The sequence below is a fragment of the Haliotis asinina genome, chromosome 6 (assembly GCF_037392515.1).
Source record: "Haliotis asinina isolate JCU_RB_2024 chromosome 6, JCU_Hal_asi_v2, whole genome shotgun sequence".
NCBI classification, from domain to species: domain Eukaryota; kingdom Metazoa; phylum Mollusca; class Gastropoda; order Lepetellida; family Haliotidae; genus Haliotis; species Haliotis asinina.
This window is the reverse complement of record NC_090285.1, coordinates 41,862,517-42,150,874: the sequence shown is the minus strand read 5'-3', so window position 1 is coordinate 42,150,874 and position 288,358 is coordinate 41,862,517. Positions and strand designations below refer to the sequence as shown.

The following is a 288,358-nucleotide window of genomic DNA, read 5'->3' as shown; positions in this document are numbered from 1 at the left end:
CCAGTCACTCTTACGAGTATAGTTCGCAGACATTTTGCAAGAACAACATATAACTGATGCTGATAAGTGGGAAGTATTTTCATTAAATTGGTGCCAAGGTCACGATGTCCACTTAACATTGGCTAGATGTCGAAGACACTGTGGACATATACCATCTAATGTTCAGACATTTGTCGTCCGTAAACTTGGCATGTATGGTGGAACTAAGATTAGATTTACGATCTATATTTATTGCTTGTAATCGAATGTAAATTAGGGTCAAACTAATTTCAAACTCTAACCGAATATTTTTTTCAATCAGCTAATAGTCCCAAAATAACCAGGGTTGGGCTTAAGGTCGTGTAATATTAGGCGTGCCTTTCTTTTTGGTCATAGCTATGCTATACAATTTTGTAACTATAGCCGTTTATATGTATTTGTGTGTATATATTATCATATATACATATATATCTACATGGTATCGTGCAAATAGCTATCAAGGATAGGATCTAGCTTTATATATGGTTTGATCTGAAAACCATATCTTGAAATCCACTTTACTACTATTTTTTTTTCACTCCCAGTCAGTAAGCTGAGATCGCGCTCGTTTCAAGTTAACCATTCCTTATATTATGAATGATGTAGAGCAACTTTTCATTTCGAAAGTTCAGGAGCAAAGTAAATTAGATAGCTATGCTATGCTCTTATATTACTCAAACTATTCATGCGTTTGATATTTATGGCTAACCACAGGGACTTGTAACGCTAAAATCTGCTATCAAGATATGTTTTGTCACTGCGTCTTAGCACTATATATATAAAAGGAAAGGGTTAACACTGACATATGATTTTTCTACGTGTGATGTTCCTGGATTTGACAATGCTCACAGTCTTAACCCCATTTTGTTGGGCAGGACTCTGAAACGGCTATAGTTACAAAATTGTATAAAATGGTTATTACCAAAAACAAAGGCATGCCTAATATTACAAACATGTCCAGCCCTGTTCATTTTGGAGCTATTAGTTGATTGAAATAGTATTCGGTTATTGTTTAAAATTCAGTTTGACCCTAATTTACACTCAACTGTGAGCAATATGTATGATAAGCAATATATATGTTTATGGTCAATCCCAACAATACCATGAAACGGATTTTCATGACACTTTGCCCCGTGGCAACGTTTAACAGAAGGATGTATTTCTATTATTCTGGTTATTTGAACCTGGGGAATAATACTAGAATAACTAGCTGCTTAATTTGGACAAATTGACTATTGAAAATAGTAACTTCATATATATTTGAAGCTGTAGGATCAGGTGTTGGTGTGGAGGGTCAGTGACGCCAATGAAAACCATAAACTGTTTTTGGTATACTGTCTGTTTAGCCTTACTGGAGGGTTGTCAGATCCTAGGTCTCATTAGTGCGGGCTCGGAAAGAGTTGGTGCTATGGCAGTAATAATTTGGAAAATGCGGAAATAAGAAACTAAACCATACATAGATGGTTAGGTGGGATTAATTAGACACAGTATGCATATGCATCGACGAGAAACCTTAAAAGTGACTTGTTGGTCTGTTTTGAACCTGATTAATAGTTCGTTGCATGAATTACTTAGTTCAAATTTACAGTCAGGCCAGAAGTATTTCATCCCTATTGTTACTGTATAAATATCATTCACTGATGTTATACAAATCAGAGTTTATAATCACACTGACCACGGGGACTAATGTATCTACGACTATATATGTTAAACCAATCAATTAACATTAACAGATACGTTTAAAACCAGGTAAGATTAAACTGTAATGCGACCATCGTTTTTTCGATGGGACAAATTTTTTACACCACTTCGGCCTCTTTAATATCTGTATAAGCAAAAAAAATTAAGATAGTCATTCATTCCACCAGATTCAAAATTACAATACCTATAAAAAATTATCACTTAATTCAATTTCCTCTCTTAAAAGACACACAAGAACAAAACGAGGAGTTGCATTAAAAAGATCGTTTGTGGGCGTCGAAATATATGAAAAAGTTATCCCTTGTGATGGAAAAGTCGACGCAGTCAACCATGAAGTGTTCGACAATGATTCTCTCATATGCCTTCTATATATTTGTACAGGGCTGGAATTGATCTTCAGTAACCCAAGCTATTCGTGAGAGGCGACTAAAGCGATCGGGTGGCCAGGCTTGCTGATTTGGTTGACATATGTCACCGTATGCCAGTTGCATAATCGATGCTCATGGTGTTGATCACGGGATTGTCTGGTGTAGACTCGATTATTTACAGACCGCCAGCAATTAGAAGAGTGCGGCGTTAAGCAAACCGAGATTCTATATATGTATCTGGCAACTACAAATGGGTGATTTGGGTTTACCCTCGTGAGTCTAAACGTTTGATGGAAAGTATGTATATTTTTGTGCGTGCGTGCGTGTTACAGCATTAGAGTAATTATCTAAAATACTAGTTCTACTAATAACTGGCAAGCTGCAGGACATACTTCATGTACATGTAATCATGATTCTCATGTTGATCACATTGACAGTGTGAAAGCGGTTAGAATAAATTATACCTGTACCAAGGATCTTCAGACTTTTGCCTGTTAACAACGCTTATCAACTCGATTTTGTTAACAATACCTCAACAATGCGAAACCGGACTGCACTGCTTACCCCTGTAAGTAACCTCTTAACAACCATAAAACGCAATAAATCGTTCATTGTCTCTGAATGTGATAGTGATAAGAAACTGCATGTCTGGTTTCAAATAACCTCTGGGGACCTTTCGATATACACGCCAAACCAGGATGGGTCTCTATAAGCTGTTTCTTTTGACGGGTATGTATATGCTTGTTTATTTTGTAAGCTTATTACAATAGTAGAACTAAATTGTGTAGGGGCGGTAACTACATGAACATAAATAACTTTTAAATGATGAGTTTGTACATTTGCATGTACATCACTGGCCTAAATTCAACCCTGTAATGTGAGGTGAGTATGAGTTCTCACAGCACTGGAACATCTGTCTTTTTAGCAGCTTGCATAAACAAATATATTCTAACATCACATTTCCACTGATCGACAATTGTAGCAGGTAAACTGATAAACAAACTAACTTAACATAACATTATCACAACGTTTGCAAAATTAGTGCACATGTATTTCGTTTCAGAGTGCTTCGTCCTAGCTACATCGTGTAGTGTATTTGTGTGCAGTGACGGAGTAAAAGAGAAATACTGCATGTGAGAAATTTCATATTTTTGTGTTATAGCATTGAAGTATTTGTCTAATTTACTACTAATAACTAGCAACCTGCAGGATTTACTTGCCCGTGAAAGCATATAATTCTATTGAAAAAAAACCCTGTATTTCAAGGTGTCTGAAAACGGAAATGGCTAAATGTACAACCAGTGCTGGTGACAAATTTGCAAAGGATGCGTTGGAACTGGCGTGGTCGACGGTTGGATGTGGTAGGTGAAACCTTGCTCGTTCTTTGATATTATTGTGGAATGTGACTTTATTCATTGCTAAAAACTTTGTTGTATGTTGTAGTTGCCAGGCAAATTTCCACTGTTTCGGAAGACAAGTGTTATTGAGGAAATAATCCGATTCTACAATTAATAGTAACAAAATGCTGAAATCTTTTAAGCAAATGCTTAATATAGATAAAGAAGTGCATCAACAATAACAGCTTCACGGGATGTGTATCTTATGCAATCTCTTCGGCGTCATACAAAACTAATTATGAAATATGCCAACACATATGCCTTAGTGATTATTTCAAATGTCTCTTAATCACTTGCGATTCACTTAACAAGTTGCTCAGTTTGCATATCTAAAGATCAAAGAAGGACGCTAGTATGCATTATGTACAGTTCTCCAGATTTTACTCTGAACGCGGGAACTGGTTGTCAGTGTTAATACTGATGCCTAATCAGATATACATAGTGTGACAGTTTGGTCCTGTTCCTACTTCTATCGTATCATAAGATCCCTGTTGTCTGTTGGTATCATAAAAGTGTTTCGATAGTCTCATCCAAGTCTCAAGCTTCTCATTTGCTTGCTTTCAGGTGGTTATCGTATCTCCACGTCCTGCTCCTTGTTGGCTGTCAGTGTTATCATCTCTCTGACAGTAGTCGGAAAATAAGACATCATCGTTCAACTCATACTACATCTGTTGCAATATAAATATTAGTTGGTTGCTTTTATTTAGAAGCAATGAGCAACAGAAGATTCCACCAACATGAACACGACCTGAAAATATTGAAGTATAGACGGACCTGTAAGGAATCCACTATGAAGCGAATATGATAACGCTGATGTATTATTCATGTTATTCAGACAGACAATAACACATTAAATTCTTTGACAATGGTGTCAGTGTTAATTTATCACAGTAATGGTATCTACCCACAAATTATAAATATTAGGGTGATGGTTCCTATACTGGATCCATTTTGCATATCTCGTTTTGTTAAACCCCACACACATTCAAGTAAAAGCACTTAAAAAGCAAGTCATGGATATAATATTACAGATTTTAAGTGAATCATTCACTCTCAACCTTCGGGTCGAAGACTGAATAATTTAGAGGGGATGGGAGGGAAAATATGATATACAGTTCAATATTTACCAGTGGATCTAAGGGAGGTGGCATATTAGCTGTTAGTGCCACAGTCATTTGGTCAAATCCGTTTTAATCTAGACTTACAACCTTGAATGTTCCATTGACCATGTAAGTCAATGTAAGATTGTATCATATGACTGTATTCGTTCTGATGAAAGAACATAAACATATTTCCGATGCATTTCCCTTTTGTCATCAGATTTTCCTAAGTTTTCATTGACTAACTTTTGTTATATCTCTGACAGGTGCGTTCGTCTTATCTCGAGCATATTGTATCATCACAGCAGTGAGGCATGAACATATGCTCATGATAGTTCTACTCTACTCTACTTTTAGCAGAAAGACATTTTGTTGCTTTGACTTTTTATACACACATGCACATGCCTTTTAGTATGTGCTAACATACTTCTATTCCCAAAAGACGTAACCTTGTACAAGCATAAAACACGTATTGATGAGTAACAATAAAAAGAACACCAACAGAATGAAGATTTTTATGGATGTCAACTTCTTTATGTGAGAACACAACGTTTCGGAGTTAATGCTTACTCCTTCATCAGGTGAAAGATTAAACTAACCTGATGAAGGAGTAAGCATTAACTCCGAAACGTTGTGTTCTCACATAAAGAAGTTGAGATCCATAAAAATCTTCATTCTTATGTATTTTCACTTCTAAATGACATTCAAAGAATTAACACCAACAGAAATTCAACTGTTTAATAGCAATAAAGATCTTGGAGTAGGAGACACAGTTTTGGAATTATATCCTTAGATTTGATAAATGTAACTATATGTTAGAAGATCTGCATTTGGCCTGGGTAAATTGTGAACTAGTATTCATGGAAATATATTTTCACAAGTACATGAAGCATATAAGGCCATTTCAACCTTTTACATAATTAAATCAGTGTTCGGATCACCCACAAATCAACATCCCTTTACGGGTTACATGGCCTTAATTTGGTTTACCTTACTTCCTTTGGCTATATATTTAATCAACTGATTGGTGATATTGAAAGAATCATTCTTCCTCTTGATAATGACTTCTGCACTCATCTTTTGTGAAATGTTCTCATACCGCGACATTTTAATGGCTTTCCATCAATACAAAAGACTCCGATTTGTCAATTATGATGAGTCCGCCACAAGCCGATACACAAGACAATGAGGAGGAAAGCTGGTACATGGCACTGTGCGGAGCTCGCAGTCTGCGTAGAGATGGACTGGGTTCTTGCCTTCACCCACTGCAATGCAGCTGGACTCAGCCTCGGTCCAATCTCCTCCTCAACGCGCTTGTGATAATCGTTGAGCCACTGGATCTACAACTCAGAGGGTTGATTGATATAGGTTACCACCAACAAGGTTGTTTCTAATGAAAACTTTACTACCAGGACATAATGTATATTGTGCAGTGTGATGAGCATACAACATCCATGCGCTGTAATTACAACATGTAGAAAAGACACCCATACTTTTTAACTTCATCCTTGAATAGAGAATTCTTGGAAGGCATAATGGTGGCCATTATAAATCTACGATCTAGAACTCGTTTAATGTTATCACCAATATAAAGACCTCTTGCAACTTGTATGAGTAGCAGTTGCTACCGAATTGGCAGGACAGCCTTCGTAAACACCTTGCTTTCAATGACAAATTCATATACATTTAAAATGCATTTGTAAGTTTAATCTTTCCCAGAGAAATTATACATGTTTATCAAATCTGTCCGTGAAGTACTTTCGCCCATATGCCAAACTTATCAGTAATATATAGAGGTCCATGCCGCTGTGTTAATATTATAGTTACTACCTGTTTCGTGCTAAGCATCTCCGTCTTGATAAGATGAGGCTCATAAGGCACCAGAGTGATGGGTCGGAAGCCCAGATACTCTGTGTCAGGGAACGGGTACTGCAACATAGACGATACAGAATACTTCGTTCGATGTGAAAATATTTTAAATTATCTTTATGATTGTTTTCGGATAGTGACCAAGTTACCTTACTTGATTTGATGCGATCCTGGTAAGTTCGCAGTGTTACCTTTGGTGTATATGATATGTATCGAGCAATCTTATGACGAACAACTAGGAATAAGCAGCAATCCAGAACTTACTGTTACGTTCACTTTTTCAACCATTACAATTGTCTCAAGTCGAATTCCAAACTGCTTATCCTCGTAGTAACCAGGCTCTGTGGAAGAGAAACGTATATGCAACCAAGTGATATAATTGTAGGGTACAGTAACCATCAAACAACCATTGAATGTGCTTATTGGATCAAATATTATCATTACCATTATGTGTATTAGCATTGTAACGAATTGGTACAGAATATAGTAATCTTTTGACCTCAGGTTTTATACACAGAAACGTTAACTTGGTACTCTCCCCGGGTAGAGCCCAATACTATTTCTCAATATATCATGATGAGGATCATTACCATGAAGTTTTGATAATATCCTAGACTTACCATCTGAGAAGTACATATACTGATCTAAAGCTTCATCGCTAGGATTAAGAGCATGTGACAGGGAGATTCTGCCGGGTCCCTCGTGGACGCTGAGGTAAGCCCCTATCCCGTGTCCCGTGCCGTGGCGATATATTAGTCCAACTTCCCAAAGTGGGGCTCGCGTTATGGCGTCTATTTCTCGACCTGTAATGGTACTGTAGCTTACTGTCCAAGAGAGATGGTGAGGTGAGATGGTTTAACGTTATGGGGTTTAAGATTATTTTGCTTATATGGCGACATGTATGCGTGTGTATGTGTGACTGCTTGTACTAGCCCAGACTTAAGCTGACTTTATGGTGCTAGCTCACTGAGATATCATGTCATACACATACACATAAAGCTGACTCCCTGTTGTACCCATTAGTGCCGAAGACCGTCTTGAGGAAAGACGGGATTCGGACCGTTTTAGGATCCATGTGTGACTAAGCGAAACAACTCTGCAAAAATCATTGTTGCGCTCTCAACGTCAAAGACTACAATTGTTCATACACAAACAATAGTCTGCAACCGATATGGTGTGCGATGTGTTGGGGACATCAGTAGTGTTTAAGTACTTAACTATTTGCATCAAGTGCAAGCATCAGTTCTATCGAGTGCATTCATGATAACGAGTGAACACTTGCTGTGCAGTACTGTAGTGTCATAACAAATCACAACCTTGTATCTTCATATTGCATTGAGTAATGTAGCGAGAAAGCCGGTGCCTGACCGTGTTGTGACTAGCAGTTAGTTTATTGTATCCGTTTTATAGTGAAGTGTTATCGACAGTATATTTGTGTTTCGTTTGGATATTAACGTTAACAGTAATTACTCGGATTTAGAGACGGATGATCACAATGAAACTTCCTGGTAAAATCACGATATCAAGACGAAAAAAACAGGATATCAAGAACCGGATGTCCATAGTTCTGTCATACCAAGAAGTCCTTTTGGCCACTTGAGCTGGGCCAAGTTGATGTGACCCATTAGCACTCTGGTGTAGCACTCCTGCGTAGTGTAAAAATTGGATGAATATCATTAGTATCAATAACCAGTAATTTCTATTGATTAACAGTTAACGTATTATACATACACCACAAACTGTAAACCAATCACAAAATCGAAGGAGTGATGGCACTGCCTTATTAAAACTAGGTTACTTCTATGTTACAATAGTGAAAGAAGGGTCGGAATGCCAAACCAATACAATTTTGTATTTAGTGTGAAGACATTGATATTGAAGGTGAGTGTAAGTGTCTGTACAAATGTCTATTATACATGTACTATTACTTGCTTCTAACTTACTAATTATTTCCCTATATTAATCCACATTCTTAAAATGTTGGAAAATTGTAATATACTCACTCCCCGTACATACGCTCACTGGAGAACATTAATAGATAAGTAGGTATACAAGAACTACAGCTGACTCAATATAACGACATAAAACAGCTCTGTACCGGTTCTCGTTGTTAAAATGACCCAATACGATTGAGATTACTCGGCGAATTTCCGTAATGACAATATTTGACTCTCTAACCTTTTGATAGTCAGTTGGAACGCCGAAATGGAAGGTCCTCGTGACGTCGGTAGTGCCGTCACTGTAAACGTCATGAGGGAGATAAAGCGACATCATGACCAATTGTTATAAGATAAATGAATTCATAACTGAGATTGTTAGTGAATGTGCCGTCAGTTCGGGATGAAGCAGTTTAAAATGATAGCCCCCATAAGGTACGTAAATCCATACACTGCGAACGTAGTTGTAGAGTACTTATTTGTTTTAACTGTGTGGTTTAACGGTGATCCAGGGAGACGATAGAACTCCAGCATACAGGTAACAGAGGTACCGAGGTACTGATATTGGTCTATTGCACGGTTCTATATTGTATTGGTTTGTATTGTAAATATCTAACAACATGCTAGTTTTAAGTTTATTTTCAGTCATGTTCTAGCTGTTTTATTACATAATGATATGTTTCATATTCTAAATATAGCACTGATTATTGTATATACAAAATTCGAAACGATCCTGGTTGAAATTGGCCTTCAGCGATCCATGCTTTCGTAAGAGGCTATTAACAGGATTATCGCACACGCCATCGTAGTGACAAATGAAGTCAGATAATCTGTGGCATTATTCATCTCCGTGAAATCTGGGTGAGAACTGACCATCAGCAAGCCATACTTGTCGTAACACGACTAACAGGATCGGGTCGTCAGGCCCGCTGACTTGGTTGACACATGGCATCGTATCCCAATTGCATAGATCAATTTTCATGCTGTTGATCACTGGAGTGCCTGGTCCAAACTCTAACATTTACATATCGCCACCATTACTGAAATATTGCTGAATGCGGCGTAAAATCAAACTCACTCATCCACAATAATTATTATTGTATAAATTGTTTGCATTTTTGTAAATATCCTTTGTGACAACATTATGATATACATGATAGTGATTGTGTCTGTGATCCAAATAGTTTGTTAGTGGACTTCAAGTTTGAAGGAATCCCGCTTTTGCCATACGGATGATTAGACTAATAATTGGGGTTTTTTTTCACGTCTCGCGTTGAAATTCACTGTCCACAATCTAATTAAACTGGAAAAACTAGTAATGATGTGGCACGGTGTCCTTTTTTCCTACAGTGTAAAACTTACAGATATTGTCCACCCGAGTCAAGAAGGAACATGTCAGACGTGGTGATCTGTTTGTCTGTGGCGTTGGTGGGGCGGTAGTGAATGATGGCGCCGTTAGATCCAGACCCAGCTATGGAGCCGAAACTCAGTCCACGGTTTTTATCCTGCTTGCTGAAACATGATTTATCCACACCATGTAGTTATGAAGTAACCTTTATCCAATTTTCGGTTCTCATTTGCGCAGATCGATGCTCATGTTGTTGATCACTGGATTGTCTGGCGCAGACTCGTTTATTTACAGACATATAGCTGGAATATTGCTGGCTGCGGCATAAAACTAAACTCACCCACTCACTTTTTCGTGCTTTCCAGGATATTGCATAGCGCTGACGTTTACCACTTTTGTGAAACAGACCATCAATCTATGATATGAAACCAAGATATACTTCGAACCATGGTTCGAAGACTAGATAAGCGGACCCTGAAGTGACTGCAGCGCTTTCCATCACACACAATCCGTTCCTGAGCTAAACTGACTGGAGAAAAAAAGATGTGAATCAAAGAGTTCAATTTTGATCAGATTTTAATCTTCCATACTCACAGTCTGTACTTTTTGAGATCGGCATCAGCAGTAACTTCGGACCAGTATTGTCCGGCCTTCACCTGAAACAACGTAAAGAGTTAGTGAAGGGGATTTTACGTCGTCTTTGACAGTGTGTGCCAATCTCGGTCTGGTGGAGGCAAATGTCTGACGTTATGGGATGACATGCACAAACAGACCTGAAATCGCACCCAGGTAACTTTGGATTTATCAATCACAATCATCTGATTCCTACCAATTCCACCCAGTTCCTATCCCGGCATGCTCCTCCAAAGCGATAACCATCAAGGAAACGTGCATATATAAGGTGAGCTGAGGTTGGGTAGTCTACTGCATAAATCGTTCGATACCCCTCATGGGATTAATGTGTGAGACCCATTTCTGGAGTCCCCCGCCGTGATATTGATGGAATATTAGTGAAAACGGCGTGAAACTGGACCCACCCACTCACTCATATAATGTGACATCCATATAATCTTACTTCACGTTCAAGCTTTTCTATGAATTCGATCAAGGCCACTGCATCGCGGTCCTGAAATATAGAATGTGATTGTACATTAATTTCTGTTCCCGAAATGTCGATAGATAGATAGATAGATAGATAGATAGATAGATAGATAGATAGATAGATACCTGACAAAATGGCGATGAACATTCTATGAATGTATCACTAAGATCAGTGATGATATAAATACGAGCTTAGTGGGAAAATATATATTTTTCCTTATCTACGTTCTACTTACAATCTAACAAATACCTTTCAAAGTACAGTTCATTAGGGAACACACATTGTTAACTTATCACCCAATATTGGAGATTAAGGCTACACGCTTCTTACATGTGCGGCCTGCATTCCAGCTCTCTCTACTTCATTCTTCTGGGACTTCATCAACGCAATGGCGGACTTGTCATGGATTCTCTGTAGCTAACAAGAGGAAGCCACGCTTGAATGTTTCTGACAGTTTAAATTCATTAACAGAGTATACACGTTAGTAAACCAAGTTACCAGAACGTCAATATGCATGGTAAATGTACAGTTTCTTCAAAGTCGATGATGCCACACAAGTGTCTAAAAAGCAGTTGGTGTTGGCGGAGAGTGTCCTGTGTACGATTAACACCATTGTCTCAGAACACCACATATGCCAACTGACAGACATCATGTTACAGTGTATTGGTTTCTGTAGGAGGGATTATGTGTTATTTGTAATATACCTACTTCATGTGTGGCGTTGGCTATGTTGTGGTTAAAACTTAATGACACCTTTGTATACTGACAATGCTATTTACATAATGTATGGCCCTGAGTCCTTTCTGCTTATACAGAAGTGACACCTGTATGCTAATGGTGTTATGTGTAATAGACCCACTTCAGGTATGGCACTGTACATAGTCTGATTATACAGGAATGATGCCTGTATACTAATGGTGTATTACGTAATAGATTGACCTCAAGCATGGGGCTGAAAATAGCCTGGTTCTACATGAATGACATCTGTATGCTAATGATGTATCATGTAGTAGACCCACCTCAGGTATGGAGCTGAAAATAGCCTGATTATACAGGATTGATACATGTATGCTAATGGTGCTATCTGTAGTAGACCCACCTCAGGTATGGAGCTGAATATAGCCTGATTATACAGGGTTGATACATGTATGCTAATGGTGCTATCTGTAGTAGACCCACCTCAGGTATGGAGCTGAATATAGCCTGATTATACAGGGTTGATACATGTATGCTAATGGTGCTATCTGTAGTAGACCCACCTCAGGTATGGAGCTGAATATAGCCTGATTATACAGGGTTGATACATGTATGCTAATGGTGCTATCTGTAGTAGACCCACCTCAGGTATGGAGCTGAATATAGCCTGATTATACAGGGTTGATACATGTATGCTAATGGTGCTATCTGTAGTAGACCCACCTCAGGTATGGAGCTGAATATAGCCTGATTATACAGGGTTGATACTTGTATGCTAATGGTGCTATCTGTAGTAGACCCACCTCAGGTATGGAGCTGAATATAGCCTGATTATACAGGGTTGATACCTGTATGCTAATTGTGCTATCTGTAGTAGACCCACCTCAGGTATGGAGCTGAATATAGCCTGATTATACAGGGTTGATACATGTATGCTAATGGTGCTATCTGTAGTAGACCCACCTCAGGTATGGAGCTGAATATAGCCTGATTATACAGGGTTGATACTTGTATGCTAATGGTGCTATCTGTAGTAGACCCACCTCAGGTATGGAGCTGAATATAGCCTGATTATACAGGATTGATACCTGTATGCTAATGGTGCTATCTGTAGTAGACCCACCTCAGGTATGGAGCTGAAAATAGCCTGATTATACAGGATTGATACCTGTATGCTAATGGTGCTATCTGTAGTAGACCCACCTCAGGTATGGAGCTGAATATAGCCTGATTATACAGGATTGATACATGTATGCTAATGGTGCTATCTGTAGTAGACCCACCTCAGGTATGGAGCTGAATATAGCCTGATTATACAGGATTGATACATGTATGCTAATGGTGCTATCTGTAGTAGACCCACCTCAGGTATGGAGCTGAATATAGCCTGATTATACAGGGTTGATACTTGTATGCTAATGGTGCTATCTGTAGTAGACCCACCTCAGGTATGGAGCTGAATATAGCCTGATTATACAGGATTGATACATGTATGCTAATGGTGCTATCTGTAGTAGACCCACCTCAGGTATGGAGCTGAATATAGCCTGATTATACAGGATTGATACATGTATGCTAATGGTGCTATCTGTAGTAGACCCACCTCAGGTATGGAGCTGAATATAGCCTGATTATACAGGATTGATACATGTATGCTAATGGTGCTATCTGTAGTAGACCCACCTCAGGTATGGAGCTGAATATAGCCTGATTATACAGGATTGATACATGTATGCTAATGGTGCTATCTGTAGTAGACCCACCTCAGGTATGGAGCTGAATATAGCCTGATTATACAGGATTGATACATGTATGCTAATGGTGCTATCTGTAGTAGACCCACCTCAGGTATGGAGCTGAATATAGCCTGATTATACAGGATTGATACATGTATGCTAATGGTGCTATCTGTAGTAGACCCACCTCAGGTATGGAGCTGAATATAGCCTGATTATACAGGGTTGATACTTGTATGCTAATGGTGCTATCTGTAGTAGACCCACCTCAGGTATGGAGCTGAATATAGCCTGATTATACAGGGTTGATACATGTATGCTAATGGTGCTATCTGTAGTAGACCCACCTCAGGTATGGAGCTGAATATAGCCTGATTATACAGGGTTGATACTTGTATGCTAATGGTGCTATCTGTAGTAGACCCACCTCAGGTATGGAGCTGAATATAGCCTGATTATACAGGGTTGATACTTGTATGCTAATGGTGCTATCTGTAGTAGACCCACCTCAGGTATGGAGCTGAATATAGCCTGATTATACAGGATTGATACATGTATGCTAATGGTGCTATCTGTAGTAGACCCACCTCAGGTATGGAGCTGAATATAGCCTGATTATACAGGATTGATACATGTATGCTAATGGTGCTATCTGTAGTAGACCCACCTCAGGTATGGAGCTGAATATAGCCTGATTATACAGGGTTGATACTTGTATGCTAATGGTGCTATCTGTAGTAGACCCACCTCAGGTATGGAGCTGAATATAGCCTGATTATACAGGATTGATACATGTATGCTAATGGTGCTATCTGTAGTAGACCCACCTCAGGTATGGAGCTGAATATAGCCTGATTATACAGGATTGATACATGTATGCTAATGGTGCTATCTGTAGTAGACCCACCTCAGGTATGGAGCTGAATATAGCCTGATTATACAGGGTTGATACTTGTATGCTAATGGTGCTATCTGTAGTAGACCCACCTCAGGTATGGAGCTGAATATAGCCTGATTATACAGGGTTGATACATGTATGCTAATGGTGCTATCTGTAGTAGACCCACCTCAGGTATGGAGCTGAATATAGCCTGATTATACAGGGTTGATACTTGTATGCTAATGGTGCTATCTGTAGTAGACCCACCTCAGGTATGGAGCTGAATATAGCCTGATTATACAGGATTGATACCTGTATGCTAATGGTGCTATCTGTAGTAGACCCACCTCAGGTATGGAGCTGAATATAGCCTGATTATACAGGATTGATACCTGTATGCTAATGGTGCTATCTGTAGTAGACCCACCTCAGGTATGGAGCTGAATATAGCCTGATTATACAGGATTGATACATGTATGCTAATGGTGCTATCTGTAGTAGACCCACCTCAGGTATGGAGCTGAATATAGCCTGATTATACAGGATTGATACATGTATGCTAATGGTGCTATCTGTAGTAGACCCACCTCAGGTATGGAGCTGAATATAGCCTGATTATACAGGATTGATACATGTATGCTAATGGTGCTATCTGTAGTAGACCCACCTCAGGTATGGAGCTGAATATAGCCTGATTATACAGGGTTGATACTTGTATGCTAATGGTGCTATCTGTAGTAGACCCACCTCAGGTATGGAGCTGAAAATAGCCTGATTATACAGGATTGATACATGTATGCTAATGGTGCTATCTGTAGTGGACCCACCTCAGGTATGGAGCTGAATATAGCCTGATTATACAGGGTTGATACTTGTATGCTAATGGTGCTATCTGTAGTAGACCCACCTCAGGTATGGAGCTGAATATAGCCTGATTATACAGGGTTGATACTTGTATGCTAATGGTGCTATCTGTAGTAGACCCACCTCAGGTATGGAGCTGAATATAGCCTGATTATACAGGATTGATACATGTATGCTAATGGTGCTATCTGTAGTAGACCCACCTCAGGTATGGAGCTGAATATAGCCTGATTATACAGGATTGATACATGTATGCTAATGGTGCTATCTGTAGTAGACCCACCTCAGGTATGGAGCTGAATATAGCCTGATTATACAGGGTTGATACTTGTATGCTAATGGTGCTATCTGTAGTAGACCCACCTCAGGTATGGAGCTGAAAATAGCCTGATTATACAGGATTGATACATGTATGCTAATGGTGCTATCTGTAGTAGACCCACCTCAGGTATGGAGCTGAATATAGCCTGATTATACAGGGTTGATACTTGTATGCTAATGGTGCTATCTGTAGTAGACCCACCTCAGGTATGGAGCTGAATATAGCCTGATTACAAAGCAGAGACACCCATATGCTGACGTTGCTTTTCGCGATAGCTTTGATGTCTTCAATCACTGTTGTGGGATTGTAGGCCTTCACCTAAAATATATTAATTCCGTCCGTTACAAAAATATTCACATTTTCATATAGTGATGCTATATAAAGGGTTTCATTAACTCTGTCGCAGACGGATATGCCCTTGGTTATCAAGTATCACAAATGAGAAAACAGTGATGCATGTCATTCCTGATATTGCCTGTGTAACATTCCCTTCATCTTTGATTGCACTTACATAACATTTCGTTGAATACTAAAAAAAATAATTATATCATGAAATAGGGAGTAGAATTAACTTTCACAAATTGTCTGTAAAAATAAATAATAATAAAATCAAAAGTACATAATAAAGAAACATTTTTTTCAGTTTGTATCAATATTGAAATGACAATGCTCAAGCCTTCTGAATATTTCAAAATTTGAAACCCTATGACAGGTTTGTTTTCAGGTATCCAAATGTGCCTTGGCCAGCTAATATCTGGCTGACGAAAAGTTCACCAAAAAACCATGTAATGGTGACAAGTATTACCTTAAACAGTGGTAATCATACACGTATATTACCGAGACGAAGTATTGGCACACGAACAAATGCTCACATAAACGCATGGACACTCTGCCTACTTCTGGGTATGGGTAAGTACCCCGATGCTTGTTACCTCCACACACATGCCGACTTGTGATGTACAGGAGCCATCCGTCCCTGTGTTCAGATGTACGTTCAGCTTTTCAGTAGTGGCTTCATCTGTCGGATCGTCCGTCAACTTGCTCACGTGGTCCAACAGGTATAGCCTGATGTGTAACAGGCAATGTCAATTGTCAACACAGGCAGTATTGTTTAAGTGTTCGTCTGAATGCGATGAACTTTAGAACTTTATGCAGTAATAGTAAGTACGAATCTCGTTGCATTGAAGGGATGACGTCTTGCGACACGCGCTTCGTTTACGTCGATGTGTGTGTGTGTGAGAGAGAGAGAGAGAGAGAGAGACAGGCAGATAGGGAGAGAGTACGTCAGCTAGACAGTGTGAGAGAGTACGAATGAGTGAGAAGAGAATGAGACAGAGCGGAAGGAGGAGCGAGAAGGAAGAATAAGACAGAAGGGAGAAGGAGTAGAGAAGGGAGAAGGACACAGAAGGGAGGAGACAGGAAGGACAAGAAGGGTGGAGATAGAAGGGACAAGGAGGGTGGAGACAGAAGGGAGAAGGGGACAGGAGGGACAAGGAGGATGGAGACAGAAGGGACAAGGAGACAGAAGGGACAAGAAGACAGAAAGAGACGGAAGAGAGAAAAAGACAGAAGGGAGAAGGAAGGAGACGAATTACCTAACTCTATTCCTCTCTACGATGGCGTATGAGATGAAGAACGGGTTGTAGGTGATGTCGGTAGCTCGGGCGTTGAACAACCCTAGCACATGGCATATATCATGAACATAAATCAACTTTACAGTGCTAAATCAATATCGACATGTATATGTTGCATGCATGCATGTAGGAAAAGTATCCACGTTATCCCTCACGGTTGGTTAGTGCCCTGCGTTGTAGGTTAATCTATATAACTTTCATTTAATACATCCAGCAAAGATGAGAATTATGATAATTAATGTAACTCTTATTATCGCCCTCATTACTTATAAAAGAAAATATAAAAAATATAAAATATGCAGTAAAATGGGAGCAGCCCATTATTAAAGAGTATGGTACATTTAATGTAGAAACACAAACTTAATGTTGTCGAGTGCCTTTCACTCTCAAGGCGCTTATACTTTTTCCCGAGGTCACTGGATGTCAATCTCATATTATCAATCATATTATCACTCTCAACACCTTGAGGAGTATACAACACTTCCAGTCAGTAGGTGCACCGAGTTATTGTGGTATTCTCAGCTTAATTCCCAATACGCAGCTGGGTAGACTGGGGTGTATGATTATAGTACTTTGTCCAAGTTCACAGCAACGTGAAACTAAAATGTTAGGTTTTTGTACGTATTTATGTGACCACCATCTGGTCATATACCAGCTGAATCGTGGATTCTTTTAAGTGTGCAGGGTTGTGTCTTGCACACTAGGGGTTATGATACCACTGAAAGTTTGCACACAAAGTTGACTCCAAGGTTTTTACATAGGGTGACAGGTGCGCTCGACCCCATCAACCTGGCTGGATCACTAGCACGCTTTATCTCCCACTTAACACAAAGAAGGGTAAGATTTCATATCATACAAACATACCTTTTGTTTCTACCGTATTTGTTTAACATCAGTCTCAACAGTATATCAGTAAATAATCGACCCTGAACCCAGTGAGAGATGCCAGTGAGAATGATAGACTCGGATTTGCTATAGCCACACCATACGTGTGTGTATATATTCATAGGCAGTATCCCAAGAGGGTAGTATTTGTATAAATCACACATACATACATGCAGTCTCGTCAAGACTAGTAACAATGTATGCCCCTGCTCCCTTTGAATCAAACTTGTTTCTCACATCATTGACTTTGTCCGCCCAACTCCTCCCTGGAAATATAAAGTGTGTAGCTTATCCCAAAGGTCAAAGCAATTGCTCGTCAAGGATAAGACCCTGCACAAGGAGGTGAACATGCGACACTAACTTATTCTCTTCTTCACAGAATGTTGTGAAGGCATACCACTAACTGAACTGATTTCGTTAAACGAACTTAGATTCTAGAAGCAACATTTGATCCATGCAGCCTCAACGTCACATTCTGACGCCTTAGTGCTCCAGGTAAATAATATATCATTTGAGATGAAGCATGATTACAAGGAACCTCGTAAGTTCTTGTGCATTTTACAGACATGTAATAAGGAGGAAGGAAGGCTTTAGGATATGTCAGATCATCTATTTGGTGTGAAGTAATTTGTTCGACAAGCACATTTACAATGTCCAAGATTGCAAGAGAGAACTGGCACAATACAGTAATGGTGTTTGGAGACCGGTTGGACACAAGGATGGTGATTGTTATTTTTATTTTGGAAGGAAACATGATAACACCAATAATTCGCTTTATATGCCCCTACCATGAAGTCGTTACTCACATGGAACTTACCTGCATATTCCATTGGCAGAGCATTTATAGCCGTGCTTGGCTGTGGGGGCCGATCGGAAGTCCAGATCTGGTCTATAAGGTCATTGTTGACCTCTACCATCGATATCCCTGCCTTATCGAAGACGGTCGAGTAGGATGTCCATGTGCCTTGAATGCATTTGTCGTGTAGTAGTTACTCTCATTATAATTATTCACAAATGTCAGTATTTCAGGATCCGCTCGTTAGGCATCCGTGGTGTCAGCGAAAGGGAACGCATATGTGTATTGACTAGCTATGTTCTACCTTACATATACTGAACAACAAAATAAACACAATACAAGTTTCGAAAACATGAACTCTCATAATACTTAGTCTTTATGTTTACGGTCTTCAATTCTTGACCAAAACAAACAGAGTTGCGTTTCTTTTGCGGTTCAGTTTACCTCAAGGTGCCAGTTAATCGACGTGCTCTTTATTCATTCAGCCTTTCGTTAAATTAACTAAAGTAGATATGGAACAAAAGATCCACATTAAACAAAACATATATGTATTTCATTGTAAAATGGAACTTGACGGACAATGAAAAATCCAACTATGACATACGTGCATTCATGAGGAAGGGGTTCGCGCCCACCCTGGCCCCTGATACGCCCTTCAGCTGGTCCACCAGCCAGTCAGAGATGGACGGGACACCTTCGACCCCTAGAAACACAGGACCGCCACTGACAGAGAAATGCTTACTGGAAATACGTTATTTTACTGGTTCCAACTAAACGTATACCAGGACGGCTTACAGTCAGGCTTACAGTCACGTCACTTTATATACGGATAATATGGGAACCGATAGCATTGTGTTTCATTTGAACGGTTCGATCAAAGCTAACACAATGTCTTTATTTAACTTGAATATCGTACTTACTGAAGTGATATACGGAATTATATAACCAGAATGTCTAATACACTTATGTAATAATGTCCTCCACGGCTAAACGTCGGTGACGTACATGTGCTTGACCTTGACGTAAGGGGCCATATGACACTAACACCACTGTGCGTGCAAGACAAACTCTTCTTCAATGGTTGTAACTTTATGTAATACCTGTGTTATCCGCTGGTTACCGTTACCGACATCCTGTACCCATTAATTATATACTTTAAGTATTTGAAAGATAAGAGACATAGATGGCAGTTGACAATGGTTCAGTGGGAATTTGTTCACTACACGTATTTAGTATAAACCCTATACGTTCAAATAATCAAAACCTGCATATATGTTTTCAGCATATTTTAACATACGTGTAAAAGTCAAAAGCTTATTAGAAAATAAAAGTCTGGGTGTTGTCTTTTCAACCATTTCAACACACATATAATGGTTGGACCTGCCTTGTTTCATAAGTATCCAGTTACAGTCCAGGGTATTCTCCGCCTCCAGGTGGTAGCGTCCATCTGTCCATACCGCCGCATGATTCATCAGAACTACCGCCGTGCCTTACACAACCACATTGTATGTATTAATGTAAGTAAAACAAGCATTCAAACAATTTGTTTAGTTGGAAAATATTTCATGCTTGTTCTTCAACTCTCACCATTTACCATTTGCAAAAACGACAGCAATGGAAAGGTACGGTCAGCCAATCAGTATTTAGCTAACATAAACACGTGGAAATGTATCCCCTAGATTAATTCTAATATTGTCATAAAATAATGAAAATCTAATTAAATCATCATTGCAGCCTTCGCCTGAAGTAGCGAATGTGCAAGTGTCACTGATACATCGCTTAATTACATCGAAAGGGGAAAGACATGCAGAAAAACTTCGGAAGTGCAGATTACGAATCCCGTGCGATTTTCTTATAAACAACTACAAAGAAACTGAACTAATTCTTTCTTGACTTTACCGCCACTTTCACAGTCCTAAGACTGAGAATACGTGAACCAAACTCATTTGACCATGCTCTGTAATAAAACGGGAAACCCCATTTGATGTATCTGTTGAAAGCAGAGTCCAAGGGACCATTCCTACTATATATAATATAACACTGTCTCTCGTCCTTACTTTATTGTTTAACCCATGTGTCTGGGTGCCCGTAAATGTGCCTGCATATAACTTTATGCGTCTCTTTATGTATGTCTCCCCTTTACGAATTTGTATGTGTGAGTCTGTGTTTGTGTGTGCTGACACCAACCAGCTGATCCGGTGAAGCCAGATATGTAGCCTCGTCTTTGGTCATAATCCGACGGGTACTCGCTCTGAAATGACACATACACTCCTTATACCATGGGGATCCAGTAAATCCGCAGACTTGCAAGTAATAACGTATGGGTTCCTTAACAATTATTTCATTTACGCAGCAGGGAAGGAAAGGATTTGTTCATTAATTAGCAGCCATTTACTCGGAGTTTTAGAAGAAAAAAACAGGCAAACGAATAATTGCGTGACACTGCGTCCGTTAGCCTTATAACAGGATCCGATGTTCGATTCTATTTCCGTAATCTGTAGACATTGTTTAGTTATAAAGAATGGATTACATAAGGAGAGGCGCCGCTTTGAACGCAGTCACTTATAAGCAGTGTTAACGGAGTTATGTGTATGATAATGAATACGATAACCTACAGGTCGTAGAGACACCTGGATCAGTCACCTGATGGGCGTCCTCGCTAGGTACGATGTAAGCATCTATCTTTCCTCCGGGAACTCCAACAAACAGCTGTCTGATGTCATTTAAGCGCTGAGTTGTATCTACCACAGTTGGGGGTGGCGCCTGAGGAACAACAGTATGCATTATTCGGTTATATACATGGAGAGGGTGATTTATACACAATAGTGACACAATGTTAAGTAAGGAGCATCAAGAATCCTATGCTCTAGAACGACATGCCTACTGACTACACGATATTGTAGTGGGGTAGATGGCATGTTCACAGCGTTAATGAAGCTTAGTCACAACTATACCCGTTTAAATTGAAACGGAGCCGCAGGGAGACCAGAGAATCAGTGACTAATAAAATAACGCATTGGGGATACAGTGTTTTCTTGTAGATGGTAACAGAGTCTGAACCAGGGGAAATCTACGATGTCGTTGCCATAACAAGTTATTGCAGGTCTGCTGGCTGTGTTACCTGCCTCACATATATTCTGGCAGTGAAGTTGCAGTAGACATTGTAGTTCACCTTTGATTTTGTTGTAATACTGGGTCGTCATCAACACTTGGGGACGTACCAAATTGTTGATACCCAGATTATAAGACATGACCAATGCGTGGACTAAGGCGAATCTTCCTGTGTAACAAGGACCTAACCAACCAACCAGGAACTAACTCCATTCATCAGCCTGTTCAGTATGCTTCATGTGATTCAACTTCGTGGATTTTGAGGAATACATATGAGCATTCGTGCATGCGATCATGAGTCTGTATACATGTGTGGATGGACACACCCTAAATGATAAAATCTCACCGCTCCGGGTTGGCAGTTCGGTCTGTCTTCCACGGCTAAACGTCGGTGCCGAGCGTGTGGTTGACCTTGACCTAATGGATCACATGACGCCAGTGCCACTGTGCGTGCAACAGAAATATCTTCTTTAATTGCTGTAACTTCACATAATGGCAATAATTAACCACTGGTTACCTTTATGCTACATCCTGCAACATCACCTGTTAAGTGTTCGAAGGGTAAGAGAAAAAGACAGTTAAAAAATATTTCAATGGGAAATTGACAAACTGAGTGAGTTTAGTTTTAGGCCACTTTTAGCAATGTTCCAGCAATATCGAGGCGGGAGACACCAGAAATGGGCTTGACACATTGTACCCACTGTGGGAAATCGAACGAGTGAACACTTTGATCACTGGGCTCCCCCACAACCCATGGAAAAAGAATAGAAAAATATGTTGCTTTTATTTATTATGCAACCAGAATAAACGCAAATCATGTGAGTTGAAACACAAACCTTGTTCGTTTATTACAGTTAAAGACACCTAGTAACCTAGTAAATATTGTCCAAGAGATGGGTTATCGGTTTGAAGCAGGCTCCTGGTACTCATTACATGACGGCGTGTCGAATTCGGGTGTGAGGAAAGCCGGAAGTGACGTAAGCTTATACGTTTATCACATAAGTGAAATCCACAGGAAAACGGTATTTGAAGTGTCTGTGTAGCTCTCAGTGTCGGAATAGATATTAGCACAAAAATGCGGTGCAGTCGGACACAACTGTGACGAAAAGAGTTTCTCTGTTCCGTTTTTTTAATGTGTGCTCAGTTGTTACAAAAAATTGTTCATTGTTTCAAGAAAGACGTACCCCAAATGCACCAGAGTCAATTTCTGAATAACCACATAAATTTCAAAAGTTCAAAGAATCTTTCTAAACGTATGACACACACTAATTAGGTTAGAGTCATTACGATGAAGTGGAATCATATTGTATGATATTGTGTACCTACCTACGGCAAGTAAAACTGCGAATGTTCCACGGGTCATTTCGGTAACTGCGGAGCCCTATAACACGACGTTACCAAGAGGTAGCGAACATCTCAATGACACTGTATTCTTCTAACCTGAGGACCACTTGTATAACTTGGTGAAGATTACAAACACTCGACGTTCTGTCACGCCATAAACCACGTTTATGACATCGTTCTAATCTTCATACAAAAACAGGCGTAACCCTTTGGTCGATTTACTGTAGCCTCAATTTCTATATCACAGTGCCGACTTGGGTCGACATGACATCCAATTGAGTACAAGTCATGCAAAATGATGTCATTTGTCTCCACCATGGACGATATAGTTCAGGTCAGTGTTCGTTCACTTCAGTTCACCATGGAGAATACAGAACACGACTGAAGTAGATATAAGGCTTAGTTACACAGGATTCGGTGAGACGGAAACTACATTTTAAGCCATCCTCAGAAGTAGAATCCACGTGTTTATGACATTGTAGGGAGGGCTCCTTCAGAGGACATGTTTATGACTATGTATTTTGTCGCAATATCCTAGTGTCATGAGCATGGGACAACATTCAAAATACAAAAAAACAATATGACCAAAACAACTGCTTCATGTAACTACTAAGATTATCAGATTAACTTATTCTGAAATTAATTCTGCATACATATTCTGATTCACATTGAAAATGTACACGAACATGGTCTGCTATGTTATGGAAGGTGGAAACTCACACACGCTGAGCTGTTTCTAGGAAACGACCTCACGATGTTTGCTTAGCTATAAACTGCTCTTACAAACTTTATAATTCATTGGTGGAAAATCACTATAAACACGCCGAACGGATTCAGCGAACAAAACTAGAGACAACGGACGTTTAATGTGCCGACATTTCAGTGTTCATAAACTACAAACTGTTTACAGACTTTGTCTATAGTTGGACAAGACTCGCAACATGCATCCGTTTAAATTGTAATGGAGCCGCAGGGAGACCAGAGAATCAGTGACTAATAAAATAACGCATTGGGGATACAACGTTTCCTTGTAGATGGTAACAGAGCCTGAACCAGGGGAAATCTAGACTTGCTAATACAGACTTAAGCATTGCAAAGGCGACTAGACTTGTCATGGAAAATGTCATGGATGACGGACTGTGAGACAGACTAATAGTATGCGCTCTCTACGATGTCGTTGCCATAACAAGTTATTGCAGGTCTCCTGGCTGTGTTACCTGCCTTACATATATTCTGGCAGTGAAGTTGCAGTAGACATTGTAGTTCACCTTTGATTTTGTTGTAATACTGGCTCGTCATCAACAGTCGAGGACGTACCAAGTTGTTGATGCCCAGATTATAAGACATGACCAATGCGTGGACTAAGGCAAACCCTCCTGTGTAACAAGGAACTAACCAACCAACCAGGAACTAACTCCTTTCATCAGCCTGTTCATTATGCTTCATGTGATTCAACTTCATGGATTTTGAGGAATACATATGAGCATTCGTGCATGCGATCATGAGTCTGTATACATGTGTGGATGGACACACCCTAAATGATAAAATCTCACCGCTCCGGGTTGGCAGTTCGGTCTGTCTTCCACGGCTAAACGTCGGTGCCGAGCGTGTGGTTGACCTTGACCTAATGGATCACATGACGCCAGTGCCACTGTGCGTGCAACAGAAATATCTTCTTTAATTGCTGTAACTTCACATACTGGCAGAAATTAACCACTGGTTACCTTTACGCTACATCCTGCAACATTACCTGTTAAGTTACATTTCAGTGTTCATAAACCACAAACCGTTTACAGACTTAGCTGGACAACACTAGCAACATGCATCCGACAGTCATCCACATGTGACGTCATGTCAACACGACAACCGTATGCGGTGTGTGCATCTGCGAAATCTATGCAACATTAATTGGTATAATAAAGTTAACAGCTCCGATTATTGCTGTCTCCTGTAATTTTTATCAATGAAATATAAAACATTTTATATTTATGTTGATATTTCTATGTTGGTATTTTCAAAAATACCATTTTATACGAGGCACAGTCACTATTTTTCGAGACATGGAGAATGTATCATTTCTTTAGAGCGTGAGGATATTCTCTCCACCGTTCATGTAAAAACTGGAGTATATACATTTATGATGTTATTGTTATCATGGCATGATTTGCAAGGGTGAATTTGACATAAACTATACATAGGATATCCAAAGCTTAATGGCTACAACAGGTTCTGATCCATGAATGCCTGGTAAATCCGCTGAAAAGGTATTTGATCGCTTTGCAAGTATATGTTTTAAACTGGAAAGAACTTCTTTCATATAGCTTAGCGATATAAATCTTTATTTAAAAACTTGAAATTAATATGTGAGCATGTCACCTCCAAAATTGGTACAGATGACCCCAGTATCACAGGTATCCCAAGCGCGGACGTTGGGCGTCAGATCTGACGATGATAGGAAGAGCAGCAGATCTGAATTGAGTGACGTAATATTGTGCTACATAGGTGTTCTTCACAGTACACATTCATGAATGGAGTGTGTTGTCAAAGTACAGGTGGTTTGGACGTTTGGCCATACTGATAGTGAGAGACTGTGTAAATAAACAGCGGGGACTCTTTCTCATTCTTGGAGAGGGGTGCTGTAACTATTTCTTATTTACAACCCAATAGTGTGACGTCAATAGAATAGAGGTGCTGAGCAAATATACTAGATCGAGATGATATTACCTTACATTCGAGACAGCAACTTATAAACCCAAACCGGTAAGAATAACTATAAGGTATATTCTCATCACAGTGTGAGACATTCACACATCAACACACACCTTATGACCGGCGATAGCAAATGTAGAAAAAAAACCAGAATTAGTATAATATATAAATATTTCCGATTGTAACAAACAGGCCAAACATACATACATGACACGCACTCTTCCTTGGATTACTCCAGCTTGAGTCAGAAATATGACAGCTACATTAAAACAAACCTTTATATAAGGTTAGATGTTATCTGGGATTTAGCTTGTGTACGCAAGAGAGAGTATGTGGGTATGTTCGTGATCAGGATCTCCTTTCACAAAGCACTTAGATGATCGTAAGTCACTACGTAGTGTTACAGAATATTAAAGAACCTTATATTAGTGGAGGTTGCTTCGTAAAAATACCCTTGGTATGTAGGTGATCGGAGTATTCCATGCACAAAACCAGCACGAACAGGTATAAAAGATTTTATTAAAGATGTTCATACAACAATATAAATGGAATCATATGCAAATCATACTCTTTCTGTTTAGAACTGCAAAATATATACGACAATCTACAACAAACTGAATCTACACCCCCTACAACAACCGTCTGATTATTCAGGTCTTATGCTATCTCCCAGGTATTTATTAGAGTATTGCCCTTCGTGTAAACAAGTAATAAATGTGGTCTTGGAGAACGGGTATGTGAAAATAGAAAGACGTAACAGTAATTATTACTGTCTTTAGAACCTCCTCGTAGACTTAATACAATGAACTTGCGATTCAGAAAATTGGATATAAGAAAGCAAACTTTTTAAAATGAGATTGTTTTGTACTAAATTAAAATGTACCACCTAATTCGACAGTGGGTGATTGTGGAGTACATCATGGTCCAAGATTGTGGAGTACATCATGGTTCAAGATAGTGGAGTACATCATGGTTCAAGGCCTATGGTGTAGGACGCCTACATGTGTGATTTTGGATAGTTCTTGTGAGGTACACCGGGAAATATTTACCTAGTCACTACCTCATCATAATTATTATGTCGCTGCTCTTAAATAAATTGGAATCTGTTCCATCCCTCATCTTGTCAGTGGGAGGGAAACGTTTGGCTGAATTGATTAATGTCTGCCTTTCACTCTGGAGTATTTTACTGCTGGCGACATGACTTCCCATGGTGTGTAATGCTGTTGATACTACCGTTGATGAGGATGCCTGACGCCTGCTGCTAACACCAGTTACCCATGCTGACTCATTATAATGACAGCTTACTGCAGCCCACAAGTCGAATCACATCTCTCATCTTGAACCCAATATATGCCTTCCTTACCTTCCTTTCCAGTTAATTTGTCAAGGTAGGTTTCATGAAATTCGATGTTTCAATAATACAATACATTAATGTATTATGGCGAATGCAGATATTGTAGTGATGCATGATCTGAAGCCAAACATCAGGGAAACGAGAAGGAAAACGCCTAATAGTTAAAGCAAGAAATGTCGATAAGGCACAATTATTTCAAAATGCTGTTATTATCAACCCCGTTGTTATTAACCCATTAAGACATTCTCCCTTAATTCTCCACAAGAAACTGAACAGACGTCGGAGATTTTACTGGCTTGCAAACAGTAGAGTCCATCTTCGTTACACCAAGCCAGATACATGAATAAGGAATACATATTGCCTTCGACGGCTAAATTACCAAATTGGCCAAATTTGAGTTTGAATTTGTCACTATTCCGTGAAAGTAGAAAAGTAATGAGAAAATTATTCGAAACATATCTTGAAACCTGCATTTGAATTCAGCTTTAATGTTCCCAGCATATGGATAGAGATCAATTTGTGATAAAACAAGAGTGCCTCAGATCGTTCGAGTATTCAAAGAAAATGACATGCAAAATTACTCCCCATGAGAAGTGTTTTTTTGTTTTTTTTAAGTAAAGCATATGTTCTAATTAACAAGGACAAAATATCTTGCTACTAAAGGCGAAATGATTCATCCCAGCGACATCAGCCACACTATCACAGCTCCCGCCATGAACAGCGCACTATGTGTATACGTTGTGGCAGAATTAGTTGTTGGGTACGAGATGGGCCTGGTTCTTGCTTTCACCCACTGCAGTGCAGCTGGACTCAGCCTCGGTCCAATCTCCTCCTCAACGCGCTTGTGATAATCGTTGAGCCACTTTATCTGCAACATGGATGTGTCAGGACATTCACATAAGCTGTTAGCCATGATGGATGTAATGTAAAAACGGTGTTAGTACCCACACCGAAACGTCGCTCCCATTGCGATAAAGAAGTTGACTATCCATAGAACTTGGTTTTCCCCAATAAAGTATCACTTATCAGCTTTGCACAAAGTATTAACGATCAGTGTTGTATAAACATTTTCGATCAAATGTTATGGTTTCATACTTTCGCCTGAAGTACTGTCTTCACTGTAAAAGCAGACGCTAGACTGTATCAGCTTGTACTAGACAGCACCAATCATATCTCACCTGTTTTGGATCAAGCATGTCAAACTTGATCAGATGTGGTTCATATGGCACCAAAGTGACGGGTTTGAATCCCAGGAACACTGAGTTGGGGAATGGATGCTGCATATGAAAATGAAAGATTTCAAGTATCGGTATATGATATCTAACCATAACAATAAAAAGTACGTAGACACCCTGACGTCTGCTAACATCGCACAGAACCTTGACTGGGCCAAATGGCAGAAGCTCCAAGACGGAGGTACCCCTATCACCCGCCCGACCAAATTGCACAAGCACCGGGGCGGGGGAAGCCCTCTCACCCGCTCGAGCAATGGGCAAAATATTGGCTAAACAGGTTAAAATATTCCTGAGGTGGCTGTAATTTTGGAAACATAAGTCTGAGCAATGTACAGAAGAGCTACTTTTCTTACCGCTGTCTGCGCGAATTCTATTGTGACAATTGTCTCCAGGCGAATACCGAACTGGCCGTCCTCGTAGTAGCCTGGCTCTGTAAAATATGAGAACAATGAAAGAAAACTAATAACAATTGTATATATTATTTTTTCAAACAGGCGTAGGAAAATTCATAGACTGCCACTCATTACACGTATATTCTGAATCTAAATGTAAATAAGGGACATTATAATGGTGACAATCTGAAATAAAATCAGATGACAAATTCCACATGCATTTCAGTGGGATCTTACAACATTCGTAATTGTACCATTTTCAGTGAAGCCGTAGGCTGTAAGGTGTTGCCACACCACACTGCTTTTGAGACGTTTAAATGCTTGCAAACAGATTTCATCAGGTGTAAAGGGCACAATAGTTGTTAAAAGTAAAATTATTAATGACACCCGGTGTCATGTCCTATCGGTAGCACTTAACAGTCACTCAATTTGCCTACGAATGTATTTTCACAGGTACAGTAGTGTTAAAAAGTCAACAATCATGAGGTCGGTGAACCAGAAAATTCAGTCGCAACAGTCAAGAGATGAAAGTGAAATTGTTTTACAACACAGTAGGAGTCTACAGTATATAGTTTACGTCCGTTGCATATCTCTTTCTTACCTACCATCGACACATCAGATTCTTTTAATGATATTCAATGGTGTTTTGGTTAGCTTCTTGACTATTGATCAATGAAAAGACAGTGTATGTCGGTGTGACATTGGAACGTCTTATCAACCAGACTAGCCCACCGCACCACTTACCATCTGAGAAATACATATGCTCTTCTAACGCTGCGTCACTTGGGTTGAGGCTGTGTGACAGGGAAATCCTGCCGGGACCTTCATGAACGCTGAGGTAAGCCCCGATACCGTGCCCCGTGCCATGTAGGTACCTCAGACCTGCCTCCCAGAGGGGCGCCCTGCTGATCGCGTCAATCTCACGACCTGTAACAGAGATCAGACCACCCTCACCCTCACCCTGTCGCAGAACTGACATGTACAAATATTGACTTTGGATACATGTACTGTTTCATCACTGAACATCGTTGCAGTGTCAGGTTGCGTAATACTCACCGTAGAGCCCTTTAGGCCACTTGAGTAGAGCAAGGTTGATATGCCCCATCAGTACCCGAGTGTAGCACTCCTAGGAAACAAAACATACACCGGTACATGAAGAAGTCATAATTCTCCCACTAAAAACACATTAAATGTTACATAAAGCTACCATAATGCCTCAGCCATACTTGTCCGCCTGTCTTGGGTTCGAATCACAGAATCCTATATGATTACTTGGCCATCGTGGTGTGTGCTTAGGTCGATTAATTATATACTGGATGAAAGGGGTGGGTGGTTCACTCGGTGTCCCAAGTATAGGACAATGAGCATAAAATACCATTCACCATAAGACTCTTTACCTTTTCGTAATCTGAAGGCTGCCCAAAGTGAAGTGTTCTCGTCACATCCGTGGTGCCATCCCTACAAAATGTAAATAATATATAATTACGACGAGGCTGTATGGCTGACATGTAACAAAAGAAATCCAATCCAGAAACTGAAATATATCAGATCGTGTCTTCTCTAAAGAAATTGAGACACCTTTTCATAATAGAAGACACATTTGAGAAAGTCTGTTTTTCACAAGTACTACATGCTGCCAAGAGTATACGTTAAGGAGTAAATGGATGTTGTTGCAGACGTAGTCGAACTCGCAGTATCAGTACATCAAAGCCGCATATGTGATATCCACTCTGGACCATGGTAGAATGAACTTCTACAAAGACCGTTGGTGACATACAGTTCAGCACATAATGAACAAAAGTCATACACCCATTTGAGAGAATTTGGTCAAACGCCACGTGTTAACTGCGGGAAAAGTATGCGGGTGATGCAGGTCTTTGACACTATTGCCCTTCTGGTGGAACCAGTTGCCTGTCATAACTTGCAGATCGTAATTTGAACCAGTGGTCATATGTCTCTGGCAAGGTTTTGAGAGGCACCTTTGCACAGAGAATTCCTCACCCAAAGGAGAGCCGGTCACAACTGCATCACAAACAGGATATCGTTATCAAGGGAATTTTACTGTATTACACACGTGAACATGTAGATCGAAAATATGCTCAAACCTCATTATTACCAGTAGCATACTTTCACACTAGTACTGATGCCTCTGACCAGTAGCAGTTTGTTGTTTAAGGCAACACCCAGTATTATCCCATCTATATGGCGGCGGACTGTTATTATGAGTCTAGACAAGAAAATCCAGTGAACGAGATCATGAGCATCAGCCTTCGACATTGAGGTATGACGTGTGTCAAAGAAGTCTGCAACCTTGACCAACCTATCCCAATATTCGATTCCTACCAGAATAATAGCTTGCTGAAGATAAGTTACTACTCAATGTTCTGACATATGTTGGTAAAAATGGAAATCACTGTTCATGTGACACATACTGTCCCTTTCTTCTTGAATGCAAAACTTACAGATATTGTCCACCCGAGTCAAGAAGGAACATGTCAGACGTGGTGATCTGTTTGTCTGTGGCGTTGGTGGGGCGGTAGTGGATGATGGCGCCGTTAGATCCAGACCCAGCTATGGTAGGGAAACTCAGTCCACGGTTTTTATCCTGCTTGCTGAAACATTATGCATAATCATAAGATATTCAGACTTACTTTCATGTTTCGTGGAATTACCTGATGAATCGACTATGGTAAAGAACGTTCACCTCAGTTAAGATTTCTCTCTTCGTTGAAACCTCTATAAGAAGTTACGCAAAGGTGTACCCTGAGGTATCTCAAATCTCCCAATCAATGCAAGAAAGGTAGTGGATCACGTATGTGTCAACGCTCAACTTGGATTCATCCATTTAAAATTTTAAAATTGTAAAAAACACAAACTCTACACAAAATACCTATTCCTTCAAAGCTAGTCCCTTTGGGCCAAAATGTACATAATCTTCAGATATGCAAATAGCTCACTAGCACCCAGAATTTAGAAGCCATCATCATCATCATCATCATCATCATCATCATCATTATCATCATTATCATCTGCAAAGGAATAATCGTCATAATGGTGCCATCACTGTCTTCCCGATCGTATTTGACATTCGTATTACACAACATAGATTCACATCCTAATGTACTCACAGCCTCTCTTTCTTCAGCTCCAGAGCAGCTTTCACCTCCGTCCATCGCTGGCCTGCTTTCACCTGACATAAGGAATAAATGATATTTCATCACACTGTTATCATCGAGCCACATCTCATTGAGACAATTTCTTGAGATGTCACATGTATATTTATGTCCTATGGTATTACGTAGTTGACATGAACAATGTATCATCATAAGATTGTATAGCGGATTACATTTCTCAATAAAGTACAGATCCTAGTACCTTTTCTGCCTGAATCACATTCGGGATTCAAACCAACATCCTAAGCGTCAGATACACAACCCGAATAAGTACTAGAATCTGTACTTTGCTGAGAAATTGTAACCCGAAATATAACACATGTTCCGTTTGGCCACTTTTTCTGCATAGCATTGTGTGTTCCTTTATGGTAATGTCTGTGTGATGAATCCCAAGACCTTAACCAGAAGGCCACCACGTCTGACGGTGGGCAATAAAAACACATCTTATCAATGTCCACTACATGCGACATGTCAAGTGTATTACTTTACCTCTCGTTCCAATCTCTCTAAGAAGGTGATAAGGGCTACAGCATCTCGATTCTGGAGAAGAAAGACAGTTAAGTAAAACATTTAGTCAATAAGAACGTTTCACTTATTACACACGCTTAAAAAGGCAAGATGGTCAGGTTCATGCCTTTCAGCGTCGCAGTAATAATTCGTGATACAACAATGTTTGCGTTGGCGGTAGTATCACAACCGTTATATTCTGTTCGCATTGAAAACGTACCGATGAATTTCACTTTAAACAAAAAGGTAAATCGAAGTGGGGTTGGTAGTACATATGTTTCACTGTGCCAACTCCCTTGTAATACAAACCAATAATATAGATTTGAATCTATGATCGCCTGTTAAATTTCTTTTATCCAATAAAATTCTCACATTTAATGTTCAACTGGCGAGGTAAAATCTTGAAGATGGACAACCTTAAAATTCACTTGATTTGTTTGACTTACATTCTGGGTTATAGTGAAATTCATCGGTACGTATTCACTACAAACAGACTATAAGGGAAGCAAATCTGTCATCATATAATGTGTAAATCAACAGAGCATTGCTCACTTCAAAGACTATTGAAGACTATTGCCCTTATATGGGGGGCGTGCATGCTCGTTTCTGAGTGTGACTTCTTGTCGCGGACTAATGGTATGAAGCTAGCCCACTGAGGTACCACGCCACAGTACCTGGACACGTCATGCCTCCGACTAGGTCTTGCTTCAAAGCCTAAAATGACGAGCGCAAGACAAGGCAATAACAAATACTATCTTCTGACACCGTTGCGTTAGGGATCGACTTGATGACTTTCCCGCTTCCGGGAAGACGATCAATCCAAATGACCAGAGGGGTGGTCATGCACTTAAGGGTAGTGTAATACATATGAAATCGTCATGCTGACGATATCCGTTATCTGAATATCATGTTAACGTTTTAATTGAAGGGTATTTACATGCGATGCCTGCATCCCGTCCCTCTCGACGATGTTCTTCTTGGACTTCATCAAAGCAATTGCGGACTTGTCATGAATACGCTGGGCCTGGAAGATATTAACATGTTTCATTAACCAAGTCAGGTCAACTAACCAAAATCCGTCGAAACGGCTGTAAGCATTTACATCCAAATATCGTGTATTGAATTGCAATATTGCTTGTAATGTTTGAATAATTCACACAGAGTGGACCTACCTCTGGTATAGCACTGTATATAGCTTGGTTGCAAAGCAGTGACACCCATACTCTGTTACTGCTGTTGGAAGCGATGTCCGAGACCGCGGTTTTGATGACACTTGGAGAGTACCCAAGAACCTTGAAACAAAGCACAAACAAGAATGCATGTTGAGAAGTCAGTTGACTAGTTGACTGAGGAATATACACATGTACTTCCTCAGTGGTGAACCATGCGGTTTTAAGGCATGTGACAACAGCACTGTATGCTTGCTAACTTCAGCCATGATAGTCACTCTTATGGAAGGGAGGTTCTGGGTGTCATGTTTCCATGTAAACAAATTGGGTTAATATTTTTATAAAATGTACATACATTGGTTGTCCCATTCACAGAGAAGGCGCAGTACTGGAAGGCAGGTTGTATTTCTGTATTTTTGTGCAGTTAAAAGATTACGAAGTCGTCCGGTCGTCAACTTTTGCAACCAGCATAAATAACTTCGAATTCCGAAGACTGTTTTTAAGATGAATTACAAGTCTGAATTTTAAGCCCTGCATAAGTCCATACACTGATATACTCTACTTGAAAGATGTGTTAATTTAAACATGAATAATCTTTGTTGTATCAGTCTTTATGGATTCAGGCTTTACTATTTTTTCTTATGTTTGTGTTAAATTAATTCAATTTATGTCTTCAACTTTATTAGCTGAACAATTCCTATTAAAGTACTTTTTGTACCTTTTTATGCTTTTCTAAATAGCCTCATACTTTTATACATTATCTTTTCTTGTCGGAAACACCCTACCTCTACACATGGTCCTGAGGAAGACGTACATGAGCCGTCCATGGCGGTGCTGAGGTGCTGGTATAGTTTGTTTGTCGTGGCTTCATCTGTCGGGTTTTGCGTCAACTTAGTGGCGTGGTTCAGTATGTAAAGTCTGTAGGCAAAGGAGAAACATCATGAAGAGGTAGCGTATCACTACTGACATCATATCACAAGCCAATTATCTATTTAGGTGAAGACATTATGTCTTATGGTGACGGTCATTGCAGAGATAGAAGAAAAAGAATTGCCAAACAAAAGAGTATACTCCAATGTTTGACAAAAATATACAAACAGAAAATGGCCTGTATTTGGCTTGTGTGAGTGAGTGTAAATTTTACGTCGCTTTAAACAATATTCTTGAAAAATCACGGTGGGGGACACAAGAAGTGGTCTTCACATCTTGTATCCAAGTGGGGAATCGAACCCGAGGGTTCGGCGTGACGATCTTCACCACTAGGCTACCCCGCCGCTGCCATTTGGCATATGCACATCGTTGTCGATATCATGTATCATATGAATGGCCAGTAGATGACGCTCTAGGGAACCTAGGGGTCCAGTCTCATACATTAATCAATCAGAGAGAAGCCGGTGTTTTTCAAGTGTCTTTTGGCCGACAGGAAAGTAACGTACAAAAGTAACGTAAAAAAATTCAGCCTAGGCGCCGCTTACTTTCCTGCCCCATGGAGTGCTTATCTCCCTTTGACTGCACCCTTTTGATGTTCTGAAGGTGAGGTGTTTTACGTTGATAAATCGAATGTCGACTGCCGTCGAGGGTCGGGTCCTAGTTTGTCGTTGGGCCACTGACACAAAATTGCTGCATCGTGGTGGTACGTAGAGACTGACGCATCGAAACTAAAAGCACGTCATTCCATTTCAAGAGAACGCCCACATATGATGTTTCAGCACGACAACGCCGGTCCTTCCCAATTTAACTGCACAGTTGATTGGCTAGGTGTCACTTTCTCCAGCATTTCCATGAGATCTTCATCTCATTGGACTTTTCATGCATGGACTCAGACGATCCCAAATACCATTTGACCAAAGACCATTGAAAAGGGTTTTTGTGGGCCGTGCAGCAGTCTTTCTAACGTTTACCGAATCGTTGTTCAGAATAATCAGTTGTCCTTGCTGCACAGCCATTGTTGTGGAGTGAGTGAGTGAGCTTGGTTTTGCGCCGATATTAGCAATATTCCAGCACAATGACGACAGGGGATACCAGAAATGGTCTTCACACATTGCACCCATGTGGCGATATTGTCGACGGGCGCATCCCATAACAAGTATCATGTCCCATTTTTCAAGTGGACATCTTTCACATATGCTGGATCCAAAACCTTATGTGAGTAAGAGTGGCACTACACTTGCACAGTCTTCTCTAAGAAAGTAACGGCAGTGTTTCGCATTTTAACAAACATGTTAAAACATTGATTAAAGAACTGTCTCGTTTCATGTTGCGCAAACTAGTACAATGACCAGAATTTGTAGACAAATTCATTAAACTGGGTACATAAAAAATAATCATTATGATTCGATACGTCTAAGCAGTTGTATGAACCACATTTATTTTTCAACATAGTCCCCTTGTGAGTCAAGACACTTGTTCCATCTTTTCTGCCAGGCGCTGATGCCATCTCTGTAGAAGGCGCCATTTTGGTCCTCAAACCAAGCCTCAGTAGCAGCAATAAGCTCATTATCATCCTGAAATCTACGACCACGCAAGTGTTTCTTGAGATTTGGGAACAGATGGTAATCACTTGGTGTCAGGTCTGGAGAGTAGCGGGGATGCGGCAAGATTTCATACCCGCATTCCTGGACAGCAGCGGCTGCAACGCGAGAGGTGTGTACTGGAGCAATGTCTTGATGTAGAAGAATACCACGTCTGATCTTGCCCCGGCGCTTCTTGATTGACTGTCGCACTTGCCTCAACAAGTTAGCGTAATATTCCCCATTCATTGTTCTTCCTTTTGGTAAGTAATCTATGTGGATGACGCCTTTGCTATCCCAGAAGATTGTCGCCATTACCTTCTGCACTAATCTGGAGGCTTTGAACTTTTTGGTCCTGGGAGAAGTGACATGTTTCCATTCCATGGATTCTTGTTTGCTCTCAGGATCATAGTGGTGGATCCAGGTTTCATCACAGGTTACTAGCCTAAAGTGAAAATCTTCTGGATTCTTGTTGTATCTGGTTAGCATGGAGTTGCTTATAGTGACCCTTGTTTGCTTCATTTCATCTGTAAGCATTCTTGGCACCCATCTTGCGCACACCTTAGACATGGCGAGATGTTCATGAAGAATTGTCTCGATGGATCCGTGTGAGATGCCTGTGGTCTCCTCTAACACGTGGGGTGTGATTCGATTTTCCAGCACAAGTCTATGCACCCTGTCAATGTTTTCCTGACTAGTGCTTGTTGTTGGGCGACCTGGACGGGGGTCATCTTCAAGACTCTCTCTACCATGCTTAAATTCATTGACCCATCGTTTGATGGTAGCAGATGAAGGGGAAGACTTCCCATAAACTGCTGAAAGCCTTTCTTCAATGTTCTCCGCCGAGTTTCCTTCAAGAACTATAAACTTAATTACTGCTCTATACTCAATTTTATTCATTTTCACTGCCGTGAGGGGGGTCTCTTTCTGTCAATGTGAGCTGTTCAATAACTTCTGAGAGTAGGATACCAAACCTTATATATCACATCAGCTACACCCCAAGGTTCAATGTCGTACCATAGGCTGTGACACCTGGGTATGAAAAATGCTCAAGGCATTTATTGACATCCCCTCGTATTTATGGATATCAACTTCTTTTTTAATGAGAACACAACGTTTCGGAGTTAATGCTTACTCCTTCATCCGGTGTAAGGTGTAAGAAACGTTGTGTTCTCATAACAAAGAAGTTGATATCCATAAATATCTCCATTCCCATGTATTTCGCTTCTATATGCCCTTCAAAGACCAGGGGCAGTCTGTTTGTTAAGATTTGTTAGTGAAGATATGATGCCGAAACTTTGACCAAAAATATAGAAATACGATGTTATTAAAAACCAAAATTCATTTATAAATATTATTTCTTATGAAACAAGGAATTGGAATTCAGTGTAATCAGAGTTGTTTGTGGTGGGTTTTTTTCACTTTCGTACGAGAAAATTCGGATAGGCTGAAAAGTATGTCGTTGTCAGAATAGGTTAAGGAGGCTCATGTTTCAGTATGTGAAATGTTGTCTGAATCTTGCTCATGCTGTAACACAATTATCTGCCTCAAGACGGGCCAATCCTTGTTCACCGGTTGGCCACATAGCTATTTCTTAAATTCCTGTGGACATGTTACATAATCCTCTTGTTAGTCTTACATAATTATAGATCCAGAAGAACAATTTAGCTCAACTCACAGAGACATTTTTGGCCAAAGGTTTCTACTTATTCTGTACTCCCAAAAAGATGATGCATGGATTCAGACTCAGAACCGCAAAATGTACAAAGATAAGTCTCGACCATGTGCATTTAATCATGTATGTATTGACTGAAAAGATTCAGTGAAGCGGCCTGATTTGCATCCATCTTAATTTCGGGTCATAAGTGGCTTTTACGAAGACATTATTCCATTAATATTAATCAAAGTTACATCTTCCCATTTTTAAATAATCCTCTGTCTTTCATTTTCTGCGTGTTTAAACTAGTAGCCCTTTGATGATTTTTACATGAAATGAGATTATTATGTCGGTATCACATTTGAGCTTTTGTCGATACCAGTTTGTTTTGAGGTATTTACTAATAGTCTTTACAATTCATTAAATGTCATTAAGCAGTAAATATTAACGATGTCGTGTTCATAAAACTTTTCACGATTTGTCATTTATAGTTTCGATCAAACAAAAGGGGTTCCCTAAGGAACATTTCGTAGGTATTTGGTTTATTTTTATAAATATATTTGCCAAAAGCCTTTAGAGCATCTTTCCAAAACTCAGTTTGCATAGATTTTGAAAGCTTAATGGATATTCACTACCAAATACCGCGGAATCAGCAACTGATTTAACAACTGTTGTTTGAATTTTGTCCGCTGTTTTATACCAAAGAAAAATTGAGCATATAGCTTACCTTACTCTGTTCATCTCAACAATGGCATATGAGATGAAGAACGGGTTGTAGGCGATGTCACTAGCACGAAGGTTGAAAAGCCCTAGATAACGAAAACAGGATAAAATTACTGAAATCATTCTGTTATTTTCATGCCATCACTTACTGTTTCGTGTGCATATCTGAAACCACTGACTTCCTTCAAGCTTCCAACAAGGTATCCGAAAACACGAAAAACACAGTCAGATCAAGTGCCATACAAATAATTGTATAAGTGCACTGACGTTTGTTGAGGACATGTTACATATTGCTGATGCTATTAATATGTCCCATTGTACTTCTTGTAATTATAATTTTACATTTGTGTGTTTCAATATAAATTGTTAATTGTTCATTAATCTGGTTTCATTTTAGCCTTACACTTTGGGTGAGTGAATGAGTTTTGTTTTACGCCGAACTCAGCAATATTCCAGCTACGTGGCGACGGTTTGTAAAATTCAAGTCTGGACCAGTGTTCAACAGTATAAACATCGATTTACGTAACTGAGATACCACGACGTGCCAACCAAAATCAGCGAGTCTAACTTTCCGATCCCATTAGTCGCCTCTTACGACAAGTATGGGACGCTGAAGATAACATCTAGCCCGGATCTTCTTTGGAAATCATCCCTCAAACACAGCCAGGGTACACCCAATCAGCTCAGTCACGACCGTTACCACCCGATCACCAATGTAGTAACCGTATGATACACAGTACGTGATAGGAACCTTTTCAGACCAGGACTGCGGGCCGTGAATACGCCCCAGGAGCTCAGCAGACGAATATACAGAATTCAAGAAATAAAAACAAATGCTCACATGCAGTCTCATCCAGGCTGGTTACAATATAAGCAGCAGCTCCCTTGGCACGCATTCTACCCCTGACGTCGCCGATCTTAGAGTCCCAGGTCTTTCCTGTCGAAGATAATGGTGACAAGATAAACTTATTATATTTTCTAAACTAGGGGTTCTTTTCAGATAAAATATGTACTTATACATACATGTACAATGTGTCTGTGAACAGGGACTGCAAGAATGTATGAAAGAACATAAATGTACATACCGGCATATTCCATAGGTAGGGCGTTGATTGCTGAATTTGGCTGAGCAGGTCGACCGGAAGTCCACACCTGGTCAACAAGATCATTGTCCACCTCTACCATGGATATCCCAGACTTGGTAAACTTCTCCGAATATGACTTCCAGGTGCCTGAAGGGTCGAATAATTGGATTAACTGTTTATACAAGCGAGAGAGTGGTTCACACATCTAAACATATCGCTCAGTTCGATCTGTTAATCTCCGAAGTTTTTATCCTGGTGGTGGAGGTAAGATAACATAAAGGTTACAGCGTTGCCTACACATTTTGCGAAAATCATTACTGTTGCTATCAGCAACACCACATTAATTCGGTTTCCTTTCTCGTAAGGGAAAGTGGACCCATACCACATCCTCAGTAAAGGCACTGATTAAAGATTAACAGTAAACAAATATTATTTATTGTAATTTTCTACTTTAAACTGTTGATGACAGGTCTCCTCCTAAGGTGTCTGTACATACGAGCATTCATGAGGAAGGGGCTCGCGCCAACCCTGGCCCCGGCCGTTGTCTTCAGCTGGTCAACCAGCCAGTCAGATATACTTGGCACACCTGCTATTCCTGGAACATTGGAGGACAAGTTATCATTTAGGTCTAGTGTAGTTTTGAGCAAAGTTTAGCTTTGTGTTGAAAAGTGTAGCTTTCGGAGCATATATGACCATAAGCTGTGGCAGTGATATTGAATGAAAGATATGTGTCCCAGCGATCTTAGGTGCATCGGTCCCAGCACCCTTTGTTCATCATACCAGAAGATACTGTCACTTTTCGTCCCGAACGACATGAATCGTTGCTCATGCAATGATCCAAAAGCACGTTGTTTTATTTCATATCACATGTATATTTGTATATACATGTTCTATACTTCGTGGAAATGCACTTATACAACATGAATACATATGTGAATCATTGCGTTGTTGAGCTGGCTGCCCAAATGACCATTACACCCATCTATCTTCTACTGCATCTACTGCACTACCCATTTCACAAAAGTCCTCTTCCTGTACCGTACAGACCCACCATTCATACACCAATCTAAATTACATGAACCGCCTCCCTGTTTTGTACTACGGGTAACCACTTCGGTACAGTCTGCCATGATTATTACACTCGAATATAGATAGGGATATCTACATTCCTTGACCTCAGCCCTGGCCCGACATTAATTTGAATCTACATGAGGTAGGGAATCAGCCAGTCCATGTTACCCTCTTACTCTCTACTACAGATGAACATACACTCCTTACTAGGTTCCATGGCTCCATATTACTTTGTATCTCAATCAAGCCTTTGTATTTACGGTTTAAAGCCAAGATCAGCAATTGTCAGTCTGTAAGTCTGAACCTGACTATTCAGTGATTGGCATCATGGGCATTGATTTGATCATTTTGGATACGATGACATGTTTCGATTGACTCACCATTTTTTACTAATGTATCATTATACCCTACCGTGATGAACTACACCCGCCCTGGCGCAAATGTGGTCCATGCTTTTTATAATTTTGCATTTAGTACAAGACAGTGTTAAACGTATTGTGATGATGGTGCCTCACCCTGCTTCATGAGTGTCCAGTTACAGTCCAGGTTCTCGTCCGCTTCAAGGTGATAGCGGCCGTCTGTCCATAACGCAGCCTTGTTAGTCAGGATCACAGCCGTACCTGACAATGGATGAGGAACAGAATCATAAAACATCACGAGTTCTATCCAGCCGTTTTGAGATAGAGATTTCTCGAAGAGCAGTTCAGTTTTCCTCAGGGTTTAGACATGACACGGAAAGGTTGAGTGAGTGAAGTTTTACATCGCGCTCAGCAGTATTCCAGCTATATGACCAGATAATCCAGTGATCAACAGCATGAACATCGATCTGCACAATTGGTACCGATGACATGTGTCAACAAAGTGAGCGAGCCTGACCACACGATCCCCTTAGTCGCCTCTTACGACAAGGATAGACGCCTTTTGTGGCGAGCAGGGGATGCTGAAGGCCTGCTCTACCCCGGATCTTCACGGGTCTGTTTGAGAGTGAAGTTGTTCAGATCTGGATATGTTCTATTTTAACACGATGGCCAGGGTTTGATAGCACGAGCATCATTGTAGGTCGTGAAAGATATGCAATCCACCAATTCACAGTTACTAATACAATACAAAGGCACCGACCTGCTGACCCTCCAAAGCCAGAGATGTAGCCCCTCCTTAAGTCGTAGTCGGCAGGATATTCGCTCTGATAAACGACAGACAAGTCATTAATAGTACAACGATCAATAGATTCACTTATAAATTCTACGGAAACTGCAAATGTAACTATTTAAAAAATACCTCATTGTTGAATAAGCCAGAACAGTAAGACCACTTTATTAGATTTTATATTGTCGCAACTTGAACCTACCTGATGTGCGTCGGTGCTTGGGACGATGTAGGCGTGCACACCACCCCCGGGAACAGTTGGAAACAGGTTTCTGATGGCCTGCAATCTGGAGGTCGTGTCTACCCTTGTTGCTGGCACAGTCTGTTTAACAAATACAGAATGATGTGATTCTCATAATAAAACGCATATAGTACTCCAACTTTAAACCGTTTAGTCTATGTTGATGTGGCTTTTTGGTTTGGTTTTGTTTAATTAAAAATTGAGGCAAAATAGTTATTGTAACGTGGACATGAAAACAGGGACAAAAAGTTAACAATCGACCTTGTAGAAACGTCCCAAGTATATACATTGTGGTCACAGTTACTAAACATACCATATTTGTCGGAAAAAAAGCGACAAGATGATATAAACATTCAAGAAAAGAGATTCAGAAATGGAGAAGAGCAAGGGATTCAGAAATAGAGACCTAGTTTAGCTGAAGATTCAGAAATGGAGATGGAGATGAGCTGAAGATTCAGAAATGGAGACTAAGAAAAGCAAGCCATTCAGACATGGAGGCTGTGATACGCTGAAGATTCAGAAATGGGGTCGGAGACAGATGAGCTGGAGATGACCAGTTAGACGGTGTTAATGTCAAGGCAGCATTAAGATGTTCTATCCACTAAACATGAAACATCTAGGAATATTATTGATAACACATAGTTACCGCTCCTGTCTGACAGCTGGGCCGCTTCCCTGGGGCCTGACGTTTGTGTATGACGTGCAGCTCCCCTTGATCGACCGGGCCAGATGACGTCAGGGTCACTAAGAAAATATAACTCGCATGGTGAGTGAGTGAGTGAGTGAGGTATGTTTGACGCCTAGTCAGGTTTGAAAGCCCGAAGTGATGCAGGCAGGAATTATTCTTACAAACAGAGATATTGTCCTAGCGAACAGATTATGTTTCCATAACACCTAACTATTCACAGCATATTGAAACGTCTCACTGCATAACTCTAGCAGGGAATGTTTTTATATCAGTGAAGACATTCTGAGCCAGTCTGAAATGGGTGGAGTCATTTGTCTTACAACTGTCCCGAAATGAAATGTCAGATTAAAGAAGCCACCGTGTAGTTGATTTTCGAAGTCCATGTTATTATGATAAACAGTTTTCCAGTGCATCATGGCGGAGGACACTAGAAATTGCCCATATTAGTAATCGAGCTAGCGCCTCCAGGTAGGCGACCAGACTACCTAACCGACCTAAAACAATGAAAACATGTTAAGAGTTAATCATGTTTATTTGACAGGTCTACATTGACCGCTGATATCAACTTCTGAATGTTACAATCGAGCACGGAGCATTGAGTGATTATTCTTCAAGTTAACGTGAGCGAGTTTCTGCGAACTCTACCTAGCCAAATAAGTCATCATTTCATATGCAAAAACCAGGTTATCAACAAATCCGATAGTGGTAGTCAAAGGAATGCTTTCAAGAGGCGTCTCTCCATCTGAGAGACCTTTACTCAATCGTACACCCAGTAGTACAAGGTGGGTGATGATTTTATGTAGGTTCAGCAACTTAGCAATTTGTGTACATCAAGTAGGGTGGGGGTGGGTTAGGAATGGGTTGTCAGCAATTTTGTACATCAGGCCCCCTAAGTAATTGAAGGAATTACGGCAAATTAGATTCTGAAGGAATTGCATCTCAAACGTAAACAAACGCAGCCCACTCGCGAAACAATTGCAGCGATATCGGTAGTTTAGTGGTAATAACATAAACACAACGGCCCTACCGGAAGTTACTTGGTGGGGTGGGGGGTCATGCACAATGCAGATGCTTCTTCATAAAAATCATCATTATCACCCACACCCGACCCATCCCTGGCAATAAATTATGAACGGTCTCTAAACATGGGCACTGTTAACCTTCTACCCCTTGCATGACAATTTGTTTGTATATTCCTGCTATGCTCCTTCAGTGTGTCCCTTCCGGTGAGTGTACACACAGTCACATGATGACTACACAGGGTTTACTGCGAAGGTCAGCGATGAACAAACATAACCCAACTTCAACAAACATGATTAATTCAGCAGCTGACGCATAAAAGCGCCATCAAGGTTGGTTAAGGCCTAGGGGTATTGTATATGAAAGTAAATATTGGGAAGGTTAAAGCCTCTGATAAGATGACACTTTCTGCCTCGAAATAGTGGGGCATCTCTAGACCCTTTGGTTTGAACTTTAGCATCTTTATGTTAGTGAACGATTCCTTGCAGCTTTTCGCCCTCTATATGGTGTGTGTGTATGTGTGTGTGTGTGTGTGTGTGTGTGTGTGTGTGTTGCAGTGGGATAAGCAACACTATGACTGCATCACACAAAACAACCGTTGTACAAGGTCACATTCAGAAGAGCCAAATACTGTAACCTGCATCTACCTATTGAAGTTAATTCCTGTGGCGTGCATAAGGTCCTATGATCCAAATGCGTCCCTTGCAATCCTGATAAAGTTATATTGCCCGTACCTACATTACTAACCAAAACACAAAAGTATTTTCAGATAGCTCGCATGTCCGGTGTACCAGACTTTGTTTTAATTTGCGTCTCCACGTATTATGTGCAATGGCCAAGAATCCTGTGCAGGGCATGAGGGGAATATTTTATACATTGACTGAAAACGAAAATGCCAAGTCATTGACGCAAACAAATGTTCGTATCCTGTCACGTGAGCACACCTTGAATATTCAGTGAACGCGACAACATGAATACCAGTAGCAGGTTCTCATGAAAAGTTGAACCGGTCCTGTCACACCCAGAATAGAGATCACCGACGTGTGAGGGGAAGCATAGAATCCTCAGTTTAAAGAAACATCCAAGTTCTCAGTCTTCTATAACTCGGCCTTTGCATAGAGTCAAACCGCAACTTGATGGTCCGTATCCAATGTAGCCAATTCAATACATGTTGCATACTGATTAATGAGGCTTGCATAAAAGTTTCAAAATGATCATACAACAGCATGCACAATGTCACCTTGAACCACAGAATATGATACATAAATCAGCTTTGACTGTATTTACGAACGTAAAGGTCAAGGTGAACGTTCAGCAAATATGTGAACAGCCCAAGCTACGTTAATGTCACGTACAAGTGGTTTCTCTTTCATCATTTTTCCACAAAGACTTTCCACTATATACTAGTAACCATATTACCCACCTCGAGGAAAGACGGGTGAAAACGATATGTCGGGTTTCGTGGTTGAGAAAATCCTTGAAATGAAATCCATGATATCATCCTCAACACAAAAGATCTACAAACAATCGATATTTATGAGGGTCCCAGACCCACTAAAAACGGCGCTAAATATTTAGTGCGGGCGAAGGAGGATGTTCATGGTCTAGTTGGTCACTGAAAGAGGAAATACAGTGTGTTCTTAGATAAGACACCTTTGAAGAAATCAATATGACAGGTCATTGTGAGAGCGTTCTATTTCTCAGGATCGTTTTATATCGCAATACTACTGACGCACCTTAATTAACTTCACTTACCATACGCACTTGTGTTTATAGATACTTTTGGTTTTGACCTTGACTACATTAAATCATTTTTTCTGGGGCGAATATAATAGGCATCTGGTGCAAAGTTGGTTCGGAAATACATTCAGAGATAATATATGTTAGTTACCTGAGTGAAGTGGGCAATCTCCAGAAACAGGCGATTTGGGATTTTTTAAAAACCTATTGAAAGAATGCATGCTGGAGATTACCAATCTTGAGTTGCCAGGCGTCTGAATGTTAGTCTGAGCAAGATATCATGGCTTGCAGCTCGTTGCAACCAATCAGGTGTAACAAATGACAGTCCTCGTACAGGCAAACCTCATGTTACCGCTCCAGCCAAAGATCGGTACATCCGGGTACTACATTTGCATGATCGTACTGCCATGGGTGAGAGCACAGCAGCCAGGGTGCCTGGATATCCGGTCAAACTGTACGGAACAGGTTGAAAGATACTGGTCGGAGAGCCAATGAAACCCGACGTCGGGGCTTTGCTACGTCGTCATCATCGTCTCCGTTATCTAAAAGTATCCACTTGGATGTATAGACATTACCTTCTTCTAAGCTATAGTAAAATGGAGTTCTTGTGGACGCGTTATGCACGTTTGAAAATACAACATTTTCGCAACAGATTTCTCGTCTATGCCAGTGTATGAAGAAGCGTCTGCCCGGCGGCTCGCTGCTTGCTAGTTACATGGCGGGCTTACAACTTTATATTATAGTCGGCCCTGTGCGCCAATACATTTTCCAAGTGTATATATTTGACCATGTCATTGACTACGGGAAATATTTCGAAAATAATTGACAACTGTGGTAACTAGATAATGTCTGTATAGCTCATGATCAATCAAACTGTAACTTCCACAGATCAACCTATCCATTTATCTAACACTAAATGTGACTGGTCCAGAGAATGCTTTCAGCCAATGAATAATGTCGTTCCGATGGCAGTGACACTTAAGGAATTAACAGTGACCACCAAGTGGTGGTCTTATTAAATTTGCCTTTGCGCATGTTTAAGGTGACCTCACTACAAGTAATTCATTAATTACTTTCTTTTAACACCATGTCTCAATTTCCCATATTTAATGCAGGGCTGGTTACATTATGACAGGGCCGCCAACAATTTTTAGTTATCAGCTTCATGTCTTTTTGTAGGAGTTTCATACACTGGTCTATGCGTTTCTAGTTTTGACAGTATATATAAAGCAAAGCTGATTCAAAACAAAAATTCAGGAACATTTGTCAAAGTGAGTTAATTGGGTTCAACCCTTCGTAGACAGTAGTATAGGAAGTGCGTGGTGTGTCTGCATAGTTTTGAATAACAGGTCTTGGACATTTACAGCTTTCGTGAAACCAACGTTAATGTATGGACTGAATGTATCTTACGTTATTTATTACATTGTTTTTCGGCGATTATTGCTGGATCTCACGAGGTCTTACACACAACACGCTTGTTAACATACGCATCTTGTTAAATCTCCTTCAAGACAATAATATGAACGCATGGGCCAAGTTATCAGGACAAACAGATTAAATTAGTTGAAAAGCGACCGGCGTTGATGAAGGTTTAGTGTAAGGAGTGAGCGATGTCTCGTAGCCAGATTCAAAGGGAAGGTCGTGGTCAGTCATGACGTGTCTATTATGTGAATCGAAGCAGGCGGACACCTCACTGAGATATTGAAGAAATGCCTGTGACATGGCATTTCATACCTAAGGAAGGATCCTAACGTCTTACCATCTTATATCTGACATGTTCCATTGTTGATAGCCGGTCTAGTCCTTCAGTATCGGCCTGAAATGACTTTCTAGACCATTCTGCTGTGAAAAAAAAGTGAAAACGTCGTTTACGAAATTTCTTCAAATGACCATTAGGCCCAGTCTTCCTTGTAAATGTTATTTCACTCCAGATCATAACTCTACCATCTCGCCTTCAGAAATACGTGGTAAAGCTTAACGTTTACCTGGACAGCCGTCTTGCCTTTAGATCGGCGAAGATTGGATCTGTGAGTCACTGATGGAGAGGAATCTTGTTCAGTTACTGGTTGACTTGACTGTATGGTGACGATGATGATCTACTTCCGGGAACTGGCTGCCTCGGTGTATATGCTGAAACGTTGTTGAACTGTAGTCGCAGACTCGACTACGTTGCCAGTGAAGGTTGTGCAAGTTGATGCCTGGCACCTGCAGGAATGGTTCATATCCATATCGAATGACTCTGAGTTGTCATCGGCTTTCAGGTTCTAAATGAATGATCTCTGAAACATCTGTTCTGTTCATAAGGTACCAAGGAGTGCTGCATACTGTTCCAGTACGGCGCATCTGGTTCAGGCATTCCTTATGGCTCGCTATTTATTACATGCATGATCACGTTCGAATATAGTGTGGAAAATCCTCAAAATGATAAAAAAAGTAGTGTTTTTCTGACCTCTCACTTTACATGGAAATGGTTCAGCAAATGAAACAAATTCGTAAATGGTGAGATGGTTTCTTGCGAGACAAATACTGTGTTCAGTTTGATCAGTTTGTAAACATATTAGAATCAAGGTATGCATTCACATTTTGTGAGCCTTACATAGCTGTTCTAATAGTTTCCTTTTGCATCTTTCTCCAGAGTGTGTACGTAATGTCTGATACCCTCAGAATAGCCTGCCTTGGCAATTCTCATATCGGAAATATATGTAGCGTGCGGTTTACACTTCGTGGATGTTACTTCCCCAAGAATCATGTGACGTCACTGACATAGGGCGTCAAGCCGTACCCGTGTATATCTTTATATGTGTGCGCGTCAGGATCCAGTATTTGTATATATTTTGTGAGTTTGTATTTTTCAGCTTTAACTGATATAAACTTCCAATTGTGTGTGTTTTAAACATTATATACTTCACACTACAGTCTGCCTTCTAAACCATCTTTATATTACTTGAAGATTTTGTAATGATTTATTACGTATGAGCGTGACGCGAACAGAATTAAAGTATATATTTATCTTGCTAAGTATTGCTAGGATGCATTGCACTCATTAACTTACAGTAACACCTGTAACCTTACAACATGACAAATTTATCCATAGTTTAAACACAAATATCTCCAAATTTCAGAGGAATGTTAACAATGTATACAATATTGTGAGTCACACAATGACCCAGACAAAACTAGACACCCTGTAAGTGTACGTAATGCGCGTTACTTTGATATGTCAAAGCTGTTATTTACCATTTATCCGCGACAGAAACTTGTCACATTAACACATGCATGTCACCCAGCAATGGCACAACATGGAGATTTGATAACTTGAAGTGGGAGCTTTTTCAAAAGGGAATGCAGAAGATTTGAAAACTGATTATCAGCGAAAATTATAACTGACACAAAATCGTTGTTGTTACCGTTATTGAAGTTCCAATTAGTCCTACACACTCTGTTCAAGCATTTTTTCACACAATTGATTTAGGTTTACATGGCAATGAAAACATGTATCGGTACGCGTGAGGTATATACGTCAAAATTCGACAAATTTGATATTAATTATGATGCATTTATTTCTTAAGAGGAAATGGAAATCTGAAGGTGATAAATAGAATTCCTTACTCACATTATGGGAAATATCAACCTAGATATTTCCTAGATATTTGATTAAAATACTCGTTGATATTTCCCATAGTATGAATGAGTTAGTTAGTTAATACTTAACGTGACATCAGCAAAATCCATACCTTGAAACATTCGTGATGAAGTATCTGTGCACCTAACGCAGCCACACAAATGGGCAAAAGGAAATAGATCTTAGTACTTAAAAATCTACCATACCTACCAAGAATATATCCCTATGTTCGCAGTGACTGGATCACGCAATGGTAGATGAACACAGAACAACGCTAACAGTTCACGAATAGTCTGGAATTCTGCAAACATCATCTTCACCCTGTCAGCACAAGCCGATACCTGACCTGACGATGATGAGTACTGGCGTTAGAGGCATAGATCTGTCTGCCACAGAGTATGATGAGGATAGTAACCGACCTTCTGTACGAGCAGATTAGTATAGGATTCTTCGAATGTGTGATGTAAACGATGCATACCTCCACCGTGTTGATAGTCGTTGATGCAAGTACAGACTGTTTTGCGCATTCATGTCACAGAAACAATATTATCATAATGATGCGCAATGAGATAATTAATTGCACATGCAGTCGACATACACTAATGTGGTTTGGAGGTGGTATTTGCCATTGACATTACGTCCAAGACACCTTAATCCCACCATCTCTACAACAGAACGTGCCTTAACCAAAACCATGTCTACAATAGGACGTACCTTAACCCCACCATGTCTACTATAGGAAGTACTTTAACCACAGCATCTCTACAATAGGACGCACCATAACCCCACCATCTCTACCATAGAACGTACCAAAACCCCACCATCTCTACCATAGAACGTACCAAAACCCCACCATCTCTACCATAGAACGTACCTTAACCCACCATCTCTACCATAGAACGAACCGTAACCCCACCATCTCAACAACAGGACCTACCTTCATCCCACATTACCTATGTGTTTTGTCGCTTAGGTCGTACGTAATATGTCTTACTTTAACCCCACCACCTCTAGAACAGGACGTACCATAAACCCCACCATCGCTAATTAGGACGAGGCTTAATCCCACCATCTCTACAATATGAGACGTGTTAACCCCACCATCTCTAGAAAACGACGTACATTAACCCCACCATTTCTACAGTAGGACGTACCTTGATCCGGCCATCTCTACATGAGGACGAACCTTAACCCCCTCATATGTACAACAGGTCTTACAATAGGAGGCATATTAACCCAACCATCTCCACGATAGGACGTACCTTGATCCCACTATCTGTACAATAGCAGGTACATTAACTCCATCATCTCTGCAACAGAAGACACCTTAAACCCCACCATCTCTACTATAGGACGTACCTTAACCCATCATCCCTGCAATAAGACATACTTTAACCCCATCATCACTACAATACGACGTACCGTACCCCACCATCTCTACAATAGAGGGTACATTAACCCCACCATTTCTACAATAGGACGCACCATAACCCCACCATCTCTACCATAGAACGTACCAAAACCCCACCATCTCTACCATAGAACGTACCAAAACCCCACCATCTCTACCATAGAACGTACCTTAACCCACCATCTCTACCATAGAACGAACCGTAACCCCACCATCTCAACAACAGGACCTACCTTCATCCCACATTACCTATGTGTTTTGTCGCTTAGGTCGTACGTAATATGTCTTACTTTAACCCCACCACCTCTAGAACAGGACGTACCATAACCCCACCATCGCTAATTAGGACGAGGCTTAATCCCACCATCTCTACAATATGAGACGTGTTAACCCCACCATCTCTAGAAAACGACGTACATTAACCCCACCATTTCTACAGTAGGACGTACCTTGATCCGGCCATCTCTACATGAGGACGAACCTTAACCCCCTCATATGTACAACAGGTCTTACAATAGGAGGCATATTAACCCAACCATCTCCACGATAGGACGTACCTTGATCCCACTATCTGTACAATAGCAGGTACATTAACTCCATCATCTCTGCAACAGAAGACACCTTAAACCCCACCATCTCTACTATAGGACGTACCTTAACCCATCATCCCTGCAATAAGACATACCTTAACCCCATCATCACTACAATACGACGTACCGTACCCCACCATCTCTACAATAGAGGGTACATTAACCCCACCATTTCTACAATTGGACGTACCTTAACCCCACCATCTCTACAATAGGAGGTACTTTAACCCCACCACCTCTACCATAGGACGGTCCTTAATCCCACCATCTCAACAATAGGACCTACCTTCATCCCACCATCTCCACAATAGGGCGTAGCTTAACCCCACCATCTCTACCATAGGACGCACCTTAACCTCCTCATCTATACAAAAGGACATACCTTAACCCCATTATCTCAACAATAGGACGTACCTTCATCGCACCATCTCCACAATAAGACGTCCCTTAACCCCAATATATCTACAATAGGATGCACCTTAGCCCCACCATCTCTACAATACTACGTACCTTAAACCCACATTCTCTGCAACAGGACGTACGTTAACCCACCATCTCTACTATAAGAGCAGGGAATAGCGGCAAAACTGCTGATGCGGCGTAAAGCAACTTTCACCCCACAATAGGATGTTCATGGGTTTAGGTGTGTCTGTGAGTGCCAGTGTACGTGTGGTTGTTGGTGTGGGCCGTGGAGCTGCTATGTTGACGTGGGTCTCTTTGGTCGGAGTGAATGTGTACTTGATGAGTATATACATCACGTGTTTCCAAACGTTATAGACAATAAACCTGATTCTGTAACCTTTTCACCCATAGGGGTACACAGTGCAATCTAAACATAATCTTGAAGATCACGGGAACTGATGCGGGTGAGATAACAATCCACGTTTTACCTCGTAATTGAACTAAGCCAGGTTTAATACGTATACAGCCCTCTGGAAAATACCACCTGTTGTTTTCTGATAAGATAACTGCTTTCATGTTCACAATGAATCTGTGTGTATCTCAATCCGCGCAAACAGCGGATCCGGATGATGTATAGAAGTGAAGTGTATTAGCGGGTTACTTCCTCGTGAAGTTCCCATGAACCTGCCTTCTTTGCTAAAAGGACAACAGCTTTTGATCAACTAATCTAATCTATAACCCCTCTCGGCGACCCAAGGACTCACTTGACCGCAGGTCAAGGGCCATGGCTAGATCGTGCCCGTACCTACATTACTAACCAAAACACAAAAGTATTTTCAGATAGCTCGCATGTCCGGTGTACCAGACTTTGTTTTAATTTGCGTCTCCACGTATTATGTGCAATGGCCAAGAATCCTGTGCAGGGCATGAGGGGAATATTTTATACATTGACTGAAAACGAAAATGCCAAGTCATTGACGCAAACAAATGTTCGTATCCTGTCACGTGAGCACACCTTGAATATTCAGTGAACGCGACAACATGAATACCAGTAGCAGGTTCTCATGAAAAGTTGAACCGGTCCTGTCACACCCAGAATAGAGATCACCGACGTGTGAGGGGAAGCATAGAATCCTCAGTTTAAAGAAACATCCAAGTTCTCAGTCTTCTATAACTCGGCCTTTGCATAGAGTCAAACCGCAACTTGATGGTCCGTATCCAATGTAGCCAATTCAATACATGTTGCATACTGATTAATGAGGCTTGCATAAAAGTTTCAAAATGATCATACAACAGCATGCACAATGTCACCTTGAACCACAGAATATGATACATAAATCAGCTTTGACTGTATTTACGAACGTAAAGGTCAAGGTGAACGTTCAGCAAATATGTGAACAGCCCAAGCTAACTACGTTAATGTCACGTACAAGTGGTTTCTCTTTCATCATTTTTCCACAAAGACTTTCCACTATATACTAGTAACCATATTACCCACCTCGAGGAAAGACGGGTGAAAACGATATGTCGGGTTTCGTGGTTGAGAAAATCCTTGAAATGAAATCCATGATATCATCCTCAACACAAAAGATCTACAAACAATCGATATTTATGAGGGTCCCAGACCCACTAAAAACGGCGCTAAATATTTAGTGCGGGCGAAGGAGGATGTTCATGGTCTAGTTGGTCACTGAAAGAGGAAATACAGTGTGTTCTTAGATAAGACACCTTTGAAGAAATCAATATGACAGGTCATTGTGAGAGCGTTCTATTTCTCAGGATCGTTTTATATCGCAATACTACTGACGCACCTTAATTAACTTCACTTACCATACGCACTTGTGTTTATAGATACTTTTGGTTTTGACCTTGACTACATTAAATCATTTTTTCTGGGGCGAATATAATAGGCATCTGGTGCAAAGTTGGTTCGGAAATACATTCAGAGATAATATATGTTAGTTACCTGAGTGAAGTGGGCAATCTCCAGAAACAGGCGATTTGGGATTTTTTAAAAACCTATTGAAAGAATGCATGCTGGAGATTACCAATCTTGAGTTGCCAGGCGTCTGAATGTTAGTCTGAGCAAGATATCATGGCTTGCAGCTCGTTGCAACCAATCAGGTGTAACAAATGACAGTCCTCGTACAGGCAAACCTCATGTTACCGCTCCAGCCAAAGATCGGTACATCCGGGTACTACATTTGCATGATCGTACTGCCATGGGTGAGAGCACAGCAGCCAGGGTGCCTGGATATCCGGTCAAACTGTACGGAACAGGTTGAAAGATACTGGTCGGAGAGCCAATGAAACCCGACGTCGGGGCTTTGCTACGTCGTCATCATCGTCTCCGTTATCTAAAAGTATCCACTTGGATGTATAGACATTACCTTCTTCTAAGCTATAGTAAAATGGAGTTCTTGTGGACGCGTTATGCACGTTTGAAAATACAACATTTTCGCAACAGATTTCTCATCTATGCCAGTGTATGAAAAAGCGTCTGCCCGGCGGCCCGCTGCTTGCTAGTTACATGGCGGGCTTACAACTTTATATTATAGTCGGCCCTGTGCGCCAATACATTTTCCAAGTGTATATATTTGACCATGTCATTGACTACGGGAAATATTTCGAAAATAATTGACAACTGTGGTAACTAGATAATGTCTGTATAGCTCATGATCAATCAAACTGTAACTTCCACAGAGCAACCTATCCATTTATCTAACACTAAATGTGACTGGTCCAGAGAATGCTTTCAGCCAATGAATAATGTCGTTCCGATGGCAGTGACACTTAAGGAATTAACAGTGACCACCAAGTGGTGGTCTTATTAAATTTGCCTTTGCGCATGTTTAAGGTGACCTCACTACAAGTAATTCATTAATTACTTTCTTTTAACACCATGTCTCAATTTCCCATATTTAATGCAGGGCTGGTTACATTATGACAGGGCCGCCAACAATTTTTAGTTATCAGCTTCATGTCTTTTTGTAGGAGTTTCATACACTGGTCTATGCGTTTCTAGTTTTGACAGTATATATAAAGCAAAGCTGATTCAAAACAAAAATTCAGGAACATTTGTCAAAGTGAGTTAATTGGGTTCAACCCTTCGTAGACAGTAGTATAGGAAGTGCGTGGTGTGTCTGCATAGTTTTGAATAACAGGTCTTGGACATTTACAGCTTTCGTGAAACCAACGTTAATGTATGGACTGAATGTATCTTACGTTATTTATTACATTGTTTTTCGGCGATTATTGCTGGATCTCACGAGGTCTTACACACAACACGCTTGTTAACATACGCATCTTGTTAAATCTCCTTCAAGACAATAATATGAACGCATGGGCCAAGTTATCAGGACAAACAGATTAAATTAGTTGAAAAGCGACCGGCGTTGATGAAGGTTTAGTGTAAGGAGTGAGCGATGTCTCGTAGCCAGATTCAAAGGGAAGGTCGTGGTCAGTCATGACGTGTCTGTTATGTGAATCGAAGCAGGCGGACACCTCACTGAGATATTGAAGAAATGCCTGTGACATGGCATTTCATACCTAAGGAAGGATCCTAACGTCTTACCATCTTATATCTGACATGTTCCATTGTTGATAGCCGGTCTAGTCCTTCAGTATCGGCCTGAAATGACTTTCTAGACCATTCTGCTGTGAAAAAAAAGTGAAAACGTCGTTTACGAAATTTCTTCAAATGACCATTAGGCCCAGTCTTCCTTGTAAATGTTATTTCACTCCAGATCATAACTCTACCATCTCGCCTTCAGAAATACGTGGTAAAGCTTAACGTTTACCTGGACAGCCGTCTTGCCTTTAGATCGGCGAAGATTGGATCTGTGAGTCACTGATGGAGAGGAATCTTGTTCAGTTACTGGTTGACTTGACTGTATGGTGACGATGATGATCTACTTCCGGGAACTGGCTGCCTCTGTGTATATGCTGAAACGTTGTTGAACTGTAGTCGCAGACTCGACTACGTTGCCAGTGAAGGTTGTGCAAGTTGATGCCTGGCACCTGCAGGAATGGTTCATATCCATATCGAATGACTCTGAGTTGTCATCGGCTTTCAGGTTCTAAATGAATGATCTCTGAAACATCTGTTCTGTTCATAAGGTACCAAGGAGTGCTGCATACTGTTCCAGTACGGCGCATCTGGTTCAGGCATTCCTTATGGCTCGCTATTTATTACATGCATGATCACGTTCGAATATAGTGTGGAAAATCCTCAAAATGATAAAAAAAAGTAGTGTTTTTCTGACCTCTCACTTTACATGGAAATGGTTCAGCAAATGAAACAAATTCGTAAATGGTGAGATGGTTTCTTGCGAGACAAATACTGTGTTCAGTTTGATCAGTTTGTAAACATATTAGAATCAAGGTATGCATTCACATTTTGTGAGCCTTACATAGCTGTTCTAATAGTTTCCTTTTGCATCTTTCTCCAGAGTGTGTACGTAATGTCTGATACCCTCAGAATAGCCTGCCTTGGCAATTCTCATATCGGAAATATATGTAGCGTGCGGTTTACACTTCGTGGATGTTACTTCCCCAAGAATCATGTGACGTCACTGACATAGGGCGTCAAGCCGTACCCGTGTATATCTTTATATGTGTGCGCGTCAGGATCCAGTATTTGTATATATTTTGTGAGTTTGTATTTTTCAGCTTTAACTGATATAAACTTCCAATTGTGTGTGTTTTAAACATTATATACTTCACACTACAGTCTGCCTTCTAAACCATCTTTATATTACTTGAAGATTTTGTAATGATTTATTACGTATGAGCGTGACGCGAACAGAATTAAAGTATATATTTATCTTGCTAAGTATTGCTAGGATGCATTGCACTCATTAACTTACAGTAACACCTGTAACCTTACAACATGACAAATTTATCCATAGTTTAAACACAAATATCTCCAAATTTCAGAGGAATGTTAACAATGTATACAATATTGTGAGTCACACAATGACCCAGACAAAACTAGACACCCTGTAAGTGTACGTAATGCGCGTTACTTTGATATGTCAAAGCTGTTATTTACCATTTATCCGCGACAGAAACTTGTCACATTAACACATGCATGTCACCCAGCAATGGCACAACATGGAGATTTGATAACTTGAAGTGGGAGCTTTTTCAAAAGGGAATGCAGAAGATTTGAAAACTGATTATCAGCGAAAATTATAACTGACACAAAATCGTTGTTGTTACCGTTATTGAAGTTCCAATTAGTCCTACACACTCTGTTCAAGCATTTTTTCACACAATTGATTTAGGTTTACATGGCAATGAAAACATGTATCGGTACGCGTGAGGTATATACGTCAAAATTCGACAAATTTGATATTAATTATGATGCATTTATTTCTTAAGAGGAAATGGAAATCTGAAGGTGATAAATAGAATTCCTTACTCACATTATGGGAAATATCAAGATATTTCCTAGATATTTGATTAAAATACTCGTTGATATTTCCCATAGTATGAATGAGTTAGTTAGTTAATACTTAACGTGACATCAGCAAAATCCATACCTTGAAACATTCGTGATGAAGTATCTGTGCACCCAACGCAGCCACACAAATGGGCAAAAGGAAATAGATCTTAGTACTTAAAAATCTACCATACCTACCAAGAATATATCCCTATGTTCGCAGTGACTGGATCACGCAATGGTAGATGAACACAGAACAACGCTAACAGTTCACGAATAGTCTGGAATTCTGCAAACATCATCTTCACCCTGTCAGCACAAGCCGATGAGTACTGGCGTTAGAGGCATAGCTCTGTCTGCCACAGAGTATGATGAGGATAGTAACCGACCTTCTGTACGAGCAGATTAGTATAGGATTCTTCGAATGTGTGATGTAAACGATGCATACCTCCACCGTGTTGATAGTCGTTGATGCAAGTACAGACTGTTTTGCGCATTCATGTCACAGAAACAATATTATCATAATGATGCGCAATGAGATAATTAATTGCACATGCAGTCGACATACACTAATGTGGTTTGGAGGTGGTAATTGCCATTGACATTACGTCCAAGACACCTTAATCCCACCATCTCTACAACAGAACGTGCCTTAACCAAAACCATGTCTACAATAGGACGTACCTTAACCCCACCATGTCTACTATAGGAAGTACTTTAACCACAGCATCTCTACAATAGGACGCACCATAACCCCACCATCTCTACCATAGAACGTACCAAAACCCCACCATCTCTACCATAGAACGTACCAAAACCCCACCATCTCTACCATAGAACGTACCTTAACCCACCATCTCTACCATAGAACGAACCGTAACCCCACCATCTCAACAACAGGACCTACCTTCATCCCACATTACCTATGTGTTTTGTCGCTTAGGTCGTACGTAATATGTCTTACTTTAACCCCACCACCTCTAGAACAGGACGTACCATAAACCCCACCATCGCTAATTAGGACGAGGCTTAATCCCACCATCTCTAGAAAACGACGTACATTAACCCCACCATTTCTACAGTAGGACGTACCTTGATCCGGCCATCTCTACATGAGGACGAACCTTAACCCCCTCATATGTACAACAGGTCTTACAATAGGAGGCATATTAACCCAACCATCTCCACGATAGGACGTACCTTGATCCCACTATCTGTACAATAGCAGGTACATTAACTCCATCATCTCTGCAACAGAAGACACCTTAAACCCCACCATCTCTACTATAGGACGTACCTTAACCCATCATCCCTGCAATAAGACATACTTTAACCCCATCATCACTACTATACGACGTACCGTACCCCACCATCTCTACAATAGAGGGTACATTAACCCCACCATTTCTACAATAGGACGCACCATAACCCCACCATCTCTACCATAGAACGTACCAAAACCCCACCATCTCTACCATAGAACGTACCAAAACCCCACCATCTCTACCATAGAACGTACCTTAACCCACCATCTCTACCATAGAACGAACCGTAACCCCACCATCTCAACAACAGGACCTACCTTCATCCCACATTACCTATGTGTTTTGTCGCTTAGGTCGTACGTAATATGTCTTACTTTAACCCCACCACCTCTAGAACAGGACGTACCATAACCCCACCATCGCTAATTAGGACGAGGCTTAATCCCACCATCTCTACAATATGAGACGTGTTAACCCCACCATCTCTAGAAAACGACGTACATTAACCCCACCATTTCTACAGTAGGACGTACCTTGATCCGGCCATCTCTACATGAGGACGAACCTTAACCCCCTCATATGTACAACAGGTCTTACAATAGGAGGTATATTAACCCAACCATCTCCACGATAGGACGTACCTTGATCCCACTATCTGTACAATAGCAGGTACATTAACTCCATCATCTCTGCAACAGAAGACACCTTAAACCCCACCATCTCTACTATAGGACGTACCTTAACCCATCATCCCTGCAATAAGACATACCTTAACCCCATCATCACTACAATACGACGTACCGTACCCCACCATCTCTACAATAGAGGGTACATTAACCCCACCATTTCTACAATTGGACGTACCTTAACCCCACCATCTCTACAATAGGAGGTACTTTAACCCCACCACCTCTACCATAGGACGGTCCTTAATCCCACCATCTCAACAATAGGACCTACCTTCATCCCACCATCTCCACAATAGGGCGTAGCTTAACCCCACCATCTCTACCATAGGACGCACCTTAACCTCCTCATCTATACAAAAGGACATACCTTAACCCCATTATCTCAACAATAGGACGTACCTTCATCGCACCATCTCCACAATAAGACGTCCCTTAACCCCAATATATCTACAATAGGATGCACCTTAGCCCCACCATCTCTACAATACTACGTACCTTAAACCCACATTCTCTGCAACAGGACGTACGTTAACCCACCATCTCTACTATAAGAGCAGGGAATAGCGGCAAAACTGCTGATGCGGCGTAAAGCAACTTTCACCCCACAATAGGATGTTCATGGGTTTAGGTGTGTCTGTGAGTGCCAGTGTACGTGTGGTTGTTGGTGTGGGCCGTGGAGCTGCTATGTTGACGTGGGTCTCTTTGGTCGGAGTGAATGTGTACTTGATGAGTATATACATCACGTGTTTCCAAACGTTATAGACAATAAACCTGATTCTGTAACCTTTTCACCCATAGGGGTACACAGTGCAATCTAAACATAATCTTGAAGATCACGGGAACTGATGCGGGTGAGATAACAATCCACGTTTTACCTCGTAATTGAACTAAGCCAGGTTTAATACGTATACAGCCCTCTGGAAAATACCACCTGTTGTTTTCTGATAAGATAACTGCTTTCATGTTCACAATGAATCTGTGTGTATCTCAATCCGCGCAAACAGCGGATCCGGATGATGTATAGAAGTGAAGTGTATTAGCGGGTTACTTCCTCGTGAAGTTCCCATGAACCTGCCTTCTTTGCTAAAAGGACAACAGCTTTTGATCAACTAATCTAATCTATAACCCCTCTCGGCGACCCAAGGACTCACTTGACCGCAGGTCAAGGGCCATGGCTAGATCGTGCTTGTGAATACATTGACCCTTCGGGCATGCATTACTTATACGACCAACAATGGGTGAATTCATACATAAAGCCCGCGGCGTAATACGGTAATACACAAATTAATAACAGTTCCCAGAAAGGTGTTTGTGTGCGTGTGTGCGATGCATACTGCTATTCAAATGCATGATGCCATTTTTTAATTCAAATTTGCAGTGAAGAAGGCATAACACTAATTGTTTGTCTCAGAATAATTACTCTCAAAGCGAGGTGATCAGGAAATAGTAATTGTCATCCGTAGTTTGAATCATTCTTTGCCACCCCCATTCCTCTCTCTCCCATGTTACCAAAGAAGGCGTTCTTTATCATTATAAGGATTGCCAACAAAACACAAAATGAGTAATTAATTAATGTAATCTCAACCCGTGGGGCATGTCCCTCCGTCGTTTCTCAGTATTAAGTGTATGAACGAGCATACAGTTTGGCACAATGCAGATTAAGAAGGAAAAGAGGAAGACGTACTACCAGTGTAAAGAGAGATGTGGGTTAACGGCAATGTGAGAGAGTTACGAGGGATGGTGACAATTTGCCCCCAGGTACACTAACTGTCACAGGTAATTGATATCCCTTAAGTGTCGTGGATATGAATTAGCTGAAGGTTGGATGAAATCACGCCCTATTTTAATTGAATAAACAACAGCCTTAATCGTTGCATCTTAATCTGAGTGTTTAATATTTGTGTTAAATTATAACGGTACTCGGGACCTGCTTGTACCTCCACTTTTTCCAGGAACTATGCATGAAAACGTTAACATTGATACAAGTGTGAGGGAAGATGCTCAAATGTATTCATCTCTGGTAATGACTTTATTAGTTTTGGTATGTTCATAAGGTTTTATGTGTAATATGTTATGTCTGAGTCAGTTGTTTCACAGGAAGAACAAGGTAAAAACAAATAGGACTGTCTAGGCTGAATTGGTGACACCATCAACTGTGTTCGTTTTAACGTTTCCTGTATTTCTAAATAGAAACACTTCTTTAGTAATATATATGCAGTTTCACATTTTAAGTTTCTGGCGTCAGTAGATTCATAAACACGTTTTTAAAATGTTTGTCTTCAGGGAAACAAATGCGTAGAAGGGTCCTAGAACGCCGCACACCATCCACTCTGCAGTCATCCTGCTCCTGTGACTCCGGTCAGGGTACTGAGTTGACAGATACAGCTCAGGTTACACTGACACCCCAGTTACTCATTTACATCCCGGAGACACGGGGACTCTCTGTTAACACATATTTACATAGGAACAGAACAGGACCTGTTGAGCAGAGATATGCGTGCTTCCATTGTTTTGTCAGGAAATCACAGACTGTCACTCAGAAAAGTAATTTACGTGTGCATAAAGTAATGGTGACTTTGCTTTGAGTCAAATGAATCAGTGTCACGGAGGAGGTCGCCAGAAATGGGATTCATATATTTTAACCCTGTAGGGTTCGAACCAATGCCTCCGTTGCCACGAGTAAGCCCAATAACCAGCAGGTTACCTCATCGGCACATGAGATAATGACAGCGAAAGGTATAATGTTCTACTTATCAAAACCATATAACAAAATGATACATTTTAGCATACACCCATTAACATAGGAGCATAAATGCTTTTTGATTAAGATGTTCATTCATCCCGTTTCATCTACACTGTGCACTGTTGTTTTCAGTGAAAAGCTATAAACTTGTGCACTTCTCAACGGCCTCCAACACATCGGCAACATAAGAATAACATGTGAATATATGTACCGATAGTACACACACACACACACACACACACACACACACACACACACACACACACACGCACACGCACACGCACACACACGTGTGTGTGTGTGTGTGTGTGTGTGTGTGTGTGTGTGTGTGTGTATACATTGACACAGCAGCGACAATAACGGTACATGTATGTATACTCACACGCATAAAGATTATCAATGTACATAGACAAACTTGGAAACAATAAAAGCAGCAGCAGAGAATATTCATAAATGGAGATATGATATACACATAGATAAACACTGACGCAACAGAAGACATAATGACACACACACACGTATACACATTGTATGTACAGAGAATAACACTGAAACAACAACTACATGCGTATATTGTTGCATATATCGTTGTGAACAAGCAGTTAACCGTCTCTTACTGTCAGTCATGTAGTCTTAATGTATGCATGAACATGAGGCCGTGAGGTATGCATTGTCTCTCATTCACACAATTATTACACATTCGTCACAAAGGTTCATGTCACGTCCCTGCATAACATACTTCACAGCTATGCGGGATTGCACGATTGTCGGTGGCAGTGTCAATTACCCGTCGAGAAATGCCTTATTTCAAAAACACATCGCGCAAATGAGGCAACAAGCGTCTTCGTTGTTTATTACACTCCTACAATATACACGGATCTGTAGGTTGTGTGTCTGGAAAACATGTTGACGTAACTGATGACATTTTCTATACATTACACACATATGCAGTTAGCAGATCATCTTGTTTAACGCATTTCAAGTATATGACAACTGCAGGTCTGCGAATAGCCAAGACTGGATCAGACGGTCCGACAGTTTTGTTACAGATACTAAGAGCCGCGGTAAGTTTGCGATGACACAGTCAACAAAGTCAACGTAGCCGTTTTCGTTGTTTTTTAGAAGAAATTTAGATATTTATGGGCGAGTATTGTATTCGTCACTGAGTGTCCCGGCCCTGCCACAGGGGGAGCGGGGTGTTGAACCTGTGCCTTCGGTTTGTCGAGCGAACGCTTTAACCACTAAGCAACCATAGTTATGAATGTATGCATATGGGCGATAGTTTAATCATGTGAAATTGTGAATCGTATTTACATGGAGGAATGTGTTTCGATTCTGAGCATTAACTGCCTCATTGTGCCAAGACTGTCTGGTGTCTGCTGCGGTGAAGTAAATGCTATTCTTACAAAGGCACTGCCAAACCAATTTCGCTCACACTGTTTGTAAGGAGATACACCCTGCACCTGTTGTATTTTTTGTATAAACACCACACTATTGCATTCCTAGTCTTATGATCCGCAACTGTTTAAGACAAACTTAACTCAGTCCCGTTCCCTCAGTCTTCGTTGTACATGCTCGGATTATAACTGCATGGTTCCACGTAAATGCATTGGGTCACCTGTTCATAATTCATTGGAGAATCGGAATTGGATATGATGTTTGTATGGAATGAACAGTATCTATATCACATAACATCCGTCAAGAGAGCGCCAGTGTATGCACTGTAGTGTATCGTACGCTATACCTTAACGTTCATAAAGCGCCTTGACTTACAGACGTTCTAAATGCAGTTTATGTGAAGGTATGGCACATTGTTCATAGACAAAGTAGACAAATGTGACATACATACTGTGGCATTACAATAAATTAATCACATATACCTATTCGCCAATGAGATACATTTATCCGTTAACATTTCATTGAAACTCCAAATTCAAGAACAGCTGTTGAACGTGTTAAACGCCAGGTTAGTCATACAGACGATATGCATTTATATGACAGAACACACAGCCTAACACAACAGTCAATACACATTCTTGCCAACGTGCCTGCTTGCATTCTACAGAAAATAGTAAAATGTTGTACATGGCTGTAGCACTAGTTGCTGCTGAGGCTATTTCGTACGAAAGAGGAAGAAAAACAAACGGCCGATGGCAATGCATTAAAGATGTGCAATTAGAAACAAACACGCATGTTTTGGGCAGTAAAAGATCACAATGTATGGATAAACTAATCTTTGATCTATGGTATAAAAAGATCTTCATAAATACACTCACCTGTGATCGCGAGCCAAACGCAAAAGTAGAGCTCCCTGACCGCCATAACGTCTTGCTTCCGTTAAGCGGTGTGCGATATGCCAGGGCCACAGGTACACACAACACGCGTTTACCTCAATATCGCCGTAAGGGCAGGTCGAAGGTCAGGAGGGGAGAGACTGCAGATGTGTCACTCAGTGATGTATATGCTTGAGGTTGTGTGCTCTGCGCTGAGTACCAGCAGAACCAGTTATATGACAGTGTCCCAGTTATGACGAATTCACGGGAACATCGCTGTTAAAAAAGTAATTGTACGTGGTGGAATTGTTTTTCGAAAATGATACAACAACGATATTTCGTTCACGACGGAAAGTGATGCTGATGTTTAACTGCTGAATAAGTGTCGTCAGCACATTCAGAGTATGGAATACCGGCAATGAAGGAAGGTGGCAATATCAACATGGTTCACTGTACATACATGTGCGAATCTTGGGAACATGTATATTCCCCCATTTCTGGATAATAGAAATTTTACCAACTTAAAGCTGGATTTCTGTCATCTTTAGTGTGTTAAAAAAGATGACAGAAAGTGTTATAAAAAGCAAGCTTTGCAGTTCAGAGCCAGCTGAAATCGTTTTTGATATCGTCCAAAGTATTTGATGACTCGAAACTTATGCATATTATATTACATGGTTCGGACTTGTAGGGATATATTTTTAGGTCGTCGATAGAAAAGATACAGAGTTACTTTTTCAAAGTTTCTACGCGTACTTCTAGTAATGCCGTTTTAGGAGATGTAAGTAGAAGTTATTTATGTGTATATTACTACAGCCGGTTTATTAGCTATTTGGTTTAGATTACTTCATATGGACAGGTCTAGATGTCTTCAGGCCTGCTATAAAATGTTGAAGCAGTTTGGTGAACTTTGTTTCACATATTCGTAAGTTTTACTGGTTTTGTTTATGTTTTGAATAGCTAAGAATGTGGTAATGTCAAGATTTCCCTCTGTATGTTTATTCAAAGATGTAAAAGAGATGTTAAGACATGTAGAGAACTGTTTATACCACCGTACTATTATAACAATCTATCCCATGGTAAATCTGACTCATTAATGTCAACAAATTCTGTTCTTATAACGAGGATATCACTGTTCCTCAAAGAAATGTATCATGTTAATTGGTTTTGCATTGTATAACAATATATCCTGCTCACTGTATGAGTTGTAAGAAGTTTGCGCACTGTATGTGTTATCAGAAGTAGGCATTAGAGTTGTTCCAGTCAAAGGATCTCTTAAGAGTGTACTGTACACTTTGTTGTGTATGGCATAAATGGAGTGTTTAGCTACTACGCTGCTGGAAAGATCATAACCATCAGTTGTGCTCGCGGTGTGTTATTTAGCATCTGCTGAAGATGAAGTGCATTTGCGTGTGTTATGTCCTCACAATAAGACATGCAGAGAACATTAGGTACAACTGCATTACTATAACAACTCAAGATTATCAAGAGGGCTTATGAAAAATAGACATTGACAGAGGGAGTTGTGAGAACGTATCCCAACTATATACGGAGGTTGGCGTATAGCATGGAAAACTGCGGGTCTGCTAAGATGATAATTGTTTCTTAAATTTCTATATTCCACAGGGACAGAACTGGTCACTTATAGTGTAAGTGTTCACGAAAAGATGATTCATCGACACTGGAAAGGTTGGTAAGGGAGGCGTGTGGGTCAGCAAAATACTTGACTTCCTTCACAACCGCAGCATATTATACCAAACACGTACTGCACTTGCTACACAACGGTCCAGGGAGTGTCAGAGGGATCGTCTCATAATAATGTTATTTACAACCTCGCTGGCTCTAGTCACAACCCTCTTCCTCGAAAATACGATATGGTTGAAAGATTTTAACTCGTTAACTCTTCCAAAAAGCTTGTCACTGATAATGGCCACAATTTTAAGTATGTGTGAAACTGTTGCGTGACGTGACCTTCACGTGACCAGTTTATCGATTCTGCCTTGTTGAAATCTTTGGTAAACGCAACGCTGCCGTGGTACCGGGTCAACGGATATATTTACTAGCTTTCCAATATTCTAGTAATATTGCTATCAACTGTCCAGTGTCCAAAGTCACCTTTGACGATACCCCATGTATATCCTTTTGGCGTCATTTCGGCGTGCGGGGCCGTGGGAAGGCCTAGTAGCTGAAGTTTTCGCTGGTCACGCCGAAGACTCGGGTTCGATTCCTCACCAGCCCAAGTAAACTTATACTCAGTACTTTTCGTTACACTCCAGTATTGAGTCTAACAAAACCTTATGGGAGGTCGCGTTAGGTAACTTTGAGATTGACCAATGAGAACACAGCTTACACTACGAACCCTTACCGTAAAATGTACAGTATTTTCACGTTAATTTCTGACGGCAATTCACTGTAACAACGCTTACAATACAATGGCTACTTGTTAAACATTTTATACCGTAAATGTCTGTATTCGGCGTAATACGAGTCGTGTTACCGTAACGTACCGTTTCCGACGCATTGTGAGAAGAGACTCACAGACGCTAGTTCGGCGGCCATTTTGTTGATCACGAAGAAGGGGTAATATCTAAGGAAATCAGCTCCATCAGGTAAAGTTATTCCAAAAACAAATTATGGATATGTTACATCATGCATCCTCGATATGAAACCGTGGATAATTGGACCTCTGTTAACATTGCTGCTATTGAACAGCCAAGATGCCAATGTCGGAAATGACGCCATTGGCGGTAGACCATGTTCCCGTGCAAACTTTGTAGATCTAGTTTCATTGCAGAAAATTTAAGTCAGTGTGTCAAACATTATAAAATTCACTCAGTCTTTTCGAACATTGATTTTCCCTGTTATCACGAAGCATGTGATAATGTCTTCCAGGCCTACTCAGGTTTCAACGAGACCATCAGCTTGCATCCAACGCCCAAATCAAGCGCTCGTAGACACAGGGGCTTGTAACGCTGAAAACTGCCATCAAGGTATATATTGTTCAGAATGGGTATTAGAAACTACTATATAAAAGGAAAGGGATGTAACGAGGTCAACACACCAAGTTCGTTTCAGGGCAAATTCAACAATGATCACTGCATACATCCCTACTAAACTGCATACACTTTGAAAGCCAATAGATTTACCTACAAATTAAGACATAGATCACAAAAATCAAAACAGTACTTCGGGTGCTAGCGTCTTCGCAACGTCGAAAAATCGTGATTTTTCTATTCCGAGCCTTTTATATAGTAGTTAGTAATACCCATTCTGGACAATATATACCTTGATGGCAGTTTTCAGCGTTACAAGCCCCTGTGCTCGTAAAAATTCAGTAGATCTATGTGACTTTGTTTTTGACAGTGGAGATGACGTTTCGCATTTGAGACGTCACACAATGAGAAGAGAAACAATTGACTGTCCGTTCAGTTTTTGCAAAGCCAAGTTTTGTAAGTCAGCTTAATTTTCCTCGTATCTTTCGAGATACCATAGACACAGGCACTTTGACTGTATATCAGCTGATTACATATTCAGTTCTAGCCCTGGAATAGACATTGTTGAGATTGAATGAGATAGTGATGTCAGAAACAACGAGGAACAGTGTGCCAACGCCAGTGATACTAATGATACTGGTGGCCTTGAGACACCAGACATTGACACTGATGTAGAATATGTAAGAGAGGCAGAATTTCTTAAGAATTTGACCGTTTTTTACATGAAACTTGAAGCTAAGTGTCTAATACCAGTGTCAGTTATTCAAAATATTATTACAGAATTTCAGTCACAACACGAACACAGTGTTCAGTCTTGAGCACCATGTGATAAGCAGACTCACATCTGCAGGTGTTGAAAATGATATCATAGGAGTAAAACAGGGTATTGCAGAATCAGATGTTTCCTCAAAGTGTAATAGAGGTCTCCTCAGGTCCAAACAATCAAGAACAAGTTTTTTTGGAAAGAACTTTCCATATGTAGCACCTCAACAAGTTACTTTGTCATCTGACCAACATAATTCAAGGTACCAATATGTATCTCTCCTTAAAACATTGGCATGTATGTGTTCTAATCAAAGACATAATTTAACTCATTAAGCCCGAGAGCCGCTTCACTGCTCAACACCTGGAACCCCGTGCTGATTGCCTGGCCGGCTGTGGCGAGACTAATTAGGGCTAATCACGCCTGATATCCCTGGCTGGTTTCGTAGATTACAGGAAACTGTCTCGTCATACGATCAATTCCTCATTGTTTAATTGTTTAATTGCGTTGTAAAGGTATATGTTGAAAGAAAGCAGGAATATGCGGCTCTCTCTGAATAAGAGGTGCTTTTTATAGCCCCCAATACACGACTCTCACTGTGAGAAGCTAATTAATTTGACCCGCATATGCGTCTCTCGGCCTTAATGAGTTAACATTATGAGATAGCAATGGCTCTGCTGTTGATGATGTTTTAACAGATTTTCATCATGGGTCTGTGTTTAGGACCAACATCCTTTTTCAGAAAGAAAAGACTTTTCAAATAATCTTGTATCAAGATGCATTTGAAGTGATTAATACATTAGGATCAGCAAGAAAAAGACACAAGCTAGTTGGGGTGTATTTTGCACTTGGTAATTACCATGCACACAAGAGGCCTAGCATAGATCAAATGCCTTTGCATTTAGCTTTGTATAGAAAATGATTTGAAAATATATGGTCAATCAGAGATATTCAACCCTCTATTGACAGAGCTGATTCAACTAGAAACTATTGGTCTTGACACTGGTAATGGTGAATGCATTAGGGGTTCTCTAGTGTGCATTCTGCATGGTAACTTGGGATCACACGGTTGGAATGTTTTTAGAGAGCGTTTCAAGTGAATACTTTTCTAGGTATTGTCTTGTTACCAAGAGAGAAGCTTTCCAAATTAGTCACTGTTAAAAGGGACAACTGAGGACAGTAGAAGGTTATAGTGCTAGTCAAATTGTCAAATGACTCATGATCATGGAATTAAAGTCACTACAGTATAACCTCGTTGTAAATGGTCTCCCATCATGCTTAGGGCACAATTTATTTGAAGGGATTATTGCATATGACATGATGCTTGTCAATGTCATCAAGTATTTTGTAAAGGAGAAAAGGTGGTTTACAGTTAATCAGCATTCTCTTCCCACAGATGTTACTAGTCATATCTTCCTACGTAGGAAAATATGACAAGTAACCACTGTGGGAAGAGAATGGTTGATCAGTTGAACAGAAGAATTAGAAGTCTTCACTACAATGGCTATGGCAAACTGGATAAGCCGTGTACTGTAAACACCAGTTGTGACAAATTGAAAGGCCATGCAGTTCAGAATTGGTTTTTTATTGAGATTATTTACAATCTTGGTTGGTAAATACATTACTGACACTCTGAAAATAGAGTAAGGTAATTTTTGTTGTTGATGAAGAAAATGACACAGGTCATTTGCAGTCAGTCTTTCACAAAAGCAGGGGTTGCAAGTCTAGGAACAGTAATTGAAGAATATTTATTTGAAAGAAGGGAGTTATTCCCAAGATCAAAACTTAGGCCCAAACATCATTTTGTCTTACTTTATCCAGAACATGTTTTAAAATATGGACCACTCATTATTTTTTGAACCATGAGATTTGAAAGTAAGCATTCCTACTTTAAAAAATGTGCAAGGAAATTACAAAATTACAAGAGTCTAACAAAACACTGGCTAAAAAACACCAACATTTACAAGTATTTTATTACTCAGGCAGTATGTTCTCTGACAAACTTTATTCAGACAACTTAGTGTCACCCACACATATACTCAGATGCAGTCAGAGTTGCAACAGCTGGCATGAATTTGAATGCATCAAATACCCTAAAAGCTGACAAGATTACTTTTAATGGAACAGAGTACAAGACAGATGCTGTTATGACTGTGAATGAAAGAGAGGAGTCTGAACTGAGAATTAGAAAGATTCACATTATTTTTGTTCATGATAACCAAATATTTATGCTGGTTAGAACAAAGGTGTGTTGCTATTTTCAAGATGTGGACCTTTTTGCCTTTGAGGGAGACCTTAATACTAATGACAGTGTTGGCTCAAGAGAGGGTTTTGGAGTGTTTTGACTCAACAAATTCAGTGAGGACCCCCTCTAATTTACATCTGTCCATCTATTTAACATTGGAGGGGGTCCAGAAACATTATTTTCATCAATTTGGACCCACTCAAAATTTCACCCAAATCTAACACTAATGATATTTTTATGTCAGTCTTTAGCTGATTTTAAAGAGTATTGTCCTGTACCTCTTTACCATTTGTTTACTTTGAGTCTGGAACTTACTATATTTCTATAAAGTAATTCTTCCAATCCTTTCACAGATGGAGGAGAATGAACAAAGAGTGGAAGCTACAGATGGGCTGAGAGGAGACATTCTAGATTTGCTTGGAAATATAGAAAATTCAGTTGTCACAACAATTTTGCTGGAACTGCTATCTCTTGGGGTAACCAGGAACAATTGAAAGTCCAATAGCCTTGGGCTACTGTCAGCAGGTCTATCATACAGAACTTAGAACAAGGAAACAGACTTGCTCCTAGTGATAAACGAGAGCTTATCAGAAAGGTAGTTGATGCAGTTAGAGTAAAGACACATCTTGCTACATCCCAGCAATTCGCAACAATTGCTCAGCGCTTAGTAGCAAAGTATCCCACAAGCCTTGAAGATACAAAACATGGAACGGTTATTGGCTCGGGTTATGGTGTCATCCAACAAAAGCTTACTGCCAGGAATCAAAACCTTAACATACCAGAAGCCAAAGCAATGTGTCTACCCAACAAGAAGTGCTGTATCAGTAAAGCTGGTTGAGACACCAGGAGTGATGAAACTGTCCCAGAAACAAAACGGAAACATAACTACGGTTGTATTAAGTGGATGCCAGAAGTCGATTCAGAGAAAGTGCCTGAAAGGGAAGCTATTACAGATTCTCTCATGGAAATGTATCAGAATGGATTTTCAGCAAAAGAAGGAAACGTAGCTACATGTATGAAGCAAACATATGCTTTGAAACGAAGTGATATCAACTAAGGGATGGAAATGTTGGAACTCAAAAGTGTGTGACCATACTTCTTCACAGTGGAAAATCTTCTTGTTCATTCACAAGAACGTCTTGACTTTAATGTGAGATTAGCACTTGGCAATGCCTACAAGAATAAGGCTTCAAGACTAACATCATTCTTCAAAAGTGTATCCCATGGAAGAAGTGAATATATATTCCAAGAAGCCAAACGTCAAAGCAGCCAAGACAACATCAAAGCATGGTTATCTGCTATCATTCTATGCGTTATGGATCACTTCACTGAGAAGGAAACCTCCCTCTTTCATGTTGTGGATGTAAGTATTTTGATTGTTTTTAACTCCCCACCAGCTGGTCCTGTACTAGACCAGTTGTTTTGAAGGCTTTTTTTAACAGAAATTAAGCGGATAAGGGTTAAGAATAATTGTGAAACAAAATTGGTGAGATTGATATTTTTGTTTTGCACTTCAGATTAAGTGTTATTTCTTTTATGAAGCATAATGCAATGTCTTTAAGAAAATGATATTTATCTTTTTGTACTGCTTTTTTTAAAATAAAAGTGATGAGCTTGCTTGATATGATCATGCTAGTGTAAATTTCAGGAAACCTTATCAGTCGAAGATGTTCAGCAATTGACATCGTCTGATGATACATTACTGGTGGTCTTGGGTGAGTATAACACTTTGCAAACTATCACTATAACCTTAACTTAGTAAGTCACGCATTTGGTTCCATTTTTTAAATCTTTCTCTTTCATATATAGCCTGTTGCAGCATGCATGTTAAATGTGAATTATTTTTTCAAATTTCTTATTTTCCACATACTTCTGTGAGATGATTGTTTAACCCTTAAACTGCCATAGGACCATTTGTGGTTACACCAATATTACAGCATCCAGGGGTTAAAACCAATGTGAAAATATTACAATATGACTGAAGAGATGCACTGTTTGACTTTAATTTGTATCTATCTAACTAGTCAAAGAATTAATATTTGTGCTAAAAGTGATTGTCAGTTTAAGTAGGAGGAGATAAATTGTGGTCAGATGTCTGTTTGGTCATATTTGATTACCATTTACCATTAGATTGCCAGATGTATTAATTGATATATGAATCAAGGCTACTCTTTGTTACTAATCACAACAACATTGCCAGATGTTGGAGTATTAATTGATGTGTGAATCAAGGCAACTGTTCATTACTATTCACCACAAGATTGCTAGGTGTTGAAGTATTAACACTTGAATCAAGACTACTGTTTATGGTTGTTACTATTATTCACAAAGCTAATCTGGGACTTCAGACGTTTCAGTACTCAATTTTATAATGAAGGAAAAAGTGCTGTTGTAACATGGTACTTGCAGTTTGCAGTACATGATAGAGCAGAAACATTTTATACCTTAATATTTTGTTTGACTATGTAAAGTTTTGTTACTTAGCAATTCACTCTTGATCATACTTGTTTGCAACAATCAATATCGAGAATTTGTCAAGAAACAACCTAAGATCCAGTTACTTGCTGGTTTCTGAATATGTAATCCATTTAGTTCAGTTATTTTCTTGAGCCTTTGTACATACCATTTTCAGACATTTTTTTTATTATTGATACTATTTTTCAGCAACATCAGCAACTGTTCATTTATTGATTTGTTGTCGTTTTGTTAACAAGCATTTGAACGTATGCTTGTTGTGATTCTGACAATTAATAACTTCTAAGAAATCATTGAGATTGCATTATTAAGTGCTGTATAGAAACTAAAAGTGTGCATCTTAAGTTGAGATTTTTTCGAGATTAATCTCAAGATTAAGTTGTATTCGGAAGTTGTGATATTTAGCTTAGGAAGTCCACCATAAGCTCTCCTTGTAGACTACTGATGGGAATTAACACTAAGGATGTGAGGATCTGAGTCAAGTTTACTCCTTTGCTTTGATTGGATGATTCTGGAAACAAGCTGACATTAAAGAGAATATGAGAGAATTTCAATAATTTGCTGTGTGAAAGATAAGGTCATCAGAAACATATACCCAAAGTTTCAATTGCAAATTATGAATATTTACGTCTGAATCACGAAAACAGTTCTGTTATCTGAGCTCTGTTCAAAATGTGTATTCCGCTGGAAGTCACGTGACCTTTCCACTCGTGACATCACATGTGACTAGTGTCCAAAGACCAAGCGCTCCAGTATTACAACTTGTGTTGTTTCTGTTGCTTTTGCAAATGGTACGATGGTATATTCAGTTGCCTGGGGATGCATGGAATCATTGAACAATGAAAAAGGGCACCATTTCATCCGTTTTCCAAGTATAAAGAGGTCGGACTCTACATCAGAGTCTGACACAATGTAATAATCAATTTCTTTGTTATCAGAATGAGAATCAATCAACCTCACCCATCAAACATAAAATGTGCTTATTGCTTCGATTGTTATCATAAACAAACACCTCATAAGCCATGTAATTTAAAAGATGATTTGGTACAACAAACAAATTCCGATGAACTTAAGAATAAAATGGTACCTATTGCATGGATTGTAAGATGTGAAAAAATGCTCACAGCATAAAAAGCTAGACAGCAATTAGTACTTCATAGAATCTTGTGAAAGCTGTTATTCTTGTGTAAATACATTTATCATAACTGTTAGCCACTATTTCAAGTTCTCTGTACTCCACAAATGTATGAGCTATAGTACTTGTATCATGTGCCAGTGGCCCCTTACGAAATAGACACTAATCTGACGAACTTACCAGTCTGTGTTCCCGAGTTTTCCAATGTTGACATCAAGTGGTCAAGATGTTAAAATTGTACGTTATTATAGCTACCTTAGTGTTCTGTTCTCATCATCATTGAAGTGGTCAAAAGCATGTCGAACTATGTCCCTCAAAGCTAGTACAGTAAATTGCTCCATGTATAGATTATTCCGTAATAGTAAGCACATTTCCTTAGACAGTTGAATGTAAAACATTTCATAGTAAAATCATGCCTGTATTATTATATGATTCAGGAATGTGGGGGGCTAGGTATTATGGGTGCTTAGAAAAGATACAAACTACATACTTAAAATCATTTCGAAATGTTTACAAGTGTGCATCAAATACGGCCATATTGGATGGATGTGGTAGATACATGCACGTTTCTACTCAAAGGCATGTTATAAGGATTTGGTTAAAAATATTATGAATGGAATCACACCACCTTCCTCTAGAGTATTATCTATTCCTATAAAAACTTGATTTAAATGGTAAGCATACATGGGTTTCAGATGTCCGTCACTTTTCACAACTAGTGTTTCATATGTTTGGATAGAGCAAGACGCAGGAAAAATACATATGTTTAACAGCACTTTTGCACAAAGAATCTGTGATATATATTCCCAGATTTGGCATGACTCTCTTTGTCTATCCACAGTTTTAAGGAATTACTCGACTTTCACATCATTATTAAAACCCTTATATACTGTACTGTACTAAGTGATAACACCTTGATTCGTGCATTCCATAAATTAAATGTTGCATTGCATTAGTTTAAAGTTAATTTATTGAGAAAAAAACCATAGTACTAATGAAAACATTCCTGTATGCACTATGTATGCATGTTGTGATCTAGGAGTTTCGAAGAGGAGTACCATGTATTATTTGTATGTGAAAGGTATACGCATCTCAGAACAAAATAATTACATAGTATCAGTTTAAAAAGTCTGTTTGTTCTAGGTACAAAATATACCCACACCATAACTTCTGTCTCTATTTTCATGAAACATGTGTTTTCATTTTCAACAAGATGTACATATGTTCTTCCAGTCACGTGTTAAGGCTATGTCATCCCAATCAATAGTACTTTGAGTCACATGGCCAAACTACCGAATAAATAAGTTGAATTGAACTGGATGAAATTGGTACCTCTGTTTCGATGGATTCTTCCTCTTCATATTCACTGGAAGATTCTCCTGCACATGTAAAATCAGCTTGTATTGGTACGGTCTAACTTCCAGATAATAAATGACGTCAGGAACATCTGTTACAGCTTCAGAATCCATAGTCAGTGTCAGGTTGTCAAATATAACCAAAGAGGAAGCCACGGGTAATAGTCACATTTGACGTCATGTGACGTGATACCGCCTCTGCTCATTAACATCTGTTACAGCTTCAGAATCCATAGTCAGTGTCAGGTTGTCAAATATAACCAAAGAGGAAGCCACGGGTAATAGTCACATTTGACGTCATGTGACGTGATACCGCCTCTGCTCATTAACTGTTGGGTGTTTCAGATATCAGTAGTATAGGGAATGATAGTTCTGGCTCACTTTCAAGAAATGTCTCTACAACGTCTTATTTAGTAAATAAGACGTTGGTGGGCCCCTTAGCTCTTGCTACTATTACCCCTACTACAAAAAAGTTGGCGGTAATTACTGTGCCTTGGTAGGAGGTAACACTGTGCCGTACGGTACGATCAATAATTCTTCTCTTACAAAACCCCTACCCGGCCCATCCCTCAAGTAGTACAAGTTAGGTTCGTCGGCTTTCATATCCACTTTATCTATGTTGTAAGTTTTGACTGACCATATAGGATCGGTGGCCCGCTTACGGCTATCGCCCTCGTGTTCCCCCGGCTGGTATAGATACCTTACTAGGGCCCTATCTGGTATCTGTTTCTCCTTCCCACGCAATGGAGCGGCCGACTCTGCAACTATTGATTTTAGTTTGATAGCGTCTGCCGGTTTCTTACCGGTGAGACGGGTGACTTCATGGTTGATTGCCGACACCACCTTGGGTAACCTCGTGACCCATTCAGTCGATCGTTTTCCAGGGGTGGTCATCTCCCTAGCATACTGATAGCCGAACAAGCGCTCAGCCAAAGTTCTATTAAATCTCTCAACTATGGCTTGGCTGCGATGGGCTCCGGCCGTGCCACGCCTGACCTTTGTATCGTGTTTGGCTAGCAGTTGTGACACGGCACCCATGAACTCCCGTCCGGGGTCAACTTGCAGCTCTGTTGGCCACGTCAGTGGGCTGCGTTTGTATATGCGTTCAAATCCTCTGGCTACCTGGGCCGAATCTTTCGTGGTCAAGGGTTCGGCTTCCTTGTAACGACTGGCTACATCCACTACGGTTAAGGCATACTTGTACCTCTTATCGTGGGGTAGGAACAGTAGGTCTGCCTGGTGAATGCTATTAGGTATGTTAATACCGAACCTCCTTCTAGGCACGTAGCGTGGTGCCGGTAAATAGATCTGCCACAGGGCTTGTTTTTCAAGCCACGCTTTGGCTTCCTCCGGGGGTACTCGCGCTAGTTTAGCTAGCTTATCTACTGCGTTAGCTCCTTTCCAGTACCCACGCGGGCTGTAGTAAATAGCCTCAAATTTTTTCATGTCCATACGCGTATGTGTTTATCCCATCAATAGCTATCCAACGTTTCGTGTCCATAGGCGACAGGGACGTCTTGTTTATAGTCAGTCCGTATATCTTATGTCCATCACTTCTAAGTGTGTTCATTTTATGTCTAAAGGTACGGGTCTTGAACAGGGCTTCCTTGAATCTGGCGTGTTTGATGTGTTGTTTCACCACATACTTCTTAACCCCCTTAGCCTTCCGGATCTCACTATTGTCGGCTTTCAGTATGGAGTACATCTTAGGTCTCAAACCTATGTACTCGGCTATGGGCGTGCCAGCACACTCGTCCTTCATCTTACCTAGGACCTTTTTATTTACCGTACTGTGTATGGCATGGGTCTTAGGGTAATCGCTGGTGTCGTATAAATCAAGGTGTTTTTTCATGTCCTCGTACACGTCCTCGGTTCGAATCTCCATCAGCAGGGAATCCGTGTCAGTATACAGCACTTCACACCTGTCGCCGTACTGTTTCTTGAGCTCGTTGTAGTAAAATTCGTACATCAGGTGTTTGGATAAATCGAGGATGCTCATCCCCACGTAAACAGGCCGGTTGAATTTTATGTGACTTTTCTTCATGTGTAGGGCAACCAGGTTGTCTGTAAATATTTTATTACGGTTGAATGCCGGACTGGCTATCAATTTCCTGAGCTTGTCTTCCTCACTAGATCTAACCAGCTTCACGGTCACGCGTTTCCTCAGGTTCTCCATAGTCTTACCAAACACCAAGTTGTTCATGAGCTTGTAGAGATTTTTCTCAAAATCACTGGTGGCTTTTTTTCGTAGGTCTGTGTTCATTCTGATGTAGGGCTCCATCCATGGGCTCTGGTCGAACATGAGCACCCTATGTATTTTGGTCAGCCTCATACCCAACGACAGGTACAGCTGTAGGTTGCGATAGTGAACGATGTACTTGGTCTTATTCATTAAGTTAGGCACGAGTTTTTCAACGTCTGTCACACGACCACCTGACAAGTTATGTTGGTACTCAGACATCCAGTCTGTGTTAACCCTCATACGTTCGGGTGCAAGGGGATAGCTGTTGTGCGATGTGTGTAATTCCTTGGGATACTCTAAGTCAACTTCGAGGATATACCCTTTGTTCGAATCTGGTGCAACCTCCATAACATCAACGTGGGGTACCCATTCGAATCCCCCTGTAGGTAGATACTGACTCATGGCCCAGCCGTACAGGTTGTTTGCGTCGAGGTAGAGAATGTGATTGGTTGGTTTGTTAGGATCGTAACCTTTCACGTATTGATTATTTGCTTTCGCGTATCGTTTGGATGCCATGGAAATCCCACCTCGCAAGCCTTTCTCAATGAATAGGTGCATGTCGTAATCTGTGAGCAATTCCAAATTAACTCCGGTCTTTTTAAGCAAGGCGTCCCACGACAGACCTGGGCTGGTGTAATACCATGCGGGGTCGAGTTTATACTGCTTTAAACACGTCCGCCTGAATGTTTCAAACACGTCGGCTAACAGCAGTACATCTGTCCTCAAGTACAGGTCGTGATAATCACCCAGGTTCTTACAACCCAGTTTATTCCATACGTTAGTCGCGTGCGAGTAATCATCTCGTGAGACGGACGCCTCATTCAGCTTGCTATAAAAGCAGTCAATAGGGGGTAGTCTGGTCTCGGTGAACTTGGCCCAACTATCCATGTACTCATAGGGGTACACACCCTTCCTCATAAGCAGGGGTCTAGTCTCGGCGTCTGTGTATCGATCGGTGATAGGGAAGGTATTGTTGGCCTTGACCAGACTGTCGAGTGACGACAGGAGGAACTGAAACGAGTCAATGAACCTAAGTCCGTTTAAGCTGAAGGAGATGTATCTCTCCATGTTGTTGGGGATGCACGTTATATTACCATCGATTTTCGCGATGGCCTGCATGATCAAGTGTGAGTCGTACCCTCTCAAGTTGTGAAAGACAACGGGGATGTTTATTGTCTTAGGGTTGATTTTAAGCTTGAGGTTGCACGCGTTGTGAGCGGCGCCTCTATACTTACCAGTTATGTGGCAGTGATCTCTCACCGAATCACCGTTAAGTGGTGAGTCGCACACGTGACAGTTAGTGCTACTAGCGTGAGCTAACCTGTCGGCTCGGGTCATACGCATGGGAGCGATTCTATACAATGCATTCCTAATAATTTTTTCTTCCTCCTGCAAACACTTTAGAAACCTTTCAGCCGCGCCAGGGCCCCTATACACTACCGGAGCTTTCGTTTCCCCGTCACAACGGACGACAATGTATCCAAACGAACAGGCTTTATGCTCTTGTGTCTTGTGGGTGATGGGAGCCTCACCGGCGGCACCACTGGTGGAATCCCCACCCACAACTAAGGCTTCGAAGTCGGCGTATATAATATAAGGTACAGACATTTGGTTCTTGTGGTTACTGAATTTTAGGATATTTTCACCTTCCTTAGGCATGTCGACTCGTATGGCCGTCTGCCCCACACCTTGACAATCATCCCGGTGGGATTCTAATAAATCAGCTCGACTGAAACCGTGTAGGCATCGTACACAAAAGTGTTTTTCCCCAACGTGTTTCGACTGGTCGTGCAACCGGCTGAGATGTTTTATCCACGTGTAGTGATACTTTTCACCTCGCTGGATCATAAATATATTGATAACTTGGCGATCCTTCACCGGGCTGACCCTGTGTACTATTGTTGTGTTACCTTCGTGCCCAAAGACATTTATAGCCAGATTATTCTGTTTTTCTACTTTAGTGATCTGGGATATTGGGGTGGGTTCATCTATACCATCCCAATTAAGCCCATCGTCTTGGGGATAGCTAGAAAGCCTATCTGAATTCTTGCCAGCTGGAAATAAGGCTGACCTGATAGCTAACCTCAGGCAATCGTTTCCTCTATTCTTAACGTTTACTATGGCATGTTTGTTCCTATAGTAGGGAGGCAAGGCTAGGTATGACCCACCTCTGAACGGCACGTAGTTAGCTATGTCTAGATAGACATTATCGATTTTATCTACAGCCCACCCGGACCCTAAGTGTGTGTAGCGTTCTAGGTATTCTCGTATCTGCTGAAAACTTGTATCGATTGATGCGTCAATGGTCTCTGCATGTGTGACGACCTCTTGTTTACCTCGGAAGTAAGGCTGAACATACTCAGTGGTACTCCCAACCTGCTTATCGAGCGACATTTTCACTGTGATCTGAAACTTGATACTTCCTAGGTTATTTAGTTCCTGGTTGACCTTATCAGCTATCAGAGGCTTGATATCTGTAATGTCTATGTTTCTATCAACGCGCATGCGCCAACCTCTCAAATAATTGCCTACGGCGTGCTCAGTGCGCACGAACTGTAGGTCAATAGCTCTATTCTGTCGTAATAATTCTACAAGCTGTGGTTTTCTCATACGGGAATACCCGCCTAAACCCAAATCGTGTGCCTCGACTTTCAGTTGTTTTACAGTGAGAGGTTTTGCTACGGGGGCATGTGATAACAATGCGGTTAACCCGGCTCTCCCCAGGTTTGAATAACCCGTGTATCCAAGCTGTTTTGCTTGAGCTTTTAATTGTTTTACTGTAGGAGGGGCTTCTAAACCTAGTAATCTCAACAATGCTGACTTCCGCATTCTATAATACCCGATCACACCTCTCTGTTTTGCGACCCGCTTGAGCTCGCTTACAGTAGACATCGTGTTTACACCTAAGAGAACCAATGTCTAATTGGTTCACAGTAAGGGGAGGTAACCCTTAAGTGGCTATCTTGAGCAGTCGCCTACGTTCTTTTATGTAGCCTTTTTTATTCTCGTAGATGAGTTGATGTCTGACTACGTTCGCTCCGTGAGCTTTACATAGACAGTAGTGTCCTTTAACCCCGATACCACACACAGAACACGTGTAGTTAGGACTTCCCATATGGAAACAACAGAACCCCTGATTCCTGCATTTCCTACCACAGGCCTCGGTCTTCCCCATAAGTATATATTCGCATCGGTATGGAGCGGGTCTCATGTTTACTTATATAGGTATTTTAATTTAATTGCTTCGCAACCAACGCAGTAGCTGCTATACCCAACACTATGAAGCCCAGTTCACGATTCATTTGTCCCTTGGATGGTGTGTAGTACTGAGCGAGTGTGGGTTTATTGAGCGGTTCCAATTGTTTACCAGTTAGTAGGTAGTATTCTTTCATTGCTTCATCGACATCGTAGAATGTTTTAATGGCATGGTTTTCACGCTTGAGTTGTTCGTTAATAAAATCGATCCTCTGGAGGCGTTTTTTAGCGTAATCGGCCTGTGCTCTTTGTAATTTCTCAGTAGCGAGATCGTGCCGCTTCCTTTCTTCCTGTATTTCAGCCGCGTGATCATCTCGTAGTTTCGAGAAGAGGAAATTACTCCCGGAAAATGCCAGAGCATTCACTAACGCCCCACCGACCATCATAGCTATCGTGGCCATCCCTATATTTATTTCATTATATTATCAGGTATTATTGCTTGTTTTACTAGGATGTCTTTTGTGGCCATCGCCATACCAAGGTTCATTATGAGCATACCCATATCCTGCAGGTTGAAATCTAGCTTGATAGTTGGTTGTTTAAGCACCATTTTAGTCAACCGAGCGTACCCTACTGCTAGACTGGCTACCACTGTGGCGTGGTATGCGTCGTTGATGAACGTTTTCCCCTCAGACATTATGTATATGATATAAAATATTAAAATTATAACATGATATGCGGGTCGACAGTGGGGCCTGCCGGCGGCGTGGGGGGTACCCCCACACCCCCAGGGTTTCCCTCAGTTCCCTCACGTGTATATAACCATGTTATAACCACGGCAGCAGTTACACCTACAGCCAACAACAGTCGGGGGTTGGCCACTTTATGTTGGTTACACCACCGTTTTTTACCGGCAGCTACTCTCTTAGGATTCTTCTGCCTGGTTACTGTTGAAGTGGTCTCCACCGTCACCTCGGGACTCACTGGTTCCTGTGAAGGGGTCTCCTCCACTGTTTCCACTGGGGTTTCCTGTGCAGCATCCATCTATACTATTATTATTATTCTTTCTCTCAAATTGACAATGTTTTGCCGTGATAATCGCCGCCGTCACTGGAGCCAACAACATACCATATTTGTGGTACAGCCCGCAGCTGATAGAGCTCACGGCGTGTTCGATAAAAGGGTCTTTCTCGAGGTCCTCCCACAGGTAAAGTCGGCGCTCTGGTGGAATGGGAAGGAAGTGTGATACAATACCGGTGTATATCTGGGTCATAGCCGATCCTATTGTCTTTGTCATTTCTGCTCCGAGCCGGGACTCGTATCTAGCGTACAGCTTATCGATTTCTTCGGCTGACATTTTGTGAATTTTATCCGGGGTGTAGTCTCCAAAGTAATGTTTGGCTTTGCCGCCAACAGCCAACGCCACCAGTTTCTCTCGCTTGGGGGAATCCCCCACAGTGGGGCCTGCCGGCGGCGTGGTGGAGACCCCCAACTGTTCGAGCAATTCCTCACACTCCATCTTATAATATAACAAGTAAGATTTAGTTTTAACTATATAATACCCGATGCAGACAAAACACAGAGAAATGAAGGTTAAGTTGCACACGACAAATACTTCAAATATCATAGCTATATGCTTAGCTTTGCTTAGCTTTGCTTAGCTTTGCTTAGCTTTGCTTAGCTTTGCTTAGCTTTAGCATACTATATATGCTACTGGTTGGTCGGTCTTTAGCACGAGCTTAGCGTGTTTAGTTTCAGCGAGCTGTTTCTTCACCCGTTCCCGTTCTAATTTGCTCATCACATCGTTCTCTCTCAAACACTCCTCGAACGAATCCCTGTCCTTGCAGTGAAATAAGGCCACCCATCGCGTCTGCTCCCTGAGGTCTTTCAACACCGAGTTGAACTTCTGCGTTAGCACCCAGACGCTGTGATTTGCATGCCGGCCGGAGAAGGCCAGGTACGATAGCATGTCTCTCTTTTTTGTTATCTCACGATTAGCGCTGCAGTCGTCCAGTATGAACAGCGTCGGTTCCCCTTTAAATTTCTCGTGAAGAGCTTTCAACCAGTCCTGCAGGCATGTTCCAGGGTCGATTTTGTGTACGTCCGGGTCCGTCATCACCCAAGGTCGCGCGTACGATTTATTCATGCTCAGAGTAGGGCACATGATAACGATGTTATCGAACACATCCTTGTAGTAACTCTCCAACATATCCAACACGAAAACGGTCTTCCCACAGCCAGTCTGCCCGCACACTATGGCGCAGTGTGGGTCAGTGGGTAGTTGTGGGTACCCCTGGGGGGTGTGGGGGTCTCCCCCACTAGTAGATGGCTTGCACGAATCTCCCATTGTCTATATTAAGTTGCGCGTCCATAATAACGTACAGATATAATTTCAACTTACCAGCGGTTTGAGCCTTCTTAGTAATCTGGATGGTTATCCCTTCGCTGCCGTTATCTATACGGCGCCCGCTACCGTGCAGTTTATCATCATCCGTGGATCGCATGTCCAACCATAGGGCGTACTTGGTGGTCAGGTATTCACCGATCTGCACGGAGCTTAGGTCCAGGTCCTTTGTTATGTAATCCCCCACTGGTAGCTTTTTTATCTCATCCCACTGCTGGTGTGGTCTCATACCATGACTGAACAGCTGGTTGGGCACGCCCTCGATGGTCACTTCCACCTTTTCAATCTCGGGGTTGAAAAACTTCTCGCTGTCCCTCTGGAATGGCTCGTAATCCTCCACAGGGACGACCAGGATACCTTTCATCGATCGCGCCGGCACGTTCAGGTTGATATTCCACACAGTGTCGCTCTTATCTCGCACGACTGATCTATGCCTCAGTACGCGATCGTATAGGATAGCCATCTTCCCAGAGTACTGACTTCGAACCTGCCTGGCCAGCTCCGGGCTAGTGACCATGTCGAACTCCAGAGAGATGTTGTCTATGGTATAACTGGCCTCATCACCGTTCGGCGTACGCACTACTTTGCTATAGTCGCTAAACGTGAGCTCGTATTCGAGCCTATCACCCAGCGCGGCCTGGTAAAACGGCGCGTGTCCCGTGAGCAACTCGAAGTCGAGCGGCACGCAGAATCGATTCCCGTATGCTCGAGCGATGGCTTTTTCACCGTCCGATAGCTTGTCTTGCTGGTCTGTCGTGAAGACGTATCCTATGCGCGCCCGGGTTGATTTGCTGATGCCCTGGTACACATCATTGACTCGTTCTCCATCGCTTTTCCAGAGATCCCTGTAGCAGTGAAACACGTCGCTGTCGTCGATGCTCAGCACCTCGTTACCGCTGATCTTGACGGTCGTTTTCTTGATGATAGCTCGACCCACGTTCCGCACTAGCTCGCGTTTGTCGTTGTCGGAGGTCAACGTGATATTAAACGCCAGTCGAACAGTGCCTGGTACAATGAGGTCATTCTCACCAAGGTTTGGAAATCTAACCAGCAGAGTTTGATTCTGGTCTATCTTGCTGGGATTGTTGGTGATGGTCACCGACTGGCGCACGGCTCTGGCTCCTAATGGCTCTCTCAATCTTCTGAAAGGATCTAATTTTCTGCCGTACATTGTTATATAAAAGAAATATATTTTTAATACTAATGGATGAAGACATACCTATGGATGATATGCCGGGCGCTAGTGCCCAGGCATTCGATGATGAGCAGGAGACCTCATTTACTAGTTCACCATTGAACCAAGAACTCTTGGAAACAACGGTAAATGATTATTACGAAAGTTTAAGAAGAGATAAAAACTACGTTGAACCACAGGGTCGATACCATAAGAATTTTTTTATTGATACAAAGGGTGTTCTACGCCTTAAGTCTGACCCAGGGGTTGACCTCTTTAACAAGAGCAATAAAAAACCACTGGCCTTGTCAACTCTAGCCAGCCGCCATGGTGTCGAATTTATCCGTGAACATCTAAACATGAATGATTACGGTGGTGCAATACCTAAGGTCGTTAAAGAAGATCTGCAAGCTACCAGATCCCACCTCACCACTAGAGATGAAATGACACCACAGCGTGCTACAGAAGCCTCGGACAGCATAGAAAAACTGTTGAGCACCTACTGGGACAAACCGTTACCGGGGTTTGACTTTCCGGTAAGGGAACTGCACGGCTTAGACGAAGCCGTGAAACGCGTGCGTGGAGAACTCGTGAACAACATGGGGAAACTGAACGAAATCGACGAGCACATCGCTAGGGAAAAAACCAAACTCAACGAAACTGAAAACGATGATATGAAGCGTCGCATCAATGAACGACTACGCGATTTAGAAGACGAGAGACGTACACGATTGGAAGCCGCTTCCTCGAATCGTGAACAGCTTCGATCCCAGATCAGTCGTATTCGGGAAACAATCGATAGAATACTGAACGAGGATACAACTTTAGCCAACAGGATTCGGATATTGTTCCGGGAGCAAGGGATCACCATCGCCAGTATTCTGACTGCATTGGGTTTCATCATATCAACCCTGGTGGTGTCACTGACAGGGGGAACCCCCACACCTGCCGGCGGGGGAACTCCCACTGGCGGTGGGGGTGTTAAAGACTGGATAAAAAAACTCGGGGAAGGCCTAGCTAAACTGGCTGGTAAAGCCGCCGAAGCCCTTCCCGGCATCCTGGGTAGCATCGTCTCGTGGTTGTTGAGCGCTCTGTCTAAAACTGCCATGTGGCTCAGTCAAAACCTGTGGGCAGCCATCGTCGCCGTGGCGGGTCTGGTGTACGTAGCGGCTAAGAAATCTTTAACCAAATAAGTCCCAAAGCTACCCCACCAACCACCAGGGCCGTTTTATTATCAATATGCTGCTGATAGGAGGTCTGAATATGGGGGTGTGGTGTTGGTTGAACTTTAGACTCCGGGGGTGGCGCCACTATACCCTTTTCACGTGGTGGGATGTGTGGGATATAGGGGGTGTTAATATCGGGGTTGATACCCAACTTTTGGTCCGCCGTGGCTATGACTATTTTGTTGTTATAACCCACCACTTTTTTTATTCTCAGTTGCATATCACTCGGAGCCATGTACAACCCCACGCCGAACACGTAATTGACTTTCGATCTGGCGTATTCTAACACGTTTTGGTAACGGTCGATGGCCCTCGGGAGATCAACTGGAGAATTGATAGCATCCTCAACGTTGGAAACGAATTGTGTCTGAGCGTCGTAAGCAGTTCCCTTACCGAGGATGTTGGAACGCGTCATCGACTGCGCACCCAACAGCGCCCACACGTACGTTCGAATCGAGTCGTTCAAGCGTATTGTACCAGCACGAGTGAATTCTTTCGATGTTTTTGAGATCATTTTAGTCCAGGCTGTGGCTGCATCAGGACTGGTTTGCTTTATACAGCTGACATGGATCTTTTCATTCGTTGTGGGGCCTGTAAATGTATGACGGTTTGGGTTGTATGAACCATCTTTAGAACCGGCATAATATGTTCCGGACCTGTAGAAGTACACGAGAACTATACCGAGACCATGGTTCACACCAGGAAGGCGAAAGTCTTTATTCGTTGGAATCTCAAACTCCCCACAAATACGTTCATAAGCGCGTCTATCATAGGGGTTATTTGTCATACTCCACGCTTTATCTTGGGGAAGAGGAGCACTTATTTCCTTCAATATTCGTCTCGTTTGATAATAAATATGAAACAAAATAACCGCCTTACTCAGTTCGTCTATACCGTAGTCTGGTGTCACACCCGACCCTGTCGTCGCACACCACACAGCAAAGTTGAGTTGGTTCTGCCAAAACTGCATTGGGTTTTGATTCCAGTTTACCACCGCCTGCGCGTTATTAACGGACACGATATATTTTTCAAAGATATCAATAAAGGTTGTTTTAAACCCCGTACCATCTGCATTCACCACGATTTTCAAGTGTGCTAAATCCATATTATAATATATAATTCATATATTATAATATGTACATAACACTTCCAGGAATAACGAGCGGTGAGGCCGTTCAGCTGACGCACGCGATCGATAACACGTCAGGTCAACTCGAAGTCGCACTCTGCGATATCACCTACCTACCGCAATGGACTAACATCAATATCAGCAACAATAAGCTGTTCGTCAGTGGAACTCGCAGTCAGATAACTGACGGCTACTACAGCGTGTGCTCTCTAAACGACGAGGTCTTCAAACCCCTGGGAGCCGAACTCAAGATGAACGACTCAAACGGTACAGTGGTGTTAATCAACAATGGAAGAAACCCTTTGAGGCTCGGCCGACCATTAGCAAGGATGCTCGGTATGTCTCCTGACGAGATAAAACCAACAACAACCGTCACAGGCACTAAGTTACCCGACCTAGTACCGTACCGAGAGCTGTACATTCATCTCGGTCAGGTGAGCACAACGTATAACATTCAAGGAGGTCACCCTTCCACTATACTGAGAGCAGTGCCGGTGAAAACTGAGAAATTCAACGACGGTAGAACCGAGTCGTTTTCACCACGGCAGTATAAGAGATTAACCCAGGGCAACATACCTGAGCTGACAATATCGGTGTTAGATATAAATCATAATCCTGTAAATATAGGATACCTCAGCTTAACGCTTCATGTAAAATGACCAGCGCACAAGGGCCCGGAGTGAAAAAAATGCGTCAATATCGGGATCTCCGACCTCGGAGACACGCGCGGGTTCGACGCTCCCGGAGTAGATGGTACATCGTACGCCTTGCAACTGAAAAACAACATTTACAAACGCGTTGAAATCCCCTCCGGTGGAGCCCTAAGTGATATGATAGATACCACAAGAGCAACAGTCAACACTAAGTACTCCCTTGTCAACACCGGTGATAATAACTGGATAATATACCCATCGTTCGGTGGTAAACTGTTCGACTTAGACGATGTTGAGAGCACTACCGTCGCCCGAAACAAACCATATATGCTCGTCTTCACCGAAGATGACAAGTGGGTGTTGTTACCCGATAACGACGACTAGTTTCTCAATATTAGGCTCGTCTCTCCCTACGTGTTCACGGATAACAAAGACAACCACCTAAACAAAGTCGTGAACAATGGAACCATACTCGTGGCTTACGTCCCAACTCAGAGACGTAGCATAGTCGTCAGCCCACTCGACACTATGGCAGCTCACATGCTATCGAGTAAACCGAACATACAAAACGTGAAATTGCAGTTGGTGTCTGAATTCGAAGGCGTGGTCAGTATACTAGAGAGTCTACCGGCAAACTCAACACTGATCATCAAAGTCTACCTAGGGGAACCATCGGGGAATGATGCCGAGATCGTGAAGGGGATCAAACTCGGGTGGGTGAAACGACACCAGTATCAAGTTTGCAACGTTTACGTGCGGGTGGGTGTCGGCTCCAACACCAGTCTGCAGGGGGTCAACGTGACCGTGGAAAACAAGATATCACTAACCAATATCTTCCTGCCTGCCAACATACACTTCATGGGTATGAAGTTCACCCCTGAATTATTATCAGAAAACCAGTTGGAAATTATATCGTAATAGTATAATAATGACCAGTCATCATCCCAACACTACGCTTAACGACCTAGGAGACACGGAGGGATTCGATCAGCCTGGTGAGGAAGATGAATTATACATCCTGCACTTCAAAGACAACGTGTACAGACGGGTGCCGTTACCAGATTTAAAAGAGCCCAAATGGCTGATCAACTTAACACTCGCCTCACCTTATATCACATTAAAAGAGGGGGGTGGAGGATTGGGGTTTGTCTCTAAGATTAGGAATAACGGTATCTGGCCCGGGGATTTCATTCTGGAGCATAACGTGAATAAAGTAGCTACGATAGATTTTAGGGAAGAAAAAATTTTGTTAAGTACTGGAACAGTAGATCATAAATTAACATTTAACAGTAATCTTTATCCCCAGAGGGTTCTTGATAGAACATCCTACTCCTACACAATCATCATAGAAGTCGTCTTTATGTATTTTGACAATGAAAACTCCTCGAAAGGACAACAAATTTTACCCGGGTTGGTAATACACTGGTATACCGAACACGTAGGTCAATATTGCCGTATTGTTATACAACGGGATACCCCCACGGGTCCTATAAACCGTTTAATAAGCCTCCGTGGGGTTTTTATTACAACAGAAAAGTCTATTAGCCTCTCACCTCTTAGCATTAGTTATAATCTATCCCTTGTAGGTTTCAAATACATTGATAGAGTATTAACTGAAACCCAATTAAAATATCTTTCAAAATATATATTATAGGATGGGTCTGTACCCAGTCGTAGAGGAAGTAGCGAAGACGCTGGAAACCGTAGATGGGTTCCGCTTGAGGCAGTTATGTGATGTGAAACGTCAACTAGAACAAGACCGTGACACGCGGAAAGCACTATGTAAGAAGTACAATAGAGCTTTCAATATCGTGGACGGGGCTGACACTACCCTTATGGCAACCAGCATGGGACTAGGGGCGGCAGGCGTTGGGTTGTTGGCTACCATCGTGGCTGCACCTATAGTGCTAGGTATTGAAATAACGGCTGGGGTGACAGGGTTGGTAGGGTTGGCGCTTAAGTTGGTATCACGCAGACTTCATCGTAAGGCATTGAAACACGACGAGATCAGGGTTCTGGCCGAAGCAAAGCTGAACACAGTGAGTGAGCGAATTTCCACGGCACTCTCTGACAGTAAGATCTCAGAAGAGGAGTTTCGTTCAATCCTCTCTGAACTCAAAAAATATAACGGAATGAAACAAGATATTCGATCCAAATCTCGTAAGTCTGCTATCAGCGAGGACGAGAAAAAAAAGTACATAGTACAGGGGATACAAAAAGCCCAGCAAGCCTTTATTACGAATACCAAAGTGATCGTAGGCGGTTCACATTAAACTGTTTCATCGATATAAACATAACATAGGGGAACACGAGGGTGATAGCCGTAAGCGGGCCACCGATCCTATATGGTCAGTCAAAACTTACAACATAGATAAAGTGGATATGAAAGCCGACGAACCTAACTTGTACTACTTGAGGGATGGGCCGGGTAGGGGTTTTGTAAGAGAAGAATTATTGATCGTACCGTACGGCACAGTGTTACCTCCTACCAAGGCACAGTAATTACCGCCAACTTTTTTGTAGTAGGGGTAATAGTAGCAAGAGCTAAGGGGCCCACCAACGTCTTATTTACTAAATAAGACGTTGTAGAGACATTTCTTGAAAGTGAGCCAGAACTATCATTCCCTATACTACTGATATCAGAGGTCGTTTTTCATGTTTTTATTGAGATTTTACAAACTTTTTGAGAAATTTTGATATGGAAAGTGATCTTTAGGTTAAGTTTTTTCATATATCAAAAAATAGTTAACATTCTCCTTTAAGTTCATAAGTGTTTTTAGTAATGGAACTATGAACTATGTGCTAAATATGTATGTTATGTTTTTAGTGGAGTGTTCACTTTCAGTAGTTTCATGTTGTAGCTCACCAATGGCAAGGGGTTCACTTTAAAATTATAGTTTTTATGTTTCCCTTTACTGTGAAGTTTTTGTTGATACTTCCAGTGAAAAGTTACTGATATTGAATGTCAGGAAGTGGGAAGTGAGATCATAAATGTAAAAATGATTCAACCAGTCATGAAAGAATATAACTGTCCAACATTCAGCTATGCAGAATGTTTTTAAGGCTGTACAACTTGGAACATAATACTTATTTTTATACTTATTTTTATCCATCAATTGTTTTAAATATTTGGACTTGTTGTACCTGTATCTTTGGAAATACAATTTTCTTTTTATCCACAGTGAGTGAGTGAGTTTAGTTTTACGCCGCACTCAGCAATATTCCAGCTATATGGCAGCGGTCTGTAAATAATCAAGTCCGGACCAGACAATCCAGTGATCAACAACATGAGCATCGATCTGCGCAATTGGGAACCAATGACATGTGTCAACCAAGACAGCGAGTCTGACCACCCGATCCCGTTAGTCGCCTCTTATGACAAGCTGAGTCACCTTTTATGGCAATCAAGGGTTGCTGAAGGCCTATTCTACCAGGGGACCTTCATGGGTTTTTTATCCACAGTATGTTGGATCTGCCATGCAAAAAAGCCGTTTCTGGGTTGTTGTTTTCTTCCATTTGATAATGTTATTTTAGTTGCTTTCTTCCGATATTATTTTGCCCTATTTCTAGTGTTTTTGTTTTTTGGGTTTTTTTTGCTTTTTTGTTCAATAACCTGTTGATATTTTACTTTAGAAATTGAGGATGTATCCTGCAAATACAGACCATGAGTTGAATTAGAAAATGCCTAAGTACTATCCTACCTGCCTAAACAGGTTATAAAGTGCACTCATTTTCTCCGTCCACCCATCCGTCATTCCATCCAACCTGAATCTTTGTTATGGAACACTATATACTGTAGCTTAGTGTAATGTTTATTTACAGTAAAAGGTGGGCATCAATGCTGCCAGACCTGTTACTGTAAAGTAATGGTATACTGCTATTTCACCGTTTTTTTTATTTAAGAGCATGATACTGTAAATTTTACATTGAAACCTTTTAGCAGTATACTGTTATGTTATGGTGAAAGGTCTGGCAGCATTGATGCCAACCTTTTACCGTAAAAAAATACATCATGGATTTATAGTGTACCAAATTGCGAAAGTGCACATTCGCACATACCTTTTGAACTTTTTATCTGGAAAAGGTTCGTACCCGAACGACTCCGAATGCTGTTTAGTGTACGCTCGCTTCCAGGTAATGCAAACGGCGTACGTACAAGCATGACAACGGTGTGTAAACAGTCTCTGAAAATGGTGTTTTTGGCAATAATCAAGGATGTTATCTTGCGGAAATATTAGCAAATGGTAACCATGTCAAGAGAAACCCCAAAGCGTATATACTGCAGGTCAGGTAACTGTGTTATATGCGGATTTTTGTTTGTGGAGAGATATGTGTCAGTGACCTAAATATTTTGAAAGTCCCTCTGATCCCTAAATAATAGCCGTTGTCTGATTGGTTAAATCTATCTAACTGTCTCGTGTTTGATTGGGCGGTCATTGGTCACTCAAAAGGTTACCTGACGCAACCTCCTACTAGGTTTTGTTAGACTCAGTGGTGTAGTGTAACGAAATACACTGAGACTTAAGTTTACTTAGACTGGATTCCTCACTCAGGAACTGTATTCATTTTGGTGTCCCCTGAAGCGATGTTGTGGGAATATTACTAAATGCGGCGTAAAACTACACCCACCCACACAGATAGGAGTCTAAATGAGAAGTTGTGAGATCATATTCCCAAGGTGTTTGTTTTAATTGTCAATTCGTTTTACTCCGTTTTAGCAATATTCCAGCAACATCACAACGGGGTACACCAATAAAAATGCTCTTCACAGTGTGCCCATGTGGTAAATCGAACCCGGGTCTTCGGTGTGGCAAGCAAACGCTTTAACCACTAGGCTACCCTACCGTCCCAGGATCTTTAGAAGGTCGTCTCAAATATTTAACAATAATGTAAAATATTTTCATACTCAGCTTCACACCGAAACAAACCATACCCTTAAACCTCAGCTGTTTCTAGTCAGAAGGAATATTATCAATCAGTCAGCAATGACGAACATTATGTAGCATGTGCAAGAGGTGACTGATGAGGGGGAAAACTATTTCGATACCAATTGTCTATTGCAACATACTATTGCAATAGTGATAGTCTACTGCGACCAACTATTGCAAAAGTTTATCCCCCTTGAATTGTCTCATTTGAAGTCATTTCCCATGTGGTTGTATAGTGTATGTGAAATAAAAACAAGCTGAAGTAGTTTCATAGTTGACAAGAAACTCAAAGCCCATATCATGTTTGTTTTAAAAGGTAACACTGGCATATGTTTAAATCAAAGTGAACAAGTCTAGTAATTCTTGTATTTTGCACTGCGCAGTTATCAACAAATGTCAATTACAAAACTATCGATAGTCACAAATACTATAAATGTATCTGTTCTACCATCGATTAATAGCTATCGGATACTCAATAACTGCAACCCATCAACAGGTTTGATGCATCGTTACAACCCTAGTATGTGCAGTAGGTGTTTGTCCTGTTCCTGGTAACTCTCTGGGGTTCGTAACTCGAAGCAGTCGTTAGATTGTCGTTAATTCAGGACAATCGTTAAGCAGACACTACTTTAACATTGTGTAACTCAAAGCAATCCTTAAAGTTAGGACAGTCCTTACAAGGCAAGTTAGCGACTGTGTTTAAGGTGTGCCCCTGACCAGCCTTTAAGCAGTCTTTAACTGGCCATAAACCAAGTCAGCCTTTCAAAATGGCAAATTATCTCTATGTGAGAAATGGGAAAAAGCGGAGAATCCATCATGTGAACCGTGTGTTCCATGACAGAAATAACTCTTTAGAAGCGTTGAATGATAATGAAATACAAGCAAGAAACAGACTCCACAGACCACTGATTTTTGAACTGTGTGATTTAATCAGACATGATGTTGCACGCCCTACATGTCAGTCAAATGTGCTATTATGTAACTGGCAGTTTCTTGTCCATTTGCGCAGATGTACAAGGTTTGTCCTAAATGGCAGCTTCAAAATGCATCCTTGATGTCTCAACAACATTGTGCAAACATGCCAATGAGTATTTTCATTTTCCAAAGACACAAGTTGACATATATATTTGTTGACTAAAACGTCTTTATGTTTAGAAAATTCTTGTACGAGAATCGATCTCTATTCGTCGTTGAACCAGGCTTTCCGATGTTTCTTTCCCTTTGTGGACTCGTGTGAAATGTTGTCCTGCTCCATTTCAACTATTATCAGAACCAGTTTGACACTTAAGATTGGAAATTTCAAGAACTGTAGCAACGTCAGCTTTGTCTATGTCAGTTCTTCCAAGATAGCAATGAAGATGGAGAATAGAGCGGCAAGTGAAGCAGATTACCAATATTGTGCTGTGGTCAGTGAACAAACTGCTGGTAGTGTTCTGTGTGAACTCATACAGTTTCTCAACTTCATCAAAAGTACTATCCAAACAGATGGAACAGTACAAAGTGTGAAACGTAACTGTGCTAGCACTGCTTGTAGTATGCTGCGGTCTGCCATTGCACAACGATTGCTACAAAAGCATGTGATTCACAGGGAATCCCACTGCCTTTAACCTTACCTTAAGCTGTCTAAATTTCAAGTTACGTTTGTTTCAGGAACGCCTAATGAACGCGCAAGTATTGTTTAGCACATGGTTAGTACACTGCTTAAATCTTTGGACAATGTTCCTAAAGCGTTCGTTAACCTGGCATTAGGAACAGCGTCCATCCTTTAAGATGTCAACTTGTACACAACACAATATGATAGTTACTTTGAAAACTTTGTTCCAGTAATGGGTACAAAGAAACAAACAGCAGATGATCTTTGGTACAGGACATCCGTTGCCATGCACCTACTGACATTTAACAGACCATTTCCAGTTTTTCAGTTATTTTGCAATTTATTCTCATTTGGACACAAATGGACTATGTGCATGCACATTATTGAATGTTTAATATTATTGCTTATTATCACAATACAATGGCACACTGGATAATCTACAATGTTTATCTTTACATACAGTGTTAACTTTGAGGACAAAAACTCTTCCTGTGTTTAAGATATATGATCTTGAAAACATGTATATAAATTTCTCATAAGTTTTTTAATGCGTTTATTTATTGCCCTTATAGCATACTGTTTACTCAAAGCAACACACTATGCTCTTAGAAACACAGCATTCATTTTGGATTCAATCCAGATATTTCAGTCAGAAATATATGTATCACAGTATATAAAAGTACAGGAAACAAAGGAAGATCGAAGGAACGTCGAGATGAAAATGCTGCAGCACATGATCGTCTGTGCCTGTGACCCTGATAATGTATTTACAATCGTGTTTGTTCTGTAGCTTCAATGACTAATAACCAAACTTAAAGTGTTTAAAAAAATGTGAATTATGTATTGTACAATAAATCAACTGATACTGAAAATCAATAATCACCTTCCAGTGCATACTCTTAAAAGTGAACGAGTGAATTTAGTTTTACGCTGCCTTTAGCAGTATTCCAGCAATATCAGTGGGCACGAGAAATGGGGTTCACACATTGTTCCCGCATACCCATAAAGTCATCTCGTCAACGTCCAAGTCGTAACTGACCTTGTTTATAAATGGTGCAGTTTAGATATTTGCTGGCAGCCTGATTCTGAACGTGAAACAGCGTTTTTAAGTATCAAGTGTTTATAAAAACACTGAACTGTACACAATGTTTTTGCTGAAAGTTAAGGCCTAACATCAGTAAGGTAACCAGGAGAAAAGAATGGGGCAAAACAAGAAACATTTCGGTGTTCATCTCTTCAGAGTGTTATCCCTCTATCTACAGCAATGCAGCACCTTTGATTTAGCATGGTCATGTCACGTCTACATGGCTGCCATAGTCACTTGTGCCTGTACAGATTTGGTAACAAACGACAATTTTCGTGTTGGTACCAACAGGCGACAACCGCACGAAAGGCAGTTGAGTATGGAGATCCAACCCGATTTTGCTTCCATATTGCCATTCGTTTGGTATAGGTTTAGTGGAGACAGCATCTTGACATTTGAAAACGATACTGGGATAGTGTACTGTTAACAGATGTACTGAAGTTGTTGCTTTTTATCTGGGCAACTCTGTCAGTCTTGCAAAGATATCAAGGCATCTGAGGGAACGCTTAAGCGAAGCTTGCGATAATCAGCGTTGTCAGTGACCCAGTGGTACTCATTACAATATATGCAACATGTGGTCAGAAATTATCATACTGCAAAGTGATGTGTTGTCCTTGCATTTGCACAGAAGAGAACAGAATTTTGAACGATGTCATCCCCAAATCCTCTTTTAACATAGTGCAAATGTCATCACCATCATAAAAGATGGTGACATTGTTCATATTCTGCAAGCACTCTTTCAGGACGTCACTCTACCTCCATCTCAAAACAATTATTATGAACCATGGCAAGACACTGAATTGATATTGTTTTGTTAATTGCAGTGGTATATTTATGTCTTGGATAGAAAGAATGAAATTGGGCCAAATCAAAGATCAGCATTGAAGATGTTATTTGTGGTGAAAAACTGAGCTTGTCCTTGGTTCAGTCTTACACATTTCTAATCCTGAGACAATAAACCACTGTTCAGTTGGAACATCAATTCAAACTCATTAATGCATGCTCCTTAACAGTATTTAATATTTGTCTAGGTTACAGGCGAGCATTTGATCCCGGATAATGAAATTTGTATTGCATTTTACATGAAACATGAAATAGAACATGGAAAACAATATTTAAACATGTAGACATTTTTATTTTGATATTTACATGGCCCAAACATTCTCACAATCACATATAAGAAATACAAACATTATTCTGTACATTGTAACACCTGGTTGTTTCATTTGTCTACATATTCCTCAAGGGCAACACACACATTTACAGTCATAGCTTGATTAGATTAAAGCTTATCAAAATACATTTTCCATCTGCCATGTGTAAAGGGTCATCCATTCAAAAAATATACCTCAGAGGTTGCAGATTGGAAGACAATCTACAATGCAGGCTGTTATGAGCTCTCACATTCTGTACATTCTTAACCTTGAAATAACAAGGGTGTTCAAACAATAGTTTCAGTCTTAAATCTGCAGATTCCTGTATGGATTGTCACAACCATACATACACAGTGCACCATACACTGTGCACATACTGACATGTTTTCATGCATTTTCTCAATACCTTGAATCCCCTATGGGTCAGCCTTATTGCACATTGGAACCACAAAATGATGTCATCATACAAAACAACCTGTCCAAGCAAATGTCTTTCAGCAGCATTTAGAATTTGTTACAGATGACCAAGATGTTTTATTGATAAATCTTTTAATCTTTGACACACGTGTCGGGTCATTGCAGATCCCTTTATCAGGTGAACGGACAGTTGACAGCTTCAACAAACATTGTGTGTCAAAACTTAAAAGAAGATTTATCCACAAAAGTCCAATATAGTTCTTAAACTATGGCATTCAGAAGAAAATTAGTTGGTGTAATGATTTACATGCATGTAGAAAATTTAGGATCGCTTGATGGCCTCCAGTCCATACTGTATACCTCTGTACAGTGGACTGTGAAGTCAGGTCCTCAAGTTGTCATTCTTCTTTGCTTACTATTATCTACATCCACCAATATTTCTCAATTAGATATTCATACAAGTTCAAACAGGATCCTGTCAAAGTCAGTATTTTGGAGCTTAGCACAAAATGTGATAGCACTTTCTGATTCCACAATTTCAACTTCCAGTATGGAGTCGAAGTAGACGTTTGATTCTCCGTATAACTGCCTCTGTGAAACTGTAGTGACTGCGATCTTTGACATAGCACTGTAATGATAACAGTATACTCAAGCAATAGGAATAACATAAGCAACAACGAAAATTTAAATTTATAAATGGTTACCCAAAATACTTAGGCAACAAATATTTTAACTGCTACCTCTTGAATTCAGAACAAAGTTTTGGGTTTGTTCTTTTTCACATTTTGCACATTTTAAAGATCTGGGTTAGAATTGCCTGTCGTAAGTGGCGACTAACAGGATCAGGTGGTGAGGCACCCATTTGCATAGATCGATGCTCATAATGTTGATCAAAGGATTGCCTGGTCCAAATTTGATTATTTACTGACTGACTCCACTTAGCTGGAATATCCATAAGCGCAGCGATAAACAACCAACCAACCAACCTTTTCACATTCATAATATCAGAAGAAAATAAGTCACACATGCCAATCTGCTTCACCCATAACACCTTACCTGGTTTATCTCTTGCACTTTCTTCAGCAGTGACTCGCTTATGACAGATGGTGCTGTTTGCTTCAGAAGTTCAATGTCATCTCTTGTGACACCATGAGAGAGTTGTTCATACTCCGGTTTGATCATGATCTCAGGTTCTGCAGGAGGGGCGCCACGAATACCTGTAAGGTCTTGACAGAAACATGCCAAGAGTTCTTTACTAACACATGCATTTTTGTTGTTTTACATAGAAGTAATCTTCATTTCAACTTTTCAGACCTATTGCACATATTTATTAATGTTTTTGAAGGTACATGTTTTTATTGAAGTCTTCTAAGACCACATTTTAGCTTTTCCTGATAAGGCCTGATGAGCTGAGCAACAGATGGAGTTTAAATTTTTTTTCTAAAATCCAAGACCAAAATTAAAAACTTCTGTTATCCAAGGATGAATAAGTTAGAAGATGCTTTAATCATGTATTTCATTACCAGATATATTTGGCAAGCAATTTTATACATAATGCTTAACAAATATTAGTAGATTTGTTTCAATGGGTTACGAGTAAGGGTCATGTACTTAGGGTCAACAACAAAACATACTGATTGTAAAAACTTAGCATCCTTGGCATTATTCCCTTCCCTACAGGTTAGGAAACTAAACTAAAATCTCAATGACATGGTTGCTGATCCCTACCACCCAATCCATGTGCCTGTGATGTTGATAGACTGAACTTACCCTGTAGTCGCCGTATCTGGTTGTGTCGACGCATGTGTGCCTGATATGCCAAAGGTTGCTGGTCCACGGGGATACAGTGTAGCAGGTAGTACTCCAGGTGACGCCAGATGATGAACAGACAGTTCTCTACAATATCTGGCACGCTAAAGAAATTTTCACAATGATCTGACATGAACTGTTGCACAAATCGGGCAGTCTGCCATCAAGTGATTTCAATCAGTGATCAAACTATTTACAAAAGAGTTCTGTCACTTGAGACATGCCACAAAAAAATTGTCACCTTTTCAGTTTCTCCAAAGGGCAAAACGTAAGGTTTATCTGTGTGTATGGTGGCAGCTAGTAAAGATAAAGCCAGGCAATACAGTCATCTTGAGTGTCCAAGACCAGAAAATAGTCACTGACACTGTAAGCTAAAATCCAAGCTGCTGGGATAAAACACACCATCAACCAACACAATTTCTGTGCCAACAATTTTTACACATCAGTCCCATTTCACAGAGTTTGTACGCTAGAGCTGCAGACGAACCTCCACCAGGCCCCCGTTTCTCAAGGCAATCACAGCACTATGATAGTTGTAAGTCAGTGTTAAAGTATGTCAATCATAATGACTGCCGTTGCGCTACAATCGCCTTAAGGAACGGGGCCCTGGTGGCAGTTTCACTAGCCTTCGTCTGGAAGATCAAGAGGAAAGGAAATTAATGGCTAACCAGCAGATGGATAACAACTGAAGAACCCACTACTTAAGGTCGAAGAGAAAACATCAAGGTGACGCAAAAACATTACTTGTCCTGCTCAATAGTTGCATTATGAACTGCTGGAACAAAATAAAAAGAATTTTTAGAATCTAGAATCCCTAAACCCTGATAATATTCCACATGAAGGATACATGCATGGTGCTGCAGCTCCTTGGCCTTCTGAGTGACGATGTCTGTCAATCTACTTCGGGCCAGCTCATGGCGTTGCTGGGATGACATCTTCTCTGTCCCACACGCACCAGAAAACTGAAACAAGAGAGAATGAGTACGATTTTAAGCAACTTTTAGCAATATTTCAGCGACGTCACGATGGGGACACCAGAAATGGGATTCACACATTGTGTCCATGGGGAAATTGAAGCCTGGCATTCAGTCTGAAGAGTTGATGCTTTAAAAATAAGGCTAACCCACAGCCCCCTTGAAACAAGACAGCTTCATAACCTTAAAAAGGTTACAAGCGGCCAGTTATTTTGAATTACGTGATCTACAAAATATTTGACATAATGAATTCAAATCCAATGTTGGAATAAAAGAAGTAAATCAGTACTAATCAGTATAACTGTTACTACATCACAAGCAACTCATGGCTCACACAACACTGAAAACTGGTTTGTGTCTTTTGTTAGATTCAGGATTTATTTAACATTTTTTCTTATTGTAAAACAGCATAAATAAAAATAATGAGTCCTTTGTAAAACGTCAATTCAAACATGTATGTGTTGACAAAAAACATGACTGTGGTACTCATAGATCCGGGGGGGATTCAAACCTGAGACCAGCCTCTATTGATGCAGTCAAGCACAATTAAAATAATGGCTACAGCACAGCAACTGGTTATCCACATCAATTAAAAACATACAAGAAAAGCTTTGACATCTCATGTTTCTAATTAATAAATGTCTATTAAAGACCTTGTCATAATCAATACTGATGCTCAATAAAGTGAGTGAGTTTTACGCCATTTTCAGCAATATTCCTGGAATATCCCAGCTAGTGGCACTGGAAATGGGCTTCACACATTGAACCCATTTAAGGAATTGAACACAGGCCTTCGGCGTGACGAGCAAAAGCCATAACCACTAGGCTACTCTACCGCCCTTGCTTATTAATGCAAAACAGGAGGGAAAAAAATATGCCTCTGAAAGAAAAGAAGTGTTTAGCGTAAACCAGTGACTGTCCTCACCTGTTTGAGGTCCTCAGAGCTGAGGTCCTGCAGATGAGTGAGCTTCTGGACATGCTGCCTGTGACTGTCATAAACCACTAGGAACTGTCCAGCACACTGCTTCAGCAGGTAAACTATTACACCAAGACTCAGGCTCTGACTCCCACCAATACTTGAAATGGAGAACTCTGAACACAGAAAAACATGTCAGCATGTAGAAAATATGTCAATGAAAGAAAACGACAGTACAAATTCAAAACTACTTTGAATAGAACTTGAGTAATCTTAACACAGCATACCAACTAAACGAGTACACAGGTCACAGATGAGTATGAGCAAATGCCACAATACTGTCAAATCAAAGATCATAATCATTGCAAAGCTAGGACTCAAAAACAAAACAATTCCTGGCAAAACAAAGGGATGCAACTCTGCATAGGATAACAAAGCACCTCTAAAGCAGATGAATTCATGAATAATCTGGAAGCATGTAAGAGCACTTAGATAACCACTGGGTATTTGTGTCACATGTAGTAAAAATATGTCCCCAGAACATACAGCAAATTTGCATACTATAACTATGTGCTGCTCAAGTACTTAAGTGAAAACAGAAAAGTGCAACCTGGACATGCTTGTGTTCTTACCTGCTGACATGGTACTCAATTGTTTTACTGTGCTAACCGACAGAAGTCTCATGACAGTACAACTTTGGGTTGGAATGGAATATTTACGTGACCAGTAGGGCAAGGTTAAACTAAAAATTCTGCTATCAAGACTCTACTTTATACTTGGGCAACTGGGTCCATACATCTTTACACAGACATTTTTGGCATATCTGCTATCCAACAGTAGATGAAATCATATTCCTGCCCAAGTGTATGATTCTTGCTACCATCTCACCATCAGCATCTTGTAGGTCTCTAGCATTTCCCTCCTCCAGGCCTGGGCTGAACAAGATGCGGCTGTACTGAGTAGTGGGACCTGCACATCATCAACAAAACATTTAGCTTAATTTTGAAATACTTCAGCAATGTATTGAAGACAGAAAGAGCTCCCTTGCTGATAACAGATACATTTTAATAGAAATTAACATTCATTTCAAATTGCTCAAACAAGACTTCAACTCACCTGACTCAGTCAGAAGTGATCGGCAGTATGCTACAATATTGGACGTAACTTCCTGGTAGGCCAGCGACACCTTTGCTGCAATGCTCTGGCCCCCCTGGTATGTCTGGCTACTGAGGTTGGTCAGCTGCTTGCTGAAGCGTGGGGAGAAGCTGTAGTGAGACAGGAGAGACAGCATCTGTCTCTGGATCACAGAGCGATGTCCACGGAACTCAATTAAGGCCGTCTCACTGTCCAGGTACTCAGAACCTAGGTCAGCTGTAAGGGAAGTTACAGTTCAAGGAATTTATTAGGTGACTAAGGATCTTGCAACATATGTTATATTTGGGATTACACTTCCTCAGTAAAGTACAGACTCTAGTACTTTTGTTGGGTTGAGTCCCATACAGGATTTGAACCCACACCCTCTATACAAGCATGTGACTCACCATGAACATAAGCATGTGATAATGAAAAAAGTTTATCCCTACTCGCAAGTGACTGAGTTAAGTTTTTCACTGGAATCAGCAATGTTGCAGCTATACTGAATATAATCAAGTCTGGACCAGACAATTCAGTGATCAACAAACATGAGTATTGATCTAAGCAATTGGGATATGATGACATGTATCATCCAAGTGAACAAGTCTGACTAGCCTGTCCTGTAAGTTGCTTCTTACAACAAGCATGGGTTATTGAAGATCAACGCTGATATTCATGGGTTGACTCACTGTGGAAGTTAGCCCTAGAGATGACACAGGTGGTGAGAGCCAGCTCTCGCATGGTGGACAGACTCAGGAGGGGTCTCCTGCTGCGCACGATGGTGTTGAAGATGTCACTGTGGGAGATGATGAACAACATCACCTGCAAGTGTAGATGTCACCCATGGTTTTGAGTAGACACACTACATTTCCCAAGCTAAAATGTCATAACTCTCTGTCAAACAAAACTGTTGTAGAATTCCATATTACAATTAAACTGCTTAGGATCGTCATTTTTCTCTTAAATCAATTACAACTTGTAATTGTAAGCCAAAGTCCAGCCTGAGAATTTTTAAAATATACAAAAGTGTCTGACTTCTGAAAGATGTAAAGAAAACTTACCAGTCTTAGCTGAACCAGGTTTCATATTGTTGTGACCTACCTGAGCTCAGCAAAGACAGATGTCACTGTGACCTCCCTGAGCTAAACAAAGGTTCATGTCATTGTCACCTACCTGAGCTGCCACATCCTTGTTCTCCAACCCAAGGGATGTGAGTATAGCCAGGCACAAGTTCAGGGCTGCAAACAACAGGATGCGATACCTTGCCATTGGGCTTGGGATGAACTCATCTCCGGACATATCCTCCATCAATTCCTTCTCTGGGCTACAACAGAAACAGTTGATGGCAACATCCACATTGCAACACTGATGCTAATAAATTGATGCTGTTGATCACTGGATTGTCTGGTCTAGACTCAATTATTTACAGAATACTGCCATATAGCTAGACTATTGCTGAGTGCACCATTAAACAAGCCAATTAACCAACTGACCAACCTAATCCAGTCTACTACAGTTAATATTATCTTGCCTCACACATGTCATGTTCTGATTGGCTGAGTATTTTCAACATCGCACCCAGATCACAAGTAACATTTTCCATGTACCCCAATGGGAATGCCAAATTCTTTTGGAACTTCATGGTAGTAATTCTTCATATTGAATAACACTGAATCACATATGGTGTACGGAAATTACTGACGTTTTGAGAATGCAAACTGATGGAAGGGAGATAACTCTAAATCTGTTTTTCTTGTATACAAAATCTAATGATGGCTACAAAAAGATTCATCTTACCTCACAACACTTTTCTGTTATGGATATTGAACCCCACTTACAAGCAAGGTACATTTCAAAGTACCCACTGCCAATGTCCTCTCATTTGGTACTTCATGGCAACAAGTACTTTTAGCACTTCCTTATCTCAGAAAACATTGAATCATGGATGCATGATGTATGGAAATTACCAATGCTTTCAGAATGCAAATCAATGGAAGGGAGATAACTCTGAATCTGTTTTTGTTGTGTTGTCTGCAAAATATAGTTATGGCTACGGAAAGGGGAGCATAAACAAATACTGAGGGTACATGAACCCATGCCCACCTCATGACCAGTGAACAACTTATATTGTACCCGTGCTTCAAACAATTCAAAATTAACATTGATGTGTTCGGTTCATTAGTCCCTCAGGGCCCATGTCTTGATGTACTCTCCATACTTGTTGATGCACACATCAAGGCTACATTAACTACTATCTTACCTCACACATAAATGTCACTGTCTGATTGGCTGAGCGCTCTTGTATTATTTCCAATGCAACCAGGTGCATTGCAATACACCCCGCTGCCAATAGTAACTCATTCGGTACTATGTGGTAGTTACTGTTTTATCTCGAATAACCTTAAATGATGCATGATGCACAGATATTACCGCTGTTTTGTGAATGGAAATTGATGGAAGGGAGATAACTCTAAATCTGTTTTCCTTGTGTTGTCAGCAAAATCTAGCGATGGCTACAAAAACATTTGACTCTCTTTCCAATAAATAAATTTTGACAAAACATTCAAATGTAGTTAATGTGAATATTAAGAAGGGGAATTATATCACAATGACTTCGGGAAAAAACAGCAAGATTTGAATCGTTTGATTCACCCAAGTTGGCTGAAGTGTACGATCCAATACCCATGCTTCAAACAGTTCAAAATTAACATTGAGGTGTTTGGAAAGATACATACGTAGTTCACTGGTCTCTTGAGGATCATTGAGGTACCCTTGATGTATCTGTTTATGTTCCCCTCACCGTTCAGGCGCAGGGAACATAATACATGGTAAACAAGGGTACCTCCACCCATGGCCCCTCGTGACCAGTGAACAACTTATACTGTTAATTTATACATGAAAAGTGGGATTGCAACATAACTCTCCTCCCTCTAATGTTTGTGACCATGACAACAGATGATCCTGTGGAGGGGGACTTACCTCTCTGACTCAGGTCGGAGGTCAAAAAAGGCACATGCTGACAGTTTCTGAAGTATCCCACATCTGAGCAGTGTATGCGCTCCTTCTAGCGTCTCTCCAACACGAGTGAGCAAGCTCTGAAAGCATGTACAATATGATGTCAGTTTATAACTTTTGATGTACCATGACCATATTGAAATAGGAAAATTAGATAAACCTGTAGAAGTTTCCAATTCTTTGGTGAGAATCATCCTTGGGGTACATGCATTTTCTGCTCCTGAAAATGTCATGTGACAGTCTTATCAATGTTTTAATAACATACTGGACAATAAATTAAAAAGCCTTTTCATTCATTATACGGCCCTACATCACATGGAGTCACCTCTCTACCATGCATGCGCAGCCAAGCAGGTAAGTATTCCATCCCATATCATCATTATAAATAAATCAGTGAACAGAATTGCAGGCAGGCCGGTGGCCCTACCCCAAGGGCAATTCTCTTCCAAGAATTGGAAACCTCTATAGGTTGAACTAATTCTTTTTCATAGAGATCGTCTTTGGGGTATATATATACGCATTCACTAAGACTCCCATAGACCAGAGAGATTGTACAAAAGTAACTTATGTCATAACACTCACATGTCATGTGACCCGAAGCTTCTGTAAAAGGCAATATGAGCAGGAACTGACAAGGAGGAAACAAACTGAGACCCAACCTTACAAGTTATGCATACAGTGCAAAAATAAATATCCCACCCATCAAGGGGGAAGACCAACTCACAATCAACTATGAACTCGTTTGAGAAATCGAATTATACGCAACTGAAAACAGCATCATCTGTCCCGATAACCAAGACACATTCAGTCATGGTGGCAGGACACTGTCCATTGGAGGGAACAGATCGGCCAAAGCAGACTCAATCACCGGATGTGTATCAAGCAGATATAAGTGTTAAGCAGCATAAAAGTGTTAAGCCAGCTCTAAATAGTGACAAAGGCTTTTCGTCAGTGGTGAGTGCCAATGCAAAAGCATTTGAAGGGCCCATTGCCCTGACCAAGTGAACCTTCAACCCCTCAGGGGGAGGCTTGCCCTTATCCGGGTATGTAGCACAAATGACCAAAACAAGCAAGCGAGATAGCCTTCCCACTACCAGAAAGGCAGAACACAATCCCTTGTCTTCATTTGATATAGACCTTGAGGGTCTTAATGATATCCAAGGGGTGGGTGCTCGTTGGAGAAGTCCCTGATGTGGAAGGCTGTGTAAGAGCTGGAATTTCAACAGGAGCAGTCACATCTAAAGCGTGACTGATCTTTCCGATGTTAAGTATCCAGGAGGTGAATACTGACACAATCAGGATGGAACACAGTCAGCCCTGGGTCTGCTGACATAGCAAGTAAAACCAAAAAAATTCGCCCAGATGTTACTGCCACCAGAAATATGGTCTTTCATGTTCAGCTAAATGGGAAAAGCTAGCAGATTTGAAAAAGTAGGACCAGACAACCAATCTGGCATGACTGACAAATCCTAAGGTGGGCTGGTACACCTGACAGCAGGTTGAACCCGACCCACGCCAGCCAAGAAATGCTGCTCAGAGGGTGCTGTCCAGGAAGAGCACCACTGAGAGGTGTGAAAATGGAAATAGCAGTGGAGTAGCCACGAATGGTTGAAGTCGCAAACCTTCTTCCAAATGAGCTTGCAAAAACGCTAATACTCAGACTAAATCTGCAGAAAAGGGATATGCAATCTCCCTGTAAGAACACCATCACGCATGACCACCCATCCTCATATTGAACGTTTGAAGAATCCTGCCTCGAAGCCAGAATTGTGTCTGCAACTGCTCCAGGAATTCCACAATCTACAAGGCTAGACCTGACAGAGGCCAAGCCGCCCACTGAATCCTTGGACTGGTATGTGGCACACATTTCTAAGGGAGAATGTCCGATCATAACTGTAATAGAACAGGAGGCTGAGCCAGATACCTGAGAATTACCAGAAACTAGTTCTGTGACAGCCAAAGCGGTCCTAGAAGCACAACTAGCCAAGCTGCCTGGGTTGACAGATGGGCAAGGACCCGGGACATGAGAGGTAGTGGTGGAAACGCCCCCACAGTACGTTGCCCGTCCAATCCAGCAGGAAGGCGTCGGAGGCCAACGCCCTCTGGAACGCTGGTATCTGATTTGTCCGGCCAGACGCAAAGAGATCCACCTGGAACAATCAATACAAGTGGAAGACAACTCCAAATATCCGCCAATTCAAGCATCCATTTATGTGGGGACAGGATCAAGGGTGAGAATCCTTGGAAGAGGTCGCTGCCACAGCAGCCTCCCAAATGACCTGCTGTGCCCCCAGAAAGGTCACCCCAGCAGAAACAGAAGAGCCAGCAAGGTCTGCTGTGTTGCTGCACAGTAGTGAGACATAAAGAGCCACAGCTTGTGCATTCCGATAACAACGCACATCACAACTTACACAGCAGACTGATGATACAGGCTTGGATGCTTACCTGGTTGGCTGCAAATGTGTGGCAGAGATGCGACTCCACGTGGTGACGGGCCGTATAATCAATGAAAAGGCTTTTTTATTTGGCCGAAAATGCACTTATCCAGCCTCATGTAAGAATGTCAAGTTTTGATTGGTTCATATGGATCTGACAAAATACCATGTACATCAGTCAAGATCCGCAAGCAGGCAGTTCAAAAGTCATATTATCCTGCCCTGCCTCGGTGACAATGAGAAGTGAGAAAAGCATGCATCACCAAGGATCAGATGATCAGCTGGTGTTAGCATGGCAGCAAGGAAACGTGAACCCTAGCATTTCACATAAAAAAAAAACAAGTTGATTCAATGCATTTGTTTTCTTTTGATTTAGTAAAAACATTTGGCTAGAGAAATGCATTTATCAGTCCCGAGTAAGGTTATATTGATATATATAATACATTATTCGTGATTGATTAAACTCTGTATTTCCCTCAACACTATGTGATAACTTATAATATGTACCTCAAAGACAATCTCTATGAAAAAGAATCTAGAAAATCTCAATTGTGGCATAAAACTTGTGGTATGCATAACACCACACAAACCCTTTCTGGTGCCCCTGCTATTTATTTGCTTAAAGTTTAAACTAAAAGCACTATAAATCTGTCAAATACAAAAACACTTGGAAAAAGTTCTAAACACTCACCATCTTGGACTGGTATATGTAGAGAGAACGAAGCTGTTCTGGGTTGGGTGCCAGGACTTTCTGCAAGTCTGCATCCTCTGTGAGCAAAGAGTCAACAAGGTGCTGGAGGTAGCCCTTCTTACTGAGGAAGGAGAGCCACTGCTGGTAGTGGTCAATAGACATAACTGTATCCAGCACACTCAGGGCCAGCATCTGTAACAGAATACATAACCATCACTGAGTGGTTACAATGCATTAGCACCAATAAAGACACTCTACTCATTGGCCACAGTGGGTGTTTTGACATATGTTCGACAATGTGTCAGCACAACCAGACATGTAGCAGACATACAAAACAAATCTCTTCTGGACGGCACCTCACCTCACCTAACAAATAATAGGGGTGCAACGGTACATCACATCATGGTCCCCAGTGGAAAGGCTTGGTTAAAGATCCGACAAGAAATCTTCTTGGAATTGGGACCAAAACGAAAAGGCCATAACACAATCTCGTTAATCCAATCGAGTTGTTGATAATTTAGCAGCACAAAAATGTCAGCATCGGTAGCTACATGAAGATGTCATCTAGAATTAAATTACATGGAATATTTCTGATGCATTAAGGTGAGTAAGATATTTACAGTACAAACACCGAACATGCTGTATTTCAATGTACCAATCCGGAAACAAAATACCATGGTACTTCTGTTTCAGTCCTATATGGCAATGCCCTAACCCACACAAGGTGCTCACCCTTCCAATATCATGTCCATCACAAGCATCCCTACACACAGTCTCCATCAGACTGTCGCCATACGATAAGATGGTGGACAGGTTCTCCTTAGACAGCTGTTCATACTCAGTCTCTTTTGTACCTAAAACTCGAGACATTCCCTCGCTCTCCTTGCCTGCAGTAGACAGAAATCAATACCTAAATTGTAATAATGTTCTTGTTCAAAATTACATGGAAAATACTTACAGTGGCAACGTTAGTGACCAAAATTATTGTCTCCACTACAAGAGAAGATACTTTGTTGCTATAACACAACAATAAGTTTTTTTTACATACAGATCACCTGTTTCATAAATGATATAAGAATAAACGTGTAGTTTTGTGTTTACAACTATTCAGTCAGAAATTCGAACAAACCTGTAGAGGTTGCAGATTCTTTGAATAGAGTCCTCCTTGGGGTACTTATAAGCATTTAAATGTTCTTTAAATTCTCGCGACAGTTGTAACTATATTTTTTCAATAAAATATATACAAAACAAAAAACATCGTTTTTGTCTTGTGAGACCACCCCTACAGGGCCCCTGGCCCCGTGACAGCCAAGAGCAGGTAACTCTTCAGACTATAGCCTCCAGCAAAACACTTCTGTTCTGTAAGCAATACAGACAGAATGTGGGGAGGTGGGTGGCCTTACCCCAAGGAGGACTCTATTCAAAGAATCTGCAACCTCTACAGGTTTGTTCGATTCTTTTTCATAGAGATCCTCCTTGGGGTACTTATAAGCATTTAAATGTTCTTTAAATTCTCGCGACAGTTGTAACTATATTTTTTCAATAAAATATATACAAAACAAAAAACATCGTTTTTGTCTTGTGAGACCACCCCTACAGGGCCCCTGGCCCCGTGACAGCCAAGAGCAGGTAACTCTTCAGACTATAGCCTCCAGCAAAACACTTCTGTTCTGTAAGCAATACAGACAGAATGTGGGGAGGTGGGTGGCCTTACCCCAAGGAGGACTCTATTCAAAGAATCTGCAACCTCTACAGGTTTGTTCGATTCTTTTTCGTAGAGATCCTCCTTGGGGTACTTATAAGCATAAGACAGACTCCAAAAGACTGATCTTAGGGAGAGGCATTCTGTCTGCTCATAAACCTGACATAAGATGATAACCTGTATTACGTTTAACTGAAAGTAACAAGGAATCAAACTTACCTGGTCACGTGACCTTCTATGCCTTGCGACGGGGGTTCGGACCAGGGTCAGGCTGGTCTAACCCTACATTTCTATGAGAAAGTCGTAGGGTGCTTATAAAAAATGCCCCCCCCCCCCCTTTTTTTTTTTTTACAAAAAACGGGACAGGCGGGAGTCGAGACAGGCGACCGATATATCAGGGTCCATTCTTGTGCACTGGCCAAGGTGCTAGGGAAGACCTGAAAACAGTCTAGACCGGTAAAGCAAAAAATACCACCACCATAATAGAGCCCACCACCGGGATAAAAGATGGAAAGTATACAGTAAGACACCACCACCAGTCTACTTGTTGCAGCTACAATGTCAAATGATCGTTCGTCAAATGATCGTTCGTCAAATGCAAGGGTAGCTCAATCGGCTAGGGCACTCGTGCCCTGCCCACTGGTGAGAACTGACTGGCCAAACCGAGCACGCTCGCTTGACAGTCTGTCTAACTGGTAATGACGGATGATCGTGCTCGGTCGGCTCCAAATAGTCGCGGAGCAGATCTCTTCAATGGGCAAGGCAGACGCATATGCCTTAGACGTCGCCACAGCCCTAACCGAATGAGCTTTCAAACCCTCAGGGGGCGTACGACCTTTCGAGGTGTATCCCATACAAATGGCAGAGACAAGCCACCTAGATATGGTATGCTTGTTCGCCGGAAGGCCAGCCTTGCCGCCACCATAACAGCAGAACAATTGATCATTCTTCCGAATGTCTTCGTTTGGTATAAGCCTTAAGGGTCTTACGGACATCTAAGACGTGAGCACGTCGAAGAGAGGTACCGGGTGGCGAAGGCTGCGTGAAAGCGGGAAGCTCAATAGGCTCCGTAACGTGAAAGGTGCTATCTCTCTTAGGACGGTAAGTATCTGGCAATCGAATGCTCACTCTGTCTTTGTGAAACACCGTTAATTCAGGGTTGGCGGACATAGCGTGTATGTCGCCTACCCGCCTGCCAGAGGTTACCGCCACAAGAAAAGCAGTCTTCCATGTCAACAGCTGGAGGGACAAAGCCGACCGGTTGTGAAAAAGAGTACCGGACAGCCAATCAAGAACGACTGGCAAGTCCCACGGGGGACTAATCCGCCGGACAGACGGACGAATTCTGTCCATGCCTGCAAGAAAGCGCTGAACTAGAGGGTGCTGCCCCAATAATGCACCATCGACAGGAATGTGGAAGGCAGAGATTGCCGTGGAGTAACCTCTAACTGTAGAAGCGGCCAGACCGGCTTCCAGTTTAGATTGCAGAAACTCCAACACAGATACTAGATCTGCAGAAAAGGGATCGAGAATCCCCCTGTCGACACACCAGCGCGCATAACAGGCCCATCTATCCTCATATTGAACGTTCGTCGAATCCCTCCGCGAAGCCAGAATTGTGTCTGCAACTGGTGCAGGAATTGCTCTCGCATGGAGGCGACTCCGGACAGCAGCCAAGTCACCCACTGAATCCTGGGATTGGGGTGTGGCGCTCCGTTCTGGGATAGTAAGTCCGGTCGCAAGGGTAATAGTACAGGAGGCTGAGCCAGAAACCTGAGAATTACCGGAAACCCGCTTTGAGCCGACCAAAGCGGTGCCAGAAGCACAAGCAGCCAAGCCGGTTGTGCGGTCAGCTGCAAGAGGACTCTTGAGATCAGAGGAACTGGTGGGAACCCCACAGCACTCTGTCTGTCCAATCGAGCAGAAAGGCGCTGTTGGCTGATCGCTCTCGGATCTGGTATCCTTGAGCAAAACACAGGAATCTGATTCGTCGCCCCAGAGGCAAACAGATCTACCTGGAACGACCCGAACCACTGGGAAATAATCCCGAATATCCCCCGATGCAGCATCCACTTGTGTGGGGCTAGTATACGTCTCGATAGCGCATCTGCGCGGACGTTGTCTATGCCCGGGAGAAAAAAGGGGAGTACCCGAATGTCGAACTGGTCGCACCACAGCAGAAACTGCCACGTCTCCTGAAGGAGGGACGGAGACACTGTGCCGCCTTGCTTCAGGATATACGTCATAGCGGTCTGGTTGTCCATCTCTAGGCGAACCACTTGACCCCGCACTGACTCCACAAAGCTCTCGAACACCCGGCGGACTGCTCTCAATTCCAACACATTGATGTGTAGGGTAACTTCGTCCTCAGCCCAACGGCCCGAGACCGATAGTTCGCCCAGGACGCCCCCCCAGCCTGTGAGGGAGGCGTCCGTCTGAATCGAGAGGGAAGGTGTCGGTGTCTCTAAGGGGATCCCCCTGGACAGATTTCCGACTTCCGTCCACCACTGCAGGTGAGGAATCAACCAAGCGGGAGTCTCGAGAATAGTCTCGTAGCTCTCCGAATGGGACCACAACTGGGCTAATGCCTGTTGAATGGGTCGCATCCTCAACCTCGCACGCCAGACCACGTCCACTGTAGCCACCATAGTGCCCAGCAAATGAAGCCAAGTTCTTGCTCTGGCTCTGGGGAACTCGAGAAACTGAAATACAGTTCTCTGAACTTTGACGATGCGGTCTGGGGCTAGGGAAACAATCCCCTGAGCTGTATTGAACCGTGCCCCCAAGAACACCAGATCCTGCGTAGGGGTCAGGTCTGATTTCTTGAGATTGATGATCCAGCCGAGCTTCAACAGGATGTCCATCACTTGTTGTGTGGCATCGTGTGATAACAGGAGCCTGAGGGCCCTCAAAAGCCAATCGTCCAGGTACGGATGACAACATCTGCCCTGTGACCTGGCCAGCTGAGCTGGAATCAACATAAGTTTGGTGAACACCCTCGGCGCCGTGGAGATGCCGAAGGGTAGAACCCGAAACTGATAACACTTCCCGTCGAACGAAAACCAAAGGTATTTCTTGAACTCGGAGTGTATCGGAACATGGAGGTAAGCGTCCTTGAGATCGATTGACGTGAGCCAATCCCCTATCTCTGAGGAAGAGATCACTGACTGCAGTGTCTCCATCCTGAAGGACGGAACCTCTATGAACTTGTTCAGCCCTTTGAGATTCAAGATCGGTCTGAACCCTCCGTCCTTCTTGGTCACAAGGAAGTACGTGGAATAAAACCCGTCTTCTTGTTGACCTTCCGGAACCATCTCGATGGCAGCCTTGTCCAGTAACGACTGGACCTCGGCACGGAGGACCTCTGCTTTTTCCCGGGAGAACGGCACCGGCGTGTGCCGAATCCCTGAGAAGCGTGGAGGGTCTCGCTTCCACTGTGGCATATGGCCATCCCTGACTGTGGACAGGACCCAGGGATTTGAAGTAACTGCCTGCCATTCCGAAAGGAATAGTGACAGCCTGCCGCCTACAGGGACTTCTGGCGCAAGGCAATGTACCCCCACCGTCGGCAGTTCTCCGCCTGCTTGTGTGGGGGACACCAAAGGCTCTGGGCAAATATTTAATGAGAAGCCGGGGCAGGCTTCCCTGTGCCCCAAAAAGGCTGCTGTTGCTGTGACTGCTGCAACGCAGGCCCCTTGCCTTTGCCTTTCGCCCTCTTTCTTCATTTGTGCTGCAGCGGAGCAGTCCACTTAGCACCTTCCTTCGCTGGCGCCGAAGGGTAAGCTGAAGCAAGAGTGGGAGGCCGTTGGCGAGACGAGGAGGGTTGCTCTAACAAGGGCTTAGAGTCCTTGAAAGTGCTAACAGCCTCCGCAGCCTCCCGCACAACCTGTAGTGCCCCAGGGAAGAGGGAAGATCCCAACCTGTAGGGCAGAGCCAGGAATGCCTGCTGGGTAGCGGGAGAGTACCTGGCTACGGATAGCCATAGCCGACGCAACCCCATGACGGCCTCCATCATCTGGCTAGCACAGCACCTAATGCTGTCCCTCGCCAGATGAGAGTGCACGTCCGTAAGCTGCCGGCCCAACACTGCCGACAGAGAGTCATCAGCAGCGCTCCCATGATCCAACAGCTGCCCCTGCAAAGCAGAAAGGTAAGCTGAATGGACCACTACTCTCAGCTGCTGGGCCGCACACCTATATTGCTCCTCAAAGGAATGATAGGCGGACCTTAGCACTGGAGCGGCCGTGGAGAAGGGCGGCAGCCACCGGCCCTGCCTGGCCGAGGCCAAGGAAGCGGAGGAGGACCCCCCCAGGGTGACCGAGGCGTACACACACTCGTCCACCACCGGCGGTTCGAATAGCGAATCCTCATCCAGTTGATACCGGCGGCTAATCTCCGGGAGATCAAAGCACGACCGGGTACCTGAAAGGAGCGGATTCACTACCTCCCCGACCAGCGATGGGAGCAGGCGCAACCTCGCCTCGGCGACCTTAGTAGACGCGAACGTCTCCCCTGGGAGCCGAAACTCTAAGGGGTCGGGCTCCGACACAGGAATAGAAACCTGAGGTAAGACCTCGGCAAGTTTCTCTCTAACCTGTCTGAGGGACGAACCGAACGAGTACGTGACCTCCGACTCGCACTCCTCCCCAATCCCCTCCTCCTCAATATCCATCTCCTCACGCTCCTCAGACAGGGAACCTTCACTGTAAAGCGAACCTGTCGAGGGCGCTACCGAGACGGAACTCGAAGGAGCAGAGAGACTAAGAAGGGCCAAGCCGCTAGGTTCGCCCCTGCCAGAGCCCGAACTAGGTCGCCTGGGCAACTGGGGCAAGCCCCCCACCGGAGGGTGACCCGAGAGCCCAGGAAATGGATAGGATGTCGATGCCCCCAGTGGCTGGGCAGCACTAGGCTGGACAGCACTGCGGTCAAGCCGCCGACACCGGGCGTCGTTGCCCCACTTGCCCCACGGGACAAGCTGGGGTCGACTGCCCTAGGCACATCCGCCTGAACGCCCGAAGCGCAGGACGGCTGCCCAGAGGGAGGAGCGTTCTCCGAGCCTAAGCCCGGGCCGCGGCCTCCCTCAACTGAACCAGCATGGCTGCTCAATGAAGATCAGGCGTCCAGTTCCTTTCGGAAACCAGACAGCGCCGAATATATCATTGATTGTACCGAAGACATCTGTTGCTGAAACAAGGCATTAATTGAATCAACAGAGATTAATGGTGCTTGCGAAGTACGGCAGAAGAAGGGGAAGGGTCCCTAGACACCCTGGCCTTCTTAACCGACCCCTCCGAAGAAGCTGCGCCTTTCTTTTTGTGGGAGCGCTTAGATGGAGGGTCCTGAGCCCAGATATCCCCCCCCCCCCGCCTTCAGTAGGTTGGAATAGAACAAGAAGTCCGCGTGTCTAGACTTTCTGGTCTGAGGGGTAAACCCCGCGCACACATCACAAGACTGATCGTCGTGATGACATTCCACTAGGCATCTTAGACATACATCATGCAGGTCTTTAGCCGGAATGGAGGATTTGCATGTTGAGCAGGATTTAAACTGCAAGGCAACAAATAACCTCCTAGTGTTGCATAATAAACAACAATAAAACAAGACACGCATGGGCGCAAAGCTAAAACTAAAACTACGTACATAGTTAAGGTAAAAGATAAGTGCCACGACACCATAGTTTACGACATATTTTTTATAAAAATAGTAGTAAATATGGAGATAACATGAATAAAGTACATAAAAGCATAGCTACACAAGCTTACTTTTTTTAAAAAAAGACCGCCATAAAACTAAAAAGTTTTGGCGGGAAAAAAGGTTTGCCTTCCACCATTACGCTAACCACGTGGCTACCAACAGGGACGGCAAAAGTTACAACAGTTTGACAAGTAAACTGTAAAAAATGATTCCTAATGCGCCCATGCGTCTAATAAAGAAACCATACATACAGTTTGAGCCTCTGAGGTACTCATCTTAACACATGTCTTTGTCTTTGGTAAGCAAGAATCTCTGTGAACGCTGAAGCACGTCTGCATAGGCGAGCGACAGAAAAGGAAGTGTTTTGCTGGAGGCTACAGTCTGAAGAGTTACCTGCTCTTGGCTGTCACGGGGCCAGGGGCCCTGTAGGGGTGGTCTCACAAGACAAAAACGATGTTTTTTGTTTTGTATATATTTTATTGAAAAAATATAGTTACAACTGTCGCGAGAATTTAAAGAACATTTAAATGCTTATAAGTACCCCAAGGAGGATCTCTATGAAAAAGAATATGAAACCTATTACTACTGCCTACACTTTGACTGAGTAACAGACTGCAGGGCTATGGAAAGAGTATAAAATGACTCCCTGTCACAGTTTTTACTTTGACCTACCTTTTGGCTGAGGGACAGTTGCAGGTTTCTGAGCTATCTGTAAGTAGTACAGCAGGGCTCCATATAGGTTCGCCCTGACTCGCTGGGCTCCACCACCTGAAACATAGCAAACATGGCAACATGTTTGTCAAATATACAACAATTTTTCAAAGAAAATCAATTTAGGGAAAGAACACTTGTGCTTTAACATGACCTCAAACATTTTTTCAGTAGTATCACATTATCATAGTTGGAAGGGAGGGGCAAGCCAGTGATCAAGTATTATGAGAGCCGCTGGGGACTGCAACCAAGGTAAATAGTACGCAACCAAGGTAAATAATTAGAGGTGCTTGAAGGGCTAATCTGGGATTTGACATTTCCTGGTGCTAAGGAATGTGCTAAATGATGTAATTCTGTAAAATAGTTGATTGGCCTGATTACTAACTCATAGTAAAATAATCACTATGAGGATGAACCTCACCAGCTCGCAGGATGTAGTCCAAAACGCCCTTCAGCACCATCTGCAGGGAGGAAGCAAAGAGTGTCCTTGAGCCCACAGCACTGCCAGCAGACGGCAGCACTGAGCGGTCCAGCATGGATACATACTGTGATGTGTTCTGCGCAGCAGCAGAGGTGGATGGAGCATTGTCGGACAGGAAACACTGACGCAGATTGGCCATAAGAGTCAGAATGACCCCAGCTACAGGGCCAGTTGATTCTGGCATAGCATCATCATCAGCCACCTGTGGAGTAAACATTGTCAGTGGTCACATAATGGGAGAAAATACATTGTTAAATCAGGACTCTTCTTGAAGCTGCAGCTATAACGATTTCTCACTAAAATTCTTTAAGAATCCTGCACCATTCAACTGACCTGAAATGATATAAGTGGCTGAGTCAGTAAATTCTCAGTGCTTAAATCTGTTGTACATTGCATGTTAGACTGCTGAGTATTCCATCAGTTATTTCTTTGACTGTCTCTGTGGCTCGGTCAGATTGATATATTTATTGTCACCACCGACATCTAGTCCCCACTGTTCATACTCACAGTAACTGTTGCTATGACTGGTCAGGTCACTGACACGGAGTTCCCCCTTGTCCCTACTCACTTTGACCAGCAGATCCTGGAGCACCTCAAAGATAACCATCTGCCTGACCTCCCCCATGAGCACATCTTCCGGACAGGCTGTCAAGAGGACCTCGGTCACCTGTCGCCAAGCCTCGAAAGACTGACGCTTGACGTACAAACTTTCCCTAACAGAGTTCCGGGCTACCACTGTACTCAGGATATTCTGGATCTCCTGTAAAATCAACATTCTGTAAGTTAGTGAGTTGGGTTAAACGCTACTTCAACCAGTATTTCAGTGACATCACAAAGTGTCATTTTACATGAGGGTTAAGAATAATGAATATGTTTTATGATTATGCCTAACACTGTGACGTTACCTCTTGAATGAGAGGCCTCTGACCAGCCATCATGGTGCCCTGCTGATTGTTGAGTTCATTGATGAGGATCCGACGCAGGTTGCGGACATCACAAACCACTACTCCAGTTTTGGTCTTGGTCTCACAGCTTGTGATCACCTGCTCAATCAGCTTGGGATCAAAGAAGTCCAGCTGCAATCCCTCAGGAAACTGCTGAGCAAAACTGATGGAGTCCAAGATACAAAGCAGCTTCCGCCGTGTCTGCTGAGCTGAGAGTAGGAAAGGAAGTGAGATGTTACTCTGGCAGTATATACCCTTCCCCTATATAACCTGTGACCCGATCTCTCAATTTGAACAAACCTTAACTTGAACAGCATTTCACCCGTAACTGTTTGAACAGCCAGTGACAGGTCCCCCTAACCTTGAAAATCAGTGACTCTCCAAGCTCACGATGAACAGCCAGTGACTCCTCCCCTTTCACCTTGAACTGCAAGTAGCGCCTCCCCAACACATTGAACAACCAATGACCCCTCCCCACACCTTGAACAGCCAGTGACCTTTCCCCAACAGCTTGAACAGCCAGAGACCCCTCCCACTCAGTACAGCCAATGACCTCTCTCCCACACCCTGAACAGCAAGTGACCCCTTCCCAACACCTTCAACAGTCAATGACCCACCTCTTCTTGAGAAGTCAGCAATCCCTCCATCTCATCTTGAAGAACAACTGACCACTCCCCATCAACATGAACAGTCAGTGACCTCTCCCCCACACCTTCAGCAGTCGATGACACTCATCCCACCTCAGCCTGAACAGTCAATGACCGCTAACCCTCACATTCAAAAGTTACAACAGCAAGTGACCCCTCCCCCTCACATTGAATAGTTTGAAAGTCAAGTGACCCCACTCCTCACCTTGAACAGCCAGTGATCGGTTATGTCCCCCAAGGAAGGAGCTTGGGTCCCTGTCCCAGGTAGACAACTCTCCCTCATCAGTACCGACAGGCTGCATCACTGAAAGTTGAACACATCATTTTACATAGATATGGTTCCTCACCATATAAAACTTTCTGAAATTACATCAAATCCTATGATATGAAGCTACCATTCAAATGTAAAGCTAAAAATATGCTACAATACACATGCATTTGGACCCACCATATGTCTGTTCATCATCAGTGTCAGCTAGCAAAAGACGAAGGAGACGTTGAGTGTGTGAACGCTGACGATTCAAGGATGTGATCCGCAGCTCTATAGCTATCGTCTTCAACAGCCACGACTGGTGACTTATCACTGGATGACCTGGGCAAAGATCACAAGACTTGTAGAGATGTCAAAAGACTCATATAGATCAGTCATAATCATTCACTAAGCAACTATCCCAAACATGCCATGCCGAACACTGGGAGTTTGCATCATAATCTTTGTACAGTGAGTGCAAGAGAGTTGTCCCTATTGACACTGGAGCTCACATGCAGAGACAAGATCAACATGTGGAAAAATAAAACATGAATGTCTCTATGTTGTTTACTGAAAAATTATCTTGTACTGTCTAGCATGTTTAGATATCTTATTGTTAGCAAATATAATGATACTGTCAAACAGGACATTCACACACCATATTCTTCCTCCCTGAATGGCAGATGCTGGAGCTGGTTATACAAGAAATTGTGTGTGGTTCGGAGATATCTCAGAGTTGGCGCAGATGTGTCTTTGTTAGAACACAATACGTAGATGAGATTGTATGCAAGCTCAGCCAGTCGTGGTGCCTCCATCAGACAGACAGGCCCACTGCGGGCTCCGACCCCCTGACCCAGGAATGCTAGCACAGAATGAAGGCAAGTACGAGCAGATCCAAGAATACCTGGAGACAAAAACTCAAGTCAGATCTATAGAGTGTTTTCATAACCTGAAAACATAATGATTTGTTTTAGGGTTGCATTCAACAATATTCCAGCTATATGGGGTTTGATATATTTGATATAGGATATTTATATAGCACACACATCCACACACTAGTGCATGCTCAAGGCGCTGGTATTTTTCCCTCGATCACTGGATGTCAATCTCAACAGCACATCGTATTTCAATCTCAACTCTATGGGGAGTATACAACTCTTGCTGCCTCTTGGCGCACTGAGTTTATTGAGGCTGTCATCCAAACGAGGTACCCACTAACAGCTGGGTGGACTGGGACATATAGTCACAGTACTTTGTCCACGTTTACTGCACGTTGCTGTACCCGCAACTAGGTGTTTGCACGTATTCATGTGGACACCATCTGGTCATCTACCAACGGATTTGTGGGTTCTTTTAAGTGCACAGGGTTGTGTACTGTACACTAGGGGTTGTGACAACACTGAAAAAGTCTGCACACAATGTTGACTCCAAGGTTTTTACACCCAGTCACAGGCAGCCATCAATCCCGACACCTCAATCTCGCTGGATCACTAGCCTGGCACCTTGGTCTAAGCCAGCTCACCCACTGTCTGTAAATAATTGCGTCTGGGCAGATAATACAGTGATCAACAGCATGAGCATCAATCTCTAAGTGCTCTTGACTTACGGTAATACAGTTTGGCAATGAAATTTTTGAGTGTAGAAGATCAACTATAGACACTTGAGTGAAGCAAACATGATACAGCTGGAATGTTGATCATGGACTTCATTCACTCACATATTCCATTTTCACAGATTTATGTTGAATAGTTGAATACAACAAAATACTTTCCTCTAAAAGCCTCATCATTACACAACAATAATGATCAGTGGACCTCAACTCACCAGGATCTTGAAGGTTGGTTTTAGACACAGGTTTCCTAACTTCAAAGCCCAGCATCCAGTGGGCAAGGTTTGGTGCTGGTTGGTCCAGGGCATGTAGCATAAGCTGTATTATGTGCTGACGAGATGCATTCCTCACCTGAGACAGTATAATCTCATCTTCTGAAAAACACAATCACATTCAGCACTTAGAAAATATCTACAATTATGCTTTGTTAGGTCAAAGTCAAAGAGGATCGTTGTCAGTTTTTTGAGTTTTCTAAAACAAATATGAACATGTCACACAAAAGACCAATAATGTTAAAGGCAATCCATTAGTTCTTACTTGTGTTTTCATTCTCATCCTCAGCCTCTTCAGGCTTCACTTCTCTGTCATCTGTTTCAATACATTCAACAATCCCCTGCAGCAGACACGAGCTTGTCACCTGTACACACAGACAATACATATCAGGCATACCACATTTAATGCTACAGGCCACAGTGTTTAAAAGTAAGAGGCACCTTTTGGTACCTAAAAGTCGCAAATTTTGATAAATATATGTTAGACCTCATGGAATGTAATACAAAAATACCTTTCATTTCTATATGAACCATTAGTGTTACCTCATCTGCAGTGAAGAGAGCAACAAGGTCAGCCTGGATGGGTGCAGCCTGACACACCAGGTACAGGACCCTGACGGCAGAGAGGCACTGGTGGGGCAGGAAACTGTTCAGGCTCACAAACCTACAGAGCAAATTCAGGTTAGGGACCACTCATAATTTATGGCAAGGGGAAGTGATGATGATTTCAAACAGGTGTCACACATTTTGTTCCAAGGAGGTACGGGAGTCATCAATCTTGTACACATGAACTAAGGGTGTCAGCAATTTGGTACATGAAAGTATTTTAAAATTGTGCTATAAACTGATAGGCGGGGGTTGGGAGAACTGATTTTGATCATGCATGCTGGGTTGGGTTGGGTTGGGTTGGGTGTGTGTTGTGTTGTGTTGTGTTGTGTTGTGTCATGTTGTATGGTGTGGTAGAGAGATAGAGAGAGAGTGTGTGAGTCACATGCAAGTTAATCTTGTATATTTCTACTGTCGCATAACTACCCCAGTCTTCAGTATCCACGTTTCAATAGGTGAGCCAAATCCCTTACATTCCAACATTGGCACTCTGTACAGAAATATATTCTAAAAGTAGGCTAAAGGTGAAATACTTGGAAATAATATACACTCTTAGTCCTGTGAGTGAGTATGGTTTTACGCTGCTTCTAGCCATATTCAAGCAGTGCTAAGACAGAGGACACTATAAATGACCTTCATACAATGTACCCATGTGGGAAACTGAACCTGAGGCAACGCTTTAACCATTAGGCAACCCATCATCTGTGTCTGTACTCAGATGCATACACAAAATACAGTAGTTCTCATAACCTTCCAAAGCTGCATGATCCCCTGGGTAACAGGTGGACTCTTCATCAAACTTCTGCATAATAACCTATTCAATGGTATATCTACTCTTAGGAACAAGAAAGGAATGAATCTTTTGTATACACAAAACACTATTCCACAAGAAACCTACTTGGCAACATTGACCAGATGATCTGCTTTGCCACTGCGGGGATTGATGCTGAGCAAGAGTTTGTCCATGGCAGCCACCATGATGGATACACCAGTCTCCCGGATCATCATCTCAAACTGTGCTTCCTTCTCAAGGGACGTCTCAATCATCCTCAGACAAAGCAGTGCCGTCTTCTCAAGGTATTCCTTGCCTGACATAAGGAAATACAACATTACACATCAAGATCCGGTGTTAGTGCAAGCAGTAGTGGGTCAACATCACATTTAGTGTCAGTATTTGATGAAAAGATAAGTTAAATAGATGAGAATTGCACTGTAGAACTGAGCACTGTGAACTGAGAGACAAGTTAGACAACTACTTGCTGAGCTCTATATTGTAATAAAACAAATACTGCACCATATTTAGTGTTTAAGACTTCATATGTAGCATTTTGTTGGAAAATATTCTCACCAGGTACTTTGGAGTACTGCTCAAACATTGAAACCGTCTCATCTAGCACTCGCAGTACCTGTGAAGGTACAAAGAGTGACAGCACTGTAGGAGCATAGTCAAATGCTGTCAAACAATTAATGCATGTTTATATCTATGGCACAATCTGCATGAGAAAACGCATGTTATACCCATTACGGGTGAGTGATAATACCTGTTAATGATATACTGCAATTTCACAATACGATATATTGTGGTACACTTTCTGTGAACGGTTGCACCTGATATGATTGCCAATTTTCATCACTATAATTGGTAATTTTCATGATGAAGTAGTTCCATCATAGTGTTATACATTAATAGATTTGAGAATGTTTATTGGTCATATAATTCCATTTGCATGACTTTTAAACCATATGAATAAAAAAAATTGATTGGTATCGGCACTCGTTAATACACAAACCAAAATGGCTGACACCGCTGCAAACGCTTTTTCTCAAGTTTCAAACTTTACACTTCCATACACTTCGCCAGTATTGCAATACACCAACACATATACCCTAATACCCATGTTGTATACAGGTGATGAAAGTCTCGCTATATCGTTGACTGATGACCTTTCAGTCTGAGGCATTAACAGTTGCTGAGTAATCCATATCTAATTCATCCATAGAATCAGGAACTCCACAAGTCTCATGTGACTCATCTCTACAGACTCACCATCTTGAGCAACCCGGAGTCATTGAGCATGTGCAGCAGCAGCGTGTGTCCAGGGGGCTTGTTGGCAGGAACTATGCCACCCCCTTGGATGTCCACCAGAGTGTCGCGGAAGTCATCTTCATGGATCTCGTGGTCCTGCAGTAGTTTACACAGGATCTCCAGTGCACTTGCTGACACTTGCCACTGTTGGAAGGGGAGAACACAGACAGGTTAGAGTCACAACTATGTCAAACCTGTGGCTTCCATGTTTAACAATGAAAATGAAAAAGAAAATAACATGGAACAGGCATGTAAATGCCTACAACAAATCAATACATAATTATTCAGACAATTCCTCTGTACAGGTCATGTCTTTTCAGTCTTTCATCAGACATTAGTCTCCATCCATCAAATCTCCTACTGGAGAGGAAAACAATTGTATTCGACTTGGGCATCAGATACTGACTTGAATCTTAAAGTGACTAGTTGTTACATCAAATGGGTACACATGACAACTGGGACATATCATATCTGCAAGGAGTAAGGATTGTGTTTGTCTCATCAGTTATTCAGTCAGCATGACTGACATACAAACTAATATCCCAAAAATTTAGACATCACTTCGAGGGTTAGACACAGTATATGACCCCTACCTTTTCAGCACTGTCCTTGTAGGCCCTGGAGTTGAACCTTAGGAACACATTGGTAATGATAAAGTCCAGGTAGGGTTCAAATCCTGGGGCCCGATATCCAGCACCAAGGCCTGCTGGGATAGGTATGTCTGTCAGACGATCAATCAGCTCAAGGAAAGCAATCGTCATAGGGTACTCTTCACTACGGCTCTCAATCTCCTCCAGTTCAATCTGAAATGAATGATATCTTAGATAATATCTTCTAAACATGTGTGCTACTGGATGGTTCCTTTTCTGTAAAACTGCACTGTAACTGTCTGAAATTCAACATCTGTCTCTAAACAGAAAGAAAATCAGGGAGATTTTAAAAACAAATTTACACAGTGTTACTTCAGGCAACAATTGTACAGAGGCGATGAAGGAGAAACTAGAGAGTTAGTAGGGAACTTCATGGGATTTCAAATGCTCTATTATCTTGGCATGGAGGGAGTAGATAAGCATAATAAACCTGCGTTAGGATAAGGAAAATTGATGTTAATTAATTTTAGTATAATCCAGATAATTTTTATATTTGTATACTTATCCTACATTACTCCTTAATGCATTTACTGCTTTCCTTTTGACAAGACGAAGCTGTGTGATGGAAATGTCGAAGAGAAGTTGTTCCAAACATGCGAGTCACCATATTGCCATCGCACTGCACCTACATGACACATAAAGTGCTGACATCATGTATCCTCACATTACTGCTTGAACACACCAGGTGAATAAACCATAGTGGGGAGGTAGCGCAGCGACGGGTGGGCAAAAAAACTGAGTAATGCAGGATAAGTATACAAATATCTTGATTTTTACCTTATCCTGCATTACTCCTTAATGCATCTGTACCTGACAGAATGGAACCCTTCAGATGGGATACTCAAAAGCAAGAAGAAACCTCTAACACCACAGGCAATAATCCCACAGTAAATGAGGGGGAACAGTCCCCAAGACCAAAATGCCAGAATAACCAAACAAAGGTAAGAGGAAAAGATGGCTTATATATGGCAGTAGTAAAGAAAGAAGCAAAAGATACAATCTAAAACTGACCTAACAAATGAACGCAGACAACATAGAACCTGCTCATCTAGAGTGACATACACCAGGAGAGTCGCAAGGCGTTAATGGTGTCAGTGGTGGTTGGGTTTTGTAACCTGCTGTGCTACCGCCAAGGGACTAAAACTGTGTACACCCTCCACATCCTCCAGAGCCACAGGCCTCAAGTACTGACTGGCAAAAACCATGTCGGATTTCCAAAAACATCTTTCATGATGGATTTAATGGAGCGATTAATAAGGAAGGCCATCATGGAGGCTACAGTTCTAACTTCATGAGGGTTATTAGCCCGAGGATGGTCCAAGTTGGCCTGGAGAATGGTAGCATGCAACCACAACACCAAGGTGTTACTAATCACTTCCGACTTAGATGTCTTACTAACAGGAGTAAAGGCTCATTTCCTTGTAACCCGAAAAGACTTAGACCAGTTCAGGAAACATCTAATTGCACAAAGTGAGCAGAAATGAAGTTCCACCTCATCCTCAGATCCCACAATCGAAGACAGAGGTGGAATCGTCTAAAGATCTGTCCGGCTATCCTTGGAGCTGATCACCCACAACAACATCCCAGCACAGTCCAAAGTGAACGGCTCCATGGGCGGTCTGTTCAAAACAAACAAGGGTGACATCAAGGGCATGCAGCTCAACTCATCATAGCTGCCAAAGCAAGAAGAAAAATCATCTTTTTAGTAAATTTGGAAAACAAAATGGTGTAGTGGCTCAAATGGTGCCACCCACAACAAGCAAAGCACCATGTTCAGGTCCCAAGCAGGCAGTATGAACTTTGCCCTCTGATCCTCCAGATGGAAAGAACAACAAAGCTTGCAATTCCGGAATCTTGGTCATCTTTCTGTTCTCAGGAACAATTAACACCAAATTCAAAGCTACCAAATATGTCATAATGGTACTGTGATTGAGGTTCCTGAGGTTTCTTCTTATACAAACTCTCAAAGGATTTGTCATTATATGCTAGTAACCCCCAAGCAGAAGGACTGTGTGCCAGAGTGACACAGCTCTAACAGAATATCCCTTAGCACTCTGCAAATATACCAAGCGTGCAGACGAACAGATCTGGAACTGGATGTGGCAACCTGCTTCGTGGATGCACTAACAGATTTGGCCACTGTGGGAGTTTGAGAGTCTCGTGGGCGACAAGCTTTCTGAGATCCTTGAAACAACTTTCCGTTGGCCACCAAGGCGTGACCAAAATCAGAGAGAAGTGATGAGTCACCCTGATCTACTGAAGAACCTTGGGCAGAAGATGGTGGAAAAGCGTACATGCTCAGGTTTTCCCAAGAAACGCTGAGACCGTCCACCACCCATGCTTGAGGATCCAGAACTGGTGATATGTAGGTTCGGATCTGGAAATTCTGACAAATGGTAAACAAGTATATGTTGGGATAGCCAGGACTGTGTCAAACAATGGCGAACGCCTCTGGATGAAGCATCCACTCCATGGGAGCTATTCTGTCCGGTCTGAAACGGTTGTCCACAAGAATGTCTTGATGGGTCAGGTCTAGGTGATCAGCAAGATAAAAAATCAGAAAGTTTGACGCAGTAGGGATGGAGAGTGAGATGTTCCCTGGTTACAGAGACACAAGATCATCATGGATTAGACGTTATCGTTTAGTGTTAAAAAGGTGGGAATAATAGAAAACACAATCCAATCAGAAACTCTGCTATTCAGTGCTGGTCTGTAGCTTGAGATTTGTTTACTTCCGGGTATATCTGCTGACTTCGTCCGAGAACGGAAGGTAAAATTTGTGAAAGCTTTAAATAGAAAGAGTTTAGGTTTATGCCACTTTTAGCAATATTCCAGCAATATCACCAGAAAATGGGCTTCACTCATTGTAACCATGTGGGGAATCAAACCCGGGTCTTCAGCATGGCAAGCTAACGCTTTAACCACTAGGCTACCCCACCGCCCCACTTTAAACAGAAATATAATCAACAGGTTAGTGATATGCAAGGCACTTTACAGAAGTCAACAGAGAATGAATTGTGCAGTTTTTTAAGCGATCAAAGCGACAGAAGCGTTTGTCAGGCCGAAAACAAGGCAAGGCAAGCTGGGCGGCCATTTCACTGTCACACCTTTCTATATCTTCTATATTTAGGTCATACTTTCAAATATATCAGAGTCGAGTGCCAATGCCTCAGGCACAAATTGAGGCATCCAATAAGTAGAAGCAGAGTCGCCGTCACCAATGCGGCAAGTGCTATCGTCATTACGCACTGTAGCTCTCTCCTCCAAAGAACCGTGTATCTCGATAGTCGCCAAGGGAAATAATAATTCTTGAGAGACAGAGGAAGCTTGTTGTGTAAGCCACTTCTTAGATACATACAAGTACTTCTTATAAGCTGTAGGAGAAAGTCTAAGACAAAAGTCACACTTGGAAGTCAGAGAACACTGTCGAGTGCACTTCAAACACCTGTGATGGGGGTTCTTACTCAACTTGCTATCATTGCAAGCAACACAATGTGGCATAAATCTGCAACATAAGCATAAAACCAATCCTGTAACGTGTGTAAGAAACATACACAAGATGAAAAAAGAAAACTGATTTCCCGCATACCAAACATGTGGTTAAGTTAAAAAAATATGCTACAAAAAAAACTGACAAAATTTACACATTAAGAGAAAAAGTGTAGATAACATAGATAAAATAGGTAATAAAAAGATTACCTGAAGCAAACATGAAAAAAATGAATAATGTGCAGACCAAGTAATTATATAAATACACATCTCTTCAAAAAAGAAAAGTCACAAACCGTTCTTAAAGGTGTAAAAAAGAAACAATGACAAACAAAGGGACACACTAAGGTGTTAAGACGCAAGTTTAATGCAGTAAAATATCGCATGGCCTGTCAGCCAGGTGACAAGCAGTAATGTGAGGATGCCTGATGTCAGCACTTTCAGGGTCACTTTCGACAGTTGGAACAACTTCTCTTCGACATTTCCATCGTCTTGTCAAAAGGAAAGCAGTAAATGCATTAAGGAGTAATGCAGCACAAGGTAAAAATATGATATCTCCGAGGTTAACAGAGGGGAATGAGCACACACCCATCTCTGTGGATCAGTGACTGACATACCTGAATGCCTCCTCTCTGTTCAGCACTGGTTGCTGTGGTCGGCAAAACCTGCAAATCCAGCTTGTAATTAACTTGATGATCACAAGAAGTTTCAGATGGTCGGATAAAGAATACACTATATGATATTCCAAATAAAAGCAAATGACAGCTTTCGTGGTCACTGAGAAGCGACAACTGATCAGAAACAGAGACATTAGGACATATGATCTCTTGAAATGATCATTTTTTCAAGATGAAATAATACTTTCTTTTAATCCAAATGCAAGCTGACGTAGTGGTGATCGGATAATCTGTTTCAATATTGTGTATCTAAATTTCTTCGAAGTTAGGCCTGATACAAGCTGAATCTATGGAAACCTGACAACGATTAGACAAGACAATACCTGTGCCACTTCCAGAGTTTGCCAGATGCTGGCAGCAATGGATGGGGTCTTGGCCATGGCAGCAAGGGTGCGGAGCAGTTCAGCCTTCATCTTGGAGGGGATGCTGCACCCCACCAGACCAAACATCATGATGACAGACCCCCACTGCTGGTTCTCAAACAAAGCTCCACGACAGTTCTCATTCTACAAGAATACACAGTCAACAACTCTTATAATTTGATGAGAGTGAACTACAAAATAATGCTGTGTCAGCAGTACTGTAATTCGATAACAATAACCACATTTATAATCATCAAACAAATGTAAATAGTGCGACATTCCTATTACCACTGTCAATGATTTCATGAACACTGAATTTTCATTTTCACATACAGCCCAAACTGAATATGTGGCATTACCATCTCAACAGAGGTATACTTCATGTACTTCAGTGTGTGGTAGAACAGAAGCACAAGAAACCATCCAGAGACAAGCCTCAAGTGACATTACTGTCCCTCAGCCTACAACTGTCCACTGTAGTTCAGACTTTGTAGAAAGCGTCAACATGAGGTGTTGGGGTAGGCTCAATGAAGTAAAACTCAGTCCCTCAAACTCTCAAGGAACTGAGAATATCCAGGTTAGAACTGATCTACAGTAACCCATGCTTTTTGTATAAGGTGACTAACAGGATCAGGTGGTCAGGCTCACTGACTTGGTTGACAAGTCATTGTATCCAAGTTGTGTAGATTGATGCTCACGCTGTTGATCACTGGATTGTCTGGTCCAACTCTCAGCACTGCAAGTCTTTCTGTGGAAGACTGGCTCACAAAGATTATTGCCATCTTAATGAAAAAAGGCAGAATACATACCTCATCTGCTACACGTCGAATCAGTTTCAGAACTGACAGTATTCCTTCCAGTTCATGAGGAGTTATGGCTCTTGCTGGAGGAGCTCTGTACATGTTTGAGTCCACAGAGCTCTGAGTCTCTCTCCTGAGACTGGCATAGTACTGGTTCAAAGACACAAAGATGTGGTCCCAGGACACCATGCTTGATGACCCACCTGGTCAGGGGAGATATGGTTCCTCAGTAAAATCTACCATAATGGGTGAAGCAACACTAGATCTTTTAACTTTGAATGTTCGGTGTACACTGACACTTAAATTGTTTTATTGGTCACTGCGAGACAGTTAGTATGCTTTTACAACCTGAGCAAAATTTCAGTAATGTAACAAGAGTGGACACCAGAAATGGGGTTCGTATGTTGTACCCAGCCTTAAAGTGCGATAAGAGAATGATGGATCATCATGGGACGCTGGGATTGAAACCTAGAACTATCTGGATCTAAAACAGTGATGAAAAGCAGCCCTGAACAGCTGAAGTCTAAGAATCCCGGTACCTACCTGAGTTGTTTCCATTTGCCTTGAGAAGATTGAAGCAATGTTGTGCAGCCTGTGGCCCAGAGGCCAGGCCCGCCAGCATGTTGATGTAGGGAATATACAGTGGGGCTGGTAGTAGGTCGCCGGCACCGCGGATAAACTTGAACAGGGCAACCTGGAGGTAGTAAATGCTGTCCATCAAATTCTGACGACATTCCTCCCTTTGGAAATTATACCTTACCCAGTCGTGCATCAGATAGTATATAAAATATCAGCGTCCAATAGACCATCCAGTCTTGCTGCCTCTTTACATTTACAAGATTTGAAAAGTCTAAGATGCTAAAACACTGTGAAGTCTACATAGAGCACTGGAGTCTGAGAGCTTAGACTGCTTTGTGTAGCCAGGATGTGGCCCATAAACCCTCTCTGTGACTGAATACTTTCACTTTCTTTCCTTGTAAGAAGAGACTGACTCAGCTCTGATATGCTTACTTGTCTGGGTGGTGGTCGGTAGTTGTAGAAGGACTCCTGCACCCCGGCTGACTCAGCAGGACACCAGAACTCCAAGGACAGCTCTAGGTTCATTGGGTCTTTCATGTACAGCTCACCAATCTGTTACACACACAACACATGTACAACACACAACACATGAGCAAAGTACACTACATACATATGTACCTATTGCTTTTCTAAAACATACATACCAGTGTGCAATAAAATGAGAAGGCCATGGGTCACCCAGGTGTTAAGGCAAAAAACACACAGCTATGTCATCTTATTCAGCAACCACACTCCGCATTTTAAGCAATTCGGTATAGTGAATGGAATTCTATCTCGATTGCAACACAACCTATGTTTCTTCCACACTCATGTAAGTGTGTATACTGGACACACACTGCAGTGTCATGTAAACCCCTGAATACATTAAAGCATTTGAAACAATATGTCCTGATTATATGCCTGACTTAAATTAAATTTGTTAATGTTAGTTTGTACTTTAATTCCACACCTGACATTATTCATGCATAAAAGAAGCCTCAACCTGATATACTAAAGGGCCCTTATGAGATACACCTCCTTCAATACTGTTGAGTAATTAATAAGCCCTCTTGCCCCATGTCTAATAATGCCAACACTGAAAATATTCCAAAAAGCAACCACAAAGAGAGAAGTAAAATTTACAATACATTCCAAACCACATGAAATTTGCATTCTGTAACGCCAAATCCACTCATTATGCATTCTTGTAATCATACGTTCACATAAACACTATTACATGTCACACAGGATAATACTGACCAGACCAAACATATGTTCCAGGTCTCTCCTCTGTGGTGGCGCCTCTTGACCCTCCACCTGATATGCCATGATGATACGAGCTGTTTCATCACCACGATTACGCAGCTCTTTCACCTGGCAGAAACAGATTCATGTTACACGTATAAATGTACAGACTTGGTTCCAATAAAAACAACTGTTTGCCACTAATGTGGCAATGTCCCCCACCACTAAAGAAGACTGTAATATTTAGAACATATTCACTTCTTTTCATTTTTTGGTCACACACAAGATGCATGAAATGACTGGTATCTGCATAATCATCCAGTGTAGGCTGTCAACAAAACTGAGGACAATGGTTGCAACGTTTTATGAGATATCGCGTCCACATAACTTTGAAAAAAGAATGTCGTGGTGACATTGACAATAAGATCAAGGTCACCAAAATGTCTGTGTAATTCCAATTTGTAGGCTGTCACCAAATTTGAAGACATTCGGTACAACAGTTCATGAGATATCGCATTAAAGGTCACATGCCACGTAAAACACAACTTTGCAGATTCTGGTACCTTTCGGTATGCACTTACCGAAACGAATCATAAAAAATGCCAATTCAACCTATAAAGTTGAAAAAAAAACGCGATGAAAGAAAAACCCGCAAATTCAAACGTTTCACTAAATTCCCCCAGCGCTGGGGGGGAAACTGGTTTCAGCAGCTGTGCTGCACTGTGTCCATAACGCATGCGCACTGAATAGGTTCGTGGAGCTTGAAACAGTATGCATGCCCAGCGTCTGAGGACGTGTGCAGTAGTCTACTCTCGGTTGTGTACACAAACAAGTAAATAATCTACTCGTTACGTTAAAAAACTTGTTGATTGTGGTAAGCAGACTCTGTCACAGAGAAAGATCAGTGTCTGGTTTATTCACACCTATATGCCTGTCTGCCTGTCTGCCTGTCTGCTAAAGACAACATGCAATACACAGCTTCAATCATTGACCACGTGCAATTTGAACTTAGCACATATCAGACTATATGACATAAAGAAAATAAGTTGATTTATGACTCGTGCACCCAAGTCCCGTGTCTGCCACATTATGTAATTAGGCACGTGTGATACACGACATGTTTTTATGTCTGTGGGTTGCAAACAAACTACATTCATTTTTTTGGATGACTGGATCTGGTGCAAACTCTTGTCAGTTTCAAGTCCTGCTTTGTACTTGGACAGATTCCAGCCATGCACTAGTTTACCATCTCTACTGACATGATATTTGATTGGATCGAGCGCAAATTCAGAGAACATGTATTTTCCAAACCCAACATCTCTATATACATTCTTCATGGATAACGACTTCTTTAAGTGTATATGATTTTGTTTGACAACAGAATATGAATCCATACTGCAACGACGCATCAAGTACACAAAAAGAAGTTGTTATCCATAAAGAGTCTTACTTTCTTGTGACTGACTATACTTCTAAAATGCCCATCAAACAGATCATCTTTCTGTACACACAATGAACCCTCAGCATATCAGCAAATGAAACAGCCAATCGGAAGCCGTCATTACACTTGAGTGCATATCCACCTGCTATGACTGGGTTTGGTCTCCCGAGGGCTTCGTTTCGGGGGAAGTAAGCCCAAGTACAAAATATTGCACTTTTGAATCGCGATCGTACGCTTATAATTTTGTTTGTTTGTTTTTTTAAAAGCAGCAATGTATATTATATGTCATGAATAAGTGATAAATGTGTTTTAATTATGTTTGATTATTTGGTTGCATGTGACCTTTAACAAGCGTTTGAAAAGTGGTCAAAGAGCCCTGGTGAACTTGAAAATAAGGTCATGGTTACCCAAATCGACTGGTGTCTGCGTAATCCACCTGTGTAGGCCGTACCAAATTTGAAGACATTAGGTACAACAGTTCATGAGATATCGTGTTAACAAGAATTGAGGAAGTACAGATGCTGTTGAATACATAGTTCCCTTGCAGCGGGGCAAAAAATCTGTCATCTCCAACACAAATTCAATACTGCTCACAAACATGAAACACAGCTTGATAAGTGCTGTGACATGTCATGGTATTAAGTAATGCAATCACAGCAAAATAATTGTAAGTCTGTTGAAGTCAATAATCATAACCAAACAACCACTAGGTACAGAAGAGTATGGTAATGATCAAGTGAGCAAGTGTTGTTATCTGACCAGTCTGCAACACTTCCATATTTAGACAACAGACAGTTCACAACAGAGTCCAGAAAAGTTAGGGATTGAAAGATAACACAAGCAATAATAAACACTTCTTGGTTCCTTAATGTTTTCTATTACTAGTATACTATTTCAATCCTTGAAACATCTATAAACACTAGCGTTATAATACAAATCTATGGATTTCTCATTCTTAACCTTCTTAAATGGTTATCATATCCAGTGGCAATGAAGTCTTTAAGGATTTGTGGTATATTATTTGAATCTAGACAATTTGTAGCGGATAATAGCCTAGACAATAAGTATGCTGGAGAAAACAGAACTGCAGCTCACCTTGAGAGGCATATGGTAGATGAGATCTGTCATCAGACAGTGTAAACGGCGACAGTAAAATTCCTGAAGAAAAACACAGAAGAAATACATTTAGCATCAGGTAATAGAGTAAACAGCTATTTTCGAAGACATAACAATATTTGCATGAAGTGGAAGCTTTGGTTGTACGCACATCTTGGTGGAACTCGGGTAGCGCAACAACAGAACTGCGTAGAAAGCTGAAGACATTGCCCTCGATAGCTTGGTCCATGAGAGCCTCATCATCCTCAAATGGTTCAGTCACACCTGTACAGGTAAGAGATTATTCATTGCACTTTAGGTGTCCTGAATCAAACCAGACAGTCAACGGGATCTTGCTATAACCCCATGGAAAGCATCAAAGTATTGAGGGTCATTCTATTCAAATATATTAGTGCAAAATGAAGTTTTGGGAACCCAATTAACTTTGAGCACTGTCATTAAATGAAGTTATGATTGACAATACCATTTAGGAGCACATTCAATAAAACGTGCCTTGTTGTTGATCTGCACATTTTCCCCAAAACTACTGAACGGTATGGTCACAAGTCCTACCTCCAGCCAATGGGTACTGTGAGAGTTGTCTTAGCAGCATGGCCCATGCGAACTGCACAGAGGCCTTCAATCCTGGGATGGCCCAAGCAGAGACAGAGACCATCTCCCTGTGGATCTCCATCAAGTACGTTGGGTCAGAAATCACTGGCAATCGTTGGGCAATTTCTGAGTGAAATATACATTGGAGCATATAAGATGCATTGTATGTAGTAGCATAACAAGAAAAAAATGAAAATGATCACGTTTTATGAGCTCAAGCTAAAAAATCAGTCACTGAATTAGAATTATTTTTCATGCATGTAACACAGGTAACCTATTAAAACTATAACCAGCACATTTTGTATCACATAAAAATTCAAACTAATTCAAACAAGAAGACACAGTCATCAATATCCCCCGCAATGGTAAAATACTCCTCTAGATCAATCTTTGAGTCAAGTTTGGTGAAGAAATAGTGAACGGTTTTAGAGTTCCAGAAAAGAGCATTACCTCCAATATCAGTCTAAGTCACACTTGTTGCCATGGAAACGCAAAAAATATTTTATTAAGAATACCCAAACTATCTAAAGGCACTTATACTCCACCAGATCTGTCTATGTGCCTAGTCTGGTGAAGAAATATTGAATGGTTTTAAAGTTTTGCTCCGGACAAACAGGGTGCATTTTAACACGCCTGCAAAATGTGTCGCGGGGGATAATTACTGTAAAACCTGTGGACTTCTACAAAATGTCTCTACAAGTGGCATGTATCAACTCATTAGTAGTGACACACCAACATGAAACATGATTCCAAAAGAAGTAGGTAAAGCATTTTGTGGGCAGTACCTGCAGCATCTTCCTGTTCCAGGATCCTCACATCAAAGCAATACATCAGTGTCAACAGTAGACAAAGGGTCACTGGATCTAGTTTGTCATCTCCAGTTACATAGTTGTCTTCCCTTAGGTGTGCAATCAGCCTCAAGGTGTCAGCCTTACTGAGAGGCTGCTGACATGCTAGACAGAACAGACATTCAGCCAATGACAACTTGATCTCTCGGAACAGTTCCACAACCTACAGGCAGAAAAAAAGTAGAAAATGAAGACTAGTTTAGCAGTATGTTTAGTAAATGATAGTGTTGGGAATCAACCTCTAAAACCATAATTGATTATCAATCTCTTCTGTTGATGAATTATCAACAAGTGATCCATACAAGTATGGAATTATGAACACAAGACCAGCTGCTTGTATATTCATACATGTAATTAAACAAGGGTCTAAATAATATATGTAACCAAGCTAAAACTGTTATTACGCTGTAAGCCACTATCTGCAAAAGAAGAAAATGACTGCTCCAAGCTATAAAATAGACTTGACTTCCTGTGACACGATTGTAATAGCAAACCTATCTGGATGCATTTACAACTCTTGCATGTAGACCAATCATTTATAGTATTTTTGAAGATAGCATACAAAGTTATCAACTGGACATTTTTTTCAATCGATTATCACAGTTTGATTGTCAAACAATCAATAAACTATTATTTCATTGATCTCAGCACCACTGGTAAATGCGGGACGGAATCTGGTCTACAGAGTGATATAGATGTATGTCAGCTTAATGTAGCCGGACAGCCTAAAGTGATGCTAGTGTCTAGCATTCACAACTTTGGTGAAAACCAAAAGCATGAGCCTACAATCAAAAAAGGGGAACTCATCACATTTAAAATTTAATCAAATATATTAATCTTTACCTACCTGTTTTCTGTGTTTGGGAGGGCCAAGTGCTCTGTCCTTCTGGAGCTTGTCCATTTCCGTTACTTCACTCATAGATCGGATCAAATCTACAATGCAAATTGCAACATGACTGAAACAAATGTTCTAACAATTTGTATCTCAAATCATCTGGAACTCTTCATGGGATGGGAATGGCACCTGGAATGCCCTAAGACTACTGAAGAGCAGTAGCAGACACACAGATCTGATTTCTATAGGCAGTTGATGTGACAGCTAGTCTTCTTAAACAAAACAAAACAGTTTCACACCACACTCAGCAATGTTCCAGCTATATGTCCGTAATCCAGTGATCAACAGCAAGAACATTGATCTATGCAACTAGGATATAATGACATGTTTACCAAGTAAGCAAGTCTGACAACCTGATAACGTTTGTCTCCCCTTACATCAAGCATGATTACTTAACATCAGTTCTAACCTTGATCTTCATAGGTGCATGCGAAAGGAGGGTGTAATCATCTTTATAGGAAAAAGGAACAAATGGTCATGACATTTATATCCACCGAAACAAAACCACGCTGTAAGTGTAAGTTTCTGCTTGCCTAGTATTTTGTTGACAAGTCCCTCCTCCACCAGCTGTGTCGTGAAGGTCTGTATGAGGTGAGATAAGTCAGAGGGCATGCCTAGCGTCCAAGTCCTCCCTTCTCGAGACTGGAGCAAAATGCGGAGAGCATTCACTAAGCTCCTGCGTCCATCGTAGTAAAGGATGACTGCCACCAAACCCCGAGTCAGGCCAGGGTAATTAGGCAGCTGGTTCTCACCTGAACAAACAAATCATCCAGCAAGTGGTTATATGTCTCTTCAAGCAATATTCAAGCAGTATCACTTCAGGGCTCACCAAAAATAGGCTTCACACATTGTACCCATTTGGAGAATCGAAACAAGGCCTTTAGCATGACAAACTCTTCAATGCAATGAATCACATTCAGTTTTCATCACATTCGATAGATTTCACTGGTAGAAAAAATTTTACTGATCAGCTTTAAGTATGTTTGGGTAAGCTTTAAACAGTATTCAAACATTTCAAGATATGTCAGCTTGATGTTGCAGGGAAGTCTTGCATTATTGACAATTACTTCAGTAAGTGAGTGAGTTTTACGCCACTTTTATCAATATTCCAGCGATATCACGGCGGGGGACACCAGAAAATGGGCCTCACACATTGTACCCATTTGGGGAATCGAACCCGGGTCTTCGGCGTGACGAGCGAACGCTGTAACCACTAGACTACCCCACCATCCCTACTTCAGTGAAGTTAATAAAGCATTGTGTGGTGCAAAGAAACATCATAAGGGACAGATTCAAATCCACGACCATTGGTTTCTGACATGCATATGTACTAAATGACTGAAAGACAATATGGTTGCTAGTGTCCCCACAAACCACTAGTAAATCCACATGCTCACAAACAGTGAGAGGCTTTACCTACTCATCAGTTCTTAGCAGCTCCCTCAACTCACCAACTTTAAGAAACTCCATGTACTCAATAGCCAGAAGAAACTCTAAACACTCACCAGCCATAAGCAGCTCCATGGCAGCCAGTTCATTTAGGTCAAATAGGTCACTGAGGATGAGGGTCTCTGTTACGAACTGCTGTGAGAAGGTTTGACTTCTCTGTTCTCCCTGAACTGGAATTCCCTCTGTGGTCGACTTCTTGACAGCTTCACGGTGAAGGTTGTTCTTGGCCTGTGACATTGATATCAAAGACCTCAGTAATCAACATTCCACTGCCACCTCAATGCAGCGTTTATTCTGGAGAATGTCATCAATAGTGCTCCTAATGTCCAGCAGCATGGTGCATGCTTTACAATTCAAAAGGAATAAAAAACATTATTTCAAGATAATCTAACATTGTTGTTTACATAGGAACTTTTAAACAAACACAATTTTATGAAAGGAACACCAGTCAGGAATCAGCAGACAAGGAAATCAGGGTCAAATGTAACAAGTACAACATCTCCATATATTCATGATTTCTTTAACAAAATATCATAAGCCATACAGTCAAGTCTTGTTAATCCCACATCGTGCATTGCACAGCAAATTGTCAGATTAAATAAATGTGACTAAATTATGTTTATTCAGTTTGTTACCAACAAAAACGCATGATAAAGTCGATTGTCAGATAGCAATGGTCAGAATAATGAGACTTGACTGTATTTATACTTACTGGTGTTTTGAGAAGGGAAATAAAGTCTGGTTTATGTTTCCGTAATGATAGTTCAAGATCATGAATAGAGTTTGGTCGGCGCTTGTAGATGGCAGCATCAACAACATCATATAATGCTTTAAATGGGCCCCACAAACGGGCACCTAAAAACATAAAAGGCAAAGAAACAACATGGTTAGACAAATAAATGGCTGCCAATGGAAACAAAACATGAATTATGCCCATTCTGTGTCTAATACTGTCACTCTGTCCACTACCAAACTTTCACTATAGCATGTGCAGGGTGATTACCACGGTTACTGTTGTGTAACTCGAAATAATTCTAATAAATAGGATACATTTGAAGCGGGGGTTATGTGCGGAACTCTTGCCAACTGTTTTTGTTGTTTCAACATATCTCTAATTTTTTCATCAGTAAGTGTGGTTATTGCTTGGAAGGTTGTCATCAAATCCTTTTCAATGTCCAAAATATATTTCAAACAAAATATCCGCATGTGAAAAGTCGGATTAGAAGTGGTCTGCAAGTCATTCAAGGGAACTCGCAGGACCAGGTGCTCAGACTTAATGACTTGGTTAATTCATGTCGTCATATCTCATTTTCGTAGATTGATGTTCACAACGTCAATGACTAGATCTTGTCCAGACTCTTATTTAAAGACAGGTATCATATACATATAATACGCAGGCCCCCCCTAAGTAATGGAAGGAACAACGGCAAATTTGAAGGAATTGCATCTCAAATGTAAACAAACACAGCCCACTCGCGAAACAATTGCAGTGATATCGGTAGTTTAGCGGTAATAACATAAACACAACATCCCTATTGGAAACAATGTCGGTAATACTTGAAACAAGATCGGCCATCTTCGGAGATTCCTCGGCTCAGTTCCGTGATTTGTCGGCCACGTCCAGAAACTCACACATCAAAACATGGCGTCACTGGAAGGAGCACCCATCTTGGTGTGTTTTGGTTTTAGTTTCTACTCTTTTCATTTTCATAATTATCCATCTTTGACCACCCGTGTTGAATGCGTTTAGGTATGAGGTGTTGTCGGAGGTATAAAATATTTTTTTTAGTAAAAGATCGTCACTGCAAAAGAGCATCATAAGTCATGCCTCCAGATGCTTCCGATGTTCAGACGTAGACAACGTCCATGGGCATGACTTATGACGCTGTTTTGCAGAGACGATCTTTTCCTAATAAATAATTTACAGGTCCAACAACACCTCATACCTAAACGCATTCAACACGGGTGGTCAATGATGGATAATTATGAAAATGAAAACAGTACAAACTAAAAACCAAACTCACAGAGATGGGTTGTCCTTCCAGTGATGCCATGTTTTGATGTGTGAGTTTCAGGACCCGACCGTCAAATCAGAGAACTTGTTTAAAGTATTACAGACATTGTTTCCAATAGGGATGTTGTGTTTATGTTATTACCGCTAAACTACCGATATCGCTGCAATTGTTTCACGAGTGGGCTGTGTTTGCTTACACTTGAGATGCAATTCCTTCAAATTTGCCATAATTCCTTCCATTACTTAAGGGGGCCTGATACCGCAGAACGAACAAACAAAATTATGAAGACAGTAACAAGTAACATTAACAAAAAGACATTTCATCCATCCCAAAAACAACACATACTTTGTCCATACACAGTACATGCATATATTATATATTTTGTTTATTTCAAGACTAGAAGATAATTGACATGTTATCACACTATATGTCCACCTCCCCAGGTGTAATATTCCAACACTGAAATAAGTTCACTGATTCTGTTTTTAAACCTGTCTTGTTGTTTGAATGTATATTTAGGGTGAGGCATGCATGTCATTTCGTAATTTTTGGTTTTTGAGTTGGTGGGAGTGGGGGGTGGTGGTTACGGGAGGAACTCTTACCCTTTTCACATATGAACTGCATTTGAAAATTTATTCTCTTTTGACAAATGTCTCGCTGTTTTTACGACCATAATCAAAACAATTATGAAGGAAACCCAAAAAGAATTAGGATACTTAACATTGTTTATGTAGTTTCGATAGTATAGTTGTAAAGGAAATAACGCATGTTTGAAGCAGTACAATTTTCAAAATACTGAAAGTGTCGATTTTTTCATGTAATTTCAAATTAGGACATCTACAAGAAGAGACCAGAATACCGTAATATATATTAATATGTTGTTCAAAATTAAAAGGGAAACAAGAAGATAATGAACCATAAGCACGCCGGTTACAGTTTATTTAAATTGTTTAGATGTAACCAATTAGGTCTTCGTGGTGGCTGAAGCAGTATTATATACAGAGTAAATCTACATTGTATTTTCAGAAATAATCCTACGTTTTAATAATAATACATGTGTTTTCAAACGCTTACCCGAATTTACCGCCATGCCCAATGCCGCCATGATGGAGGCACTTACTTTTCCGGTAAGATAACTCGTGTAATCTCAGAAGCATACCACCAACAATTTAATGTTTAGAACACAAACCCCTGAGATTCATTACTCGTTTTAGTTTTTCTCTTTTCTATCTTTTTTTTCGTCCGGCGATTGTCTTCTTCACTGCTACATCACATTTTACTCAGAAAAAGACTATTTTAAAACAATCTTTCAGAAATTAAAGAAATAATAGCAAAATTATAGTGAGTGAGTGAATTTAGTTTTTCGAGGCAGTGGCACCCAGCAGTATCTAGTCCTAGGCCAAATGCTAGAAAAGTCCCTATCTTTTAGGATCTCTCAGTAGCAGTAGACACGTTATTCAGTAATTAATATGACACCTCCCACCCTCCAAAAATTCTTGTTGATGTGGAACTAGCTACAGGAGGTATCAGGTTACTAAAAACTAACTGGGTTCAGTCCACTGTTGAAACAGTGTCCACATGTTCACAAACAAACTGCTTGAGAATTGATCACATTGTCTAATGTGTGGTGACAAGCACTGGTGTTCAACATGGTCAAGATATGCAGTATGGGTAATAAGGCTGGGTGTATCATATTACCTGATTTTCATGATATCTCTACATTTGGCCTAGGAGTGTATCGCAATATTCCAGCTATATGGCTGCGGTATGCAAACAAGCCGGTGATCAAGTCAGCGACTATTATGTTAATAAAATTGTGGGGGTGGGGCGTGGGTGTGTGTGTGGGTGTGTGGGTGTGTGGGTGTGGGTGTGTGTGTAAACCTTTATTTTTCTTATCGAGATTAAAAACACTGGAATATGGGTCGACAAGACATATGAGTTGACTTTTCCTATTCTTTTAACATGACCCCTCTTTACAAGTACTATAGCAACCTATAAAGCATGGAATCGACAGCCGGACGTGTCATTTGATTGTTAGTTCTTGTTATTCACTTACAATAACTCAAGTAGCATTAACCATTTCATGTAAAGGCCAAAGATGTTTAGAAATACACATACAACAACTAGGGGAGCAGTTTCATTTTCTCAAAAGTGCTTGTGAACATTTTTGCAAGGAGCCATTTCCTTCTGAACCCTTTCATAATTTACAAAACATCTTCAAGGCGCAATGACCATCTAGTCAAAATGATCACAACGCGACATAACAACCGTTTATTAAAGTCAAAATGTGTTTTAATATTAATCAGTATTACTCAGCGACCTATGAAAATATGTGACAGAGTACAGATTGGAGGCAGTTAATGTAATCTCTTGAAGCATTTGACACAGCTTGTTACATATTACCAGGGAGAATACATAGAGAGGGAGAAGAAACTGCCCGAAAAGCCCCTGAACGTATGTCTCGGGTCCTTACGTAACCAGTGTAGCCAATATGGCGGAAGCGTGGTATTTAAGATTGAGACCGGTTTATTTTCAGCAGCTGATTACATTCGCTGTGTTGTAACAACTGAAATCCTACATGTAGAAGATAAGTTAACTATTTTGACACTTCAGTTTAAGTCAAATAATTGGTATTAGTGTCCATGTTAGGACAGTAGATTTGTAGTAAAGTTTCAGGCCTGTATGTTATAGCTCACCGGCTTCTATTCTTGCGAAGATAGAATAAATTGTGCCGATAAATACTTTTTTCACACATTCGTTTAATTTTTAGAAGTGAAACATACCTTTAGTTGAAAGGTATTTGTAAGTAATAGTAATAGTTTTATGACTTTAAAAAATCGTTAGTGTGTAACTGAGGCGTGTGAAAAATATGACATATCGCCGATCTGTTCTGATCCGCCATTGAAATGCTACACGCCGTTGTTTGAGTGATTCAAGTTATTTCTTCAAAAACATCTTTCGCATAAACCTTTAATTCTTATGAGGGAAACATACTATCACGTAAATGTGTTTGCAAGTAATAGTGATTGTTTCATAATCTGAAAAAGAATGTTAAGGTGTATTTCAGATGTGTGAAAAATATGATGTATCGCCGATCTGTTCTGATGCGTCATTGAAATGTTGTGCGCCGCTGTTTGAGTATTCCTCGTTATTTCCTCAAAAACATCTTTCATGTACGCCTTTATTCTTATGAGAGGAATATACTTTCAGGTGAAATGTGTTTGTAAGTAATAGTGATAGTTTCATAATCTAAAACAAAATGTTAGGGTGTATCAGATATCGCCGATCTGATCAGATCCACCACTGATGTTTGTGATGATTGAGGGTTATAGTTCCATAACTTCTTTCTTTCTTGGTAATCTTATTACATGTATTTGACAAAACAGGAAAGGTGTTTAGGACGCTTTGTGTCAGTTTTACACTTTCTGTTTTTGAGGGATGTGTGACAGTGTCAGTTAACATTTTGTTAATGTCCATTCCATTCCCCACATGCAATAAGATGTCTGAATTAATTATTAATGTAAACAAAAATGTCTCAAAGTAGATCTTTTAAAAAGGACAACTGGAGTTAACTCGTGTTCTCGCGACGTTTTTTGCGGTCTTTAACATGTTATGGGAGGGAAGGCCGCGGTGCATCATTTATTCTTTCATTTATTCACATATGTACTTCTTTCTTTTATTGTGTTTCTTTCATTTACTCACATAATTCTTGCTCTTAATTCTTACTATAATTCATTCATTCATTGTAAAATTTCGACTGATACAATAAACTGGCTGAAGTTCTGTTAAACACAGCTGAAGTAGTGCTGGGAACGAGCCAAGTCCCTGTGTGCGTTGGAGCATGACGAGGCACACGTTAATTAGTACAAATAGTAAAGAAAGCAAGCGAGTGACCTATCCCTGTTGTAGTTTATCCCTGATATTACCGATACTAACAACACAGCACAATCTCCCTAACCTATGCCCAATAAATATTTTACCGGCGCTTTTGTCATTATCTATATTTAGAAACAGGGGCATTAATGTCGATCCCATAATGCAACATTGTACATTCTTCTGGGTCTCAAAATGGCGACTACTGATGAGATGCCGGACTATGAGAAGAAGGGAGATTCTGAAGATGTTAAAGTAAAGATTATATGCCTCGGTGACAGCGCAGTTGGAAAGTCCAAGTACTGTTTGGTCCATTTCATAGATTTTACTCTATTTAGTGTAATGGTTTGCCAAAGTCTGATGACAGGTCTTCAGTGTTCTATTTGTCCTATTTTCGAGCACGTTTCTGAGATGTATCTTGATTCAAAAAGTCTTCCCTGGAACTATGATAGATGGTAGAAACATTGATTTGAAGAATGCATTTCTTCACATTTATTTGTAGTAATATGCAAGTATTTTTTTGGGAGTGGTTCTTGAATTTTGAACGTGAAAGTTAAATGTGTCATAGGTTGCTAGGCAACATTTTAAAACGTCGTTCTGTTGATGACTACGCCTGAGGCATGAATATCCAGCAGTCGGTGAACAGTAATTACATTTGTCATTTTATGTTCTCCCAGGGGTTCCATACTAAGTAAAATATCATACTCTGATGAGAAAAAACCTTTACCTTTTTGTTACCATTCCACAAATTGATTGTCGTGCCTCATGATGGACAAGTTATACAGCAAGACTGTACCTTACTGGCCAGTACTAATGTAATCAATGGTAGTAGAGTTATACTGTTAAATGACACATGTTTCTAATATCTAACATTCCTGTTCAGTCATTTGGGCTAGTTGTCATAGGTTGTGTTTGGTTGGGGTTGACTTCAGTGTAATCTTAATTTGGGCAGGACATGCCTTTATATTAAAATATCCTGTAGGGCAGGCATGGTAAGGAAAAAGCTTTCTGCTGTTTAGGAACTACAGTTCGCTCCACCCTTGTGTGTAGTGTAATAAAGTACACATTTGCACGGAACTATGAATAGTATTATTGTTAAAAACAATAATGGTATGGTGATGTCAATACAGCGTAATGCCATGCAGTAAGTGCACATATTTATCACCAGATAAAGTACTGTCGGCGCCTTTGATCTTTTAGAAATTCATCATATAATTAGGGTTAGTTGCAAGTTCGGCTGAGCTCTTATCCCATTTAATGAAGATTTTGTTTTAACAGGTTTTATTGGAAGAAGTTGCTGCCATTTATGCCAACATGATTATCATATCATTACATATTTGTGTGCATACCAGGTAATCATGTTCTTCATGATCTTCTGAAAGATTGTGCCAGCAAACATGGGTAAAATGAAGTACTACTTTAGTCCATTTCACCTGGCATATCAGGAAGGAGTTTCATGTAAAGTCAGCGTAATCAGCTTGTTACAGTTATCCTCAATCTGAATGATTGTTATTCTCATCACTGTTCTCATCTTTGTAACATTTTTTTTATCTTTTGAAGGTTGGTTGAGCGTTTCCTGATGAATGGATAGTATCCTTTCTTGCACAATTGCAGTAAAACTTGCCTTTGTTACCAAGACCCAAACTGTATTTTGACGTGATCTTCTGTATTTTTGTTTAACTGGTTAGTTTTTCTTTAACATTTTTATTGATTTGTATAACGAGATCCCACAAGACCTGAAGAAATTTGACGTGAATTGGGACTAGTGGCTAGAGTAACAATCTATTATTAGAAAAATCATTAGGCTGCATAAAAAAAACATTTGTTTCAAAAGTGAGAAGGGTGGAAGGACTTTCCTTTAGATTTTGAAGTAAAAAAAAGTGATAGGGGAGGAACACATTTTTATTTATTTCTCTCAGAAGTACATCTTGGGAAGTTTAGTAGTGAGTTGTAGATTCAGTCACACGCGTTCTTACAGACACTCATTCTTATAGTGGACAAACTGATGATTGGCACCTGGCCAAGTCAAAATTATTTTTTTAGATGACAATAAAAAAAATTGTTACGTGCACAAATAAAAGTGACGTGTCGATGCCTGAGAAACATTTCACTTTTTGTATTTTGCCTTATATGACTGTTCCAAAACAAGCAAACAACTGTGGATACAACCATGTATTATATCTGCCCTGCCTCATATTTCTGTAGAAACGTAGTACATTTATAGTTCTTATGTAGAATATATTACTACACAGTTCATAAACCCTTGACTTTCAACCAGTAAACCACAGCAGCTGTCAACGTATGCTTTAACCTTGTTCAACCACAGAACTGAGCTGAATGGGAAACAAATTTCTGTTGGTAAGTTACAATTTATAACCACTTTGAAATTTGGGTGAACCTGCATTTTTAGTGGTTCAAGTTTGATTCAGTAGTAGCATGTATTCCAATTTGGATCTGTCTCCATAGTTTTCATCTCAGTCAAATATTTGAATAGGGCCTACTGTGTAGCATACTGGTTAAAGCATTTGCTTGTCATGCTGAAAGGCCTGGGTTCGATTCCAAACATAACTACATTGTGTGAAGTCCATTCTGGTGTCCCCCTGCCATGAAATTGCAAGAACATTGCCAAACGTAAGTGCTGCTAATTTCAGACAGGGAAACAGCAAAGCTTCATTATTATGGCTTACTGAAACACTATTTTCTAAATTGTTGACCTGCATCTCTGTGCCATATGGGATATGGACGATCCCAAATTAGCTATGCAGACTTGTGTCCCTTATGTTTGTTGATTGCATACCCTTACTTAGGGTAACCTGCTTATTATGTTTTCAAAATACTGAATATACATTTGTCTACTAATATTTGTTTCTAATTGTCAGATTTCTGGGACACAGCTGGCCAAGAGAGGTTCAACAACATGCATCCATCATACTACCACCAGGCCCATGCTTGTGTTATGGTAATTTGGCCATAGAAGATATAAACCAGTTGAACTGTGCCCAAAAAGGACACATCTCTGCATAATCCATAGCTCAGTTGTTTATTTCAATTTCAAGCCATGCCAAAAATTGTGGGCGGCTTAATTCCTTTCAAAATGCTTTGTATGTGCAACAAAAACTACAGATTAGAATTTGAAAAACAATACAGAATGAAGTTTTTTAACTGATTTTGGTATACTTATCAAAATATGTTTCACACTACCCATATCTTTATTATCACTGAAGAGGTAGATCTCCTTTAACTTCTTTTAGTAGCACCCTTTAGTAGTATATCACAGCACCCTGATGCAGCTGTAAATGGTAACAACTTTACAACTGACAAAGAAATGTATTTTGCCCAAATATCCAAATATTTTTATCTTATATATTTGTTGCCTGTAGGTGTTTGATACTACAAGGAAAATAACATATAAGAATCTACCCAACTGGTTGAAGGAATTGAGGGAATACAGGCCTGAGATACCCTGCCTCTGTGTGGGCAACAAGATTGATGGTGAGCTGAATTCTATGTTTATCATATGAGATACTGTAAAAATACTTGTTCGGATGTTAAGAAAGACAACCAATTGTCAGGTCTAGTATGTGCTTTACTGTATATTCTCTGTATTATAATGTGATGTAAAGTAAGTGTCATTGTGTCTGCTTCCAGTTGACAGCAGTGTCACTCAGAAAGGTTTTAACTTTGCCAAGAAGCACAACATGCCCTTCTACTTTGTGTCAGCATCTGATGGAACTAATGTTGTCAAGGTAGGTCATCCAGTGCTTAGCAACTGAAAAAAGGAAATTTACTGGTTATGTTGTTTGCTTTGTTGTATGTGTGTCAGTTTTATAAAGTTACTGTATGCTGTTTCAGTTGTTCAAGGATGCAATACGTGCTGCTGTGGACTATAAAAACAACTCGACAGATTTCATGGATGAAGTGATGCGAGAACTTGAGGTTTGTGCCCACTGAAGCTGTGATGTGGCTGTGTCAGGATGTCGTTGTCTGCTATTGGCAGTATTCAGTGTTGCTACTCTTCCTTGAACCACTTTCCTGTTGTTGCAACCAATCATGTGCTGACCATAATGTTTGATCCTTATGTTAGCGTGACACCAATGTGGTTTCTAAGATATCTAGGTCCAATACAGGGCTTTGAGTTCGATTTCCAATACTTTATCTAACCGAAATGTACTCTTACCATATAGTTAAAGAACACCTCACTTCATGTGACTATTGTCAATGTACACACAGCCTTAAAACTGTGGGTGTTGTTTCATTTATTTCGAGTAGTATACCATAATAGACGCTTAAATTCTTAAACTTATCCTATCTCACTTCTGTCTTTGATTTGAAACTGAGTGGAACCATGTAAACTTTTTCCGTCTAGGCCTCTCTTGTCTAACCGCCCAGGCACTCATGCTACCCTCATTATGAGACAGCTTCCCAACTCTCATGCTAAGCATGCAGCACGCATCACCAACTGCCCACGTGACTATCTGCAAATCATCATACTATTTCTTTTTGCAAACTAGTGTGGACATATCAGCATACTCTCAACAAAATGGGAAAGGTTGATCAGAGGAAATGTACTGGCTGTAACAATGTTTTTGTCAGCTAACAATCCTCATTTGCTGTTTGTGGATTGTGTTGGTCAATGCAAGTGGGATTCTCAGTGCGGAAAATGTAAACATTTCACTTTGGAGGAGTTTAGTGAATTTGCCAAGGCTTGTTCCTATTTGTTTGCTGATAAGGCTTGACACACCGCATCACTTGAAGGACCTAGTACATCCAAAAAAGGGAAGTTTGAACATCCAGTTTTATGTGCACGGTGGTCTCTGTCACCTCAACAGACTTACAAAGAATTTATGCGTGCATCGTCCAATTCCTATCTTTTAGAAGATCTGCTGAATTTACAGGGCTCTTATCATGCTAACAGTCTAAGTCCATCGTCTTCAACTAATTCCCGGGTGATGGTGGTTTCAAATCCTCCATTACCCAAAAATATTTCTGCTCAGCAAGGTCTTCATTCTTAGCTCACAGTTTCTCATTCCATGCACGTAATGGGGAATGACTCAGAGCACATGGGCTGCAGTTGCTCTTGTTCTCATCTTTCAGTCAGCTGTGACAGGAATCTGTGTAACTCGTCTCAACGCTGTTAAATTGCTACTTCGCAGACTGGTTCTCCTTCAAGGAGAATGTTGTCTCTGGTACTCAGCCACCCCTTATGTTGGTTTTGCCGAAACCTACCAGTTGGGTGAATCTTAGTTCGCCAGAGCATGATTCATTTGCAGAGCTAGCATGGAATCCTGATGCTCTGGCAATTTCATGGGAGGGATTCAAAGCTTACACCCGTCCCCCTCTGACTCTTCTATCAAGAGTAATCCAGACACTTTGGGCAATCTGGCAAATTCAACTGCTTTGGTTTGTCGATCTCATTCAGCTCGCAGACCACAACCTCTCTGTTTGTATGGTGCATCTGTAGAAGTCTTTAATTGCCAAGAGATATTCTCAGAGAGTGGCTATGCCCATTTCGTCTGCTCATCAGACTTCAACTCGCTCACTTTACTATAATAAGTTTAAGTGTGTTGAGGGTTATCGTTTCTACCTCACCTCAAGTTGTCGCTGAATTCCTTCAGCATTTGGGGTCGTCTAAGAAGCTCATGGGTTCCACTTTGGCAGCTTACCTTGCCGCAATTAACTTGGCTTTGACTACTGCCACTAAGATTTCTACAGTTCCTGAGCTAAAAAAAGGTCTTTTAAGTAAGCCGATCAGTCCAAAATGTTTAGACCTCTGGCTTGGGATTTATCCGTGGTAATGTGTCATTTGGCCTCAGTGGATTACGAAGTCCTATAACAGAAGAACTTTGAGAAGATTTCCTGCAAGATTTTTTTCCTGGTGGCGTTAGCTTGGATATCTGAGATTCATAGACGTTAATAGAGTCCAGTTTCAAAGAAAACAGTATGGCAAGGTTTTGCTCGGTCTCCATTCAGATTTCATTCCCAAGGACCAGTTGCCAGGATAACCCAATCATACCTTACTTTCCCACTGTTGTCCATGATCCTTGGTATGAAAAGGAAGCTCGTCAGCTTTACCCAGTTAGGGCTTTGAAGATATATTTGGCTGCTTGAAATGACTGCTGTCGTCTTCAGAAACACCTCTTCATCCTGCTATCCTCTACAGTCAAGGTGGAAGTGTCGCAGACCACATTATCTTTTTGGATGAGAGCCACCATCCCACCAGTCTAAGTAAACTTAGCCCCACTGTTTTTCGTTACACTCCTTCACTGGGTCTAACAAATCTAGGTAACCTTTGAGCGACCTATGACCATCCAAACAAAAGCAAAACGGCTAAACTGATATAACCAATCAGACAATGGCTACTGTTTAGGGTTCAGTGTGACAAAATACAGTGTCACTGACAATGATCTGCTCTTCACTGCTCCATGTTCCTCATCCGGAGACAACTGAAGGGATAATAGCGTTTGGAATTGTTTGGGTAAAAGTTCAAAAGGTATGTGTAAATATCCACTTTCACAATTTAGTAAGCTGTGCTCTGAAGGGTCAATCTCAAAGGATACAGACGCTACCTCCTACTAGGTTTTGTTAGCCCCAGAGTGGGAATGTAACAAATAACACTGGGGCTAAGTTTACTTAGGCTGCCATCCTATGGGCTTATACCTTAACTGGTTTACCGTCTCCGACAGCTTCCAATCCTCACGTGACTTGAGCATTGGCATCCAAGATGGCTATCCACAGCAACTGTTCGCTTCATTCCATTTTGGAGGGATGCTTCTGCTTCCACTGTGGAGGGATGCTGCTACCGATGATGGATATTCTTCCCTTCCCACTACCTGTGCGACCTCTTGGTCAAGGACGGTCAAGGCCTGCACCTGTTTGGTCTTCTCATCCTTGCACAGAAGCTATCTACGGCCCAACAACACAGATAGGAGACGGTTCCTCGCAGTTATTTGTTTCCTTGTAATTTCTAGAATTGTAATTTCTTCCCCGCTACGCATATCTCCAAGATGGATGTTCTAAAGTGGCTCCAAGAAAGAGAATGATGATTCAGAGATAGTCACATGGGCAGTTGGTGACGTGTGCTGCATGCTTAGCATGAGTGTTGAAGCTGTCTTATATGAGGGTAGTATGGAGTGCCTAGGTGGAAGGACAAGGGAGGCCTAGAGAGAAAAATTTTAAATCATTCCACTCAGTGTCGAATCAAGAGAAGGAAGTGCATACTGTGAGATAGGATAAGTACATAAACATACATTTTATATTAAAATTTTCATGTTCTCTCTTTGGTTGTCTCCCTTTACAAATTCTTCTGTTTCAGTACTTCGAGCTGGACAGTGGCAAGAGTAAAGAAGACAAGGATGACAAGTCGGACAGTGGACTAGACACAGACAAAGAAGACAGCAAGAAGACATCTTGAGATTGGCTAGGCTTAGGAAACCATAACTGTTTTATGCATCATATATTCTCAGGCAAAATGCTTCACACTTCATCAACACGGCAGGGACATTGAGGGAGGAGGCATAAGACTGCTGGCTGCTGGCTTTCATGACTTTTATGACTTCTGCAACCTTGTTTGGTGGCATAGTAACAGCTTTGGTTACAGAAGATACGAGTTAACAATTACTAGCTATGTGTTGCTTGGATATATTTTAAGGCACGTGTTGAGATAATTGAGATACAATCAATGGCAGCTGCGAAGAATGGACTATTGGTCTCTATTTATTGATGCTAAATAATGTGATAAGCAGTCTGATAACTTGTGGGTTGTTAACAGTAACAAAAGGCCTCTTAAATTCTGTAGTTGGCATGTGAAGGAAAGGTTTACCTTTAATGAACTGATCTGATGATATGCCTTGTCATAAAATAAGACATCCTCAGTCCTTTATGGAAGTGACTGGTAGTAGTGTAGATGTGACATCACAGTATGTTGGGTATTGCATGTTCTGCATATTGGGTATTTGTGATAAATGGGTAGATGCTGTGATAAGAGTATGTTGGTCTGTTACTTTGATGAAATTGTGCATTGTTTTGTAAAGAACCTGTCAGGCTAGAAACCTGAACTGTCAAAGTTGTCACTTCCAGAAGATCTCTATGGTCTTTAGATTTATTTTTTGAAGCATATGAGTATCTGATCTTTTCTGTGAATCATCCTGGTTTTATCTTTGTCTTTCTAGTCAGTTCAAATGTATGCAGTGTTACTGTCAAACACTAGCCACATCGTACAATGTATCACTATCAAACACTAGCCACATGGTATGGTGTATGCATATCAGACACTAGCTGTACTGTACAGAGTATGGTCATCACACACTTGCCATACTATACTACGTCTGGCACACTGTACAGTGTACTGCCATCAAACAATAACCACACTGTACAGCGTATGCATATCAGACACTAGCCATACTTTACAGTATATGCATATCAGACACTAGCCACTCTGTACAGTGTATGCCTATCGGACACTAGCCACTCTGTACAGTGTATGCCTATCAGACACTAGCCATACTTTACAGTATATGCATATCAGACACTAGCCACACTGTACAGTGTATGCCTATCAGACACTAGCCACTCTGTACAGTGTATGCCTATCAGACACTAGCTATACTTTACAGTGTATGCATATCAGACACTAGCCACTCTGTACAGTGTATGCCTATCAGACACTATCCACTCTGTACAGTGTATGCATATCAGATACTATGGATACTAAAAAGTGTATGAATATCAGACTCTAGCTATACTGTACAGATATGCATACCAGATACTAGCCTCTCTCTTCATTGAAGATGCCTCACTGTAAATCATGAAATTAATGTGTCACAAATGTAATGCGAGCATAAGGGTCAAGTCTAAAATGCGTCATGAAATTGATGCGAGCTCTGGAATATGTGTTGAAAAAATGTGACACCGTGAATCTTTGATGTTTAATTTCTTTTCACACTTGTTATTTACCAAATAATGTGAATAGAGCTTATTAAGCAATGAATGGAAATGAGCTGACAATGTTCTAAATTCACTTCTATGGTTGAGTATGTTATTGCTTTCTACTGCTTGCCTTATGACAACATTTATAAACGTAATCTGATTTGAAAAACTTACATTGTAGATGAGCAGTCATGGTTGGAGAATGTCCGGTCTGGCTGACATGCTCCAGTGAGCAAGCAATGACCAGCGGTTGTAACCAGTGATAATTGCATGTGACTTGAAATAACTTTATTGAAGAAGTGACCTGTATTGGTGTAATAAGTAGTGTCAACACTTCCGCTACTGTTACATACTAGTAATTTGCCAATGAATAAATTCAATGGATATGAATTAGTGTCATGTAAATTAGTGCTAATTCATCAATTAAATTCATGAGAGATGTCTAAATTGTTTTTGCATTCTGTATCATTATGATGAATGCTAACCTGAGGACAATAAAGATGGCCAGAGAGTTTGGTTTATTAAGTTCTCAATGGTAGATATGGTCAGACTGCAATGCATCATTATAATAATGCAAGAAGAGTACAGATGCATTTTTAGCATTAACAAAATGCTCGCATTAATTTCATGATTTACAGTACATATTCTAACAGCAACGCATACCATGGCTTGTCACGTAATATCTGTTATAATGTGTTGTATGTGATCGTGTATGTTGTGTGAGTTGATTTTTGTATATTTTGTCTTCATGAATCTGCAGGGTCCAATGACTCACTTCTCTCCGTCCATGTATGTGCAGAAGGTATTCAAGCTAACTTGTCTTGTGTGTAAACAATGTGAACAAGATGTTTGTCTACTTACAGAAGTTTGTATATTAGTAAAATGCACAATTAAATATTGCTCAACTTGCCACTGCACAGAGCACTGATTTCATTATAATGTAGCTATCTTTAGCTATCCTTTCAAGGAGTTCTGTCATCAGACCTCCCTCTTATTAATGATTAGTCCCACAAACAATCTGTTGGGACAGGTCCCTATTAAATATACTAGGCACAGGAGTCCACTTTAATCGTTAGTTGTTTGTGTTCGGTGATTTCATTGATTCCAAACTGGTGTATTGTTGTGAGCAGCATCAACAAGGAAGCAGTTGTGATTAGGTTTTTTGCTATTTTCATCATATATTTAGATACAATGTATTACTGTAGCATGTTGATATATGAATGAAGGTTCATTATCAGTCATTTCCTGGAATATCCTATAATGTTTGGTCATGCTATGGCCAAATGTTTGTGTTGTGCTCATCGCCTATATGTTGATAAATAGAAATCTTACTTTAGTAAACATTTGCCAATATTTTTCGGATCACTTGAATCAGGCAGACTTACGATTATCTGTTTTATTTTCACGGATGTACATGAGCTGCCTTATTACTAAGTACAACTGTGTTTTGTTTGTCCCCAGTCAAATCAATACCACTACAGTTGTGGTTTCACCTTCCACTGATAGCTGCCCATTGGTATAGATTCCTAAGATCCAGGACACGTTTTTTGTCTTTGGTCTTGTAACATTATGAGTCATAGATCTCATTCTTTAACATGCAGTCGGAAGTGTTTATTTTTAGTTAATCTTTTAACATATGTTTATGAATTCTAGAAAAATGAATTGCATCCAACAACCCACTATAGCATTTCTTTAATTAGTAGCTGTAACTAATGGTGAGGTATTGAATAAGTGTATGGTTAATAATATTAACTAGTGAAATCAATTCTAGTGGCAGTGAATTGATACCCAGTAGAATGACTTCATAATGTTGCAGTGAATCTTCCAGCTATTCACATTTTAGTTTGGTGGTTTAATCCTCTGGGAGCTACGAATGAAAACTGAGTAAACACTGGTACATTGACCCGTGTAATAATAATAGCATGCCATGATCATTCCTTGGTGACTGGAACCTAATGCTTTATATATAGACTTATTGCTATTAGTGCCAAATATCATAAGTAAATATTGTAGTCCAATAACTCAGTTCTTGTATCACAGGAGGAGTATTTCTTTGTATCACCAATAATTATTAATATAAAAAGTATGGGGATGGAAATACAATATCAATACAAATCAGAAAGTAGCTTTTAGTGGAATAACTGTATGCTATGTATATCACATATGATAATTAATGACGAATAGGATTGCCTTTATAAATGACTTGATGATTTATTGGTGGTAATTATTGAGAATATTTGGAAATGCTGTTTTTCAGCTTGTACAAGGGTTTAATTTAACCTTCATTTTGTGGGATTTCCTTTTATGATCATATTCCAGTTTAATTCACTATTTTGGATACTTTTCTAGCTTCTCTTGCTTTAGCAGTTTTACTTTTGTCCTGTACAAAACTCACAGTGATATGTGTCATTGTACTGATCTTGTTAATTTGACCAGTATCTAAATTCTGCTGGGTCGCTGATGAAGTATTTTCAGATACTGTATTTACACACCATGTTCAAGGAGGATTCAATTCTCAGGTATCAGGTGACTGTATGAAGGTGGTGCTAGAGGTTTGTCTTGGTCTTAGTAGCTTTATACATCCCTTGCTTCCATACCAGTACTTGTTGACTGCATATAGAGCTTTGTCCCATTTTATGAAAGTTATTGTAGCGCTACAACTGTCATAAATATGTTACAGTACAGGAAGTAGGTGCACGACAATAGCGTTGTGAAATGAAGCCTCTACCTGTTGTATTGATGTAACAGGTACACAGGACTGATAACTATACCACTCAGCTACCTTCTAACAGCATAGAGATCTGTTTTATTGTAGCATGTACCTAGGGCTGATAACTTACTAGACTGGACAAAAAAAGTTAGGGGTATATGTAAATTTTGAAATTATGAATAATGATCTATTTATTCATTGACAATCTGATGAAATATCAATCACAAAAATACCTATATCCCTAACTTATTTTGCCCAGTAAACATGGCTATTCGTTGACCGCATTTGTAGCAGTGGTCATGGCTTCAAACTATACAACACAGCTACTTGTTTACTGTATAAAGAGTAGTTGCAGTTGTGTTGAAGTAATTCTGCGAGATTGATGATCAGTTAAATGAAATTTCGGTTTAAGCTTCAACTGTGCATGTGATCTGAATATTTGTAATGAATATGTATTGGACGATTATGTGTTAAATGAAAATGGGTATGAGCATCAGTTTCTTTTGTGCCAATAGCAGTCTGCAGTATGCATAGCTTAGAAAGTTGTAGTAGTTGTACTAGCTGTGTCTCAGTTCTACCTGTAGCAATTGTTTGTATTGACATCTAATGCAAAATGCTATTGCCATATTTTTTCACTGAAAGGATTTACATGTATATTGTAAAATTAGGCCACAGCAGTATTGATCATTTTTGACTGGTTATCAATGATGAAGGGCTGCACAAAGTTTGATACATGTATTTCACCTTTCACATTACATTTCTTCACAGATATCATTATTCAATTAAATGAAATGTCCCATGTGACAATATACATGGTCTCCTTAATGTCACATTCCTGTTAGCTTATATTATTTCAAGGTTGATGTGGCCAGAGCTTTTCTTGACGGCTGATTTGCACATAGCAGCAAGATTATTTGCTTAGTTAATCCCATATGTTAAGTTGTATTTTGAAATTGAGTAGACACACATCTGACATTCTCAGAACAATCATGACAATCTCCTGTCAATGGGGATGTTTGCATCACCTTTAGTCAAAACAAGTATCAAAAGAAAAATGCTTGTACATTGCTTGTGCAACTACAATCATTCCTCCCATTTTACCATAGTGCTCTGACTTAAGTAATGTTATCTAAACACTTGGAATAGTCCTAGGCCAAGTGCACTTCAGGAAGGGCCCTCGTAGCATAGAAAAGATCTAGTATATAACATTTTGACAAACCTTCAAACTAACCAAACAGAAATTCAGGATTATTTTTTTTTCTTCCCTCGCCATCTCTTTCTTGAAAGCTAATGTCACGTGAAACTTTCTGTATTAGCAGGTTCTAATATGCTTTAACAAATATGTCAACAGTTATCTGTTATCGTGTGATAGCTTCCTCTTCAGAACGTATCAGTAGCATCATTGCCTGCATGTTACAACATGACTAAACTGAGGACAGTTCAGCTTTACTTGAAGTGTGAAGTATGTAGGGTATGCCTAATATGCTGTCCATGTGTATATGGCATAGTCCCAGGTCCTCAGTGTGAACTGCCTCACAATAGTTAGTACTAATACTCATGAACCTGAGTACAGGTATTTGTTGCTGTACAATTATTTAACAATGTGACATGAACTCCAGTACAGAGATTGTGACATATGTTGCTGAACTGGGTTTTTAAACAGGGCCCACATGTTTTCACCAGATTGTTGTAGTGATTGTAAGATAAGCTTTATTTATTTGCATTTTCTCTTGTTGACAGTACCAAGTACATGTACATTATTGAACTTTTCAACAATAAAATGAATCAACGTATTGACTTTTATCCATTTTGATGTCATATTTTCCAATGAATGTTCCATATAATTGGATTTTAAGAACCACAGATGCTAGTTAACAGGGATGGCATTTTTCCGGAAATCCACAGATTTATATGCAAATCAATTGATTCTAGACCTTCTTGGGGGCCTTATGGCCTCCATACCCCCAGCTGATTTTCAGCGGAAATCACTTTCACCTATAGCCATTGCTAGTTAATGAAGAGGGAGTCCAAGACTTTGATTCTGCTTCAGAGGCAAACTTGGAAAACCTTGAGCTCTTGTGTGAGTGAGGTTGTGGAGACAAATATGTCTCTGCAAATAGCAGCTGCAGATGTTCCTCAACAGTGGAAATAATGGGAAGCTTTGTTTGGGGCTATCAGAATAAAGATTACAAGGTAATGCGTACGAAAAGTAATGTGATGGAATATGAAAATACTTTGATGATGGTGACTTTTAAATTAGTTTGTTGGTCCTGTATAGCTGGGACATATTTAGTTAGCTTTTTAGAATATATTTATCAGTGCCAGTAAAGAAAACAACTTTGAAACTGGTCATACCTTTTGTGAAACAAACTTTCATTTAATCATTAAGTCCATTTACAATACATGCATTGAACTGGAATCACAAAATAGTGTTTTTACTTTGGAATATTAGTTATGTCATTATCGAAACAGACCATGTACAAAGTATGAAAAACTATTAGGAAAATGCTCTCTGAAAAACAACTAATAGTCTAGTCACTGTAGGTGAGCAATACACATGATATACCACTGGGTGGTGGTGTTTCCCTGTCAATATGTATACAGTTACAAATACTCCTTTGTGGTACTTAGAAGTGAACAGTGTTTCCTGCATATTTTATAGACACTTATCTATAATGTAAATATATCTTATGTAAATACATTAACAGGGCATTCTTTCAGTGTTGCTTTGTTCACATTGCTCTTCAAAAAACATGAGCTCAGTAAAAAATCTAGAAGTGATAAGGTGTATATTTACAGGGAAAACAAATTACTGGTAATGAATAGTGATGATCCAATTGTTTACTAGTGACTGCTCTCTTCATTACTGTTCCACATTACATCTGGTTCTCATGGCAACCAGGCAACATATCTTAGTTCACATTATCTGTGCCTTTGTTGAAATCTATTGTGTGACTACTGAGTACTGATGTCTCATCTGTAACATTTTTCTTTGAACTATGTTTAAATATTAGATGTTTAATACTTTGACGTTATGAATTTGACATATCTGTCTTGGAAATCATAGGATGTGTGGAAACATGGGTGAATGGTGAACTATTTTATAGAGTCCTTCTTATTTCTTGAAAGAGGTGGTTTTGATACATGATTTTTTCTTCAGTGTCACGATATGATCATTTTTCATCAGAATGTGTAAGAATGAAACCATATCCCATTTTAGCTGATATCCCAGCAATATTGTTGTGGTGCTTATATGATATGGACCAAAACAAAGTCAGTAGCAACGTGGAAGAGTTTATTTAACATTTGTTTCTTACATATGGCCACTATGATGACAATCCTTCACAATTGTAATGTTCAAGTATATAAATAATAGAAAAGACAATTACTGATTTGCTGTGAACCAACTGTAAACACTAATGTGATAAGTTTGTTTTCTGTACAGGCTACAAGGTGAAGGTCATTTCAGTCTTATATACATTTTATAATTTTCAGGCACACTGCTCCCTAGATTAAAGTTAGCACATCCAGTTTTAGTTTTAATCTACACAAACAAGAAGATGGGAAATATAACTTACTGCAAATCAGCATTAACTGCAATGGTTAACAAGTGCATGCACAAAATAATTTGTCAAATCATCAATTCAAGTTATTGTGGTTAAGTTGGAATAATGAAATGTAATGTATCCTTTTGATCAACAGTCAAAGTTATGAATGTTTAATTACATTTTATTCACTTCACTGATCACAAATCAGCTACACAACCATGTCCTGGTCCAATTTATTAAGTGAAGAGCCTTTCAGAGCATATACAGTAAATATAGGAGTTACCCCCCTTTGTACAGTTTGAGGGAACCATTGTTATCTTATAAAAATATTCAGACAGTTGTGAATACTATCAAATATACAGATCTGGACTTTGATAAATATGGCATATGAAAGACTAGCATAGGCGCATACACAATCCCATATCAACATGTTTATCTACATAACAGCTAAATCTGTTAACACTTCATAAAATAGATAGGTGACAATTGTGCTTCATTTCAAACAACTTACATCTTTTGACATCAACTTGCAATCACTGAATCTGGATAAGGTTTACCTGTTTGGATAATAGGATACATAGAAGTAATTAGTACCACTGATAAGTAATAATCTCATGTTAATGTCTAATCCATGAAAACATCACAAAGAGATGACATAGGAGCATCTGTGTTCAGGAGCCATGTATTTGAAGAACTGCAAATGCCAAGATGCAACACGATTGGCAGCTAAATATTTGGCACAAAGGTATCAGAAATACAGTAGTCAATTTACACTGATATCAATGTGCACATGTTAACTCAGTGATTTAAAATGGCATGCATCCTAAATTGTTGAAAATGTAGCTATTAAGTATCATCTAACAAGACATACAGGACCAGGGAGTTGTGTCAATCCAATATCATGCTCCCATTGTTCCTAGTTCACTGGTACCTGCCTGACTTTCAGGCTGTAGTTGACTGTATCTTAATATGAATTTCTCAGAACAAAATATCTAGAGATGCTTTTAAATACATTTCCTTTTACTATATATGTCAACAGAAAACTGCTTGCATAGGATTTCAACTGTATTCAGCTGTGCTCTGCTAAGTCTTCACAAGTATTTCTCAAATATCAAGTTACCAAAACCCTTGAAAACTGGCACCTCACTTCTCAGTACAAATATCCATGGTTCACAAAGAAGATACATATCCTGATACAGTTATGATACAGAAAGATATTACAAATATGTTGCTTTGGCTGGTCTTGACAACTGACATATTAGACCACATTATTGGCCATTATCACTTCCAAAACATCAAAAAGCCAGAAAATATTACAAGTCAAACCAGATTCTAAAGCATTTCCATCTTAGAACTTAGCATGACAAGCGAAAAAGAACGAAACTATAAGCAAAGTTGATCCAAGTGAAGAACTGGGCAATGTGTGCTAGACAATCCCGACACCGTCTGGCAGTAGCAGGCAGGTTGTAGAAAGTCCACACTGATAGGACAAGAAGTGCAGATGCAGACAGACAATGAGTATATTGCATGGGGAAATTTGGAGTATAAATAATGGTTGGGATAAGTGTGTAAACACAATGTGACTAGGGCACTGATAATATCTTGTGATATGTACACTGGGGTGCATTTTTTCCATGATGTGCAGGTTATATCCACTAACTGCATCACAAGGTTAGTCCAATCAATAGTCCAGGAATGCATAAGACATACTGCTCACACTGAACAGTCTCATCACACAATATAAATGTTCTATTCACATGTAATGCCTGTTAAACTTTCAGTATGAAAGACTTGAGCACTAAACACTTCACATTTTCCATAACAACATGTCTGTATCATTGTCTCACTGTCTCCTAAAACTCACAATTATTTCCATGTCTGAAGAACAATATTTTCAAAGTCAAACACAATCACAGTGCTGTCTTCCTCATAGCTACTTTTTTGATCGATCGCTCTAGGTTCATTCTGTGTCCAACCTGAACAACACCAAGTTCAATGTAGTCATTTCTACCGAGACCCAGTAGCTTGGGTCCATCGATGCAGTTCTTAGCAAAACTTGACCTATACTGGCTCATACTGACACTGTCAAGCCAATCCATGACATCAGTACACAGCCAGGATTCAACAGCCTTTGTCTGGAATGGTCGGAGCGACTTTGGTTTGCCACTTTCTGAGTTGCCAAATTGTGGGGGAGGGGGAATACATTCCTCACTCTGTATTTCATCATACATCTGTTCACCTGAATCATCAAATCCTGGTGGTGGTGGTGGTGGTGGTGGGATAATATCATCATACTGTTGAGTATGCTTTGCTGGTGGAGATCCCGCTTCACCTTGTTCACTGGATAGAGTGCTCAGAGTGGAAACTGATGAGACCAGACTTGCTGCATCATCATGACCAAATGCTGACCCAAACTGTTCATTATTAGCATGACCACTCTCATCCGTACTGCTCTCATTGGCAAAAATAGGAGGCGGTGGGATGATATCAATTTGAATGACACCATGGGCATTGGTCGGGGGTTTGTTCCCACCATCCTCAAATTCAGCTGGTGGGGCTACATAGTTAGATCCATTCTGAAGACTTTTCTCCTTCTTATTTCTGCTAAGCGTAAGACCAGCTTCAGTGTGAGAGTGATCTTCAGTGACACCACCCAACTCAACATTTCCCCCAGATTTCATTGTTCCATTCAAATTCAAACGGGCTTTCTCAAGCTTAGCAATCCTATCACGGATGGACACTTTAGAATCTCCCTCAACAGATGAGCCTTTCAATGGAATCACTTCAATGTTGTTTGTGTTAGAGTTGGTGGGTGTAGCATTTTGAGTTGTGGTATTCTTTTTCAGGGTTCCTGTATCTGTGCCATTTGATTTCTTCTGTAGCCACTCCTGTCTACGTTTCTCTGCCAGAGCCAGGAAATCACTGGGCTGAGGTGATTCAGAGTCTGATTTAGTTACATTAGGTACACTGGCTGGAGTTTCCTTGGCTGTAACAGTTTTGCTGGGCACCTCTTTTGGCAGCTGCGTGGACTTAGCATTTGTCTCTGTAGCTGGTTTTGTAACTGGAGGTGGTGGTGCAGCAACTGTCTTTTTACTTTTCAATGTACTGGTATTCCCTAAATTTACTTTTGAAGGATTCACAGAATGTTTCTCCTCAGCCATTTCTGGTGATGTTGCTTTCATATCTTTGCGATTGATGGTGTCACTTGAGAAGAAATATTTGGCTGACTGAAGCTTCTTTGTTTTCTGCAATTTTGATTCAATCGTGTCCACTACGGCAGAATCATCAACTTGGGACAAGAGACTTTTACGTTTGGCTACAGCAGCCTTCAGGGCTTCATGATTCAGTTCAAGTTTTGACTTCTGAGCAACAGATGCAGGGACTGGCCTATCTGGTGCCATAAGTGGTCCATCTGTCTGCATCCTTGCTTGTCTCTTAGCAACAGCAGCCATAATGTCATCTGTTGGTACAATAGGTGGACCTTGAGGAACAGGTTTTTGAGCAGCTGGACGTAGTTGAGGTGGTGTAGAGGATGGAAGAGGGGGTGGGTTAGAAGCAGGAGGTGGGGGTGGAGGAGGAGGTGGGGGTGGTGCAGCAACTACTGGTGGAGGGGGAGGGGGTGGAGGAGCTGTTTGAGGGGGTGGAGTGGTGTAGGAAGTGACCGTTGTAACTGGCTGACTTGTTTGAACCACAATAGAAGTTACTGGTGGTGGTGGCGGCATAATATTGATCTTATCTGAGGAAGTATCCCGATCTCCACTCATATTGGACTGGATTGAGGAGCGTCGAGAACTATTGGTACTGGAAGGCACTGAGGGTGGCAAGGGCGCTGGCTGCTGAGGACGAGGAGGAATCACCAGTTTAGTTGTTCCACTGGAGGGATCATTTGAGAATGGAGCAGTAGAGGATGTAATGTCTGAATGAATTGTGTAACGTTTGTTCTGAGGAGAATTTTTCTGCGATGCTTCTCCTCCTACTGAAATAACAGTTTTATTCTCACCAGCATTTCTGGAGCCTGTAGATTTATGAGATGATGCACTAGACTGCCGACTGAAAGTCCCTTGAACTTTGGTACTAGAACTTGAGGACACTGACTCAGCCTTTTCCTCATCACTCTCAACATCATAGTCAGGCTCGGGCTCTGCTTCATAGAAGTCCTTTTCCTTCTTCTGCCCTTTGTGCACATCTGCTGTCACAAGCAAAGTAGCATTAGGATGTTTTTGCATGAAACTTGCTGCACTCTCATAAACCTTATCTTCTGCAAAAGACACACCAGGTTTGTCTGTCTCATTCTCTGCATCTGGTGGTACAGCAATATTTCCAGCACTGGCACTTCTCTGGTGAGCCTTCAGTTTGGCCTGTTCTAGAGAAGCTGTTGTTACTTGTGGGTGTTTAGTCAGCCTTGCCAAAGTGCCAGGTCGAAAACTCGATTCATATGGAGAATCTCTAGCCTTAGTTTTCTGGATGTCCTCTGAGACATTGGCATATGTAGTATTAATTGACACAACTTCTGCCTTCATTGGAGGGGGCGGTGGAGCAGGGCGTTTTGGTGTGGGCTGACGACTTGGAATCTGAGGAACTGAGTAAGGAGGCTCATCCTGAGTAAGATTTAGCTTGGATGCACTTCCACTACTGACAGAGGCTTGGAGTACTTTTGGATCAATGTAGGTTACTGGCCTCTTCACAGATGGAGTCATGTATATTGGTCCCCTCAAACTTGAAGGTTCAGAGGTATTCACTACTACAGGAGAGACATGAGACTTGCTCCAGGTTGCTCCTGGGCCAGGTCTTTCTTGTCCAACCACCCCAGAGCCAATTGCAACACCTGACTTGGCATAGATAGCCTCTGGCTTAGTTACCACCATCTCACCAGCAAGATCTGGTGTGCTTTTAGATCTTTCCATGTTGCTGACAGTTCCATTCTGTTTCTTGTGGTACTTCATGATCCGCAGTTCTGATGGACTCACATAATCCTTGTTCTTTGTCTTGCCGTGTTCTGTCTTCTCACTAACCAAAATGCTGTCCAGATCTACCACAGACATCCTCTTAGCTGAATGAGATGCACGCACTGATGCTGTTTTAGGTTCTGATCCACTGTCATTGGGCACTGAAGAGCGCCGAGCATACTGGTTGCCATCATACTCTGCTAGAGTCTGGTCAAGTTTTTCTGAAAAAAGAAAAAAATCATTTATTTATCATGAGTCAATGAGTCCATAAACATATTTCATGAATTCATTCACAACAAAATGGAAGCTTGATCAGACTGGCTTCATGCATGAGACATTCAATTCCATGTGATTCATAAGAAGATACAAATGAAGCTAAACTAAGACCACATGAATCATGGTTTACCTATTTCTGCAAGTCCCTCTGCCATTGACTTAGATGTAGCTTTACTGTAGGACAGAGATGTTTGTGGATCTCGGCGAGGAGGAGCAGGAGCTGCAACAATACAACATAATTGCAACAATAAAATATATCAACTATATCAAATTCATTTTCATTTCTTGTGTAATTCCAGTAATTGTAACAAACATACCTTGTCTCTTGCGATTTGGAAGAGTCATGACACCATCTTGGTGTACAAACCAGTCACTGTTTCGGTCAAGAGGTCGAACTGTCACCACTGTCATAGCCAGGGTGGAGCGTGCTGTGCGAATCAACTGTACAACTCGTTCATGTGAGGCCCGAACAACATTCTCTCCATTGATCTGTTGACAAGAAGACCACAGTTTAAGTGACAATAACAGGAAACAATTGCCTTTCATAATGAAATACGGACTGTAATTAATGTTAACTTTAAAACAGGATGGGATTCTCACAATTATTAAACAACATACATTTCTTGCAAAAGACTCATAATATTTCCTTTTTTCAGTGAGTGCTATACTAAAGTATTTGAACTGATTATGTAAAATATGACTTAAATTTTGACCTTTTTTTCAATTGTAAAAACATTTCTTTTACTTCTTTCTAAAAATGAATGCATATCCTCTCATAAAATTCTACACACAATCCGTATTAAAGAGATTTTCACACACTGTTCATATGAAGTTCTAATTGATCATGTGTGAGTATGAATCTACCAACATATATGTGCTTAACCCTTGGGAAGAAAGTCTTTATCATAAATTATAGCATGTGCAGTAAACCTGCTGTCAGCAACACTTCATCTTGATTTAGCGACTGTGATCTAAATGTGTACTGATGGGACATCCCTAGCACTCATAGTGATATGAAAACAACAATACCTCAATTAAGTGTGTATTGAAGACTCAGGCATAGAATCAATTACTGAGTTATGTGTACTCACTCAACTTGATTTAATATTTAATGCAGTATGGGACTATGTTCACAGATGACTGAGTCCAAAGAAGATGAGCGTTCAATACACCACCAACCATTCAAACAACCACCTATTTTACCAATTAAACCGAAATGTTTCTGAAATTTGGATAAAGGCCAAGTCACAATCTCCTTAATAACATTTCCTAAGGTAATAATATGACTGGTCACTTAAGGCTGTGTGAGTGATGGCATGGTGGCATTTAGAGTGAGATGTGTTACCCAATATTGAACACATCTTGTGTTATGATGTAACTTGACAGTATGAATGCCAACAGACAAGCATCAAGCAGTTCTTGATGGTAGGGCTGCATGTGTTTGGTGATGACCACAGGCAATATCAAATCAAACATGGAGGTGGGCGTAAATAGTGTGACCTCAAATGGCAACTGGTATGGTTGGGGAATGTCAATCTCAATGCTGTAGCTGTGTGTATTGACTTGAGGCTAAGAAACAGGAAGGTCTGCTTAACGTGGAGTGACCCAAACATGTCATCTTATAACACTTCTTCATGCTTGGATGAATGCAAAGGAGTTCACCACTTAGCATTCCAGCCAATGAATTACTTTATGATGAAGAGTTAATATTGCCATATGACTGTTTCATGACACATGTAAAGCATTATCAGATTTTATATTTCTTAAATTAATTAAAGGCATGCTGGTGTGTGAAAGCAATTTCCTGAAATCAAAGCTAACACATTTTTGTTTTCTAGGTGCATATTGGAGAACATAGATGACAAATAAAATAACAAATGAAAAAGAGAGAAAAAAACATTTTGATCTTTAACATTCAAACTATCACAACCTAGGAGTAAACTAAAGGAACTTATAATACAATACATTAAACCAAACATTGCGGCTAACATTATTTTGGAAGAGAGCCATAGCAAAGTCAATATTTATCTAACCAACTATCTTATCACTGCTACCTCATGGCAGCTCAATGGTCGCCACCTTTATATACCTCCTGCATAGGGAGAACTATACTTATCAAGGCCTAGACAAACATGGTACAAATGTGTGGGTTTATCTGCCACAGACACTCGTATTACTACACCTAAAAGAGAGGGATATGGAAAGACTTGAACAACTAAATTATGTGTTGTTTTCAGTTTCTGTGTATTCATTAAGAATGTGTTATTCTGGATGGTTTGTCGAGGGAATCAATGTTATAGTCTGTTTGCAGGGAAAATGAACCGATGAATTTCACTTTTAACAAAAATATATATCAAATATGGTGATATTAAGACTGCATATCCTCATAATTTTATTTTAATTTGAAAATTTAATTTTTAGAATTTATAAAAATTAGGATAAAATTTGTTTTACAAATTATTATAGATCAAATCCTTATTACTGGTTTGTATCACAAGGGTGTAAGTGCTGTAGTAGGAACAGTGAACAAATGCATGTGCGGGATGTATTGAGTGTTAATTTAGACCAAGCCTACTTGTTCTTGGTGTTTCACTTAATGTGCATATCCCCTTGAAATGCAAACAAATATAGCAATTTGAAACTATGACTGTTTGTTATCCTAAGTTGAATGATATTCTGAGATTTACATGTTCAATTGGCAAGGTAAAATTATGAGTATTCACTATCATAATTTCACTGTATTTGATTTACGTGTTTTTGTTGTGAAATTCATCAGCATATTTTCAAGGTAAACAGACTATAGTAGTGACCAAACATTGATATTCTGTCTTTGCTAACAATGTGAGATACCATGAAGCTGAGCCAAGTCATAGGTTCACAATACACTGAATTAAGTGTCTGCCTATTCAGCCACCAAATTCTTTCACAGCAAGTCATACAATATAATGTGAGTATAATGAAACAGCAAGAAGATTTCACCTGTCCTGAAGTTTCATGTACCATGAAATTACAATGAATCACATTGGAAGAACAAGCTATAACTCAGGTCACCTGGGGCAGATCACACCAGTCCTCAGTTCATCTGAACTAGTGGCTTATGTGAACCAAACTAGACATAAGGAGACATAAGGAGAAAGCAACTAGTTTTTTTCTGAATTTTCATTAGTTTTAGATTAACAGACAAGTGGCTGTGTCTATCTCTGAGATACTCAGATTCGGAAACCCATATTACAGTATACAGAAACAATTTTCTTCAGTAAAATACAGTGTAATACAATATACAGTCAAATATTTGACTTCAGTTTGCTTAAGTCTTGCTCATGTTTGTGATCAAAATACAATTTAAATATGTAAACTTTGAATATTTTATAAAAATGGAATAACTGCATATACCATTTTATGTGAATATTGACTCAACTCGACAAGAGTTTTGTTTCAGCATCTACATGGAGCTAGGTTAGCCAGTCTTTTGTCTGTCAGTGTTGAGATCTCATTGACTAAACCAACACAGTAAACCTATTCCAAGATGTTGACAAAGTCATGCCAAATTCTTCTTCACAGTGTTACATGCAGCAGACATAGCCCCATGGCAGTAGTCACTAAATCACATTCTCAACCCCCAAAGCCTTTAAACAGGCTCACCCATCCTTCTCAAACCCAAGACAACACATTCACAGTGGAGATGGCTGTGGAGTTTGAGTGCAGTCTGAGTCAAAAGTCGTCTGACAAAGTCTCTGCTGCTGCCAGGAGTGTTTCTTTACTTGCAAGGCTGAGTATGATAACATAGTCTTTAATTCAATGAGTTATATGCAGATAGTATTAAACTGAAATCCTGCAGATGAATAATACAACTTTCACAACAATATCAGATTGGCTTAATCTCATGGAATCAAAGTATTTTTTTATAGTGCCAATTTTAATCCAAACCAAAACAACCATACGTAACACTTTGTACAGTCAAGCTATATGTTTGAATTTGGACAACTCATTGCACTGACACTGGACTAACTTGAAAGTAAAGAGCAGATTTTCCAGACTCAACTACATCTATATTAAGTTACAAACAACATGAAATGAAAGTGTGAGTGATACATTAGTGTCAATGTTAGCTGCTGAACAGTGGTGATTAGAATGACATTCAAGATGTCTGCAGTCTGTAAATAAACAATCCAAGACAGACCAGATTATTTGGAATACCTAATTTGCATGCTAATCTGTATTACAGGCTGTTCAAGATAATAAAGACAGAACCAATAATTCACAGAAATCCTGCAACTCAACACCAAGTCAGTCATCATTCATAAATCTTCACCTGTTCATCCTGATTGATGACAATGTTCATGTACATGGGATGTTGATGTCTCGGTGACACAGAGCACCGGAACAGTTGATACAAATGACTACATGTCTCTAAGTACTTGGGGATTGTTATGATTTATGCCAGTTTATCTGGTGATTGATAACTTTATTATCAGGCTTGATTCCCCCATGAGGTTTTAAGACAAAGGTCAACAGTGTCTTGAGATTGTGGTGGACAATGACGCACTGCTGTCTATTGCCTCACATCAAAGAGTGATGAGTGGCAGAGAAAAATAGCTTTCTGTGAGATCAATAGCCATGTGATTAGCTTTTGTCATGAGTATTAGATGGGCAGAGGTACATGATGACATAGTTATAGCAGAGAATGATATGGTATGTTTGTAAGAATTGTGTAACAGATATATTACACTTCTGTTTGAAGAATTTAGTCTTGAACCCCAATTCTCCCTGAGAATTAGCATTTGGAGCAATCAGCTTAAAGGTTTCTGCCTATTGGGCATACTGAATTACTGTATATATCCCACTGCTTTTCACATGGCAATCCTATAAAAGTGACAATTGTGATAATTAATAATGAAGTATTGAGTAATACAATTTAGGCTTAACTTAGGCAGTTACTGACACAATGGCGTCTAAAATCTCCAAAAGGAATTAAATTCCATGGCATAATTGGTTGCCAGGTATCAACATGTCACTAAAATCAGGATAAGGCAGTAGAGTAAGCTGTTTGTTGGTAAATGTACAGATCAGTATATATCATTAATAACACCATGTACCGGTATCATATCTACCAACCTGATAAAGATGAACAATTTGCACTTTTTCACTCATTCTGCAAGATGGTTTTCCAGCATGGGAACAAACATACATAGTTTCACAGTTGTCTCTTAATTCAAGAGTATTAGAACAAAGATCCACAGGAAAATGAAAAATGCTCACACTATGTGACAATGGGAAGAAAGATATGTTCTTCAGGGCAAACTATGAATTACCTTAGGAAATTGTTTTTGTTCCCATGAAGTGACAAACAAAATGTCTTTGAACTGTGGAAGAAAGCAGTGACAAGAAACAAACAGAAGCCATCAACTATGAATGTGTGCCTGACATGATACCTTCATACACCAACTGTCAACCTGCACAATAACCCTGACAGTCCACATCAACATACAGAAAATACCTGATATTTTCCAGGAAGTAATCACTTCCTAAAACCTGACAATCAGAACAGTACCTTGCCTTTGTGTCATTACAGGATATTGGCAACAGCAGAGAAATCATTAGTCAAAATGGAACATTCACCCTAACAACTCCACTTGGCAGGAAAATTCATTTGAAGTAAATACACTGTGGCAGAAAAGAATAATACTGTTGACAACACATGCTTTTCTTGGTTCTCCTGACTCTACAAATGAGTGAAAGCATATTTCATTATGTACAAAGGGGCTACTCCAAGGATTAAGGACAGCTTAAACAGTGTCACTTGACAGCCTAAAGTAAATCTAAGTACAAAAAAATTGGGCTGTGGTTATAAAATTGTTGACTTTTGGTCACAGGTTTTTCATAATACCTGGCTTTAGACAAACTAAGCAGTATGTGCACACACCACCAATGTTCCACTGAAAATGTTCTGTAGTTTCACAATAGACCATGTATACTGTTAGACAAATGATGTAACACACAGTTCCCTTGTTCCCAGTGACACTCATATCTGAAAAGTTAGCTGGAGCTGAGATGGACTATATTTTCACTTGGTGTACACTACCGATTGAGTCTACATGCCCACACTAATCATTTGCCATTTCCGGTTGATTGTAGGGTTAACATGCGGAATATGATTAGGTCAGTTTACAAGACCTAAGCAAGGGATCTTTTGTAGAAAACATTTTCAAGACATAGGATTCCAGGTACTCCATGGCATAAGAACATCACTAAATACTGGTAAAAATGACTTTAAAGGTTTGTGAATGTGAGGCGTACAATGGTGCAACTATTCATGGTATCTGTTGTTTGTGATTTGAAGATTTAAACTTTAGTGTCAGACAGACCTTACATGGCACTCCATTGTCAAATAGGATAGATGGAATATCAGCACATAACATCATACAGGATATGCTTTGTAACAGGTCCTGGATCATTCAATAAATCAACAGAAGCATGCAGCAGTTCAGAGCAACTATAAAGACTGTTCAAATGTACACGTTGAGTGTGGCAGACAGAACAACGCAGGCACATGTATGGCCAAATTAAAACATGACGCTACAAAAACACACGAACCTTCTGTGTTTGACGACAATGTTTAAAGGAAAGACGTGTTGACATATATGCATTAGAAGCTCAATAAAACAAACAAATGCCAAACATTACACATGCCTTCAACAAAATTCTATTATTTAGGAAGTCCCATGAAGGTGTAAAATACATCTATGAATGAATGTCCTTCAGTATGAGACTCAACATGACACACTTAAAGATGTCGATGATCAAGTTTTCTTCAGGTTAAGTCAACTGTGCAGTTTAAGTCAATATTTGGTATATATTAAAGGTACAAATCTCACCTCCAGTAAGAAATCCCCAGCTTTGAGGCCCACTCTGTCTGCTTGGCTACCTTGATCCACACTGTCCAGGTACTGCAGAGCAGGAAATTCGGGAGTAGGCTGGAAGTCCAATGTCCCAGATTGTGTCTGGGCTGAAACAATCAACAACGCTATTGATTACCGCATGGGAAATGCAAAGAAATGTATTTAAGTTGTCCTCTAAATGCTGGACATTTGTTTACTACCTATAAGAAGAACATTTCTGTTTATTGACACCACGGACATCACATTATCTTAATTACTGTATCCAACTGTCAAATCATACAAGACAACAGAGGCATCAGTTCAGTGGTGTCCTACAGAATTACAGCTCACAGGATGCTAGTAAGTGATCCCTGAAAGTTCAATATGGTTTGGTAAAAGTGTGTGGTACAAGGGTATGTATGCATGGTCAGGTCTGTATCGTGTTTGTTACAGCAGCTGTATTTCAAAACTTGTTTAGATCATCATTGTTCTTTTAACTAAATACATTGCAAACTCACTAATTAGTAGCAGCTATACTAAAATAATACACACAGAAACAACCTCAGTATATAGTAGCTCTATGTTAAGTAAGCAGAGTGAACACACTAACCACCAGACTCATCTATATGATGCAGAAGCTTAAAACATTACATATTAAATGCACAGCAAAAAAAGTAAATGGTCATCAGCAGATATTGGTGCTACAGCAACAATGGAGAAAAACTAAAAATACACCAAACAAAACTTCCAATCTGAACATGGCCTGGTGCCACAAAAAGAATGTCCTTGGATTCCATATATACCTTCAACACAATGTAAACAATTTTTTTCACATCAGGATGCCAAGTGTCTGGTTATAGCAACTTTCCGGCTCACTGGTACATGGTAATTCCACATTGAGCCTACTTTTAAACCTTCCACCAGATCCATGTTTGGCATATTAACATCTTGGTGGAAGTCTTTCTTAAAGGAAGTGGAATATCTCATCCATGTTTATGATTAATCAGGAAACATAACATGGCACAAAGCACACAATGAAAGGTACAATGTATTTCAGAGTTCAAAAACATATTTGCTTGTAATTAGCTTTGATGTGAAACATGGCACTCAGACACTGAAAGTCGTCAGTCTAAAATATTTTGGGGGTTAACATTTATTTGACAGAAATTCATCAAAAATGAACTTTTTTGAACGCACAGGAAAGAGTTTTTTTATGTTATTGAGATTTGTGGACACTAAAAATAATTTCGAAATTGAACATTGTAAAAATATGCATACAAAGCATTTACTACATGTTAACAATTCAATGTCACAGAAGCAGATAAAAACCTGAAGTCATGACTGCAGGGATAAAACTATGTCGAAATTTTTGCATGCATATTACACAGTCTCAAGCTAATAGCACATTTTGATGTTCCAAAAGTCTGAAGTTACAAGAACATGATATATACCCTAAATATCTCGTCCGACTCCACATCTGGGTTGATAAATCAACTTAACATTAGATACAACTATTCAAGAAGCATTTTAATATTACTTCTTATTTATTTACACATGTTTGAATTTTTTCATTACATCTTTCCTATAAACATTTTGAAACACACTTAGATGAGTGAAATGAAACTAACATATACACAGTTGAGAGAGACTCTCTCAGTAAGCAATACTTAGCAGCCCTTTAGATATCATCATCCATCCAGACATCAGCTTTAACAACAAAGGAAGAACTTAGCATCACTGAAAACCCAGTGAGTCTTCCTTTAAGGTGTGCTCATGTTATGGACAAATGTTCATCTGGGACTTGACAATGTCAACATAACAGAGACAACAGCCAGATTTGCAAGTCCCTAATCTTTTCAAATATTCACAGCAGATGGATATTTGGATGGCAAAATGTTTTGAGTGATTTGGTCAATGTGACATGTTCTGTTATCATTACAACAAATTACTAAGAATTTAAACAGTATACTATACGTAATGAAAAACACAGGTATCAGTGAAGGGACAAACAGCAACAATGTCACTTTTTTGCATAATAAATGCAATGTATAGTGCAAATATCAAATCACTTTTTAATGAACTGTAGCTAGTTTATAAGGGCATTTTGGGTGTTATCCTCTGAAATGTTAGTGATCTTGAGTCTTTGGGAAGGCTAAAGCAGGTGTGAGAAAGAACAAGTGGTCTTACAATTTCATCTTATCAAATACATGTCTAGTCCAGGTTTTGTTGAGCTGAAGAGAACACCCTATTTCTAAGACCAGTATCATCTCCTTAATCTGAAGCATTTTCAAAATCTCTGTTTCCAGAAAGCTTTCGTTTCCTTTGTTTTCTCTCACTAGGCAACTGCTATCGAAAGCCCAAAACTGTCCTTTCCAAGGTTCAAGCTCTAAAGACTAACCAAACTTGAAGCATCGCCACAGACTATGGACATTCAAGAACAAACCACAGATGCTATGAACATGTTTTTTTTCCCAATAAAGAGTATTCAGTGGCAATATCACAAAAGTTTAAAACCCCAATCTGAATTTGCAATCTGAAAAAGCTCTTTCTAAAGTGAACAGATGAAACCTATAGAAAGGGGAAGGATCTGGGCATTGAAATAAGTTCCTGAATGCAGAGCTGGCCCTTTATAAAATGTGTTGAAGGCATGAAATGTGATCATGATGATTGTCAAATGTTTATAGAAAGTATCACTACTTTATGAGGTGCTCTTTGCCTTTGAGGTTTGCATTTTCAATGAATCATACAATTACTTCATGTTTAAGTGAACACTTTCACCTTGTTGAGCCAGAGGCAATATGGCTGGGATGTATATTTCTACTCAGAGCTCAGTCCTGCTGTTTACACTGTGGGTTGGTCTAAAAATCATAAGAATTTAGGTAGGAATATGATATTTCTTAATTTACATCCAAACTGTGTACAGACAAGAAACCAGTATTGTGTTCATGCCATAAGCAGCAACCAAGTCTACTTATAGAACGGAACCCTTTTCCACACATACCTATATAAGTATCTTTATATAGCAGATACATGTGAAGTTCTTATGATGAACAGAATTTCAGCATAAATACACAATTTACTGAACAAGAATATATACAATGAATATATACACTGCATTGTGAGTCAAAAACAAAGCAACTATAAATTCCAAAATAATGACAGTCTGAGATACAGAGCTTTTTCATGATAACAACAAATAAGGATTACATCAGGACCTTACGTTTAAACCGGTTTTAACAGCAAACTGAGAGATGCAGAAATACAGGAAGTCAGCTTGGCCAACTTGTTGATTGGATTGGATATTTTGTCTTATTTACTGAGCAGTAAGTCCTCTTGGCCAATAAACCTTGAATAAACAACTACTTGATTTGTTTGTGAATCAAAAGTACTAATTTGTAAACAATAGTTGAGATAATCAATAAAGGAAATTTCTGTGCAACTCGGACTGATGTCTAATTTGGACTTTTCACTCAGTCCCAAACCAGTCCGAATTAGACAGAGTGCACTGTATGTGAGAATGAGACAAGTGTCACCTGGGGCAAAGTAGTCTACATTAGCAGTATTTACTTATTGATGATATCACACACCCACACACTTCCATTACTATGGCAACCAGTAAATTCTCTAGGAAACAGTGCTTTCAAAGAATGAATATAAGACTAACGGTACATAAGCATCGTAGTCTTAATCATTTCAATTCTTCATTTCACATTGCCAAACTATGTATCGGGTGCACCATATAACATCCAAGAAGTGTAGAGACCTCACAGGATGTATGTAAAATACAACATTATCTGTAATACGTTCTGCTGCCCCAACATCAAACACCTACAGTCTATTAATTTGCTCACTATAGCTAGGTATGGGAATACTCTTGAGCAAAGCAAATACATACACCCAAAAGGAATATGTGAAGAAGACAATTTGCCTCAAAAACCTTTTCTTCATTGTTTAACTTTCATCAAGGACGTGTTGAAAGGAAGTAACATCAAAAGTGCAATAAATTAATGATCCACCTAGATTGATGTGAAAAGGAACAAATTTTGCTAAGCAATGTAGGCTTTGGATGTTGCCCTATTCACAGGTTCTTGTGGAGTGCCTGTCCTGCTTTTAAACTAAATGATGTAACAATAAGCTTTATTGTTGTTTGTTGTGTGACAACCTGTGTTGTTTGTGTGCAACACTGATGGTATTCCACAGCCAACATTCCCCTGAACAGCCCTACAGTAGGAGCTCATACTCCCAGTATCTCAATTTCGCCCATGCAAACACATTTACACCAGGTGCCTGCTTCCACGCAAAATATTCACATCATTTGTACTAAAACAAGACAACAGTATGAGTGTTATGAATATGAACAGTCTTAGCCTATTGTACAAAATCAAAACAATTTGCCATTCCAGTCTAGAATTGGTAATTTTTCATATTTATTTGATATCAAGTTTGGCCAAACAAATACTGCTACCAATTTATACATGTCAATTTGCATTAAGATTGCAAACAAGTTGGGGGCATTTTCATGTGGTCAACATTTGAAAATACTAACAATTTTGTTGATACACCAGAACCCTTCATTTGAGATATTCACAGAAAACACATGAATAGTATGATTTATGAAAAATGATCCAAAGATATGATTGCTGCTATTTCTGTGTTTACAGATCAAAAACAAAAGACCTTGACAGACCCCTTATGCTCTAGGTTCTCTCTCCAGGCAAATATTAACACAAAACCCCCCAAATATCAAGTGTCAAATTTCTAACTTTTGGCCACATGACCAGCATGTTTTAGCACTGTCACCAAGTACAAGTCAAATTGGTTACCCATATAAGTAAGCTAGTCTACATTACTGTAGCAGTACTAAGAAGACGAATTACAAGGCAGTAACATTCCTGTTGCGTCCAGTTGGAGCAGTATGCGTGTGTAATAGGGCTGTGGTGAGTTAACAAAGGGAGGACAAATACCCTAAACTGATGAACAAATACAGCTAAACAAAACTTCAAACACTGCCAGGACCACATCTGTAACAGCTCCATACATCACACACACAGATGTGGACATCAACAGGCAGGAAAAAATAGCCTGCACTGTACAACACGAATACATCAAGGCAGATGTTTTTAAATTTGAAATTAGCTGAAACTGATGTTTTGAAACTCCATGAATTGCCTGAAAGAGAAATCTGACCCAAAATATGATCAATTTAGAAATGTATCAGAGCAAATGTTCTTTATGATGTGTATTTAGAATGTAGTGAAATATGTTGTATCATATATAATATGAAGTTTTAAAGTCTTGTATGATAAAAGAATATCAAAGAGACTAGTTGCTCCAGAAAACAAGAAAATGTTTCAACAAGAAAATGCATCTGCTGAAGCACAGAACAACTAGTCTAAGCCCTTCCTGACTTTTACACAGAAGGTAAATGAAACTTGTGGTTATTGTAAGCCCCATACTTTAAAGGTAAAATAACACCCCCTCTGACTGGTCATACAATATAACCATCCTATACAAATTTCTGTAGGCTCTCAAGTTGAACACTTGGTACATTACATAGTCTGCTTCAAAATCACAATGGGCAAATCAACGCTGGAAAACGTGTATAGATGGAACAAAAACAATATAAGACACTGTAATTGCTTTGAAAGTCTAAAAAAGTCAGTTTATCTGATGATGAACATATGAACTGATTTCTAAAATCACCTTATGCAAGAGTCTCATTCAGAAATATATGAGACTCTCAACACAGTTTCAGCATGGTTCTTGACACAACACCATGGGTTCTGTGAGTTCAACAAACAATCACATTTTCAAACATGACCTCAACAACCTACTTGTTAGGTAATGCCTCTCTTACAAACACAAAACATTATTCTTTTCCAGAAACAAACAATATTCAGCTTAGAAGTCGATACATCCTGTATATACAATTCAAGTGAACCATTGCTATCGTCCAATGATATACTTGTACAACATAGGTTCAACACAGAGGCTGGAATCTGCTCTTTGGATACACAATGTGTCACTTTCAAGTAATTAGGTTCTAAACACACACACAACACTACTACTACTACAACTGCATGATATGCTAACTATCATAAATTGTTTAAATACTCAAATTAAGATTACGAAATTGCATATACTTCTTGACAAGGTGGATTTTATGTCCTGTTAGTTTCATCTCAATTCTTTGGTCTGATCAACATTAATGTTCCAATTTGGAAGTTCAATATTACTTACGGAGGTAATCCAAATACTGATGTTTCTTGTATTTTGGTAAGAAATATTTTTGACCACATGTACATGACTGATAGGGTACAACTTGGTTGTGACTGTGTTTTAGTCCACTTATTGTTAGCAATAATGTGTCATATGGTATCAAATGGTGTGTGATCAGGTACTTTCTGTTGTAATACGGTGTATCATGGTACTTAATGTTTAAGATATGCATAGACTTATTCACTTACTGTTGCCTCCACATTACATGTTCCAACGGGACAAGATAACAGAAAGAACAAGATACACATCATACTTACACCTTGCACCTCGCAGCACAAAACCGAAGCCTTCGGGGCCTTTGTGTAGCACCACTCTCCTTGGGGCATATTCACTGAAACAAACAACAACCATCATAAAATGTAGTAGGATAAACGAACATCCTCACCTAACCATATTATCATCACTACAGTTCCGAAAGTTTGATCTTATGTAGTGCTTGAGAAAAAGCTTGAAAAGTGGAAAGGTTTTGGGATGATTTTCATCACATCACAGCTTTACAGATACACTTTGTATGATCACACCACACGTGTATGTGAAGTCAGAGCTCTTAAAATGTAACAGACCAGGGCCTAGATTTTCCAGGCTCTCTCAGCACTAACATAGTCATAAGTGCCATACATTAACATTAACTTACAACTATCTTAGCACTAAGGAAACTTTGAAAATCTAGGCCCTGGGTCTTCCAGGAATAAATCCATGACTCACAGCTACAAAAGGACCCTTTCTACTGGAAAATGGTCAACATACATTGCCATCAAACTCAACCACAATCAGCCATAAAACGATAATACTGGTTATTGATACCTCATTAAGTGTTCAGTGAAAGAACATGGGCAAACTGGAACAATTTACAATAGTATCTAACAGGATTTTGAAAACTGATCCTACAGCAGGTGATGATAATCACCATATGGATGTCTCATGGATGTTGAGGTTAGATAATTTTGTTACTCAAGTTTGTAACTCTGGCAAAGAAATTAACACAAATCCAAATCTCCACCAAAGAGAGGTCAGGTGGTGCAAGCTAATTTAATTTTTTTTTATCAATATTGCAACATTTCTGTTGTTAATTAAACTCCTAAACATGTGAGTAGGAGGACTGACACTAAGAAACGTCTACACTGTTAGCCAAATCATAGTTTACCAACACACCCATCCAGTGTCAGGTTATTCCCAGGACACATCTTAACCTACAAACTACCATCAACATGTGACTCGTGAGGCAGCATAATTAGTTAGTTGTTTTGTCATGTGTGTGGACCGAAGCAAATAAGAGGGGAGTGCTCCCTGGCATGTGTGGATGATGATGCTTTTATCACCATACTGTGTCATCCCACTCATACCTGTGTATCCACCACACTCAAAGTATAAGTGTTCATTACTAAACAATGGAGTTCTCCACACATATTAATCTGATGACTGAATCAATCCTGCTGCCGATACTGTAATTTTGGGTAGGAAAGATTTTTAACAGACTGGCATGGATGCAGGTTAAATTAGCATGTATTTTTTTCTCTCAGCTTTAGTTCAGACTTGAATCCTTAAGCTGTGAATGCACTCTCACCCCTACCCAACATATCCTGGCTTAATCTCCTTTTCTCACCACTACCTATGTATGTCGGCAGACAGTTATGTAGAAAGAAGATATGTGTAGGTAAATACTATTCATAGATGCTGGATCATGCAAGACAAGTCTTTGTTTAACCCTTTCAGCATAAGTGACCAGGTCAGGTGTCAATAATGGATACATATCACATCTGATATCTAAAACAGTTTGATGACTAGCCAGTAGTTGCTAGACCAAAAGGTATGAACTCTGACATTAACATCACCCTGTAGGTGCGAGTGCAGCATCAAACCCCTGCGGAGGTCAAGAAAACATTTGTCTGCTAACTTTACTGAAAAAGAATACCACTTGACAGAGGCAACTCATTTTATATCTTAATGAAACCAGCCAGTAGTATATTAGAGATCCATCTATTACTTGACAATGATTACTTCGTCAATGAATGTCCAAATCATGCACTCTCTTACATCCAACAATCTAACAATCTACCCATGTCAATGAAACAAAACAGTTAACATTTTCCCAGCCAAGCCAGAGTGTGGGCGAAACTATTCTTCTAAGCAAAATGACTGTCATTTGTAATCAACCAAGATACAATTTACTAACAGTGTATTATCTTGTAATGGAACAATTCAACTCCTTGTGTCTGGTCCTGGAAAATGTGTCAATATATTGATTATTCATACTGTCTGTCATATTTATCTAATACCACTGCAATATTATGTGGACACATCTCAGTTATAGTCATGGGTAATTCACAGATAATTAACTTGACACAAACGGTAATATTAGATCTGGCAAACACGTAACTGGCCATTTGTAGGCCATGTACAAGTACATCAATCTAGAAGCCTACTTTGACGATGAAGACAAAGGGTTGTAGGTAATGAAGGTAGTTGGCACCTTGTACCCAGCTCTCCTTGGGAACCTCTGAAACACTGAGCCCGTGTTGCCCATAATGCCCTGCTGTCTTCACACATGGAGATTTCCAGGACTCGATTTCTACTTGTGTCATATATACCTGACTAGCTTATCTTTCACAGGGGGTGACCTAGGACATGACTTTTGCTTGGTGACTTGCCAGAAAAAGAAATGTTTGTTTAATAGATTACAGTACAAAATGAATAATGCTCTTATCTTTATGTGAACATTATTACATCTTCATAAGAATACAAACAAATTATTTTGTCTGAAATGAATATTATCATGGGTAATTATGATTGTGCAGACAATAAATAACTAATGACATATACTACATTTGGTGCTGAAATCATTCAGCCAACAATACAAGATGGGTTATTTTGGTAATAAGCACATGCCATGCCATTTTTTATCGTATGTTACATGAAGCGAGAAACCAGTGAAAGTTCAATAAATGTTACTAATGCAATTTTGTTCCCATGTAATCTATTTTTCTGTTCCACCTGAATCAGCTTTGCTTCATAAAAAAAAAAAATTTCACATCATTTTCAATTACAATGAACAGTAAATGGCATTTAAACAGCCATGACAAAACAGCATATGAAACAATCCAACAGACTGTGTAAGATTTTCAGTATGTGATAGCCATAATTATTGCAATGGTTTAGAACACAGATATGCTTTTGAATTATTCAGGCTTCTCTGAAACGGGAATAATCATTCTACATGTTTCCATCTGAATGTGACTGATCATGTGACACAACATGGGTGTGTGATTGGAGGAGCTGACAGGACAGACAGACTGTGAAAAGGCTGAAGTGGATCACAGAACAAAGGTCAAGTGATCAAGCTAGCCCAAGCAACTGGACACATTCTTCTGGAAAGTAGCTGCTAAAAATTGTTTCCATATTAGTTGATAGAAGATTCCTTATTCAACATGAAAAAAAGTGAAAAAAAAAAGCATTAATAAATACTTAAGTTAACATGAAACGTAAAACAATTGAACATAACTCTACACACCATTTATATATGATATGTTGTAAAAGTTAAGATCATTGTTATTGGAAAAAGGGAACATTGGACTTCAGATCCAGTCAATCATGAATTATTCTCAATGAAGAAAAGCATACATAGTTAATTTGTAATATAAAGGTTGTGTCAAATGTTATAGATGAAACACATACATGACCCCCAAACGTACATCTTGACTTGAGTCCATTTACTGAGAGAAAGAATGTTGCACAGAATCCAGTTCCAAAATATAAGTTATCAATACAACATCCCACAACTAGAAGCTATTACCAAATGACTTCTTCCTTGGGGCAAAACCAACCTCAGATGTTTCAAATCTGAAATTGTTTTGCCAGAAGCAACTAAAATGTTTGATCGATCACACTATCAGCCAAACAACCCTGCCTTGAGTTTGGCATCCTCTCCCAGCTTAACTCCCAGTACGTACACCAAGATAGCAGACTTTCTGATACATATGTATTTTCAAAAGACATATATAGTAGGAGGAACTTAAGGAATGAGTTTAAATACATACCTGTGAAGACACTTACAACCTCTTGTACCAAAAGTTGAACTTACGTTTTTTCTAGGTTTGTAGTTCATGTTTACTGTCATGCCTATGCATGGTGATGCTCAAAACTGAAAATCATGCTAATGTGAGTTAATGTGAAAAGACATGTTTGTCTTCAGAAGATACTGGAGATTATCAGTGATTTACAAGAAATAAGTCCTGTCAGGCAGCATGCATAGACAGAGATGTGGTGTTATCTTCTTGACCTTGTTATGCTTTAGATTTAAGTTAAAAAATCTGAATAAATTGACTTAGCAATTTAGGGATAAAATTGTTTAACATCTACCAGTTCATTCCTCAAATATTTACTACTTTATATCTAAATGGTATGATTGGGTGGGTCTAGTTTTACACCTTTTTTAAACCAGGATGTCAAATAAATTTTCAGATGTATCCTGATTACAGATAAAAGTGTCCCCTTGAGATTACTGGTGAAGATTACATGTTTATCATCTATGCTCTGAACTATCATCTGAGATGTCATTAATCATATCTGATCAGTAAGCCAAGCAGTTAGCAAAGAAGGAAGGCTTCCTTGATATTTCCCATGCACATACTACACCATTGATATTTTTATCTGGGGACAAATTTCATATTGATTTTCTGAAACAGTTGATATTAATACTTTCAAGAATAACAGACTTCCTTTTCCTGCCACCGTACATTATTCAGATGACATTAATCAGAATAATCGACAAAATTCATTAAAAACAGCCTGCCTAATCAAAATGTCTATCTTGTCTCATTATCGATGAACTAAAAATATCAGTTGATTTATTTTCAACAGATACAGGTTTTTAAAGAAGAAACAAGAGACAGCAACGATTTAAGAACTAAATAGTAAACCTCTATGGGTGTGAGAGAATGTGAAAGGTTAATGAACCAAAACAGTGTTAGCATGCATTGTTTAAATGTACCAGACAATCCGTGAGGAAAATTGAATTATAATACTGGCCTCAGAAGCATATAAACTGTGGCTAATTGGCTTCAGGGCTAGGGGCTAGAACTTGCATAATAACTCAATATTATTCTTTGCCCAAGGGTATGGGTATTTCTTGTCATTACATTTAAAGTCCCATAACAAACTTTAAACACATTTGTTCATATCAATTAAATATTTCTAGGTAATGTTGATAACATCCCTAATGATTTCTTACATCATTACCAGTAAGGTAACTGACATACCACGTTATTTATGCAATACGGATGTCAGTGTAAACCCTTAATGTGACCTATCTCATCACTATATGCCCTAGCAGCATGTTTCTGTCAAACTGGCTTGATTTACTGGCCTATATGCTTGAACGCCACATTACACAATCCACAATTTAAGGCCAGATGACTTAAATCAAAGTCTAACAGTCACAATTATTCAACTGGTTTATTCTCTATGACCCATTCTCTTGTACTATTTGCTTAAGGAACAGGTACCATGTGGGTCTACAACCCTCCTATATCATGTATGCCACCATAAAGTATTTATTGACCTATCCATCAAACATAGCTTTCTACTAAAGATCTAAGTACGTTGTTTGGCCAAGTTCCAACCTTTTGACCCTTTAGAGTTTCCATGAGGGTATACTCTTGGGCCTCTGGTTTGGTGCTTGTGGAGGCATAGATAGACTCTCAAATTGTCCTTGTAGTCCACAAACCCTGCTTATTGCTATAGGGGAGTAGAGAATTTAACAGACTCTCTTACTTCCAAGACACATCCTCGAGGCATAGCCGGATTCTACATTTTCTAAATGTTGGAGCACATGAACCTGGTTCAGTTTAGAAATATGAGAATTAAGTATGTATTTTGTACATCACAAAGGTAGACACTACCTATCTCCGGATGTATTGGTACAGCCTTAAGTTGAGAGGACAGGCATACAGTACATTTGCCCTTCCACCCAGTGTATGGATGTGTGGTGTGGGTAGGTCATCATTCGGATAATTCTTATCCGCTTTCTACTGTAGGCCTTCTGATGGACCAAGCTGCCCTAATACAAACAATGTATAGGACTTTTAGGTTTTTCAATTGCTAATGAAAGAGTGTGCAGTAATTGCAACCACCATTTCACATTTCAGAGACGCAAGAAGGAAATAACCATTTGACCTAAGAGTCCCCTGTCTATCCTGCCAAGTCACAAGGTCATACATCCCAGTTGATCCACTGGCCACATTTCACAGCACAAGCTGACTAGAGACAAACAAAGGTCTGATCAAGACTAACTTAGAAGCATTCACAGACTACATTCCATGTCAGATCAGTGGGCGCACTCAGTAACACCTCAGCTTACTCATATATCATTTGGATTAATCATACGTAGATGCAATCAGAGTGGCCACCTATGGGTCCTAACTGACAAATGTGTTTTGGTAAATCACTTCTGATAACACTAATAGCCTTACACATTCCAAACCTTGAAGATTGAGATCTACATCTCAAATGATATCGTCTAGATCGGCTTGGCTCAGTGAGATTAAATTTCAGTGACTCAACACAAGTCTTTTTCTATCAAAAAGGTCCACTATATAGCTGTTAGTTCACAGGAAAAATCTGAAATGGCACAGAAACCATAGTACAAGATGAGATTGACATAAATATCCTTTCACAAAACATCTAGTCATGGTTTCCAAAATCATATCCTTATATAACATATCAAATATTCACACAACACTGAACCTGAAAAACATGCACAGTATGTTAACATGAGTTAAGTAAAATCAAATACAAATGGTTAATGCTGTGCTGTTTCCTTTCTGGAACACTTCCAAGGAAGCCAGTATAACCAATTAATATTTAAGTGAATCTTCTGATTCGTTATAATGCAAATACCTTACTAAACATTTTCATGTAAATCCCATAAATCACATTCAAATCTTCTGAATATTTATTTATAACTTTTTACTTATCCAAACATTTGATATTCATTGGTCTACATCTTCAATATCATAGCAAATGACAAGAGAAACCAGTTTAGAAAAGAGGACATTAATACAATTAGACTTAACTGGAAGATATGTCTCAACAGATCAGATAACAAATAACAGATGTCCAATATCTAAACTATCAGAAATCAGATGATATCTGTTCAGATTAATAATACCAGCAAAACTTTCCTTACCTCACAGACAATATATTGTATCAGCTTAACCTCATTGTGCTGCATGATTATTCATAAGAGTATACAATACAATGAAATCCATCTCTTTCAGTACTCATATTACACTGCACACAATAGGTGCTTGTATTACTTAACAAAGGAATTTGTTTACACATTTTAACAACCTCGTAATTCCCATCACATAAAGTGTCAGATATATTATTGATGCTGACCTTATTAAAAGTTTAAGCAATCAAACAAAGCTACATTTATAAACAGGAATGCAATAATTGCAGACAAAAAAAGCATTGGCGTTTTTTGTAGTTGTTATAACTTATCTTGTAACTGAAATACCAACTACATGGATGGAAATGTGTACAAGTATCTTGGCATGTTCCTCAAAACTCACTTTCTGTGAGTCCTGCAAGTTATATGTCACTTTTCCATTATAGTAAATTATGTATGTGGAATGTGAAATTTCCAGTCACAATATAGAAAGGTATACATACAAATCAATGCTGAAGAATACATAAAACTAATGAAGAATAAAACCACATTTTTCATATCCTTGAAATTATTCAACAAAGCCCAACAATTGTATGTAACATTTATGATCATTTGTTTGGTTCAAACATGGCAAAAAAGGAAACCATACCTTTTTCTAAACACAAACAGGTTCTGATAATACAATCTCATGGTGACATGATGATTAGAATATGATGTTCACATGGGCCTCACCAAAAAGGAAGTAAAATGTCACACAAGGAAACACTTTATATTGACATATTGACTTGAGATACCAAGTGCGCTTCTCTATCATCTTAAAAATACATTTAACACAACATGCAACAGAACAACCTTGATTTACTAGTGCATCATTTTCCTTCCCTGTACATTTTCTTGATAGAACATCTGATAACCGTACTGCATGCAGAGATACATAATTGAATAATAACCAAGTACAGTGTACAATATGCCTTGACATTAGATCCTGGGCATTATCAGATATATGTTATCAGTGTTTCAAGACAGTACCACAATATAATTACATAATAAATGATAACAGTTTGACATATTTAGTAACAACTTGTTAATTGACTTCGTCATTCATGTATTTAAACTCAGCATATACATGGACTGGTGTAGGTGGGTGAAAACAATTTCAGTTATTTACAGCCAGATGATATAATCTGTGTAATGAATCAGTTCTTCTGTATGTCGGTGAACCCAATCTTGGGGCAGTAGAGCACCAGCTAGGGCAGCCCCCTCAGGGGACCTTCACTGTTTACAAGACACATGCAAGCTTTGTTCTCTAAATGAAATGCATATAAGAAAAGAGGACAACCAGTTGATGAAAGTATGCTAACATTCATGAAAATATAGCCCTTATGTCAACAGCTGTTAAGTGTGTGGTTTGCCCTCAAGCAATGTCAAATTATATGGATTTACATTTACACAATGTAATTCATTAAAACACAAAGAGGTCTGCTTCTTCTGTTGGACTGGCATTTTAGAAGCTGCAAGTTGTAAGAAAGTGATATACTTCATGGACAAAAATTTCTTGAGTACCTATGTGACATTTTACAGATTCTTAAACCATAACAAGTACATCATTTCTTGTGACACTATTTCTATAATCTAATTTCCCTTTCTTACCTAAACAAGTTAGATATTTGGGAGTACTAAGTTCATTCAAAGAGTTACTTATTCCAGTTCAATACCAATATTGATTCCAGATCATTATCAATATTGAACAGACGTATACTACATAAATGTCAAAATGAAATATTCCAACAAAGATTAATTGTTCCCAAATTTAAGCATACAGTATGCACTTCGCAACTAGAGACCTGTTATTACCATTCCTTTCAGATGAAAGACTTCTAAGCAATATTAAGCATAAAAGCATGTGACATTAAAATTATTGGTGCAGTATCAACTGTTGATATTTGACCTACATATGAAGTGCTATCACTTCGAATTCACATTAGGTATATTTCATGAATGTCTTTCTGCTTCACTGAGCTTTATAACATATAGGTTATAACAGCCCCAATCATTATTTCTGATACAAGCTTCACCCTCAAGCAAAATATTTGTGCCTTTTGAAAACATCAATAACCAGGTTTGTTTCCTCAAGACACAGAAAACAAAACAAAACTATTTTTTACTTTTTTCAACAGTTGAAGGCTTTCTTTTCAAACAGAGTCAAGATCAAATGAACTTCCTATAATGCTCTTTGTAAAGAATCATTCACTTCTTTTATGTGGCAATACCAATTAGATCTTTCTTTCATGTTGTAAAATTTCAATAAAACCAAGAAAAGAGCAAAAAACAGTTGTACATATGTATTTATTTCACTGACCATATGAAAATGGTTGCTCTGGACTGAAAAATACTTGTTTCCAACCCGATCAAATCTATCTGAACAAGAGACATTATGAAAAGATATTTCCAAAAAGGAGATTAAGAGAACCCAAATTCTTAAAGATATCCTGCATCCAACAGCATCATCATCACATAACTCAAAAAAACATGACTGAAGTTTTGATATAAACATTGAGGAGATTCTTACCAAAATCTGCCCAATGTTGCAAGGTAATGTTGCCTGTAGTACTTCGTTTGTTGTATGAGTCTGCCTGGAAGCATTTTAAATCTCCACAACCAGCACAGTGATCAGCACCTGCTCACACACATCCAGCCTGTTAACCTTCTCTCTCTCTACACCACAGTGTGGCATATACACAGAGGGACTTGAGTATAACAAATCTCCTGTACTTACACTGTAGTGACATTTCAGATTCAACTTTTTGTTCTGAATAAAGCATTACCCAAAACCTGCACACTTTTGTTGTCAAACTTTGATGAAATAAAAGTAGTCACACCAATTCTAAACTGTATCCTAATTCAGAAGAGGAACACTTTTCACCAGCTGCTTGAAATATTTTTCCAGTCATCAGTAACTCAAAACTTATTATACTGGTGGCAGTTTTCAGACACAGCTGAAATGAATATTCTGGCATCCTCAAAACTTCAATGTCCAGTTTTTGCTATCGGCAGTGATTCACATTCATTTATTTCTAACATAATGCAGATATCAATGTTTCAGACACCATACACATGACATGTGTCTCATTAAAAAAATACAGCATTCAGTAAAACCGACATTTAGATTTATAACGTAACATTTGCGATATTTGGGATTACTCTTTCTTAGTAGATTTATAACAAATGGATGCTATATAACTGCATTACAAATTTTAAGTAATCTTCACAGAATTGTTTCTTCTTGCCTTTTCATGATAATATTAATTTTTAATAATGTTAAAAAAAAAAAAAAATTATCTAATTTTATGAACAGTTCTGAGTGTGTGGCAAGTGAATGTACTGCGATGTTTTGCCATGTCCTTTGGAAAACAAATCCTGTATTCCGTTTTATGCACCTGCTTGTACCAAACTTTACAGTGCCCTGTCTGTGCTGCTAAGCCTGTTAACAGGGAATCAGGAAATACCATTATAATAATAAATTGAATTTAAAAAAGAAATACCTGATATCAAATTGAACGTGAAATACAAGATACTAAAACAGCACCATTTTCTTGCTTTGATACACAATTTTCACAGCGTTCTAGACCAGTCTGACAAGACTCTTCACTGACTGACTGTCATGACAATTATTAAATAAACCCATAAATAAATCCTCTTTCAAAACAATCTTTCAATAAGTTTCAATCCACTGGAAGAAATCGATACAATATATACTAGCAGCATGTATATGCATATGTAAGAGGTTTATCTGTATATGATAAGCCAGCATATGTGTTGAGGTGAGAACATGTGTCATTGATGTATAGAATTGTTACTACACACAGGGAATAAATCCCCATCTGTTGCCTCATAATGTGTGCTATCTGCAGACTGTTTCACACTTGATGGAGCGTCAATACTTACATACTGACACAATACAGTACAGGTCAAACTATCAATATAAAGTCAAAACAATATATGAGGTCTACTGACTTCATGTGACCTTGGCCGCGAACAATGAAACTGTTTCTATGACAATAAACTCACCACTGATCATCTGTCATGAATTATTAACTTCTAAACAAAATTCTAACAATTGCAAGAGGAAAATACAACAATCTAATTCTTTGAGCAAGCTTGTAAATTCAAACTTAAGTATTTCGTATCTCCATGGTGACCCATAATTCCTCAAACACAACAGATGAGTACATCTATATTTGAAATTGATCAAACCCAATGATGTTGGAGATGATCTAGGATAATCAATATCAGACTACAAAGAGAAACACAATGTACTTTGGTACTGACATATCAACATTCAGTAAATAATGTTATACCTGGATGACTATGTGGCCAAGAATGTGGAATGCGACTACCAAATTATCTAAAAACTGAATTGTTAAACTATGAACAGGTGTTGAGAAACAGCTTACATTCACTGACTAACATGATGCCTCTATATCACACACACAATGTCTCCCTCTCTACAGTTTCCAACACGTCTACAGTTTTAAAGTATGTTGTATGTACACTGAAAGAGAACAGTTTTATCAAGTAGTGTCTAGTGGGCCTGGATTGACAAATATCCTGAGATGAGAGGTGGACTATATACAACTGTGAGTCACAGAAATAAAAATCACAATACCCAGCCCACAAGTTTATCGGAAACCACAGGAATTTAGGTGGGTTACAGAAGACTGGATCTCATAATGTTCATGATTAGATACTCACATCACAGGCAATATATGTCCTTTAGTTATTTCATAAACATCACTTTAATCAGTAGAGGATGATTATTTAAGTTACAAGAATTGCCAATATATAATGCATCAGGACCTACCTTTGTTGATAAACTGGTTTAGAAGTTGTGTATATCTTTCTTTCCCTTGATAAGGAACCATATACTTGCTCTAAACGCAACAAGTCAGGAGCACTGGAATGTAAATATTTCCTTCGTAGTCCAATGTTTGGGGGTGGGGGAGGTGGAACTGTAGGGGGTTGACTCGAGGGACCATCTTCAAAATCTATAGGTACTGCCCTTAATCGAAGCTTAGGTCTCATATACACATCCTCTATAGGTTTTTGCACATAATTCCAATTCCTAGGCATCATGTTTGGGTTCACAGTAGCATATTTTTTCTCCATTTTTCTTCTCTTTTTTTCTTCCTTTTTCAATCGCTTTTCTTCCTCTTTTATTCTTTTCTTTTCCCTTTTCATGGCTTTTTTATCCAAGTCCTTTGAACCAAACAATGATGGCATACTCGAGAATTTAGCTTTGGACTTCAACAGATTTGTAGTTCGATTTTGTGTCCCATATAACTCCTGAGGGTCGTAGTAATTCCCCATCATGATAATATCACTGTTAGTTTCAGAAGTCACAAAAGTACCAGTATCCTTGGTATTCCGAATATGGGGATGTGAGTGTCCTGATCTACTGTTTAACTTAGTCCTTACAGGCAGACTGTTATAATGTGTGGCCGAAGTGAGTGCGGCAGAGGCCACCTCACGACCTGTTTCACCTGCCGCTGGAATCTGCTCTATGCCAGAACTCCTCACAGGCCAAACCACTGTCCCTCTTGAGGTGATATTTGTCTGTGTGGAGTCATAAACAGTGTGTGGAGATAGCTGGCCATGTACACTGTTGTGTATGACTGTATGACTGTGGACTGGGGAGTGCTGACCAGGTACAACTCCGTTCCCTGATTTATCAGTTCTTTGAAACACCTGTGGGTGTGTGGACTGTGCCCGCTTTTGATAAAGTCGGCTGAGTGAGCCCCCTTCACTCCAAGCTTCTGTGGGCGCACTAAGGCGGGTTGAGGATGCCCCAACCCTTGCTCCTGCTTTTGATGCTGATGTATTTACCCTGTCTCTGTTGTGACCTGGTCTGGGAAAGCTGTCAGCCTCTGTTGTGTCCCGTGGACCTGGTGTAATATACACTGCAGCCCTAGGGTTAGGATCATTCACAGACTTGTGTGCACCATACACCACACCATTCTCCAGCGTGTGTACAGCTTTAACTGGCTGGAGGCCGGTCTGACTCTGATGCTTGTACCTGTGTCGTGGTAGAGTGGCCAGGTGAAATGAGGTGTCACGACTGCCTGGGGCTCCCACCTCATGTTTCACTCCATCGGGCAAAGCCATATACTTGTTGACTGGAAACAGGCTATTTGATTTGTTGCTGTCCTGAGACACACTCACTTGTTTCTCCTCACCCATTGTGTGCAGCTTCTTAATTGCCCGTTGGGTCATAGTAACTGATTAGCCTTGGCCATTAATCCTCCAAAGCAGGTCAGTATAATCTCCAGACAAAACAAAAGGTGTATGCAGTACCTTAAACACAACTCTCTTTGTTCTTCATCTCAGAAGTCCATCTCAATGTGACAATGTCTGCCTCCAACAGTACACTTTCTAGAGCAGCAGATTCCTGACTAATCAATACACTAGTTTCCCTATGACACCAATCACTAGCAAGTAGTTGCCGGCAGATGTCACTTCTACCCAGGTAAATCCTACTGTCCTGAACAAAACACACGCACGGGTTAACGACTTGTATTATAATGAGAGATTCCCACTGAATTTCCTGCATATATTTTATTTCGGCAATGCTGAAAAGCTTACATTGTATGGGGCCTTTGATCATAGTATTGACATTACTCATCAGGGGACGGGCTTCCACAAAGAAAGCACCATGAGTCTATGACAGCCGCATTCATTTTCAACAAAACACTTCATGGTCACGCCTTAAACCAGGTCATATACACTTCGAGATATTACACAAGACCCTTTATATATTTTTATAAAATCTGGCTGACTCACAATTAGATCCTTTTTATTATACAAGGACTAGACATGATGAAGGACAAAGTTATATGGATTCTTTCAAACACAGCAACCTGCAAACAACTTTTATAAGGAAAAAAGCCCATACATTCCCAAAAGTAAAAATTGTAAATTCAATATTAACATAAAATATTATATAATAAGGATCCCCAAATATTCTCCTCAGAATGGATCATACATTATATTTATATCAACCCTAATCAGTTTTACTTGACATGCTAAGCTGAAACTGGTAAAATGTGATATTATATCATATTAATTTATGTAAACCTGTCATTACTTGGAAAAGTGGTCAGTGTTCTACAGAATTTCACTCCTATTCATGGTCATGTAGGTCGAGACAGATCATGACATTTTTTTCATTCAGGGATTAAAGACAAAGAGAAAATGAATTCCCAAACATGGCCAAGGTGTAAAAATTGTATCAATTTGCAGTTTAATTGTCTGTGATGTTGTGTTGGACTGCCATGGCAAACATAAACACGCCCGTCCACTCAATAAGTATGTCAAGCATGCTCACTGATAGCTGATTATCATGCATGGTGATTCACTCAACTATTTATAGTAACATATAAAGGTATTCCTCGGCTGGGGCTAGCCCAAATCAATATAAAGACACAGGTACGCCAACAGCACAGACGTGAAGCCAAATTTGGTCTGGATTTGGTTGAGTATATCTGAAGATACACTAATTCATCATCATTATTCAAGTTAAATGTGATTTTAACTTCACTGCCACAAAGATTCATGTTTCCAATACATGACCTCAGATCAAAAAGATCTCCATGTAAACAAATACAATGTGAATCATCACCTTGCCATTTTGTGTATTTTTGATAAAGCAGCTGTATCCATTGTTATGTCTATCTCACAAATGATTGAGCAAGGCTAATATTTAATATAGTAAGCATACACTATTTATCAATAACTGCAAGTTTTTTGAAAATTAAAGCTTTCATTCCAAACATACATTTTTTTCAAACCAAAAACTTGTTATGGAAGGCAGGATGTATGTACAGCAAATGTTTTTCAATAGATAAATAAATTTACTCTTGTGAAATGACATCTGTAATTTGTTGATCAAACTTTTTCAGCATGGTGTGATTTATCTCGTCTAATTATGATCTGAATTGTTTGAAATATGTCATCAGCATTCATAAAAACCTGCGTAATAATCATGTTTCATATCTCATTAACAATGAAATATGATCTTCGTAATCAACATCAAACATCATAAAAGTAGAATGTTACTTAAAGTCACATAAAACCATGCTCATTCACTACAACTTTACTGTCATGCCAAAAGAGAGGGCTGTGTGTGTGAGAATGAATCCATCACAATCTGTGTGATTTCACAACTACTATGCCACATCATACAAAGGCCATCGAAATGTACAAAAGTAAATTTCCTGCAGGAAGAGACTGTGACATCTTATGCCTATAACAACAATGAGATGGATATAAAGAATCCATCATGTTTTATTGTTTGATCATACACCAACAATATGATCTGTTCATGCCATCATCCATCTGGGTTACTGTTTTGATGCCAAGATTTGCTTATCAACTTGGACATAACTGAATTTTTAATGGAGGATTATGTCAGATGGAAGCTTGTTCATATATATGATTTAGTTGTCCTACTGACCACTGTTTAAAAGAATGTACTTCCTTCAGAAATTATTAAGTTCTGATAATCTGTTTTGGTAAATGAAGTCGAGAGTATAAGTCACATAGACATGTCCTTCAAAGCCAAAAACACATCATACTAAATAGATGTCCCTTACAGGGTAACTGCAAGTAATCAATAGGACAGCCATGTCTGTAGTGTGTACGGGTGAGTGATGGCATCGTGAACAGCACATGTCACTTGCACAGTAAAGCAAGAAGGAAATGCTTGCTTTGTGCTTATGTTTCAACAGTCAGCTGATTATAGTCTAGGCTAAAATCACATATGCTCTATCGACCATAACGGACAGACAATCAACAGAATTGTGATGGAAGGGAGAAATGTAGGGAAATCTAACTTATGTTAAGAAGAAAGAGAATGAATTTATTGATAAATTAGGAGCATTAACTTGATATTAATTTTTGTTAGTGACAAGAGTTTGATCACAAAATGTCAAGACTGCATTCATATATAACCATCTCTGTTCCTACAGTTCAAAGATGATAAAACTGATATTTCACATGGTGGAAATGACCTAGTAAGTTTATAACAGTCTGAGGCAGCTGGTGGCAGCAGATTGGTCAAGAAGGTTACAGTATGCTGCTGCAGTGTTGAGGAAAACATCAATGTTTGGTGGTGGTGTGGTCAGTTTACTCATAGTCTGGGGGTCTACAAAACCCTTACAACACTCACACTGGCTACCTGTTATGATATGGCAATCGGCACTGATCAAGAGAAAAAGTTACATTGTATTTGCTATACCCAGTAATACTGGTACAGGTATGGTGTTCGACTCTGCACAGCAACACGTAACACCTTTAAAGATTTCATGCACATGATAAATTCTCTTAACAATCTTCCCCAAAGCTACCTGTTGAAAGTCACCAACTTGATCTGTCTTAATATCATTAAATCAGCGCAAAACATGCTTCCCATGAGTGTAGCTTGAGCTATTTTCAGCAAAATGTTATTCGCCTGAGGATATTAAATTCATACTGAACTACTTCAGCACTGCTATTAGGTCTACTCATCTCAGTCAGAGTAATTCTGAACTATGACACAATGACATTTCATTAACTACTGTTTACTGTTATAGTTTCCATGTTCAGATTCTTCCCCCTAATATATCTTCTTAGTTTCATCCCAATCAGATCCTGATCAACAACTTGGGACAGCCAGCACATCATCATTCAGTGGACATTAAGGGTAGGAGAAGGCCAAGTGTTAACTTGTACAGACAGAAGTATTCAAAATATGCCAATCCCCATAAACCTTAGATTTTGTGCTGGGCTCTATTTTTTCCAAATCTGTATAGGTCCTTATGGGCTGCAGTAAATACAGGTAAGCTACCTTTCTGTCCAAATATTTTCCAGTGTAAGTAACAGGATCATGCTGGAAGTAGGTGTATGAAACATACATTATCTTAATGTTCATTAAAATACAAACTGAATCAAATGGAACTAATCTCAGAGTATCTGCCTCAGCGTTGTGAACTTTCTGTCTGAAATGTTTGAATGAAAGACCACTGAACTAATATTTATTTAAATTAATCAGCAACAGCCAACAAACAGGTCTGATCTTCGATGGAAGTCCTGAACTCGACCATTAAGTTTTCAGTTGGCATTTATACTGTTAGGAAGTTGAAGAGGATGGCCCACCCTAGCTACAAGGAGCAGATAGTTACTAGCCATAGCATGGCAGCAAATTAACGTGGATCCTTTCACAAACACAAGAAATCAGGCAGCACAGAGAAGGCTCTTGTCAAATACAACTGGTCAACATGAAGTGACCTTCTTTTGATGTTACTCTCTGGTTGGTCCTTGGGTTTAACATGAAGCGTGACACTTACAATCTAAGAATGGTCTTCCCAACAAATTGGGCTGGTTCCACTCACTGTCTAGGCACTAACACATTTAAGTCTAATTAAGTGTCTTGCTACAGAAGGTGGTGGAGATAAACACTTGCTGTGCTTGTGCAGGGCCTCAACTAAGGATATAGCCTGCACACATCTGTGATGGCAAAACATTTTCACAGCTACCCATGAGTCATGTGTCTTAATGAACAGTTTGTGTAACATATGAGCTCATGTCTTTATGAGATCTGGAGTGATCTTATCTGAACCCAACTGGATTTGTGAAACAATATCATAAGGTATGATTATAAAAGATAAAAGGACATTGTGAACAACTCATGCCTTGGGAATGGGATGACGTCTGAGTAGACAATTTGTAACAACCTCTGTTCATTGTTTCTGCAAAAAGTACACTTTGTGTAAACAGATGAGAGACATTATTTCATAAGACAAAATAAACTAAAAAGTGGATAGGTATATGAAGCGAAACAGCAGCATTTCCAACAAAGAGTTCAACCTGAGTTCAAGGTGTATATCCCAAGGCACATACATCTTGAGCAGACTGTTGTATGCAGTGTATTTTCTAGTGTGTACTCTACTGAATAAGACCCATATAACAAATGCCAGTTGAACCATAGCTTTTGTATGATGATGTGCAATGCAAGATAATGATGTGAAGTGAAATCCTTAAACATGTTAAGTCACAAAAGTATCTCAGATTCCTGAACATTTATCTTCAGAATATGAAAAGCTTCACATATAGCCAATATACGTGTGTTAAGTAAGACAGAATATCAGCCTAAAGATGTCATAGCTTTAAACTAATCCAGGGCTTTATCATTTTCGAGATGAGAGTAAGTAACCAGTTGTCACCACAGAAATAAATGTCTTTTATGACACTGAAAACTATGAATAACAAGTCTCTTCTCAGTGTCACATGAGTCCAATTTGTGACAATGCTGCAGACAATTCCCACAATATTACCACTGAATGTATTCTGGTCACAGTCAGGAGTTATGAGGTATATGCGTGACTGACCTTCTTCCTTCCAGCCTTCACACTTTAGCTCTACACCAACAAACACCTTATTCCACCTACCCCAAATCCAATCATTGTTACAAATATTGAATTTCCTATCTCCGTACAACATTCTTCAACAACATTATTTTATCATGTTTGACAAAGATCCCTTCTTTTCTCAGATTATCATTACAAGTTACTATGGCAACAAGTCCTCAAATCAAAAGCATTCCTATCATCGTGACAGGTGAACAACTTGACTTGATTGCAGAGAGACCTGACCCCCCACCTTCCCCTCCCCCTATGCTTGGTACACACTACATGGACTATGCTATTTACTTGATAGCACACCATCCTCCTCTAGACAAACACAAGTGCTACACAGCCGTGCTGCAGCATAAAGAAAAAATACTTTCACATTGCTTACAAAATATGTAATTACTTTAGACTCATCTTCAACTGGTATTCATGTACTTATATTTGTGATTTGATACATACAAATGTTTCAAACAATGCCAAAATCTGTCAAAAATAACGAATTACTTTCATGGATATAAACCATTACTTGTTACGTTTGTAATTGTTCATTTTCACACTGTTCTATCATCCCTCATCCACTTCATTTCATCATCCACTGCATTGATTGGTGTTTCTTAAATTTCACTTTCCCATTTTTATATTTATTAAATTATACACCATTTCTTTTCTTGTCTCATTTTACTCCCTCAGTTTCATCTTAACTATCTACCTCATGTCATGGTAACCATTTATGTAAGTCACTTGTTCCATTCAGTTTAACACACATTCCAGTTTTCCTATCTACTACATTTAACTGCAGTGGAACCTGTTGAAACCGGCATCTTTCCAATCCGGCAAGTTGACACCAACTAATGAAATATCAGTCCCGTCTGTGACTTGTACATTTATTATGAGCTCTACAATCTGGCACATTGTCTAAACTGGACATTTTCTTCAGTCCTAATGGGTGTCGGTTTAGACAGCTTGCACTTGGATCAATCCACACAAAACACAGTATATCCACATCAATACAACACTCGTTGTATCTCATACACACTGGCCACTTAAACTCAAATCTGCATCGATATTCAGGTTTAATATGCAGTGGAATACTTTTCTTTCTTTCCAAATGGTACAAGATCGTGTATATGAATGTTTATGTCCAGCAACATGTAAACTACACATCATTTACAGATACCAAATGGTAAATTGTTATTTATAATAACTAGCATTCTGGTATTCATAAGTGGCCCTTGACATTCACAGCCAAACCTTCACCAATATCTTTACATTTTCTGCCCAAGCTTAAGTAAATGTTTGACTACTTTCACCTGTCATCCTATCACAGTTCGTAGCTGTTAGTTCAAGAATATATATATAATATATAAGTTCTAGTTATTTGTAACTATATTGTTAATCATTACTCCCGGGAATGTTATGTAGTGGAACAAACAACAAGAACGGGACTTATTGAATGAAATAAAAGTGTTCCTCTATTACTTAGATACTCAGAATGTATAATGCGCATACCATGATCCAAACACAATATAATCCTTATAGTTCCCCACACCTGTGTTCACATACCTCTAGGAGAAGACAGTAAAAGGGCTGGAAGGTCAAGTGAACACACACAGTTCAACATGAAATTTCACAGACCTTCACTCATCCAATTAAGAACTTTACTGCCATTATATTATCAGGGATGGCAACAGCTTTCCCATCAATAATCGGGAACATAAATGTTGGTGGTTCAATTCACAGCATGAACAATATTGAGCAGTAAGTGTGAACTTACACAGATGATAGCAACCCTACTACACTTCCTACGGTTCTCATCCATGATACAGAAAGCAATACTGCTACAATGTTTGTGAGCCTATTAAAACTATATAGTCAGTGTGTGGTGCAGATAGTCTTGAACCCAACCACACAATAAGAGAAATGTTTCAAGCATCAAAAAGCATAAAAAGCTTTTAGAGATGTATGTATGTAGAGATGGGAGACCCAAGAAGTTTCTCATTTATCACAGTCAGATACACATAGCTGATGCTGCCTGTCTGCAAGTACTGAGTCTTTGGCTTGGTGTAGCAATCACTCTGTGTCAAGTGGACACTGTCTTGCAAATACTTGACAAACCTTATTGCTTTTCAGAATCAATTACCTACATATTCAACGTACTTGTGAGGGTAATATTTTTCCATTTATACCCAAGGAGTGTCAGGACTCTGTAGTGTATTGGAAATGACGTGCCCTTCTTCTGTATTAATGAGAAACTTCCAATATAAAGCATTTGGCACCAAATATTTTTGACAAAGCTGTCAAACGAGTCATGTACAGCATGGTGATATGCATCATTGGTATAGGGCAACTTTGACAATATTGACAGTCAAGTGAACCTATGCTCATACTTCCAGTTATATAGTTGGGTTTGAGGAATATGCAGGGATCAAGCTTTTAATTCAACACAAAAGTTCAATTATGCCAGGTTTGACAGTATGAAGAACACAGTGCAAAGAATGTCACCTCCCATACTCGCAAAATTATTTTGGGATTCAGACATCATCTGTCTCTCATCTCATAACCCTTGTATGTTTGAAAATTAAAAGTTGAAATACTGACGCCGACTGAAATGTTTAGGATTTCTGGAAAAAAGAAGAAGCAAGATCTTTCCCAGTCCTATAAGCATCATTCCGGATCAATAACTGCTAAATATATACACATAACACTCCTAGTGATAAGTATGATCTGATCAGCTGTATGACCATATGACCCTTATGATAGCCAGGGGAAGTAGTGTGACAGTTGATGTATGAGTCTTCATCCACAGACAACAAGCACTTTATCATTCTCGTCTGCATAAAAGTGAACAAGGTGAATGTGGCACTTATTCAGACTTTTATAATTTAAATCATAACATGAGACATAAATGAGTGACAGTAAATATTTTTTCAAGCTACTTTACAGTGGGGACAACACGAAAGTGTTTTTCCTTTTATCAAACCTGAATAATTCGTGTGACATGCAAACATTACTTGCCTATTCCACACGACAGTTATTTTGATTTCACGATTTGTGAGTGAGTTTAGTTTTACGCCGCATTCAGCAATATTTGGTCTGTATTCTGCGGAGGTCTGTAAATAATCTGTAATCTGTAATCTGGACTAGACAATCCAGTGATCAACAACATGAACATTGATCTGGGCAAATGGGAACTGATGACATGTGTCAACCAAGTCAGCGAGCCTGACAACCAGATCCCATTAGTCACCTCTTAAGACAAGCATAGTCACCTTTTATGTCAAGCATAGGTTGCTGCAGGCCTATTCTACTCCGGTACCTTCACGAGTTCATGATTTGGACAACTGATAGGACTAACACAATTTTCCATTTAACACTGTTTTTTTTCAGGCATCATATTCACTGAAAGTAGTTTACTGATATTGAGCACTTACACTGAAACCTTGTCTGACAATAAAGCAAGAGTTTATATCCATTTGGTTTGTCTTTATCGTTCTCCTGGTATTTCTATTACTGTGACCATTATCTGAAATGCCTGTTACTCTGCCAGAATTCACCTCAGTTGAGGTTAAGCATACATTTATGGGCATACCTTTGTGTGTTAATGTATGTGAATAAGTTGCAAAAATGTGTCAAGCAGTTATTACCTTATCATCCTACAATATTCATTAAATGTGACAGCATAAAATAATAACCCAACCCATTTTTACATCTAATTCATTAATGAGGTCACACTATCAGGCCAAAATCTTTCCATGTCTGGCAGCATAATAATTTAATCTTGTCAGCCTCCACCCTCCAGTGTTGTCAGACACAGCCTTGCATCTCCGGTCATTACCTCCATACCCTTCTTAACCATACACACATACCTCCCTCCTCAAAATAACCACTGTAGTAGCTGGCCACACACTGCTGACAGTGTTTGCAAAACAAATACAGTACAGATATGTATTCAGCATTTCTAGGATGTCAGTCAGAAAGATGATCCCTGTACTTATCTAAATGGTGCTTCTTTCTGTAACAATTACAATCATACACAATATTCACACACCTTTCTTCCACGTCTAATGTTTCAAATATCTATCATTTGTACAATGTACAAGATACGAATGGGTCTAAATTATTTAAGGATGTGGTTCTAAATTTGACAAACTTTGCTTTTGCCTAGAAAATTGCTTTTGCCCAGCTCTCCAAAGTTGAAAATAACCCTCACCTTATAACACCTACTCTGCATGTCAACTCGTGTTTACATTATACAACTGATATGGCAGTTATCTAGGTGTGATAAAAGTTACATAAGCCTTTTCACCACATCGACACTCCTACTAAGAACAAGGAAACAGGGAACCCTTCAGAGCGTCTTGTTTTCATGCATCATGTGAGATATCATGTATCCTGTTAATTTTCAGCATACTGTACCCAGAGAAGCATATGATGACAACAGTGCAAGCAGTCTTGATTACAAGTCACAACATGCTGACCCACAAACAAATCTGCACACACAAGTCAACTGGAGACAGATTATCACACATTCCACAAATTGTTGCCTAGTGTAGTGGTCCTTCAACTTGAACAAGGCGATGGAGTAGGGACTGATATCACTGCTAGGGAGGGATATATCTGATTAGGATGGACAGGGTGGAAAGAAGGGATGGTGGAGTATAACTGGCATCATGGGGGTAATCCAAGGTGAATCAAGTATTTGTTCTAGACCTACAATAAACAGAATATACTTTCTGAACAGATGTAAGAAGCTGTTCTTGGTTTCTTCAGATCACTCAAACACACCTGTCACTATAAAGTTACTGCATGTTTTTGTCAAACTCAAGTTTTTCATGCTCAGTATCTATGTCTTAAACAGCAAAACATTTAAAGTTTAAATATTATTGTTATAGGATAAAGACACCCAGAATACATATGTCAGAAATTTGTATTAATACAGTGGACTCTGTCAATACCGGCACCACTCGGGACCAAATAAAAATGCCGGTTTTGAAAAAGTGCAGGTATAGGCAGTTTGCCTCATTACACCAACGCACAACGGAAGTCGTACTGTCTCGTTACCATTAACAACATCTTTGAATAAGGAACAGTGTCAGAATGCAGTAATTTATTACACATTCAGGTAATAACAAGGTTGTTCACACTGTAAAAAAGTTACTGATCTTGCATTGTATTTTCTGCATCGATGCCTCAAGAGCAATGTCTTCCACTGCACTTTCCAAGTTCTGCACATGATGTAGAAGTCGTACTTCCTGGCTAGATGTGAAGTGTTTAATCTGAGTGCACATGTTTTCTGTGTGGATTGAGGCATTTTATCCAAATCTTCTATCAGCTGCACTTTTTGTTGAAGTGTCAACTCACATCTTGCACATTTTGCGGGCCAAGACATTTTGGCAAATCTGGTTACACTACTGATATTATACAATTTTACCTTAAATACCTTCTAATTACTCTATGTATGTGACACCTACTAGTTAACAAGATACTGATTGACATTTCCCGTTTCTGAATAATATCGGGAAATGTATTGTTACAGTGCCCACTATTCATCACTCTATGTAAGGGACACGTATCACTCACTAATTAACAAGACACTAATTGACACTTCCCCTTTCTGAATAATCTCGGGTAGTAACCGCGAATTGTGTTGTTACATCATTTGGACCTAACTGCATCAAAGGGTTGCGCAGTTTTTCATGTGCCGGTTTTTATGGATTTGTTTTCATAACCATTTGTTCGTTGGGACTGAAAAACAATGCCTTTATCCGGAGTAGACAGAAGCCCATGTTTACAGATGTTTCTATATGATAATTAAGTGCATTTCTGCCGGGACTGAAACTTTGTGCCGTTGTAGACAGAATGCCGATGTTTACAGAGGCCAATATTGCCAGAGTCTACTGTAGAAAGAACAGACCTTCAGTCATCCACTAGAAAGAACTTCCATTGTAAAGAAACTTCTATTGTGTTTGCATTCACTCTTTCTGTGAATATGATAAGTGTACACTTTAACAGTATATTCATTGGTATAAAGAACAGTTTCTGTTGGGTTTTTTCCTTTTTATATATCAGACATGATTGTTTTTAGTTGCTTATTTTGTGGGGAATAAGAACTGCCTATTTCCCACTTCATGTTGAACAGAGGAGGGCAAGGTGAAATAGTGTTTAATGTCACACTCAAGATTATTGCAGCTGTATTGCTACTCAGTAGTTCAGAACTATCTTTCAGAATCACTTACAACATATCATGTTTCATTACCTGTAGTAACTACACATATTTTCTTGCATTTTTCTCTGCCTTATAACCTGTTGAATCTACAAGCATATGTCTCTAATATAGTTCTGAAAATTCATAGAAATAAAGAAGACGAAAATGCTCAAGATTAAATGACAGTTATGAGGTCTAGGAATCTGTAATCCTATCTTCACTGCTCCACGCACTGAATAGGTCAGAGCATGTCAGTCACGTCACTATTGTAGACTACTGCAAGAAGACACAAGTTGTTCACTGGTCACGAGGGGGGCATGGGTTGTTGTACCCTTCATGTTTGTTTATGTTCCCTGAGCCTGAAGGGTGAGAGGAACATAGACAAACATTGAGGGTACATCAACCACGAAGTACTGAATATGCTGCCAATGAAGTACACTGGAAATAATAGAAGAGTGCTTAGCCAATCCGAAAACAACATTTATGTGTGAGGTAAAATAAGAATTGTTGTATTTATTTGACACACCAATTTCAAACACTGTAAACAGGAAATTACTATGTTTATTAAAAGAAACATTGCAGAATTTCTGCATCAACATTTAATTGATGTACATGATCCATTATTTTACCTCACCCTTTAAAGTCATTTTCTAGGTGTTTTTCTAATATTCTCAATGTACTCCACTTATAAGCAGGGTACATTTTAATGTGCCCTACTGACAATCGCAACTCTTACTTCATGGTAGTACTTCTGTGTCTCGAATAATATCAAATCACACATGCTACACAGAAATTATCAGCGTTTTGCGAATGCAAATTGATGGAAGGGACATAACTCTAAATCTGTTTTTCTTGTGTCCTCTGCAAAATCTAGTGATGGCTATATGATTTGCCTTGCATTCCAATAGATTTTTGACAGAATGTTCAAATGTAGTCCATGTGAATACTAAGAAAGGGAATTACACTGCACTGACTTTACTAACACCTGGAGGGAAAACAGTTAGATGCAAGATTGGAATTATTTGATTCACACAGGTTGTCTGAAGTGCACGATCTGATACCCATGCTTCAAACAGTTCAAAATGGGACCCATGACCAGTGAACAACTTATAATGTAGATGTCTGTGAATATTCTACACTGTGAATAAATGAAGCATTATACGTGATACCATCCTCTATATCTCCAGGGTACACTTTCCAATAAGTCTTCACTATATCCTGGACGCATCTACGTCTCTGCCCAGTAAATGTATTACCTCCCTTGGCTGTCTTTTTATCCAATTAGGTGTCTACACTGGGAAACTGAGTAAACCAATCACACCTCACTTTCGTTTTTTTAAATTATCTAACCGATTAAACTTGGCAACACAAATCATGCAGAGGTTCTCTGGAAGAGTTAGAAGGAGTTCTTGCATATGTTGTTTTAAAGTTTCGGACCTGTCAGTTTGTTTGTATGATTTCCCTAAAATCTGAGTCGCACTGCGACTGCTACCTATGTCGACACTGGCAAGCTCGGTTATAATGATGGCCTAGCTGATTGGCTACTGTGAGAATGCAGAGCCAGCAAAGGGAGGTAGTAAAATTATCGGGCAGACCCATAGATGCATCCAGGGTATAGTGGAGACTTATTAGAACGTATACCCTGGAGATTATCGAGGATGACCTGATACAGCCAAAAGGAGTTTTATCAAACTGTTGGCTGGTCAGCATTTAAACTGTATGCATCCCACATCAATCTTATTAATTCTTCAATGTAGAGAGTTAAGGCATTCACTGATTGATTTTGTTAATATTTCTCTTTGCCTTGACCTAGGATCACATGTCATGTTCCTATCTCAGTGATAAATGAACCCTGATTCAAAATATCTACAGAAAAGGACATATGCTAAGTTTGAAATTCTGACAAGTAAACTCATCTATCGGCCTTCTGTCAACTTAACTTGTAGAAAATATTACCAGAATGCTTGATGATAGTGTAACAGTTGGAATTGCTATATGCTAAAAACAGTGAGTATTCACCCAAGGGCCAACAGCATAGGCAAGTTTTGATGCACACAGAGAGATACCACAGGTATACAAAGGTCAACATTTCTAATATAAGGAAACAAATACTCTCAAGAGTTAAAAATGCACACTTCCAGTCAAGCAGACAAACTTTAACCATAAACTGTGTACATTTGTGAGTTGCTATCTGTACAAATGTAAATCTGCATTTTTCAATCTTTCAACTTTAATCAAAAGAAATAATCAAAGGATATTATCAACTCCATTCCCTTCACAAATTTGACTTTAAATAGAGTTAGAATGGGTATAAAGTTAATCTTACAACAAACTAAAAATGCAAATTGTCAATGTAAGATGAGTCAAATGTAGTCAATGTTCAAGAGGAAAAAAATGGACTCTTTAACGAAATCAAGCTAAAATCTTGTGAACCTGTGAAGGTCCCGGGGAACGACAGGCCTTCAGCAACCCATGCTTGACATAAAAGGCGACTATGCCTGTCGAAAGAGGCGACGGGATCGGGTGGACAGGCTCGCTGACTTGGTTGACACATGTCATCGGTTGCCAATTGTGCAGATCGATGCTTATGCTGTTGATCACTGGATTGTGTCTGATCCAGACTCGATTATTAACAGACCGCCGCCATATAGCTGGAATGTTGCTAAGTGCGGCGTAAAACTCAATTCACTCACTCACTTAAACAGACTGAGAATCTGCATTTGCAAAGACATGATATTCCATTTAAAGTTACGGAGTGCAAGGCCTCTCTACGACATTTTTGCTGACTAAACATAAATATACAGCATACTGACAAAGGTACCCAATTTCAGAGACTACAACAGACTAGAAACATCATAACACTCCCACCCTAACACCACCTCCCCAACCCTGAGCCCTAAGAGCTTTCACTCACATAGCAAACAATAGATTTATGTCCCTGATAAACTCAAAATTTCATAATTTCAAAAAGATAAAAAAAGGACAATTGTGGGTTTTAGCCCTCAGGAGAAGATGCCATTGTTGAATGAGAACAATAGACAAACAGAAATGCAGTCACCTAAAATTGTTTCAAGGGAGATAACTATGTACTTACTGGTCATCTGCATTGATGAGAGCCGCCAGTGTGTTTTTATTGAGAGTAACAGTATCACTGTTGAGTAGGTCACCCATAGAACCAGCTGCAAGCATAATTTTGATAATTATTTCATGTCTTTCAAAAAACATTGAAACAAAACTTTTAAAATGATTTATCTAAAAAATATGTAAAACACTGCTACATTTTCTTATTAAATTTATTAAATGTTTGCCATACTTGTTCAATCTCTAGCTCAGCTTAAAGGGGGACTTCACTTAATAAAGTAGTCCTAGCAATTTTGATTCAAGGCTGTCAAACACAACTTTACTTAATCTGCTCAGAATCTTTAAAGTGACGGAACCTTGCAGTTAATGATTACCCACTAACATCTGTTTCTCTCAAGGCACCTGTTACTGCATTTATACCTAGACTCGATACAATTTTCAATTGCCCAATTTACCTTGACTGCATCACATTCAAGCATTTGGCAATAATTATATCACAATAAATAAACACATATCTGGCAAAATTTCAAAAATCTTTACCTGGATCATGATAAGACTGAATGTTACAATGCATACATTGTAACATGGAACTAAGGTTGGAAACTGAATGTTTTCCTCTTAGATGTCTAAATATGACCCTGCATAATAAGCAATTGTAAGATTGATGTTGGTATTAATACTGTACAGACATCAGGGCTTTGTTTCACAAAATGCTCATAGTGCTATGACTCAAGTCTATGATAAAATATTTACACAATCTCAGAGTCATGACCATTTTATGAAACAGGGACCTGACTTACAACTGGCCAGATCCCTACACATTACTTCTATGACACTCAAACTGTTGCCTGTACAGAAATGGTTATCATTAAAGAACAAATGTATCATACCTCTACGTAAAGTGATGTCCTTCACATTGCTCCCTGGGAACCATCCCTCTTTTCCCCTATCAGTTCGGCCTTCATAATATCCCTGATCCCCAACACTTAAAACTGAAACACAAATGCTCATCATTATCAAACAAATTCATGTTTAGCAAAAGCACATTACAATGATTTGGATCGTATATACTCTTTATCATTAAGGTGTTAACCTGCTGCATGTGGTACGTCATTACTGAAATATGACAAGTTGTTTATTGTTGTATTCATGACATACCTCATTTATGATAATGACTTACGTCACAAAAACTGTTGTTCTCTATGGGTTTACTTAGTTCAGGACTATTTACAAACTGCCCAAAACAAAAACATTAAATAGTAGGTGCTGTAACAATTAAGACAATAAATGCCCATAAAAATGTTAATGACATTTTGAGTACAAATTAGGAAATTGAGAGGTAGAACTTAAACCAGAATATCAGGTGAAGTATGCATTTTCACTTTCACACGCTTAGTTGTTGAGAATCTTGAAATGTGAAGAAAACAACTGTTACTTGTTTTCCACTATGGATATCATTCTTCAAGTTATTCTAACTTTCATAATATATACCTTTAAAAATGTCATGGAAATAAAGAAATAAAGAAATAAATATAAAATCCAGTACAATGTGTAACCATGAGTCACTTACTATGGTGATGTTAATCTCAGATTAGTCAAAGTAAGTCTATATAGAATATACTGCTGTCATGCCAACAATATGCATGAGACAGAGGATGATAGAACAAGCCAGAATCATGGTAACAGAGGAAATGTATACAAGAATCTTTCAGGCAGTGAGAAACTTTACAAACTGGGTTCCAGTCTTAAACACTGAAAGGGAGGTAACTCCAAAATCTGAATCGCAAACTAACTCACTGCATGAGAGATTATAGTAAATACTATCTATAGAGATCTGAAAATTAGATAGATATTACAAATTAGAAATATCTGAAAGGGAAGATTATGTTCCTTATCATCTTCACATTATGATTTATTACGGGCTTCTCATATGATTCACCATGCACACGAAATAATGTCTTTAAGTATTTAAGTAAGAATTTAAGGACACACAAAATATCTTTCATGATAATAATGGCTCATATATCTGACACAAAGGGGTTTTGTTACAGCAGTGAAGAAGAGTGCTTACACAATAATTTCTGATACTTTAACTGAAGTCTTAACCCCATTGTGGAACACAGCCTCTGTGTTTTGATCACATCAGTGAACATATCTTAAAAGAGGATCATGAATTCAAATTCAAAACTCATGCTTATTTGTCTACCTATACAGGTATTGGTCAGCTTAGAAGTGTCTGAGAAAAACAATGCAAATAGCACTAAAACAGATGATCACCAATATTTCGAGGAACAGGTTTGGAAGAAACAAACAAATGAAGAAACCATAATCCTCTTTAACTGAATATGGAATTAACTGCAAATGTTAGTTGTGTACATGCTCAAACTTGAAATAGATAAGGATAGTGTGAATGAGAGAATCAGAAAGAAAGAAGGTGCATTTAATGTTGATCATGCATAAAACAAAGCCCTGATAGACCTTGTATAATATCTCCTTTCCTAAGCTTCAACTCTGCCGTGTGTACTGGTTGGTATTTTTTTACACAGACAACAAAGCGACTTGGGATAGCCGGATAGAGACGTGTTCTTTCGTATTCATATCGAGATGATGGTATGACACCTGCAGAAGGAGGCAGTTGAAGCTACATAAAATCTTTATGGCAGCATCTCCAGTACAAACTAAATAAACTACAGACAAGCACAAAGCAATATAAATGACATGCTAGTTTTTCATCCATGCACTGGGACTGAGACTGACTGACTGAATTCACCATAAACTCTGCTGGTGCATAATATAAATTACAAAATGTTAAGATTTATAATCTATTCAGATGAAAATTAATAATATATATTTCAAAGACAAAAAGCTGAATAAAATTTCAGGTGACCAGATAAATGGACTCCATGGTCAAAGGCCTTAATGATAAGAGACAGTCACTATGTCTTCAATATCTGTAAACATTCAGTAATTTCACAAATTAAAAAAGAGAGGAAACTTCAGGTCTGGTATTCACAATGTAATACAAACAAATCAGGATGAAAATCTGGCAGTATTTTACATATGAATATAATGAGTACTAGACTTCTAAATATAATGAGTACTAGACTTCTAGTAACATAGTTGAATGTGAAAACATGACTTGATGAATGAAGGCTAAGATATATAAGGGATCGTCACAACACAACAGATTTCTATAACAATCAATCAAGACTTTGTGTTCTTGTCACACTTTTAGCACAAAGACAACAGCATATATTAATATATTTTGACACACTGTAGATAGTATTACAGCACCCACAAATCCTGAAGTTTTGAGACGATCAGTAAGTATGCTATGATGGTGTATATCTTTCTGTCAGTATGGTGTAAATGCCCGTGGCAGTGATTGGTATCTCTTAAAGAAGGAAAGGGTGAAACATCAAGTAGCAAATAGCATCAGGATTAGTTGAGGACTTAAGTTAGATTTTAAAAAATTCTTAAATGTTACAAACTTAAAAAAAACGGGAAAAAAAGGACATAATAGTGAATAAATAATTTTCTGAAGCTATGGAAAGGAAAGGTATTGTAATATGTTTCAAGACTTTAAGCTTACTATTTGTTCTAGCATTAGGACCAATCTTTTAACATATATATGTATTCAAGCACATATATGCTTAGACTGTGTTTTTTCAAACAGGACTAACAGTCTTGAACTCAAGACGTCTGCAGTTGTTACAGTGTTAAAGTCTGACCCCATTCTTCTCTCTTAATATTTTTCTCTGAAAAGGACAAGCAAGTAAAATATCTTCCTCAAAACAGACACCAAACACATACCACTTATATCCATTCAAGCATATGTTAAATTACCCATACTGCAGGGAACAAATACAAGAAAGAAGTTGTTCCTGAGCATAACCTTATCAAACTCCACCAGGTTATATATACATGTACTTCTAAGACTACATCTTACCAGAATACTTGTAAAATCTCAGCTGTTTCTTCCTATGCCAAGCTAGAGTGGGGATAAGGCGTATTTGTTGAAAGCTAGCACAAAGTAAGGCTGGAAGCATGGTAACTGCACAACTAACAATATCAAATGTCATCAGTGGAGGCCAAGGTAGACCATTGCTAATATACAGAAGAGCTTAATGAAATTGGACTCCTTTCTGCCTGGCTATGGTACACAGTGTTCCTGGCTGATGGGAAACAAACACAGGTTCATTTGTATATAGACTGACAATGACAGCACCTAATGTTTTTGCTGGTAGATGTATGGCGCTGTATTGTTTTGCTTGTACATCAACAAACATGATTTATGAAACTGTTTGTGGTACTTAGATACATTTTGATATGCACTCCTTACTTAGTGAACACATTACCTTTAGGACTGCAACGATTCATCAAGACTTCAATTCCATTTTATTTTCAATGTTGGACCCTCGATTCAATAATTTTCAATTTGATTCTCAGTATAAGTAAAAACATGAGATTTCATTTAACTCTCAGAGTTTACCCAACAAGATATATCACGCTGAAAACAGTTTCCAAGATTTTACTAGCAAATTAGGAATTAAATGATGGAACCTTTTTCAAACAAATAAAATATGATGTTTAAACAGAGAAGAGCACTTTTTGATTTCTTGTCCCCTTGCCAAAGACAATAAAGTAAATAGTTTCAAAAGTCAAACTCATACAGAGTAATCTAAGACTCTCAGTGGTAGTCAGTGCAGATCTTAAAAGTAAATAAATAAGTACAAATTTCAAAAGTCAAAATGTGCTTTCTGACAGATTCAATGCATATCATTGGGAATGATCATATTTTAGAAAGAAACACAAGCATATCCACATAACATTTTTCAATATTTCTGGTGTCACAGTCTGGCTGGAATATGTCAAACTTGGAAGACTATATCTTGGTTCCAGGAACACTGATCATACACTTGAAACAATCATCTTGGAACAGTAGAATATGGATGCATATCATAAGTCAGGTTACCATCAATAGCCTTGGCTATTGCCTTTTTCCAAGTGTCATTTAATTTAGATTTGTTTCCAGCATCACTAGTTTCAGCTATCCAAATGTGCCGGATTTATCTACTGTTGTTTCAGTTTTTGACTCAAAGATGTCAGTGACATCCACATGATGTTTTCTTTTTAAGTGACTGGTCAGGTTTGTTATCGACCCCTTTTCATATATTATATTTCACATCCACAAAACAAATACAGCATGTTGTGGCACTCAGATCTTTCACATTAGCGTCCCCGCCATGATATTGCTAGAGTATGGGGCTAAAGCAGCATAAAACCACACTCACTCATTGATAGGAACATTTAAAATGTTCTTAATAACCTGACCATAAGGTAAAGCCTTTTTGAACAGAGTAATACCTAAAAGAAGAAACAGCCTATGCGATAAATTAACAACGTCACTACATGTATAGTTTACACATGAACATGTATGTAGTTAGATGCATTTCCTCATGCACACTAATAAACATATTATTCATGAATGTTTGACCATTTCATTATGTTACTAGTATTTTGCAATAATTATATAACATGTTCATGTATAAACCAAAAAGAACAAACTACTCTGTAGCGGCATGACACACAACACAATGAGTGGAAGGACCAAGCTTGAGCAACACACTTCCAGAAAACTGTCTAATAAGAGGCTGGTACCCACCTGGCCCTGAACCAGTGCTGGAGATACTGAGAGATCGCGGCGAATCAGAATTATATTCCCGAGATGGAGGGTATGAGCCATTAGAGTAGGTGTCTGTCATATGTGGTAAGATCTGATTGGACATTCCCTGTTTCACCATTTGTTCTTCGATGACACTGATGTTGAGACGTGGATCACTACGACTCCGATGTATGGCTCGCATACTTGGTGTCATGGTGGACCCTTTCCTTCTATCACTGTATTTGGGCACCTCACGAAATGGCACTGTAAAATGAAATTTATATTTCTGAAGTCATGCTGGCTGCACAAAATCCACGTATCATTTTGACATCTGTATTGAAGGACATGTTTTGAAGTAGTTAATAATCAGTACTAAAACTTTGTAACTTTTCCAGCATTGGTATTCTGAATAATTTTCTAAATAATTCAATCTAAGTTTCCAAACACACAAGAGTCATCAGAAGATGACATATCCCCCCATCCTCCACAAATCTGACAGAACAAATCATCAGGTGTATTTTAGACTAAGCCTGAATCGTTTCAACAGAAATCATGAAAAATATACATTCTCAAATTATGCTCCAGAAATGAAGCTCATCCCTTCCTTTTGAGGCTAAATCCAAATCACTTCCATGGAAACCAAGAAAAATAAAAATGGCAAAAATCTGCAAATAGCAAAAGGTACCACTTTGGGATCTGTCTCATATATCTGCCAAATTCTGTTCTATGATATTGAATGGTTTTTGAGATACGCTCCAGAAATGATGCCCACTCCTCCTTTTTGAGACTAAGTCCAAATCATTTCCATGGCAAAAGCAAAAGGCAATACCTTAGGGTCTGTTTGTTGTATTTACCAATATTTGATGAAAAATACTGAACAGTTTTTGAGTTATGCTCTGGAAACAAGATGATTACAGATGGACAGAAAAGACATCAACTATATTTCCCCGCAATAAAGGCTGTGGGATAAAAGTGAACAGAGAAAAAGTACATTCAATTGCCCTGTATACTAGTTAATAAGACATTCATATTTTTTGTAGAGGCACATAAGCAGAATGCATACTGTGTCATCACTTCTGCACCAGAAACCAGCTCTAAGATCTCATTTAAACTGTAACTGCACATGGAAAACATGTCCATCTGAATATAATTGTCATAATTTTAGCAGATTAGCTCATGAAAAAATAACTATAAGGTTCGCATTTATGTTTTTCCAACAATTTCTAACATGCAGCAAGATTCCACTGATGACAAAGATCTATGACATCTAATTTAATGACGTCACAGCTTTAACAATGATGTCATGCCTCTCCCATTAACAGTTGTCAAAACAAATAACCAACAATAGATGACTACTTATTAGATACACCATGTAATAATACAGTTTGATTTCTTGTGTGTTATTTTCCACTACATCAGTTCATCTTGGAGATGGACTGATGAAAGTGCGTTCATTAAAGATGTTATTCAAGAAACACATAAGAGATCATTTTTCGCACTGTTCATAAAATCATACCAGATGAGGAAAAAGTCTTAAGGCCACAAACTAAAATAGCCTTGTTTTCTTGCATGCTATGTTAAGTCTTGAATAAAGATACCTTGTATTGTGATAAATATAGGACCAAACAAAAACGAGCAAAAGACCAAAATAAATATAACCTTTGTTATAGCAAATATAGGTATAACAAAAGGCCAAAATAAATATTAATAACTTAATGTGTGTGTTGTAACACATGTATGCACAACAAAATACCAAAATAAATACAACTTGTGTTGTAACAAATGTATGCATAACAAAAGACCAAAATAAATATAACTTGTGTTGTAACAAATGTATGCATAACAAAAGGCCAAAATAAATAAATATAACTAGTGTTGTAACAAATATAAGTATGACAAAAGGCCAAAATAAACATTCAATGTGGAAAATAAGCAAAATAATTTTACAGTGAGACACGAAACAGACCGGCATCCTCTGGTTTATTATTCTTGATGATCTCTGCAAGGTCAATGTTGTTGGCAATGATGGCAATCTGGAATGCTGTCTGGTTGTTGTAGTTGAGGATCTCCTTGTTGCAGCCCCGAAACAGCAACACCCGTGCACATGATTCCTGGCAACAGTGGAGGTATATTCTGAGACAGAAGCAATTCTATTTTTATAGAAAACAATCACTGACTGTGTGAGAAGTTACACAACCCATGAACCTCACATGGAATTTCATATCACCTACACTTCATCAGGGGTGTATGCAGTGCACCTTTTTTCACCTTCCACTACCACCTTCTGTGATTTCATAAATACGTACCAAAATCAAGCTCAGTGTAGAACATAAGGTGGAAACAACTCATAAGTTACACTGGGTTTTTGTTCCACAAAAATATGACATACCATGATTTAATGAACAGGATAAGACCCCAACCAACTCAGGGTGACCAAAGCATTTGCTTTATCACACCAAAGACCTGGGTTTGATTCCACACATGGTACAATGTGTGGGACTCATTTCTGTAAGTTTATAGCTGGAATAAAGCATATTCATGCTCTCACTTTGTCTCACCATAAAAAATAACACATGCACAAATTTAAAATATGGAAGAAAATAATATCCACTGAATGAGAAGCATCCATAAAATCCATAAAATAGACCCGGCACCAGAACATTTGCACTTTAGCAGCCATGTGAAACAGAGCTGTCCTTCCCTATCTCTTGCAATGTCAGTTAAAGAACAGAATATCTACATAACAAAGACTGACCAGAGTGGTAGAGCCTAGAGTCAAATAGACTTGGCATTTCTCAAGTAGATGTTAGTAATGCATGTACATGTACTTATTCCCTAGTATCAGATGAACTAGGAGGGTTCCAGAAACTTTAATTGACTCATGCCTTTGACTAGTGTTGAAATTGCACACTATGTTGTTAGTTCTATTAAAATAAAAATTCATTGTATTTCCTACCTGGTTGAAAACAGCACACACATGTAGGGGAGTGTTCCCGCTGGCATTCTGAACATCCATGTCTGCCCCATAGTACAGCAGATGTTCCAAATGCTGTACATGACCATGCTTACAGGCCTGGAACATAGCAGCATGGCATACAACATGAGATAATAGAGGAAGCTAATGCAGCTATCATGCAGTAAGAAACAAAACAAGTTTTCATTCAGACTTACAGTTCTGCCTGACAAATGAAAACAATTTCAGAAATTAACTGCTTCAAGACAGTTCAATATCAATCATACTCTAATTAGATATTATTACAATATTAAGTGAGTGAGTGAGTTTAGTTTTACGATGCACTCACCAATATTGCAGCTATATGGTGGCGGTCTGTAAACAACATGAGCATCGATCTGCGCAATTGGGAACCGATGACATGCGTCAACCAAGTCAGCGAGCCTGACCACCCGATCCCGTTAGTCGCCTCTTACGACAAGCACAGTAGCCCTATGGCAAGCATGGGTTGCTGAAAGCCTATTCAACCCCGGGACATTCACGGGTCTACAATATTAAGAGTTGATGGAGGGAAATCGAGCTTGGAAATTCTGACAATACTCATATAAGCATTCTGTGAAGAATCCTTATACCTACAAACAGACAAGACAGCCCATTACATTTCATTATCCAGATACTTCATTTGAAAGCTATACTGGTTATAACACGTGTTTCATAATAAATCAGGTTTCCTATGTGTAAATAAGGGGATGTTTGCTGAATACAGCGTGTGAGTGATACAGGGTTGTGATAATTATGAAACCAAGCAGCAAATTGGTCAGCACCCGCTCTCTCAACCGTGACGGAGACAGGGCTGGGCTCCTGTTCACATTAGCAGAATTTCTTCACCCTAAAAAGTGAGGAGGCTGGATACCCATCACATGCTGTTATTTAAAAATATCCATGGTATTCATGGTCTGATTATTACAAAATATCCCAGCAGGGTAGTTTTAGTTTTTCTGATGCCTGATGGTATGGTGACTGATCCAGTTTGATCCTATTTCCGTGTTTTTCACCCGATATTTAATCATGTCATGTGAAAATTTGATGTCCACATACAAGTAGCAAGCCATTCTTTTCATACAAGTCTGAGAGATTGCAAAGCTCTATATTTAGATAGTTTTGAGGGTTGGTCCAGCTGACATAGCAAACATCATACATAAATTTTGGTAGCTACAACCCTGGTTTATTATCCATGATAATAAAAACACTCACTTGATTTATCTGAATTCATAAACTAATAACGGCTTTGCCATTGGTAGAGAAATCTGAAAAGTTTCTTATGTAAAAAAACTGATTATACCCATTTACCCAAGTACACAGCAAATGCCTAAATGTATTTCTTATGTATTTGAACGCAATTCCGTTGGTATCATCCAGTTACAGCCCATTAGTGTTTTCAGGCTGCATGCGACACAGAGATTCTTCCTTGCTGTAACTCGCGTTTGATGGTATAAACCTACACGTGTTATTTGTCATCATTCACTTGATGGTCAGTTAATGAATTTATAACGAGTATAATTAGTAAAATTACAGGACAAAGGTTCCCATTTGGCATTTCTCCTGTCTGGAGTAAATACTCAACAGTATAAATTAAGGTCTGTGGTTGCAACTGTATTGCATGTTATGTAATATGTGCATGAAAGTGATGAAAGAGGGCTTATCAGCCGAGTTACAAAAACAAACATTGATCAAAGGATTAACCAATAACACACTGATGGATTAATTACTTCCACAGTGGATTTGTCAAAAAGGCAGTGTTTATGAGTGTAGATTTACTAATCTATACTGACTACACCTTGTTGTAAAGTATGAGTGTAAAACAACATCCTTCCTACAAAGAATTAACCACCACTGTCTTGACTGATTGATTGTTGCTCATTATTGGCTAACTAATGGCGGACATCATACAGTTAGTTGCCAGGTGTGCTGTCCTGGTTTACCAATGAGATTAGACATACACCAGTGTGAAAAATTTTCAAACAATGTATCACTTTTTCGCATATTAGACTGTTGAATTACACAAGACATAGAGCAGGATTATTTACCAGATGCAGATGAATGGAATATCATTCTTTTATGTGGATATTGATGGATACATTCCTGAACACGGTAATAGCCTGACATTGTTGCCATAGCTTTCATCTGTCTTACACTTCATATTTGCATTTTGTTTTAATTTATTTCTTGTAGCATTCAGCAGAATCTGTATTGCAGAAAACATGCACTAGGTCGTGCGTAGAGTGTGTGTGAAATATGATTCCCATTGGCAATCTATACAATTTTTATATATTAAAATCATGTTAGAAATTCACTATAAATATAAGCAGACCTTGTGGTTTTTTTTAAATTAATTTTCAAACTGAATACAAATGTGACAAGGAACTAATCAGGTTTATAATACAAAACATAATGACGTACACTGACTTCCAAAATATAATGACGTACACTGACTTCGTTATTTTTCAGTCCTATCAGTTTTTTTTTAAATCAGTGCCCATTTAACACTGATGTCCCACCTGGTGTATCTCAAACCAGCCCTGCTCATCTTGCAGTCCAATGAAAGCTCTCTCATGCAGGAGCATCTCTGTACACAGAGGGTTGGTTTCATTACACACAGCATGGTAGAGAGGAGTGAGACCTTGTAGATCCTTGTAGTTAGGTGATGCACCCAGGTCCAGGAGGGTCTGACAGTATTACAACAATTCATCACTACATGACCATACATTTTTGTGATTTTTTTTAACTTGGATCACACATCCATAGACCCAACATTTCACAACATTTCGAGTACAGAGTTCAATAAAAAATATTCTTTTATTCTTCCCACAGAATATGTTAAATGTCATTACCAAAAACCTCAGAGTAGAAGGGAAGTAATTCTTTGATTTCGATTTCAAAGGAAAAATCAAAGGCTGCCTTTCTTTCAACTTTTTTTCAGCAATGGACTTCTTAAAAATGTTTTGGCTGACATTGATAGTTTTGAAAAACATGCAATCCAAATTGCTTAACTGTAACATTCAGGTGTTAAGTAATGTTCATGTGAACAATTCTGGTAAGAAATGAAAGTTCACAAACAAGATCAAATTGGTTGTTTGTCTAATATGGTAGGTTGCAATATAACATTGTTACATCACACTTTTATCTTCATCCCAGATTGCTAGTTTTTCTACATCTTTTCCAGAAGTATTACAGGATAACAATAGTCCGTGCCTTATTACCACGTATTTCAACAAACGATTAACAGTAACTGCCACGGTGGATGTGTTACATATGTTTACATACATAATAATCATATAAACTCTAGCAAGTACCTTAACATTCTCCAGGCTACCCAGTCCAGCAGCCTTGTGTAGGGGAGTGAGACCCCGTTTGTTACGGAAGTCAAGGTGTGCCCCACCTGACACCAATATTATCATCATCTCACGGGACTTCTCCTTACTCAGAGTAATGGAGAGGGTGAGGGGAGTTTCTGAAAAAAATACAACATGCATCATCAAATGATGTTTGTGTACACTTTGAAAGATTTACACAAGGCATAGTGCTCTGACTCTCATACCTGAACACACACTTACAAAAGTCATGATGCTAATATCACTTTGGCAAGAGAGGCCAAGTAATTACATCTGTCCAGAGTATGAATAGTTTCTGGAAGAAGACATGTGTGTGCACGTGATGTAAAAGTATCAGAGATGTCAGATGGTTTACCTGGTGTAGAAGCAGAATCAGATCTGCATTTGTCCTCCAATGATTTACAAGTTCAATTACAGGGATCATAAGAAATACATTGTTCTCCATATGCATACTTTGCAATCAAATTATATCTGGGGTTGGAAGCCTATTCTTACACAGGCTAGTTTGAAAATCATTTGAATTTAATACATGTACAGACCTCATATATTTCAAGGTCTATGTTATTAAATCTAATTTTAGACAACTTGTAGATGATCAGGAAATATATTAGGGTAATAATGATGACAAGGTTACAGTGAAAACCAATTAGTTTGTTGTGACCTTATAGAATTCACCAAAACTTTTCCATCCATCTGTCTTGCCAAGTAAAATGTTGCAGTGTACTCATGTTGAATACACTATATCAATGACCACTCATACTAAAGCCATCCTCAACTCACCTCCAGTCTCATGGTCGTGGAAGTTGGGGTCAAGGCCCTTACTGGTCAGTTTGCTGATCTTATCCAAGTCTCCTTTCTTCACTAGCTCGATAAAATGCTTTAGGTTACTCTGAAACACAGAAAGAGGAAATGAGTTTAGCTTGTTGAAGTGCTAAGCATGTGTGTAACCATGTGAACTTCAAATCACCAAGGAAACCATGCTAACATATCAACATGAAACCATAGATCTAACACCCTGCACTATTGTCTCAGTTCAAATTCCTTCATGCACTACATGTATGCTATCCATTGAATCTGTGGTGTTATTGCCTTTGTATAACCATTAGGTTTTATACCAACATTTATGCCTTTAGAATACAAGTAATGTTCACGTTTGAAAAGAAATTAATTTTGAAAAGGTCATCACATTTAGAGTCTAATTGTAATTGATGAGGTCAAACCATCTACCACCAAAGGTCTAACTTAAATTCAACAGCACAAGGTCAAGAGACTATGCACCAATGATATTCCATATCAAGTACTTTCTGGAAACCAATCTTACTTCATCAACTGGTCATATTCACTAACCTGCCACAAATTGGTCATATGTGGTGACTTAAAGAGGCATGCATGTCCCTTTCTCTCATGGACAAAACAAAATATTTGTTTCACTGACAGAACATTCTCCTTTTAGGATATTTCAGAAAAATTGTCCTTCCAAGAGAAGCACTTAACTGATTTCATGGATCTTTTGTACTTTTTATCACTCCCAAGTTAAACTCTGACAAGGTCGTATAGATCACAACTACAGCTCAGACAACCTGGAGTACACAACCTGGAGTACACAGTTAAATATTAACACCAGTGACTCCTCATTACAACACTTTGGAACCATGGATTTTTGATAGACATGTACCTTGACATTTGCTTTTTGGTGAAATAATCTAATTAATGATCCTGGTTCATTAGTCCATTCTGGATAAACATGGTCTTAAGCACCACATATGCTGCTTTAAGACAAAATCTGACATTTCCAGACACAAAAAGGAAGCAGTACAAAAAGCACAGAAAACTCTCTCCATGACTTGCCAAGAGGGTGAATGAGTGAATCATTGTTAATGTCAAAGTCAAAATATTCCAGCCATAACATACTGTCGTGTAAATAACTGACACCAGACAAGGAGCAGGCAACCCTGTGCCCCACTACACTAGCAATGATCCACACAATATGAATACAATAACAAACACCCAAGTCATACAGTGTTACCAATATATACTTATAATAGTTAAAGGTCACATAAACAGAATTGTTATTTGATCGAAAATAAATTCAGGGAACATGTATTTACAAAACCAAACATCTCTAAATACATTCTTTACGGATAACAACTTCTTCTAGTGTATATGATTTTGTTTGACAACAGTACATAAATCCATACTGAAACGATGCATCAAGTACAATAAAAGAAGTTATTATCCATAACGAATCTTACTTTCTTGTGACTCGACATACTTCTAAAATGCCCATCAAACAGAACATTTGAGTGCACAGATAAACGCTATGACTGGGTTTGGTGTGTGGGAAGTAAGCCCAAGAACAAAATATTGCACTTTTGAATCGCGATTGTGCGCATATCATTGTGTTTATTTGGGTTTTTTTACAAGCAGCAATGTATACTAGATGCCATGAATAAGTAATAATTATCTTTTAATCATGTTTGATTTTTTGGTTGCATGTGACCTTTAATGAGAAAAATGATCAATAAACTGCTTTGCATCACAGAGTTGTTGCTTATGCACTGCAGGTTCTGCTGATGCAAAACACGAATCAGTAAGATTGGTCTTACACAATTGTGATGTGGAAGGAAATGAGCAATTTCAACATAAATCTAATCCAAACATTACATAACTTCACAAGAAGAAGATTTGTGATATGTCTGAAAACATGTCAAATCATATCAATCACAGAATACTTAAAAATTAAAAATAAAAACCAAAAAACATCCAAGAACATTTACTTATATCCATATGTCTGTGTCAAAAAATATATCTGTGCTGCCTTATTGACTCGATCAGATGCAGGTAGTATGGGCACAGTTTTGTAAAGACATGAGCCTCTTTTGTCAATATTTACACCTTCCTACTTGCATCTCAAGTGTTTGCAGTGAATGGTGTTATCATGGTGGATAATCCCCTCACCTAATGCACCCACTCAATCACTTGCTTGTCGTAATCTGAACAAAATAGGTACAAATATATGTCACTTTTCATACAGGATCTACCGTTCCCCCAGAACAGTACACCTTTTAACTGAGTGTTTACAGAATAAACACAGAGTGGGAAAAGTGTGACCTATGTGCTCACTATGATACCTACACATCCCACACACAAAAAGATCTCCGGCTCAGGTCGCTCACCCTTATTTACTCACCAAACATGTTCTTACTTTTTTTGAGGTTATGAAAAGGAGCCTACAAACAACATCAATTATAACATGGAAGAATTATCTCTGCTACAAAGCACACAAGTCCTACTTTTCCCACTCTGTGTTGGTTCTTTTTGAATCCTGAAACACCCAATACCATCTTCACTAAGTAACTTTACCACTGATTTGCATGCTGTGTTTCTTAAAGATGAAAAATATAGCAAGTACAGAGACAGTCTGATTAATGAACACTGCAGATTTCTGATTTCCATTCTGTTTCACGCAAAAAGTAAATTACCAAATAAATACAGTCAGGCCGCGTTAATCCGAACACGTCCGTTTTTCATCAAAAACGTTCGGATAGTGAAACGTACGGACTACTGAAATGAACTTTTATGAACACAACTACAGTAGGGTTACTTCCCTTTGACATGGCGATACAAAAACATACGAACGTATACAAGTTGGCTGAATGTGCGATGTGGTGTTTGGGGGCAAGAAATCAACTTTCACGTTGGTCAGTTTGACATTGGCATACTTGTGACTAGCAGCATTGTTACGAAGTGAGATCACGTGTCAACCACGTGATTGCATCTGTCTGTCAAACGATCATACCAATCACAAAACATATCCGATGTCCGAAATTGTGCTCTTGCCGATAGACTGTCTGAATTCTTGACCAAAATGTTTACACATAAGATCAAAGTTGGCTTCAAGGTTTTCTCTTTTTCTTTGTGCGGCAGTAATTTCACATCTTTTACGCCTAGGGGCGGGACTTTTCCATTATGACTGACAAGCGTCAGCTGATCTCATTTTGACACGATCAGTGTTTTATACAGGAAGTAACCATGACAGGTATTACTCCAACTAACCAAAAGTGAGACTAACTAATTGATCAAAATCACAAACTAACGACATCTTCAACTCGCAAGTGTCACTTAACAATTACCACTGAACGGGGCTCATGGTGTGAAGGGATTATCCCAACCTTTTTGATGCACCGCCGGATTAATGAAGCAAAACTATGTGTAATTAGCTAATCTGTTACCGCTGATTAACGTTCGGATACGGAGAGTGAAGCACCGGATTACTGAATCAACAGGTAATGAGTTTACATAGTAAACAAGATTGGTTGCAGTTAGCTATCGTTCGGATATCGCGGGAATCGGATTGTCGGGGTCCGGACTAACGCGGCCTGACTGTAGATACATTAAACATCAAACCCATTTCCCCAAACTTGAGGATATTTATAAAGTCTGATGTCTACCGTTTTGTGTTATCCATGCCAGTAGGCAAGGGATAACGCTGCTACAAAGAGGTGCACATCAGACCGTATTACCCGAGGAAGAAGCATACAATGCCAAGTTAAATGTACAAAATATAATTTTATTTCATTTGGAAGATCACTACCAACAATATGGCAATGTAGATTGTCACCAAATTTGAAGACATTGGGTACAATACATTCTTGATATCTCAAAGATACAAATTATGATAAATCTCTACTATACCTTGGATGCATCTATGATAAAAAAAACAAAAGTGAATTGTGATTGGTACACTTAATTACGGTAACGGTCACCCAAATCAAGTAGTGCATGCATAATTCCCCAATGTAAGCTGTCACCAAATTTGAAGACAATGGGTAAAACAGTTTATGAGACATCACATAATCAAGAGTTCGAAAAGTGGTCAGTCACTGTGACCTTGAAAATATGGTCTAGGTTGCCCAAATCTGGTGTCTGCAACCCTACAATGTAGACAATCACAAAATTTGAGGACATTGGTACAACACTTCATGAGGTATCACATTAACAAGAGTTTGAAAGGTTTTCAAAGCAATGTGTGGTGATCTTGAAAATAAGGTCAAGGACATCCAAACTGAGGGGTGTCTGCATAATCTCCAAATGTAGGCTGTCACCAAATTTGTAAACACTGGGTACCACAGTTCATGAGATATCATTAGAATCGAGACATGTGTACAGATGCTGCTGAATACAGAAAAAGTCTCATTGACCAATGAAATTAAAGTAGTTTATTTGAAGATAAGACAAAAAAATATGTATATCTCTGTTTTCTTAAACTGACTTATCAGGAAATGCATCTGACAGCTCTTTTTGCCATCTGTTCAGATAATTATGTTGTGAAATGATTGACCAAATAATTATTGTTAGCATCTTTAATCAGCAGACAAAGCTTAATATTGATATTTAATTGATACTATTCGACATTCAAGAAATTTAGCTATGATGATGTTCTACAAAATGCCACTCACCTAAAAATGTTTTCAATAATTTTTAAATGAAAATTTAGCAGCGACATGCAATTCTTCAACAATTTACTGATCAGGTGTTGTGTTATAGTGTCTGGTTCACGACAGCCCTCGTTCAAATATTTCTAAAAAACAAAAACTATGCCAAGGCATATGAGATTTATTTGTCATTATTTAACCTGTATTCTTAATCTTTATCACTACCACAGTGTACAATGTCTTGTCAGCTACCCTGCTCCTCTTCGTCACTTCCCTTAATTACTGTATATGACATCTATGGCCTTTACTCGTCACCCCCCTTGGCTGTGCCTGTCATCACATCAAATGTACAAGGAAGTGCTATTGTTTCTCTGTCTGTCCCTTGTTGAGTCTTTGCCTGTCCATTGTTGTCACAAACTGTATATATATGCTAACATCTGTATTGTCACAAAGGGAATCCACTATTCCAACTGTCTGTGTATGGGTGACTGCAAGCATTTCCTTTGTAGGAAATGCCCTGGGGTTGAGCTGGAACTCTGCTCACCTTATTCATGTCATGTCTTGTGTAAGCAACTAAAACATTCAACTATACCTTCGTATTTGTCATCATAATGTTCATGTTAATTATGAACTAATCCCTAATTGACACACTATATCAATGCACAGACAGCTGTTTCCAATGAAGACACTGACAGCAAGAACCTAGAACTGGAAGCAGTATTTATACTTTGTTTTGTTTATCTCTTGCTCCAAAACTCAAGACAAGGCTGAGTTGAAGTCAGTGACTGATCCCTGGAAATGCCTATGATTAACTCCCTTGGCTCCAGAACAGTCACATGAGACAGCCAGATGGATTCACTAACCTGAAGATCAATCTGCAGATACAGTGCATCACACACACAGAGAGCAAGGAGGAATTCACATACACTGTCTGTGCCAAATGCTTATAAACTACAGGCCATACCAGCTGATGCTCAATGTTTAAGTATGCCAACCGTGATGGACAGAAATTTGTTTCACATAAAACCAGTGACCAGGGCTCCAGATAATTTTTCAACATGAGGAGAACCTACGCCTTAGTTTTTCAATATACAAGTATGCTTAAAAGTTAGAGTACTGAATGGACTTTAATGGCATGTAGGTAATCTTGTGTATCGTTTCATATATGCACCACAACATTGATACTCGTAAGTAAACAGGTAAATAAATAATAAAGCAATATTTTTTCACACAAATATGTTCGTATATTATTGTAAGACTGTACACCACTGCGATGGTGCATATCTGCTACGTTTTCTGATTTTGCTCCTATCATATCATGCATATTTTTTATTCGTACATACACTGATAAGGCCCTTATCTGGAGTCCTGGGTGACTATGGTGAATCTTGTATAAGCATAATTCTCAATAATCAGATTAACAAAACAAGTTACCTTTGTATGCAGCTGCTTGAGCTTGCGAGGGTTAATCTGCATCACCTTGTAAACTCTCCGTTTGTACTTGAACTGAAAAGCAACCAAAACTGTTAGTATTTTGTAATAATTTTGTACAGTAGCTTTTGTTTAAACTTGGTACTGCTAGGGAATTGAATTTCTGGATCAAACCATATTTCAAGAAATTGAATTTATGTTCACTGCATGTAATGCAAGTACTGTGCCCATTTGCACAAAGTGATCTTACCACTACAATGATTGTAACTCCCATTCTCCAACATAGACAGTCGTAGTGCTAAGATCACTTTGTGCAAGTGGGCGGTGGTAGTTGAATTGTATTGTAACAAACGACTCACACTAACATCTTCCATCTTTTGCAACAGATAATCTGAAATCCCTCAAGCTCCATGATTATTTTCATGCAATAATAACAATTCAGCACCATCTTATGGTGCATTTGTTCAGCTTGTACAAGCATACTTAAGTGGGTTTTGTTTTTGTTTTATAGGGCGTTAGAGTTACCAACTTTTCGTTCTTCATGCTGATTTATGCTTCAATGATTTGTCCATAAAGTGGGACCTACACACATTGTCAATCATCATGCTTTACTTACATTAATTAAGAGACTTGAGGCATCATTTAATATTCATGACTGTCTATTGGTTATCTCAAAGATTTTCATCCATTCCTACATCCATTATATCCAGCTTTATTTCTGGAACTACTGACCACGAATATTGTTTTCAGCTCAATTCAAGTATTCTCTCATGGTTCTCTCAAAGATGTTCATATTTTACCACGTCAATTCAAATCTTCTCTCACGGTTCTTCAAAGATTTTCATCTAACCTTAGATCCAGCTCTGTTTCAGAAATGGATATGAAGATGTTTGACATGGCTTTTAGATATTATGGAAGTGTTTTCTTTTCTTTTTTCTTTTTTGTTTCTGGAGGGGATGGGGAGGTTACATGCTTTTTGAAGAGCTGCAAAATATAACTTTTGCATTCACTGAGTCAGTTACTGCAGTTTTCCAGTGAGGTACTCTGGTGAGCAATTCATTCTTATAACATACCTCACCAAAACCGACAGAAGTAAACAAAGACATGCATCACTGATAACAAAAACAGTTCACAAAAACAGTGAATCCTTCGGCTATTAATGAAAATTAATTTCATAATAATATGAAATAATTAGTGGTGTCTAACTCAGAAACTAAAGGGCATTATCTCAATAAATACTACCCATCCAAAGTTTAGACTCACTTAAGGCACTCACAATATGTTATGCATATATATGTGGTTGCCTTGAAGATGAACTTCTAAACTAACATAGGGGAACCAATCGTAAACAATATGCAGATGAAATGCACAAGGATCATGCATCATAATGCAATATGCAAATAGAATAGTTGCATTTCGATGTAAAGTTTTGTTCGGAATTCACCAATTTTCATTGAATTTCATCATTAGTTCATATTTTAGTTCAACTCATGACAATATTTTTTTCAACATTACAAATTTGTTTTACCATACATCAGTTGATGCTGTAAAATCTAGTTGGCTGTTGTGTCAGCAACATTATGGTGCAAATGCTAAATGTTTATTGAAAATGATTACAATAAGTGTAGCAGTAGACTGTTTGGTGTTTAACACCACACTCTGCTATACCTGTTTTGTCAGGGGTGTCTGCAGGCAATCACATGGAGATCAGACAATCTGTGAGAATGATCCATACCATCTGGGTACAATGACACTCAAACAAAGAAGTCAGTACTTCTGACCATTAATCCATTTTCCACCTCTTACCCCGATAAAAGGTAGTATTAGTAGTGGTTGTTGTTACACTTTTGCTTTTTCTTTAACAAAGCAGTAGTGGTAGTGGTAGTGGTAGTGGTAGTGGTAGTGGTAGTGGTAGTGTAGAAGAGCTTAATGTAGTTAAAACCACACATATCATTCCTGCATCCCAGACTGAAACACACAGGTAAGGCTAAATAAAAAATGTGAAATGTTCCTTGGGCATCGATGTGTCACTTTTATTAGTGCGTGTATCATTTGTTTAATGCCATTCAAAAAAAATTATTTTGACTTGGATGTGCCCCAATTATTCATTTGTCCACTACAAGAATGAGTATCTGTAAGAACAAGTGTGACTGAATCTACACCTCATTAACACATGCTAAACTTCACAAGATGTAATTCTGAGAGAAAAAGAAAAATGTTTTCCTCCCTCGTCACTTTTTTTCTTATAAAAAAATAAAAATAAAGTCCTACCGCCGTCATTACTTTTGAAAAAAATATACCTGAGAAACATTAAATGTTTTTTTATGCAGCCAAGTATAGAACTTTTCCTGATAGACTGACCAGCATAACATTGCCTATATGGAAAAATATAATTGACAGAAAAGATCACAAGACATCTCACACTGCCAAAGCAAAACAAACAGCTTGGGGCAATGGCAGTAGATCTTGTGTACGCTCAAACCTGTTCAAGTCATTTTATACAAGAATGTTTCATTCCAAAGCTGGAGGTAAGTCAGGTTGGACTTCATGTCAAGTGATTTAGAGAGCTCTGTAATTGTGTTACACTGAGATAAATATAACTTTACAAATATCCAAGAGGGTTCACCAGGATTTACCTCTATTAGGGCATTAAAAAATAATCATTGTAATGGACTTAAGGCAGAAACTGAACTAGATTTCCAGACTTTATTATTAAACTGTTCTACCCTCCGTACAATACAACTGTAAGGGATTCCTGTAGAGTAAATTAGAAATATATTGCTTATATTGATCCTTATTACTTTTAACTATTACTTCATTATTTGTAAAAAGATAGTAGTAGCATCCTAACAAATCATTTCAGGGTGTGTGGCCAATGGTTTGTACTCTACCAGTGTCCTACAGTGAACCATCTTCTTGGATGTTTAGTCCACACTGGGTTGCGAGGACACTTCACTGTTCCTACATTTTTTAAGTCTGTGCATAGATTTTGGCAGTCTTGAATCTAGACAGAGTAAGGAAAATGGATCTCTATCCCAAAATCTGGTAGGTGAAAGACTGTAGGTTGTATGAGATGGTCAGACAACCCTGCCAGTGGAATAATGCTTTTCCTGAGAAGATAGCCATGATCAGGGATGGTGTCTAGCTTGTATTGTTTTTTTTTTTGCTCTATCTGTTCTACATCCACTGATGATTAAGAAAAAGAATATTAATCCAGGAGAGACTGTTATGATCTTCTGCATAAGGGACAGTTACTCCAATAATGAACAGATACTCCTATAATGCCATTGGGATGGTAGGTACAGAAAGGAGAGGATCAGAAGTTGTTGGTATTACCTGATGTTGCCTATTAGTCTGAAGAAGAAAGACTTTGACAGCTAAAAGCAGAACTGATTCAGCGAAGAAAGTTTCCTGTGTGTGGTGTCTTGAGGGTGTCCCTTGAACATAACCTTCACTAAAGATTTTCATGTGTAGGTAGAGATCAGGAATTCCAAATTGGGGCTCACAAACGATTATCAATACTCATGTGTGTACAGCCTTCCATTACATATTCTTCGCAAACATCGATTTTAATACATGCATATATCGACTAAGCTGACTCTACAAGACCAAAGTGTTTTGTAGTTTTAATCGCATTGACAGAAGCAATCACAGGTAAGAAGAGATACTAGTTCAATCGCTGGATACTGACCAGTGGTATTTTCTTACCATACACATGATTGTCGCTTTCTGTTTGGCTAAGCGCTATTCTATTATTGTCAATGTACCCTGCTTACAGGCGATGTATGGTTTTCAATGTACACCCCTGGGAATTCCGAACTCTTCTGGTGCTTCATGTAGTACTTCTTTGCCTCGAATAACATTGAATAACGCATGAAGCACGGAAATTACACGTTTTGCGACTGAAAATCGATGGAAGGGAGATAACTCTAAATCTGTTTACCTTGTGTCTTCTGCAAAATGGTGATTTGCCTCGCATTCAGCAGAAGTGCTTCAAACAGTTCAAAATTAAAATTCAAGTGTTCGGTAAGATAAAAAGCCATGCAGGCTCGAGGAACATAAACAAACCTCAATGGTACATGAGCCCATGGCCCCCGAGGGACCATTAAACAACTTATAATGTTATCTTGTAAATACCTGTATCTATATGAGTAAGGGATATGTAAGAATTATAAGAATTTGTTCCTGGATGTAGCCAATATATATGTCAAAGCATATATGTAGTTGGGGGAACTAGGTCAGCAGAAATAAGGGTCCAAAATGTTTTTAGATGGTGACACAATGTATACATTACAAGGACTGACATGAGCAGAGTTTCTGGCTAAGATTTCAAGAAGCTTCCTACAGCAACATATCCTGCTTGCTGCTTGCCTATCAGGGGTTCATGACAATGTAAATGAAAACACATGCATAGAAATAGACAAAAAAGGCCTGATGAAGAGACAATGATGTTTCACTGGACACTGACAAGCTATGTCATAACATAGGCAGCTGTAATTAATGAAAAAGACAGCATGACACAGGTTGGATTCAAAGTCAGTATACAAAGCAGTGGTGATGAGGATGAAAAGTTTCATGAAGATTGGTCTTTAGCCTTTACAATTGTTCTGACATATCTTTGCTGAATCAGTTTTTATTATTATTATTATATATATATATATATATATATATATATATATATATATATAGAAGAGAGAGAGAGAGAGAGAGAGAGAGAGAGAGAGTGTTAATTAATCATGACAGCAGAGGATAACGACATTAAAATCGTTTGTAGGCTTATAACCATAGGCATTCAGAATGGTGCACACAGACATTTTTCCTCATATGACTGTACTGACGTAAGTGAGAAAGTCTAAGGCTTTAAGATTTACATTAAATACATCAATGTTAGTCAAAACTTAAAATTCTTTTCACACAGTTTTAAAATAATGTCATTTGTTCAAACACTTTTCTGACCTTAAGTGGTCCTACTGGCCTAACTTTGCTGACATGGACAATGAAAAGATACCATGGTTTTGCTAAGAACAGGAAATACACTCAAGGGCTGTTAATTTCACACAAAAGATACAAATAATCCTACCAGTATCTGACAGACAAACAGTGATACAGTCTCCCCCAAAGTCCACATTTCAACACATAATGGGACATGGAATGGGTCTCGAAGACAGGGAAATTGAAATGCCCTTAACTTAACCCTTGATAACCCTTCACCTGAACTATTTGAACTACACACTGGCATAGAGCAACCAATATCCAACCAAATTTCGGCATTAATAGCTGATGTTTATTAATGTTGACATTTCAATTATCATATACAAGCAACCCAAGAGTCACTTAGAAGCTAAAGCCCAGCATTGTTTCAACATTGATCTTGAATCAAAGTTGACATTTCAACACCATCACAATATTCTAATCCAATCAAACACAATGTCAGTTCAACATTGTAGCCCAACATTTTTTCTGCATTGATTTTTCAAACACTGCTGTGCTTGCTGGGTTTGTTAAACATTCAGATAATTCAGCAAAGAATGTGAAACATGTATAATACTCTTTCTTAACCCAAACTATACCATTACAGTTATCAATATTCAGTTCACAAACTCTTAAATACTTTAATACAACTAATAATACAAGGAACATAACAAATAAAGAAAACATCCAAATACAATAGGATCAATTGCCTGAAAAACATTGCAACACATTTACCATTTTGAAAACAAACTTCAAAGACCAAACCAAAATACATTTGTCAGAGAGCATGAATCAAAACAAATGCCAAGAATGTGGATAAGACAAGTAATTCCTGTTCGGGCCCAATCTCACACAGACCATCAAACAAGTTGATTTGCCATGTGATTCTTTCAGTGTGTCGATTTGGGTAACCTTCACCACAAATCCATGGGTCAACACCTGCAGTTCTGCTTAGCACCAGTAATTTGGATCAATGGCTGCCATCACCTCAACATTCATAGGTCCTATAAACAAGGGCCACTGGTCCACTGTTCACACTTGCTCTCAAGTCAACAAGTCAAGATTGTTCTATCTAAGCCCTGAACAGGATGTAACTCCACATTTTCACTTTTACACCAACCAGTTCTTATGATTGCTTTGTTTAGACTTGAGCATAACAATGGAACTGATATTGCTGACATCTGGTGTAATCCGGATGTTATAGATTCAGATTATCTTTACCACATTTAGCAACAATGTGCTGAAATTTAATAGTAAACATGTTTGCTATTTCTGAAATTTTGAAAAACTGGCTATCTTGCCAATGATATGACAGCCATGTTTTTCCTCTTTCCTCAATACAATCCTCAGTGATTCTGTCTCATATGATAAGCAAGAAACTTATATTTCACACTGTCAGTGACCTATTAAAAAGACAAGGTGTAAAACCTGCAGTAAGCACTGAAACATAAGGGACACACCTTCATTATTTCTTTATATGGTTGTGGCTGTTTGTAATTACATGGAAAAAGAAACAAGCATAAATAAACTGTGCATGTGCAGAATATACATATTGTTATCATAAATGGTATTGTATCTCTGTCAGACATTCTTTTCAAGGTGACCTGAGTGATCTTGACAAAGTTCCAGAGGATCTCTTTAAGTTATTTATAAACATTTCTCAGAATATTTCTTCTCTGCAGTATAACAATCAAACCTTTCATGTCAATGTTTCTTCATAACTTTAAGAAGTCAGACAACTTAAAACAGATTTTTTAACAAAACTGCTTCATTTCAAGTGAAGATATTCCTTTTATCTTATAGTCACATGGACATGTGAAAAACAAAACACTGGTGTGTTGTTATATAACAGAACAATTATCATAAACATGACCAAGTAAGCAAAATTACCATAGAAATTACGACTGTACACATCTGTAGACACCTTAATGCTTTTCTATATATGACAAAAAGTAAAAACTATGAAACCCTTTCTATAATTATGAGTCTCTGACTAGAAGCTGATCCCATTGTGTGACAATGACAATTTTTGTTCACCAGAAAGTTGATATTGCCAAAATGATAATATAATTACATCAGTATTGCCATCTCAGCTTCACATCATAGACTTAAAAATGACCATTCTGTTTGCTGAGCTAATAAATCACTGTTTATTTTTCTGACAGAATCAGTAAATACATCATCTTTGAGACATATTTCTGTTCATCTGACATCAGTTGGACCATGCTTTAGTATATGAAAATAGATTATGTTTGACATCTCTAAATGTTATTTGAACTGAAAATTTAACACCATGAGGCATCAAATGAGAAAGCACTCCTTACAGATTATTCCTTACTTTGGATACCAGCGGCAACTAAGATTTGAGCAATCTCCAAAGTGAGTTCTGTCAGAACAAAAGATTGTATGCATAGCCTATTTTGTGAGGCATAAACTTTTGGTATCTTTTGGGAACATCCAAATATGATGTAATACAAAGGAATGAGCAATTGATACATTGGTATATGTATACTTATTATTGTCTTTTACACTCGATGACATGACACTGAAACATCAGGCACTCCTTAAAGAATAAAGTTTAATCAGCAGTTGTTTCATTATTCTCCACACAAAATGCAGAGAACCAATGGAACCATCAAAAGTGAAAACAGTTCCAAAAAGGTTGGCGGTAACAATGATTCTTCCACTATCTCATTGTAACAGTTTTAGTAACACCCGCAGGTAATGAAAGCTGAAAATGAACAATGCCCTTACAACAGGTAACTGATTACTCGTGGCTTTAATCAGGTGGACAGATTAAACTTAAAAGTTTTGAGAACAGATTGAGTCATGGGAGTGTTAGAATCAATGTGTAATTGAAGTTGTGGGTGGGTGCTATGGTGAGTCTGATATGGTGGGTAGGACAAAAATGTAGGACAATGCTGTGATGCTGATGACAACGCCACAGCGACAAAACTAAAGCTGGGATGATAAAGAGAGAAGACAGGACAAATATGGCGCACCTTCTGAGTACACATCCAGCCACGTTCCCTGACAAATGCTTGTAGATGGAGGTGGCTGTACTGCCAGTTGTGCATGAATGACCTGCAGACTTGTGTCTGACAATGACTGAAACTTGAGGCATCACAAGACCGTTTTTGAAACAAAATGAGATTCTTGTTTATATGTTTGTTCTGTGAAGCATCAAACTATGTGTTGATCCAGGTATGCTAAGACAATGAATTAAGATTACAAACAACTACACGATTGGAGTTTCTGTTTGACACTCTGAACGGAGACCAGATTGTCTTGATAAAAGACTGTGATACAGTAGCAGATTCTAAGCACTTACATATTCATAAACCTTACAGTTTTCTAAAACAAACTTTATAACCATCAAATACTGTTTTTCAGGTTCTTCAGTTCCAAGCAGGTGCCAAATTACAAGATCACAATAAGACAAAATTATCTATCACTTTGACATAAAAAAAAAATGCAGTGATGCAAACCTTTCAAGCAATCAGAAATAAAAATGTTCCAGTTGTCCAGATACTGAGACATTACCTGTAAGATGTCTACAAACACAGTATGTTGTTTATACAGCAAGCTTCACATCATTGAACAAAAAAGGGAAATCTCTCTTCTTTTGAACTAATTCTATTATGCCTGTGGATCAAGGTTTCACCTGTGTTTTTGATAGTGTAAAGCAATGTTTCTCATGAGCATTTTAAAAGATACTGAAGAATCAAACGGTGAATAATAGCTAGTGACAACTCTCCACTTTTAACCTCAAGATAATGTTGACAATGTCCTTTGTGCAAATTATTTTCATTTCATTAATGCAAACTAAACGTATTCTGATAGTATGCAATAAGAAAATGCAGTTGTTTACACTTGACAACAGTAACTTTTTAATCAAATGACAAGTTAGTTCTACAATGAAAAACAGAGCATATACACATCAGCTGTAATCACAGCATAAAGTAATCAAAATAATGAAATATTTCACCTGGTTTTGTATAGATATTGCATAAATGATATACGACTAAATATTGCTAGAAACATTTTCATGTTTACAAATTTGACAAATCTTCATCTTTATTTTGCCTTGAAGAACACATTAATGCAAATGGCAATAAATAATATTACAAAAGTAAGTTAATTGACATAGAAATCAAAGAAAATATGCAATAATTGTACAGACTTTGGTGAACAAAGGAACAAAAGATTTGTTTCCTAAGTTTCCTCTCAGGTACACCTGACACCAACTGCTATTTGGGCCCTGTTACCTGACCTCTCACAGGTTAATTACTTTACTATTTACCCCCATTTGTCATGAATTATGTTCACCTGTGTAACACAAAAGGAAAAGATAAAGACACTCTTGGAAATCGTTTCAATACTTGCTCAAATTACCTTACTTACACAGTGATTTGAATTTTTCAGTAGACAACTCAAGATGTAATTGCTTCATGTTGACTCTGTACATTCCAAGGGTGTCACACATAGAAATATAGAGGTTGCAACAGGTAGAGGGATGAAGAAGGTGGGTACAAAGGGAGTGAGCGAAGAAATAAAGGCAGTAATTGAAGACAAGATGTTCATCAGTAAATGTGGTCTTCTACTTTATGGAAAGTATGTCCTGTAAACAGCACTATTTTAAGTGCTGGACAGATCAACCAAAGAGTACAATGTGGCAGTAACACAGCCATGTCAGTGTGTCCTGTGGTCACCCATATTCAAGCCACAGATTGCTTCTTCAGAGAAAGGTCAGATCAATACAAGTGACCAGGAGGGTGTGTGTAGGGTGGTTATATAGGATTTCAGGGATCTGAAACCAAGTTATATCCGGCTAATGAGTACATATCTCTGCAGATTACTAGCATCTTTAGATCACGTCTGTGATATGACACAATCACAAAAATTATAATGAAGGGTCTTAACAGGAAAATATATTGGTTGGTATAGTTTTTACATCAAAGGATTTGGTAAGCGTTATACCAACTCAGTGGTATGTACATACAAAAGTATGTACATGTGAACTGGCTAGGACACTCCTGCACAGAACGACACTACAAACTTATTGTTCTGTCAGGTTCAAACTTTGCCAAAGCACACTTGTTTACACTTAACAGTTTTCAATTATCACGTCTGTGTTACACTATGACTTGAAACCTCTAGCCATGTATGCAAGGGAGGAGTGGACTTCAGTATTATGTAACTATCATCTATTTAGTCACAACTAAAGGAAATGCAGCCTGGTTCATTGTAGTGCTTGCCCAAAATAAGAACTCAAATGCCTTACTTTCCCTGAAATTGTGACTCATAGATTACCCCCCATGCAAACTGAACCTTTGTAGTTAATTTCTACTAATATTACTAGAGACAGTTTATGTCTTCAGATCAGGTAAACCAAATCATTTGAATGTTTGTTGCTAAGGAACAAATAGAGCTCTGTGTGGATCATTTCTGACACACAATAGGATATATCAACAATTTTGATGAAGATAATAGAAAATGTCCAGATAAATGATAAATCAAGATTGACATGATCATATTCTTTGAGAATAAGGAGTAAACTATTTTTCATGAGCTTATGTTTGTCAAAGGTCAGGACAATAAACAAAGTATTACCAAAGATTTTGTTTGCACAAAATAATTATTTTGGCCTGCTAGATTGCAGTATCTCTACAGATTGTCCTTTTTTCTCTCATATTTCAAAAATATTATTCCAACTAAAAAGAGTTTCAGTACTATGATCTTAAACCCAATGACAGAAGTCAACAAATGTGTTGAAAGTTTGTTCCATTGATCCGCGCTAAGACTGTTGAACTTAAAAAAAAATGCAAATAGGTTAGGAAGTTAACTTAATTTGTCAGAGCCTTTATCAACAGCAACAAGGGGCAATATTGATTCTTGTTTTTTGCCTCCTCTATCATGGGTTTCCCTTAAAAAAGCTGCAGCTGATGAAAGTATCCATTTGTCTGATGTGTAAGTGAAATATTATAATCCATTCTCGACAGGCAACAGAAGAGACTCTCTAAAACTGCACTAACACAAGGTAGTGATAAGAATGTGATTTTTCTTGACAAAACCTCCAACAATCATGAACAATGTATAATGCCAAGGCTTAGCATGATAAAGATAGCGTTAACAGTTATTGCTGAGTGGGTTCAATAGAACCTGTGACATTTGATAGATATTTCAGCCAAAGGATAACAAACACTTTCACTCTGTCAAGCTGCAAATGTTTTTAGTAGTAAAACAGATAGAAAACCTGTCATGCTAAAAGCACATGAAGTGACACTCAAGTAAGACCTCTGAAGAAACTATTTTTCTCCTTCTACTTCTCTTTCTTTTGTATATCCAGAAGTTTACAGCAATATACCAGAGGAGATCACATACAAACATACATACCCTTCTGAGCAGTCCTTAAGTTTTGGGACACTAATGTCATATTATGTCAATATTTAAAATGTAAATGTTTTATTTACAGACTTTATACACAATGCTAAATTGTCAAGTTTAATTGAACAATATGTGAGTGATCATATTTAGACTTATCATGCAATCATATCTAGAATGAATGAGTTTAGCTTTACACCTATTTTAGTAGCATTCAAGAAATATGACGATGGGGGACACCAGAAATGTGTTTCATACGTTCTGCCCATGTGGCGAATCGAGCCTGGGTCAGCAGCTTAACAAGTCAATGCCTTAACCACTAGCTAGTCTACCCTACCCTCACTCATACTTAGACTTATGCATTCCATCATAAACATTCTGCATACAACCAATTGGAAACACATGTATTTTTCACAGAATATAACTGAACGAGCATAGTCACTAAGGTGACATAATCCCCTGCCATATATTACCAAATCAAACTTTAAAAGAAATGAAAGTGAAGGTCATAGTTTAAGAGGAAGTAAAATGTCAACAAAAACATTACTCTCAAACACTCTTGATTTCTTACACTGTAGGTGTTCAAGCACAAAGAGTCACTTAGACCTTGACCAGTGTATTTAACTCCTAAGTCACCATGACCTTGAAAATTAACTGAAGGTCACCTAAAACGACTGGCCCCTGCACCTTCCCCTGATAATGCTTGGTGTATGAAGTATGAAGAAAATCCAGTGAATGGTTCTTGAGATATCTCACTGACAAAGTAAAACGCTAAAGTCCCCTTGTGACCTGGAGATGAAGGTCGAGGTCACCAAACCTGACTGAGACCTTGCTTTACTGTGATAAACCTAGATACCAAATATGAAAAGGATCTAGTCAATGGTTCTTAAGATATTCCACTCGGTACGTACATACGTATGGACGACCTTGAAAATTAACTGGTCACCAAAATCGACTGGGCCCTGCAGCTTCCCTATAGGAAGCTTGATGTTGAATATGAAGAAAATACAAAGAACAGTTCTTGAGATATTTCACTGAAAAGCTTAACATGCAGCTTACTATGATGAAATCTTCCAAGTGTCGCCATGACCTTGAAAATTACATGAAGGTCACCAACATCAGCTGGGCCCTGCACCTTCCACTGATAAAGCTTGGTCTTGAATATGAAGGAAAACCAGTGAATAGTTCTTGCGATATCTCGCTGACGAGGTAAAATGCTGAAGTCCCCTTGTGGGAGTCAGGTCACCCAACCTGACTGAGACCCCTTTTTTACTGTGATAAAGCTACATACCAAATATGCATCTAGTCAACAGTTCTTAAGATATTCCAATCTGTACATATGTACAGACAGACGGAGCCTAAACGCACGGCAGAGGATAATAAGCCAGACCATTTAAGTTATCAAATGACACTTAATGCTCTTACTGTTTGACAATTTTGCACATAACAAACCTTTAACAACAACATAGGAGTTGCCTCCAGAATAAGAGTGTATCCAAAGTTATGCCAAACATGCCATACCTCAAGGAATCCAATAGGTCCCTGTAGTGGGTACTCCTGTAGTAGTCTTTCCTCATCCAGGAACTTTCCTGCACGGCCATTGGTGGGGGGCAAGTACAGCCCATAGTTGATGGAGTCTCGTAGATCCTATAATGCAATCGCAATGATGAATCAGAAGGTACATCACCAGCTTACAAGCCTCTGACATTTCTGCATAATGTTGTTTTCCTCCTCATAAACTTTTCTACAGTTGTCACAGCTTTTCACCAGTGTTTGCCACTAATGTGGCAATGTCCCCAACCACTAAAAAAGACTGTAATATTTATTATATATTCACTACTTGTTACTTTCTGGTCACACACAAGATGAATGAAAAGACTGGTATCTGCATAATCACTCAATGTACGTTGCCGACAAAATTTAAGACACAGGCTGCATATTTCATGAGAGATTGTGTTAGCATAAGTTTGAAAAGTGAACAAAGTGACATGGTCACATTGAAAATAAGATAAAGGTCACATAAATAAACTGATGTCTGTGTAATCCCTAAATGTAGGCTGTCACCAAATTTGAAGACACTGGGTAAAATATGCATGAGATATCAAGTTAACAAGAGCTTGAAAAGTGGTCAAAGAGTAGGGCTGACCTTGAAAATAAGGTCAAAGTCACCAAAATCATCTCGTGTTTGCACAATCACCGAATGTAGGCTCATTCACCAAATTTGAAGACATTGGGTACAACAGTTCATGAGATATCACTCTGACTCTAGGGGACATTGAAAGGTCATCAAAATCAACTGGTGTCTGCGTAAAGCCCAATTGTAGACTGTCACCAAATATGAAGACATTACGTATAACAGTTTATGAGATATTGCATTAACAAGAGTTTGAAGAGTGGTCAAAGAGTCGGGGTGACCTTGAAGATAAGGTCACCAAATTTGAAGATATTGGGCACAATATATCATCGCGTTAACAAGAATCGGGACATATGTACTGATGGACAGACCATGGATACATTGTCCCCCATTCCATGTTGCGGTGGGGGACAAAAATAGGGTGTGGTATAACAGTTTTTACTAGAAAAGCCACAAACCTAACATCATCTGGGCTACTCAGTCTCACAGTCGTCTCAGTCTTCATAATGTATTAACTGCAGTTGCTTAAGCCCAGAATACAATCACCAATTTTTTCCAGGCAAGAATCAAGCAGTTGTCTGAGCCTTAAGCCTTACTCCATATGTCTCAGGACCCCCTACAGTTTCCTCAACTTTTGTCTCACCATACACTGTCCCTACCACACTTGTCTTAGTCTCTGCCACCACCACAGTTGTCTCAGTCAAGTAGACTCCACCACACTTGTCTAAGTCTCTGCCACTACCACACTTGTCTCAGTCAAACAGATTCCACTACACTTGTCTAAGTCTCTGCACCCACCACAGTTGTCTCAGTCAAACAGACTCCACCACACTTGTCTAAGTCTCTGCCACTACCACACTTGTCTCAGTCAAGCAGATTCCACTACACTTGTCTAAGTCTCTGCCACCACCACAGTTGTCTCAGTCAAGCAGACCCCACTACACTTGTCTAAGTCTCTGCCACTACCACACTTGTCTCAGTCAAGCAGATTCCACTACACTTGTCTAAGTCTCTGCCACCACCACAGTTGTCTCAGTCAAACAGACTCCACCACACTTGTCTAAGTCTCTGCCACCACCACACTTGTCTCAGTCAAGCAGACTCCACTACACTTGTCTGATTCTCTGCCCCCACCACAGTTGTCTCACTACAGACCCAAATACACTTGTCTAAGTCTCTGCCACCACCACAGTTGTCTCAGTCAAGCAGACCCCACTACACTTGTCTAAGTCTCTGCCACTACCACAGTCCCCATGGCATTTGTCTTACCATAAATCATGACTGGTTTGAACCCACAGTGATAACTACATTGGTCTGACCCTCTGTAAATCTGAGAAGACATATCTAAAACAAGCCTCATGCTGTAAATAGAAGCTATTTCAGTGCTGAATTTATTCAGTGCTTGGAAGAGATCTGGTCATAATAGGTCCTAAAAAAACATGCAAATTGAAGAATATATACAATAGGGCTTGCTGATCTTATGATTCCCTTCTTGATACTAATATTTTGCCTGTTCACGATTTGATCAAATCCATATATATCGCATAGTATATCATAAAACATCATTCACTTCTAATATATCATTAACTGACTTTCACAACAACAATTTCAATACCTGACCTAGATTTTATCATAATTGGCTGAGGATGTTATATAGATGCATGATATCACTTTTCAGGCTAACTTCCTAAAGCTTATCTTATCAATTACGTAGATGTCAGCTGAAACCTTGATATCAACCACTATCTGGTGAAACCACAAATATCAGCTCCACCTGTATCACAGTGATATCTAAACATATATCCATCCACCTTCCTTGAAATACAGGTCTTCGATCAGTTAACTATCTAAATCTGTAGTGTTTGATGAAAAACCACAGAGGAAAATTGTGTAGTTGAGATGATTATCTAATTATTTCAGAAAACCATACTATGAAGAGATAATGCCACTTTTCCTATATATCTCCCAGAAGATTAGGTGAAACTGGGTTTGTCATTCTGTAGCCACATGTATGCCTGTCCTTCTACCTCTCCATCCCACTCATTCTCCATCTGTCTGAGCAAACCACTTCATATCTTGTCCCCATAGTGCTGAGAGCAAGGACCTTGTTCCTAAGGATGATCGTTACGACAGTCGTAAGTCTATGTTAAAGTATGGGAGTTACGACTGTCATAATGCTACAATCACTTTCAAGAATGGGACTCAAGAAGGTTAACAAGTACTATTTCTTAAACATATATTCTTTGGTCTGCTTCCACTGGAATATTGCTGAGTGCAGCATGAAACTAAACACACTCACTAAGTCTTTTGGTATGAATTATTCAGGGGATAAAATCATCAACACTCTACTCTCCATGAGAAACTATCTAATAACTGTGTGAATGCCCACCTTGGAAAAGGCTGCTAGTATCCTCTGTTTGGCTTGATACACAGAATCATCCAGCTGGAACTGCAGGCATTTCTGTAACACAGCAAACATGTCACATGTCACTATCATAAACCGTTTCATCATTGCTTTTCTAAATGTAGCAAAGTATGGAATTTTATTCTTATCAGAGAGACATTTCTAGGAATAGCTTTAGTTCTGTTGTTTTCATCAAATGTACCCATTGATCTTACACTAGGATTAATGTTGTCTGTACATAAAGCTATACTCATGTAAAGCATGTTAATTTACAAAACTGCCATCTAGAGCGGTCGTGGTATTTTGACTGAAAGTCTGTTGATGGAAGATTCTGGAAACTGTATAATAACCTTCAACAATGACATCAGGCACCACTCTCAGTGAAACCAGACTTGGACTAGAGATCAAATTTATTCACTTTAATGCAAGTGGATTCAAACTATTCTTCATACTGAGTAAACATAGGTTTACAATACTATCAGTCTTATTAAAACTATTCCAAAGTACATTTGAAAAATGTATGCTTATTTAATGTACATCCATGAAGGAATAAAAAGTGTCCATATTCTTAAATATCCAGTGCTGTCCTTAAAAGATGACTTAATCTGAATGTGCCCAGAGATATTTCCAAGTACTTGACACTGGTGCAGAACCACAGTTGATCTTATCACAACTGGTAAAACTGTCAACTGTTTGTTTTCAATGCTGCTTTAAGGCCAGACCATGCATATAGGTAATAACTTGAGATCTTAGTTATTTAAAAAAACCCATAAAATCAACTATAAAAGTCCATGGACAAACTATGGTTTTGTAAAACTTTAAAGATTTGACATTTGAAGCATTTTGGCATGAATGTAGATGCAAACATAAAAACAATGCTATAGAATGGTGATGGTGTGGATATGAAGTTTGTGGAGGAACAGATGCAAGAGAGAGAGGATGAACTTAACAACAAATCAGGATTCATAACTTAGCCATCACTGCCACAACAATCAGAGTGTTTGCAGGGTAAGTGACGTAATACTGGTATCATGAGCATGGAATGTGTACACTATTGGCAGCAGAACATGTCACAAACCCTCCTCTTTAATGTAAACAATACAGCATCAATTCTTTCTGCCAGGGGCTTTTTGTGTATTAATGAACCTTCTCCTAACTTAATTATTACTCTAATTTGACTTTCTTACCTCAATAACTGTCTCCTGACATTTCTGCCTTATATGATGTGATATTTAATACTTTTTCAAACTTGTTTCCACCTTTTAGCTGATGGTGACTTGGGAGGTATATATGCATGTGTGCAGAAGAAACAGAAGCTTTCACATCCGATGTGCTATTTGGACAAACCAATCTGAGGTCTGGTGTCATTAGTGTGTGATCAAGTACTCTTGTTCTTGCCCCACTGCCCTCTACCACCTTGTAGAAGGTTCGGTGGTTGGACATGTAGACCCATTTGGTACTTTTCAACAACAGACCAATTTGTGTCTCACTATCAAGTTTCATCACAAGGTCACATGCACACAGTAGAAATTTCTGGCAGTGCTCCTTATTGCCTGACTGTACGGTTTTGCAGTTCCAAACATGAAGTGAAGGCTATAAAACAACCTCAAAACCACTATGGTTCTGAATTCACATATGATGAATGTGACAGTGTTCAACATTACTAATACATCTCCCTTCTTTAGCAAAATACTCAGTACCTCCATGGGTTTAAACCTATATAATATAAGAGAGAAAACTGGAACAGTCAACACTGTTAGATAAATTAACTAAAGTATATGCAGTTTTCACTTTTTGTCTTCGAACTGGCTTACATTGAAATTGGCAAATATTTCAAAGTCTTTACATAAGACAAGTATAATTTCCTTTCATGTTGTGTTCTCAAAAGAGCTTTCTCCTACTAAAGGAGGTAATTTCCTTTCTTCAGCTTTAACAGCTGGTATGGTACACAGGTAAGGGTTTGAAATTGCTGGCCATATTCCAACCCTTTGCTTCATAATCCAGGCTAACATATATCAGAACTCTAAACCCTCTTGTTGATGTGTCCTTGGCCTACTTCTGGCCTATATTCCATACTTTCTGTCCAACTATGGAGAATATTTTATCCCTTTTCATGTGCACTTATGTCACCAATTGATATCACATTCACTTATACTTTTGACATTTGTTTTAGCCCTCCCATTGATGATTTACCAAACATTGACAGTCACTTGAGTGTTCAATTGTATAAACAATTAAGGGACCTAAGTTCAAGCAATTTTAAACAATCTAAATCATATCATGTGTGTCAAAACCATATTCCATGAATGTAGAAGACTCTGCTATGACTAGATATTTACAGCAGCAGAAGGCAAACAAGTGACCATTAAAGAATCTGAAATGTGTAATTTTACTGGTTCTAATGTTTACAGTTTTGTAAATTGTTCATAGTTGAAAATATATTCTGGGTATAAATGTTATTGGCAGCATTAGCCTAGTATACATCTGATCCACAACCACCTCTTTTGTGACATATGAATTAACCCATACATATATGATCATAGAAACTATTTTATCAATGCAGAAATAAAGTTTCTAAAACATGGATGAAACATACCAGTACATCAGTACACATTCTATATATGTTTAAGACAATATCATTTAACTTTTCATTCAGTATAAACAAATCTATGTAGATATCTGCCAAACACATATGTCAGGTAAGAGAAAATCATTTCTTCTTTATTTCACTGACAGTAAGTGAGGGAGCTTTGTTTCACACTGTACTTAGCAATATTCCAGTAATATCACAGCAGGGGGCACTAGAAATGGGCTTCACACATTGTACCCATGTTAGCAATTGATCCCAGGTGTTCGGCGGGAAGACCAGGGTTCAGTGAAAAGTTGCATACATGTACAATACACAAATTACAAATTTAACCAGTACACTATGCCTGTAAGAACCGATTAAGCCAGTTAATTCTGTTGCTGCTTTATGGCCAGACTGCTCATTTGTATATAAGCATTAATAGAGAATACTGAGAAAATATTTTGGTTTTGTCCAACAATCTCTCATGAAAAATATCTAGGTTCAAATGGTCACAGATACACAGAATACTTAAACCAAACCCATCCAGAAACAGATTTCAAAATTAGTTCTCAAGCCAATATGATTCAACACATCTCACAGAACTGCAATGGCTGATGATACACCTACCTGAATTTTTAGTTCCGGTATGGCTATTCTGATGTACACTGTACCCGTCTGACTATCTGGAGAGAAGGGATTATCTTCAGAATGGGAGTATGTGGAGTAGTTGGAGTATTCTCCCATTATGCTGTCACTGTCACTGCTGTCAATGTTGTCACAGTCACCGCCACGTGTCGCTTCCAACTGGTATCTTCAAATTCTGACATCTTCAGCACACACGGTAACATAGGTATCCAGTGTCTACTACATGTTTACGCCTGAAATGAATAAAACTTACCATCAAGAAGCGAAAGTCCAAACTTATGAACATGCTGCCATTTAATGTACAATGCCCCAGGAAATTCAGGACACATATTCTCCAAAACAAAATAATGACTCATTGCAATCATGTAAACATGATATATATATATATACATACTATCTGGCAAATGTCCAATTCCATGATGTTGAAAGCAATGGTGCACAGAGAAAACAGCAACACAATGATACCTTAGGTGACATCTGTCGATGAAATGTTATACAAAAGTTGTGCACTCCATGTTGTTGAAATTAGTTCTTGTGAATGAAACCAGCAAATCTTGGACTTAAAACTGTTGGGTAAAGACAAGGACTTTCATGCTTAGTTTGGGATACTGTTCAATGTAGTTTTGTAGCTATGTCCCAAAGCTATCATACTTTTTAATAATTCATCAATGCAAAAGGTTCTTCTAAATATCGCTTCTGACTATGACATAAACAATGACAGAACAAGGCATGCCACAATCTCAAGATACTAGTATAGCATATACCAGGTCAGTTATACAAGATTTCATCCTATGCAGGTTACTTAGTTGACAGGGTCCCCTCATGGAGGCAAATGTTTATGTGGATGACTAATTTGCTGCAATAAGTTGAGTTAACAGTGATGTGGAAGTGTTGTTGATCACAGGTGAACAAGTCCATAGTAACATTCGCTGAGTTCTGTTCTCAGTCAGACGCTATAGCTAGCAAAGTGAAATGAATATATCATTTCAATTTCTTGTAAACAGATATAATCCAAAGTGAGAAAAAAACCCATCAAAATTTCAGTTTGTTTCTTCAAAACTATCGATCTTCCCGTAAAACAAGTCAGAGACAGTGCCTAGGGTACTAGCTCCAAAAGACTAAGGTGTCACAATATAAGCAGCGACACCAAATATATTCAGCAGCTTCCAATGGCATAACAGACCTTAAGTATGAACTTCCACTATCATTATATTCAAACTTGACAGGATAATGGTATAGAGTCTTAGGTGACATTCGTGAACATAACTAAGCTTGCAACAGTATTCTTTCAATTATAAATTATTCATAATATTATCAGAGCAAGTCATAAAACAGCATTCGAGCACAATGTAAATGATCAAAATGAAAATTCAAAATGTTACCTATTCCATGTTGTCCATCAACCTTCCTTACTGAATCACATCACATAGCCAGAGGCCACTAGCAAATATTCAGCAGTTCAAACTAAAGAGTGAGTGATGTATATCTGTCTGTCTTGCTGTACATAACATGACCTATGGCTGGGCAGTTTTCTGACACTGATGTGTGTGATCAGTGATCTGGAGGTACACAAAAGGAACAGCCTGTTTGAACATACAACATACCTCCTACATTACACCTACATCACAGGTCTGAGATAGCTGATGGAGGTGGGGACTTTTGGTAAGATGGCTTATGTCACAGGCCCACCTGGATACAGGAGTGGTCAGCACACATGATAAACAGCAACAGTTTGATTAATACATCATCTCAAAGTAGCAGTGGATGCTACCATTATCAGTTTCAAAACCTATTCCCAGGCACAATTTCCCTGTACTTGAGATGCAACATGGGAAAATCTTGGTTATTTTAGTGATGTTTTCAAAGCTGCAGCATCAAGAAGAAAGCAGTGACTTATGGATCATAAGACATATGAAGAACAATTAAGGTGTCAATATTAACACCCCAAATATCTACCATTTCAAGCATATCATACACCTGGTACAGTAAACAAACTGTTTAAGGACTACCAAACGAGGCCTCCCTCCACCATGTTGCTTCAGTACCTTTGCCAACTGCTGATTGTAAACATGTCAACATTGTAAGACCATGTCAAAACACGTAATCTGCTTATCTGGGAAAGCGAAAACACTTCAGCTTGTGTTGTTTTCCTTCATCTATCTTGTAATGGCTTACTTGGTTTACATGTTTATGATATATGTAGACCATGTACCAGTGTCAATGTTTCAGTCCAGCAGACCAATGCTGGATTCCTACCAATTACACAGGGAAAATCCTCACTAAATGTTAGAGTAAACACTAGGTTTTAAGGTCTAGTTCAAGAAGAGTTCCCCTAATGGAGCAGTGAGTGTATGAAACTCAGCTCAGAGAGAATGGGTATGAGGGAGTAAGTGTAACTGTATTTTAGTTATAACAGCTGAAGAAAAGCCTGGAGTGGTGCAAGCCTCAGATATTTACCACTTTTATGAAGCCTACAAGCACAGATCCTAGATGACCAATTGAAGCACTTTCATATTCAATACTAAACATGTACAAATGATTCCAAAATGAAAATTCCCAGAAACTGACAAAATTATTGAATATGTGTATAAGAACCACATCACATCGGCTAGTCTAGACTTGCCCAGATCTCTAAGGTAATAATTGAAAGTTTAAATGAAAATACAAAGAACAGACTGGCATCCGTACAGTCTGCCTGTCTAGACTTGCATCTTTTATGGATAGAATTACTATACATCCATAGGCTTAGTATTCAGTATAGCCTTTGAGCATGGCTAAGGCAGCTCTTACAGTGAATTTGCTATATTAATACATATGACACCATCTATTTCAGTCTAGTGATTTGTTCCATGAAAACAAGCCTTATTGCAACAGTTTTGTAACACACATGCATCTATAGTACTGTAGGAAATAGAAGGAAAACATTTTTTCACGTTTATTTCTACAATTTATGTACCTAATATGCAAAAGTGTGAAATATATGTTATACTAAGTTCTGCCTAACTACAGTGCCCATGGTAGGGAGATAGGAAAAGGGAAAAAAGGGCTTTCCTGGGGAAGGTTAGTGCAGAAATGAGAAATGAGAAATGAAGATTTTTTTCAAAGTTCAAAATGACTTATTTGGAACAGAACATGGCTTTATGCAAATTAGTGTATGATGATAGTGTATTATTAAGGGCACTTTTTAAATGCCCATTTTGAAATTAGACTTAGCTTCATTATAAACGATAGCTAACATACAAATTAATAATATTTTCATGCTGAAACTATTACGGATGTAGCTACTATGGACTCTCACTATCACTATAAAAAGAAACAGGTATAGGAGGGGTCGTCTCAAAGGGAAAACCCGGACGGGTGAAGCAGATGATTGTTGGGGTCAGGCTGCGGCATAAAGATATGAGCTAAGGTATGATAATTCTCAAGGGGAATTAAAGTAGGGAAGTACACAGCATGTCTCAACATATATAACAAAATCCAGTCCTTTTGATCATCTAAACATTTACTTGAAAGAAAGAAAAACTTGTTAGATGTTACAACACACACAAAAAAGCACAATTTATCTTAGCGATGACGAGATGACCCCTTGTGCCAGTATGCATTTCATGGCAAGTGAGTCGATGGTCCATCATCATACCTGGCTGAGAGGCCTCACTGATCTATTGTTTTCAACAGCTATTTATACTTTCTAAGGTTTGCCTGATTTTATGATGAAACATGCTTTTCTGGATATTCTCTTATGCATCCCACTCAATGTCCAGTTATGGCGGAGTTCGACATATCCTATTTGCAGTTGTGTAAATTTGGCGGAAGCAAAGTAAAAGCCTATAAACACTTTTTTCTTTTTCCGACAGTACCAACATATTTCTTACTTGTTCCAAATTAGAAGCAGTGTTGAAGAACGTTAATATCAAGTCGTTGAAAGCCTAATTCAAGTTACAAGACTACAATGATTCTGTAACAGTTACAAATGAAACAAGCTTAAACAAATTAATATTACATTTCAGATTCCAGCAAAATAACATAGAGCACAGTTTTGAGTGCATCAAAAGATGACAAAACTCATGTTGTTGCAACTGATGTCCAGTTTACTGCTGTTGGTTTGCACCTAATCACAGTATTCATTTGTAATGAAACATTCCACAAACGCTTGGCTAGGCAGAAAATTAATGTTTTTCTAACCCATATTGTAAAAGCTGGTTGAGTATAGATGACTCAGGTTACAGTATTATTCTATTGTTATCATGCTTTGAAAATTACAAAGCTTCACAACAAATAACTTACATAATCTTATTTCCTAAAATTCATACTTATTGTGTTTTATAACAGTAACACACAAACAGAATAATACCTGAATTGTTATTAAGTTACTAATTTAAAGTTAGCATTTATACTTGCACTTAGAACTCTTGCACAGTACAAACACCCACATGATTAATCCATGGCATCGTGTAATCTTAATCTGATTAATCCATGAGTTGAAGGAATTTTTAATAGTCATGATAGCAAACTAAATAATTATGGATCAAATATGTCAAATATGACGGATTCTACATCAGAAAAACACAGTTAACCAACTTCGGTGAAATCAATGGTCTACTTATAAAATGATGTAATGGATGACTGAATGAACAAAAACACTAGCATTACTTACAGTTGGAAGTCTATCACGATTCTGACCAGTCTATGTTCATGTTAAGAGAGTCGTACAGCCCATGAGAAGTGAATTAACTATTGCAGCTGGTCAGTGATGGCATGTCACATGTAGCTTTCAGCATGGTCTAACACAAGCCTGATTAATGTCACATATCAAAGGTAATGGGCTCTAAGTTATTTAAGAGATGCATGCTACATGTAGCAGTGTTGAGGCAAGTCAGACCATCCTTTACTCACAAATGTGGAAACAATAGCTGCTCCATATCCACAACAGAAATTATTGTAGAATATGACTCAAAGAAGATGTTTCCAATTTCTCTCATTCATATTCACTAATGAGAATGACACATGGTTTTCCACTGTAAAATTACTTGTACACCTATCTCATTTGCACTTCACAGTTGTCAGCACACACCTTATGCAACAACTACCCAAACAATACCACACAAACTATTGATATTTTAACCTGACTCATATAATACTAGTATATGACACAGTTTACACCATATGTGTCTCAGTAACATGTTAGTAACCTTCAAAATAATAGACTTAAGAACACCATGCTTTTAGTTATGGTCTATTTGCTACCATAACAATGTCATGCTCTTGAGTTATATCAGTTAGATATTTGTTGTTACTTCATTACATAAATGCTATGTAGTTTTCATATACATTGCATGAATCAAATATAACATTATTATCACAACAATGTTCTGCTGACACCTATCTATATTCCCACAATCATCATTATTTGTGGCCTAACAAGACAAATTAGATTGTTGCCTTAACTAAGGACAGAGAAATACTATACATACCATGTATTTCCACTGCACAAACTCTGATCACAAAATCTTCAGATAAAATTCTTCCCATTGTTTCAGTGATAAACAAAAAAGCTAGTTCAGATAAATTTTGAAGTATGTACTATTGTTTATGGTATCTCCTGTCTCTTCCTTCACTGGTAACACCTCTACTAGCACAGATATGTCCTTAAACAGCGTATGCATGTTCAGAGCTGTTATCTACCATATTGACCCAAGCAAAGGGTAGTCAGGTATGTAGGATCACTTATCATGGGTCTTACTTACGTCAGCAATAGTTGTTTCAAATCTAATACAGTTCATTTGATAAAATACGGAATTAATAGTGAATAAAGTGATATTGCAACAGCCACGAAGTCAAAGAGTATTTTCCATTAAACAATACCCACCACACTTCAGATTATGACAATTCAAAATATGGTCATGACTGTAAAACTTCACAGATGCCCTGGATAAGCCTTAGCAGTATATGTATGTGTACTGATAAGATTCATATTTGCTTGGGTAAACATCATATGAATGATGAGAGAAATTATCAAAACCTTTATTACCTCATGGTATTCATATATGTAACAAGACCAAGGAATAGTACAACTACATGTATACTGGAAAGAATTTCAAGAACATACAATCACAAACTGCACCATTAAAGCAATGACTCCTGAAGCTGGTAAAACATCTTAGCATTTCTCCTACCTATGAATACTTCCACAGAACAATTTGTATCAGAACAGAAATCACTTACAATATATGAGGTAATGTTTCCAAGTATGCATTTGACATGTGAGGGCCCTAATTGTTTGGGACAGCTATAAAATCATATCATGTATATATGTCCATGAAAATAAAGAATGTGACACTCTCATCAACAATTGTGGCCTATGAAAAATGCGGCTATATAGAATGCACACTGCCATATATGAATCAGGTATGAATCAAGTACACAAGCAATCATATCTTTAGTTTTAGTTTGTCTCCTTAAAATTTGTGTATATGTACCGTGTATACCCGCGTATAATGCCATTCCGTGTATAATGCGACCCTCCTCTACATCCCTTAAAAATCGAGGATAAATCATATACCCTGTGTATAATGCGACCATTGTTGAAGCACATCACCAATAAAAAAGTGTTTTGTCATGCGTTGTTGTTTTTATACGAAGCTTTGTGGAGCGTATTACTCCAAAACAACCTGGAATGAAGCACATTACCAGCACACATCCAATAAATACATGTTTGCCTTGCGTTGTTGTTTTTTCTACGAAGCTTTGTCAAGTGTGGTGTAACTCCAAAACAAGTTGCCATTTTGTGTTCAAACGGTGCGACATGAAATTGACACCCGTAAAAATATAAGCAAAGTCGAAGTACATTTTAGAAGTCATTTATTTTGCACAGACATTCTAGCAGAATTAGAGGTCAGCTGCCATGAATCCACCAAACTCAGTGTCAGATTCATCGCCACACAACTCACTCCATGCGACTGAATCCGTCATATCATCATAGAAGTCCTCCAATTCATCCTCGAAGTCGTCGGGTATGTTTGATGTGTCAATGTCTTCGGACCTGACCCCGGACGACTTAACCATATCGTCGAAAAGAATGTCATCTTCCGAGCCATCCATGGCATTAGATATGCCACACTTTAAGAAACTACGCTTCACCATTGCAGTTGGAATAGCTTCCCATGCCGTCTTCACCCACTCTGTGACGACTGGTAGCAAGGCCTTGCTCTGCTTGTTTGTTTTGGTGAAGGTCCGCTCCCCGTTCACCATCCAAGAGTGGTACATATCCCACACAAGTAGGGATTTGCAGCGTCTGATACCCCCAGGCCTCTTCATCCACACATGTTCAAGCCACTGGTGTATTTGTGCCTCGTCCATCCACCCTTTCTCCTCAACAGTGACAAACACGTCACAGGGGAACTTTTCTTTCGGCATTGTCTTCCGCTTGAAGATAACCATAGGCCTCACTTTTGTTCCATCACCATACATGCCAAAACCACTATGAAATGTTGCTTTTCAGCCCCACATCTTCGAACTGACACCGTTGAACTCCCCTTCGTCTCAATGGTCCTCGAACCTGGCATGTCGAAGTTAAGGGGGGTTTCGTCCATGTTGCCAATCTGGCTCAGGTCGTAGTCAATCTTCTTCCTCTCATGGAGAACACGCGGGTGAAAAAATTCAACCTTTGTCTCCACTTCAGCAGGAATCTTCTGGGCGATGTGCGTCTTCTGTCTAAGTGTAAGGTTGAATCTTCTAAGGAAACAAGAGCACCAGTTTCCAGAGGCTTTAAATGTCGTCAGTATATCCAAGTCCTTCCTCATCCGATGAAGCTGCAGAGCATGCTGTCTTATCATCATGCGTGTCACAATGCATGCTGACTGCCACATGTCACTGATCCACTTGAAAAGAATCTCTTCTAGTGGCTTTAATGGACTCTCATCCATCTGGCCTTCTTCGTCTTTGGCACGTCCTCCAATGATGACTTTGCTTTTCTCCAACTTCGCATCAACGACTCGTTAATGGAGAACTCACGTGCAGCTGCACAGTTGTTTCCATTCTCAGAAAAGGCAACTACCTTGAGCTTGAAACTAGCATCATATGCAAATCGTTCTCTCTTTGACCTCATGATGAGGTATGAAAAGTAAAGTAATAAGTTATTTATACCCATCCCTTTTCTACTCATGCAAATACGAAACCATTCTATAATCCGCCATTTGGAGACAATGGGAGACTTTTTCCTGTATTGAATTACCATTTAACTGTGTAGTAAATTACTTGGCTTATTTCGGCTTCACATGTAGGGTGTTTATTCAAAAATCACTAATGAACACGTTCTCCAACACTTGTTAATACAACTGTATAAACAATGGGACTTGATTTCTGCTTCATGTGCTTCTGCTTCTGCTGAAAGTGAAACCTCTGGGGAAAAATACGTAAGTTTGTATACCCCATGTATAATGCGACCCCCTTTTCTAACCCTAACATTCTAGGTACGAAAAACTTGCATTATACGCGGGTACATACGGTACTTGTAATCTTGTAGTGTGGAAGAAAATAAGAATTATACACATTCGACATCACCTCCATATGATGCTTCAGTGAATGGTATGACAGTATGCGCTCTCTTAGTTGACCTTGACCCTAAATGAGCTAACAAGGGGCTTAAGGTCATTTGTGGCAAACAAAGGTGGGTATTTTGTCAGCTTAAACAAGGGGATGACACAACCAGTAACCTCAGTAGGAAAACGACAGTCTGTGGCAGTCTTTGCTAGCAGGTTTAACAGATCTACACATGACCTCAGCAGTCTAAACTTCCTCATATCTGTCCATATAATACACACAAAAATACCTTGTAACATGTGTCACATACATGTATGATTTATTTATGAAAAGGGTGATTGATGTTCAACTCAGTAATGTCTCCCGGAGGTAAATGAATGGTGCCAAATCATAATTTCATGGCAAATTATTAGACCTCAGTTGCCAAACTTTCAGCATTACTGATGTTCTTTATGCTGACAATACACAGTTGTCATCTGCTACACATATGTCCATTCTTAAGCTGATTATATTCTGTCAATTTCAATAAGAGCAGCTTATGTGATTTTAGCATCAAACTTGTAGCAATACTTACAATCATCTGTACCTGATATAATCAAACTAAACTTTCATATTTGATACACTGAAAATGAAATTAACAGTTACAGAGTGTGTGTGAAATAAATATTATCCTGCTTGTCTAATAAATGCTACACAGTGTTATCAAGATGATACTGATGAAAAACATGTTTGCACCTGTCCATTTTATCCTTGCCTTTTCATGTCAGAAATATTGGCAAATACTTGACTTACTAGAGGAGTAAAATTTTAATGTCCTTTACATATTAGCAAAATGTAAACTCCACCACAACTAAAAAATGTCTGCACGAGGATCGGTTAATGCAAATTAAAGCAAAAATGACAAAGATTTGAAATTCTATGAAAAGTGTCCTTTCTATAAAAAGTTGATACGATATTTGTTCAGAATACAAAATAACAGTCTTTGCTTCTTGTCACTGGACACAGTGCACTTCAACAATGATAAATCTAACATTGCCAGTAATCCATTTGAAAAGAATAACTCTTGAAAAAAAATATTTGCTTTGACATGGTACTGCAATTTGCTGCATTTTTTCACAGGTGAAGCCATCCGGATGTGTTAATGCTGTCAGTGCATTGTTTACCATGTTCAGAATAAACTACATGTCACAGGTTGATTCACAACCTGCTTTTCAAGAACTCTGAAATGAGTCGAAGCACTGTAATACTTGTGAGAATACATCCAATGTCACTACACCTGTGGCACGACTGAGAGCAAACACTGCATTGTAGAGCGGTACTGAGCAATCATAACTGAAATATTGCCCAGGTAAAGGCCACAGCCAAACATTTGTCAATATTGTTCAATCACAAAATCAAGCATAGTAATGGTACAAATCTCCTCTGCTTCAACTCAAGTCAACATGCACACTTGAACAGGTTCAACCTATGTTGTAACATTATGGGTGTCAATAGGACAATGTTTTCCTGTATCTGGTGACCATAAGAACAAGAACAAATGTTCAGTATTACACAGGAACATGTCTGACAAGGTAGCCATTTCAGGAAAACCTGTGAGAGACATGTTAGACATGGTTACCAAATGTTAGGGATGTCAAGTTGATGGCTATCTAGCAGCATGTACCTTTGATTCTTATTTTTCTAAGATAAAATCATAACTAATTTGAACTGACTTCCCATATATCTAAGCAATGAAATGGTAATTATTTCCATAACAATACTGATTTGTCCAATACTGATACTCATACAATCAGATTAGTTTTGCATATATGACACATATTTAATATAACATGTATGCAAAGGGATATACAGTATATCTTGGATAATAGCCTTGGCTGTCAAACTATGCTCTTGAAAATAGGGATTCGTTTCCTTAATTCACCATAACACTGCATTCATGGCAACAATGTAATAAAAGGCATTAAAGGCTCTTCTTGTCTGTTAGTTCTGTGAGGAAAAATGTCCCCTTGACCATATATATTGACATGTGCTGGAGACCACATACTGAATATCAGTTTATTATACAAAAATGTGTTTCGGACATCTTTGATCAGGATGGTACAGAGATCTTCATATCTGTAGTGCAAACAAGAAGAATAACCAAGTTAACACTCTATCCAACAACCCAAGATTTTCTCTAAAGATTAAGATACATTCCAGACATACTCACAAGCTGTTACCTTAGTACAAATCAAATTACTGTGACTAAACATATTATTTTGGAAGAAATTTCAAACATGGTCATGTTCAATCCAAATATTTTGACATTAGTCCCAATGTTTGCAATCAGATGGAATTTGTTTTGTGTCTCTGGCTGACCAGCATGACAAAATTAAGAAATAACTGGTACACACACACCACATAAAGTTAACCTTAATGTTTGGTATTTGGCCGTGCATGAACTCTGTGTTCGTAGTTGGTTGAGGTGGTCAGTCTTTGTCAGGGGCAGGGTCAAGATCTCACTGGAACAGAATTCTCTCACACCTGGTCAATGGTAAAATCCTCTGGAGACACGTTTCACCAACATGTGACATTCTGGGCAGGGATTTGTTTTACATACTGAGGATAACTTCTCGCTTCTTTCGACAACAGGTCAATTTCCCTGGTCGTTATTAAGAAACACAGAACAAACTGGACATAGTAAAGGTTTTTAAACAAAAAACTTGAGAAACATTGTGACAAACACATTACAAAACTGGAACTCTAAATAATGGAAATACTGAAAGCACTGTTATTGCATATTCTATATTTCTGTTTTCACACGACAAAGAAATATGACAAATACACAACTGCTGCACCTTGAAGCAGATAATGAACTCTAATAAAATGACCGAACTGAAAGCTGTCCTTATCAGCATTCATACATAAGATCCAGTATTAATGCTCACGTACCATGGCAAAGTGACTAATGTTAAAAGTAAATAAAAGGTCAAAAAGAACTATGTAACTTTTTAACATGCCTTATATTCAAGGTGATGGATCACTGGGTATACACAAAATATTTCCACATCTGACATAAGAAACTGTGTTTGGATTATTCAGTGACAGTATTTGTGGATTTACAGTTTGCATAACATCATTCAATATTTGTGGATTGCAATGCTTACAAAGTGAAAAGTAAGTAAACACTGTACACACATTCCAGACAAAGCATATCCTACCTAGGACCTACAACAGGCTTGCTTTATCATCATATCATAATATCATGCAAGCCTAACACAGTCTCCTGGCAACTGCTCTCCTGTAGACTATTTTCACCTTTGTTTCAAGTTCCCTCTGAGATTAACTGCACCTTGTGTCATCACCTGAAGACCCTAGTGTCTGTTGCTCGTACATGATGAAGTATAAAAACAGCAAAACCTAAATTCTTGTACAGGTATCAGACAAGACCCCAAATCCTGGAGTTTATATGTAGTGTTAAGGTACCTAATAGTTACACTGAAATCTCATGATTTGTACAGAATCTTTAGAAATTTCATAGCTGAATTGTGCTGTCTGAAAAAGGAATACTGTAATCCCATGATATCCATGGCTCAGACAATATCTTGATGACAGACTTAAACTATTATGTCTATCTCTTTCAACCCTGTGTATTTCATTCACCAGACAATATCTTATTCACAATGTCTGTTTCTATAAATAGTGTTTCAAGTGCGTGGTTGTCAGTGTCACTGCCTTCATGTATGTTTTCAGAAACCAGTTCCAATCCATGAAGAATAATCCAGATTCCTGAGATGAAGTATGTATGTTGGCATTTGGCAATGCTAATGTTAGAATTCAAACATAAGATATAAATGTTAAACTAACAAGCTCAGAGCCAGGGCTATGACAGTAAGTACTTTTGCATAAAATGTTGGTACACTGTCACCTGTGATTATCATCTGAAAAACATGCCGATCAATTTCTTCTATGACACTGTCATGGTAATTCAAGAAGCAGCATTGTATAACAACCTATCAGTATCTTATCATATAAAGTCTGGACAATTTCTAACCTGAAAAACTAATGAACTTAAACATGAAATTTCCAAATACAATTGTCTATAACTACCAAATTAAATACTTACTTCAGTGATCAACCTTTGTTCACCCAGCACAGTGATATGGATCAAGTATATACATCAGTAACAAATGCCTGCCCTGGTGATCATATTTATCCAAGCCTATACCTGACCACTCTCATAACAAGGGCCAAGGTTATCTTAACTTAACAGACCATGTTAATGGCTGGACATAATCATAATGTAATGAATGTAAACAGTCTACAGAGAACATCAGCGTAAGTCTGTGTATATAGACAACTTAACTGCAGCTTTGTGTAGCAGTAACTCTGTTCGTGGCTCTCATGGTATTATCAAATTCAGATATCGCTAACATTAACTAAACACAAGTAAACTGACATTCGTGAATTCACCAGCATGATCATATACAGGTGCCATCCTATGGTCCAGCTCACCATTTTATATCCTTGCCAACCAGATGATTGTAACACAAGAAATTCAATTCAGTTCAATTCAAAAAAATATACAGCTTGTTGGCCGCAATGTTTTGAATAATTTTGTAACACAATCTAATCCTATTTTCATTTCTTCATACAAAGCGTAATACAGTCAATGCAAATGGATGTATACCATCAGTGGCTTCATACAATGATTATACAACGCAGAGCATAGTATTACTCACCAATGACAGTACAGTGCAATGTCTATCATTCCGCTCAAAAGACTCCTATATATACTGACTTTTTCATTGAGTGTAATCTGAACATTTGAACTTTGAAACAAATTTAACTGTGCCAGGTCTTCAAACAAGTAACAATACGGACAAGCCCCTATAACCATATAATCAATGCACAACAATTTCCACATTCATCCCAAAAGTCTATCATATTTATTGATGTCTCAATTATATATCCTATATTCAATGTAATGTATTGACACCACCAACACATTCTTCATGAAAACAATGCCTACAGGAATTACAAGCAGCCTGTACACAGCCCTCTATACAACTTAAAGAACTATGTATAACTGATATTAGGTGTCATTATGCTGGATTCATCTCAGTGGACTGCCAAGTGATTCTTGAGTGCCTATTATTGTAGGAAAGAAATTATTTGTTTCCCTCAACTTCTGATCAACCTGCACAGCAGGAAGCACTGATGTTAAGTTGGTATCTGAATACTAGTGCCACATACTAGAATGAAAACAACATGTAATGTCAGTGGCTGCAACAGATAAACTGATATTATTTATGAGTTTGTTGTATGTTTCTACACTGTTCAGATAAGGTATATATAAACAAAACCCACTGGACTTCAGTTGCAAGAGTAAAATGTTCCATATTGATGCTCATGCAAGGTAAGGTCAGGTAAAATGGGGTTTAATGTTGCCCTTAAGAAAATTTTGCTCATACAATGATGTGCATGTGTGTGTCTGTGTGTGAGCATGTATTAGTCCAGACTTGAGCTTTTTTTTTTTTTTGGGGGGGGGCTTTTTTTATTGTTGTTTCCCACAGTGCTTGTTCCCTGAAATACCATGCCACAGTTATGCATGAATACCCAACTCAGACATATCATATTGACTCCCAGCTGACCAGTTCTTGTTTCACCCATTAACGCCAAGCACCAGACATGTACCAACAAGTACCATATCTTAATGGTTTTGGTATGTCAGAGCCAAGGATTGAACCCGAGGCAAATGCTAATGTCAATATGGATGCACTTTTACAAAACTGACACAACCATAGTTATCATGGAGACTACCACACGTCATGTCCTGAAAACATAAACTAAGACCTATGTTTTCATCATAAAAATGTTAAGGCCTAACCACGTAATAATAACTAGCAAGCAGCTGGAACACAAAATGCCTGCATGGCTGAAGTGACCCACTGAGTTCAGGATCTCTGTTATCATTGTTATTACGGGCAGGAGAGGCCTTTAGGTCACATAATTGAAAATACAACACAAACCAGGTTCAACTGCAAATACTTGGGACATTTGTAAAAGTTATATAAAGTTTGTGCAGTTTGCAGGCTTTTTGACCAAATATATACATACAGGTTGATTTTCTCTGTATAACAAACACTGAACCTAAGGATGGATATCATTGCATTAACACTAAAAAAAGAGGTTTATTCACATGAATAACCAAATGAAATATGTGAACAAGAATTTTACACTTATTTCATATGCAGCATAATCCAGGCAAGGACACCTGCATTTTACACTGAGATTGCACACCATATAAACCATAAATATAAGTATTTTACACTGATTTTGTACAAGTTATAACCAACAAGTGAGAGTCCACAAAACAATCAACATGAAACACAAGCAAGTACTTCTTAAAGTAACACTTGATATTGTTAACTAATAGACTACACAAAAAGAAACTTAAGTCAAGGTCATTTAGGGTAATTGAACTTAAATCAGTGTCCTATAGTAGATGACAGGACATTTTCCATTATAATACATCAAATCGGGACACAATGAAATGAACACAACACACTTAGCCACTGGAACAGTTTTACCATACAGTTAAACTAAGCCCTCTTGTCAATGATTTCTAAAGTTGCATTATCATTAATCAAGGCACATACATTTATGACATCTTATCACATGTGTTGTGACCTACTTTCAATAAGGAAAGTATTTTACATCAGTTGAGAGGGATCAAATTCAAATTTGAATTACACACTATCTTTCCTCATGTACACTGAATCCTTCGTAACAAGAACTCTTCTTGGTTACATTTAAATTACAAAGGAAGTGGATGTACAAATTTTGTATTTTTCATGTACCAGACATTATCACTTGAATCCTACTTCCCAACACTACTTTTGAAAATATCAACTCAAATCTGAACATAAAATATCAAAACTTCAACAAAGTTCAATGTTCATGAAACCCAGAATAAACAGCAAAACCTAAGCACAAAAGGTAGTACACTGACATACCATTATATTCAACCTGTGGTTGCACCATCAGTAGTATCACACTGACATAAACTACAACTATAACCAACCGCAAAACAAAAGTAACATACCTTGAAACAGTAATATCCAAACATTCAGCTGAACAGCAGTAAATCCACCATCACGATCAAAGCTTGCCACAACAAGCCATCACATCCCTGACAAAGGCTAATTAATTAATGATGAGCTGATTACAGCCTTGGGCACCTGCCCAATCCAGGGAACAATTGATTGATAGAGACCTGCCAGGAAAGTACCTGCCTTGGTGATGTTGTTGTCCGACTGTAGTGTGCCTCAATCTGATCGTCCCACTGTGGGACAGGCTGCTGTGTCAAGCCACCTATGCACTGAATGAATCTGCTGAGCTAGAGCTTTGTGGACAAGGTTAAACATTTAGGTAGAAAAGGTCTGTATCTGCAATTCTGAAATCATAAATACAACATCGAAAATAGTAGCAAATTGTAAATACTGTATCAAATGTTTCATTAGATCAATATACTTATACAGACTTCCTTAAACTTGTAATCATTCCATACTAGTACTTGAGAATTCATCAAGAAGTAAATATTTCTTTTAAAAGAGTCTACCATTAGGAACTTCTTCAAGGTAGTAATACTTCACCTTATATCCCAACGGAGAATCAACATAGTGCATTATTCATTAGACCAGTCATCAGACAAGTAAGTACTTCATACTAGAACACTAACAGAATTTATCAAGATAGACATCACAATAGACCAGCTTCTTCAAAGTATTCCGGACCTTGCACTCTGATAAAGAATTCATCAAAGAAGTAAATATTTCATCAGGCTGGTTTACTTACAGAGATGTCCTCAAACTGGTAAACAAACATAACTTTCAGCAAAATAATTAATACAAATATCAATCTAGCAAGACTTCATCAAACTAAACAATGTCCCCATCAAAATCCTTTGAACATCCATAAGAAATCTCTGTTAAAATCAGAGTCAATAGTACAATTGTGACAAGATCAAGCATATGTGTTTGTTTGATGCTGCATTCAGCACTAGTACAACTGTACAACATGGTCTGTAAACAACTGTGTCAGGACCAGACAATACAGTAACTGACACCATGACATACAATGACAGAGCATGTCTTTATGAATCATTAATAAACAGTGATGACACCAGGTGTTAATCCCACCATTATATTTCTTCAATGTACACATATTTACTTGGCAACAGAGAAATTTTCATATGTTACATAACACAGATATTGACTACATAAACAAAAGCTGACAAAGATAAAAATATCCAAGGCTTGCCAAAGATATTTTTTTATTTATCAATAAATGTTGATGTAACTGATATCAATAGACATGAGGAAGAGATTCCATTTATCATAAAAAATCATTCTTCATTAAATTTCAGTGAAAAACGTACACCTCTCAACGGTGTACTACCACTAGACTTGCAGTGTAGTGATGTCATAGCATTGTGACATCATCAAGTTTGTGATGTCATAGCACTCTCGGGGCATTGTACAAAAGCTACAGTCAAAACGATAGAATAAATTGAGAATACTACACAAGGTCTCATTACGTATGTACTATATGAAACAAGTGTCCCTGCCATGGTATCTGACCTCACTTTTGCTTGGTCAGATACCATGGGAACGGGAATTCGTTTCGTATAAATCATATGTAATGAGAATGAGTGTGGTATTTCATTTATTACCCGAGTCTAACAAACATTAAATTGACAAAATAGCTTATTTTTGTTATATTTAGGGTTGAAATAATTGTGTACTGGAGAACAATTTTAGCATGACATCACACTGTAATGGTTATTACATCTGCCCCCTTGGTAACTGACGTCACGATGCATGTCAGTTGTCATCACCTCGAACAGCCTCAAACAGTAAACTACTCTGTAGCACCCTGTTTCTTGGTTTGTAGTTGCATCATTTGGCTGATATCACCAGTGGAAACTTGGCGTTTATGTTTTTCGACAGATATAATGCTTCAGTCAGACTGACAATTTGACACTGCAACTTTTCCAAGTGTTTACATTCCAACCATGCATATAGGTTGTAGAATGAATGAATTCACGTGTTTGTTATGAATGGAAATGTAGTTCTGTCACAACATGACTTAATTGAGAGGTCATTGGTTATCCAATCAAATCGTTAGACTCTCAGGTCATGTTGTTAGGACACAGGTCGAGACAAGTATGCACCTACCCATACGTTGACCACGTGGGTAATAAATAGAGCGCTATATATCTTCAATATCAATGAAAGCTGTATCTTTCATCCACATTCTGTGCCAATAATATTCAACCGAACTAGACAATCCAGCTAGTCAAAGACATGGCGCCTAGCCCAGACTTTTACAAGCACAGACCTTAGATCACTAGCTCAAAAGGGTAGACTATACAACCTATATACCTAATGAGTTATCCCTTATAAATTGAGTAAGAGCCCTTCTTCAATACAAATGCTGATGGACATGCACATGTTCCATTTCATTTACTGGTCTTTCCTTGTCGATTCTATCATATTCCTGGTGAGCCTGTGTTGGCATTAATTTAGCATCAAGTTGTAGGCTGAAAGCTTATCAATCAATACTGGGTGTGTTCAAATAAACAATTCACCTACAGAAAAAGCATTGTGAAATGAGATTTATACTGAAGCATATGTGTTTAGCAACACACACAAAGAAAATAATAATAGATGCATTATTTTACATCTTACAGCTGCCCTGCTTGTGAGGAAAAGTGTTGCTATGATTGAAAAACAAATCAAATTTTCAACCATTCATTGCTTAAGAAACATTATGGTAAACGATAGAAAACACTGGCCCAGAAGTAACAGAAAATCTCATGCTTTAAATTTCCACAGGTGTGCCCTACAACAGAATGACATGTAACATGTCCTATCCAGAGCAAGTATCTGAGATGCACTTATGCCAGATGTCTATGAATTGGGACATTAGCACACATTTCCTTCTGATAGATAGAAGCTAATTATACACATTCACATTCCTGAATACATACATAGTGTAACATTTGTAAATATCTTCATGTAAATATCTACACTTAGTACTGGTGGATTAAGAATATTTAACCACAACTAGCCATAGCAAAACAAATAATGAACAATTATTCAAAACAAAGAAACAAACTTAAGTGTTCCTGAAGAATGTGATGAAAATAACAGACTTCTTAACATGCTGTTACTATTACCCTACCTTTGCTTCACCTTGCATAAATCAATTCCAACTGGCCACACTCTGACAAGCTGAAATATTCATCTCTGGGATCCAGTTCGGAAGTACAAAATGCCAACAAACCACAGTCTTTGCGACATAATCTGATATCAAAGGGTCAATAATGTGTGCCTTAGAGCAGATAACATAAGCATGATTAATTAATTAGGGTTTGGTCACCCATGACTAACTGTGTAGCATGAGAGGCGTTAACAAACACGACTGCAATGTCCTAACCAGCCCTTGGGTAGAGGGAAAGTCTGGGTTCCAGTTACTGGAATCTTTACTTTAACAAAACAACACAATCTCACTCATTATCTTCAAATAAAAGCTTAATGTAAATACTGTACAGATGCACAGCTGTAATGATTATCTGTATCTCATGCAGTAACTTGTGACTTTTCATAAAAAAAATCAGGTGTTAACTGTTTACCTTTTCTTTTTGGTACAGCAAATATTGAGGAAATGATCATAATGATTTGAATTCAAGAAGCTGGACCACTGTGGCAAAGCCATACAACAGGTTACCTTGAATAGATTTTTGAAGCAGAAAATGCATATGAATTCAACGCATTCAGCATTTTGCAACAGCCTTAGAAAGCTTGGGCAACAGAGTTTTCAATAGACAGGTGTAAAGATTTCTGTGCAATCCTAGAACATGTTCAAATTTTGTATTAGGTCACACAAGTTATATACATAATATCCCTTTCCCTCATATGAACATGTAATAAATATTAGTGAAGAGATTGAACTGACTCCCTGTACATGGCAAGTGTCCAAATAGGCCGATCATTCCTCTTTATGTCAGGTCAGGGAGAATACCTTTGAATAACAGACACAAACTACATAGTTTTCATACTGTTTGTTCAAACAGTATTGTATGTTTGGAAAGTCCCAAAACAATGTGTGATTACCATGATAACAGCACAAATACACCACATGAACTGTATATCTCACATGACCTTGAACACTAAATAGTCCACGCATGGTGCAGCTTGTATTGTATCTACCTAGATACTGATCTTTACAGAAACTAACACCTACACTGGATTGTGACTTTCAGAAATAGTGCTTTTCTGAATTATGTCAAGTTTGAAATCAACACTCATAGTTTATCAACGCACTTTTAGCAAATGCAAATCTTGATCACAGTTTTAAAAACTGATATATAACAATTCCATCAAATTTCTACAAGATACAAAACATTACTTACGCATGTTAGATTATAAATCCAGCATTGATAGAAAGATCACAACTAACAAATGATACTTTTAGAGTGCATTAGTGAGTGAGTGGTTGAGCTGAAATTTTATGCAGCATCAGCATTATTTAGGGCAATCTGTGACACATATAATGCATTGTTGGAAAGTTAGAGGATCTGTTTTGATACAAATAGGACACAAAAGAGTCAACTGTTAAACACATAACTTTCCAATACTGAAGTATTATAAAGGAAAGTAAAAGAGAGATATCTTAAAAGGTAAAATATTAGGTTAACCAACTTATACAAATGATCAAATATTTTCCTGTCATTAGTTCGGAGATGCATGTTTTATGAATTGACTTCTTCATGTAATCCCTGTATAAACATAGATTGATCAACTGTCCTATACTACTTCATCTACCAACTGCTCACTAAGCACATCAATGTATTGATGGGGACTATTTCCTGGAGTTGAGGCACAGACAAATTGAAGAGCTTCTAATCAGCAAGATAAATGCAGGAAGAGAAGTCATAAACAGGATATGTCACTGTAAATCCATACTTGTCCTCCTGAGGAGTCATAGTAGATAAATTTGTTTGGTGACAATCATAAACAAAAGAGATGTCACTTCAAAGATCTCCCAATTCTTTTCTAAATGTACTATACATTTGTCATACATAGTAAGAATCGTCCCTGAGATCTGAAGGTTGGTGGTTCTGTCTCCTGGTTACATCACACCAAAAGACATTGAAAGCTCCAACTTTCTGTTAGTCTGCATGGCACTCAGCATTAAGGGCATTAAACAAGGAGTGGATGGCTTACCATCCAAGCGGGGCAACCATGTTAACCAAACAGTGGTAACTCAGTGAGTTGGTACTTTGAAACTGTATTAGTCTGCACCAGTACAAGCAGAAATACAGACAATTAGACACAGATGAACATATCGCTACATAATGGTGAAAAACCCTGAAATCAAATTTCACATCACAAATGAATGAGTTAAATGGTGTGGTTTTATGTCACAATTTCAGTAGGCCAGTAAGCCCGATCACTGCGTTTGGAATGAGGTAAGTTGAAAGGCACTGATGAGCAAAATCATTGTTCCCATACAGGGATTTGATCCTGGATGACATGAACCAGTATATTAGGTCATGAACGTATTTAAAGTTCAGTGATGATATCCATGGTTTTTGTGATAATCTACAAAGACATCCATTCACATACAGGAGTATGCCTGTCAAGGCACTACGTCCTTGGAAGTTGTATCAGTGGTTCAGAGCTAGGAGATCTTGTAGAGTTTTAACCCAAGACTGGGTACTGAGCATAATTAGAATCTGCATCCCGCATCCCACACCTGCAAGAACTGGATGGGTTTAGAGCCTACAAAATCATGCCTTTTGCTTTGATGAAGTTGTCGGGTAGAACAACCTCAACGCCTTTATCAAGAAGGAATCTTGCTCCTTTGTTGGTAATATTCAGCAACACAACAACTGATTATTCTCTTCATCTGCTTGAAAATAATCATCTGTGTAATGGTGGAGTCTTACAAGACAAAATCGAGCAAACCCAATGATGAGGGAGTAATCATTGTGAAGGTGTGAATGAGATTGGGAACAAAAGAACATGAACACATACTTCTGATTCTGTACTACTTTAAAGTTCAGAAAATTAACTGAAACATGCATATTTAAATGATAATACGCTAGGATGCATCGTGTAAATCTAGATACATACTTCAATTTAGTAAGCTGGAGGTTATTGGTTGTTTGACTGATTCCATTTGATGTAGATGTACTAGATGTACTAGATATCTCTGTTGAGCACTTTGATATCTACAATCATGCACATTTCCGAGGTGTTCTGATTCAGAAAACTGGAGAGGTGAAGCCAAAGGTGATACATGTATCTGATTCCACTGGTGCACATACAGCTGTATAGTCCAGCAGTTTCCAGAGAGCAAAGTTTGAAGCAGCCAACTTAGGCCCTTTCAAATAGAATGTTCAACTTGAGGTCCAAGATACAACTGCTGAATAAGAAGCTTGTATAATGTCTTTACAACAATGTAAATGTCTAATGTTACTGATTGGATATTGTAAGACTAAACTTGTCTGCCCTCTTAGCATTGTGTTGAAATAATTAAACATGCAATTCTTCATTAATTGTCAGTTATGTCCTTCACCCACACCTCTTGAAAGGGGTCTCTAGCCTAGAATTAACTTTGGTTTAACACTGTTTGCAGGTTCAACAACAATCTCAACATAAGATAAATCCAGCTTAAAAAGATTCTGCCAATTTTCATCATTCCCTGTAAAGGATGAAGAGGTCTCTCAAACATTCAACACTTGCCTTTGCGTTCTGGGGACCATGAACATGTTTGTTTCAAAGTAAAGCACTCATGATCAAGATCATCTCATGATTTCTTTGAAATTACTTCTGTTGTCATGCAAAAAAATATATAATTCAATCAAAAGGCCTTCGCTAGCTGAACTTGAAACATAACAGACTAACTTCTTATCTTGCTCTAAAGATAAATAATTTGAGCTTGACTGTCCAAACATCTGCCATCGCTTCACCTTTGTGAACTGGACATGATATTCAGGCCAGCAACTTTATAAACACACAAGCAGTTGTCTCAATACACAAACATACTTCACCATATTTTCCACCAAACAATCCACTTTATGTGCCAACTTCACCATCCAGTGTATATTACTTATCACCACTTCAGCAATCAGCAATGTGTACACGTCTCAGCACAACACTTTTGTGTGGCAGACAAAGTCCTCAGGACCTACACATAATCCTTCTTCTCAATAACTACACACAGCGATGACTGTGAGTCTTGCGTTAACAAGCAAACTGTGTGTGTGTGGAGAAGAGAGTCCGAAGTGTCCACAATGACCACACTGTCATCCTGTTGTCCAGTTGTGTTACTGACCCATCCACTCACATCAATCTGTCACATACATCACTTGTCCACATTACCTAATATATCCCCACCCATACCCACCTCACAGTAGTTTATTAATACTGCTGCTGTGTTGCAACTCATTTATATTCTCCTATTCCTTACTTAGTCGATAAATCACTGAAAAATAATGCTAAAAAGGTACTTCATGGGAGTATATCATTCATTTTATCAGTTAACAATTTCATGGTAATCACATTGATTATGTACAATAATGCTTCACCGACAATTAGAGGTTGAAATCAATAATTCACTAAAAGTGCTTCAACACATGAAGTCAACAGTTGATGAATGAGATGCCAATCTATTGATAAAAATTGAAGGTGAATCGTCTCAGCAAATTTATTCAAAGCTGCTAAAGTTGTAATCTTCCTCATTTCAGCCCAGAAATTTAGCAAGAAAGATGCTATAGGAATTCTAAGAAACCTAAATGTAATTTCCTCATTTGCGATCCAAATTTGTCTGTAGCACAGATAAGCTACAAGTGAGCAAATGAGCACTGCTTAACAATGAAGCTCTTAAAGAATCACTGAATTAATAACTCAATATCACAAATAACGGTAACTATATTTGTTCACATTATAAGTGTGTGTGAATAGTATGCTTGCTGAAGGTATACATTATTTCTCAACTGATTAGTATGTCATTAGTAAAACATTAGTATGTCCTGCATCAGAGGTAATTACATTCAAGGCCTAAAATATTTAGCAAAATTGACCTTTGCATCACAAATCAAACCAACATTTACATACACTATCAAGAGACTTTTTGACAAACTAGTTAAATCTGTGACACGCTCAACATCAAATCTCACATAACATTACATGACATGACAAACATTGCTACAAGTACTGACAGCTCATTCAATCAACATGTTCTTAGTGAATGTGTGAATGCTGTCTCAAACCACATACATCAACATTAAATCATGGCAGCCTACAAAACATACACCAAATAGTTAAGAGAGTTTGACTATATTGCAGGGATGCAATGACTTTAAAAAGAACTATTTACTCTGCATTATAATGAGTTATTTTCAACAAGACCTTGATTCTGTACAAACTTTTGGCTACATAACTAAGGTATCCAAAAGAACACCACTAACACCTTTAACATGCAGCTACTGCTTACTGGAAGTTTCCTTTGCCAGAATACAAATATGATGAAAACATTGGAAGTTTCCTGTATGGATATATTGAAATGTACTGAAGTTTTAAATGAGACATTACCTTCTTGCACAAGACAATAACAAACACAAGAATTATTTCTTTAAAGAAAGTTAATCAAATGGTGCACAACAATGTCCCAATCATTTGCTACATCAGTATTCCTCACAAGATGAAATCTTCTCAAAGACAATGTCCATCAAACACTGTTTTAGATTGAACACATGAATCCACCAAAATGAAAATGGAACTGACTTAGAATTAAAATTGAGCTCTAAGGTCAACTGGCAGTTCCATAGGTTTCTTGTCTGGACACATTTTAAAACACAAAATTGTATCACACATATCAGTCTGGCAGGTAATGATAATCCTGTGTACAATATCTCAGTTGTGCATGTGGTAATTAATACAACATGTATATCTGGAGAACATCATAGTGTAGTATACAGCACAGCACATGAAAACATGACTCCTGGTTGTGCTTATCACGGTACAGGTATACAAAGAAATACATGCATACAAACAAACCTCTCACTTTACCATGTAAAGTAATGGACTAAGTAATGGACAACAACATACATCCTACAACCCTGCCTCACAACGGGACACTCTAAACTCTAGACTTCATTCTTCGCAAAGTACTTTTGGAACACAACTCATGAGTCACTGAGAAGCATATAATTGGTGTTACAAAAATGCTTCATGAATACCTGTAAATTCTGAGGTTTCGTCTTCCTTGATATGAAGCTAAATGGTTGTAGCCTGAGGTAGCGTTTGGCCACTAATATCTCCCATCTACCAAGTGACTTTTAACTAACTATCATTTATCATCACATGAAGATAACAGAGCGATCAAACACAAGCCTTTACTGATAGAGGCACAGAGAGATTAAAGTATCAATAAATCTCTGCACTAGAGAAATCACTAGTGATATTTACATAAGGGTCTATAACATATCTTCAGAATAAACTTCAGAGTGTGCTGATCAAGGTACAGTATATATTTTTAATAGAAGTGGCACAGAATGGAAATTAGCATTGAGTACATGTATTTATCATAACACTAATCAATTATTCTGCAGTTCCTCCTGCAGACAGTAAGTGAAATAAAAGGTTCAATTTATTCATGTTTACTGAACATCAAAGGTGCCCAAATGCAGCTTTGAGAATCTGAAGATCTGAAGATCTCAATATAATGATACATACGAACACATTATATAGCAAACAGATACAGTGAATATCACTCTTATTGCATATGTAAGGACAAGTTGTACGCATCATCAATGGAACTGTCATACTGCTAACTTGAAAGACTCAAATACTTGTCAATGTTTGAAACTGATTCAGCACAGATTCAGTAAATGAGTAAGTCAGTTTTGATGCCACAACTAACAATATTCCAGCAACATCGTGACTTGGGACACCAGAATTGGGCTTCACACATTGTATCCCTGTGGAGAATTGACCAACACCTATGGCGTGGCAAGACAACACTTTAACCACTAATCTACCCCAACACTTAATGAGCACAGATGACAAGGTTCCTTGTCATAACTCTACTGAAATAAGTTAAACATTCGGTGGGTACACAGACTGAAATACCATGTGGGATCAAACCTCCAAGATCTCAGGACTGCTATTTGTGAACACAATTTCTTTTATGAAAGGCATACTCTGGTGAAGAATACCATATTCTGGTGAAGTTGTTTTCAAATCATAGGACGTCCCTATTATTCATGTCACAAGTACTGTTGGACTACTGATCACAACAATGATGACAACAGGGTTTCTTGTTACATATTGATTAAATATTTCACATTAACATGAAACATGTTGAACACTAATAAAGAGACATGGTTATCAGTTTTATATACATTTCTAAAGCCATCCTACATTGAAATATGCATGAGCGTTATTGTGTGTTACTGTGTATTACCAAAATGGTGAAAGCTGCATGGTTTTAAAAGGTTTCAAAAACATCTACTGTGGAATTAAGCATACCTAATGGGAACTTAGACTCAAATAACATATGGGATCAAAACCAAAAGGTCCAAAGACCATTAATAACTCTGAACAAAGCTTCTGAAATAACAGGCAGTTCAGAAGGTAAGTCTCACATTGTTATGGTTGATGATAGGGGTCAGGAGATTGAACACATGACACGCATGGGGTCAGCACCATCTGACTGATGGCTATGACGTAGCTGTGATACAGCATCAAAGTAGAGCACAAGAAAGGCCTATAGTGTCAGTGTAACATCATGGTAATTCACTTCACATGCCAAGTGTCAGTACATGTCATGTAAACTCCCCATCATGCTTCAGATGAGAACACATATGATTCTTTCAATGGGATTAAGTTATTTAAAGATTCTAAAATTATCCTTTAAGATGTCAAAACATGAAAGCGAGTCTGTAGAAAAAAAAAAGATAGATAATAGAAATTATTTCCAATTAGTAATATGAAAGTCTCAAAAACTTGATGTCAAAGATTTATGTTTGTTGTACTAGCTATTCAGATGCCACGTGTAATGGAGGCAATCAACAATGCTTACTGAGGACAGGTTCTAGTCAGAGCACTGTGTTAAGTGTCTAGTATCATGTTGTACATGAAACATTGTACTGGTCATAATCAGTGGGATTGCCATAACCACATGTACAAATAATTTCATTAGCATCTTTAACCATCTGTTTTCCATCCAAGAAGCATCAAACTTGCAATGGCAATTTCCTGTGTCAAGCATTATAACCATACATAAAACTAACTGCTACGATATCATACCTGACATGCATTAGTAGATCACAATCCAATTCAAGGGATATACACCATATAATGTTCAATGTTAGATATGTTAACCATACTGACTAAAAGAATAGCATACAACTGATGACAAGCAGACTGTAAGTAAAGTTGACTGTAACACACATCTGCCCATAAAAAGCAATATCAAGAATTCAAAGTCTCACTGAAGAAAGAGTAGACATGAACTATTGAACATACCAGACATTGCAAGTCTTTCATATTTGTATTAGTGTAAAATGAATCTTCAACATAAAACATGCTAAACAAGTCTAAATGCCTGCTTGTCAACTTTGGCATCCTCAAAACTATGCTCTTCAATGCAGCAATATTTATTTCCTAATTAACAAGGGCAGACAAGAGACTATTTTCCCTACAAGACACAGATAAAGTGATCTTGACAAATCACCAGACCATATCATCACCTGAACTGACACAATTGTTTCAATGTGACCTCTTATTCAGCTACATTCACTTTATCAATAAAAATGTTAGCAATGTTACCACTGAAATGATCTATATCATGAAGAATGTATGATCAATCAGTCTGTCACCTGGACAGCTGCAAAATGAGATGGTCTGATCTCTGTCAGGTGCCATGTCATGAAGATGTTAGGAGGCAGGTGTCATGATCATTCAGTGTCAAACACTATTTTTCATCACAGAGGTATACTTACCTAGTTCGTCTATTGATCTGATTTCTATCTCGTCAGATTGTATGGATTTGTGATAAGTGAAATTTTTCAATTCATGTTACAGTAGATACGTAATACTTTCTTAATTACTTTTATTTCTTTTCATTGATAACAGGACCAAAACATAAAAAGAGGACTCAATGCTTAGCTTTACATTATTATTTGCCCGTACTGCAGTGAATACTCTAAATTTGAGAAAACAAAGACTTATGTACAAAATATACATATATTACAATAAAAACAGTAATTCCCAATTTGCTTGTTTTCGGCACATAATTTAATATCCTAGATTTAACAGTCACCCCTGGAAGATACTACAGTGTAATATTTTTACAGCAATATTACACTAGTGTTACACCACTAGACATATGACATCATAACGCTTCAAAGTTATGACGTCACAATGCTAATGCCCTTGCTTGACACGCGGCAAGCTGAGTCGTTACACTGCAGGCAATTTTGCCATAGTTTCTTTCAATTTATGTTGAGATTAATAAACAGAATACTAAACTCACTTCCATGAAACACCTTTTTTATCACACTCCTGAAATATTTAGTACCAAATCATTAACTCGTAAAATAAAAATGGTATAACACAGAAGGTTGCTTAGTATCCCCTATACATATCTCTGTAGATCCCTAAGCAAAAAAATACTCATTAACGAATGAAGCATTTTTATGCTTTTTCAAGATTAAATAAATTTCAAAACATCATATACTCATCTTACTGGCATCAGTTATAGTACTGGCTATGTGTGTCATATATTTGGAAATCAAGTTACAAGCAGAAAGTCTGTTCCACAAAATGCAATAAACGCACTGTCAGGTGGATGATATGGCAGTCTTGAAGTTGTTTTGAACTTCAAATGTGATATCAAATGAATACTAGACTACCACATAAAAGAGCAAATGAGTCACATGATACAACATCTAAGTCGGTATGGAAAATGTGCTATTCCTTTCACTAGTAGCAGCATAACATCACCACATGTAATTTCATGAACAGACAGAGGTACACCCAAGATGCATAAATACCTGTGTTTTAATGTATTCTGATGGAATCGCTACACATTATTACTTTTATATATAATCATTTCAGAACATAACAGTGAATGCGAAGACATGCCTGAGACTGGATCAACATTACATCACATTGTAAACTTCTCTGTTTGCAAAAGTTTGTTGGTCAAGGAACCTATACCTGACAATTTGGTCTGTTACCTAGCAATATGCAAGTGGTTGACAGCATTTGATCACAAAGCAGGAACGTTTCCCCTTATGCAAGAAATGATCACTTTGTGGCTGCAAAAAGATTTAGATATGAACAGCAGAATGCCACTGGCATTCACATTTCTAATCAAACAATGTTTAAAAATCCTCTGCGTACTCTAAAGTTATCCTTGATTGTGCTACTGTACTTTTCAATGTTTAAGATACAGCCCAAACTTCAGTAAGCCTAAGTATGGAGTTGAAAAGGAAAAACATTTAATAATTCCTTGGCTGTGGAGGGAGTTCAATGATGATCTAGTTGGAATCAATGGAACAATCAGTCTTCATGTCCTACACTGAAAGAGATAACATGATGACAGGTGTGCAAGAAAGTGGTGCCATTTGAAGGTTGCATGATACCATTAGTGCATACAAACTAAATGGACCTGAACGCATTTGTGATGGTCATTTATGCTAAACCTTTGTACCCGTGTAGCATCCAATCTGGGCACCACACATAAAACATATCAGCAACATGTGGAATGAGCAGCAGACTGTCCTGATTTCTGTAACTCCACAAGAACTTAGCAATTCTCTTACTGAAAGGAGGAAAACTATTCAGTAACCATACACACACTTACTTACTGACAGTATGAGATGACAATGCCTGGCTATCAGTGTATCTGATTAGAATTATTTTCAAGGACAACTAATCTGTTTTCATGATTTTCTTCTCTTTGAATAATCTCACTCATTAAGCCATTCTGACCGATCACTGGTTATATGGTGCTAAATGTGTGTGACACAAAGAAACTGACTTTTGTTCATTAAACATGCCATAACACAATATTGTCTTTGGCTTTTAACAGATGCACAACATTTGAAGATGTAGGAACACTAATTAAAAGAACTGTTCTAGGGTCATATCTGTAGTGACCTCAAACTTAAGTAAGCATACAGATGAACCACCTGGTGCCAGCAGTGTTTCCAATGACTCAGGAGACTTGGGATTTTCATTTATCCCGTCCATTGTGTTAACTGTTTTGAATCCAGTTAACTACTGATATTCTTCATGCAGCATCACTGGCATCTGATTTAAGATAGTGAATATACCCACTCACTGGCAGGTATATGGTAGGCCTGCTTCCTATATCATTCACACCACCCACTCTGAATGCATGTAGTTAAAGAAATGAAATGCTCACATCAAGACCACCATCATTCAATTTGTACATAGCTGTACTATGACATTTTGAATATACAGATGGGCACTTAATCAAAGGAGCATGGATGGCAAGTGACAATGTAGAACAATACACCTGTTGCAGTATGTGGCAAATGATACATGAATTTTCTCCAAAATAATTCATATATATTCATCACATCATTTTACAATTCATGGAACATTTCCTGAAAGCAAACTGGACAACAAACCTTGCTGGACTTTTTCTGTACATACTGCACACTGACTACACTCCATACACAATGAAAACGATGGACTCCAACTCCAACCATTAGCTCAAAGCACAACATCACAACTGTCATTACAACAAACCTTTGGAGCTGGAAGACCCCGCTGGTATCAAATCTATCCACACTGGTATACCTCCATGCCAAACAGTAACATACATACAGTAGTATAGCAATATCTAATGAAAGCCTGCTATAGCCTGGCGTAATATTAAGTCCCTGCTATCTAGCGATCACATCACATCTCTGTGTAGGACACCTGCTATTGGTCACATCTGTCACTCTGTCATCAGTTATTCATGTCTGTTCCACTTGCAAACATCAGATCTGTTACACTTCATGTAACATATTCTATTATTATGTCCCAAATACATTAAATTTTCAGAGCCAGTGTTTCACAATTATATAGATATATCGTGTACAAAAACTTACAACTTTAAAACCAAGAATATGTAAATTGAGATAGCATATTGTGTTAAGAAAGTTTTCATTCTTTCGAGATAATAAGTCCCAAAATATCAAGATTATTTCTGATCTATGGGTATAATTCCTTAGCACATGAAGAAACTTAATTGCAATTGAGTTCATACACCCTAAACATTCAAGACAATCATAACAACCTTTTGATCTATTTTCAGTTAAGTTCTTATCTTGAAAAATATCTTTGAAAATCTAGGTTAACAAAGATCAGGCTATTTTGATGTTAGATTCCTGTTGCCCTAATCATTTTCTCCCCACAGTTAACATAACATGCTTATGTTGCCAGAAAACATGAAATAAGAAGTTCACGAAGAAGATATGACCAAAATCATCCAATCAAGGATGACAAGAACACAAGACACAGACTGAAAGTGACCATGCTATCCATTTGATGTGTCAGTCTTTAATGAGAAGTAATTTTCTACTGGCAATAGTCCAGCATTCTTGTGTTAAACTTGTTTGAGATTCTTTGTGTCTGAAAACACCATCAATTCTGTGTAAGCTCTGTCAACAGGCCCTTGACAATCCAACTCTGACCACTATTCAAATCACACAAAACTTACCTGCTGCAAAGAATTATAGTATCTGTAATTCACATAGTGACTTTTCCTAATCTTGTACAGGGAGAAATCTAAAAGCAATTTCATCATCATCTGTATCCTCTCTAAGCTGGAAAAGCAAAGTTTGCACTAAGTTGTGCTCTGATTCTTAATAGCGAGATCCCAAGGGTATATATTTGTCTTGAGAGCTGCACTTGAGACTGGTCTGCCTACTGTCAAGCAAGGGCTCCCTCTCCTGGAACAACCACAAACCCAACAGGACGAGAGCTTAACGCAAAACTAGCAGTTCAAACATTGGGGAATTCCTACCGTCTGCCAGGTACACGAAGATCCCTTCGATCACATGACCCTTGCCGCAACTCATCGCATCACGTTCATGGTGCATGGAGATCTTGACTCTGTGTTGGCGACAACTGCATCAGAAGCCTGTGAAGCATGTGGCATGCTCCTCCACCATTGCGCAGACCTCTTGCCCATACTCAGGCTTGATGCAAGGTCAAGTTTGAGAAAGGATTTCACAATCTCATCCAACACTCTGTGCTCAGGTCGAAATAAACTTTGCGAGACAACACCCATACAGACAGCTGCATCACAGAAAGGCCCTTTCTGTTCTGAATTTTTTCTAGCATCCCACACAAACAGCTGTCCAGGCATTTGACAAAAACCTTTCAAGCAACACAGAAACTTGAGGGAAATAAATGGTACATGTTAATCATTGTTTTGTACTGGCATCCTGTACATCATACAGGAATATATCTATCGGATGGAAAACTTGTAAGGACAATGGCGGTAGTATTGGTATAAAGGATAATTGTGTAACACCACTAACAGCGTGCAGAAATATAGTTCATCTCACATGCTCATGTTCTTTTGTATGGATTCATAAATTGTACTTTTGATACAATGTAAATTGTGACAATAAGCAAGTGCATGACAAAATATGCTGAACATAGTCAGAACTGTACAACTCTACTCTGCTTTTAGCAGATTTCTTATGCATGTGGAAAGGGTTTTGTCGATTTATTTAAAAATGTGTGACTCATAAATGAATTCAAACACAGTTCTTTAATCAAATATACCAAATGCAATGCTCTCGCATATCTATTATGAGTTGAAAACAAATAAAGTGTACCATAAAGGAGTTAGTAGCCTTATCATTCAGTATTAGTGCGAGTTCAAAGCTCAGAACATGTGACTCTCCTGTCAGCACCTTCCCCTTCAGAAATGTACCTAATCTGGACACACAGAGATCACCACATCATACATTTTTTAATGTTGATCACATTTCTCTCTCAAATCAGTTATATCTAAAGCAGAAATAGTACTATACAAAGTGTTCTACTTTTGAAACACAATAACATGACAACAGTAATTCATTTACCAAAGATTAACATACTGGCTTTTAGTGATGACAACTGACTTAGACTGTAAGTACTGATAATCAAATTATCAATACAGACACAAAAATATGTAGCAAACTTAAGAAAAACAAGCAAGCTGATCTTCATCAGTACTTTGTCTTTTTTTCAGAAAAGCAAACCTAAAATATACTTTTTACTAAGACAATCCCTTATCATCACATTGGAGCATTTTTTGTCTTATATTAGCAAAATATTATGTGTTGAGTAAATGACATAGTTTACCTACATCTTCCCAACACAGAAGATTTCAGAAATTTATTGCCTATCAGGCAAATCTTTGAAAATGATGAAAGAGTTTCAGCAGCATATCCTTTCAAACAACATAATCACTGATGACTGATAGCAAGAACATCTGAACATAGATGGGCCAGTTTCATCAGCACCTATCCAAACATTATCCTTAACCAGCAGCCAGTATTTTTAATTATAGTCATGGGTAACTACTTACATTTGTATTTTTTCTTTGGATTTTCACTAATAGATTTAGATGGGTTTTCCAACAAATAATCATCAAATCTCACTATGTTAAAGAAAAATCTGGAAAGAACACCACTAGCTGTGACATCTTTATGACAATTCAATTCAACCCAATCTAATCAGAAATGCAGTTTATGATGGAGGTCTTCTGTCATATCAAAAGTTGCCATGACTTATGATCCACTTCAAGTGATTCACAAATCAACCTACACTTGAATATGACAGCTACATATATTGCTTTTAAACTGAAAAGGCTAAGACAAACCATTCACAATTAAATCAACAAACAAGACATACAATAATTCAATTTTGTCACGATTTTTAACACTCAGTGGTCACTACATGGACAGATATTTTTAACTTGCACAACCATGCCTGTTGTGTTTGTGCCTATAAAGCACATTTTCTTACTGCATTTCAAATCAAATACCCACACGCAAACATCCCAGAGAAATCTCCTGTGCACAATGTGGCTTACATTCAACAGAAATCAGACCTGATTTTTCTAAGCAGTATTAACTGCCATTTCTTAAATCTATTTTATTCCTGGAAACTAACAACTTGAATTGCCACCTTGACATGCAGAGACAAGAATGGCACAAAAACTGTCAGAAGAAACGTCAAACTAACCTTGCTGGAAATGCCAACATGAGAACCAAGCTATTACTACATTAACTTGATACAAAAATCTGAAACAGATTAACATCTTAAAGTTTAGAACTCAGTTTCTAAACATAAAACAAAGAGCACCTACCCTTGATATTGTCTGTTTTAAAAAGAAACATAAGATAAAATACATATATTTCAGCACTGACATGGTTCACTCGGAAATCCATTTGGAAAGTGTATTTCATAATACATTTTACATTTTATTAAAAAACATCCATTATAGGTCTTCTTCAACTTCTCCTCAGGTATGACAAAATCAGTAAAATACAAAGCCCTAACCACATTGTCAAACTACATCCAAGGCACAGATTAACATGTTCAAAATGATCATTTCCGTCAATAAATATGACCTATGTTTTGGGATTAACAGATTACAATTCTTGAAGTAAGGACTAGCATACTATGAAGTTGCATACCAAACCTGCTAAGTCAGTTAACATGCAAGAATTTCCTGAAGAGTCAACAACAACAAAATGGATTCAGCTGAAAATGTCCACTGAGACTGAAACAAAACTGGAATTACAAGAACTACAGATGTATATGCTATGTGCATAATAAAACAGCTATCAAATCATGATGGGTCCTGTAGAAATCATTTGTCCTTCATTTTCATTTCAGAAGATAACTATAATAAATAATAATAATAATGCTAATTTTTGCACCTAGAATCTAACATGATGTTGCTCTCTGGCATTACATCATTACCCTGATGGAAATGTACTTTCAAAGCTGCTACTAAGTGCTAAGAGCAACAGTATAGGTCCGTGCATCCGCTTTTCAGGTACAAAAATGTGGACGAAGTGCTTGCATAGGGACACACACATAGTATGAGACCCAGGCCACAAATGTTGGTGTCTCCAACAGGATTCAAGCCTGGGCCTTTGGCAAGAGAGAGGCCAGCATGCTAACCACTACACCACTGTGCTCCAAATTATAAGGTAACTAAGTTACTAATAAACACTTGGATAGACAGACAAAAAAAATATTTTACTACCCCTTGGCTTCAGATAAGTGCCAAAACTTTAAACAGTTAAAAAAAAAAGAAAAATATGCACATATAATGAAATCCACACATCTGAGGATACCTCCCTTGCCACCTTTGCAGGTTTATCAACATCAGTCTGACAGCTGTTTCCAGGCCCTTTGTACTTAGCACAGATTTATCTGTTAATAACAATATTTACTGTGTTAAGTTTACTGTCAGAGGATGAAGCAACACACAAGAATGCAGTAAGGTATTTTCAAAAAGAAAAATATCAATTTGCCTGCACTGAAACCACAAACACACTGGGACATCTCAATGAATTCAAGTAATCTAAAAATTACAATGATTGTGTGTGATGACATTAAAGTTCTCCTGTAGTTGACCTAGTGTTTACAGACACTAATATCCATGTTGCTGTCACGATGATGAACTGATATGCAATCACATATAGTAAATAAATACTGGGAGGTTGGAGGACAAGTGTTTGTGACAAACATACTAAAACTGTGGGTATTTACACTCAATAAAAGGACAACAGTAAACCCCTGGTTCATTGATTTGTGAAACATTTATACAACAAATCACTGATCTTGGGTAAAGAGGTCACATGAACAATTCCATAAAAATCTTTATATAACATCGTAAGAGAGAGAAAGTGAGTTTAAGCAGTATTCCATTAATGTCACAGCAGGGACACCAGAAATGGTCTTCACACATTGCACCCATGTGGGGAATTGAACCCAGGTGTCTGGCATGATGAGTGAATGCTTTAACCACAAGGCTATCCCAAAACCCCACAATCATAAGACCAGTATCACAGACATGTTTAAAAGAGCATATGGTTTTATACGTAAAAGTGTCCATAAATATTATCAAATTTGAACATGGATCACTTTAACGGCAAATTGTGCAAACAGACTGACATCAGTACAGTTCTTCTAAATAACCTAAGAACTGAGAACTGATGATTATATCTTGACAATTTGTTCAAGGTGAGTGTCTATGTTATTTTATGCCATAAAGTCCAATATGTTATTTTAAGTCCATAAAGTCCATCAACAATCAAAATGGCAGACACCATACGATGCCATAATGGTCTTTTCATAAACTGTAGTTACATAGAGAGCCAAACCTGATTGGTTTTTTATGGGAACAACTGCCTTAACCACTTGGCTAACTCACAGCCCTGTATGTTGAACATGTTACAAGCATGGTCATTTCTAAGCTTTGGTTAGCTGACACATTTCTTAGTAAGAAGCTTCATTCTTTGAGAACTCCTTGGCAACACATTCTTAAGGTATTTACAGCATTAAGATGCTAAGTACTTTCCACATAAAGCTAGAAGGAAAGTGACTGAGGTTGTGTGTTTCAGATTCTTGATGCAAGGTTTTGATTGTAGAAGTATATCTTTTATAGGTGTGGGGTTGTTTTTGTGAAAAGGTAACATTATCCTGAATTTTGTGTACCTTTCAGTATGGCCACAAGACCATAATTTCTTATTTGGGCATAAAGGAATAATTCAAAACCACAAAAATGTTCCTTTGCACATGTGATTCAAATGAATTTAATGTGAAAACAGCTTTCGTTCCATTTACAAAAGATCACTGCTAAGTGTTTAAAAAATTCATTCTTTGTCAGCATCCAAAATTAATGATATTGATTAATTAATTATATATAATTAAATATATGCATTTAAACAGAATCCTAATTACATAATACTGGTTTTAAACTTGCTAAAACCAAGTTAAAGCAATTGATCTGTATCAGTTTTACCATCATAAACCTTGTGAGTTAATTAAAATCCCTGTTTGTATGATCACATTTGAACACTTGTATTGGACATTTAAAATATTACATCACTATCTCCAAAGCTAATGAACAATGTATTTGTAAAAGGAAGTAATCTTAATATGAGTTCTTGAACAATGAGGGACAAATGACGAGCAATAAGGGACTTTTAAAGTTATATAGAAGTGGTCTCAAATGGAAAACATCAACCTGTATCATAACTAGTATTTTGTAGTGACAAATTTCGGCTCTTCTCATCTTAGCTGATTTTCTTCTGACATTTCATAGTCAGATAAATTTAATATTTAGGAGATAAACATACAGAGGTATAAAACGAAATTATAATAGTTCTAAATCTGATTTAAAACCAAAAGTGTATCATGAGTATTTAATGAAGTCATGGTAGAATTCACACTAAGTGCATTTCATTCTTCAACACATAAACATCATGTCATTTTGCAAAACAAAACCTCTGGAATTAACTGAAATTTCTTTTGACAAAATACTGCAATAAGTTCCTTAACAAGTACTCAAAAGAATAAAGCATAAAGTTCTGTTCACATCATTACCATCGTCCAAAAGGATGTCTATCTTGAAACCTTGTGAAGAGGACTGACAAGTCTGAGCAAACACAGTTCGATAAGATTAGCTTAAAGTTGTTTTCAGTCCCTGTGTGTACAGTGAGTCAGATAGGAACACTGGTCATTGTTCATGGTAAGAATTGTAATGAGTCCCAGTACGTACGCCATAACTTCCTCCCTCTTTCTTCCACCTCCACATCAGTGAATTAGCCTCGGACACCTCATCAAAATAGTTGCTCTAAAGATCAGTGGCAGCAACAACTATCTATATCTCTTAGTAATATAAATTGCATATTCTTAAAGACAGTTTTCAGAAAGTTGTATTTTTTAACAAAATTTGCTTGCATGGGCATAAAACAGAGACCTACAAAGAAAAGGGTTATAAGATAATTATAAAGATTCATTTGCTAATTAATTACTACTTCAAGATAATTTATCTCACTTCGCCTTTCAAAGATAACAAAAACGCTTTGTGTCTTGCAAGAATGATTTTCTGAAACGTACAGCTCAGCACTCTTGTATGATCCAACTTACCTCATGGTCTTTGATAACTACTTCCAGTATAAAATGGAAAGTTGGTCTTCAGTCGGCAAAAAAAGAGTTGCAAATATCAAATCCAGGTACACAAATCTTAAAAAAGATTATAACATTCCAATTCTCAATGAAACTGTGGGTAAATCCAGAACAACTTTTAGAACATCTGCCGATGTCTGGGTCAGACAGCTGTATGTCTGCTTCTAACCAGCAGGCCCATGATGCACCTCTCTCAGTCTCTGAGCCTCCCCAGCAAAATCAGGCTAACTTTGCAGTGGCTGCTGCGCACTAGTCAGGTCCACACAATATAGATTCCTCCTCATCCACACACACCGCTGTTTACATCCAACTTTCTACACAGCCTTTCACTGATCAAAGCAGAGACTATAGTGTTGATACACTCTATTTGTTCATGACAAATTACTGCCAATCTTCTCATTTCTCAGCAAACAAACCTTCGGTTGAAAATTCAGCTTAACTGCCATTTTGGGTGTGGGGCTTATATTTACTTTCCTGCAAAGAGCAGATAGCTTGAGAAAGGGGAGACAACTGTGATTGTCTGTAGGTTGAAGCCACAAAGTGGGCATTGCCTAGGTGGTCAGTTTTCCCAACTGTAACATGAATAAAGATAACCATTTTCTGAACAATTTAATAGAGGTAATGATGCCCATTATTAATTCAAGAGTTTTGACCTGTGACCATTATATTGCATGCATGTTTTATGACCTTGAACCTAAAATTCCTATTTGATCTTAATCCTTAGAACATTGTAGATATACCATTATCGATATTGCTATCCCTGAAAATATAAGACCACAATGCCAAGAAAATATTATGTTTCATGACTTTACCGGATTCCAATGGTCATAAATGGTAAAATAGCAGTTAAATTTCATTAAAAGGACCTCTGAAACAATCCTACCCAGTTGATACTAAAAAAAAATGATGTAATGGCATTGTATAATGGATATTCCTTGAACATGTAAAGGCCTTTACAGTATTCAAACACAGATTCAGATATACAAATGAATGAATCTTAGTTATATCATTAAGCCAAACTTCCAGACCAGAAATGGGCCTCCCAAGATATTGGCATAATGATTAAATGCCTTAACAACTGGATCATATACATTTGCATATGTAATCAGTTTCTTTCAACTTTTATGGACTGTATTCAAAACTCACTCATTTTAACTAGATATCTAGCAACCTTTACATATGATTGTCACCATGAGTTTGCTTAACAATGTGAAATTAAAAAAAATAAATATCTTGGATTGCAATTTAGAACCGAACAATATTTCCTTGAAAAGAACATTAAACTGTTATAAAAATTTATTCAGTCAATTCTGGAGGCACCATTTTCACAAGACGTTTTTATCTGATATCATAGAAAGAAGAAGTAAATCAGATTACAGCCAACCTGAGATTCAAACGACAAAGTCCAGTCTAAGACTTGCCAGTTCAGTGTATTCAGTCTGCATTCTATGTGTCAACACACAATAACAATAGTGCATCTCTCCATCAATGGAGTTATTTCACCAGAGCCTGCGAGTGTTTGTTTTGGCTTCAGTGAAGTACACCTTTCGAATGACAACAAGTCATCAGAGCTCAACAACCTGATTACATTACTTATGCAGTCGTTAAGATTCCTGCAAATTATATGTTGCTTTTTTTCACTAAAATTAACATTGTTTTAATAGCACAATTGTTCTTCATATCTGCAGAAATCCTGCTGCCTGAATTTCTTCAACTGATGTGGGGAAATGCAAAACCAATTATAGGTTTTGGGGCTACCTTTTTCCAACTGGTCATTTGCCTCTGGCTCCATACATATCAACAGATATACATCATACCAATCTTAATACTTGTCTTTTCTTTTCTGTGGGTGTGAGGTGCAATAAGAAACAATAGATGAAACTCGAAGTCTGCATATAGCACACAGGGTATATGCCAATGTCTCATGAAAGCTAATCTGTATTTTCACCTCACCACATAAGTCAGCCTGTCAGTTCTGAGTTGAAAACAAGCTTGTTACATCAGTTCACAAAATATTTCACATCTGAATTCAATTACTTGTAGTATCAACTTTTCAAAAAAGGAATGTTTATTTTGTTCCACTTGTATTTATTTACACTGAACTTCCTTGATGATAAAAATACTGCCCAGTGCATGTGGAAGGATTAATTAAACAAGGATATAAGGCAAGCTGTGGTAATTGTAATGCACAATGCATGTAGAATGTTAAGCTTCCTCCCTGTAATACCCACACAGAAACAACCAGCACATACTAAGTGGTTTGTGGAGGAAATACAGCAGCTTCACAAAGCATAAGGTCAAACATGGTGGCAGGAAGACTAGTAGTTGATAATGCAGTAGTGTGTTCTCACTGTAACACTTCACAATGCATGTTTAAAATACCTTTTTCATCTGTTACTTTTGAAGAATAATGAAACGCAGGGGTTTGAAAAAATTTGTAAAACTCACTTGCCAGAGGGCAATGGACTTTTAGAAAGTAACTTGTCCTGACTAATTATCCACTTGCCCTGATTTTTATGACAAAATCCTGATAATGTGAAAGAATATTGAGAAATGATAAATAGCAAGGAAAGATATCTCTACTTTATTATTGTTGTGAAATTAAATAGTAACATTTTGAGTAGATATGAAATTAAATGCAAGTGTATTTGCAGTTGAAACTGTAAGTAGACATGTTCTAGTGGCCCATGGACAAGTAAGATAGTTTTGTTTGACTGCCTGAAATGAAAACTGGTTTGTCCCTGGCGTCGGGCAATGGGATATTTGAACCCCTGAAAACTGAGGAAAGTGTTCTTGTACCATCTGATACAAAACCTTAATGAAAAACATCACCATTACTAATATCATGAACAGGATCAGTTTTCTTCTGGGAAGCAACAATATTATCCGAAAGAGAACAATGGCAATAATCCTTAAAATACAACCTCCAATCACTGATTGCTATTTTCCTGAAACTTGTTTCTGCATCCACAGGGTTAGCTTTAACAAACATTTTAAGGTCAATGGTTTTATGTTGTCTTTTCCCAGCTTTGCATTGTCTTTTGTGTCCTAGTGGTCCTCTGAGGCAGGAGTTTAATCCTTTATAATATTCCTTGGGTACATTTAGGGTGGTTGTCTGGGGTATCCGAAGAAAGAATGGGTGGGCCTTTTTCTCAAGTGTTTGAGGCAGTACTTTAAGATTTAGTATCATTTTTCAAAATGTTAAAAAGTCCCCTCTGACACTTGATTATCCAATGTCACATTGGTTTGGGGGGCCTAGAAACCCTAAAACTCACAAACCTAAATGACTGATGGTAAGCCAAATAGAGAATTTAATCACTGTGAGAACACTCACAGATAACACTACTTCTGATGATGATGATTTAGATGTGAAGACTGCCATATCCCTCTCCATGTCCAGGAAGACACAATCCAGAATGGAATAAAAATTTGAAATTGTGAACACTCTGTTTCAGAGGTCGTTGTCTTCTGATTCTGGTGAGGAAGTCAGGCAGTGCTCTTAGTGCCACTCTAGACAGATGTTTAAAAAAAAAGTGCCTAAGCACATGACCCCGACATGCAGTTCTGAAATCCTAAAAGCCCTAACTAATGCAGAGATGCCAACCCCAGAGTGTTGCAAATAGTAGTTTCAACGTTCAAGATTAGTAGTTTGATCATAAAATTAGTAGTCAACTAAATAAACAAAATCAAATTAATGATATTACGGTCACATGGTTAAATTATTTCTGTGTCAAATCGCAAAGGTATTAAAATCAGCTTCGCTAAAATTACGTTTGTTACGTGCCATCATTCCAGTTCAAAAATGTCATTAAATTTGATGAATGGAAGATACATGAAGTCTGAAAATGTATTTCATTGTTGAAAATGTATGTTTATATATCCGAATTTTAATGCATTTTATTCAAATTTCGTAGGATTTCTAGTGGAATCGTATTGGCGTAGTTTGAAGTTAAAATTTGTAGCGACTACGATAAAATCGTAAAGGTTGGCATCTCTGCTAATGCCATAAGGAAATCAGTCTTCCCTGCATGAAAGATGTGACAAGAAAGCTTTCTCCATAGGTTTAAAAGGATGACAAAAAAAACTGTAATAAAACTATGCTAAATATCATCTTACATTATCAAGGTACGATGACCTGCAATCAAACAAGTCAGCACGCCATACCACCAAATTCAATTAGCTGCTTTTATTAGAAGCAGAAATTCCTGTCTGTCTGAAATTCCTGTGGACTTTTCTAACTCAGAATCCCAGTTTACTGATTTCCCTTGTTTGATTATAAGTGTACATGACTTTACTACACAAAACTAGAACACAACTTCAGTTTCAAGTACAATATTCTACTGTATTGAAGGAGGAGATATGTAAGTTCAAGTTCAGTGGCTCAAAACAAAGCAGCCTGTAGTGTTTTCCAAATATGAAAGAGGCACTCTATCAGCAAAAGGTATTACCATTATTATACTTGACATAAGTTTGACACAGAATATGTCAGAACACCAAGACATATAATTCTGAATGCATGAACAAAGGGTCACCCTATGGGGTTTGTGATACATAAGAATACCACACCAACCCACAATCTGCAAAAGCTTTCATTACAATTACCTTGAACAGGATGATTCATCATGTCTGTTCATCTAAATAGCAAACTATCAGTGTGTAATGAAATTGATGATGCAATTTCACTCACATTACTCATATACAAGTTTTACAAAAAAGGACTCACAGTATAATGATAGATATTTTCAAACTTTAAATTGATAATTTAAATTGATAATAAAGAAAACAATATCAAAATGATAACAATGTGTCTGTATAGCAACATCATTGCTTTTGTCACATACATTGTTTCTAAGTTATCACTTGGCACTTAAACACTGATTATATACATAGCCAGATAACCAAAGCCAGGAAAGAGTTGCATGAATGTGATATTTCAACTGTTTCAGAGGAAATTATCAGGACTTAAATCAGAAGCTTAAACTTCACACTGCTGCACAGGTCACATCCTCACTGCATTACATAAGCTCTTCCCATGTTAGAGGCAAGCAGGTAACATGTCACCATGCTCCAACAGGCGATGGATAATGGCAATAAGCAAACACTGGCTCTGGATTACAACCTATGGACAATTTAGACATTGGCAGATTCATTAAACCAGCAGTTATTTATGAAGTGGAAGCAACAACACAACTCAATGCTATTATAACAGTGCTATTTAATAAACACTTCAAGTTGACAAAGACATTCCAGCACTTGCATGATGTCAATATTGCCTTGGTGTCACGTTCCAAATTTGATATCAAGTTTCATTTTTCTGCTGCACTGATGGAAAATGAGTGCGATTTAATGATAGTAAAACATGCACAGCGCGATCAAATTTGCATCTAGTGAAGGGTAAAAGATCTAAACACATATCCTCTAAATGTAATAAACATTGATAAAATATTCGAGTACTGACCCCTATGAAAATATTCCAGTAATTACCCCTATGAAAATATTCCAGTACTTACCCCTGCGAAACAGTTTCATAAACATACTTAAATCAACATGTTCAATGCCGTAAGTTGATGTCTTTCCTCAATGACATAGATAGTGTCCAGTTCACTAAATACACAGACCAGTATTAACAAACCAGGGATTGAAATTAAGTTGCCTCATGGGCACTGTCATGATAATGTAAGTGTGCCATTTCAGTTTCAGCTGTGCCATTAATTCATGGTCTATTAAACTGATCTTCAAATCATTATACAATTTAAAGTGAATGTAAAAGTTGTAACATTCACTAATAAATCATGAGCAATAAAACAATGGCAGTTATGTATTTTTGTTTGCTTACTGACCTCAAAATTTGAAAAGACACTGACCATTAGCTGGCTGTCTGACGTGTATTTATCATAAGTCATTGTTCATAATGTCACTTTAAACCATGAGAAGACAATATGGTGAAAACATGCTTTATTGCACTTTCGAAAACATCAAGTGTGCCCTAAAGGCATGCTTGTAAGAATATAATTGTGCCATTTCAATTTAAGATGTGCCATCAGTGGAACGGCACTAGTAATTTCTGCAAACAGACCTTATCTTAAGCACATTAATGTCAGGTGCTATCAGAATGATATCATATTATCATACAAAAAAATCTAAGATCATGACATTTACAAGTGATGTCATAAGTACTGCTAAGTGTTATCCTGCAGATAAAAAACAATCATGCCAGTGCAGAGCAGACAGAGAAATCCTGATTACATTAGCATGAAACATGTTGAATACCAATAGAGAGACAAATGTTTGGGATTTCAACATTTTCAAAAGCCATTCTTCATTGAAACAGATATGAGTGTTAACAGCATTTAAAGCACATACTGAGTTCAAAGCTAAACATGAAAGGGTCCATATCACAGTCAAAGTGTTAAAAGCTAATGATGTAGGAGATCTCTTCACATGTTGTAAGAGCAAACACCTGGGACACCATGTCCCCCTATACTCTGAACAGATTAGAATACTAGAATAAAAAATTAAGCGCCACCCAGTATAATTTGCCAATGCAGGCTGTCTGATAGGAAATCTTTCAGAATAAAACAAATATCATAATTTGGTTTCGTACTTTTCAGTACAAAACAAAACCAATATTGAAATTATCTTTTACTTCAAACACGATGCAGTTTTTGGAAAACAGGCATTTTGCTTTCCTCAAACAAGTTACCTTCTTTGGAAAAGTGAAAATCAGAAGTGACTGTTTCATGGTCACATGATTGTCATTTTTGTCAAGTGACAAAATTCTAACTTTAATAATGTTGTACAAGCAGGATAGGAATATTTTTTGCTTTGAAAAGCAGTACCATCAAATCTTTAACAATCCTTCCTTTAATTTTAAATTCAAGCGTTTCTGATATCCCTTAATCTGTTACTAGATGAACCATCTCTAAACATGGATTGGTCTTCCCAACCATTTTAGCTTAATGTTTCCTAAGCATCACATCACTTTGAAAAAGGCTGATGCTTAACTTCATATTCTGGGTATATATATGTATGTACATGTAACAACCAACAGAAATAACCTCACTCGACTGAGGTGACAGTATCAGACTTAATCAAACCTGTATCATTCACAAGTGAATCATCCGACCAGAAAATATCAATAGCCTTTTCCTTATGCAGGAATAATGCTTGATTAAAATTCAATATTTTCGCACAATGCTTGTCCCTGCTATTGTCCCAGCTGACAGGCAGTATAGTGAACAGTGGAGGGATGAAACAATGACCTTGTGACCTGCAGCAAGGTATGCATCTGTTAAATGACTTGTGACATAGGTTAATCTGGCACTCCAGCTCACGCTACAGATTAGGTTACATGGGGGACAGTCAGGTCAGAACCTCCCTATTGATGTACGTTCTTGGACAGATCTAAATAACATTGACAGGCCCTCCCTTTCCCAAGCCTGTCAGGATAATTAATGCATGACAGAGATTAAGTAAGACAACAGGCAGGGGAAAATTAGTACCATTATCATTCACTGTTTTAGCAACAAAAGTTCCAACTGATTCCACTCCAGTTTGATGGTTACATAAATTATGTAAGCATATAAATTAGTCAATAAATTGTTTGTTGCTTGATATATTTCATCAACAGCATTTTGTTTACATTGACAGCATGTTTTATGTATGAATGTATTATCATTATTAGTCTGTATTATGTTAATTCAGAAGTTGTACTTAATTTAAATGTTTCATGAAGACTTGATACAGTGTAAAACAAAATATACTGGCTAGGATATACAGTCAAATTTTCATCAGTGACCTCAGCATTGTGGTGCCATGTTTTCAGTAACAGGGTACAATTACAATCATCCATGTAAACATACAACATTGGCCTTCCATGGTTCTGGCACAGACTATATGGACAAGCCTGATCACATATACAAGCACCGATTCATATATGACCAATGTCATATCTAAACATGTTTCATCATCTTCTGACCACAATTTAGAAAACCCTAATTAAATATCATAATGTAATGTGGTCATATGACGGGCACCATCTGGAGTGATCATTTGGCAGCTGGCCAGTTTTCACACTAACTTTCTGGCTTTCCTGCATGGTAAAAACGGTGAATAATACCTCAGAACAACAACCTGTACAAAACTATATCATAGAAAAAAACTTCTGTTAGAGAACCAGCCATTACCTAGAAAGTATCCAATTATTGTTTTGGAATATTTTACATGGGACATTAACATACAAAGCAACAACTGTCACAAGATAAAACTGTAATGAGTGAGACCTTTATGAAAGTATTAAAGGAAATTTGTGTAACAGACCGATTGTTATCCATAAAAATATTCCTTGTCTTCTTTACATCGATCTTCTAAATTGTATGAAGATTTTTACCAGTATTCCTAATCTTATTCTAAACAAATGTAAATAATGGATTTGAATAATTGAACTAGTAATAGATCTCATTTCAGCTATATTATATCGGGAAACATAAATGTGAAGGGCAGAAACCAAAAGGTTGAAGATACCAGAAAAGCAGTAGGGATCTATGGTAAGGAATAAACAGACTAACTTTTCAGTCAAACCTAAAATTTTCATACTTTTCATAATAGGGATAAAATACAAAATTCCCTTAATAACACGAAACTACACTCATTTTTACCTAAAACTAATAAACAGCTGAAAACAATATCACCTATTTGTCAGGAGCAGAGAGGACATTTTGGGATGAAGCAAAATATCCATCATGCCACAAGCTTGATGTGATCAATCCATCATGTGCATGAAACCATCTAACACTGACCATTTAAAGTACTCACCACTAGAACAGGCAAATGCCATAAACAAGATCCAAACATATGTATTAGTCCCTCGAACATTAAGTCCACCAAGCTCTCAGTTCCAGTAAGATAACAATGAAGACAAAAATCCTGCACTCAACTCCATGACTGGACTTCTGTGTTTTTCTCTATTC

General features: G+C 38.9%; 5 protein-coding genes across 7 annotated transcripts; 1 reads left to right on the top strand and 4 right to left on the bottom strand.

Moving 5' to 3' along the window:
• Positions 1 to 5,308: 5,308 nt before the first annotated feature.
• LOC137287412 (xaa-Pro aminopeptidase ApepP-like) lies at positions 5,309 to 23,185 on the bottom strand. The gene is made up of 21 exons (XM_067819680.1): positions 23,091 to 23,185; positions 22,111 to 22,208; positions 21,297 to 21,416; positions 20,841 to 20,904; positions 20,038 to 20,142; positions 19,258 to 19,356; positions 18,675 to 18,821; positions 18,028 to 18,123; positions 16,934 to 17,015; positions 16,271 to 16,403; positions 15,540 to 15,656; positions 11,171 to 11,257; positions 10,814 to 10,864; positions 10,333 to 10,394; positions 9,753 to 9,902; positions 8,632 to 8,692; positions 8,030 to 8,099; positions 7,074 to 7,256; positions 6,718 to 6,794; positions 6,415 to 6,513; positions 5,309 to 5,924 (listed from the first exon to the last, which is right to left on the bottom strand). The coding sequence occupies exons 1-21, from the start codon at positions 23,125 to 23,127 to the stop codon at positions 5,730 to 5,732; spliced, it is 2,133 nt and encodes a 710-aa protein (XP_067675781.1). The 5' UTR covers positions 23,128 to 23,185; the 3' UTR covers positions 5,309 to 5,729.
• A 3,131-nt stretch (positions 23,186 to 26,316) lies between these two features.
• LOC137287138 (xaa-Pro aminopeptidase ApepP-like) lies at positions 26,317 to 64,173 on the bottom strand. Its single transcript, XM_067819296.1, has 21 exons — positions 63,973 to 64,173; positions 42,727 to 42,824; positions 42,042 to 42,161; positions 41,813 to 41,876; positions 41,209 to 41,313; positions 40,119 to 40,217; positions 39,623 to 39,769; positions 39,379 to 39,474; positions 38,542 to 38,623; positions 34,433 to 34,565; positions 33,651 to 33,770; positions 33,416 to 33,502; positions 32,461 to 32,511; positions 31,927 to 31,988; positions 31,261 to 31,410; positions 30,196 to 30,256; positions 29,855 to 29,924; positions 29,543 to 29,725; positions 28,760 to 28,836; positions 28,350 to 28,448; positions 26,317 to 28,039 (listed from the first exon to the last, which is right to left on the bottom strand). The coding sequence occupies exons 1-21, from the start codon at positions 64,016 to 64,018 to the stop codon at positions 27,845 to 27,847; spliced, it is 2,145 nt and encodes a 714-aa protein (XP_067675397.1). The 5' UTR covers positions 64,019 to 64,173; the 3' UTR covers positions 26,317 to 27,844.
• Positions 64,174 to 95,675: 31,502 nt separating this feature from the next.
• Positions 95,676 to 139,369, bottom strand: LOC137286218 (nuclear pore complex protein Nup205-like). Its single transcript, XM_067817940.1, has 41 exons — positions 139,319 to 139,369; positions 136,942 to 137,084; positions 136,286 to 136,457; positions 135,314 to 135,532; positions 134,733 to 134,818; positions 133,823 to 134,048; positions 132,999 to 133,163; positions 132,598 to 132,710; positions 132,426 to 132,488; positions 129,905 to 130,018; positions 129,098 to 129,217; positions 128,630 to 128,780; positions 128,096 to 128,289; positions 127,248 to 127,430; positions 126,865 to 126,912; positions 122,702 to 122,911; positions 122,070 to 122,252; positions 121,371 to 121,428; positions 120,921 to 121,110; positions 119,960 to 120,080; positions 119,682 to 119,781; positions 119,360 to 119,518; positions 118,194 to 118,439; positions 117,734 to 117,877; positions 117,491 to 117,589; positions 116,600 to 116,847; positions 116,263 to 116,454; positions 115,635 to 115,896; positions 115,175 to 115,270; positions 107,839 to 107,993; positions 107,107 to 107,298; positions 103,945 to 104,060; positions 102,139 to 102,289; positions 101,655 to 101,787; positions 100,948 to 101,202; positions 100,720 to 100,800; positions 99,841 to 100,007; positions 98,789 to 98,903; positions 97,903 to 98,037; positions 97,189 to 97,358; positions 95,676 to 96,760 (listed from the first exon to the last, which is right to left on the bottom strand). The coding sequence occupies exons 1-41, from the start codon at positions 139,347 to 139,349 to the stop codon at positions 96,671 to 96,673; spliced, it is 6,096 nt and encodes a 2,031-aa protein (XP_067674041.1). The 5' UTR covers positions 139,350 to 139,369; the 3' UTR covers positions 95,676 to 96,670.
• Positions 139,370 to 142,298: 2,929 nt separating this feature from the next.
• LOC137286766 (rab-like protein 2A) lies at positions 142,299 to 155,543 on the top strand. Its single transcript, XM_067818757.1, has 8 exons — positions 142,299 to 142,416; positions 143,678 to 143,707; positions 144,396 to 144,475; positions 144,997 to 145,076; positions 145,498 to 145,609; positions 145,766 to 145,863; positions 145,970 to 146,053; positions 149,430 to 155,543. Exons 1-8 carry the CDS (start codon positions 142,313 to 142,315, stop codon positions 149,526 to 149,528), a joined length of 687 nt encoding a protein of 228 aa, XP_067674858.1. The 5' UTR covers positions 142,299 to 142,312; the 3' UTR covers positions 149,529 to 155,543.
• Positions 155,544 to 157,033: 1,490 nt separating this feature from the next.
• Positions 157,034 to 257,320, bottom strand: LOC137286760 (SH3 and multiple ankyrin repeat domains protein 3-like). 3 transcript variants are annotated; one of them, XM_067818740.1, is made up of 18 exons: positions 257,183 to 257,320; positions 241,540 to 241,790; positions 238,329 to 238,400; positions 235,327 to 235,452; positions 222,454 to 222,525; positions 216,365 to 216,473; positions 215,546 to 215,703; positions 214,751 to 214,918; positions 212,196 to 212,312; positions 211,206 to 211,350; positions 209,240 to 209,503; positions 204,465 to 204,566; positions 203,588 to 203,672; positions 175,937 to 176,010; positions 169,398 to 169,528; positions 162,840 to 163,011; positions 162,653 to 162,742; positions 157,034 to 162,467 (listed from the first exon to the last, which is right to left on the bottom strand). In XM_067818740.1, the coding sequence occupies exons 2-18, from the start codon at positions 241,654 to 241,656 to the stop codon at positions 159,211 to 159,213; spliced, it is 5,259 nt and encodes a 1,752-aa protein (XP_067674841.1). In that variant the 5' UTR covers positions 241,657 to 241,790; positions 257,183 to 257,320; the 3' UTR covers positions 157,034 to 159,210. The 3 variants fall into 3 exon arrangements, with proteins under 3 accessions (XP_067674841.1, XP_067674840.1, XP_067674842.1); XM_067818739.1 differs by lacking the exon at positions 257,183 to 257,320 and adding an exon at positions 206,053 to 206,193; XM_067818741.1 differs by lacking the exons at positions 203,588 to 203,672; positions 204,465 to 204,566; positions 209,240 to 209,503; ... (8 more) ...; positions 241,540 to 241,790; positions 257,183 to 257,320 and adding an exon at positions 187,709 to 189,418.
• Positions 257,321 to 288,358: the final 31,038 nt, after the last annotated feature.

What these genes read in the sequence shown, in the direction of transcription:
- LOC137287412 (XM_067819680.1), bottom strand. Translation starts at nt 23,127, where the DNA reads ATGACCCGTGGAACATTCGCAGTTTTACTTGCCGTAG. An exon ending in TTCCAACTGACTATCAAAAG is followed by an intron (nt 8,100 to 8,631) that starts GTTAGAGAGTCA and finishes TACACTACGCAG; the next exon opens with GAGTGCTACACCAGAGTGCT. An exon ending in GTATATGTACTTCTCAGATG is followed by an intron (nt 6,795 to 7,073) that starts GTAAGTCTAGGA and finishes TCTCTTCCACAG; the next exon opens with AGCCTGGTTACTACGAGGAT.
- LOC137287138 (XM_067819296.1), bottom strand. Translation starts at nt 64,018, where the DNA reads ATGGCGGTCAGGGAGCTCTACTTTTGCGTTTGGCTCGCGATCACAG. An exon ending in TAGAGAGATTGGAACGAGAG is followed by an intron (nt 31,989 to 32,460) that starts GTAAAGTAATAC and finishes TCCTTATGTCAG; the next exon opens with GTGAAAGCAGGCCAGCGATG. An exon ending in TAGAATTCGCGCAGACAGCG is followed by an intron (nt 28,449 to 28,759) that starts GTAAGAAAAGTA and finishes TTTCATATGCAG; the next exon opens with CATCCATTCCCCAACTCAGT.
- LOC137286218 (XM_067817940.1), bottom strand. Translation starts at nt 139,349, where the DNA reads ATGGCGGCATTGGGCATGGCGGTAAATTCGG. An exon ending in AACCAACCTTCAAGATCCTG is followed by an intron (nt 118,440 to 119,359) that starts GTGAGTTGAGGT and finishes TTTTGTCTCCAG; the next exon opens with GTATTCTTGGATCTGCTCGT. An exon ending in AGAGGCCTCTCATTCAAGAG is followed by an intron (nt 116,455 to 116,599) that starts GTAACGTCACAG and finishes TTGATTTTACAG; the next exon opens with GAGATCCAGAATATCCTGAG.
- LOC137286766 (XM_067818757.1), top strand. Translation starts at nt 142,313, where the DNA reads ATGGCGACTACTGATGAGATGCCGGACTATGAGAAGAAGGGAGATTCT. An exon ending in TGGGAAACAAATTTCTGTTG is followed by an intron (nt 144,476 to 144,996) that starts GTAAGTTACAAT and finishes TCTAATTGTCAG; the next exon opens with ATTTCTGGGACACAGCTGGC. An exon ending in AGGCCCATGCTTGTGTTATG is followed by an intron (nt 145,077 to 145,497) that starts GTAATTTGGCCA and finishes TGTTGCCTGTAG; the next exon opens with GTGTTTGATACTACAAGGAA.
- LOC137286760 (XM_067818739.1), bottom strand. Translation starts at nt 241,656, where the DNA reads ATGGGAGAATACTCCAACTACTCCACATACTCCCATTCTGAAGATAAT. An exon ending in TCAAGCAGCTGCATACAAAG is followed by an intron (nt 216,474 to 222,453) that starts GTAACTTGTTTT and finishes TCTGTGTTTCAG; the next exon opens with AGTAACCTAAAGCATTTTAT. An exon ending in GAAAGGAGATATTATACAAG is followed by an intron (nt 204,567 to 206,052) that starts GTCTATCAGGGC and finishes TTTGTGTTTCAG; the next exon opens with TTTTAAGTGTTGGGGATCAG.